At 42.8% G+C, this 218,978-nt stretch overlaps 5 protein-coding genes across 8 annotated transcripts; 4 read left to right on the top strand and 1 right to left on the bottom strand.

The window, feature by feature from the left end:
* Positions 1 to 41,303: 41,303 nt before the first annotated feature.
* LOC139375233 (delta-like protein 4) lies at positions 41,304 to 47,276 on the top strand. Of its 2 annotated transcripts, none has more exons than XM_071116830.1 (11): positions 41,304 to 41,778; positions 41,949 to 42,212; positions 42,520 to 42,577; positions 43,276 to 43,542; positions 44,178 to 44,238; positions 44,363 to 44,493; positions 44,703 to 44,872; positions 45,195 to 45,411; positions 45,623 to 46,373; positions 46,501 to 46,609; positions 46,752 to 47,276. In XM_071116830.1, the coding sequence occupies exons 1-11, from the start codon at positions 41,725 to 41,727 to the stop codon at positions 46,755 to 46,757; spliced, it is 2,088 nt and encodes a 695-aa protein (XP_070972931.1). In that variant the 5' UTR covers positions 41,304 to 41,724; the 3' UTR covers positions 46,758 to 47,276. The 2 variants fall into 2 exon arrangements, with proteins under 2 accessions (XP_070972931.1, XP_070972932.1); XM_071116831.1 differs by having other exon boundaries at positions 41,305 to 41,778; positions 43,279 to 43,542.
* A 4,767-nt stretch (positions 47,277 to 52,043) lies between these two features.
* LOC139374280 (glutathione-specific gamma-glutamylcyclotransferase 1-like) lies at positions 52,044 to 55,471 on the top strand. The gene is made up of 3 exons (XM_071115311.1): positions 52,044 to 52,283; positions 52,623 to 52,658; positions 55,106 to 55,471. Exons 1-3 carry the CDS (start codon positions 52,110 to 52,112, stop codon positions 55,469 to 55,471), a joined length of 576 nt encoding a protein of 191 aa, XP_070971412.1. The 5' UTR covers positions 52,044 to 52,109.
* Positions 55,472 to 93,389: 37,918 nt separating this feature from the next.
* On the top strand, positions 93,390 to 104,155 carry LOC139375234 (zinc finger FYVE domain-containing protein 1-like). The gene is made up of 11 exons (XM_071116832.1): positions 93,390 to 95,186; positions 95,317 to 95,821; positions 97,903 to 98,117; positions 98,338 to 98,444; positions 98,535 to 98,643; positions 98,762 to 98,859; positions 100,624 to 100,741; positions 100,894 to 101,064; positions 101,281 to 101,461; positions 101,635 to 101,748; positions 101,999 to 104,155. Exons 1-11 carry the CDS (start codon positions 94,566 to 94,568, stop codon positions 102,229 to 102,231), a joined length of 2,472 nt encoding a protein of 823 aa, XP_070972933.1. The 5' UTR covers positions 93,390 to 94,565; the 3' UTR covers positions 102,232 to 104,155.
* Positions 104,156 to 104,537: 382 nt separating this feature from the next.
* Positions 104,538 to 145,556, top strand: LOC139375235 (zinc finger protein DPF3-like). Its single transcript, XM_071116833.1, has 10 exons — positions 104,538 to 104,586; positions 116,112 to 116,272; positions 125,283 to 125,390; positions 133,672 to 133,796; positions 134,121 to 134,213; positions 135,763 to 135,826; positions 140,934 to 141,059; positions 141,516 to 141,638; positions 141,749 to 142,559; positions 142,804 to 145,556. Exons 1-9 carry the CDS (start codon positions 104,555 to 104,557, stop codon positions 141,910 to 141,912), a joined length of 996 nt encoding a protein of 331 aa, XP_070972934.1. The 5' UTR covers positions 104,538 to 104,554; the 3' UTR covers positions 141,913 to 142,559; positions 142,804 to 145,556.
* A 579-nt stretch (positions 145,557 to 146,135) lies between these two features.
* On the bottom strand, positions 146,136 to 213,980 carry LOC139375236 (regulator of G-protein signaling 6-like). 3 transcript variants are annotated; one of them, XM_071116836.1, is made up of 17 exons: positions 213,621 to 213,947; positions 211,530 to 211,645; positions 173,009 to 173,108; positions 171,478 to 171,528; positions 171,267 to 171,373; positions 157,325 to 157,376; positions 156,614 to 156,678; positions 156,127 to 156,203; positions 155,461 to 155,542; positions 155,041 to 155,115; positions 153,383 to 153,481; positions 153,048 to 153,220; positions 152,417 to 152,542; positions 151,969 to 152,155; positions 151,255 to 151,347; positions 150,915 to 150,956; positions 146,136 to 150,386 (listed from the first exon to the last, which is right to left on the bottom strand). In XM_071116836.1, exons 2-17 carry the CDS (start codon positions 211,617 to 211,619, stop codon positions 150,336 to 150,338), a joined length of 1,470 nt encoding a protein of 489 aa, XP_070972937.1. In that variant the 5' UTR covers positions 211,620 to 211,645; positions 213,621 to 213,947; the 3' UTR covers positions 146,136 to 150,335. The 3 variants fall into 3 exon arrangements, with proteins under 3 accessions (XP_070972937.1, XP_070972936.1, XP_070972935.1); XM_071116835.1 differs by having other exon boundaries at positions 150,915 to 151,003; positions 213,621 to 213,920; XM_071116834.1 differs by lacking the exon at positions 150,915 to 150,956 and adding an exon at positions 150,637 to 150,690 and having other exon boundaries at positions 146,798 to 150,386; positions 213,621 to 213,980.
* Between the last annotated feature and the right edge of the window lie 4,998 nt (positions 213,981 to 218,978).

The raw sequence follows: 218,978 nt of genomic DNA on the forward strand, positions 1-218,978 counted from the left end.
GCACAAAGACCCATCTCTCTTAGCAACCTCAGCTCCTGCTAGGGACTGGATGGATAGATCCTGGATCCTTCTCATATGCTTCACCTCCTAGGCCTCTAGATCTTATTTTAGATATCAGAATAATCTTTATTCACCAACTACAATTTTCCTTAGTGAGAAAGAGCTGTCAGCAAGCAATAAACAATATACAGAATACTTAGTCTTCTTAGACATCATACAGAATATACACTATCACAAGAGTCTTGTTTCAAGTGATGCAAATGAAAATACAAATCCAATCAATTTAGCATTGAAACACTGACAGGGGCTGTAAATGCAGGAGCGTGCTCTAAGGGTTTCTCGAGGCTCTCTTCCCTGTTGGGTTGTGTCAGTCAGTCAGTATATATGAAGTGTACTGTATTTGGTTGGCAGAAATCACATGGCCCAGTCCATTGTGTGCCATACTCGTCCTGTTCCTGAAATTGCCAGTCTGTCATTGCCTTTGGTCATAAAACACTCAACATTCCCATTGTTTATCCATCATTTTCTATAATACATGATGATGGGGATGTAGATTTGCAGGTTATGACTAAACACTCTGGTTCTAGTTGTTCTGTAGGCTATATTGTTACAGTAATGGACATGCTCACCCCAGTCTCTGCTTCTTGCTGATGTGAAGAAAGAAAGAGGTGCGGTAGGAGAGAGGTCTGCCACAGGGATATAGAGGGCAGGGACCTGTCATTGACAGGTAGAGAGGGACCTTATTTTAGAAGACACTGCATTTCCTGTCCGTCACAATAATGCATTATGAGCTCCGCTTCCTGTTTCTCAGGCCTGGGAGGAAGGAACAGGGCGCTTGTCACACGGTAGTCATGGCTTCCTACCTCCTCCCCCCTGGCCCCTAACTTCAGACAGTCTCTTTGCTTTTGAGGGGAGATGACTACACCTTGAACATCGCAGCAGGATGTGTATGGTTACTTTTAGTGTTAGGTCGAGAAGGTAGGACACAGACATAAACATAAACTTTAGAAATACCCGCTGTGTTTATTGGTTACAAGAAATTGTTGTTTCAATGTTGTGCCTCTTCTCCGGAGAAACGTGGAGTGGTCTACTGTTTGCTCATCGTGTCTAAATGTGGGTCAGAACAAACAATTCCTTCCACAGTTAAATAAACAACAACCACACAATGAACTCCTTCATACAGTTACTGTATGCTTTATCCAAACTATACACTCCATATACAACCTTCAAAACAACTAATCATAATATAATGTGAATTGATTACATACAGTTGAAGTCGGAAATTTACATACATCTTAGCCAAATACATTTAAACTCAGTTTTTCACAATTCCTGACATTTAATCCTAGTTAAAATTCCCTGTCTTAGGTCAGTTAGGATCACCAATTTATTTTAAGAATGTAAAATGTCAGAATAATAATAGAGAGAATGATTTATTTCAGAATTTATTTTTTTCATCACATTCCCAGTGGGTCAGAAGTTTACATACACTCAATATAGTATTTGGTAGCATTGCCTTTAAATTGTTTAACTTGGATCAAATGTTTCGGGTAGCCTTCCACAAGTTTCCCACAATAAGTTGGGTGAATTTTGGTCCATTCCTCCTGACAGAGCTGGTGTAACTGAGTCAGGTTTGTAGGCCTCCTTGCTCACACACGCTTTTTCAGTTCTGCCCACAAATTTTCTACAGGATTGAGGTCAGGGCTTTGTGATGGCCACTCCAATGCCATCTATTTTGTGAAATTCACCAGTCCATCTTGCAGCAAAGCACCCCCATAACATGATGCTGCCACCCCTGTGCTTCACGGTTGGGATGGTGTTCTTCGGCTTGCAAGCCTCCCCATTTTCCTCCAAACATAACGATGGTCATTATGGCCAAACTGTTCCATTTTTGTTTCATCAGACCAGAGGACATGTCCCCATGTGCAGTTTCAAACCGTAGTCTGGCTTTGTTATGGTGGTTTTGGAGCAGTGGCTTCTTCCTTGCTGAGCGGCCTTTCAGGTTATGTCGATATAGGACTTGTTTTACTGTGGATATAGATACATTTGTACCTGTTTCCTCCAGCATCTTCATAAGGTCCTTTGCTGTTGTTCTGGGATTGATTTGCACTTTTCGCACCAAAGCACGTTAATCTCTAGGAGACTGAACGTGTCTCCTTCCTGAGCGGTATGGCGGCTGGGTGGTCCCGTGGTGTTTAAACTTGCGTACTATTGTTCGTACAGATGGACGTGGTACCTTCAAAATTGTCATGTTCAAGTTGGTAGAAAAAAAGTGTACAATAGGGGTGGAACAATAGTCCTATAAATCTACCCTAATTCTCACTAATCATGGAACTGTATGATAATGGTCCAGTCATCTTGAACCATATAGCAGGATCCAGTTTTAACCTGTGTGTGTGGTCTGACTTCCATAATGACTCAAATAGACCACATGTCCCAAATTATTGCACAACCTTAGCCTAATATGATCCAGTAAAGCAAGCGACCCTCTGGAACAACTACAAGGACCTGACAGAGGAAAGAAAGGTAAATTGAATGGATTGATGTAAAATGGAGGCTACAAATTGAAGAAAACGAACACTAAAGAGACAATTATAAATGGCTGTGGGTATTACTGATGGTGGCTCCAGATAGTGACTAATACACTGCTCAAAATAATAAAGGGAACACTAAAATAACACATCCTAGTCCTGAATGAATGAAATATTCCTATTGAATACTTTGTTCTTTACATAGTTGAATGTGGTGACAACAAAATCACACAAATGATCAATGGAAATCAAATTTATCAACCCATGGAGGTCTGGATTTGGAGTCACACTCAAAATTAAAGTGGAAAACCACACTACAGGCTGATCCAATTTTGATGTAATGTCCTTAACACAAGTCAAAATGAGGCTCAGTAGTGTGTGTGGCCTCCACGTGCCTGTATGACCTCCCTACAACGCCTGGGCATGCTCCTGATGAGGTGGCGGATGGTCTCCTGAGGGATCTCCTCCCAGACCTGGACTAAAGCATCTGCCAACTCCTGGACAGTCTGTGGTGCAACATGGCGTTGGTGGATGGAGCGAGACATGATGTCCCAGATGTGCTCAATTGGATTCAGGTCTGGGGAACGGGCGGGCCAGTCCATAGCATCAATGCCTTCCTCTTGCAGGAACTGCTGACACACTCCAGCCACATGAGGTCTAGCATTGTCTTGCATTAGGAGGAACCCAGGGCCAACCACACCGACATATGGTCTCACAAGGGGTCTGAGGATCTCATCTCGGTACCTAATGGCAGTCAGGCTACCTCTGGCGAGCACATGGAGGGCTGTGCGGCCCCCCAAAGAAATACCACCCCACACCATGACTGACCCACCGCCAAACCGGTCATGCTGGAGGATGTTGCAGGCAGCAGAACGTTCTCCACAGCGTCTCCAGACTCTGTCACGTCTGTCACATGCTCAGTGTGAACCTGCTTTCATCTGTGAAGAGCACAGGGCACCAGTGGCGAATTTGCCAATCTTGGTGTTCTCTGGCAAATGCCAAATGTCCTGCACGGTGTTGGGCTGTAAGCACAACCCCCACCTGTGGATGTCGGGCCCTCATACCACCCTCATGGAGTCTGTTTCTGACCGTTTGAGCAGACACATGCACATTTGTGGCCTGCTGGAGGTAATTTTGCAGTGCTCTGGCAGTGCTCCTCCTGCTCCACCTTGCACAAAGGCGGAGGTAGCGGTCCTGCTGCTGGGTTGTTGCCCTCCTACGGCCTCCTCCACGTCTCCTGATGTACTGGCCTGTCTCCTGGTAACGCCTCCATGCTCTGGACACTACGCTGACAGACACAGCAAACCTTCTTGCCACAGCTTGCATTGATGTGCCATCCTGGATGAGCTGCACTACCTGAGCCACTTGTGTTGGTTGTAGACTCCGTCTCATCCTACCACTAGAGTGAAACCACCGGCAGCATTCAAAAGTGACCAAAACATCAGCCAGGAAGCATAGGAACTGAGAAGTGGTCTGTGGTCACCACCTGCAGAACCACTCCTTTATTGGGGGTGTCTTGCTAATTGCCTATAATTTCCACCTGTTGTCTATTCCATTTGCACAACAGCATGTGACATTTATTGTCAATCAGTGTTGCTTCCTAAGTGGACAGTTTGATTTCACAGAAGTCTGATTGACTTGGAGTTACATTGTGTTGTTTAAGTGTTCCCTTTATTTTTTTGAGCAGTGTATTTAACATGATACAAATTGTAAAATAAAACTGAGAAAAGTCCGGGCATAGGGTATAATTAAAACATTATAAAGTGCATAGATTAACTCTGCAGGTACAGCCCCACAGAAGCCTATAGTTTGGGTGTCCAAATTTCATCCACACAAAATATGAGGGAACACTATTCAATTTCAGAATAATGGCACCTGTGGAAAAGGGGCTGCAATACATGTGTCACGACTCCCACCGAAGTTGGCTCCCCCGCCTGTTCGGGTGGTGCTTGGCGGCCTACTAGCCACAACCAATCCCTTTTTCTTTTCGGTTACTTTTGTCTCATTTGTTACACCTTTTCCCATTTTGTGTGTGCCAGATTTGCTTCCCTATTTAGCGTGTGGAACCCGTCCCTTTGTTGTGCAGGATTATTTTGATGTTCACGTTGTGCCGTTGGTGTTGTTTGTGCTCTGGACCGTGTTACCCGTTGTTTTGGGTTGGTCAGTGTTTTGCGCCATGCGTGTTTGGGCATTTACTTTTGGTGCCGCATTAAAGTGCATCTTTCCCCTGGACCGCTCTGCTCTCTGCTCCTGATTCCTCTCTACACACCTAGCCAGCCATGACAGAATCCCGCACCTGTACAATGGAATCAGCAGGAGCAGCCACACCTTCTCTCCCATCGATGGAGGAGAGGGTCCTCCATCACACCACCATTCTTCACTGGATTGAGTCCACCATTGGTTTAGATGATGGAGAGGATGGACCGATGGGAGAGGAGTGACCTTCCCACCTCATCTCCAGCGCCCCTCCACTAGCACCACCTACCCCTGCTTCAGCATCTGGCTCTGGGGCTTTGCGTCCCAGGGAGTATGATGGGACAGCGGCTGGGTGTCAGGGGTTCCTCCTCCAACTTGAGTTGTACCTAGCTACCGTCCGTCCGACTCCCTCAGGGGAGGAGAGCGTGAGCATCCTCGTCTCCTGTCTGACGGGGGGAGCCCTGGAGTTGGCCAATTCAGTGTGGAATGGCCCAGACTCGGTGAGGGATCGCTACCCTGAGTTCCACAATGGCTGTTCCACCTGCGACAGGAGACGAGGAGCGCGCAGGACTTTGCCCTGGAGTTCCAGACCTTGGCCGCAGGAGCGGGGTGGAATGACAGGGCTTTGATGGACCACTTACGTTGTAGCCTCAGGGAGGATGTCCGCAGGGAGCTAGCTTGTCGGGACACTACTATCTCATTGTATGAACTGATAGACATGTCCATTCGTCTGGACAACCTCCTGGCTGCCCCCGGGCGTCCGGAACGGGCCCTGTTGATTCCACCCGCAGGCCCTCCTGCTCCCATCCCCATGGAGTTAGGGGGGGCTGCATCGAGGGGGACCGAAGGAGGAGTTTCCTCCTGCACCAGTTGTGGTCGGCGAGGACACACGGCCGACCGGTGCTGGGGGAGCTCGTCTGGGAGTCGGGACTCACCCAGAGCTTCCTGTCGGCCATATGTTTGTGCTAACCTCTTTCCCTGGGTTTTCTCCCTTTCTACAGCATAAGGCGTTAGTCGATTCAGGCGCAGCTGGGAACTTTATGGATCATGGGCTCACACTAAGGGTAGGGATTCCCCTGGTGTTGTTAGACCAACTTTTCCCCGTGCACTACTTAGATAGCCGACCATTAGGCTCAGGGCTGGTCAGGGAGGCCACGGTGCCACTGGACATGGTAACGCAGGGGGTCATAAGGAACGGATTAGTCTATTCCTTATTGTTTCACCTGCGTTTCCAGTGGTGCTGGGAATTCCATGGCTAGCTCATCACAACCCGGTGAATTCATGGGAACAGGGGGCTCTTCGAGGGTGGTCAGAGGAGTGTTCAGGCAGGTGTATAGGAGTTTTCGTAGGTGCGACTACGGTGGAGAGTCCAGACCAGGTTTCCACCGTGCGCATTCCCTCTGAATATGCCGATTTGGCTATCGCCTTCTGTAAGAAGAAGGCAACCTAATTACCACCCCATCGTGGAGGGGACTGCGCGATAAACCTCCTGGAGAACGCTGCACTTCCGAGGAGTCATGTGTACCCATTGTCCCAGGAGGAGTCAGTGGCTATGGAGACATATGTCACTGAATCTCTGGGGCAGGGGTACTTTCGGCCCTCCACGTCACCCGTTTCCTCGAGCTTCTTTTTTGTGAAGAAGAAGGAGGGAGGTCTGCGTCCGTGCATTGATTAGAGAGGTCTAAATTCAATCACAGTGGGGTTTAGTTACCCAATACATCTCATCGCTACAGCGGTGGAATCATTTCACAGGGCGCGTTTCTTCACAAAACTGGACCTGAGGAGTGCGTATAACCTGGTGCGTATTCGGGGAGGAGATGAGTGGACCGGACCCCTCTTTAGCGTTCATAGTGGAGGTGGATGTGTCCGAGGCTGGGGTAGGAGCCGTGCTGTACCAGTGCTCGGGCGCGACACCAAAGCTCTGCCCTTGTGCTTTTTTTCGAAGAAGCTCGGTCCGGCGGAGCAAAACTATGACGTGGGGGACAGGGAGTTGTTAGCTATAGTCAAGGCTCTGAAGGTGTGGAGACATTGGCTTGAGGGGGCTAAGCACCCTTTTCTCATCTGGACTGACCATTGTAATCTTGAGTATAACCGGGCAGCGAGGAGAATGAATCCGCGTCAGGCTAGATGGGCCATGTACTTTGCCCGGTTACGCTTCACCATCTCGTACCGGCCAGGCTCCCAGAACACTAAAGCCGACGCACTATCCCGCCTATATGATACCGAGGAGCGGTCCATCGAGCCGACCCCCATCATTCCACCGGAGATAGAGAGGGCATCACGGTTGGAGCCTTCCCCCCCTCAGTGTCCAGCGGGGGCTCAGTACCTGCCGCGGGGTGTCTGTGACAGGCTGATTCGTTGGGCTCATACTCTACCCTCCTCGGGTCATCCTGGCATCGGGAGGACAGTGCGGAGTCTTAGGGGGAGATACTGGTGGCCCACGTTTGAGAAGGACGTGAGGTTTTATGTCTCCTCCTGCTCGGTGTGCGCTCAGAGCAAGGCTACTCGACACCTGCCTAGAGCGAAGTTACTGCCCCTCCCCGTTCCACAACGGCCGTGGTCACACTTGTAAGTGGACTTCCTCACCGACTTTCCCCTGTCCCAGGGAAGTACTGCGATCCTGGTCGTTGTGGATCGGGTTTTCTAAGTCCTGCCGTCTCATCCCGTTGCTCAGTCTCCCTACGGCCCTGCAGACCGCGGAGGCTCTGTTTACCCATGTCTTCCAGCACTAAGGGGTGCCTGAGGACATCGTCTCTGATCGGGGTCCCCAGTTCACATCCAGAGTTTGGAGGGCGTTTATGGAGAGGCTGGGGGTCTCGGTCAGCTTGACCTTGGGTTTTCACCCCGAGAGTAATGGGCAGGTGGAGCGAGTAAACCAGGATGTGGGCAGGTTTCTGCGGTCGTATTGCCGGGACCGGCCAGGGGAGTGGGCGAGGTATGCTACTTGGACAGAGCTCGCTCAGAACTCCCTCCGCCACTCCTCGACTAACATGTCTCCCTTCCAGTGTGTGTTGGGCTACCAGCCGGTCCTGGCCCCATGGCATCAGAGCCAGACCCAAGCTCCTGCGGTGGAGGAATGGGTGTAGCGCTCAAAGGACACCTGGAAAGCCGTCCAGGAATCGTTGAGACTGGCTTTGGAATGACAGAAGAAGAGTGCTGACCAGCACCGCAGTGAGGCCCCCGTGTTCGCACTGGGGGACCGGGTCTGGCTCTCGACCCGAAACCTGTCCCTCCGCCTGCCCTGCCGGAAGCTGGGGCCGCAGTGTGTGGGGCCATTTAAAGTCCTGAGGAGGATAAACGAGGTGTGTTTTAGGTTATAACTTCCTACTTATTATCATATTAACCCCTCGTTTCATTTGTCTCTCCTCAGGCCGGAGGTGGCTGGTCCCCTACAAGAAGGTGAGGTGCCTGAGGTCCCTCCGCCCCCTCTGAACATCGGGGGTCCCCGGCGTACACAGTACGCACCATTCTGGACTCGAGACGCCGGGTGAGGGGCCTACAGTACCTCGTGGACTGAGAGGGGTACGGTCCGGAGGAGAGGTGCTGGGTACCGGTGGGGTATATTTTGGACCCTTCACTCCTGAAAGACTTCCACCGCCTCCACCCAGATCGCCCGGCGCCTCGCCCTCCGGGCCGCCCTCGAGGCCTGTGGCGGCGCGCTGCGGGTGCCACGCGTCAGGGGGGGGTACTGTCACGGCTCCCGCCGAAGTTGGCTCCCCCGCCTGTTCGGGTGGTGCTCAGCGGTCTTCATCACCGGCCTACTAGCCGCCACGATCCCTTTTTCTTTTCAGTTAGTTTTGTCTCATTTGTTGCACTTGTTCCCATTTTGTGTGTGCTTGATTTGCTTCCCTATTTAGCGTGTGGAACCCGCCCCTTTGTTGTGCAGGATTATTTTGATGTTCACGTTGTGTCGTTGGTGTTGTTTGTGCTCTGGACCGTTGTTTTGGGTTGGTTAGTGTTTTGCGCCCTGCGTGCTTGGGCATTTACTTTTGGTGCCGCATTAAAGTGCATCTTTCCCCTGGACCTCTCTGCTCTCTGCGCCTGATTCCTCTCTACACACCTAGCCAGCTGTGACAACATGTCATGTTTATATGAGTTTCAGTTTGTTTCCATATGCCTGTTTTCACATTCATCTCCAGGATCATAAGGAAATATAATCTAAAGCAATTGCTATGTGTATTTACAATCGCCTTCTCCAAACGACTTACTCATTTACCTAGTTCTTATCAGCTCTTATCGATTTAGAAATTACAGTGCATGGAGAATTCTGTTATTTCTATTGGAAAAAATAAAGTTGATACTTTTCCCACTTTGAGAGGTTTGCATGACCTTATTCATGGTTTCCTCGCGCGTAAAGGTGTTGGTATTATCAGGGTGTTTAGACAAGGTCAGAATACGACTTATCTGTAGACACACCTCTGCCACACCTTCATTTCTTAGATCTCCACCCACCCTGAACGAATAGTGGGTGAATAGCACACTATTCACATGCTTAAGTTCAAGGTCAGAATACGCATAGTGCACAAAAAGTGCACAAAAAGGGAATAATGTTCCGTTTACACGAACTAGGGTCTATCTCTATGCACATGCTCAGGCAGGTTCAGTGGAGGAATGCCTCAGATCCCAGAGGCATCCTGACACAACAGACACAACTGCATTATTGATCACCGAGGCTTGTATCCAGTTTGTGACAGGAGCCAATACAACTGTTATTGTCGTGGCCTGCTTTATTTACTTTCTGCTGTATTACCACTATCCTGGGGAGGGTCTCATTAACAGCAACAATAAGGTTTAGTATTTAAAATGGGTCAATGTTCCTAGGCAACTAGCATCCCTCATGACTAGTGTTTGGTTACAGATTGGTTCATATTTAATAGGTTTTCATGAATTATTAACCATAGAGGGGGGATAAATTATCCCACCCTCTCCTTTTCTTTTCCTCTCCTTAGAACTGTCATTCCATTTGTTGATTGGCTACAATCTGCACATCTTGGCCAAAACCATCATTAATATTCACACTTGACTTAAGCTCTCCTGGGCAAGCTCTTATCTTGTCCACAGCTCGCCTGTCATTATGTAGATTCAGCAGAAAGGAGAGAGGAGCTGAGAGCGGTGTTTGGGTCATTCCCTGGATCATCTCTCTCCCTGTGTGTGTCAGGTCTTGATCATCAGGCCTGAGTGATTGTGGCTCCCCAAGAAAGCACTTCTCTGCTGTCAGGTGTGATGACTGGCATAAGGTGTCAGCGAGAGCTTTGCTGTTGGTAGCCATCATCTCTCCCATGGGTGTCTGTGCTTTTGCCTGAGTGGCAGAGTCAGTCAGAGGTGGGTGATTTAATTGCCGTAGTGTTGGGGAGTTTTGATTTGTCAATCTTACCTGAGCACTGAGGCAAATAGGCGGAGATGAGCATTAGCTGGCACTTCTGGTCTGTGCTTCTCAAATGTGAAAACAAGAGTGAACTAATAGTCTGAAATGCATTATCCCTGTCCACAGGGACATACACATCATCAATCATCAGCTTCTACATTCTACAGTATTTGCCTTCCATCTGTTTGTACAAAACAAATACACTAATCTGTTATCATAAGACCCATGTCATTCATCCTACATATAGTCCCTCTCTTTCTCTCCCTCATTCTCTCTCTCTAGAGTAACACAATTAGCTCCCACTATGCAGCACTGGTCGTATTCAACAGGGGAATGAATAGTTAACGTGAGAACAGCCAAGCTGCCCAGATGGCCACTCAGGTTGGCAATTTCTTTTTACAAAACACTGCATTAATATTTCAGTATGTTCTCCTGAAGGAATGCTGTGTTTCCCTGGGATCACTAGTCAGGCTCCACAAGGACAAGATGAGAGCTGTGACCAAACCTAATGACCAGCTCTCAGACATAAGGGCCTTAGAGGCAAAAGCAGCTTAATCTTGTAAATTCGGCTTTGATTGCTTCAGCCCTAACCTAAATGCTGATTCTATATCATGCCTGGGACCTTGAATGTTAATATCTGCACATGTTTCTCTGTAGGGCTCTCTCCCTCTCCTCTCCTGTGTACACAGGGAGGCAGCAGGCTGGAGACTAGGCTACGCTGGCTGGGGCCTTTGGAGGGTTCACTCTCCACCAGAAGCCCACCGCCATATTGTGACCTTCAGCCAGAGCAGACTGAATCAGCAACAGTAGGAACAGATTGAGTGACAGGTGAGTAAACAGATGAGGCGTGTGTAACCGGGCAGAGGGCAGGCCCGCGGAATACCACACAAATGCCCCAGTGCCAATCTGTACAACTGGCATCAAATGGACTGTTTGAGGGCACATTCACACCCAGGCCTTTAGGCTCCAGCAGTATGTTGTCCTGGCTTCGGTTCTGTGCAACGCTCCAGCTCTCCCTGGCTGCATTTACAGAATGCATTACATCCATTTATTGAGTGATAAATATAACTTAAGAGACTTTGTGACTTGGCTTCATGTATGTATGTACATGGTGAGAGAATGAGGAGAGGTGGCTCTAGCCTTAGGAGATGTGAGAGGACAAGAGAGGAACCACCCATGTCTGTCACCCTGCCTGCTCTGAAGGGTTGGAGCGTGGGGTTTCACTGAGCCTTGATGATGAACCCCATGGCATAGCACAAAGACACTCCAGCACTGGAGGACTAGTGGAAGCCTTCCCAGCTCATCCTGTGCCCAGGGTAGAGGCCAGGGACACAGTGGGACGTCAACAGAGAAGATCTAGAACAATCAGAATGCCAGATTAACGCTTCAGAGCATTTTGAACATGAGTTTATCAACCGCTGACTAACTGGCCTCATTGCAGTCCCTTGGGTTCAGAGTCGTGTTCTTAACCACATGGGGGATAATGACAAAACGAGCAGGACATTCATTATTCACAAAGATGAACATGGACATGTGTCAAAGAGATCCATGAAAATGAATGGAAACTCCACTTGCTGTTCCACACATCTTCAGTACAGCAACCAGAGACAGCACACAAATTCATCTCAGCATCAATGAAGATGCAAAGGCACATTTCTTAGTGAGGTTTTGTCCCTTGCTGCCTCATAGGCTTTGCGATATCGAGAAGAGAGTAGTGCTGGTCAACAGAAGAAAATATGTTTATTCTCCAGATTCTCTGGTAATAAGACATCTGGATATTGGCACCATCATCTGTTACAACTGTATTTGATTAAAAAGATGGGAGATTAGGTTCTGGCAAGTTTGGCATAATTAAGGCTGATGTTGGGGGATGTGAGTCAGTTAGGTGTGTGTGTGTGTTTTTGTGTGGGAGGGTTGGTTATAGCCACAGGGAAGGGCTTAGGGGTGGGAGAAGGGCTCCCTGTGGCTGGCTGAATTAGTGCCTGCTGGTTTGGCCTGGCAGCTGGGCTCTGGTCCTGGCACACTGACAACCTGCCTGGCAGGATGATGCCATGTTGCCAGGGCCAACCAGCAGTCTGCCTGGTAGGCACCAACACTAGGCACACCAAACACAAACTCCTTCAGTCCCTCCGCCAAGCTTTTACTCCAAACCTACTCACCATTATATTTTACTTGTGGCAATATTATTGGATTAGTGGTGGATCATGTTTGGCAATTAAAAATAGCAAATTTGATTGATCTCATGTGGGACATTGTCAGTGCCACTTTAAGCCTATCTGCCATTCAGCAGTAATGAACAATTTCACCATACAGTATTCTTCACACCACATTAATTTGTTCCAAGACAGATTGGTGCCAAGATATACCAATTAGTTATGCTCTGCCCTTCACACCACGTACAGCTGAACGTGATCGTAATGAACATGTCCTTATGATTCAATAAAAATGTACGTTTAATTCAATGTTAGATGCTTTCCTTTGTCATGAATGCTTAACAAAAGCTCTAAATGGGAACTCAAATGTGATACAGAAAGGAATGCCATCTGTTTTAAAAGCTGTTTATAACACAGTTGTATTAATTACCACCCATCTGTACCTACTGTTTCATTGAAAAGAAATGAGAGAATGGAAAATTGTTCTTTCACTTTATGGCAGGATTCAAGTTTGCTACCAGCTAGTGAAACAAACACACAACGTTTCTGTGTACAGTAGTGTCACAAGTGACTTCCTGTGTCAGCTGACTGGCCCCTAGAGGTGTCTGATTGAGTCTTTGACCTGCTGCGTGTAAAAGTTGTCAGCTATGGGGTTTGGGGAGCCTGGGCCAGGCAGGCTGGCTGGCCGTACCATTGGCCCAGATGCAGGGGCTCCTGTCCAGGGATGGCACTGGGATATCAGCAAGGCCCAAACGCACCAGCTGCTATCTCCCCGTCACAGACAGCTGTGTCTGAATATTCATAAAAAGCACAGATTAATGTGTGTTTGTTTGGCCCCACCTGGTGTGCCTTCAAACAGGCCGGTGGACACTGTGTGCGGCTGCCCAGTTCCAGAATAGACGGGCATAGTACACCACACACTGCATGGGCAACGCAAGCATAGATGTCGTCAGATCAACCCATAACACTTCTGAGATGGAGGGACAGATACTGTGTTGCAGGAAGATCCAGAATGAAGCCTTGAACAAAGTGGCAGTGTCTAACTGTCTATACCAGGCACTGGCACAGTTAGAGTGGTAGTTCACCATCTGAAAGCTACGAACAGTTCCCCATATGAGCCCAGCTCATCAACTAAAAGTTTGTATTCCATTGAAGGCCAGTTCTAAAGCTGAACAATACATCCCAAGCCCAGCCTGCCCATTAGCTGTGTAAATGTTACTGCCCATTCCAGGCCTGGCGATGGGAAGAGAAGAGCAGCTGCCTGTCATGGCTGGTCCAGTGACACTGATGGCTGTGACCGTGCGCTGTCCAACTCTCTCTGCTGATGCCTTTCATTCTGCGCCAGTAGGAGATGAGGCATCAGAGACTCCCTGGCTCTCTCTCTCTCTCTCTCACACACACACACACACACACACACACACACACACACACACACACACACACACACACACACACACACACACACACACACACACACACACACACACACACACACACACACACACACACACAGAGAAATCCCCAATAACAGTCGCTTGACCAACCTTGGCTCCCATTAGGATAAATGGTTCCTGTGAGAGAGGGGGTATTTGGTCAAGCAATCTACTGGCCAATGGTAATGAAAGCGGTAAATGTGACTTGGGCAAAGGGAGGATTTTGAGGTGGGGTTGCTGTCTGAAAAGAGCAGATGGTCTTTACTTTCCTGCCTGAACAAGTTGAATGAACTAGTGAGCACACCAAGACAGATTTGTGGGTAAACTGTTTTACCTCCCCTCTATTTTCTTTGTATTTGTATTTATTACGGATCTCTATTAGCTGCTGCCAAGCTGCTTCATGGGGTCCAAACAAGATTATGGCACTTACATACAAAATAAAACAGTACATTGCACAACACATTATTACACACTACTTTACCACAACATATCTACAATACAAAATCCATAATACAGCAATGCAACAATATTACAATGTACGTATGTGTAGAGTGCGTGTGTTAGCATATGTGTGCGTATGCGTGTGTGTGCCTGTGTGTGTCTCTTATCAGTCCACACTATTCCATAAGGTGTAGTTTATCTGTTTTCTTTATTAGATTTTACTGCTTGTATGAGTTACTTGATGTGGAATAGAGTTCCATGTAGTCATGGCTCTATATAATGTAGTACTGTGCATTTCCCATAGTCTGTTCTGGACTTGAGGACTGTGAAGAGACCTCTGGTGGCATGTCTTGTGGGGTATGCGTGGGTGTCTGAGCTGTGTGCTAGTCGTTTATACAGATAACTTGGAGCTTTCAACTTGTCAATACCTCTCACAAAGACAAGTAGTGATGCAGTCAATCTCTCATCCACTTTAAGGAGAGATTGACATGCATGTTATTGATGTTAGCTCTCTGTGTTCATTTAAGGGCCAGCCGTGCTGCTCTGTTCTGGGCCAAATGAAATATAAATACAAATAATATGATTTGGGGGGGGGTAGATCAGCTTTAATATTGCATATAGATTGTAGCTTCCATCAATGTAATTGTCTGCATCACTTCCAATCCACCATACTGTATATGTTTTTGCAAAAATAAAAATAAATAATAAGAAATATATATATTTTTTATTTCACCTTTATTTAACCAGGTAGGCTAGTTGAGAACAAGTCGACCTGGCCAAGATAAAGCAAAGCAGTTCGACACATACAACAACACTGAGTTACACATGGAATAAACAAACATACAGTCAATAATACTGTAGAAAAAAAGTCTATATACAGTGTGTGCAAATGAGGTAAGATGAGGGAGGTAAGGCAATAAATAGGCCATAATGGCGAAGTAATTATAATTTAGCAATTAAACACTGGAATGGTAGATGTGTAGAAGATGAATGTGCAAGTAGAGATACTGGGGTGCAAAGGAGCAAGATAAATAAATAAATACAGTATGGGGATGAGGTAGTTGGATGGGCAATTTACAGATTGGCTATGTACAGGTGCAGTGATATATGAACTGCTCTGACAGCTGGTGCTTAAAGCTAGTGAGGGAAATATGGGTCTCCAGCTTCAGTGATTTTTGCAGTTCGTTCCAATCATTGGCAGCAGAGAACTGGAAGGAAAGGACGGCCAAAGGAGGAATTGGCTTTGGGGTGACCAGTGAGATATACCTGCTGGGAGCGCGTGCTACGGGTGGGTGCTGCTATGGTGACCAGTGAGCTGAGATAAGGAGCCAGTGGGTTTGGCGACGAGTATGAAGCGAGGGCCAGCCAACGAGAGCATACAGGTTGCAGTGGTGGGTAGAATATGGGGCTTTGGTGACAAAACGGATGGCATTGTCATAGACTGCATCCAATTTGTTGAGTCGAGTGTTGGAGGCTATTTTGTAAATGACATTGCCGAAGTCGCGGATCGGTAGGATGGTCAGTTTTACGAGGGTATGTTTGGCAGCATGAGTGAAGGATGCTTTGTTGCGAAATACGAAGCTGTGGATCAGAAAATCTCCAGCAGCAAGAGCGACATCATTGATGTTTAAAGCGAAGAGAGTCGGCCCGAGAATTGAACCCTGTGCCACCCCCAAAGAGACTGCCAGAGGTCCGGACAACAGGCCCTCCGATTTGACACACAGAACTCTATCAGAGAAGTAGTTGGTGAACCAAACAAGGCAATCATTTGAGAAACCAAGGCTGTTGAGTCTGCCGATTATAATGTGGTGATTGACAGAGTCGAAAGCCTTGGCCAGGTCGATGAATACGGCTGCACAGTATTGTCTCTTATCGATGGCGATTATGATATCGTTTAGGGCCTTGAGCGTGGCTGAGGTTCACCCATGACCAGCTCGGAAACTAGATTGCATAGTGGAGAAGGTACGGTGGGATTTGAAATGGTCTGTAATCTGTTTGTTAACTTGGCTTTCGAAGACCTTAGAAAGGCAGGGTAGGATAGATAGCCGTTTTTGTCTAGAGTGTCTCCCGCTTTGAAGAGGGGGATGACCGCGGCTGCTTTCCAATCTTTGGGAATCTCAGACGATACGAAAGAGAGGTTGACCAGGCTAGTAATATGGGATGCAACAATTTTGGCAGACAATTTTAGAAAGAGAGGGTCCAGATTGTCTAGCCCGATTTGTAGGGGTCCTGATTTGTAGGGGTCCTGATTTGTAGGCTGATTTGTAGGGGTCCAGATTTTGCAGCTCTTTCAGAACATCAGCTCTCTGGATTTGGGTGAAGGAGAAATGGGGGAGGCTTGGGCAAGTTGCTGTGGGGGGTGCAGGGCTGTTGACCGGGGTAGGGGTAGCCAGGTGGAAAGCATGGCCAGATGTAGAAAAATGCTTATTGAAATTCTCAATTATAAATCAAATCAAATCAAAGTTTATTTGTCACGTGTGCCATAAAAGTAGCGAGGCTACATACAGACACCAGTAAGTCAGGCTGATTGAGGTAGTATGTACATGTAGATATGTTTGAAGTGACCATTCATATATGATGAACAGAGAGTAGCAGTATCGTAAAAGAGGGGTTGGCTAGTGGTGGGTGGCGGGTGGCGGGACACAATGCAGATAGCCCGGTTAGCCAATGTGCTGGAGCACTGGTTGGTCGGCCCAATTGAGGTAGTATGTACATGAATGTATAGTTCCCAACTCTTTTGAAATCTAAATTGCAAGCTGTCCATTTTTTGGTTCCTTAAAGTAAATTGGTAAACTTTGTATACACTGGTATACTGGGCCAACTGTAATTTGCTTATGTCCCTCTTCGTGGCACTTGACCATATGACTGGGCAATAGTCCAAGTGCGACAAAACTAGGGCCTGTTGGACTTGTTTTGTTGATAGCAATGTAAAGAAAGCAGAGCAACACTTTATTATGGACAGACCTCTCCCCATTTTAGCTACCGTTGCATCAATATGTTTTGACCATGACAGTTTACAATCCAATGTTGCACCAAGCTGTTTATCTCCTCAACTTGCTCAATTTCCACATTGTTCATTACAAGATTTAGTTGAGGTTTAGGGTTTGGTGAATGAATTGTCCCAAATACAATGCTTTTAGTTTTTGAAATAATTAGGACTATCTTATTTCTTGTCACTCATTCTCAAGCTGACTGCAACTTTTTGTTAAGTGTTGCAGTGATTTCACTTGCTGTGGTAGCTGACGTGTATAGTGTTGAGTCATCAGCTTTTCTCAGTGCCAGTGGCAGGACATTAGTAAAGATTTTTTTTTAAGTAAGAGGCCTAGACAGCTGCCCTGGGGAATGCTGACTACCTGAATTATGTTGGATAGACTTCCATTAAAGGACATCCTCTGTGTTCTGTTATACAGGTAACTCTCCATCCATTATATAGCAGGAGATGTAAAGCCATAACACATGTGTTTTTCCAGCAGCAGATTCTGATCGATAATGTTAAATGCTGCACTGACAAAACAGCTCCCACAATCTTCCTATTATCATGTTTAGTGCCCTTCCCTATAAGCTTGCTGAAAGTATGTTGTTAATTGACTTTTGCTTCCCTCCAGGCCTGAGGGAACACACTTTCCTGTAGGCTTAGATTGAATGGATGGCAAATAGGAGTAGAAATGTATACCGTTATAATCCTCAGTCATTTTCCATCCAGATTGTCAGATCCAGGTTGCTTGTCATTGTTGATAGATAACAATAATTTGTTCACCTCTTCCACACTCACTTTACAGAATTCAAAATTACAATGCTTGTATTTCATGGGTGTGTAGGTTCAGAATGTGTTGTTGATATGTCATGCCTAAATGAGCTAATTTGGCCAATGAAAAAATAATTAATGTAGATAGCAATATCAATTGGTTTTGTGATGAATGAGCAATCTGATTCAATGAATGATGAATCACTTTTTTTTGTTGAAAATGTAATTTAAGGTGCTCAAAAGCTCCTTTATATAATGTATCTTTCTTTTATAGCACAGTTTCAGAGACAGTCAGTATATGAATGTCATCTGTTATAAGCAAGTTATTGATTTGATGAACCTTGTTTCTTAGGCTCGGGCGGCAGGTAGCCTAGTGGACTAGTAACCGAAAGGTTGCAAGATTGAATCCCTGAGCTGACGAGGTAAAAATCTGTTATTCTGCCCCTGAACAAGGCAGTTAACCCACTGTTCCTAGGCTGTCATTGAAAATAAGAATTTGTTCTTAACTGACTTGCCTAGTTAAATAAATAAAAAGGCTGATGTGGGCAATTTTTTACACTTTTCTGCGATGCTTGATTGTTTTTATTGTTTTCCTGGGAGGTTTATTAGAAGTAGACATGATAGTGATATTTATGTTTGAGCTGATAGTACAGGTTGATTACTGCTGACATTTGCTTTTGGATTGCCCGAGTCATTCAGGGGAGTTAGAGGAACATAAATGGGGTTACTTACATTATGACTGCCAACACCCATGGGACAATGTACATTTGCAGCAGCACTACGACAACTCAGCAACACGATGGTAGGGATTATCTGAGCAGGGCTTGGGTAACTGAACCAGTTTACACACAAAGGCAGATTTGTGGGTGAACTGTTTTACCTCCCATCTCTTTGATTTTCCATGGGGATGGCAAAATGGCTTCTAAATGCTGGGGAACACAATGACTGAGGATACTGAGATCACAGTGTTTTGGTGCTGCAGGTATAATGAGGATGAAGTGGTCAGGCTAATTATTGCAAGTCATCTGAAGTCGCTAGGGCCCAACTGCATCTGCAGTCACCAACATGAGTCCATGCTGCTTGTTAATATTTGATTACCAAATACGTCACATTGGCCAAGGAAGAAATATGTTTTTGAGAATAGCGAAGGTAGATACTCATAGAGTCATTGTCATTTACTTCCATGACTTAAATGAAAAAAAAATCTGCCTAGCCATTTCCCAGACAAAGTCAATAAATCAGCTCCAAAAGCAGAGCTGGACTACATTTAAGAATTTAAGGCTATTAAGCATGTCCTAATGTGTAATTTGAGTCTTAAGCTATCTGAGCAAACTCCTATCTTCTTAATCATCAAAGTAAGCAGTACACTGGGAACTCGGAGAGAAGAAGAGTATGACTGATAGTAAATTGAGTGCTAGTTTTCAAAGCCTAGACACCCTGAAAGTTATGGTTCTTCAGCCAACCCTTATCACACATCGACAATCATAACCTCACCTCCAGACATCTGACCACCCAACCTCATCAGCAGAAAAAAACATAGGCGGGATCAGAAGAAAGCCCCGCCAACCCTGCAGTCCTTGGTAACTTTCTCAGTTCTCCATCACAATCACAAGTCTCTAAATTAGCAGAAGTCTATGAGCAAAAAACAACTAGTCATTTTGACCATACAGTCACAAAGCACATGCACAGGACATTTCGAAAACTCCTGATGAGGATCTCCTCATCTAGTGTGGAAGTAGAGCAAGGTTCTTCTCTATAGCGTACAGACTACATTGCTGTCAGCAGAACAGATTGAGCACATTTAGGAGATGTTTTTGGAGTGTGCTCTGCTCATTAAGGAAACATGCTTTAACACAGACTGATGGGGTATCTTATCACTGCAATAAGTGGCCAAGGATAATCCATCTCCATTTGCAGAGGCGTGTAAGCCTGAGGTAATTGTTGCGCAAGCTGGTGCAAGCCTTTATCTGACGCTTTCAGTCTGTACCCTCACCTGAGACTATGTCTGGCCGAAAACAATACTTGATAAGAAACACCAGCTGTAAAATCACAGGTTGATGAAGCTAGAGCTTTGTTTTACACTATTTTATTTATTTAGCCTTTATTTAACTAGGCGAGTCAGTTAAGAACAAATTATTTTTACAATGACGGCCTACACCTGGACGACGCTGGGCCAATTGTGCGCCGCCCTATGGGACTCCCAACCACTGCCGGTTGTGATACAGCCTATTCACTCTGACGAGGGACAGTGTGACTGAAACGTTAGCCCTATCACTGAGGAGGAAGTGGTGGGTGGGAGTTCTTCTCTCATTACTCCCCGTGTCCTCCTCTTTCCTCTCCTCCACTGCTGGAGCCCTGTCTCTCAGGTGGGATAACGTCCTCAGTGTTGAGGCTCAGAGGGGCTGCCGAAGCCAACCACACTGTAGATGCATATCAGACTAACTGAGCTGAATGAGTTGTAACAAGCCCAAAATATATATATATTTTTTCAAATCTGTGATGGATTGCACCTGGCTCCACTGTAATGAGTATATTATTGTCCATTAATGAGCTGGATTTTAACAGGGTTCCATTCCCCTAACAACAGAACATGATCTCTGCTAGTTGATTATGAAGTAAATCCATGGAGCTGTAATCGGCAGATCCACATTGAACTATGGGTGCTTCTCTTACAGATAACCACAAGAAGACAGAATCAGAAACACTTTTATTCGCCCAGTACATTTACACACACCCAATTGATGCTGCCAGCAATAGACAAATGTACAGACAGTATACAGACAGAATAAAGACAGAGGAATTTACACAAAGTCAACATACAATGTAAATAGAGTAAACATGAAACATACAACTCTAGGGTATGGGCTGATTTACATTGAGGATATACACTTTACAATGGGGATATACGTCTCTACTGTATATGCAGGAGGGATGATGCAATGACATACTGTATACAATTGATGTGCCGGGGTGTACAGTACATAGTGAAAATACAGTTTAGTGCAGCTATTAGTTTAGCAGTCAATTACTTTTATAATACTGTCATATTACATCTTGGATCCCATCTTTAAACTGAAGTTGTAATTCCCTGTCAACCCCCGTAGAGTTTTGTATCGACTTCTCACCCCTAGTGCCCTCAGGCTACAGGGGCCAACCCCATCTCTGCACCTGATGCACCTGTCTGATTGAAGCCCCTATACCCAAATGTGCCAATGTGAGCATTAACGTGCCAGCCTTCCCAGTGTGAAAACAGGTTTGAATTAGCACTCTTACTCTCATGCACCTGTCACCAGTGTGTTTATATTCATTTTCTACACATGTAAAAAAAAAAAAAATAAGTCTAGAGGATGTAGAAGGACACTGACAATCTGTAAGAGTTGACTTGTATTCGCAAGCTCATTCTCATTCTCTCAAAGTACATAAATACAGATAACACCCACATCATATTCCCTCATTTTAACTTGTTGCAACTTGCATTTGAGAGTGTGGGTGTACTGTGTTCACGTACATAGAGCCCTAAAAGGAGACATTTCTGATCTGTGACACACAGTTTCCCATAAGCTCTCTGCCTCTATTCCCTGTTGCAGCAGGACCAGACCACTTTCCCATTATTATGAGGAGGAGAGAGGGAAATAGGAAGGCACACGGTTTCCAGGTATTACTTTAGTCAGGCTGGGGGAACAGTGAGAGGCAGGCCAATCTGAAGTGGAGACTGTGGGAACACAGGGGAACATGGGGGGAACACGGGAGGAACACGGGAGGAACACAGTGGGAACATAGGGGGAAACACTGGGGGAACACGAGGGGAACACAGTTGGAACATGGGGGGAACACGGTTGGAACATGGGGGGAACATGGTTGGAACATGGGGGGAGAGGGAACGGGGACCCAGAAGGGGTGGGCCGTGACATAATAAAATCACACAGAATGAGCTCTTCCTTGTCTTTTCCTGCTCGAACACACACAAAGAGACACACGCACGCACGCACACACACGCACACACACACACACACACACACACACAGACACACAAGCACAGGTTGAAGTAAGTCTATGCGTAACTATTGACAATGCCAAAACATTGTTGTAATTGCCATAAGATGGAGAATTTATTTTTGTTCCCATTAAAACTCTATAGTAATCTTCAATTGTAGTCTATTTTTCTCTGGTTGTCAGCCAGGGGCACCAATGAGAACAATGGACATTGTACTCCATGAGAATGACAAAGTCCTGTGATTCTATGAATGAGTCGGACCGGGAGATGATGGGGGAGTGGGTGTAGGTCAGGGGGGGGAAGTGACACGGCTTTCCAGATTAATTGATTGTGTCATGGGTGAATACAGGAGCACAGGCGCTCAGAGATTGGTCAGTGTGTTTTATGTCATGTGGTCCTGTTGGTCAAGGTACACTCTTAGAAAAAAGGGTTCCAAAAGGGTTCTTCAGCTGTCCCCATAGGAGAACCCTTTTTGATTCCAGGTAGAACACGTTTCGGTAAATGGTAGAACACTTTTGGATTCCATGTAGAACCATATGTGGAAAGGGTTTTACCTGGAACCAAAACAGGTTCTTCAAAGGGTTATCCTATGGGGACAGCCAAAGAATACTTTTAGGTTCTAGGTAGCACCTTCTTTTCTAAGAGTGTAGGGGATTTGTCCTCTGACAGAGTTGTTACACATCATAACCACCATAGGGGAAACAATGATGTGAAAACATTGGTCATTCAATTAATGCTGACATTTGAAATACCAAATAGCTTCAGACAGTAAACCAAGCTGACTGTGTGAACTGAACTTTTGCATTTACAGTAAGCTGCTTTACTCACCATCAGTCCATAGGCTATAGGCTCCCACACTGCACGTTCGTTCTAGTTGCAGACCCACATTGTTTGAGAAGGCACAATGCACTGTCAGACGACAGCCTTATTGTCTGATGAGGAGCCATGTTGTCTAGTGACGGTCCCATTCTACTGTAGTATACAGTGTGTACCTTAATAGGTTTAACAGCAGCACAGAGCCCCCTCTCCTTTCTCAAAGGACAAACAGGAACTGGCCAGAACATGGAGGTGATGCTTATCTCCCTTTCACAAGCAACCCCGCAGAGGGAGGGAGAGAGAGCTGTGGTGGGGAATGAAATGAGAGCAGGCATAATGCAGTTCCACAGCAAATCATTTAGATGTATAGGCAGAGATAGGAAAAAGAAGATAGAGCTGATGAGATTACAGTCAAGCTCCATTTTAGAGCAAATTAAAATCATTGCCTAAGAACGATAGATGGCTGCATTTAAGAAGCTAAATAACACCAGAGGAATTGCACACAAAATAATGATCTGGCAATATGTCTATTTTTGACGCTGGTCAAATGAAAGACTTTGTTAAAACTGCCAATATATTCACATGAAAATAATTAACAATGGGCTGATGCTCTCAATCTAAACAATAAAAACCTGGATTGTAAAGTGTGATTTTGAACAAGAACCAACAGAAAACCAATCAAAAGCTTTTGTTGATGTGATTCTTTTCTTGCCCTTAATTGCCTTGTCTTTTGTTGCATGTGCAGTGTTTCTGTTATTTGCCCAGATCTGAGGCATACAGACAACAATCCACATCGCACGCTCAGGCTGTCCGGCATGCACCAAGCCAAGCTCACGCTTCTGTTTCATTTGAATCTGTTTGTTTTCCCATAGACACACCTGCAGAACAAGGAGAGGAGCCAGCAAACATCTACAGCTTCCAACATCACACCCCTTTAATATTGTCTTCCTGCCATCATTCCCCTCTCCCAAAATACACGGTGCCATGGTAATGGTGCACTCATGGTTCCACTGGTCTAAATGGAATCTTTGGGACGTCCCAACTATGACATCACCCCATTGAAGTTGAATTTGAAATGGTTAAAGTTAGGGTTAGGGTTAGGCTAAGGTTTGCACACATCTCACCAAATGTGGATCTCCCGTTTGTCTACCAACTGTTCAGCGTGCTGTTGATGTTTAACTGCAGACATTTTCACTCGATTCTACATGTAAAATTGGATTGCACTCGGTTCGCAAGTACTCTCGGTAGGCAAATGCTATTGCTGTGTTCAAGCCCTTAGGATTAGGAACTTTATGTTCCTAGGGTTAGGGCACAGAGTTTCTAAACCCAGAAGCGCAACATCACGAGACTTCCGGGAAAACTTGCGAAGCAGACTACAGTAGGCTTGAGTTTTGGGTTTAAAAAGTCAATGAGACTTTTAGTTGCTAATTTTCTTGAAATCTAAAGGCACAACTTAGATTCGCTCCAATGTCTTAAATAGTTGTTATTATTACTCCAACCTCGTGAAAGTGACAAACTGACATGTTTTAATTTTCGGCAAAAACAACTTCATATCAAAGGTGCCTTTGATGGTCTGCACATGTGCAGTTCGGCGCGAGACGACCGTTAGACCCGATGACGTGTTTCTGCGTATGAGCTTAGCTAGCCAATGTCGCCATGACATCAACTACAAGTGTGATCTGGGATTTCTATTGGAGAAGAAGTTTTAGCCTATCTTCATACTGTACTGTCTTTGGTATAGGATAGGGATGTCCAAAGGATCCCGGATAGTACTAACCCTAGGCAGAAGGTTGGGAACAATACTTGCCTGCCCTGGTCAGTCCCCATCCATATATACAGTATCTCTCTCTCATACAGTAGAAGTCAGAAGTTTACATACACCTTAGCCAAACGGTTGGGATGGTGTTTTTCGGCTTGCAAGCCTCCCCCTTTTTCCTCTAAAGATAACAATGGTCATTATGGCCAAACAGTTCTATCTTTGTTTCATCAGACCAGAGGACATTTCTCCAAAAAGTACAATATTTGTCCCCATGTGCAGTTGCAAACCGTAGTCTGCCTTTTTTATGGCTGTTTTGGAGCAGTGGCTTCTTCCTTGCTGAGCGGCCTTTCAGATTATGTTGATATAGGACTCGTTTTACTGTGGATATAGATACTTTTGTACCTGTTTCCTCCAGCATCTTCACATGGTCCTTTGCTCTTGTTCTGGGATTGATTTGCACTTTTCGCACCAAAGTACGTTCATCTCTAGGAGACAGAAAGTGTCTCTTTCCCGAGCGGTATGATGAATGGGTGGTCCCATTGTGTTTATACTTGCATACTATTGTTTGTACAGATGAACGTGGTACCTTCAGGCATTTGGAAATGAATCCCAAGAATGAACCAGACTTGTGGAGGTCTACAATTTTTTTCTGAGGTCTGGGTAGATTTCTTTTGATTTTCCCATGATGTCAAGCAAAGAGGCACTGAGGGTAGGCCTTGAAATACATCCACATGTACACCTCCAGTTGACTCAAATGATGTCAATTAGCCTAACAGAAGCTTCTAAAGCCATGACATCATTTTCTGGAATTTTCCAAGCTGTTTAAAGGCACAGTCAACTTAGTGTATGTAAACTTCTGACCCACTGGAATTGTGATACAGTTAATTATAAGTGAAATAATCTGTGTGTAAACAATTGTTGGAAAAATGACTTGTGTCATGCACAAAGTACAACTTGCCAAAACTATAGTTTGTTAACAAGAAATGTGTGGAGTGGTTGAAAAAACTAGTTTTAATGACTCCAACCTAAGTGCATGTAAACTTCCGACTTCAACTGTAAATATGTAAAATCAGGGCTAATCTCAAGGTTTAGGCTCAACTTTGTCCCAGCTCTGTTTTACATGGCATGAGGTAGCTAGCAGCAGAGAGGGACCCAGCTGGCTCAGCTATAGTGGGGCTGGGCTGGGGCCCATGTGTGACCTGTCAGCTCTATCCAGGGGGTACAGGGCCAGTTGGGCGTAGAGGGAGGCGGGGTGGGGTTCCCATGTCAGAACCATGCTAATGTTGTGGGTTTGCTTTATAGCATGTTGTCCTTTTTGCTTCTCTGTCTGGTCTCGTGGATGTTTTTAGACCTTTATTTTCTCGTCATGCTCTGCTCTGTGTCACATCCTGACTCCCAGGGGTCAGCCCCATCCATGGGAACATTGGCTATGGTCACATTGGGAACACAGTGGACGTACGCAACACAGGGAAGATGAGGCTGACAGAAAAGCTGAGGAAGGCACAGGCTACTTTTAACATGAAGAATGTTCTGCAGCAGCCAAACTGGAGAGAGGGAGGGAGGCCAAAGAAGACGTGGGGCATGGACACTTAACCTGGGACCCTATATGGCAAGGCCATGTGTGGGTGTTTGTTTAGGAGGAATAGGGAGTAGTGACTCAGAAGGATGTGCGACCACTCTCCGAATGGTGTGACCCCTGCGTGACCTTCATAGCGGAGGTGAGACTCCCTGTGTGCACTGATTAAGGGCCAGGATATGCGTGGACATCCTCTGATGTTTCAGGAATTTTCTCATTAAAGAAGTTCATGCCGATGGTCACATAGGAATCAGTGACAGAATAAACAGAGGAGAACTCCACTGGAGCCAAATAAACATGGGACTCATTCATCATGCAACATATACGTGCCCAGAACATTCGTTAGGTTGCTCCCTCGTAACATAAAAACTGTTGAGGTGCACTGACCGATTATGCAATATTTGTATAAAACATTTGCCTGGTGTTGCAAGAACATTCCCAGAACACATTTTCTTATTACATTTCCAGGAAACCTAATAATAACCTTAGGGGAATGTTCTGTGGTGGTTGTTACAGATGTTGTGTCCCAGGAATGTTCTGTGGTGGTTGTTACAGATGTTGTGTCCCAGGAATGCTCTGTGGTGGTTGTTACAGATGTTGTGTCCCAGGAATGCTCTGTGGTGGTTGTTACAGATGTTGTGTCCCAGGAATGTTCTGTGGTGGTTGTTACAGATGTTGTGTCCCAGGAATGTTCTGTGGTGGTTGTTACAGATGTTGTGTCATAGGAATGTTCTGTGGTGGTTGTTACAGATGTTGTGTCCCAGGAATGTTTTGTGGTGGTTGTTACAGATGTTGTGTTCCAGGAATGTTCTGTGGTGGTTGTTACAGATGTTGTGTCATAGGAATGTTCTGTTGTGGTTGTTACAGATGTTGTGTCCCAGAAATGTTCTGTGGTGGTTGTTACAGATGTTGTGTCCCAGGAATGTTCTGTGGTGGTTGTTACAGATGTTGTGTCCCAGGAATGTTCTGTGGTGGTTGTTACAGATGTTGTGTCCCAGGAATGTTCTGTGGTGGTTGTTACAGATGTTGTGTCCCAGGAATGTTTTGTGGTGGTTGTTACAGATGTTGTGTCCCAGGAATGTTCTGTGGTGGTTGTTACAGATGTTGTGTCCCAGGAATGTTCTGTGGTGGTTGTTACAGATGTTGTGTCCCAGGAATGTTCTGTGGTGGTTGTTACAGATGTTGTGTCCCAGGAATGTTTTGTGGTGGTTGTTACAGATGTTGTGTCCCAGGAATGTTCTGTGGTGGTTGTTACAGATGTTGTGTCCCAGGAATGTTCTGTGGTGGTTGTTACAGATGTTGTGTCATAGGAATGTTCTGTGGTGGTTGTTACAGATGTTGTGTCCCAGGAATGTTTTGTGGTGGTTGTTACAGATGTTGTGTTCCAGGAATGTTCTGTGGTGGTTGTTACAGATGTTGTGTCATAGGAATGTTCTGTTGTGGTTGTTACAGATGTTGTGTCCCAGAAATGTTCTGTGGTGGTTGTTACAGATGTTGTGTCCCAGGAATGTTCTGTGGTGGTTGTTACAGATGTTGTGTCCCAGGAATGTTCTGTGGTGGTTGTTACAGATGTTGTGTCCCAGGAATGTTCTGTGGTGGTTGTTACAGATGTTGTGTCCCAGGAATGTTTTGTGGTGGTTGTTACAGATGTTGTGTCCCAGGAATGTTCTGTGGTGGTTGTTACAGATGTTGTGTCCCAGGAATGTTCTGTGGTGGTTGTTACAGATGTTGTGTCCCAGGAATGTTCTGTGGTGGTTGTTACAGATGTTGTGTCCCAGGAATGTTTTGTGGTGGTTGTTACAGATGTTGTGTCCCAGGAATGTTCTGTGGTGGTTGTTACAGATGTTGTGTCCCAGGAATGTTCTGTGGTGGTTGTTACAGATGTTGTGTCATAGGAATGTTCTGTGGTGGTTGTTACAGATGTTGTGTCCCAGAAATGTTCTGTGGTGGTTGTTACAGATGTTGTGTCCCAGGAATGTTCCCAGTTTTCTGGGCAGTCACCAATCAAAAGTGTAAATTCAAAATACATTAAAGGAATGTTCTTTGGTTCTGTGAGATGTATAAGGCAAATAATATTCAATCACATCATTCAGTAGTACTATGCATTAATTAATAGTGCCATTGTAAAAATGTGTTTACCATGCAGTATATCAGCTGCCTGGACTGGGCTAGGGGACTGAACAGCATTGATACATGACAGAATTTTTGCCAGTGTCTCAGGGGACGATAAATATAGAAAATACCAAACATATGCCATTCACTACAAGTAACGGTGTCAAACATTCTCATGAAGGTATAAAATTAGAAAATTCCATGAAATTAGCCTATATTTCAGGGCTCTGGATAATGTTTTCCTTAATGGCTTGAAATGGGGCAATCAGAGTGTCCATTACCATATCTGAGAGGTACGATTAAACGGCAGGGGTACATCAGGGTTCTGTTCGTATGTTATTTTCTCTCTCTTTCTCTCCTCTACCCCCTTCTCATGTCTGACAAATCGTTTCCAGCTCATTTACGATGCTCAGAGTGTGGGAGAACAATACCCCTCGGACGTAACATAGCGCAAGCGCCACACCATGTCCCACAGAGGAGAGAGGTGCTCTCAGGAAACACTTGCTGAGATAACAAGATAGTAAGGAAAGCAGGGCCGCTGAAAGGCCACGGAGCGCTCCACATAGAGGAAGAGGGCAAGAGGGGTGGGCCAAAGGGAGAGAAGGGTGGACCAGCAGGAGAGAGGGGTCAGCCAGGGGGAGAGAGGGGTGGGCGAGTGGGAGAGAGGGGTCGGCCAGGGGGAAGGGAAGTGTGCATGCTGAGTGGACCAGGAAGGTGGTGTCTGTTTGTGACAGTGTGCTCAGCTGTGTCCTGTACTGGCTACAGAGGGGCAAAATGAGTGACTGTAGACCAATCGGAAAGGTACTGTATACCTGTAATCTTTATGAGCGACAACAATCAACAATTTACCATCATCAATTACACCAAATTGTTTACAACACTGACTAACAGCTCTATAAATACTATGCAATTACCTTTCCCATAAATGGTACTACTTTTCATTGAGAGAAAAGAGACATCAGATTCTTATCAATGGTACTGTATTGCTATAGACTGCCACGAAACCATTCACATTTTGGGACACAAAGCCACATCGCTGTTAAAATCACTGCAACTGGGTAAGGGTTGAGCAATACAGCTGCCAAGTGGGGGCACACAGAGCTCAGGGCTATCATTCAGCCTGATTAATGAGTTTGCTTGTTTTCACTGAGCCCAAGTATAGGGAAGAAGCGGTAAAGGGAAGTCGTCTTCAAGGCCCTTGTGTTTACCTTCTGAGGACAGAGGCGAGAGGTCGCACGGGGCTTTAGGAGAAGAGCAGATATCCATTAGCAAGTGGAAAGAGAGCCAAGGGATGTGGAGAGGAGGTGTAGGGGCAGGGGGTTCAACTAATACCCCTCCTCTTTCTCCAAACCTCTCTCCCTACAGCCAGTACGGTGGGAAAGGAGAAGCAGGGAAGTGCAGAACTCTCTCAAGATCAATGAATGTGGTGGAAAAAGGAGTGGCCCGGGGCGGCCAATGAGGGCCAGGCCACTGGGAGCAGTGGGGTTAACGTAAACAAGGAAACCACCTGATGTGAGCGGGGTCAGATAAACGCACAGGCCGCCACACAGACAGATGCTTCCTGAGTCCTGCACTCTCAATCAGTTCAACCTCTCTCTCTCCCTCTTCGCCTTATCTATCATTGATGTAAACCTTTCTAAAAAGCAGGATGATGTTGAAAACACTATCAAAAGCAAAGTGCATTGGCCATATGGTTGGAAGTGAAGGGGTGAGATTTCTGGAAGGCAAATTGTGATAGCTATACATTGATATCATGTAGTGTGGTTTCCTACCACCACTAGAGATAAGAACAGCTTGCCGCTACCTGCTGGTCCTACTAGGGTTGCTTGCACCACTAAAATGGCAAACACAGTGTTTGTTGGTGTCTGTGCTGACTGATAAAGGGATAATACATTTGTGGTGACAGTGTCAGGTGGATGCAGGAGATTGCAGAGGCGCTTGGTGTGTTTTCAGCTACTGATAAACTGTCTGCCCAGACTGATAGCAAACCTCTCTATCGCCACCTCTGTGTCCCTCCACCCCTCTCTCTCTCTCTCTCTCTCTCTCTCTCTCTCTCTCTCTCTCTCTCTCTCTCTCTCTCTCTGCTCGGCTGGCCAGTCTGGGATTGTTTTGTGCTGTCCAATGAGGAAGGAAGTCGGTGTGAGAAAGTGCCTGTTTTTTTGGGACCAACAGGAATTGGCCTCATCACAAGCAGTTCCTTTTTTTGCTGCTGGAACAATGCAGTGGCGTCACACCCCTCGACTGGACCTCAGCATTTCACATGGAAAAATGTTCCCAGAATTCCGCTCCCAGGCTCAGGCTGAGGAGGGGCGGGGGGTAACGGTTGTGAGGGTAGAGAGTGACAGGAGCTGACCAATGGACACTTGTTACCGTAAGCACTGTGCTGTGTCTATGGAAACACATTTACTCCAAATGATATTTTTAGAGGGCATAAATGCCTAAATTCATAACTTTTAGTTTAATGCACTGGGCAGATTAAAGTTATGAAGCCCTAATAAAGCCTTTATAGTTCCTCATACGTTTTAAATGAGAGTTTAATGTTGAGTAGCTCAAACACTTCATCCATTGGGGCCTTCATGCTCTCACTACTGTATATATTGGGAAGTCATAGAAGCAACTCACCATGACATAGTGATGGTGACATAGTGACTACAGAACACTAGTTACATGGTATGTCAGTTATAGTTCTGCATCCAGCAGGGTGGACTAGCCGTGGTCTGGCCAGCCAGACTGACCAGATGAAAGTGTGTGTAAGACAGGCAGGCCAGCGGTCCTCTGGGACAACATAAGCGGCTCATTGCTCTATGTTTGTAATTACCGTGAGAGGGTAGGCACTGCTGTTCTCTCAGCCTTATCAGCATCAACATATCATACAAAGTTTGGAGCTGAACCAAATTACACGGCTCCATTTGGACCTAGCAAAACCACAAAGGTGGAAGACGGCATCATGCTGCCATGCATTATGTTGATGGGGAATTGGGTGGGTGTATGTTGAGGGCAAAGTGAAGTCCTGGTGTCAGTGACCTGCAGATGAAAAGATAAACAGTAAATAAAAGGCCCCTGGTTAGGACTCTATAAAGAGCCCTTTAATATAGACTTACCTATTGTAAGGGAAAAGCAATTTACTATTTGGACAGGCAATTCTATGACTTCCCAGGAGACTTCCAGAACACCCACTTTGTAGCCCCTGCAGTTGCAAAACCCAGGGTCTATCAGTGCAGAGATGGCTTCCTCTCTGAGTAAAACCCTCCCAGGCCAGCCATACCTAACAGAGAGAGGTCAGGAAAGGGTAGGTTAAACTAAATAGAGCCACTTCTCCTGGGTAAGAGAACTACATGGCTGACTGGTGAAGGGGATAGGGGTTCAATGTGCTAGCTCTACACTCTACACTATGTCATTCATCACTAGGGATAATAAATCACACAGGTTGTATGAGAAAGTTGGGCCTGCAGGAAAATGAATTAGCACTGTGTGGTTTACTTTGCAACTCCAGCCATTAGAAATAGTGCCATTTAGTGTGAAAACATCAACAATGCACACGTTTGGATTGAAGTGGAGCATAGTAGGAGTCTAGGCACTCTACCCTCACAGTTCATTTGGATGTGTGGTTCTCAGAGGTGTAGCTTGGTGGGTAGAGACATGATAAAGAGTCAGTTAGACCCCAGAGGGAAAGGGGGATAATCTAAGAACAACACACAGGCCTTCAAGCCTGCCAATGAGGGAACTCTGGGCAGGGATCTCCAAAGTGGGGCAAATACATAAGTCTTCCCATCACAGAGGCCCATGTGAAGAGTCATTTATCACCATGAATCCTAGCCCCCCACCACCCACCCCTCATCAGAGACCGCTCAGACCCATACAGACCTCGTTACACAAACACCCTGGGTTGCAGCTAACCCACCTCTGCCTGTCCTCTGACGTCCCACAGAGACGTCCCATAGAGAGCATTTATCAGGTGCGAGTCAGACAGCTCATGTTGTCTTATTGGTGCAGCTGAGTAAGCACCAATTTACTGCCTGAATGATAGCAAACTCAGCATGAAGCCTGCCTATTGGCCAGGGACTCAGCATGAAGACTGCCTATTGGCCATGGACTCTAATTGACTGTGAAAGTCTGCCGTGTTACATTTGCAGTATATAGTATTTGCTCGACTTAATGCATGAGATATGGATTTTGAGTTAAAGCATGTTGGATCAACCTATTGGATCCTGCACTGGATACATGTGTATGTACACCAACTAGCTCTTATGAGATCAATCCAGAGTGCAGAGAGCAATTGATTGAGAACAAACAACTAAATCAATATTAATGATGATGCATAGCAGGCATTAGTGCTCGATGACTGCAAACACAGATCTACCTAAACAGCTGCGGACCAAACACTTCCCCTTTCATATGCAGTCAGAGTGTGATTTCAGTCCGCTTTCCTATAGAGCTCTAACAAGCTTTTACAATATGTTCAGTAAGTGGGGAATGTAGGAATCAAATAGTATTATTTGGACCTTTAGGGACTGTCAGGACGTCAACCAAACAGACTATAAAAACACAAAAGAAACGTTCTTTAGCTAAAGTGCCCAGAGATCTGAATCTGAATCACTTCCTGGTGTTAATACATTAGAATTATAAACACAGTCATTTAAATACATTTTCTCTTCCAAATTATATTTCTTAAGTTCATACCTCAAATTAAATATATTCCATTATTAAGCACAAGTTACAGTACATCAGCGCGTAGCTTATTATAGGGTGAATTAAGTACAAACATATAATTTTTTTGTTGTTGTAAATTTACGGCAAAATTGACATTTATCTTTGACTACCTTACCTTATACACACAGTGTACAATAGCCTATATACTGTAAATTAATATGGAACCAGACAGCTTAACACAGTCCATCAAATTAAAACATTTACACCTTAAACACTAATTCAAATAGTCCCATCATACACTGAGTGTACAAAACCTTTGGAACACCTTCCTAATATTGAGTTGCACCCCTTTTCCCCTCAGAACAGCCTCAATTTGTCAGGGCATGGTCTCTACAAGGTGTCGAAAGCGTTCCACAGGGATGCTGGCCCATGTTGACTACAATGCTTCCCACAGTTGTGTCAAGTTGGCTGGCTATCCTTTGGGTGGGGGACCATTCTTGATATACACAGGAAACTTTTGAGCGTCAAAAACCCAGCAGCGTTGCAGTTCTTGAAGCATCCAAACCTGTGTGCCTGGCACCTACTACCATACCCCGTTCAAAGGCACTTTAAATCTTTTGTCTTGCCCATTCACCCTATGAATGGCACACATACACAATCCATGTCACAATTTTCTTAAGGCTTAAAAATCCTTATTGAACCTGTCTCCTCCCCTTCATTGACACTGAGTGAAGAAGATTTAACAGGTGACATCAATAAGGGATCATAGCTTTCACCTGGATTCACCTGTTCAGTTGATATCATGGAAAGAGCAGGTGTTTTAATTGTTTTGTAAACAGTGTATAGTGTCAATAGAACATTCCATACAGAGATACCACATACAACGGTGCACTAATGAAAACCTGAGATCTGCCTTGTAGACCTCACTTCTGACCCAAAAGGACATATACTCTCTCACAGACAAGAACCCATAAACACACCTAATTCCCAGGAGTCATACTATGTGAATCGGAAGCAGGGTAGGAAATGGCCTCGGCATCCACCAAATGGGGAAGGGACAAACCAGGAATTTCCAATCAAAAAGGAAAAAACAACAGCCATCCAAAAATACCCCCAGTCCTGTAAATAAACAATAATATGACTACCGAGTCTTAGAGGTCATGTGCCCTTGGCCAGGAAGTGCAGGAAGAACAGCTGATTAGGGATCATTAGGCCACTCCATAATTAAGCCAGAATCACAGGCCGTTATCGCATATAATCACGCCAGCTACGGGAACTCCATGACAAGGTGAAATTATTTGATCCCAATCAGTCTCATGATGTTCTTGGGGAGAACAGAACAGTGCAACTACATCTACTTTAACACTGACACATTACAGTTTAAATTGTAATATACAGTTGAATATGCATTACTACATATTATTAAAACCCCTGTTGGTACTCACTACAGTACTGTCTGTGGCTTTAACATAAGGAAATTACAATTAGGTGAGTATGGGACTGTATGACTGTATATCTGCCCTGTCTTACTGATAATGGAATATGGTGACTTAGTAAACATAGACCTCTACTGTACATCATATGAAGAAGGGAATGCCCCTGTTTCAGAGTCACATAGAGTGATCAGTTTGAGTGTAACATGCAGTCCATTAAACCTGAGGGGCCTGTCTTCTGTCAGGGTGTAAATCTGAGAAGCTGCCTGGACTAGTGTGATCTTAATGGCCCTCTTCACACCGTCAGACTTAATCCCACTCCTCCATTTTTCTCTTTCCTTTTCCTGTCGGAGGGTTTTGTCTTCTGTTAGGCAATGCCTTGACCTCTATGGGGAAGGATTTCCTCAAGGTCCACAACTTCCACACACACAATTAGCTCTGCAATCAGACATCACACACAAAATGATATTATTGTGACAAAAAAATAACCCATGCAACTTTAATGTACTTGTCCTTCAAGTGTCACTAATACAATACACACTCTATATTTGACTTTCTTTCTACTTGGCACAGACATACACTTCCTCTAAGTGAGTCAGAGGTGGGAGTTATGGTCCTACAGTGACAGATGCCCTGATGGCCGGCTTTATGTCCCTGCTGCCCCACCTTGTGTAAGACCTGGAGCGGAGCTGAACAGAGCAGAGCTACAGTGATCAATGGTGTTCATTGAAGGGCCCTGCCCTGCCCCTCCTGGCTGGGGTAATGGTCCCTGGGTGGGAGGTACAGAAACCTCTCTAGGTTTCTTCCTAGGTTTTGGCCTTTCTAGGGAGTTTTTCCTAGCCACCGTGCTTCTACTCCTGCATTGCTTGCTGTTTAGGGTTTTAGGCTCGTTTTCTATACAGCACTTTGAGATATCAGCTGATGTACGAAGGGCTATATAAATACATTTGATTTGTTGTCATTGTGGATGGATCCCTCTTCCCAGGCTGGCCCTGGCCCCGTGGGGCTCGGTAGGCTGTCACACATGCACTGGTCCCTGACACCACAAATTGATTTTGTATACTCTCCAACCTTAAAAACATTGCGGAAACATTGAGGAAACGTTCTTGTTTTAACCCCAGTACATATGCTACTGTAAGTAGCTACTTGTTTATGCATCAACCTATCATACATCACTGTACACATGTTGTGTTATTATTATTACTAACAGATCCAAATGGCTGAGTCCTCATGTACCACATTGTACACTTGACTCAACATGCTAACCAACTGACTTCTTAGTGTGTGTCCAGAGAGCAGTTAGTTACTTAATAGGCCATGTCCTCTTTGTCCTAGGCAGCACGAAACAGCCCCAGTTATAGAAGTGTTGTCATTGCTGTCCTAGGGGTAGCAGAGTGCTGAAAGGACACTGTTTAGTCAACACTACACCAAGAGGGTGGTTGAAAAGTTCCAAAACAGCCCGCGGCTCTCATTTCTAATACGTCTGACGCCAGAGCCAGCAGCCATCTGCAGTACAGGTGCTGTCAACTCACCTACAGCATTGTCTAAGTTACTGGTTACTATGAAGATGATGAAGATCAAGACTGCAACTCTCATGACGGGAGAGTGACAAACAAAACGGGAATCTATGACTGCAGCTATAGCGGATCTCCACGTGTTCCCTTGGAAGCAAATGGAGAAAAATCCATCATCTGGTTCCATTACACTGTAACACATCCATGTGTCAGACATTAGTTCCTCTCACCCACCACTCCCTAATATGCTGTAGGTATAAATCCTGCTGCCTGCCCAGAAAGGGTTGATCAGGAAACTGCTTGGTGCTGGAAGCCTGTCAAACAAGGGAGACTGCACTGCATTCATATTCACTGGCAAATATGCTGTTATTCAAAAATGACTGCCATTACTGCTTTGAAAATTCCAACTAATTGAGTTGAATTCAGATATTTTCTACAAACTCTACAAAGACTCTACTTTGCAAAGGATTTACATATGCAGCATTGAATAACTGCATGTGTAGCTCCAGTTTCAGATGAAACCAGGCAGCAGAGTGCAGTGGTGAGGACAAACAGCATTGGGTTCTCTAGTCATGACAGCAGGTGATTTTTCTTCGTATAGGGCGACATAGTTAGATCCAGCCTCAGATCCATTGGCAGAGCACATCAAAAGCTCCATTGATTCACTGGACAGATTGGAGCATAGAGATCAAATGTGCTGTTAAGAAGTGTTAAACCGCTGTGCCTTAAACAGGGGCAGGTTTTTGGCCTAAAAGGGGCCATCTGTTAACACTGTAGCTAATTTCCCATTGCACATGCCCAGTGTGTTGATACTGTTGGAACAGTGAACAAAATAGGCACATATCGGAGATGACACAGTACTTACACTGGCAATGAGACAATACAGATTTACAGTAAGAAATGTGGACACACAGCTGAAAGAAATTTAGTTACGAAAATGTTTTGATCACGCTTGACTTGACCGGCGATGAAGGGGTATCCTCATATTTCAATATGTTTTGGAAATATATTAGCATCAATAGAGGCTCATAGAGACGTGTAATGTCAGTGTTTTGTTGTAGAAACTATTAGTAGCAGCAGGGGTTAAAGCTAAATCCAAATGCACCTTCATACCTTCTTGTTTCCCAATGAACAATTTATTTCTAAGGGTTTCAGATCCAAGCTAAAAGGCAGGAGAACAATCAGAGAGAGGACAGCTTTACAAAACACTGACACAAAGAAAAATGACGAGCGAAATGGGCTGCTGCAGATGGAATTACGGACGGCCTATGTCTCGTTTCCAAATATGTGTTTACACAAGGCTAGCAATGATAGGAGAGAATAGAGACAGTTAGGTTATAGTTTGCATTGGCGGAGTGTAAATAACCCTAAAAGGGTAGAGGCTGAAATGTCATATTATTTCAGGCCACAATATTAAAATGCTCAAATGAATAAGGGCACAAACATAGTGATAAAATTGGGGTAGGTACAGGGTGGGATTGGAGTAGGTATGGAGTGATGGGTAAATAGTGATAAAATGGGATTGGGGTAGGTACGGGGTGATTTGCTGTAGGGATTAGTGATAAAATGGGATTGGGGTAGGTACGGGCTGATTTGCTGTAGGGATGGGGTTGGTACGGGTGATGGGTAAATAGTGATAAAATGGGATTGGGGTAGGTACGGGGTGATTTGCTGTAGGGATGGGGTTGGTACGGGAGATGGGTAAATAGTGATAAAATGGGATTAGGGTACTGTAGGTACAGGGTAATGAGTAAATAGTGATAACATGGGATTGGGGTAAGTACAGGGTAATGGGTAAATAGTGATAAAATGGGATTGGGGTAGGTATGGGGTGATGGGTAAATAGTGATAACATGGGATTGGGGTTGGTACGGGGTGATGGGTAAATAGTGATAAAATGGGATTAGGGTACTGTAGGTACAGGGTAATGGGTAAATAGTGATAACATGGGATTGGGGTAAGTACAGGGTAATGGGTAAATAGTGATAAAATCGGATTGGGGTAAGTACAGGGTGATGGGTAAATAGTGATAAAATGGGATTGGGGAGGTATGGGGTGATGGGTAAATAGTGATGAAATGGGATTGGGGAGGTACAGGGTGATGGGTAAATAGTGATGAAATGGGATTGGGGAGGTACAGGGTGATGGGTAAATAGTGATGAAATGGGATTGGGGAGGTATGGGGTGATGGGCAAATAGTGATGAAATGGGATTGGGGAGGTATGGGGTGATGGGTAAATAGTGATGAAATGGGATTGGGGTAGGTACGGGGTGATGGGTAAATAGTGATGAAATGGGATTGGGGTAGGTACGGGGTGATGGGTAAATAGTGATGAAATGGGATTGGGGAGGTATGGGGTGATGGGTAAATATTGATCAAACGGGATTGGGGTAGGTACGGGGTGATGGGTAAATAGTGATAAAATGGGATTAGGGTACTGTAGGTACAGGGTAATGGGTAAATAGTGATAACATGGGATTGGGGTAAGTACAGGGTAATGGGTAAATAGTGATAAAATCGGATTGGGGTAAGTACAGGGTGATGGGTAAATAGTGATAAAATGGGATTGGGGAGGTATGGGGTGATGGGTAAATAGTGATGAAATGGGATTGGGGAGGTACAGGGTGATGGGTAAATAGTGATAAAATGGGATTGGGGAGGTATGGGGTGATGGGTAAATAGTGATGAAATGGGATTGGGGAGGTACAGGGTGATGGGTAAATAGTGATGAAATGGGATTGGGGAGGTACAGGGTGATGGGTAAATAGTGATGAAATGGGATTGGGGAGGTATTGGGTGATGGGTAAATATTGATCAAACGGGATTGGGGTAGGTACGGGGTGATGGGTAAATAGTGATGAAATGGGATTGGGGTAGGTACGGGGTGATGGGTAAATAGTGATGAAATGGGATTGGGGAGGTATGGGGTGATGGGTAAATATTGAGAAAGTTTGATGACACCAAGTGTAGAATACTGGAGATACAGCTCCATATGCCTATCTGATGCTGTCTGTTTTTGTTTATCATATTTAAAGGATGTATGTATGTTACAGATCCAGGCAACTTAACTTGTACAGTTATTTTTATTTATCTGTTATTTTACCAGGTAGGTTGACTGAGAATACGTTCTCATTTGCAGCAATGACCTGGGGAATACTTACCTTACAGTGGAGAGGAGGGGGATGAATGAGCCAATTGTAAACTGGGGATTATTAGATGACCGCGATGGTTTGAGGGTCAGATTGGGAATTTAGCCAGGACACCGGAGTTAACACCCCTACTCTTACGATAAGTGCCATGGGATCTTTAATGACCTCAGAGAGTCAGGACACCCGTTTAACGTCCCATCCAAAAGACGGCACCCTACACAGGGCAGTGTCCCCAATCACTGCCCTGGGGCATTGGGATATCATTTTTAGACCAGAGGAAAGAGTGCCTCCTACTGGCACTCCAACACCACTTCCAGCAGCATCTGGTCTCCCATCCAGGAACTGACCAGGACCAACCCTGCTTAGCTTCAGAAGCAAGCCAGCAGTGGTATGCATTAATTTATTAATTTACCACCTCCTAAATTATTCATATGTGTAGAAGTTTTGAAGTGTGTATGAGGGGCCTTGGGTATGACTCATTAGCACGGTACTGAAGCTCACCAGTTTCCTTCATTCTGTCAGAATAAACTGGCTTTTTACAGATTGCATCCATGCTATCACTTAGGAAAACAGGAAAATAACCCTACAAAAGTCTGGCTGAGCTCAGGTGCTATGACTCTGATCTCCTGACATTCTGAGCATCACTGCTACTGTACGGGTTGAGTAAACCTCTCGTCTATACAGACCAGTCTGAAGACTCCAGCGATTCTCCACAGAACCAGCCCAGTGTGCCACGGTGAATGGTGGGAAAAAGGGCTCCAGTGCATTGGAGATTTGAGACTCAATAGTCCATTGTCCCTGTGCTCAACAGAATCGCCTTCAACCAATAAGTCAAACGTGGGGGGTGTAGATGAGGTCATCTCTGCAGGAGTGTTCTGCCATGAGACACCTTCATCTGGCCAGGGAACAGTTCGTAAATCCTGTTCCCTCACTCCTCCACTGTAAATCCTGCTGGACAAGGCGGTCTGCTCAATAAGTGATAAAGCCAACAATGCTGTTACCCAGCATGGGTCTATGTGTGATAAAACTGTATGGAGGGTTTAAATTATTTGTTTAAGTCCTACATGTACTTAATTGGATTCATTTTGGTTTCCTTCTCTCAACAATCATTTGATCTTAAAAAGGAAAGAGGGAAAGTTATTTAACAGCTTGGCTGGATATTACATGTTCAATAAACATAGTTGTTTAAATGTTAAACTAACATATAATGAGTAGGACTACAGTCTGCCCCCACTTCAATTTCCACAATTGGCTGTCTGCCAGTGAAGGTCATATAATGGAGGTTGGTTGAGCAGGTGGCATGGTATTATACTGGGCATTTATTTAATAGAAATCAACACAATGTGAACAGGATAATTAACACTTAGTTTACACGAAATATACAACAATAATCTAATATGTTTACCTGAAACACACAACAATAATCAAACTTGTAAACAAAAACATGTATAATGTTGAAAAACAATACTGATTTAATGCATTAACATAAGTACATATCTTGATAACCTCTGTTACAATAATTATGTCAGAGAATGAGACTGGAAGTTTGGATTTGAGCAGTTCTTCACATTTCTGATGATTGGGTGCATTCAAAGACTTGTGATTTTTGAGGCGCAGTGGATTGGATAGAGCTCAGCTCATTATCATACAGCTGTATGGTTATCTCCCGCTTCTTCTTCACTATTCTATATAATGTGTGGCATTAACAAAGATGTGTGGTCAGTGATAATGGTAGGCACGCGACCAAAGAGGCACGCGGCATCTTTGTGGATGAGGGCGCACCCAATGACGCACAGCCAATTGTAGAGTGCAAAATGGATGCACAGGTTAAAAAAAAGGAAAGGGTAATTCGTTTTACGATTATCAGGAATGTCTACTAGTGCAATATAAACCACACAAACCATATCAAATGTTAACTAATAGTTATCCAATGTTAAAGGTACAATCTGGGAGAGATAAGGAGTCACAATTAATTATAGACAGGGTAAAATAGACAGGATTTTCGTACAAATTCTATGATATTAATTTCGTAATTACTGATAATAACATCAAATAAAGAGGAAGACATTTAATTTCTAATAATAAATAAAATAATAATTATTCAAAATATATTTTGAAAAAAAAGTGCGTAACAACATATATAAATTATCCTTTGTTAAACAAATTCACAATTGCTGTAAGGCTACCAAATTCACAATTGCTGTAAGGCTACACGTGCTGAAAACCCCTTTCAGTGAACCAAAAACATATCAACAGATGCCGAATTGTTGATAGTCAGAAGTCTGTCTCCTACGAGAGACAACGGCAGGATTATTAAAATTGGACATGAGGGTTGGTTGCAACAGGCGTGGATGGAAAGGGGCGGTGTTTATTGATTGACAGTATTCATAATGACACACAAGTATATAACGTGAACCGAGACGTGAAACACCCTTCATTAAGAAACAGAGTGCTCTGTGACTGATGTCCTGCCATATTTTCATAACAATATTGGCGCCACCAAAAGCTTTCTGTATAAGCAAAGCGCAAGAGTTGCATCGACACAACGCCAAGAGAAAACACATTTTCAGCAGGATCAAGATGGAAGGTCAACGTAAAGACAGAAGGATGAATAAACTGTGGATATTGACGTTACTGTTATGCGTTTGACCTGCATCTCACTGTCTGGATAACAAGGTTTCTCAACTTCTGCGCGTTTTGGATTGCGGAGCTCGGTCTCGCCCAAAAAGGTTTTGAAGAAGGATTTATTTATTTCTCATTTCCAAACTTCATATTTCATCATCACTGCTTGGAATAAGAGCCCTCTGTGGAGAACAGGTTATTTTTCAAAGGATACGAACCGATCTGTGGAAAAGAATGGCAACTTGGTTTACCTTTATCATCGCAATTATTATAACGATTTTTAAGCAGGTAATTTTATAGTTAAACTATTATTGGAATCGTTCATGCCTAGATGTTGACACAGCAACAGTGTAATAATGCACAATGTAATAGCATATAATACGCCTATAATAATGCGCAATGTAAATTATTGCAATGGAATATTGTTCTATATTTATTAATTGATTCTCTTCCTTTAGGTTCTGGGTTCTGGTGTATTCGAGCTTGATCTTCATCAGTTTCAGAATAATAGAGGTTTGCTGGCGAACGGCGTAGCTTGTAATCCAGCGTGTAGGACTTTTTTCCGAGTTTGCTTGAAGAACTACCAGACCGTAGTGTCACCAGGTGACTGCTACTTCGGCAGTGTCGTTACACCTGTACTAGGCACCAACTCGTTCAGCGTCATGGAGGACGGCACGTTCACTAAACCTATTCGCCTGCCACTCACCCACTTCGCATGGCCGGTAAGACACTATACTATGCATTGCCTGAAATATCACATTGAAGTGGTTGAGAATATATATGCCTATTGATACATGGAATAACGGTGTTTGCAATAAGATGGGTGGTGAAGAGCTAAGCATAAATCAAACAACTGCACTAACCTATATAGTCGTGCATGAGGATTTATGATAACATGTTAGTATGTCATTAGCCTAGTCCACATATCATTCAATAGATGTTATCTAAAGAAGAAAAAAATAGTGAAAAAAGATGTGCAACTGAAAAAATGAAACTCATGGTAGGCTAATGTTTTTTCTCCACTCCTAGGGCTCGTTTTCTCTAATCATTGAAGCATGGTTTTCTCCTTCAGCGGATCTACCTGAAGGTGAGTGGCACGCTACATACTTGACCACCGCTAGAGGGATACATGGCACTGTTACAGATGCATGACAAATACTCCCTATGCTCTAGATTTAAATCATTACGCAGTATAATTAAATGCAATTTATGCAGCATAAATAAATGCAATTTATGCAGTATTAATAAATGCAATGTATACAGAAATGTTGCAGTTATAATGAAACTTGGAAATATGAATGTGTTGATGCCCATGTGTCATGATGAATTACGTGCAACAGAGCACTTCTTTCATGCTCTGTGTCCAACACAATCGCACTTCCTCTGGTTTATTTTAAGCGTGGGAAAGTGTTCAAGTCTTTAGTGAGAATATCTAAACCTTGCCAAAAGCCTCTGACTGCTTTTCCTGTATTTTACACCTTTTGCTGTTCCGCCCTTTGGAAGGGGAATAATGGGTTGAAAATGTTTTGCTGACATAAAGGAAGATGACATTTCAATCGCAGTCCAACGACCCAATTGAAAAATAGGGCACAGGCCTTGATACATGCCTATCATAAACTGAAAACTTGCATTACACATTTACTTTCTATATATCATATTGAGAGAAATAATTCAAGGCAATGTGCACTGTTTGTTTGGCCTTTTTAAAAAGCATGCAATCATACAGTAGTAGCCTACTTGATAGGCCACACTATCTTGACGCATGTTTTTTGTTCTCTATCCCAGCAGATACAAACAACCCTGCTTTATTGATTAGTTATTTTGCCATTCAAAGAAAGTTGGAAGTAGGAGATGACTGGTCCCAGGATGTGCAAAGTGTGAGGCAGACGGAGTTAAGGTACTCATACCGGTTCATCTGCCATGCAAATTACTACGGGGACAGTTGTTCAAAAATATGCGCTCCAAGAGACGACCGTTTTGGCCACTACACCTGCAACCCTGACGGGCAAATATCATGTCTACCGGGCTGGAAGGGACAATACTGCGAAGAACGTAAGCAATCAGAATAAAATGTTCTGGGTTTCTTAAGAAGACCTTTCAAAAAATGTAGTAGGATGTTATTTCTCAAAGTATTTGCATAATAGGGCCCATAGTGTCGAGATGCCGCTTCTCTAGAAAGGCTTAGATTTGCAGTTTGGAGTGACAAGGATGAGCGAAAATAGTGCGGCGCGCTCCCTCCCAACCCAGACCCTTCACCCCTAGATTTCTCACAACTTTGGGAACATGTGGGTAGAATAATCCCGGGTAGCGTTCTGGTAAAGCAGCACGCGCCGGGTTAATCGCGGCATTATTATCAGCCACGCGCCACTAAATTGCGGGCTCTATTGTTGAGCGGTAGGGCAGCAGCTGCAAACAGGGTTCAACAGCCTACCAACAACAATGGGGCAGCTGTCCGCTTTTGAGACCAAGCATCTGCTCAGGCCTAACCAGCCGTTAAACACTAGTCTTGTAACCATGCAAATTCAATGTCACAACACAGAAACAGCAAATTAAGGTTTCATTAGAAATAGACAGGTAACCGTTTTGATACTACAACAGTGGGAAGGGGATTCCTAATCTTTATGATGTATTGTTGAATGAGTTTACAAAAAAATAAAGTTCCTCTTTTGTCTCACGTTTATATGCAGCAATTTGCCTTGAAGGGTGCAGCAAATTAAATGGAAATTGCTCAAGGCCAGGACAGTGTGTGTAAGTATACAATAGTCTAGTGTGTGTGTGTGTGTGTATGTGTGTGTTTACATACATGCTTGCCTGCCTGCCTGCATGTGTGTAAGTACACAGTGCTAAAGGTGTGATGTTTTGTTTGTGACAGATGCAGAGAGGGCTGGCAGGGCACCTTCTGTAATGAGTGTAAAAGGCATCCATCCTGCAAACATGGCACTTGTCAGCAGCCCTGGCAGTGCACCTGCAAAGAGGGCTGGGGAGGCCTCCTCTGTGACCAAGGTCAGTGTCTCCGGCTCCTCTGGGTCCTGCTGTGAAACAACACAGAAGTACTGCTGTTCAATAGCCCATAGGGGGAAACCACAAGACGTGCTATATGACAGTATAAATATGACATGTTCCTACAATATTGCAAGAGTCATCAGGCATCCTGATTATGATAGGAGACTAGGGCCGGGGAGTAACTGTTTTTCAAACACATTTATCCACAGATCTGAACTATTGCACCCATCACAAGCCGTGTCGTAATGGGGCCACTTGTATGAACACAGGCCAGGGGAGCTACACCTGTACCTGCCAGCCGGGCTTCACAGGGGATAAGTGTGACAGCGAGGTCAGGGAGTGCGACAGCCAGCCCTGTCGGAACGGAGGCCAGTGCTTGGTAAGCCCGGAAAGCCTATCCGTTTCCCACAACACACAGCACACACAGGCTTTCCTGTTTTTGTTTTTCCTATATCTATCCACATCTCTAGGCCGGTATAGAAGAATGCAACAGACAGACCTTTAGCCAGTTCACATACTCTCTCCTGTAAATGAATGTAATTCAAACTGGGGCACAGGGGGCATGAGAATTATGAGATAATAATGTGGAGTCGCAAGGGCATCGAAATGAGAGGCACAGCAAGAAACCTACACCGAATTTTGCTGGGATTGTTTCCTGTGACAGTGGGCTGTGATAACCTCTGTCTATCTGTGGCCAACAGGACCTTGAGAACGGCTATAGGTGTGCATGTCCACAGGGGTTCGAGGGGACGCACTGCGAGCACAGAATGCTGACTTGTGCCGATTCACCCTGCTTCCACGGGAAGTGCAGAGAAAGGGACAACGGGCGGAGCTACATGTGCGAGTGCCCAGCGGGCTTCACTGGACTCAACTGTGAAAAGAAAGTGGACAAATGCACCTCCTTGCCCTGTACAAATGGTATGTGATAGTTTCCACTCTCTCCACATCTCAACAACAACAATTAGAAGGAATTTGTTAATTGACTTTCAGTTCTTTTCAACACTGTCAGTACAGAGCACTTACTCAAACAAATCAATTTGGAATGTTCTCTCTAGAGACATCTGCATTAGAGCTAACCTCAATTGAATATGATGTGCACTGTTTGATAATGCTGGGCTGTTCTGTTCAGGTGGACGTTGTGTTATCCACGGCACCACACGTTGGTGCAGCTGCCGCTCAGGCTTCACTGGCCCACGCTGCGAGATCAACATCAACGAGTGTTCCATGAACCCCTGCGCCAACGGAGCCAGCTGCATGGACCGCATCAACGACTACACCTGCATCTGCCCCCTGGGCTACACCGGCCGCAACTGTGACAAGCCCACTGACAGCTGTGCCTCCAAACCCTGCCTGAACGGTGGGACCTGCACCAACGGGGCCAAAGGCCAGCCTGCTGACTGCACCTGCTCAGCCCACTTCAGCGGCACCCAGTGCCAATACTACGATGTGCCTTTACTCATCCCCCCCAGCCCCAGCCCCAGCCCTGTCAGAGAGACCCAAGACAGGCTCAACTGGGCAGCCATCTGTCTGGGTGTGGGCCTGGTGGTGCTCCTGGTGCTGATCTGCATGGTGGCCATGGTCCTGCGCCACATCCAGCAGCAGAGGAAGAGGGAGCAGGACTCAGAGACCATGAACAACCTTTCACATTTCCAGAAGGAAAACCTAATTTCTGACCTGCAGCTGAAGAACACCAACAAAAAGGTGGTCCTGGACCTGGAGGTGGATTGTCTCAGGGAGAAGTCCCAAAACCACAAACACATCAACTACCACTTGGACAACAAAACCTTCAAGGAGTACAAGGATGAGCCGTCGCAAGAGGATAAAGACGAGAACTGTAAAAAGACGATAGAGGAGAAAATGCCGTTGAGTAGAAAGTACAGGTAAGTTCAAATGCTGCCTGCAGATGACAACCTGGATAGATTTGACCTACTTCCTATTCTCCAGGGTTTGACAAATGACAGTGGTTTGGTGTTTAAAAGTGTTGACATGTTTTCTTTTCATTTACAGCGAAAGGCCAGAGTGTAGGATAGCAACGATATGTTCTCCAAGAGATTCCATATACCAGTCTGTGTTTGTGATAGCAGAGGAGAAAAATGAATGCGTCATAGCAACTGAGGTAAAGATTATTTTTTCACATTTCCTCTGAACATGTTCCTGCAACTCTTGACAGCATGTCATTAACTGTTATCAATCAGCAATGCAAAAATATATTACGGTTTCCATTATATTGCTCTTAACTTTTTGTCTTCTACTACCAGGTATAATACATGGAGGGTATCAGACATTCTGAAGAATGGATATCTTCTGGACTGTTTACAGTGTAGAAACAGACAGGGATTTATTTAACTGTGAATTGCTGCTCTTGAAAACTTGATAACTGGACCGAGCCGGTGTGCTCTATGAATGCAATAGGACTCAAACTACAGAACTTTGTTAGAATGTAAGGACTGAACAGACTGTGAGAAATAATACACAACTTGGACTTTTGGATGTTTCACCGTCAGGGTGTACTGACAGATTCAGCCCCTTGACAGGACTTGTCTGACCATATCCATGGAAAACAGGCCTATGTGTTTATGCCACCTTGCCCATCAGCAGGACGAGAGGGCTCTGTCTGGAGATACTCCACCTTATTTTGATAATCAGCAATCAGCAACCAACCAATCAACTTACTGCCAACAAGACTGTGGAAGAAGCCAGCTACTTCCATTTACCCTGGTGATGTGCTACAGTATGCAAAAAAGGAGACTTTGTTTAATAAACTTTCAAGGAGAGAAAAAAAATACTAGAAACGGTTCATTTTTTGAGAATATTTGAGACCCAGGCCTATGCCAATTTTGTAAATTATTATTATTATTATTATTATTTACATAAAAAATGTTAATAAAGAATGTATGCATCCCGAATCACAGAGCCTTAAGTATGGGTTATAGAGCTTGATACCCTGCTTCTTCTTGGATCCATTGCACAACAAAAACTGAAGGGAAAATACTTTTAAGAGAAAACAACTGATGCAATAAATGACGTAGTGCCAGGGGGATTCAAGAAGAAGCATTTTTACTTCTTATTATGCAACATTGCCCAGAAATGAAAACAAAGAAAAACAAAAGTGACTATCATACCAAGGACGCCTATAATTAAAATTGACATTACTGAACCAATAATGTTTTTTTAAAGATTAGTATTTCACTAGTTATTTAAATATTATGAAGCACTGGTCTTTCTATTATGTTTTATACGATTATTTTGTATATAATGTATATTTATAAATTTAGAAGTCGGTGTACAACGGTTTTCAATTTGATGCCCAAAAAGTTGAATTTATTTTAATGTTTAATGTTGTTGTGATTGTTGTTTTTTAAACAATGAAAACATATCTGGTACACTGTTTGTTGGTTTCATGTTGAGTAGAAGTGGTCAACTATAGAACTGTCAATTTGCCTAGATATTGGAATGATTAAGAACCTTCCGTTGAAGTCCATCCCCTGTTGTGGAAATGGATTCATTGTCTAGATGATGTATGACCTTGTAGCAGTTCTAGTAATCACATGCATACGGTGGTGACTGGTGAGTCAATGTGATGTGAAATCAATGTGCACGCAATCATTTAGTGGACAGTATTGTATTTGACAGCCGTGTGAGAAATATGGACAAAAGGTATATATAAAAAAAATTGAATAAAAATGTTGAAGTACAGTACACAGAATGGTCAATATTTGTGTTTGTTTTTCAAAAAGAACATCAATCTCATCCTTATGCCCCTTGTTGTCAAGCATTCAAGTTGCTTTAAACTGGCTTAACTCCATTTGAGTCAATGAGCAGTCATTTTGACTCATTTGCTCTTAACAGTCTAATAAATACATTTAATATACGGTATCGAAGAAAAAAATATGTGGGTTGTGTTTATGAAGGTCTTTTTTTATTTTTTATTAACTCTATGGCATGTTCATTTGCTTATGTTACTGTAGGCTATCCGTTGCTGCATGTGACTCTGTAGGAGGATTTGAAAAAGTACATTTTCGGGGAAAAAAATGACAAAACTGTTTGTGATATCGAAATTCTTACAACATACATGTGTTAAATAGACTTATTTAGGAAAAGTCCAGGATGGAGGAGACATTACTTAAACAATTGTAGAGGTAATAGAATTTTAAATTCATATTGAGTCAAAATGACTCACTCTGCTTTTCTGGTGTTAAAATGTCAAGCTGTTTCCTTGGATGTCCACCCCATAAGTTAAAATATTGAGACGAGGAGGGAACACAATCTGGAAAAGAGGCTACTTAACAAAACCAGGCAGATGCTTTGGGGTGTGACCCTACACCACTGGGAAAATCAGTGCCTCCTCTCTAACTGAGCGTGAATGCAGCAAATAGGGCCCCAAGAGTCCAGTGCCAAGTTACCGGCAGCCTTGAAGGGGTGCTAAAGCCAACACAACACCCCAGCCAGTCCAGATCTCCCAACAAAGACAACGATCACATGCTTAACGCCTGATCATCCATCTCTGCTATTATATTGATTAGTTTGATTCATTATTTTCTCTTAACAACCCTAACACCCACACTTTTGTTTTTTTCACATATTATATTTTCTTTTCTATTTTATAACCCTTTCAGACATCTACCATAAAGCCACATATTTTCATTGTGTTATAATCAAAGCATCCTGTTTTTGGCCAATTGACAACATTTCCTGCATCCCGTCAGATTAAAATGCACAGGACACTGGCCAACAACTTCTCTCACATCTGTTACAAAAAGACTGCATGTTGATAAAAATGTATTCTCCCATTCCTATTTCCCACGGTTGCAAACATCATTATCAATTGCTCTATGTTCTTCACAAGGATAAGATGTTTGATTATAAAGGCATTTATTCATCACAAAAATCCTCAAAGTCCTATAAAAAACAAACATAGTAAATTACTGATAGAAAGAGAGTACCTAAACGTGCTTCAGGCCAGCTTGAACAAAAGAGAATCAAGTGCTCGACTGAGGAGACCCCAACTAGTGACTTTCCAGGAATATAAAGAAAATAGTAAATGACTGCTTTACAACACTCAAACAATGATAATTAAATCTAAATTAAACCTAAAACAGTTTTCAAAATAGAGTGTATTGACAATCATTTGCATGTTAACATTGAGGAAAGGGCATCTGATCTCAGGAAATACAGTGACTTCAGACAGTTTCCTTTCTTTTTGTAATGTTCTTAATTAACACATGGGGGCAGTAAACCATTCATGGAAGTTACTTGCAACATTTCCTTCAATACTTAAAATGAGAATTGGATAACTAGAGGCACATATTTTAAGATTTTGTGATGATATCAAATAAGCTATTGTATATGGAACACCATTATCAGACTGTGTTGTTCATGCCACGGTAGGACCAAAACATCATTGTCCTAGCCTGAGGTCAAAGAGGGCTGAAGGTAAATCGTCTACTTAAGCGTCATTCATTGATCAGGTATGATACAAGCTTATATAGGGTGCTAGAGAGACACCTAAGAAGAGAACAGATGTTAAAAGGGCTTTACAATACTTGGATCTTATTCTGCAAGCTAATGCTTCTATTTATAGCTAATCTCATTAGCTGCTTCTGTGGTATCACACTATGTGACACTCAAGGATATAATGGGAGCTCCGTTTTCACACATGGTTAAAAAGAGACTGCAGGCTTGCTGCTTGCCTTACTTTCCTGACAGTGGAGAGCAATGAAGCAAACAGTGATATACATACAGTACTTCAAAGTACTTCAAAGAGAGTAAACATGTATTTTTCAAACACTACTATCACACCAACATCCATGGTGGAATTGCAAGATCTCAAGCAAAGCATTTTTACAGGATATACTCAAATCAACTCACAAGTTTGGACATTGGACAGCCAGTGTCACTGTCAATCTATGTATAACCAGGAAACATAATGTAAGAGCTTTCAACATCCTGTGAATGGGGAAAAAATAGCTTGCCGTTTCTGTGTTATGTAAACTATCCTCTGAAATACAATGAAAGGATGGAATAATGAATGAATGAAGTAATTCATGAATTAATGAATTGTTGAATTACTTTATATGTCTGTGTCTTTTATGTGACTCATGATTATTAGATACTATTTTCAGTAAATCAAACGACTACAAGATTGCAAATACAGTAGGCTACATTGTACATTACTTCCAGTGACACCACAAGTAAAGATTAAACTACACACTTAATAAATCCCCTCTCTTATCAAAACAGTTGTGATGCTCAAAATCAATTCAGACAGTAGAGGAGAGTTGGGTAAGTTGAGCCATTTTCTTCCCATTCAGCATTACTCCGTCAATAGAAATAGTATTATTGTCTGACAAAGCTATCCACATATATTTCCCTGGTAATAATCAGAATTAATTTAAACATTTCAGTTTTGAAAACATAGCTTGCCCAAAAAAAGTGGTCTCTCGGCACAAAATACCTCAGTTTGCACAACTTACCCCATACCTGGGGTAAGTTGTGCCAAGAGACCACTTTTTTAGTCTTTTAATAATTTTAACCGAAAGGTTGCTGGATCGAATCCCCGAGCTGACAAGGTAAAAATATGCCGTTCTGCCCCTGAACAAGGCAGTTAACCCACTGTTCCCTGGTGGGCCGTCAATGTAAATAAGAATTTGATCTTAACTGCCTTGCCTAGTTAAATAAAGGTTAAATAAAATAAAAAATGTCTAAACATTTTAGAAACAAGCATCATGAAACCTCTAACACAATACAATAATTTGACTTCGTGCAAATATTTTTGGGGACCCAATTTGTTTACCTCTTTTTCCATGCCATGTGGTTTCTTCCTTCACAGACTCCATGAAATGATGACCTCTTCCTAAATATTTGGTCAAATTATTAATTTTGTTTATGGTTTCTTAGAAACAGTGGTGGCTCAATTTACGCATTTGGCTCAATTTTCCCCACTCTCCCCTACAGATCACTCATATAATCCCATGTTATTGTTTGTCAGTGTCTGTTCGTCAGATATGTTGTTATAGCAACATTGTAACATTCGAAAACAGGATTTCAGGTTTTTAATTGGTCGGCTTGTACTTTTAGTACGACCTCTTCTATGATATCATTGGTCAGCAACGTCTTGGTCTGACATCCCGCCACAACACATACACGTGTCTGTCTGTACACCAATATACTGTTGTAGTAGTACTGCACATTGGTTGATAGACACAAAAACTGATTGTACAGATAGAAGTTGCGGTGAGAGATACTAGGTCTATGCATCAGCTCTTTTACATTTATCAACATCTTTGGGTAGGCTATGATAGGGTTATTACGCATTAGCAAGACTATTCGAAACGCCTAGGAAAAACCATGGTCGGCGAAATGCATTTATAGCGAGTAGTTCAGCGGTCTCATGCTTCGGAATGCATCTACAAAGGAGAGTGAGCTCCACCGGTAACATCGTATAACAGCTCCCACTGGCCACAGACCTCAATTAAACGTCTATTCCACTTGGTTCAACGTGGAAACAACTTTGATTCAACCAGTGTGTGCCCAGCGGGCTATTTCTTGACAGAAGAAAATAGGCAATACTTTACATCTTCTCTTACATATTACCTGAACACGACCAACTAACCATAATGAAGCTACTGGACATTACTGTATCAGAAAAACCCAGCCTGTGGATATTCGGATATGGCTCATTAGTCTGGAAACCAGACTTCAAATACAAGATAAACTACGTCGGCTATATCAAAGGATTTAGTAGACGCTTCTGGCATGGGGACAATTTTCATCGAGGAGACAAAGACTTGGTAAGTCTTTACCTTCAGAAATGCAATCAGTGTATTTGCTGCTGCTGTAGACAGACATAATATTATCTCAGATCAAACTGTTGAGCTTCAGAAGGTGGGAAGTCAAATGAAAAGTCTAATAAAAAATGTCTGATTTGTGTTGCAAACATATTGGTTATGGAAATGTCAACGTACATAAAGGTCTGGCATGGCCAAAAATACCTAACCTGATAGGCTCACATGTAGTAGGCTAGTCTAGCCTAAGTAGAAATTAATTGGTAAAACAATGCTGACTGTGCATTGATCCTCATGTGCTCTATTAATCTCTGTCCTTATATCTATGGTCCTTATCCTCCACAGCCAGGTAGAGTGGTGACTTTAGTGGAAGATCATGATGTAAGTGGCTTTGTTTCAAAAATAACCCAGAACACACCTACAGCTCACATTTGTTTTGACCTGTCTACCATGAATAAGTACTGTACTTTGTGTTGTAAAATACATTGACACTGGCAGTGGCGGGGGGGAGGGTCATAACATATTGAACCTTAATCGATGCAAGGTGTAACGCTCGAAGAGTGATGGGTGTGGAGTCAGGCGCAGAGAGCAGAGAATTTGGGAAAAAACACTTTAATGTCCAACAGAAAAACGTACAACGGGTGACACCGAACACAGGCGTAATACACTCTACCGGCGGCAGGGTAGCCTAGTGGTTAGAGCGTTGGACTAGTAACCGGAAGGTTGCAAGTTCAAACCCTGACAAGGGACAAATCTGTCGTTCTGCCCCTGAACAGGCAGTTCAGTTAAATAAAGGTACATTTGAAGAAGAAAAAAAAACTGGTACCCCAGCGAAAAAGCCCAACAATAATCAGGAACACCTCTTGACATAACAGTGACAAGCCCCCACAAACACAGGCGGGCTAACCAAATTTAAATAACCCCAACCCAAAAACCCCAACAAGGAACAGGTGAAACCAATTAGACAAAACCAAACAAAAAGGGATCGGTGGCAGCTAGTAGACCGACGACCGCCACCCGAACGGGAAGGGGAGCCACCTTCGGTGATATTCGTGACACAAGGTGTATTTTTTGGTTCAACACTTTAAATGTTTGAGCTTAGGTTTTGTACATTTCTCTGATCAAATAAATCATACATCAATTTCAAAACACCTGTTACAGTTTTTGGATTCAAGGTCATGATTTGATATAAGGTATTTATCATACATCTGTAAATTCACTTGAAAGTGGCATCCAGAGTGCAAATTATAGTGTGACATTGGAGGGGTCTCTATTTTTTATGGGCTTTATAGTAAAGACATGTAATTGAACTTTGACCTTTTAATGTGTCATGAACATAACCAGCCATTATGTTTTTATCTGATTGTCAAACAAATCACTTCAAAAAGTAGATTAAAGGAGAAGCTCACTATTTTACAACTTGATGTTAGATGGTCCCTCACCCTGAAAGTAGTCTATGGGCCAAGGAGAAACTGTAGTCCATGGTTCAGTTTTCTTTTATTAACAGCCATTACAAACTTCAGCTAACTTTAGCCACCACACGCTAACAATCAATGGAAGTGATGGGGGCATGTGACCATGTTTTTTTTTAAATGGCCAACCACCTTAAGTACCGTCAAACCAAATAGGGAGTTGATTTGAATTGATTTCAGGTGATTTGGACATACGTTTTTTTAAACATGCCTCCAGCACTTCCATTGATTGTTAGCTTGTGTTGGCTAAAGTTAGTTGAAGTTTGTAGTGGATGTTTAAAGAAAACGGATCAATGGATTACAGTTTCTCTTGGCCCATAGACTATTTTCAGAGTGTCACGCCCTGGTCTTAGTATTCTGTTTTCTCTTTATTATTTTGGTTAGGCCAGGGTGTGACATGGGTGATTTATGTGGTTTGTTTTGTCTAGGGGTTTTGTAGTTTATGGGATTGTGTTTAGTTAAGTAGTCTAGGAAAGTCTATGGTTGCCTAGGGTGGTTCTCAATCAGAGGCAGGTGTTTATCGTTGTCTCTGATTGGGAACCATATTTAGGCAGCCATGTTCTTTGGGTATTCCGTGGGTGATTGTTTCCTGTCTCTGTGGTTTGCACCAGTTAGGATTGTTTTGGTTTTTCCACGTTTTTTTGGTATTGTATATTGTTCACGTTATCATCTTTATTAAAGATGTTCAACCATAACCACGCTGCATTTTGGTCCGCCTCTCCTTCACCAGAAGAAAACCGTAACAGAGTGAGGAACCATCTAACATCAAGTTGTAAAATAGTGAACTACTCCTTTAAGTAGGTTACTTGCGCATGTTCATCTACTCCAAAATAAGTCCAGCATCTGAACAGTGCACTGTGCACCTGCAATTTGAATAGACGGACATCTATTACAAACACCGTAAGTGGAATGACATTCAGCCTACAAAGTGGCGTGTATTCATTGATTCCAAGGGAAGCCAGGCTTCCCCAAAAATTTATGATTTCTCATTGTGTCTATCCATGTTTAATAATTGTCCTTCATTTCGCGAGAGGCTGAAACTATTTCACCAGAGAAAGCATCTGAGCGAGGCAAACAGCACCCCTCTTTCTTAGTATCTGTAGCCCATGTATCTGATGCTATTTGGCCAAAAATAATAACACTTCATACTCTTTTTGGCCATACAGCATCAGATACACGGGCTACACGTGCTAAGTCAGAGGGTTGTTGTTTCGCTGGCTCTTATACTTTCTCAGGTGATATTGATGTCTTGCTGTAGGTGCGCTTCTTAGTCAAAATTATCAATATATTCTATATATTCAATCTGATTACCTACTTCTCCTGCCCCAGTCTAACATCCATCTCTTCTTACGGCAGGCTTGCACCTGGGGGGTAGCCTACGAGGTCACCGACTCCCAAATGGAGGAGTCTCTGCAGTATTTGAATGTGAGAGAGGCTGTGCTGGGGGGCTACGCCACCAAGATGGTGGAGTTCACTCCCAGAGAGAAGTGCCAAGGATCTCTGCTTGCCCTGGTCTACATCGCCACCTCTGACAACCCCATATATCTTGGGCCTGCCACTCCCACAGAGATAGCTGCTCAGATTGCCATCTGCAGAGGCAACACGGGCCACAACATAGAGTACCTCCTTCGCCTGGCTGAATTCATGAGGCTGTACTGTCCTGAGGTAGAGGATGACCATCTCTTCTCCATAGAGGCAGCCACCCTGGCTCTGCTCATCTGAACTACCAGGGCCAGGGATACTCACATCAGACCAACGATACGACCACTCAATGCTACGACACGCGCAACCCTACTTGTTAATATCATCAATGTGAAGACAATATGAAGAGAGTGCGAGTCACTATAACTCATAAAAAGGGTCAACATGTCATGATCACTGTTTTTGTTGTCCATTGTCTGTGAACGCCCATGACATTGAAATGTGTTAAGTTAATGGGCAATGAGATTACAAGTACGGTGCTGTATGTTTCTCTACAAGGTGTGTAAAGGGAAATCTGACATTTTTATATTTCCTGCAATCTTGTGCAAAAATGGTGACATAATTCACCTTAACCTTTACCAGTAACTTGGTTAATAAGGACTGTTTGTACACAAATCTGCTTTCTAGTATAGCCATGAACAGCATTTATTGTATACTTTGATTACATATCAAAGAATAACTTTATCATACAGTAGTCTTGCATTGCGTACAATACTCCTAGGGTCTTTTACTATGAAGACATAGATGATGGCTGACTGAAGAATCTATTCATATAAAACAGAAAATGTAACCTTTACCTCAGTGGCATACCACAGTTTCACCTTAACATTACACCATGCAGTCTGAGATGATTAAAGCTATATAACAACATCCTACCTTTTCCCAGCAACAAGAGATATGTCTTATGTAGAGAAATTGGGAATTGGGAGCCTATCTAAATGAAGGAAGCTAGTGATTTGAACAACTATGAAGAGACTCTCTTTCAATTGTCTGATGCAGAATCAGACTCCATATCCATTAGGCCACGCAGTCTATGATTATTAAATCTACATAACAATGTCCTAACTTTTCCAGGCAACAAGAGACATGTCTTATTTAGGGAAATCGGGAACCTGTCTAAATAAGTAAAGCTAGTGAAATTGAACGACCGTGAAGGAACTCGAAACCTCAATCTTCTGATTCGAAGTCCGACATCTTACCCATTAGGCTACTCAGTCTAATTCTACACAGTGCCTTCGGAAAGTATTCAGACCCCTTGACTTTTTCCACATTTTGTTCCGGTACAGCGTTATTCTAGAGTTGATTAAATAGTTTTTTCCCCTTATCAACCTACACCCTATACCCCATAACGACAAAGCAAAAAATGGTTTCTAGAAATGGTTGCAAATTTATTAAACATAAAAAATTGAAATATTTAATTTACATAAGTATTCAGACCCTTTACTCAGTACTTTGTTGAAGCACCTTTGGCAGCGATAACAGCTTAGAATCTTCTTGGGTATGATGCTACAAGCTTGGCCCACTTGTATTTGGGGAGTTTCTCCCAATCTTCTCTGCAGATCCTCTCAAGCTCTGTCAGGTTGGATGGGGAGCGTTGCTCCACAGCTATTTTCGATTGGGTTCAAGTCTGGGCTCTGGCTGGGCCATTTAAGGACATTTAGAGACTTGTCACGAAGCCATTCCTGTGTTGTCCTGGCTGTGTGCTTAGGGTCGTTGTCCTGTTGAAGGTGAACCTTCGCCCCAGTCTGAAGTCCTGAGCGCTCTGGAGCAGGTTTTTTATCAAGGATCTCTCTGTACTTTGCGCCGTTCATCTTTGCCTCAATCCTGACTCGTCTCCTGCTGCTGAAAAACATCTCTACAGCATGATGCTGCCACCACCATGCTTCACCATAGGGACGGTGTCAGGTTTCCTCCAGACGTGAAGCTTGGCATTCAAGCCAAAGTTCAATCTTGGTTTCATCAGACCAGAGTATCTTGTTTTGGCAAACTCCAAGCGGGCTGTCTTGTGCCTTTAACTGAGGAGTGGCTTCCATCTGGCCAATCTAACATAAAGGCCTGATTGGTGGAGAGCTTCAGATATGGTTGTCCTTCTGGAAGGTTCCCCATCTTCACAGAGGAACACTAGAGCTCTGTCAGAGTGACCATCGGGTTCTTGGTCACCTCCCTGACCAAGGCCCTTCTCTACCGATTGCTCAACTTGGCCGGCGGCCAGCTCTAGGAAGAAGCTTGATGGTTCCAAACTTCTTCCATTTAAGAATGACGGAGGCCACTGTGTTCTTGGGGACCTTCAATGCTGCAGACATTTTTTGGTACTCTTCCCCAGATCAATTCAGACAATTCAGACAATTCCTTCAACCTCATGGCTTGGGTTTTGCTCTGACATGCACTGTCTTTCCAAATCATGCCAATCAATTAAATTTACCACAGGTTGACTCCAATCAAGTTGTAGATGATGAATGGAAACAGGATGCACCTGAGCTCAATTTTGAGTCTCATAGCAAAGGTTCTGAATACTTATGTAAATATGTTTATTTTTATTTTTTACTTTTAATACATTTGCAAAATGTCTTAAAACCGGTTGTCACTTTGTCATTATGGCGTATCGTGTGTAGATTGATAAGGGAAAAAATGTACTTAATCCATTTTAGAATAAGACTGTAACGTAACAAATTGTGGAAAAAGTCAAGGGGTTTGAATACTTTCCAAATGCACTGTAACTTCCTACAATAATACACATTTTTCCATGGGGTAAAGAGAAAAAGTAGCAGTATTATAGCTAATCTCATGATATTCTACACATTTTGCAATGAGGCTGAGAGAATTTAGCATTTTTAAAGCTAATTTCTAGCAATTCTGCACATATTGCCATGGGACAGAGTAAAAGTAGCAGGTTTACAGCTAATTTCCTGTCATTCTAAACATTTTTGCCATGCCTTATGACGTGTTCATATGCTATCTGGAGGGGGAGGGGACCTCTAGGGGCCCCCCCTCCAAAAATAAATATATACACTCAGTGGCCAGTTTATTAGGTACATCACCCCATTCTCCTACAGACAGTGAGTCACGTGGCCTTGGCTTGCTATATAAAACAGGCAGAGAGGCATTGAGGCATTCTGTTACTGTTCGATTGAACGTTAGAATGGGCAAAATGTGTGACCTAAGCAACTTTGAGCGTGATCATCGGTGCCAGGCGCGTTGGTTCTAGTATCTCAGAAACGGCCCACCTCCTGGGCTAGGGTTTATAGGGAATGGTGCAACAAACAAAAAATATCTAGTCAGTGGCAGTCCTGTGAGTGAAAAAATGTCATTGATGAGAGGTCGAAGGAGAATAGCAAGAATCGTGCAAACTAAGAGGCTGGCCACAAACAGGCAAATAACGGAGCAATACAAAAGTGGTGTGCAGAATGGCATCTCGGAATGCACAACTTGTCAGTCCTTGTCACGGATGGAATATTGCAGCAGAAGACAACCACACCAGGCTCCACTCCTATCAGCTAAAACAATAATAAGTGTCTCCAGTGGGCACGCGATCACCAGAACTGGACAATTGAGGAGTGGAAAAACATTGCCTGGTCCAACGAATCCCGGTTCCTGTTGCCTCATACTCATGGCAGAGTCAGGATTTGGCATAAGCAGCATGAGTCCATGGCCCTCTTGCCCTCTTGCATCTTGCCTGGTGTCAATGGTACATGATGGTGGCGGTAGTGTAATGGTCTGAGGAATGTTTTCCTGGGACATGTTAGGTCCCTTGATACGAATTGAGAAAGGTTTCCATGACCCGAAGACTTCAGGCTGTTTTGGAGGCAAAGGGGGATCTGACCCGGTGCTAGATGGGTGTACATAATAAACTGGCCGTATATACAGTGGCTTGTGAAAGTGTTCACCCCCTTGCATTTTTCTTATTTTGTTGCCTTACAACCTGGAATTAAAATAGATTTTTGGGGGTGTTTGTATCACTTGATTTACACAACATGCCTACCACTTTGAAGATGCTAAATATTTTTTATTGTGTAACAAACAAGAAATAAGACAAAAAACAGAAAACTTGGGCGTGCATAACTATTCACCCCCCCAAAGTCAATACTTTGTAGAGCCACCTTTGTAGCAATTACAGCTGCAAGTATCTTGGGGTATGTCTCTATAAGCTTGGCACATCTAGCCACTGGGATTCAGCAATCTTTAAGTCATACCGCAGATTCTCAATTGGATTGAGGTCTATGCTAAGACTAGGCCATTCCAAGACATTTAAATGTTTCCCCTTAAACCACTCGAGTGTTGCTTTACCAATATGCTTAGGGTCATTGTCCTGCTGGAAGGTGAACCTCCATCCCAGTCTCAAATCTCTTGAAGACTGAAACAGGTTTCCCTCAAGAATTTCCCTGTATTTAGCACAATCCATCATTCCTTCAGTTCTGACCAGTTTCCCAGTCCCTGCCGATGAAAAACATACCCACAGCATGATGCTACCACCACCATGCCTCACTGTGGGGATGTAGTTCTCTGGGTGATGAGAGGTGTTGGGTTTGTTCTTTGATGGCCAAAAAAGACAGGAATGTTAGTGATCTGCCATGGCCAGCGAAGAGCCGGGATCTCAATCCCATTGAGCACGTCTGGGACCTGTTGGATAGGAGGGCCATTCCCCCCAGAAATGTCCGGGAACTTGCAGGTGGAAGAGTGGGGTAACATCTCACCGCAAGAACTGGCAAATATGGTGCAGTCCATGAGAAGGAGATGAACTGCAGTACTTAATGCAGCTGGTGGCCACACCAGATACTGACTGTTACTTTTGATTTTGACCCCCCCCCCCCTTTGTTCAGGGACACATTATTCCATTTCTGTTAGTCACATGTCTGTAAAACGTGTTCAGTTTATATCTCAGTTGTTGAATCTTGTTATGTTCATACAATTATTTACACATGTTCAGTTGGCTGTAAAAAAAACGCAGTTGACAGTGAGAGGATGTTTATTTTTTGGCTGAGTTTATGAGTCATTAAAACTCATTTTTTAACCACTCCACAAATTTCTTGTTAACAAACTATAGTTTTGGCAAGTCGGTTAGGACATCTACTACGTGTATGACACAAGTAATTTTTCCAACAATTGTTTACAGACAGATTATTTCACTTATAATTCACTGTATCACAATTCCAGTGGGTAAGGAGTTTACATACACTAAGTTGACTGTGCCTTTAAACAGTTGGAAATGTCCAGAAAATGATGTTATGGCTTTAGAAGCTTCTGATAGGCTAATTGACATAATTTGAGTCAATTGGAGGTGTACCTGTAGATGTATTTCAAGGCCTACCTTCAAACTCAGTGCCTCTTTGCTTAACATCATGGGAAAATCAAAAGAAATCAGCCAAGACCTCATCCTTGGGAGCAATTTCCAAATGCCTGAAGGTACCACGTTCATCTGTACAAACAATAGTACGCAAGTATAAACACCATGGGACCCCGCAGCTGTAATACAGGAAGGAGACGCGTTCCGTCTCCTAGTGATGAACGTATTTTGGTGCGAAAAGTGCAAATCAATCCCAGAACAACAGCAAAGGACCTTGTGACGATGCTGGAGGAAACAGGTCCAAACGTATCTATATCCACAGTAAAACGAGTGCTATATCAACATAACCTGAAAGGCCACTCAGCAAGGAAGAAGCCACTGCTCCAAAACCGCCTTGAAAAAGCCAGGGGGGCGGGGGGGCTTTGCTGCAGGAGGGACTGATGCACTTCACAAAATAGATGGCATCATGAGGCAGAACAATTATGTGGATATATTTAAGCAACATTCAAGAAATCAGTCAGGAAGTTAAAGCTTGGTCACAAATGGGTCTTCCAAATGGACAATGACCCCAAACATACATTCAAAGTTGTGGCAATATGGCTTAAGGACAACAAAGTCAAGGTATTGGAGTGGCCATCACAAAGCCCTGACCTCAATCCTATAGACAATTTGTGGGCAGACTGAAAAAGGGTGTGCGAGCAAGGAGGCCTTACAATCCTGACTCAGTTACACCAGCTCTGTCAGGAGGAATGGGCCAAAATTCACCCAACTTATTGTGGGAAGCTTGTGGAAGGCTTCCTGAAACATTTGACCCAAGTTAAACAATTTAAAGGCAATGCTACCAAATACCCATTGAGTGTATGTACACTTCTGACCCACTGGGAATGTGATGAAAGAAATAAAAGCTGAAATAAATCATTCTCGCTGCTATTATTCTGACATTTCACATTCTTAAAATATAGTGGTGATCCTGGCTGACCTAAGAAAGGGATTTTTTACTAGGATTAAATATCAGGAATTGTGAAAAACTGAGTTTAAATGTATTTGGCTAAGGTTTATGTAAACTTCTGACTTCAACTGTATATATATATATATATATATATATTTATATACAGTACCAGTCTAGAGTTTGGACACACCTACTCATTCGTGGCTTTTTCTTTACATTTACTATTTTCTACATTGTAGAATAATAGTAAAGACATCAAAACTATTAAATAACACATATGGAATCATATAGTAACCCAGAAAGTGTTAAAAAAATCTAAATATATATACTTAAGATTATTTGGTAAAAGTCCATATTATGGCAAGAACATCTCAGATAAACGACACTCCATCATTACTTTAAGACATGAAGGTCAGTCAATTCGGAACATTTCAAGAACTTTGAAAGTTTCTTCAAGTGCATTCGCGAAAACCATCAAGCGCTTTGAAACTGGCTCTCATGAGGACCAACACAGGAAATGAAGACCCAGAGTTGTCTCTGCTGCAGAGGACAAGTTGATTAGAGTTACCAGCCTCAGAAATTGCAGCCCAAATAAATGCTTCACAGTGTTCAAGTGACAGACACATCTCAACATCAACTGTTCAGAGGAGACTGAGTGAATCAGGCCTTCATGGTCAAATGTCTATAAACTATTAATGGACACCAATAACAAACACGAGCAATGGACATTAGACCGGTGGAAATCTGTCCTTTGGTCCAAATGAATCCAAATGTTTTGATTTTTGGTTCCAACCATTGTGTCTTTGTGAGACGCAGAGTAGGTGAACGAAAGATCTCTGCATGTGTAGTTCCCATTGTGAAGCATGATGGAGGAGGTGTGATGATGTGGGGGTGCTTTGCTAGTGACACTGTCAGTGATTTATCTAGAATTCAAGGCACACATTACCAGCATGGCTACCACAGCATTCTGCCATGATATGCCATCCCATCTGGTTTGCGCTTAGTGGGACTAACATTTGTTTTTCAACAGGACAATGACCCAAAACACGCGGGTGCTGCGCAGGTGTATGTAACGACAGACTTTAAAAACTGGTCTTGTCGTAGAACCTGCATACCTCAGGTTGAGTCCTTGCTTGAGTCATGCAAATACTTATCCAGTGATTAAATAAGATTATTGCATTGCTCAATGTTTTGTATATATTGTAGCTATTTCTATTTTTATATGAAGTCTATTTGCCCTTTTTTGTAAAGGAACAGGGATTTGTATGCTTTGTTTTTCTAATTAACTGAAGTAAATAACATTGAACTTGAGATCTTGCCAAGACCCCTGGTTCTTTCCAAAACACAGTGGTGTAAAGTACTTAAGTATAAATACTATAAAGTACTACTTAAGTTTTTTTGGGGGTGGTATCTGTACTTTACTTTACTATTTATATTTTTGACAACTTTTACTTTTATTTCACTACATTCCGAAAGAAAATAATGTACTTTTTTCTCCATACATTTTGTCTGACACCCAAAAGTACTTATTATATTTTGAATGCTTAGCAGGACAGGAAAGTTGTCAAATTCACACACTTATCAAGAGAACATCCCTAGTCATCCCTATTGCCTCTGATCTGGCAGACTCACTAAACACAAATGCTTTGTTTGTCAATTATATCTGAATGTTGGTGTGCGCCCCTGGCTATCCATTACTTACTTTTTGAGCATCTTAAGCTCATTTCCTGCATGCCTTCTCTCCTCCTTTTTGGGGGATCCCAAGGGAAAGGTATGGAAACAAAAAACAAAACAAAAAACCCCACATACACCTCAAAAATACATTAACACACAGAAACAGCGAATCCTCCATATAATTAATCTCATAGGACTAATAGAACTGTAAAGCTCTTTTTACTTGCACACAATATAGCTGGGCAGTCTATGTTTGTTTTTCTATGATTTGGGGATTTGTATGTTTCGGCCTAGTATGGTTCTCAATCAGAGGCAGCACGGCAGCGCGACAGGTACGAGAGGCAGCCCCAAAAAATTATTTTGGGGGGGCACACGATGTGTGGGGCTAAGCCAGGTAGCAGACCTGAGCTCACTCCTCGTGCTTATTATAAGCACTCGTGCGGGCAAATGTGGGAGTGGAGCCTAAGGGAGAGGTGCGCGAAGTAGGCACTAGATCTCCCGTGCTTACCCACAGCCTGGTTCAACATGTGCCTGCACTCTGGAGGGCCCGGGCTAGAGTAGTGATCCAGCCTGGGGGAGTGGTGCCAAGGCTGCGCACCAGAGCTCCAGTGCTCCCCCACAGCCCGGTCCTTCAGGTGCCGCCTAACACCAAGCCTCCTGGAGGTCTCCCCAGCCTAGTGGGTCCGGTGGCAGCCCCACACACCAGGCTGTCTCTCTGTCTCCTCCCTACAGGTGTTCCCGCCTGTCCGGCGTTGCCAGAGCTTCCGCCCCTCAGTCCAGAGGCGCCAGAGCTCCTCCATCCAGCGCTGCCAGAGCTTTCCTCCTCTCCAGCGCTGCCGGAGTCTCCAGTCTGCCCAGTGCCGCCTGAGCTACCCGTCTGCCCAGCGCCATCAGAGCCGCCAGTCGGCAAGGAGAGGCCAGTGCCGCCAGTCGGCAAGGAGTCGCCAGTGCCGCCAGTCTGCAAGGAGTCGCCAGTGCCGCCAGTCTGCAAGGAGCCGCCAGTGCCACCAGTCTGCCAGGACCCGCCAGTGCCGCCAGTCTGCCAGGAGCCGCCAATGCCGCCAGTCTGCCAGGAGCCGCCAGTGCCGCCAGTCAGCCAGGATCTGCCAGAGTCGTCAGCCAGTACGGGGCTGCCCCTCTGTCCCGAGCTGCCCCTCTGTCCCGAGCTGCCACTCTGTCCAGTGGGGTCATTTAGAAGGGTCGCCGTGGTTAGGAAGCCACGGAGGCGGACAAAGACTATGGTGAAGTGGGGTCCATGTCCCGCGCCAGAACCGCCACCGCGGACAGACGCCCACCCAGACCCTCCCCTATAGATTAAGCTTTTGCGGCCGGAGTCCGCACCTTTGGGGGGGGGGGGGGGGGGGTACTGTCACGTTCTGACCTTTATTTCCTTTGTTTTGTATTTATTTAGTATGGTCAGGGCGTGAGTTGGGGTGGGCAGTCTGTTTGTTTTTCTATGATTTGGGGATTTGTATGTTTCGGCCTAGTATGGTTCTCAATCAGAGGCAGCTGTCATTAGTTGTCTCTGATTGAGAATCATACTTAGGTAGCCTGGGTTTCACTGTTTGTTTGTGGGTGATTGTCTATGTTAGTTGCTTGTGTCAGCACAGGTCTCATTTATAGCTTCACGGTCGTTATTTGTTTATTGTTTTTGCTTTCTTTTATTAAATATTCATCATGAACACATACCACGCCGCATTTTGGTCCTCCGATCCTTCTCGCCTCTCCTCTTCAGATGAAGAGGAGGGAGACCGTGACACTCACATTTTTGTTTTACATGTTTTGTGTCATCAACCCTTAATACAGTTTGTAAATCAACTTTGGAGGTTTGCCAGAGTGCCTTAAAATAGCATCTGGCTTGTCCAGTGTTCCAAAAAAATAACAGCTAACGTTAGCCAACTTTTGTCCAGCTCTCTCTCGAACGGTACATCAACTGGCGAAAGCTAGCCAAGTTAATTTACTTCTGAAACGGGACAAAACAAAGGCCACAAAACATTTCCAAACAAACAACAGCTGTTAGATAGTAATAATAGCTATCTGACAGATAACTAGAGGTTAGAGCTGACCTGCTTGTGGTAGCTACTGTTTCATCTGTCTTTGTGCTTGTCTCCACCCCCATCCAGGTGTCAACCACCTTCCTCATTATCCCCAGTGTATTTGTACCTGTGTTCTCTGTTTGTCTGTTGCCAGTTTGTCTTGTCTTACCAGATTGTTTTCCCGTCTCCCTCCTTTCTCAAATTCTGTTCCATCGTTTCCCCGGTTCTGACTATTCTGCCTACCTGCCGCTCTGTACCTGCCTGACTCTGACCCGTTTACGAACCTCTGCCTGTCCTGACCACGAGCCTGCCTGCTATTCGGTACCTTTGTCTCTGCCCTGGATTACGGACCTCTGCCTGCCTCTTTTGCCTGCCCCCTGTTTGGGTCAATAAATATCTGTGACTCTAGCTGTCTGCATGTGGGTCTTATCCTGAGTTCTGATATAGCTAGCGTAGCTTATTCATTCACCTCAGTCGAGAGGGGATGAAACATTAGCTAATGTTACATATCAGCAGTGGTGGAAAAAGTACTCAATTGTCACACTTGAGTAAAAGTAAAGATACATTAACAGAAAATGACTCAAGTAGGCAGCCTAGAGGTTAGAGCATTGGGCTAGTAACCGAAAGGTTGCTAGATGAAATCCCCGAGCTGACATGGTAAAAATCTGTCGTTCTACCCCTGAACAATGGCAGTTAACCCACTGTTCCTAGGCCGTCATTGTAAATAACAATTTGTTGTTAACTGACTTGCCTAGTTAAATAAAGGTTAAATTAAAAAAATAAACAGTAAAAGTGCAAGTTAACCAGTAAATACTACTTGAGTGAAAGTCTAAAAGTAACTGGTTTTAAATGTACTTAAGTACAGTGGTAGGAAAAATATGATATTTTCCTACTTGAGTAAAAGTACAAAGTAAAAGTAAATGCTATACAACAAAGCAAACTAGACGGCACTATTTTCATATTGTTTTTAATTACGGACAGAAAGGGGCACAATCCAACACTCAGACATAATTTCCAAACACAGTAGTTGTGTTTTGTGAGTCAGCCAGATCTGAGGCAGTAGGAATGACAAAGTGTTATATTGATAGGGGCAATAATTCTGTCCTGCTTGAGCATTCTAAATGTAACGAGTACTTTTGTGTGTCAGGGAAAATGTAAGGAGTACATTATTCTCTTTAGGAATCTAGTGGAGTAAAAGTAAAAGTTGTCAAAAAATATAAACAGTAAAGTAAAGTACAGATACCCCAAAAAACGACTTAAGTAGTACATAAAAGTATTTTTACTTTAGTACTTTACACTACTGCATATCAGTTACAATGCTAGCTCAGCACTGCGAGTAAACACTAGTTTAGTTTTTTTTCTGTTAAACAGCAGTTACCTTGCCAGCGACATCAATCAACTAAAGAGTAGACAGTCTCTGCTCTGCTTGCTTTTACAACTCGGTGAAAGAGTGCAACACATACGCACTGAACTATGCTCAAGTCTCCCAAGCTGATCCAGCCAGCCTTTCAGAAGCTTTGCCTTCACACAGCCTACCTGACCGCTCAGAAACATCCACATGGTCCAGGTACTCCAACAAAAATGCAATTTCAGAATGTGTGTGGGGGGTGGGGGGGAACATGACCGCCGTCCCCAGTGAAAGTTGTGCCTCTGTTTAAAACCAAATACTTGTAGACTTTTACTCAAGTGTTATATTCCTGGGTGACTTTCACTTTTACTTGAGTCATTTTCTATGAAGATATTTTTACTTCTCCTCAAGTATGACAATTGGGTACTTTTTCCACCACTGCCAATACAGTATAAGTATATGCTTGTGGCAGTCTAATACAGAAAGGTATCCCAATGCCTAAAAGTTTTTCCTCAACAGTATGTTTCCTGGTTACGTGCCAAATCTCAAACTCTTTTACTTCTGCACACCCTCATATCCCATGGCCAAATACAGCTACACTATACACTCAGTGGTCAACAGTCTAGACTATTCTGAAGCAAAGAAGAGAAACACAAGCTCACAGCACCACTAGAGTGCCTTTGTATTTTTTATTTATTTATTATGGATCCCCATTAGCTGCTGCCAAACCGGCAGCTACTCTTCCTGGGGTCCAGCAAAATTAAGGCAGTTTATACAATTTTAAAAACATTACAATACATTCACAGATTTCACAACACACTGTGCGCCCTCAGGCCCATACTTCCCCCCTACCACCTATCTACAGTACTAAATCTATGTGTATGTATATGTATAGTGTGTGTGTGTGTGTGTGTGTGTGTGTGTGTGTGTGTGTGTGTGTGTGTGTGTGTGTGTGTGTGTGTGTGTGTGTGTGTGTGTGTGTGTGTGTCTGTGTGTGTGTGTGTGTGTGTGTGTGTGTGTGTGTGTGTTACTTCACATTCCCCGCTGTTCCATAAGGTGTTTATTTATCTGTTTTTTAAATACATTTATATTGCTGGCATGAGTTACTTGATGTGGAATAGAGTTCCATGTAGTCATGGCTCTATGTAGTGCTGTGTGCCTCCCATAGTCTGTTCTGGACTTGGGGACTGTGAAGAGACCTCTTGTGGCATGTCTTGTGGGGTATGCATGGGTGTCCGAGCTGTGTGCCAGTAGTTTAGACAGACAGCTCGGTGCATTCAACATGTAAATAAAAGTAGTGATGAAGTCAATCTCTCCTCCACTTTCAGCCAGGAGAGATTTACATATTATTACATATTATTAATGTTAGCTCTCTGTGCATATCCAAGGGACAGCCGTGCTGCCCTGTTCTGAGCCAATTGCAATTTTCCTAAGTCCTTTTTTGTGGTACCTGACCACACGACTGAAGAGTAATCAAGATGCGACAAAACTAGGGCCTGTAGGACCTGCCTTGTTGATAGTGTTGTTAAGAAGGCAGAGCATCGCTTTATTATAGACAGGCTTCTCCCCATCTTAGCTACTACTCCATCAATATGTTTTGACCATGACAGTTTACAATCTAGGGTTACTCCAAGCAGTTTAGTCATCTCAACTTGCTCAATTTCCACATTCTTTATTTCAAGATTTAGTTGAGGTTTAGGGTTTAGTGAGTGTTTTGTTCCAAATACAATGCTTTTAGTTTTAGAAATATTTAGGTCTAACTTATTCCTTTCCACCCACTCTGAAACTAACTGCAGCTCTTTGTGGAGTGTTGCAGTCATTTCAGTCGCTATAGTAGCTGATGTGTATAGCTTTGGGTCATCCGCAAATATAGACACTCTCAAAGTTAGTGGCATGTCGTTAGTAAAAAAAAATAAAAAAGCAAGGGGCCTAAACAGCTACCTTGGGGAATTCCTGATTCTAACTGGATTTTATTTGCTAGGTTTCAATGAAAGAACACCCTCTGTATTCTGTTAAACAAGTAACTCTTTATCCACATTATAGCAGGGAGTGTAAAGCCATAACACATACTGTATGTTTTTCCAGCAGCAGACTATGATTGATAATGGATTTTATTAAATCAAACCCGCAATGCACAACAAAATCAAACTGCCCCTGCATGGAGGAAAGGCACATTTTCACTCAAATCAAAAGTAGTTTTCCCCACTGAACATGTTCTGTGAATCACATATTGTTTTAATATATGGTACAGAAACCATGTGTTTTTTATATGTACAGTATATCAAGATTTGAAAAGACCAATGAACAGATTCCCAGATCACAGACTGGCTTTAACATTTGGAGCACAGCATTACTGTCACCAAAACAGATCTGCCCTTTGTCGTATGCATTGGGAGGTGTCAGTGGCTATCAGGATCCTATACAGATACATACCATGTCTGCAGTGTCCTTAGTAAATATAATCAAAGTTTATTGGTTGCTTACACAGTGCTTGTGAAATGCTTGTGTTTCTAGTTTCAACAGTGCAGTGATACACACCCAATCTAAAAAGTACACATAAAGACATTAAGGGGTTTACAATAGTCCTCTTTAACATGAAATCTAGGGTGAAGAAAAGCTAAAGATATTTGTATTCACACTGCTCTTGCCTTGAATGAGGACAACTCTTTTGCCAGTTCACTTCACCTATCTCTTTGCATTCACATTGCTATGTTTAGGAAGGAACCAAGATCTTTTCCAACATTCAATCAACGGGTTTTTACAAAGTGCAGGACAAGCCATTCCATCAGAATGTGTTATCGGACAGCTAGATATACCTACTTACATTTTGGAAGCTAATAGATTACATTTAGTTAAAATATGAGACATAATAATTGTAATCAGAAGATACCTATAATATTTACATGTTAATAGTAACAGAATAAATAGCAAAATAATAACTGCAGATTAAATAATGCTTTAATTGAAAATAGTACACCCACCCACCCTTTAAGAGCTAGAATTGATTTTGTACCTTATGTTGTGATTCTCACCAAATATATTGTTGTCTTCTCACACTATTTTAACCCCACAAGTCAATAAACAGGTTAAGAAGCTCTCTTTATATTGCAAACAAATAATCTGAACTAAAAACCACACATATTTTAGAATTTCTGTGCATCCTTGACAATCGCTAATCAATATCCCAAAACAGCACACCTTTTTTTCTATGAACCTGAACATCATCATCTTCTCTTTCAAATGTGAGTTTCAAGGCACAAGGCGAGACCCAGATGCAGACACAGGAGGCAGATGGTTGGAGTCTTACAATGTTTAATAATCCAAAGGGGTTGGCAAGAGAATGGACGTGGACAGGCAAAAAGGTCAAAACCAGATCAGAGTCAAGGGAGTCAAAAGGGAGTATAGGAAAACACACTGGTTGACTTGACTAAACATACAAGACGAACTGGCACAGAGAGACAGGAAACACAAGGATAAATACACTGGGAAAAATAAGTGACACCTGGAGGGGGTGGAGACAATCACAGGAACAGGTGAAACCGATCAGGGGTTATGGCAGGGGAAACTGTGTTGCATAGTTTAGTGTGTGGTGCGGGAATAATGACAAGTGAACCTGGGGAGCTTTTTGTTCACATTGCCCTTAAAAAGGGGAACGGACTGAGGATTTCAAGCAAACTGAACTCAGACCACCTCGAGGGTCTGAGTTCCTTTTGTAGTTTTCACACTGGACAAAAAATGTCTGAAAGGGACCAAGTGTGAGAACACCCTAAGAAATATCAGAACGAGCAATGTCAGAGTCCAGAACTGTGTGTACAAAACATTATGAACATCTTCTCTTTACATGACATAGCCAGGTGAATCCAGGTGAAGGCTATGATCCCTTATTGATATCACTTGTTAAATCCACTTCAATCAGTGTAGACTCCTGAACATCTAATCAAATGGCTACCCAGACTATTTGCATTGTTATTATCTATGAATTGGTAACTTTAATAACTCTACCTACATGTACATATTACCTCAATACCGGTGCCCCCACACATTGACTCCGGTACCCCCTTTTATTACTGCTCTTTAATTATTTGTTATTTCTTATCTCTTACTTGTTTTTTAGGTATTTTCTTAAAACTGCATTGTTGGTTAACGGCTTGTAAGTTGTCTTTGGCGCATGTGACAAGTAAAATTTGATTAGATTTTTTTGAAGGGGAGGAGAAGGATTTTTAAGTCTTGAGACAATTGAGATATGCATTGTGTATGTGTGCCATTCAGAGGGTGAATGGCAAGACAAAATATTGAAGTGCCTTTGAACGGGGTGTGGTAGTAGTAGGTGCCAGGCGAGACGGTTTGTGTCAAGAACTGCATTGCTGCTGGATTTATATATATATCACAAACCCTTGAGGTGCCTTATTGCTGTTACCAACGTAATTAGAGCAGTAAAAATACATGTTTTGTCATACCCGTGGTATACGGTCTGATATACCACTGTTGTCAGCCAATCAGAATTCAGGGCTCGACCCACTCAGTTTATAATGGTGTGTATAAACCAGTGGAGGCTGCTGAGGGGAGGACGGCTCATAATTATGGCTGGAACTGATTCCGCTCCAGCCATTACAACGAGCCCGTTCACCCCAATTAAGGTGCTACCAACCTCTTATACAGACAGTATGGACAGTATATGAATAGGAAAGGTGTGTACAGCAGTAGTTATAAAGGGAGGCTGAGGTCCTTGATGATCTTCTTGGCCTTCCTGTGACACCGGGTGCTGTAGATGTCCTGGAGGGCATGCAGTGTGCTAGTACATTATGTTCCTGGGAGAGCCTCTTTACTGACTCACATGAGAAGTGCTTTGTGTGTGTTTAGAGTGAGACACAGGGGGCAGAGGGGGTTCCCATTCCCTGCATGTGGAGTTTGATTACATTGTGAGAACATGTGCACACCCAGCAAAAATAGTTCTCAGCAGTGCATGCTTTTTGGGCTGTGCTCCTTCAGAGGCACACTGGTCCAGATTCCAAGACAGCTGTCTCTAAATGGGTGAAAGGTTAAAGCCGTAAAAAAAAATGCTCTCTGCTAGGAAAGGCAAAGGCTGTTTAAACAGTATAAATGGAAGTATAGGCTTGTATGATGAATTGGTCAAATGTAAACTCAGTCAACAGAAGCGTCTGATGAGACCTATGTGACTGGACCCCTCTGTGTGCCAATAGGACTACACACTTCAATTGGAGGCCAACAGCATATTCGTAACAGAGTATGAAATCCTCTGCACTATTATCAATCATAATGCATCGCTATCTGATGACTCAGGAAACAACAAAGCATGACCTGAAAACCATTTGGGCTCTATTTCAACTAAGTGCAAAATGCAGTTGACTTGACTCATAAATCCACACCATTTTTATAGGCTGTTTTGAAAATATCCTCTGTAGTCAAAACACTTCAATAAATTAACATCATGATATGGTGGGGGTTAAAACCAGTTTGAAGACCTGGATGTACAGTATGTGATACTTCCAGGTTGTTATTGTAAAATATGTGTCCTCAATAAGTCATATGTGTGTACTCAATAACCTGCTAATGTACTGATACACATGTGTGTTCTACTAATGTGTACTCAATAACCTACTAATGTACTGACACAGATGTGTGTTCTACTAATGTGTACTCAATAACCTACTAATGTACTGCTACAGATGTGTGTTCTACTAATGTGTACTCAATAACCTACTAATGTACTGACACACATGTGTGTTCTACTAATGTGTACTCAATAACCTACTAATGTACTGACACAGATGTGTGTTCTACTAATGTGTACTCAATAACCTACTAATGTACTGCTACAGATGTGTGTTCTACTAATGTGTACTTAATAAGCTACTAAAAGGCAATGTAAACCCACTACACTAAAGTCTGAGTGGTTGCTTCTAGCATACAGTACCTTTAAAGTCAAAACAGGACAGCAATATGGCTAGTACAACAGGAATACAGTACACCATGAATGTGTACATGTACATTCTCATGGACAGTAAACAGAGAGCAACCGCTCTGTTAGATCAGTGATTAATCATTACGCGATGACCAGTTGGTTATCCTGAATATAATGAACTGTCAAGCTAACACCTCTTAGATGAGCTGATAATAAGGGCTTACCAATCAATAGAGCTCTCACAAAGCCTCCATGAGGGTTCCTTGGAGGCATATAGGAGTGAAAACATGACCAGGGGGTCACTCAATTAGAGCATAGGGACCAGGCACAGGCCATGTCATCATCCCTGACCATCTCCATTACATAACCACATGGCCCGAGCTCACTGTAAGTGGTCATTTAAGACAAAGTAAAAACCTAATCAAATAAAATGAAAAATGTAATTGGTTAATGAGGGGCAGACATTTCTTAACCTTGCAAAGCTGCCTGATCCTGCAAGCTTACATGAAGGTTGGTGCACTGATATCTGCAAGAATCAGTCTGGTATTTACGAAGGCTAAACATTTCTAGCTCTGAAACTTTTGTCTATTTTGTTTTTCAATTGTTTCCCCTCTCACCCTTCTCAGCCCCAATGACTCATGTTCTCCTTTTTGTGGTCATCTGACATAGAAAATATGTTATTATGCTCTGACCTGTATGTGCATTGATTGCAAGGAGCATGCGTAAACAATACTGAGGAGGAACAGAGCGACGTCACACATCCTCATGGTAATAGCAGTCTGTTGGGAACAGGAGGCACGCTCCAGAAACATTGTTCCTGGCTAATCATCCCCTTAGCCTCCACCTGCATGCTAATGTGTACTCTGGCTGAACCCAGACCCTTGACCTTGTGTGGTCAGAAGGAGGTTGAAGGTCATCCTGAGAGTGTGTTAAAAAAGCGATTAGGGCACTAATGGAGTCTGGGCACTTAAGAGTTACTGGTCCTCAATAATGGAAGTAATCCCAAACCCCAAGGTCAGGCCTAGTGTCCACTGAAAATCAACGGACCCCATCACAGACTGGTTCCACTGGACATGAAACCATTACAGACATAAAAGGCTCCACACAACAGAGAACAAATACTTCACACTAATCTAACACTAACAATGGGTAACGGGTTGGCAGTAAATCTGAAACCGCATATCAAAGCTACAGTTGAAGTCGGAAGTTTACATACACCTTAGCCAAATACATTTAAACTCAGTTTCTCACAATTCCTGACATTTAATCCTAGTAAAAATTCCATGTCTCAGGTAAGTTAGGATCAGTACTTCATTTTAAGAATGTGAAAAGTCAGAATAATAGTAGAGAGTGATTTATTTTAGCTTTTATTTATTTCATCACATTCCCAGTGGGTCAGAAGTTTACATACACGCACTTAGTATTTGGTAGCATTGCCTTTAAATTGTTTAACTTGTGTCAAATGTTTCGGGTAGCCTTCCACAAGCTTCTAACAATAAGTTGGGTGAATTTTGGCCCATTCCTCCTGACAGAGCTGAAGTAACTGAGTCAGGTTTGTAGGCCTCCTTGCTTGCATACCCTTTTTCAGTTCTGCCCACAAATTTTCTATAGGATTGAGGTCAGGGCTTTGTGATGGCCACTCCAATACCTTGAATTTTGTTGCCATTTTGCCACAACTTTGGAAGTATGCTTGGGGTCATTGTCCATTTAGAAGACCCATTTGTGACCAAACTTTAACTTCCTGACTGATGTCTTGAGACGTTGCTTCAATATATCCACATAACTGTCCTGCCTCATGATGCCATCTATTTTGTGAAGTGCACCAGTGGGGTGCAGCAAAGCACCCCCACAACATGATGCTGCCACCCCAGTGCCTCACGGTTGGAATGGTGTTCTTCGGCTTGCAAGCCTCCCCCTTTTTCCTCTAAACATATCGATGGTCATTATGGCTAAAGAGTTCTATTTTTGTTTCATCAGACCAGAGGATATTTCTCCAAAAAGTACGATCTTTGACCCCATGTGCAGTTTCAAACCGCAGTCTGGCTTTTTTATGGCTGTTTTGTAGCAGTGGCTTTTTCCTTGCTGAGCGGACTCAGGTTATGTCAATATAGGACTTGTTTTACTGTGGATATAGATACTTTTGTACCTGTTTCCTCCAGCATCTTCACAAGGTCCTTTGCTGTTGTTCTGGGATTGATTTGCACTTTTCGCACCAAAGTACATTCATCTCTAGGAGACAGAACGCTTCTACTTCCTGTATGACGGCTCCGGGGTCCCGTGGTGTTTATACTTGAGTACTATTGTTTGTACAGATGAACGTGGTACCTTCAGGCATTTGGAAATTGCTCTCAAGGGCGAACCAGACTTGTGGAGGTCTACAATTTATTTTCTGAGGTCTCGGCTGATTTCTTTTGATTTTCCCATGATGTCAAGCATAGAGGCACTGAGTTTGAAGGTAGGCCTAGAAATACATCCACAGGTACACCTCCAATTGACTCAAATGATGTCAATTAGCCAATCAGAAGCTTCTAAAGCCATGACATAATTTTCTGGAATTTTCCAAGCTATTTAAAGGCACAGTCAACTTAGTGTATGTAAACTTCTGACCCACTGGAATTGTGATACAGTGAATTATAAGTGAAGCAATCTGTCTGTAAACAATTACTTACTTGTGTCATGCACGAAGTAGATGTCCTAACCGACTTGCCAAAACTATAGTTTGTTAACAAGAAATTTGTGGAGTGTTTGAAAAACGAGTTTTAATGAATCCAACCTAAGTGTATGTAAACTTCCGACTTCAACTGTAAGTTGTTCATTCAAACTGAAATGCCATATCAACACATGCCTGAGCACACCAAAAGGTCTGTGAGCAGCTCTGCTTTGCAACAGGGTCTGTCTGAGTCAGAACTTACGTGTTCTGACTTATGTATCTACGTGTTGCTGTTAATGGTCAAGCTACCTGATTTTGCAAACAGGGACAACAAAATAATATCAATCATCCATCATCATATGATGGTAAGACACAAACTTCAATCCATCACATCTATCATTCCCTACAGACTGATGTGACTGATGTGTGTCCCACCTCCATACAGAGCACAACTAACAACCTCTGGATATTATAATCCAATCTGTGGGCACCAGGGCTCTGGGGGCTGGGGCCTGAACCAGGACTGACCTGATTAGCCTCTCAGCCAGAGAGCTGCCCTCTGCTTCATTAACCCAACCCTCCTCTGTGGAATGGCACTTTTACTACTCTTAATTTAATTTCCCTAATCTAATTTCCACTTGAGCACACCATGGCCAACCCTCTTCTGGTTGTGGGGTGTTTTTGGGGCCTTCTGGTAAATAGCATTGTGAGATCATCTCTTGGAAGACTTCTGGCTTTCACTGATAGACGGGTGGGGTGGGGAGGGGGATCAAATTGATGTGTAGTTATAAAACAGTCTGGAGAGAGGGCTGATTGTGTGTTGGTTAACACTGGCTGTCTGTTTGCATTTCAGCCTACAGTCACCTGCTTGGCAACACAACAAAGACACCGGGACCATATGGTACTCTCGCTGAGTGACGCTATCTCGCCCTATCATCAAGATTGCACAATGTTGGTTGTCAACACAAAGCAAACCATACTGACTAAGAAAACGTTTTTCCAGACCAGGTCTGGTTTGAGTTGTAACAGCAGACATAGGACAATGTAACTGATTGGGGAGGGATGAGCAAACAGCTCCCCCTGTTGGCTGTGTCTGTGTGAGATACAACAGCAAAGAGACATGAATAAGAGAAAAGAGGATGGGACAAGAAGAGAGGTTGACATAGTAAGTTGGTAGAAGACATTGCAGAGAGGACAGATTATGAGTGACCTTTCTGAAGGTCAAGAACATTCTATCTATGCAATATACAATCATTGTACAAAACATTAAGAACACCCGCTCTTTCCATGACAGACTGACCAAGTGAATCCAGGTGAAAGCTATGATCCCTTATTGATGTGACTTGTTAAATCCACTTCAATCAGTGTAGATGAAGTGGAGGAGAGGAAACAATTTAGACATGGACTGTGTTTGTGTGCCATTCAGAGGGTGAATGGGCAAGACAAAATATTTAAGTGTCTTTGAATGGGGTATAGTAGTAGGTGCCAGGTGGACCGGTTTGTGTCAAGAACTGCAACGCTGCTGGGTTTTTTCACGCTCAACAGTTTCCTGTGTGTATCAAGAATAGGCCACCACCCAAAGGACGTCCAGCCAACTTAAAACAACTGTGGGAAGCATTGGAGTCAACATGGGCCAGCATCCCTGTGGAACTCTTTTGACACCTTGTAGAGTCTATGCCCGAAGAATTGAGGCTGTTCATGCTCCTGTGTATTATTTACGAGCAATAAATAAAATGTAATAACTGATGTCGCTGTGTATTAGACTTTCCTTTAATTATTTCCACCAAAGGGCAAATATCCTTGGTATAGATAGAGATGGCCCTGACATATGCACTCTGTAAACACTTATGTACCAAATTCACTTAGCAAATATCAAAAGGCCCTGGATGTTTCCTGCCATTTTTCTGGAGAGTGTTTTCTCTCAAAGAACAGGAAGCAGAGCCTCATTTTCCCACAGACCCACAGAGGTTGGATCTCAATGCCGTTCCACAGTGGTTCTATGTTGTATTTACAGAGGACAATAAAGGAGAAGCTAACTTATTGTGAGAGGGCCTCTGTGTCGGGGCTACTTGGCCTCCTAATTACAGTAAGGAACACAAAAGCCCTTCTAACTGTAACTCTGTCTGCACATTGTTTCATTCATATCGTCGTTTCAGTTCATCAACAGCACATTGATTGGTTAGACAATGGAATTGATATTGGCCAGCATTCCTCTAATGCAAAAAAGGAAATGCTTGGGAGTTGGGGGGCTCCCTAGCTAGCTTATTGTCAGCTTCACATTTCTGACAGTTTGTTCCTCCATAGTTGGCAGTCTTTCCATAGGTAATTTACCTGAGGTGGGAAGTATCTGCTGCCTGCCAGGGGCATTGTTCTGGGTCATCAGTCAGGTGTCATTGACCAGTGATCCATCATGCTGTTTTCAAAGATAATGGGGTTCCCTTTTGACCCAACAGTTATAGGAACCAGGCCAGTCCTGGTGTGTTTTTCAAATAATATTTCAGCCAACCTGACAACTACAGCTTGTTGAAACATGTATAAAAAAAGTCAAATGTGGCTTTCACTTTGAGGGTAATGGTTTGGTTTAACACCATGGGTTGTGTGGTGAGCCATGAGTGAAACATCATTTGTCAATATTTGTCAGGACTGTTTTGGTCCAGCACCATCTTTTCATCACAGGTCAAACAGTGATCCTAGATAATGCTATGAGGACAAATCCAGCTTAGAAACATGCCAAAGGGGGCTATGTGGACTCAGGAAACCTCACTTCACTTACGCTTTGAAATAACTGCCCCCTTTGGGACAACTTGATACATTCTTGTATTAGCTAAAATCATCCGGGTTCTCTATATAGATTTCCCTTTGATGTTGTGCATTTGTGCTTGGGTTCCTTAATCTACTGTCCATTCTCAGTCACTGGAACCTTCTGATTCAGGTTCCTGATGATTGCCATGACTTTCATTCTTCACTTTTACCTATCTGAAAAAACAGAGAGACATGTCTGTGTCCAATGTTATCAGTGCTGTGAGCTAAAATGTGCTTGTTACAGATGGACAAGACTGGTCTAAAGTACACTATATATACAAAAGTATGTGGACACCTCTTCTAATTAGTATATTTGGCTATTTCAGCCTCACCAATTGCTGACAGGTGTACAAAATCGAGCACAAGCCATGAAATCTCCATAGACAAACATTGGCAGTAGAATGGCCCGTATTGAAAAGCTCAGTGACTTTTAACATGGCACCGTCATAGGTCAGTTTGTCAAATTTCTGCCCTGCTAGAGCTGTCCCGGTCTACTGTAAGTGTTGTTATTGTGAAGTGTAAGCGCCTAGGAGCAACGAAGGCTCAGCTGCGAAGTGGTAGGCCACACAAGCTCAAAGAATGGGACTGGCAGGTGCTGAAGCGCATAACGGGTAAAAATCGTGTGTCCTCGGTTGCAACACTCACTAGCACGTTCCAAACTGCCTCTGGAAGCAACGTCAGCACAATAACTGTTAGTCGGGAGCTCATGAAATAGGTTTACATGGCCGGGCAGCCGCACACAAGCCTAAGATCAGCATGCGGAATGCCAAGCATCGGCTGGAGTGGTGTAAAGCTCACCGCCATTGGACTCTAGAGCAGTGGAAACACGTTCTCTGGAGTGATGAATCACGCTTCAACATCTGGCAGTCCGACGGACGAATCTGGGTTTGGCAGATGCCAGGAGAACGCTACCTGCCTGAATCCATAGTGCCAACAGTAACATTTGGTGGAGGAGGAATAATGGTCTGGAGCTGTTTTTCATGGTTCGAGCTAGGCCCCTTGGTTCCAGTGAAGGGAAATCTTAACGCTACAGCATACAATGACGTTCTAGATGATTCTGTGCTTCCAATTTTGTGCCAACAGTTTGGGGAAGGCCCTTTCCTGTTTCAGCATGACAATGCCCTAATGCACAAAGCGAGGTCCATACAGAAATGGTTTTGTCAAGATTGGTGTGGAAGAACTTGAAAGGCTGAATGTAAGCAAATCCCCATGACAAAATTTTCCAACATCCCAGAAGAGTGGAGGCTTTTATATCAGCAAAGGATGGACCAATTCCATATTAACACCCATAATTTTGGAATTATACTGTATGTTTGACCAGCAGGTGTCCACATATTTTTGTTCATGTAGTGTATATAATATATCACCATCACAACCCCAGAGCCAAAGGTCTCACCATCATTTCTCTCTCTAGGGCCTAGGCCAAGACAAATATTCCTGGCTTGTACTTGTTGAATTATAGGGAGCTATTTCCTGAAGTAATTAAGGAAATCAGTCGTCACTGCATGGTAGGAATCAATTATCCATATTATGTGTTTGTTCGGAGTTCTTTACTCCTTTGAAAAGGGTATGTTTTACATTTTGAAGGTAATCAGCAAATCTTGCCAGATTTTTTCAGCTTTTTTATTGATCCTATCATGCTTCAAAAGACCAGATGTTTGAGCTTGGACTGATCTGATAGGGACAAACAGATGTTTCAAAGGCCAAAATGTTCAATCTGATGTTGAGGCACTAATTCCATGAAAGACTATAGTCCCATGTGGATATGTCAATATTTTGAGGCTAATGTCACAACATTACTTTATTAAACCCCTTTTCAGAAGTGGAAAAAGTACTCAATTGTCATAATTAAGTAAAAGTAATAGAAAATGACTCAAGTAAAAGTGAAAGTCACCCAGTAAAATGCTACTTGAGTAAAAGTCTAAAAGTATTTGGCTTTAAATATTTTTTTAAAGTATATAAATATAAGTATCAAAAGTAATTGTAAAAGTATAAACCATTTCAAATTCCTTATATAAGCAAACCAGATGGCTTTTTTTTTTTGACGGATAGCCAGGGGTACACTTCAACACTTAAAAAACAAAGCATTTGTTTTTAGTGAGTCCGCCAGATCAGAGGCAGTAGGGATGACCAGGGATGTTCTCTTGATAAGTGTGTGAATTGGACCAATTTCCTGTCAACATGTAACGAGTACTTTTGGGTGTCAGGGAAAATGTATGGAGCAAAAGTAAAAAAGTTTTCTTTAGGAATGTAGTGAAGTAAAAGTGAAAGTTGTCAAAAATATAAATAGTAAAGTACAGACATCCAAAAAAACTACTTAAGTAGTACTTCAAAGTATTTTTACTTAAGTACTTTACACCACGCCCCTTTTTGAAACCAAGGTCACTCTCCCTCCAAATTCTGATATATAAAAATGTCAATCTGATAGGATGGGGTATGGTGGAGGGAAATATTAACCGCATAAGGGAAATGGAAGACTGAAAAAAATCCTCTGGCACCAGGGGCCCTCTTTCCCCAGAGCTGACAGGCAGACAGACAGGGGTGGGATAGGGGTTCCTGGGGGATCCCAAAAAGAGCTGGACAGACTGACCCACAAGGAGACAGGGATAAAGCCACACAGTCCGTATTTCCATCATAGGAAAAGTCAACTGGAATTACATGGTCAGGTATGCATTATGGGGACAAATGCTGTGGTGGTTACAGGCAAGGACTGTAGGCGCTTTCATGTGTGAAACTTAGTGTGGTTCCAAGAAATACAACTGTGTTTCATAATGGGCTTACCACACAAGCTCAGCTGAGTAGCACAATACAACCTTTAATGTGACTAATACAGCAGACAGAGCTCACACCATCCTAGTTAGACTTGTGATAGGCGCTAACAGACAGAGGGAAGAGATTCAACTTGAAGGAGCGCTCCAGCTGACCCAGCTGACCCGTGGACACAGGGTCCGATTGGAGAGACGCTTTGAAGGTGTTGTGTTCCAAGACATGGTAGGCTTGAGCTGGGAGACGCACCAACAGAAGGGAGATCAAGCCCCAGGACCCACTGAAGAAAAGAGTAGAGTTACACCCCCTCAGCCCCCCAAAAAACTCATAGCTCCCCACTCCCAATGTGCTGACAGAGGACTGACAAGGTTGTGGTCCAGAGATACTATGCCTAATGTGGTTTTGTTTTATTTGTACAGATACAGTTTCTGCTGTATAACAGTAAAGTATGTCTGAAGGGCGATGAGTCGTTTTTCATGATCCCTCACTGGCAGCATATTAAGCAAGTGATACAACGTTTGAAACCTAACTCCACCACCTTAATTTATTACTGATGAGGCTAGCTTTGATATGGACCAAACATGTATGCAAATTAGTAGTTAATTCACTGGACTAAATATTATATGGCCATCCAAAAGGCAGTGAAGAACATGCATCTTACTATCAGTTTTTGACCGTTTGTTTTGGAGCATTGGTACTTGTCGTCAGGGACAGACCTCCTGTGGCTTTCTCTTGAGGACAAAGTGGGATTAGGGCTCCCCCTCCTCTTGGACCACTACCAAGGCTTAATGGAGCAGGAATTAATGAATTGGAGGATGGATGGATAGATACTGTAGATAAGTAAATGGATGATCTGAGGATACACGCAGGGTCAGGTGACCCCCAAATCAGCACTTGGGCTCTACTTACAGACAAAGCGCAGGGAGGAATAGGAGTTGTACTCTGGTGTGTGGGATTTACTGTGAGTAGTTTCTGCCACCTCTGCCATAACTGGCAACAAGTCAAAAATATGAGCAACAGGGTAGATTCACAGAGCTCTGAATTCCTATGAATCTACCCTGTTAATGAAGGAGCTATAGGCCAGGGAGGTGACCTGGGAAAGGGCTGTATCCTGTCTCCAGGGGAGGTGCAGAAATACAGACTAAACCAGTCTGGCCCTGTCAACATCTGGTTCCTCTCTGCCTAACCATACATGTAATGGGCCTAAGTAACTTACAGATATAGACCCTAACTGACTATTTATATAGTCTGGCTCTAAATATTCAGAACTAATATTTTACTATTAAATAGTACCTTGGGTTTGGGAATGAAAAGTCCAGCCAGGAACAAACACCCCTGGAGGAGCACTATAGACTACAATACCTCTCGGCTCACCCCCTTTTTTAAAGAGACACTCATAAAACACACAGAGAATCTCACTGTCAATAGACTGTCGATAGGTACTTATCACAGTGGGAGGTCATTCCTTCTCTTGCTAGAACAAGTGCTGGCCCGGTAGTGACGAACCTAACGATTGTACTTGTAGAATTGCAATGCTCATCAGTGGACAACAACATGACTTTGAGCCAATCAGAGAGCACAACTTGTGGGAGAGAAAAAAAAGGGGGATTTTTTTTTTTTTTTCCTTTTTTCCCCTACATACTCGATGAGCCAGTTCTTCATACTCAATGTAGGCTATGTAGCTAGCTAGGACGCAATGCACACAACACTAAATACCTCCTCCAAGCAAACCAACAATTGTAGCCATTATAATTAAATCACAATGGATTAGCTAGTTTCCATTAATTAGCTGACTGTGTTAGCTGCCAATTAATGCAGTGTCCTTAGCTAGCTACCTATGTTGTGCTAGCTTGCGAATATACTAACGTTTGCTAGCTAGCTAAGCATTTGGCTATGTGCTGGCACTGGTAGTATGGGATTATGGAGAGGGAATTCAATTGTTTCTTCGTCATCTTGCTAGGTAGTTATCTAGCTGTGGTTATCTGGCTAGTATCAACAAGGGCTTTCTACAAAATAGCAACATTAGTGCAGATAGCTTGGAATCTATTCTAGACCTTAAGCAATACTCACGGGTATGCATTGCTAAACAATGCTACTGTCACCTGGTTTGAAGCATTTTAACAAGGCTGATGACTTCCAAGGTCTTTGCTGTGTGAACAACACTGTTCAGAGGTGCTAAGTACAGTCGGCAGGCAAACGTTTGACAAATCTACCAGTGTGTCTGAGCTTTAAGACTGATGCCACTGGACCCAAGAGGAAAGAGGATCCGTAAAAGCATAATCACTGGGTCCCAGAGAAATCTGTAACCTATCTCATTTGATGAAGGCGTGCTCTGCAAATACTCAACTGATAGCGCAGGCTTGAAGGATGCTGTTGCTTTCACTGGTAGATTATTCAGGAAAACATACGCATATGCAAAGAGCTTATTTTCTACCCCATTTGACCCTATCTATGCCAGTGGCACGTTGATCTCCAGTTTACGATATATAATCCTTTAACACCTCTCTGACAGATTTTCTGTTGTGCTCCAATTCAGTCTAAGACGTGAACTTCAGTTACTGTGTTTACTCTTTAACATATTTTAAAGAACTGGTTCAGATGTATTTGGGTTGACGGACTGTTTTATATCTTCTGTAAAGCTGCTTCACAGACCAAAGGCCACAGCTTTGATAGCCTGTGAATGGAGTCCTGTACGCTAGTACATTGTAGGCTCTTGTTGTGGTGACCTGCAGATATCCATTCAGAGACCATTACTAAGCAGATTACTCCTCCAAATCTGTGTCAGGATATAGTTCTCATGTCTGGTGATGCTGATACAGAGATGTGGAATACGAATGGATTGCTCTTTTTATGAACCACACAGGAGGAGTACAGTAAAGGTCAGTACAGTGTATCAAAAACATGTTTACAGTAACTGAGGCGTGAGAACTATAAAGACTAGGCAAGGTAAACTAAGTAGCTGTGCAGTTCAATGAAGCCTAACAGTCAGATGATCCTGAAAACAGAGTGCTGCTGACACCTACAGCACAGGTCAGGACATGCAGCAAATAGCAATAAATAGGGAGACTCCATTAATTTAATAACTGTTCTTTCACAATAATTTCATGAAAGTTATGTAATCACACAAACTTGTGCCCGGGTCAAACATGTTAAGAGCAGCTATTGAAGAAAAGGGAAATTGGAAATCCAACTATAACGGTCTGTTTCCTGTGTATGGCAGTGTTACCTTGGATGTGGGAATGAATCCTGTGAATCACTGTGCCAAAATGCAGTATGGGGACTGGTGATACCATGAAGACAGGGTCCAGATGTTGCCCTTCTACTGAGGGGGAATACATTCCCTATCACTCACAGTGCAGGTGGGAGAAAGAGAGGGAGAGAGAATGAGAGAGAGAGTAACAACGGCAAACAGGAAGTAGGGAATTTACAACACAATGCTCCTAGAATTTCCTGCATGCTTCAACAGATAAGGAAGTCAATCTAATTTTATATTTTCCCCCTAAACATATTCCCACTGTCCCAAGTCACATCTTGTGTTTTCTGCGCAGTAGGCCTATACTAGGGCATTGTGGTGAAATAACTTCACAAATACATAATTGTGTCCCTCAGACTGAAAAATCTTCATATAAATTTGTAGACCATCATTGTAAATAAGAATTTGTTCTTAACTGACTTGCCTAGTTAATTAAAAGTTAAATAAAATAAAATAAAAATATTAATTTGAACAATGCACATTCCAACTCTTCCTTATTAATATATCATGTAGAATTTCTGTAAAACAGGTAAATCGAGAGAATGATTGCATGCACAACCTTGAAGGCTCTAAAACACTGGGCACACATAGGTGTAACCTAATACATCAGACAGTGATAGCTATGTATTACAGTCTGAAACAAAGCAATACAATTGTTTGGAAATGTTCCTCCCACAACCTCTGCAAGCCAGAATGTTCAATAAAATGACATTTGAACTACCGGTTGTCTGGGCGGTTGGTCCTTATGCAGCTGGAAGTTTGAGGCAAAATATCCAACTGAAAGTTTTATGAAACAGACTTTTTAAAATGCTAGTACTGAGATTTCCATCACCTTGCACATGTTCAAGACCACGTAAACACCTGCAAGAGCTTGGTTAGTAAGCATGCATCACGTTTTGCATTTAGACTCAAGAAAAATATGAATGCAACATGTAAAGTGCTGGTCCCATTTCATGAGCTGAAATTAAAGATGTTCCATATGCACAAAAAGCTTATTTCTCAGGTGATGAACAGACAAACCATGAAAGCCACACACAGACATCTGTGTTTTGAATTTGATTTTCTGTGGATATTTGGTCAAAAATTTATCCGGCATAAGGACAAACTCAGTGGACAACCGGCAGAGTAAATTAAAATTAAGTTTATTCAAAATTCTGACTTGTAAAGGGACTGTTCGGAATGATGTAATCTATGTTAGAGACGAGTGTAGAGGCATGTCCATTTCACACTCAGATTCGTAGAGGCTAACGCAGGTGATCCTCTGTGTATCTTCCTGACTAGTGGGAAATCACTCCAGAGAAAATCCCACCACTGAAATGGAACTTGGGACATGCTGCTGTAGCAGAGGATCCTGCTCCTGCATCTGACAGCTGAGCTGACCAAAGAGCAACTGTCAAGCTGTTGACAGAGCCACAATGCCCACTCAACTGAGCTATTTCAGAGGACAATCAGATCTGGGAGAGGAGAGGAAGCCACAAGCAGGTCTGGAATCACAGAGGGAGCTGGCCACACACACAGGGCTGGAGAGGCAGATATTGTAGCCGACAGTGGAACAACACTGCCTCCTATAGAGAGCGGTGACAGTCTCACATTATAGACCTACATGAAGTAAATAGTATTGTTTATTAGTTATTAGTAACAGGGTATTACACAGCAGCTAGAGTACAATTACTGTGGTAGGCCTATAAGTATCTGTACTTAAACTGTTACAATGTATATGGTAGTCCAGAAATAATGCCCAGTATCAATGGACATCAGTGTTGTTACAATAGGCCTATAGTCATAATATTCTGCTTTCCAATATAAAAGTATCCTGAATGGATCAATAATTTCAAACGTTGCTGATATTCTGATCACAATCTTGAATGGTGCAGTCGAGCGATGTGAGCGCATTTCCAGTAAACTTTTAAATTGCATTTACTGGTCATTTAAAAAGTTGAATATGCTTAGGCTTGCGTTGCAGTAAATCTGTAGGCCTATGTGGTGAATCTGATATTGTTGTTTTTATGGTTTTTTCATTACCTCTGTGGAATTTCATATGATAGTGAAGTGGGAATTCAGCAACTCTTCTTTATTCTTAAAAGTAAAATCAACACACTATTAGCATTCCTTAATGTATTAAATGTAATATACTTATTTGGTATCATGGCATTCGCACATTTTGTTTGTGCATTCCACCACCTACTGTGTGGTCAATCACCTTACATTTTGTCATATCACATTTTTGAAAGAAGTGGGAAAATAAAAAATTGCACCCTCAACTAACCCTTACCATCCACCTATGAAATAAATATTTTTGGGGAATTACCTTGATTTCTGTATAAATTGGTCATAAAATGTGATCTGATCTTCATCTAAGTCACAACAATAGACAAACACAATCTGCTTAAACTAATAACACACAAACAATTATATGTTTTCATGTCTTTATTGAACACAGCGTTAACATTCACAGTGTAGGGTGGGGAAAGTATGTGAACCATTGGATTTAATAACTGGTTGACCATCCTTTGGCAGCAATAAACTCAACCAAACATTTTCTGTAGTTGCGAATCAGACCTGCACAACGGTCAGGAGGAATTTTGGACCATTCATCTTTCCAAAACTGTTTCAGTTCAGCAATATTCTTAGGATGTCTGGTGTGAACCGCTCTCGAGGTCATACCACAGCATCTCAATTGGGTTGAGATCACGTCTCTGACTGGGCCACTTCAGAAGGTGCATTTTCTTCTGTTGAAGCAATTGTGTTGTTGATTTACTTCTGTGTTTTGGGACTCTGTCCTGTTTCATCATCAAACTTCTGTTGAGCTTCAACTAGCCTTAAAATGCCTGCAAAATGTCTTGGGAATTCATTTTTCTGTTGATGATAGCAAGCTGTCCAGGCCCTGAGGTAGCAAAGCAACCCCAAACCAATTAGCTCCCTCCACCATACTTTACTGCTGGGATGAGGTTTTGATGTTGGTGTGCAGTGCCTTTTTTTCTCCACACATAGTGTTGTGTGTTCCTTCCAAACACCACAACTTTAGTTTAATCTGTCCACAGAATATTTTGCCAGAAGCGCTGTGGAACATCCAGGTGCTCTTTTGTGAACTTCAAACGTGCAGCAATGGTTTTTTTGGACAGCGGTGGCTTCTTCCGTGGTGTCTTCCCATGAACACCATTCTTGTTTAGTGTTTCATGTATCGTAGACTCGTCAACAGATATGTTAGCATGTTCCAGAGATTTCTGTAAGTCTTTAGCTGACACTCTATGATTCTTCTTAACCCCAGAGCATTCTGCACTGTGATCTTGCAGTCATCTTTGCAAGACGGCCACTTCTAAGGAGAGTAGCAATAGTGCTGAACTTTCTCCATTTATAGACAATTTGTCTTATCGTGGACTGATAAACATCAAGGCTTTTAGAGATACTTTTGTAACTTTTTCCAACCTACACTTTGAATGTTTAAATGATGTATTCAATATAGACAATAAAAATACAATCATTTGTGTGTTATAAGTTTATTAGAAAAATATCATATCAAATTTTATGGCTTATTTATGCAGAAATCCAGGTAATTCCAAAGTGTTCACATACTTTTTCTTGCCACTGTATTTTCTGTGATTTACGTTTCATTTCTACAGTACTGTGACGCCCTGATCTTTTTCACCTGTCCTTGTGATTGTCTCCACCCCCTCCAGGTGTCACTTATTTTCCCCAGTGTATTTATCCCTGTGTTTCCTGTCTCTCTGTGCCAGTTTGTCTCGTCTTTTTTCAAGTCAAACAGCGTGTTTTTCCCGTGCCCCTGCTTTTGCTATTCTCTTTTGCTAGTCCTTCCGGGTTTGACCCTTGCCTGTTTTCTGGACTCCGTACCCACCTGCCTACCAGTCTGCCTGCCCTTACCTCGAGCCTGTCTGCCACTCAGTACCTCCTGGACTCTGATCTGGTTTTGACCTTTTGCCTGTCCACGACTATTCTATTGCCTACCCTTTTTGGAACTAATTTATATCAAATACTCAAATTATCTGCCTCCCGTGTCTGCATCTGGGTCTGGCCCTGAGCCCTTATAGGTACAGATGATAACCATGGCAATGACTGCTAAGAAGACAACTTCACTGAAGTACAAATTTGTAACATTATGTATTGGCCTAGGCTTACTACTCACCCCTGACCCATCATCCTCTACTCTCTTCATTGCCTCAGCATACAACACCTTCTGTTCTTCTCTGACCCTGGCAACCTCAACCTGTCTCTCTCGCACCGGTGCACTTCTGATCCCCAGCAACATGGGTACCCCCCCAATGACAGGTTTTTCCACTGATACTACACAGTCCTTTGTCCCATTCCCTCCTTCACACTTCTCACATCTCAGAATCCTACACACTGCTGCAACATGACCCAAGCTTAGCATCTGAAACACTTTGATTGGTTTGGCACAACAGCTCTCACTGGATAACTGATATCCTAACATGCCTTTATCAGGTAAAGACTGCTTCAAATCTTAAAAGGACAGCCAATGTCTTCTCAGATAGCAGAATGTGGTTTGTACTTGGCACCATTATTCCTCAACACACATCTTCCCACTGCACTCAGCTCGTCTCCTTCTTCCTCGCTGTCCATAACCACGTCTATCCATTCACAACACACTTGCCGTGCCTTCCTCTGTATTGCTTGCAGAGCACGCACTGATGGCGTTTCTCCAAAACCCAACTTATGTTCCTTAGCCCAATTTACAAGTCTGGCTATCTCTGACCTCTCCACACTTCTCTTCAATCATTACCAGATCAAAATCTTGATTCAGCTTACTGCTAAATTTACTATAGAGACTTAAAGGAGGCTTTTATGTACTTCAAATGCACCTTCATGTTCAGGGATCCAGTCACAATGGGAATACAAGAACACATTAGAACACCACCCATAGAACACCATTTTGAAATATAATAAAAACCTACATTTTTTGCTCTGTAAACCTTGATAAAGGTCCAAAATAATAGAGGCGCTTAGCAACGGCCATTATCCTCAAGGAGTTGCTGCATTTCCTTTTCACTTCAGTTTGCTGCTGAATTAATGCATCTTGGTTGGAGTGGTAGATAGGTAGCCCTTCCCTTTGCACTGAAATCAGTGGAGGCTGATGGGAGGAGCTGTAGGAGGATGGGCTCGTTGTAATGGCTGGAATGGATTAAATGGAACTTGACTGGGCATATGAAGCGTCCGGGTTAGAGTCCCGCTCCTTGAAAGCGGCAGCTCTACCCTTTAGCTGATGCAGATGTTGCCTGTAATCCAAGTCTTCTGGTTGGGGTATGTATGTACGGTCTGTGTGGCGATGACGTCATCAATGCACTTATTGATGAAGCTAGTTACTGATGTGGTGTACTCCTCAATGCCATCGGAAGAATCTCGGAACATATTCCAGTCTGTGCTAGCAAAACAGACCTGTAGCTTAGCATCTGCGTCGTCTGACCACTTCCTTATTGAGCGAGTCACTGTTACTTCCTGCTTTAGTTTTTGCTTGTAAGCAGGAATCAGGAGGATAGAGTTATGGTCAGATTTGCCAAATGGAGGGTGGGGGAGAGCTTTGTACACATCTCTGTGTGTGGAGTAAAGGAGGTCTAGAGGTTTTTTCCCTCTGGTTGCACATTTAACATGCTTGTAGAAATTAGTCAAATGGATTTAGGTTTTCCTGCATTAAAGCCCTCGGCCATTAAGAGCGCCGCCTCTGGATGAGCATTTTTTGTTTGCTTATGGCCTTATACAGCTCGTTGATTGCTACGAAAAATATAGATGAAAAATCTCTTGGTAAATAGTGTGGTCTATAGCTTATCATGAGATACTCTACCTCAGGCGAGCAAAACCTTGAGACTTCCTTGATACTAGATTTTATGCACCAGCTGTTACTTACAAATAGACACAGACAGCCACACCTTGACTTACCGGAGGCAGCTGTTCTATCTTGCCGATGGACCAAAAACCCTGCCAGCTGTATGTTATCCATGTTAAGCCACGACTCGGTGAAACATAAGATGTTACAGTTTTTAATGTCCCGTTGGTAGGATAGTTGTGATCGGAGCTCATCCATTTTGTTATCCAATGATTGCACGTTGGCTAATAGGACTGAAGGTAGAGGGGAATTACTCAGTCGCCATCGGATCCTTACAAGGCACCCCGAACTACGTCCCCGATATCTCTATCTCTTCTTCATGCGAATGACGGGGATTTAGGCCTTGTCGGCTGTCTGAAGTAAATCCTTCGTGTCCATCTCATTAAAGAAAAATCTTTGTCCAGTACGAGGTGAGTAATCGCTGTCCTGATATTCAGAAGCTCTTTTCAGTCATAAGAGACAGTGGCAGAGACATTATGAACAAAATAAGTTACAAATAACGCAAAAAAACACACACAATAGCATAACTGTTTAGGAGCCCGTAAAACAGCAGCCATCTCTTCTGGCACAATTATTTGAACAATGTACAGTATTTGATGTTTACAACGTTTTCTGAAGTTTGTAATTTCCACTTTGAAATTTCAGACTTGATTGTCCCTTCTGAAAAATGTATCAATCAACCCGTACAAAAATGTTAATGAATCATAATTCACATTTCCTGTTGCTGCAGAACAATTTCCCTGCTGTAGCATGCTGCCTCAAATTAAGATTCCACATAAGTACAGTGAATTCATCTGTCATTTCCTTGTTTTTTTGCAGGAGTTGGATCATTTTCACTCCATGTGTTAAAATATAATAGATGTCTTCATCCTTTGCTTCAGTGTTGTCAACCCTGTGTCTTTCCAGAATATCACTTCAAAATGGATCCCCTAGATCCGCACCTTCCATCCTGCTTCACCCAGAATTCTAGTGGGGACACAGTTGGACCTCTGGCATGATTTTAACATCCTTATCCATCTGGACCGGCTGAGGGACAAGCCGGTGGTAAGCTCCCAGGTCAGGGGGCTGGCAGAGAAGATCAGAGCCCACGACTATGTGGAGTTTTCCACAGTGACCCAGAAGAACCTCAAAGAAGCATTTGACTCTGCTATCGTTGTTGCCATCAAACACAAGGCCTGTCAGAAACAAAGAAGCTCAATCTCTTGGATCGTGCAGACTTTCTCTAGTGGCGGGTGGAAGAAGTTCTTCTGCTTCATCTGACCAAATGGAAACACTACCTCAAATATAAACTCAACATGCAACAATTTCAAAGAATTTACTGAGTTACAGTTCATATAAGGAAATCCCCCCCCCCCTGGTTGGACATACTGCCAAATTCTTTAAAACGACGTTGGAGGCAACTTATGGCAGAGAAATTAACATTATATTATCTGTCAAGAGCTCTGGTGGACATTCCTGCAGTCAGCATACAAATTGCATGCTCCCTCAAAACTTTAAATATCTGTGGCATTGTGTTGTGTGACAATACTACGCATTTTAAAGTTACCTTTAATTGTACCGAGCACAAGGTGCACCTATGTCATGATCTTGCTGGTGTCTTTACAGTCTTATGTCCAACAATTTAAACATTAAAATATACAGTACCAGTCAAAAGTTTGGACACAACCACACCTACTGTTTTTTACAACTATTTTCTACATTGTAGAATAATAGCAAAGACATCACAACTATGAAGTAACACATATAGAATCATATAGTAACCAATTTAAAAAAAACAATTTTAGATTTTAGATTCTTCAAAGTAGCCACCCTTTAACTTGATGACAGCTTTGCACAATCTTGGCATTCTCTCAACCAGCTTCACCTGGAATGCTTTTTTGAAGGAGTCCCACACAGTTTTGAAGGAGTCCCACATATGTTGAGCCCTTGTTGGCTGCTTTTCCTTCACTCTGTGGTCCAACTCATCCCAACCATCTCAAATGGGTTGAGATCGGGTGATTGTGGAGGCCAGGTCATCTGATGCAGCACTCCATCACTCTCCTTCTTGGTCAAATAGCGCTTACACATTGTCCTGTTGAAAACAAATGATAGTCCCATTAAGCCCAAATCAGATGGGATGGTGTATCGCTGCAGAATGCTGTGGTATCCATGCTGGTTAACTGTCCCTTGAATTCTAAATAAATCACAGACAGTGTCATCAGCAAAGCACCCCCACACCATCACACCTCTTCCTCCATGCTTCACGGTGGGAACCACACATGCGGAGATCCGCATCAGTTCACCTACGTTGCATCTCACAAAGACACGGCGGTTGTAACCAAAAATCGCAAATTTGGACTCAACAGCCCAAAGACAGATTTCCACCGGTCTAATGTCCATTGCTCGTGTTTCTTGGACCAAGCAAGTCTCTTCTTATTATTGATGTCTTTAGTAGTCGTTTCAAAGTTTTCCGGATTGACTGACCTTCATGTCTTAAAGTAATGATGGACTGTTGTTTATCTTTTTTTTATTTGAGCTTTTCTTGCCATAATATGGACTTGGTCTTTTACCAAATAGGGCTATCTTCTGTATACCACCCCTACCTTATCACAACACAACTGATTGGCTCAAATGCATTGAGAAGGAAATAAATTCCACAAATTAACTTCTAACAAGGCACACCTGTTAATTGAAATGCATTCCAGGTGACCTCCTCATGAAACTAGTTGAGAGAATGACAAGCGTGTGCAAAGCTGTTATTAATGCAAAGGGTGGCTGTTTTGAAAAATCTTGATTAACACTTTTTTGTTACTACATGATTCCATATGTGTTATTTCATAGTTTACAATGTATAACATAGTAAAAATAAAGAAAAACCCTTGAATGAGAAGGTGTGTCCAAACTTTTGACTCTTACTGTATATATACAGTATATTTGCTCTGAACTTGTGGGGCAAGCAAAGGATGGAGACATCAAATAAAATCAATCACCTGCAGGCCGCCAGTTGTGGAACCCTGGTGTAGGGTAAACACGGGTACTAAGGTTAAGTCCGTTGCGCTTGATAATAATTTGTCACATTCATACCGACACATTGTGTCCACTTAAGGACATTTTCATTCTGGGCAGGTCTCACATCAAACCCACTGACATGATCAAACCATAGAGAAATATGATTCTGTTATCAGGTAGTCGTTTACTCAAGGATTCAAACTATAAATTATCTACTGCCCTCTACTGTTGTACTGATGTACACACTATTACAGAAGCTACTGAGCTTTTACTTGTTTAAAGCATATTACAAATTGCATAGAAAATCTATATTTGTTAATTCTGTCAGGAAAATGTATTATTCATAATGATCAAATTCAAAGTCTTGCAATATTGGTGGTAGTGTCAGAAGGAGTTCCCTTTCACAGATTCAACACACAACTAAATCAGGTTGTACAATCCAATATCTTTCTGATAAAATGTCATATTTTACTAGACAATCCATCATCCATGTCTGTGTGTGTCTTTATGTAGAAGTACACATATTATCAAAGACAATTTGATAGATTTTTGACTACAACGCCTGCTTGTTTCATTCAAAACAACTTCATTTCCCAGCATACACCTCAATTTGCCTTTATAATCTGATCAGCTGATCTGACCTGGCTGGCAACAACAACAATCCTAGCGCACAGAAATTCGCTAGGGAAGGGGTTGATGAACAAAACAATGACAAAGCTAGGAAGGATTTCAATGCAATAATATATTTTAAAGTCTCCCGAAACGACTTGGGCTATTTTTCTTTGTATGCTTTTGTTGACCGACCAGTTGTTATCGTAGCATTCGTCTATAATATTATTGACAACCGAGTTTACCAAAACTGTCTAGCTTGGATAACACAGCTAGCTAGCCAGCCAGTTAATGTTAGCTGTTTCAGACAGGGGCGATTGTGATTTTGTTGTCGGTGTTTTGTTGATCAGAACTCGTAGTTTGCCACATTGACATTGGAATAACGTTATTTTAAACTAGCTAACTACGTTAGTTGGCTAACTATTGTTTAAATGTCAAGCTACAGGCAGCTAACTTACTAGCTAGCTTTTTTTAGGCAGCTGTCAGCTAGGTTATTTTATTTTCGAGCTAGGTAGCAATTAGGAAGCTAGCTAACAAGGGAAGTGCTTTATGTTTGATTCTAAACAGCTGGCTAGTTTTCCCAGCTGTGGTTTCAAGTTGGTGCCAGTTTGCACATATTCATGTTAGTGTGGTTAGCTATATGTTTCAGGGAAGTTGTCTTGCCAAACATTTGTTTTATTGCATACATTGAGTTTCCAGCTTTACTTTGCTGTAACGTATTTATTCTGGCAGTGTTATAATGTTCACGAAGCCAGTTATAACCGTAATGTATGTTATTGTCAAGAGCAGGTTGACTTAAAATAGCCGGAACAAACATTCAACCATATTGCCTCACAGTACTATATTTGCAATGTGTCACATATTGACATTTTTGTATTTAATGTATGGAATGCTGCAGTAATTGTTGGCTAATAAGCTGTAAGAAGTTGTAGTGGATATTGAACCTTTACAGGTCAATTGGAGCACTGTCACCATTCAACCCTGTTAATAAGTCTACTTACATCAAGTTACATCAAGTCTATGTTCTAGGTGTTGTGTAGGTGTAGCCTATAAAGCACACAATATTTAATACTACGGTCATGTGTTATCACTGAAACTACTTAATTGATATTTATTTACTCTTCTTTTGGGTCTATTTGGCGTTATAGTCAAATTACTCCAGCTAGCATAAAACTGTTCAGATTTGGCTTGTGAAGGAAAAATGAGTGGTCATGGTTCATCAGAAAAGGAAATTAACACCAGTCTAATTTGTCAAGAGAGCTATGCTTGTGGGGGCTCAGAAGAGGCTGCTTTTGAATGTGATGAATGTAGAAGCTTGCAGTGTGTTCACTGTGAGCAGGAACTCCATAGTCAAGAGGGCCTGCAGAACCATGAACGGGTAGCAATAGGCCCATGGCATGTACCCTACTGTGACAACTGCAGAGGAGGGAAGGAAAGGCCAGTGAATGGCTACCGCCACAGGTCTGTCGTCCGCTGCCAGAACTGCAAAGTCAACCTGTGCCAATCGTGTCGGAAAAGCACCCACAATGGAGGTAACAAGAAGAAGCACCCACTCACTGCCTATCCTCCTCCACCCAAACCTGCAGAGCTCAACTCAACCCCTTCACCCAAACCTGCAGAGCTCAACTCAACCCCTTCAGCAAAACCTGCAGAGATCAACTCAACCCCTTCAGCAAAACCTGTTGAAGTCAAATTAACCCCTCCACCCAAACCTGCAGAGATCAATTTAAGCTTATTGGTAGATGAGGCAGAAGTCCAGAAGGCAAAACTTCTGGAGAAAGTCTGCAGTTTTCTTCTGGTTGATGCGAATGAGGAGATGCAGGTAGGTAGTGAAGGGAATAAAAAAAGTCCTTTGAGTTTTTGCATTCTGTCAGTTTTATTTCTAAACTAAATTGTGTTTTGTGAAATGGAATTACCTCATCTGCTAACTCCACTCTTTTTTTTCTCTCCAGGTAAAGGACGATGGCGCGTTTGTGAAGAAATTGAACTGCAAACCTGACAAGCTGATCAAGGTGGTGTCCATCTTTGGCAACACAGGAGAGGGCAAATCCCACACTCTGAACCACACTTTCTTCATAGGCAGGGAGGTGTTCAAGACCTCCCCCACACAGGAGTCCTGCACAGTGGGGGTGTGGGCAGCATTCGACCCCATCCACAAGGTGGTGGTCATTGACACAGAGGGCCTGCTGGGTAACAGCTCCAACCAGGGCCAAAGAACACGACTCCTTCTCAAGGTGCTAGCTATCTCCGACCTCATAATCTACCGTACCCATGCCGACCGCCTCCATGACGACCTCTTCAAGTTTCTGTGTGACGCGTCGGACGCCTACCTGAAGCATTTTACCAAGGAGCTGAAGGCCACTACGGCCCGCTGTGGCCTTGACGTGCCTCTGTCCACCCTGGGTCCGGCCGTCATCATCTTCCATGAGACCGTCCACACCAAGCTGCTGGGCTCAGGTCAGTGCTGAGAAATACTGTAGTCAACACTTACCATATGCTGTATTTGCTGTACACAAATCGAAGATTGTTACTTGCTGCACTCATCAGTCTCATTGTTATTTCACCTTCCTTGACAGAGTGGAAGCAGGAATACAGTAGATTCATGCATATTGTCAAGAATGCTGCTATAGAAGATCATAAAACATGTGATTTGGTCATTACTGGTGCACAATCCTACTCATCCCTATCTCCCTTTGACACGCTAAGACTAGTATTTGTTATTCTAACAGAGCTGTTTTGGTACAGTGTGAACAGGTAACTGACCAGTCAAGGAGTTTGAATAATCTAGAGACATTTTCCTTTTAAAGTATGTGGCTGTTGAACTGTAAATTATTTTATATCCCTTAAAATATGCTGAACAAAAATATAAACGCAACATGCAAAATTTCAAATATTTTACTGAGATACAGTTCATATAAGGAAATCAGTCAATTGAAATAAATGAATTGGGCCCTAATCTATGGATTTCACATGACTGGGAATACAGATATGCATCTGTTGGTCACAGATACAGTACCTTTAAAAGAAAGGTAGGGGTGTGGATCAGAACCAATCAGTATCTGGTGTGACCACCATTTGCCTTGTGCTGCGCGACACATCACCTTTGCATAGAGTTGATCAGGGTGTTGATTTTGGCCTGTGGAATGTTGTCCAACTCCTCTTCAATGGGTGTGTGAATTTGCTACATATTGGCAGGAACAGGAACACGCTGTCATGCATGTCGATCCAGAGCATCCCAAACATTCTCAATGGGTGATATGTCTGGTGAGTATGCAGACCGTGGAAGAATTGGGACATTTTCAGCTTCCAGGAATTGTCTATAGATTCTTGCAGCATGGGGCTGTGCGTTATCATGCAACATGATGTGATGGCGGTGGAATGGCACGACAATGGGCCTCAGGATCTCATCATGGTATCTCTGTGCATTCAAATTGCCATCGTTAAAATGCAATTGTGTTCGTCGTCTGTAGCTTATGTCAGCCCATACCATAACTCCACTGCCACCATGGGGCACTCTGTTCACAACGGTAACATCAGCAAACCACTCGCCCACATGACGCCATACTTTTATTTGTATTTTATCTAACCTTTATTTAACTAGGCAAGTCAGATAAGAATGAATTATTATTTACAATGATGGCCTACCAAAAGGCCTCCTGCGGGGAGGGGGGCTGGGATTAAAAATAAATTAAATAAAAATATAGGACAAAACACACATCACGACAAGAGACAACACTACATAAAGAGGGACCTAAAGACAACAGCATGGCAGCAACACATGACAACACAACATGGTAGCAGCACAAAACAGGGTACAAACATTATTGGGCACAGACAACAGCACAAAGGGCAAGAAGGTAGAGACAACAATGCGTCACTCAAAGCAACCGCAACTGTTAGTAACCGTGTCCATGATTGAGAAAAACATGCACATTGTCTACAGTTGTAAGGCCGGTTAGACGTACTGCCAAATTCTCAAAAATGACGGAGGTGGCTTATGGTAGAGAAATTAACTTTAAATTCTCTGGCAATAGCTCTGTAGTCAGCATACCAATTTCACGCTCCCTCAACTTGAGACATCTTTGGCATTGGTTACAAAACTGCACATTTTAGAGTGGCCTTTTATTGTCCCCAGGACAAGGTGCACCTGTGTAATAATGCTGTTTAATCAGCTTATTTATATGCCACAACTGTCAGGTGGATGGACTACCTTGGAAAAGGAAAAATGCTCACTAACAGGGATGTAAAACATGTGTGCACAAAATTTAAAAGAAATAAGCTTTTTTGTGCATATGGAACATTTCTGGGAACTTTTATTTAAGCTCATGAAACATGGACCAGCACTTTACATGTTGTTTATATTTTTGTTCAGTGAATGTTTCTTGTCTTTAGAGTTTGACTTTTTTGTTGTGTGAGGCACCTTCCATCTCAGTTTTGATTGATCAACGTAATAAGTGAAATGTCCTTTTTATGAAGGGATATATAAAAGTTAAGTCTGTCTTCTCATCCTGTACTTCGTTCTCTCTCATTTATAACAGACAACTCATCAGAGTCTGTAGATCGGTTGCTACTTGAGCGGTTCAGGAAGCTAGGCCGTTTCCCAGAGGCATTTAGCTCCATCCAGTACCGAGGCACGCGTACCTGCAGCCCCCCAACCGACTTTGGTGGCCTGCAGCACACCCTAGAGCAGCTGCTGGACAACAACGCCACCCGCTCCCCTCGCTCCCCAGTCGTCATCTTCAAAGCCTTGCAGGTAGTAGACATGCTTATAACTCAGTAGTCAACTGGCTCCAAAACCATTTCAAACAGGCTCACATTTACATGAGGCAAACACTAAAACACGAACGGGATGTTTTAGCAAGTTAGAAAAATTGCTATTCATTAGTTACAGATCTGTTTACTTTCACACTGTTTGAATAATCTAGTCAGGCTATGTGTATGACATTTCTGATGTATTGTTTCTCTCTGTCTAGGCCCTGAGTGAGCGCTTCAATGGGGAGATCTCTGATGAGCTCATAGCCCACAATTGCTTCTTCCCCGATGAGTATTTCACCTGCTCCTGCCTCTGCCTCAGTTGCGGGTAAGTCCTATAATTTATTTAATTTTCTCCATCTCATGCCACTGACTAAAGCGAGGGTTTTAACCAGTCACAATGTTGTTGCTATTTTAGCTCTGGCTGCAAGAACAGCATGAACCACCTTGGGGAGGGGGTGTGTCATGAGGCCAAACACCGCTGCCGTTACTCACCCCAATACGACAATCGCATCTACACCTGTAAGGTTAGTTCTGTGGATATCCACCTAAATCTTGTACTACCTGAACCCAATGTTGCCATATGACATTCTGAAGATCTGACTCTGTATCAGGCTGACCACAATGCCTCTGTTGTCCCACTAGGCCTGTTACGAAGGGGGAAAGGAAGTGGTGGTGGTTCCCAAGACCTCTGCGTCCTCAGACTCTCCGTGGCTGGGCCTTGCTAGATTTGCTTGGTCAGGGTGAGTGACACTTGAGGTCATAGGTTGGGGTTGAATTTCTACCGGTGTCTCTAATTTTAAGTCATGGTGCTTTTTGATCTAGAATCACCAATCCATTCATTGCTAACCCTTAGCTGTTTACTAACTTATTTGGTGCACTCCAGATATGTAGTTGTTTGTCTTGAGGTACAGTGCATTCGGTAAGTATTCAGACCCTTTTTTCTACAATTTGTTAGTTACAGCCTTATTCTAAAATTGATTAAATTAAAAATGTTCCTCATCAATCTACACAATACCCCACAATGACAAAGCTAGAACAGTTTTTGAAAATGTTTACACATTAAAAAAAAAAATGAAATACCTTTTACAATGTACATAAGTATTCAGACCCTTTGCTATGAAACTTGAAATTAAGCTCATGTGCATCCTGTTTCCATTGATCTTCCTTGAGATGTTTCTACAACTTGTTTGGATTCCATCTGTGGTAAATTCAATTGATTGGACATGATTTTGAAAGGCACACACCTGTCTATATAAGGTCCCACAGTTGACAGTGCATGTCAGAGAAAAAAACAGGCCATGAGGTCGAAGGAATTGTCCGTAGAGCTCCAAGACAGGATTGTGTCTAGGCACAGATGTGGGGAAGGGTACTAAAAAATATCTGCAGCAATGAAGGTCCTCAAGAACAATGGGGCCTCGATCATTCTTGAATGGAAGAAGCTTGAAACCACGAAGTCTCTTTCTAGAGCTGGCCGCCCGGCCAAACTAAGCCATCAGGGGAGAAGGGCCTTGGTCAGGGAGGTGACCAAGATCCCACTGGTCACTCTGACAGAGCTCCTCTATGGAGATGGGAGAACCTTCCAGAAGGACAACCATCTCTGCAGCACTCCACCAATCAGGCCTTTATGGTAGAGTGGCCAGATGGATGCTACTCTTCAGTAAAAGGCACACGACAGCCCGCTTGGAGTCTGCCAGGTGGCAGACCATGAGAAACAAGATTCTCTGGTCTGATGAAGCCAAGATTGAACTCTTTGGCCTGAATGCAAAGCGTCACATCTGGAGGAAACCTGGCACTATCCCTACGTTGAAGAATGGTGGTGGCAGCATCATGCTGTGGGGACATTTTTCAGCGGCAGGGACTCGGAGATTAGTCAGGATCAATGGAAAGATGAATGGAGCGAAGTACAGAGAGATCCTTGTTGAAAACCTGCTCAGGACCTCAGACTGGGGTGAAGGTTCACCTTCCAACAGGACAACAACCCAAAGTACACAGCCAAGACAACGTAGGAGTGGCTTTGGGACAAGTCTCTGAATGCCCTTGAGGCCCGGACTTGAACCCGTTCGAACATCTCTGGAGAGACCTGAAAATAGCTGTGCAGTGACGCGCCCCATCCAACCTGACAGAGCTTAAGAGGATCTGCAGTGAAGAATTGAACAAACTCCCCAAATAAAGGTGTGCCAAGCTTGTAGCGTCATACCCAAGAAGACTCAAGGCTGTAATCGCTGCCAAAGGTGCTTCAACAAAGTACTGAGTAAAGGGTCTGAATACTTTTTTTAAAATGTATAAATTTGCAAACATTTCTAAAAATATGTTTTTAGCTTTGTCATGGGGTATTGTGTGTAGTTTGAAGGGAAAAAAAATAACAATTTAATCCATTTGAAAATAAGGCTTTAACAAAAAGTGGGGGATCAGTCAAGGGGTCTGAATACTTTCCGAAAGCACTGTATATGGTTATAACTGCTCTGTAAAATGTAACTTTTTTGTATTTTTGTGTGTCTCTGCAGGTACGTGATTGAATGTCCAAACTGTGGGGTGATCTATCGGAGCCGGCAGTACTGGTATGGGAACCAGGACCCAGTGGATACGGTGGTCCGCACTGAAATCCAGCATATATGGCCTGGGGTAAGAGAACTACCACACCACATACCTACTAAAATACTTCTAAATGCCTATTGGTATTATTTCCACATTCTCAACATAGTCTTATATGTACACAAAATAACTTGTAAACTTCTTGCAACTTCTTGCAAAGTGAAAATGTTCACTTTCCACAGGCAGATGGATTCCTGAAGGACAATAGCAATGCAGCACAGCGTCTGCTGGATGGTGTTAACTTCATGGCCCAGTCTGTGTCAGAGCTCAGTGTGAAGCCTGCCAAGGCCGTCACCTCCTGGCTAACGGATCAGATCGCCCCGACCTACTGGAAACCCAACTCCCTCATCCTGGTGAGTGACAGAGGACCAACCACACACATCATACGTGGAACATTTGAGTCAACACTTTCTTGTCCAGGAACCTGTTTATTTGCCCTTCGCTGCTTTTCAGCTGGGGGCCAATGTTACATAACCCATGTTTGCAGGTCACAAGATAAGGCTCAGATCGACCTAGATTCCCCAGTCAATAACTGCCTCTTGTTTTTGTTTTTCCCCTGTAATGTCCAGACATGCCTTAAGTGCCAAGAGGTCTTCCAAGACAACGATACCAAGCATCACTGCCGTGCCTGTGGGGAAGGGTTCTGTGACACATGCTCGTCCAAAGCCACGCCTGTCCCAGAGAAAGGCTGGGGTCTGGTCCCCGTGAGAGTCTGTGACACCTGTTTTGAGCAGAGGGCCACACATACAGGTACCAACACCTCAAAGCCAAAGTTAGCCTGTATGTATTTATTATTAGCCATGCTGTACAGTGGTAACTTAGTATACTTAGCCTTTAAATCTGTTTTTAGCCTTACTTAGTCTGCATACGTGTTTATTTTAGCCATACTGTACAGTTTTAACATAGTTGTATGCTTTGTACAGAGCTGTTGCATGCAGAGGTTGAAGATGAGGAAGGTGGAAACCTAGCCAGGAAGGTTGGAGAAGCAGTGTCAAACACACTGGGCGCCGTGGCTACTGCTATTGACATCCCACTGGGTGAGTGTTATGTAACACAAGAGCCAGATAGAATTGTGTAATGGGCAATGACTGCAGGAATTTAAACCCATGGACAGGCTGCCATCTGGTGGCATATGAAAAATGTCTGCTGCTCCTTGTCACAAATAAAAGTATTTTTAGATACTGCAGTATTAGGATACTTTTATCGTTCGACATGTTTTTGGAAGTGCAATACTAAACCATTCTATTGTAACAGTCGTTTTTTACTGTGTGTCCGCTCTCTCTTCAGGTCTGGTCAAGGATGCTGCGCGTCCCACCTACTGGGTGCCTGACCAGGATATCCTCTCATGCCACAACTGCCAGTGCAGCTTCACTGCCAAGTTGTCCAAGCACCACTGTCGCGCCTGCGGGCAAGGCGTGTGTGACGAGTGCTCGCTGGAGCGTCGGCCGGTCCCGTCGCGGGGCTGGGACCACCCCGTCCGTGTTTGTGCTAACTGCAACCAGAAACCTGGAGACCTTTAACGGGGCTGGCCCTCTTCCCTTACAACACTGGACTGAACCACCTCTAGACCCTCCACCCACCCCTTATAGACCTCCATTAAATGGTTCTGTCCCGTGTCTGTGGCAAGTGTGTTTTTAGTAAATCTAGTTTTAGGGTTTCTGATGCCTTGTGGAACAACAGGAACATCTATGTAATTTGTCCTTATCAAAAGAGTAAGCCAGGAAGATATTTTGAGCTCTTCATTTACCCAAATCACAGCTTTTTTTAAATGGTTTAAAAATATTTTTCTACCATGGAAAAAAAAGTACATTTGTAGCATGTTAGCAATGTTCTTTTCTTGAGAACCCTGGGGAGGGGGTTAGTTTTAATCAATACTTTCCATAAGGCCTTATTTTACTGATGTTCTACTAATGTTGAGGGGATAATGGTGTCAGTGAAGTCCCTGCTGCAGGTTAATTGCATGCTCTACTACACTATTTTAGGTTTGCTCTAAGTCTGTTGCAGCTTTACAAAGCTGCTGCTTATCATAGCCAGAAAAATACAAAAAAACAAAGATTTGACTTAGATTTGAGCATGCATGACCACCCATATCCCATCTTTCAACCAGTCTGTCAAGAGTTAGTCAACTTTAGATTTAGGATATTTGGTCTGCAAATAGCCTTTTGGGTTACTGCTTCTGTTGACACTAACTTCATATTTACTTCAGAGGTTATGGTTCTATGAAGACATGAAATTATGCTAGAAGGTGAATACAGGATTTTAGAAACTTTGTTTTGTAGAAAACAATTGTTCAGCTTGAGTCTGAAAGATGCATAGCCTTTGAGATGTTCAGAGGGTCTGGTGATCTCTGAATAAATCAATACCTAACCTCATAGTTATATTTTAACTTATACTGGGTGGTGTTTTTGTAATGTATCTGACAATTTCTGTTACTTAAGTGTATACACATGATGTGCATTATGCACCTAGAATTTGATTGGTGTGGCAGTTACTACCGTTTGTTTGAATCTTCTTTGATCACCATAAGCATAGGCTGGTGGGACAATGAACTCAGCATTTGTTTTCAGCCCTCTGCTTCTGTGGCATTATTTGTCATCCATGTTAAAGATTGCAGTGTGAAATAGATTGCATGCTCATTCTTTCATATTTTGTGCTTTTTAATAATTGAGAGATGATATGCTATATGTAGACAGTAAGTCATCTTAAGTTAGTTTAATGTGGTTTTATTTCTGAATAGTGTTATTGGTATATTTGAGTTCAATTGCTTTCTTGACTGGAATCTGTTGTCCTTCATTCATACAACACTTGGATATGCACAGTCAGCTAGCATTTATACCTTAACCATTTCACTTCTTTGATGGTTAGATGAATAAGAGGCTGAAATGTCAGAACCCAGGGAACAATATTACCTGGATACATGCCAACCAAGCACATATGTTTATTTCCTTTATGTGTTTGGAAAAAAAGAAAATTAAGAAAAAAAGTTTGTCCTGTAAGCATTTAAGAGATAATTGTCATTTTGTTAGATTTGTATTTTATTTTTTCCCTTTTGTCTAAGCTGTAACCCTAGATAGTGAGGTATAGAAATTACGATGGAATCTGCCTTGTCTGCTGTTAAAATGTTTATCTGATTGAATGATGTCATTGTATGAAACTAAGTAATGTCTGTGTTGCTAATATTGCACAGAATAATAGCCAGGAATGTCAGCCATGTCCCCATCTAGTCCTTTGTTTTCCAAACCTATTGCTTGAGAGAGACCTTTGTGACAGAAATGATAATGGATTGAATTCTCGAATCGACACTCCTAATGCACAGAGAAGAAAGAGGTATGAAACACTATGTTATGCTGTTATTGAACATAAGATCATGAAAAAGTGTGGATGTCTGCATATTGACAATGTCCATAAGTGGTGGAATAACTATATTATTAAAGTCTTATCAGCGCATGGCTGTTTATAATTATTTGGTTTGGGAGGGGCTATGGATATTTAGTCAGGTTCTATTTCAAATTTCTGATAAGATGTGCTCTTCTTCGAACCCTGGCAACCTTAGTTTTGTTGCATTGGTAGGAAGAAAGTTTCTGACAACTTTAGCTATCTCTTCAAGAAGTCAGTATCATAGACATATGGTTGGTATTCCGTTTTCTACAATATAAATACAGGCAGAACCCTTTAAAATCGTTTTGACAGTTTACTCATTGAGTTTACCACACAGGCCACGCCTTATTTACGTATACTGTGGATGCATTGGCCAACGATTTTACCCCGAGCCCTGATTGGTTGCTTTTGCGTAGGTTTCCCTCAGAACTGCAAGACGCTGATATTGCGTTACAGTGTAGCAAAATGGCGGCTGTCATTCAGAACCCACTAAAAGCGTAAGTAATTTTGACAAATTGATAAAATTCTATTTTGTTACTTTGTTGCCAATACTTAAATTAAAATGATCCGTCTTTTCAAGCAAGTACAAGACGCGTGCAAATTAGAAATAATGCTGTCTTAGCATTTTGTGTATGTCTACTTGCATAATGTGCCACTGCTTTCACCAAAGTAGTACCTACTTAGTTTTTTATTAGACATTTCTGCTTATGATTTACAGTATTCTAGCTATAATATTGGTTATGATATGCGAATGATATATGAATTACACATTAGGCCTATAGCCTAAACCTGCTAATTTATTGACTCCCCATCCAGAGACGCTTTGACCGATACTTTTAATCCTACTTCAAAATTAAGCACAAAAGTGTTTCAACATGCATTGCGCTGTGACGAGAACGAATAAAATACAATATTACATTAATGTTGGATATTTACCTAATAACATTGACATTCCGATTCAGAGAGTCGTTTATAGTTGGTGTGAATTGTCGACATATCAACTTTGGCGCTGAGCGCAGATGTGGTCAGGTCCAGGACCCGGTAGAGCAAGGGAGGAGGAATTTTACATTTGCATGCCTTTCCTTCCGAAAGCGAAGTGACAGCAACGTGAGCCCCGGAATTTCAGTTGGAGATAGTAGGCCTATGTATTTTGTAACGCCAGTGCCATAATTTCAGTTTTATGCTACGCTCTGTGTGCAGGCACCACTTTATGAGTCTCTACAGTGTTTGTCCATGACTCCATATATGTTTTGTAGTATATTTTTATTTAACTAGGCAAGTCAGTTTAGAACAAATTCTTATTTACAATGACGGTCTAACCCGGACGACGCTGGGCCATTTGTGCACCGCCCTTTTTGACTCCCAATCACGACTGGTTGTGATGCAGCCTGGAATCGAACCAGGGTCTGTAGTGACGCCTCTAACACTGAGATGCAGTACACTCGGGAGCCCTTTAACATTATATCTAACATTCTTTTGTCAGAAAATATCTATTCATCCCATTGAAGTTGAGAAAAAAATATTGTCAATTTAATAGTTTCAAAGCAAGTTTGTATGTATTGAGTGGTATTGGCAACACCTGTATGTCCATATCTTTGAGAAAATGTACAAGACATACCGGTAGGCCATTTCTTTGTTGCTATCCATGTTTGGACACTGACAGACTGTTGTAGTGCAGCAGGACAGTTTAGGTATAACCAGACCTTTTGAAATGTGCAGTACAGATGGTGAGACTGTCTGGAGGTGAAGAATGAGGGATATAACTTGACAGTGCCTTTTTTAAATGGAGGAGTGGTGCAGATTAACCTGGTCCAGGATCCTGTGCCAATTTATCAGGATGCTATGGCAGATGTCAGTAGTGTAGAGAAAAGATGTTGGTTGGATGGGCCTGCAAAAATTTGCTATGGGGCAAAGATACAATTTGGCTGTTTTTAAAGCTGATTTCCTGCAATTCTACACATTTTGCCATGAGGCTGAGCATTTTTTTAAAGCTAAACTGTAGGTGTGTTGACTGTCATAAAGGCACTGGATTATGAGCTGTCTTGTTTGCTAAATTAACAAATAATGTAGGCAGTGGCATGGTGCATATAGCCATAGTGACATATACCTCAATGCGGTCATATTTGTGGCTTATTGGGGGTGTGGCTTTCAGTTAATTTTGGCCAACCATCCTATGAGAGTGAATGCCATTCCAGTTAATCTGAATGTCATTCCAGTGCACTGCTCTGAATTCTGAGGTTGTTTCCATTTTTAGGTAAAAAGACTAATTTCCCATTTGGAACAAGTAGAGAGAGCATATCTGCTCAATCTGATTGGGTGGGCCCAGGCCCACCTGTGCCTACGCTGCTGGACAGAAGACCCATCTGCTCCTCAGTAGAAGTACCCTGGCACCCCCATGGGCCCTACAGGATCAAGGGAGTTTGCTCCTCGCCTATACCCTCCATTTACGTATGATTGCCATTGTTATTATACATTCATGACTGCATAAATGAGAGGGAATAGCTCTACCACTGACAAGCATAAAGGGATAGTCTTGTTTCATAATTTCATGGCTGTGGTTCCCAGTTGGCACAATGTAGCCTAGTTTGAGCATGTGCCATTTTTTGAAATACATTTTTCTGGACTAATTTCCTCTAAACCACTTTATCCTTGCATCCAACAAGATCAACCTACACATTCTATTGTGCCTGAAGCTGCTGCTTCTTCATCTCATAGAGAGGTTTTAACATTCAAATGTGGAATGTCTCCTCGCTATAAGCTATGCTTAATGAAGTGTTTCAATCTGCTATAATTAGCCACATGTCATTTTTCAGATTATAATTAGTCACACTTGACACTAATTGGATGTTGCTCATGTGGACCAGTTTGACAATTTTATATCAAGAGTATTCTCATTTGAGATTAGGCAAATTTAATTAGGGAGTCTTGTTGGCTTTGTTATAGAGAAGGATGTGGTGGGTGTACCTGAAGTGTTGCTCCTCCCACACTGTGTGTGTGTTAATTCCTGTATGCATGAGAGGGAGATATAGGGTGAGAAGAAGAGATGAGAAGAGGGAGAAGGGCCTCTACAAGCTACTGATAAAATGGAGCATAAATATTGAATATAAGTATTGAGCCTGTGTGTGCACAGTGTGTTATCTTTAAAGATGACTCGGTGAACTGGCTATCTTAGCTATAGGGTCAACGTGTTCGATAGGAAGTCTTGTATGACACTATGCCATTACTCTGCGGTTGGCTTTGAGTGAGTCATGCTGTATGTGTATTGGTACTGCAGTGAGGTGTAGGCCTATCGTCTGGTTTTCCTCTAGCCCTCACCCTGGCTCTGTTGTGCTGATGGTTGTAATCAACGGCCTGTTGTCAGGATGCAGTCTCTCTCTAGACCCTCCCCTCTTTCTATGCTGCAGCTCTGGTTTCCTGTAAAGCTGACATGTACCTACAAAACCTAAGACATTTGCCTCAACAGATCTCAAAAGGCAGAAGTTGGTGGAGGAAATGGTTATTCTGAAAAATGTGTATTGTATTGCCCTTTTTCAGCCTGTTGGAAAATGTATGGCTGTAAGAGTATCAAGGTCTAGACAACAACATTGTAACTCCAACACTGTAACTCCAGCCCCATAGGCCCTAAACTATACTGAACAAAAATATAAATGCAACAATTTCAACGATTTTACTGAGTTATAGTTCATAAAAGGAAATTAGTAAATTGGAATAAATTCATTAGAGAGCCTTAGGACCATGCCTCAGGACTACCTGCCTGATGACTCCTTGCTGTCCCCAGTCCACCTGGTTGTGCCGCTGCTCCAGTTTCAACTGTTCTGCCTGCTGCTATGGAACACTGACCTGTTCACTGGACGTGCTACCTTGTCCCAGACCTGCTGTTTTCAACTCTCAAGACAGCAGGAGCGGTAGAGATACTCTGAATGATTGGCTATGAAAAGCCAACTGACATTTACTCCTAAGGTGCTGACCAGTTGCACCCTCTACAACCGCTGTGATTATTATTATTTGACCCTGCTGGTCATCTATGAACATTTGAACATCTTGGCCATGTTTTGTTATAGTCTCCACCCGGCACAGCCAGAAGAGGACTGGCCACCCCTCATAGCCTGGTTCCTCTCTAAGTTTCTTCCTAGGTTCCGGCCTTTCTAGGGAGTTTTTCCTTGCCACAGTGGTTCTACACCTGCTTTGCTTTCTGTTTGGGGTTTTAGGCTGGGTTTCTGTACAGCACTTTGTGACAACAGCTGATGTAAGAAGGGCTTTATAACTACACTTGATTGATTGATTTATTGATTGATTAATCAATCCCTAATCTATGGATTTCACATGACTGGGCAGGGGCACAGCCATAGGTGGGCATAGGCCCTCCCACTGTGGAACCAGGCCCAGCCAATCAGAATGGGTTTTTCCCCACAAAAGGGCTTTATTACTGAGCTGTCCGGGTGGTTGGTCTCAGACGATCCCGCAGGTGAAGAAGACAGATGTGGAGGTCCTGGGCTGGCGTGGTTACATGTGGTCTGCGGTTGTAAGGCCGGTTGGACTTACTGCCAAATTCTCTAAAAGGACGGAGGCGGCTTATGGTAGAGAAATTAACATTACATTCTCTGGCAACAGCTCTGGTGGACATTACTGCAGTCAGCATGCCAATTCCACACAATTCCACACATCTGTGGCATTGTGTTGTGTGGCAAAACTGCATATTTTAGAATGGCCTTTTATTGTCCCCAGCACATGGTGCATCTGTGTAATTATCATGCTGTTTAATCAGCTTCTTGATATGCCACACTTGTCAGGTGGATGGATTATTTTGGCAAAGGAGAAATGCACACTAACAGGGATGTAAACAAATGTGTGCACAAAATTTGAGAGAAAAAGCTTTTTGTGCATATGGAAAATTTCTGCGAACTTTTATTTCAGCTCATGTTAATGTATATGTGTGTATATATATATATACATATATATATATATATATATATATATATATATATATATATATATATGTGTGTATATGTATGTGTGTATGTATTTTTTTCTAGGGGGAGGATCAGCTTTAATATTGTGGATAGATTGTTGCTGCCATCAATGTAATTGTCTGCATCATTTCCAATCACCCATATATTTTTGGGGTAAATAATATATCTATATACATACATATACATGTAAACGCAGCAAAAAAAGAAACGTCCCTTTTTCAAAGATAATTCGTAAAAAATCCAAATAACTTCACAGATCTTCATTCAAGGATTTAAACACTGTTTTCCATGCTTGTTCAATGAACCATAAACAATTAATGAACATGCGCCTGTGGAACGGTCGTTAAGACACTAACAGCTTACAGACGGTAGGCAATTAAGGTCACAGTTACGAAAACCTAGGACACTAAAGAGGCCTTTCTACTGACTCTGGAAAAACACAAAAAAAAAGATGCCCAGCGTCCCTGCTCATCTGCGTGAACGTGCCTTAGGCATGCTGCAACGAGGCATGAGGACTGCAGATGTGGCCAGGGCAATAAATTGGCAAGTCCGTACTGTGAGACGCATACGAAAGCTCTACAGGGAGACCGGACGGACAGCTGATCATCCTCAAAGTGGCAGACCAAGTGTAACAACACCTGCACAGGATTGGTACATCCGAACATCACACTTGTGGGACAGGTGCAGGATGGCAACAACAACTGCCCGACTTACACCAGGAACGCACAATCCCTCCATCAGTGCTCAGACTGTTCGGAATAGGCTGAGAGAGGCTGGACTGAGGGCTTGTAGGCCTGTTGTAAGGCAGGTCCTCGCCAGACATCACCGGCAACAACATCGCGTATGGGCACAAACCCACCGTCGCTGGACCAGACATGACTGGCAAAAAGTGCTCTTTACTGACGAGTCGCGGTTTTGTCTCATCGGGAATGATGGTCGGATTCGCGTTTATCATCGAAGGAATGAACGTTACACCGATGCCTGTACTCTGGAGCGGGATCGATTTGGAGGTGGAGGGTCCCACATGGTCTGGAGCGGTGTGTCTCAGCATCATCGGACTGAGCTTGTTGTCATTACAGACAATCTCAATGCTGTGTGTTACAGGGAAGACATCCTCCTCCCTCATGTGGTACCCTTCCTGCAGGCTCATCCTGACATGAACCTCCAGCTTGACAATGCCACCAGCCATACCACTCATTCTGTGTGTGATTCCCTGCAAGACAGCAATGTCAGTGTTCTGCCATGGCCAGCGAAGAGCCCGGATCTTAATCCTATTGAGCACGTCTGGGATCTGTTGGATCGGAGGGTGTGTGCTAGGGCCATTCCCCCCAAAATATGTCTGGGAACTTGCCGGTGCCTTTGTGAAAGAGTGGGGTAACATCTCACAGCAAGAACTGGCAAATATGTGCAGTTTATGAGGAGGAGATGCACTGCAGTACTTAATGCAGTACTTAATGACTGTTACTTTTGACCCCCCCTTTGTTCAGGGACACATTATTCAATTTCTGTTAGTCGCACGTCTGTTAGTCGCAAGTTACAGGTCTGTGAGAGCCAGAAATCTTGCTTGTTTGTAGGTGACCAAATACTTATTTTCCACCATAATTTGCAAATAAATTCATTAAAAATCCTACAATGTGATTTTCTGGATTTTTTTTCCTCATTTTGTCTGTCATAGTTGAAGTGATGAAAATTACAGGCCTCTCATCTTTTTAAGTGGGAGAACTTGCACAATTGGTGGCTGACTAAATACTTTTTTGCCCCACTGTACATACATACATACATATACACACTTTAAAAACATATATATATATACCCGATCAAATCAAATATACCTTTATTATTCCTCACAGACCCTACCACCCCTCCCCCAATTGGAGTAAACTAATAAACAATAACACTTAGGCTTCTACCTTCAGTTTATATATTTTGGATATATTTTTATTTATCACAATTTTCTTTAACAATTTTTAGTCTTTAATGCAGGGCCGACAGACAAGTTCTTTACTTTTTCCCCCTTTCACTTGCCTCTTCCATTTTTGTGGTAATGCTGCAATTAATTGGTGATCATTTTGGGTAGAGCAGACATTTCCATATGTCTGTGTTAGCTGCACGTGTGACATAACTCCACCAGTCCTGTTTATGATATCATTTACAAAAATTATACCTTTTTAAATGTTTTTTTTTAAATACTACTTTCTTTTAAATCAATTAGTATATTTGAGTTTAACCACAATATTTGCTGTATTATTTGTTCTGTCTTTTGAGGTGGATTAAACTGAAATTGCAACCAACTTTCTAAGGCTTGTTTAAAAAAATAACAATATTTTGGAAATGATTTAGTTTTTAGAAAACCGAAAGTGAGCAGTTGTAATCTGAATATAGGGACAACGGCCATTCTTGAACATGGGGTGATACATTCTTACTCATTTACAAGAGAACCATTTCTGATTTTAAGTATCACTGTTGTATGACTGATGCCTTTAGTGAGTCATTTAAGAATGTCTGCCCTCTGAATTCATACTCGTTATATAAGTAGGCCTTTTTACCTTTGTCTGGCTTGCCATTCCAAATAAAATTGAATATTTTTTTGTTCATATAATTTAAAACGTGTGTCACTAGGTGTAGGCAAAACCATAAGCAAATAGGTAAACTGTGATATGACTAAAGATCAGGGGGATTTTTCCACGAATAGACAGGTATTTTTCTTTCCATGGTAGCAAGATCTAATCTATTTTTTGCTAACTTTCTATAAAAATGTATTTGAGTGAGATCATTTCTTTCTCTCGGGATATGTATACCGAGTGTTCACATCCCCGTCAGACCAATTTATTGGTAAACTACACGGTAATGTAAAAGTAGCATTTTTCAGTGATCATAAATTGGTTTTAATCCAGAGAGGTTAGCAAAAGTATGTAGATCCTTTATGAGGTTGTGGAGGGATGCTAATTGTGGTTTTAAAAGAAAACAACATGAATCATCAGTGTACAATGACACCATTGTTGCATTTATATAGGAGTGTTTAAAACATGCTAATAATGGTCCTCTGAGTATATCAAAAAACAGTCTGGTATATTTCCACTTGTATGCCATCCAGCCCTGGAGTTTTCCCACACTTAAAGGCTTTAATTGCATCAAGACATTCCTCCTCTGTAATTTGGCCTTCACAGAGTCTTTCTGTACAGATGTTAATTTTACATTATTAATAGGAAAGAAATCCATACAATTAGCTTCGGTTAGTGGAGATGGAGGAGACTGAAACAAAAACATTTTCCTAAAGTACTTTACTTCCTCTTTCAAAATATAATTCTGTGAATCTTGTGTGACTCCATCATTTGTAACAAGTTTCAATACATTTTTTTGGTAGCATTTCTATGTTGAAGACTGAAAATAATTTGGTGCATTTTTTTCCCCAATATTCCATGGGACATGTTTACATGTTGTGTTTTATATTTTTGCTCAGTATAAAACTCTAGGGGTTCCTCAAATGTAGTGTAAAAATAAATGGAATTAATGTTCTGAATTAGGCTTCTGCAGATCACTTGGCTTGCCTGGCCTCATGGAAACTGAGTTATCATTCTCTATTATGCAAAATGTGTGTTCATCTAATGCTCAAACTAAGGGCTAGGCACAGACATGCGACGCCCAAACTGTTGACAGGAGCACACTGATAGAGGAGGCCCCAGCAGCCACAAGATTTTTTTGTTGTTGTTTCCCCCTCACTCACATCTGTAAGATTATGTGTGCTTTTGAGCTAGGCTTTCCCTTACTGTAGCTAAGTCACAACAGTGTCTGTGTCTGGTTAGCTCTGCTATGTATTTTTACCGTTGGAACAACCTTCCAACCACTTCAATGTCACACAAAGGTGCTAAATAACGGACAGTGGGGAAAAAAACGTATGTGAGTATGAGCGGCGCCTCTCTCACCTCTTGTGCTCTCAGACGCTGAGGCTCGTCACTCATGATGAGTGTTGGAGATGTCTCTCACCTAGGCTGCTGCATCTGCTGCTCAGGGCCAGTGCACTAGTAGGATGAAAGACATGCAGCAGCCTTTGAGACAGACAGTTGACACCTCATAACAGAGGGAGCTTTTAACATGACTTTCGCGGCTTGTTTGTTTTCTATCCATCTGGATGTTTTTGGTCATACGCTGAAGCTCAACTGAAGTGATCTAGGTACAGCATTTAAATTCACATGACATGATGGTAGTTTAAGGCCTAAATGTTCTTTAAGTAGGTTAGTAGCCTAATGACTGAATTGTTCAACAGTTACATGTGTTGTAGCTGTTTATGGCATACAATCCTGAAACATGATTGAGGTGCTATGACATATTAGTCATTTCTGGTCCCAGGAACGTGGTGCTTTAGTTTGGGCAGGCATAATAGTCATCATTATTATCAGTAGTCTAGTCTTGAGGTTTATTTAAAATTTAATAAACTCTGTCACTCACTGCTCAATCACCTTTTCAGATGGATTATTTTATATTAAACCCTCAAGCGAGCGCTTACCAGTTGGCCACTCTGCATGTGCATAAACCCCCGTTTGTGATTTGTTCCTGTAAAAATTCCTGTGCTGCTCAGAGGCTAGTTTTAGAACCTTTAGAAATGTCATTGCTCTATGACATTTCCACAAGGCAAAGAATAACATTGCCATTATTATCTAGCCTACTATTCACTGTCTTTGTTGGTTTATAACACGAGGAAGGAAAACAATGCAGCCTGCTAGTTACCGTGCTATCCTTTCTGATGGTTTATCTTTAACCTCTCTCTCTGAGCTTCATGCTCTCCGTCTCTCTCGTGCTCTCCCCTTCTTTCTCTCCCGTCTTCCTCTCTCTTTTCCCTCTTATTGCCTTGTGTACCTGGAACTGTTTACTCTTCACAACCACACTGACATGCAGCCTCTTTCCAAGAATCCTCAAACACTGTGGCTTTGTCTTACCGCAGTGCCTTCCTCTATGTGAGGGAAAACATTCCAAGCATGTCTGTTTATCTGTTGGAAGTTGTCTAATCAGAGAGTTAGGGAGAAAGAGAGGATAGATTTGTAGGACAAGGAGGAGCGAGAGAAAGCGGATTTGGCCTTCTTTGCCCGGCCCAAGCGTGCCAATGCCTCCTCTTCTCACAGACCTCCGTATCTCTAATTGAGGCTGGGAGAGCTACGATTATAGCGCCTCATTAAGTGTGTCTTTTCAAAATGGCTGCTTGTGCGTATTGTAATCGAGAACATGTGGTGAAAATGTATTATGGGTAGGCTATACCAGTGGCGGGCCCAACTAGGTAGAACTTTACACAGGCATATGTTGCTGCCTTTTGTGTAAGATTCAGCATTTATCCTCATCTTTGATGTAGTCAAATTAAAACCTCTCTGTGTGCTAGCGGCTCTGCTGAGATTAATTAAGCAGACTAATTACCATATGAGCTGTGTGGCAGGGACTGAAGGTTTGAATGTGAAATATCCTCCTTTCACAGCAAATATTAACATTGATACCCTAAGGGGCTGCCAAACTATCACCTGCATTGGAACAAATCTCCACAAACTATAAGATCATTGAGATAATGTTAGCAGTAGTAGTGTCTGTAAATCTTTATATGTTAGACATGAGAATCTTTGAAAACATTCTATATTGTGATACCCTCGCCAAGCACATCATCTTCCTCATTAATTTATCACCCTAAATAGAAACCAAGGCTCACTACTGTGTAGAATCAGTCATGTGATTCAGTCATGTCCCAGAGACCCAGAGGTTATGATCAAATCAACTGTATTTATAAAGCCCATTTTACATCCCACATGTCAAAGTGCTTATACAGAAACTCAGCCTAAACCCCCAAACAGCAAGCAATACAGATGTTGAAGCACAGTGGCTAGGGAAAAACTCCCTACAAAGGCAGGAGCCTAGGAAGAAACCTAGAGAGGAAGCAGGCTTTGAGGGGTGGCCAGTCCGCTTCTGGCTGTGCCCGGTGGAGATTATAAGAGTATATGGCTGTTAAGGCCAGATTTTTCTTCCAGATGATGAAAGGAAAGGCCAGGGATCATCAACTAGATTCAGCGGCAGGCCAATTATTATTATTTTTTCTATTGAGCGGATGGTCAGGGGGTCGGAACGTAATTACAAATCATTTGTAGACTGCGAATTGACCGCAAGAAGCCCAAACCGATATAATATTTATCTAAAACATAATAATTTCAAACCTCACTTGGAGCTGATTTTCTGGTGTTTTACAGTCTTGAAATGAATGAATGAAAGTGCAAAAAAAAATATATATATCAGAACTTGATGGGCCAATTTGGGCTACGGGCCACCAGTTTGGGAACCCTGGGCTAGGCTATATGAAAGTCACGCCAGTCTCCGCAAAGAGCAATGTAAGCATCACACAGACAACATTCATCTTAGTCACTTTGTTTGTCCATGGTAGAGCCACTCCAATCAGCGGTTAAAGATCCTGGGAATAGTGTTTGTTTGATTATTTGATTGACCCTGGTGATTAACATGATTTAAAAGCTGACTGTAATCATCATTGCATTTCTGCTGGTCGCTAGGGAACGGCCCATGACCCGCCATCCCTGATTGTATGCCGACAGAGCAGTACAGAGGATGAAGAGGTGAAAATATGCTTCCAGAATGTAGCTAATACCAACCCTATAATGTTTTACATGGTGTATAATCTGTCAGATCAGGAAAACCTTTATTCATTTATTTTATTGAACCTTTTATTTAACTAGGCAAGTCAGTTAAGAACAAATTCTTATTTACAATGACGACCTATACAAACTCATCTTATAGTTTTGTTTGGGGCTGGGTTTAGGTCTACATGGCTTAATGTACAGTATATGACAGTCAAATGGAAACTTCTCTTCCCCTGAAGAACATACGGTCTGTAGGGATATTTCTAGTGGTCCATGGTGGTCAGTGAGTCATGGCTGAAATGAATTGTCTGGTTAGCCACTAATCTGGTATTTTGGCCTATTTCAGTGTCTATAACAGCCACATAACCAAATGCATGTCTGTGCCAACCACATGTGGTGTTGACCTCTGTCTGAATTGTCTCCCTGCTGCAGGTTGGGTGACCAGTTCTACAAAGAGGCCATTGAGCAGTGCCGCAGCTACAATGCCCGCCTGTGTGCCGAGCGCAGCGTACGCCTGCCCTTCCTGGACTCGCAGACCGGTGTGGCACAGAACAACTGCTACATCTGGATGGAGCGCCACCATCGCAGCCCTGGTGGGTAGAGAAGCACTACTCTGTTGGTTGGGAGTTATGATGGCTGGCTCTGTGGTTTACTAAAGGGCAATTCCACGCGCCAACAGTGTTGCTGAGACTCAGATTTTTCACTTTGAAATGTATGTCAAATAAAAACAATGATTGCGGTTTATGCTGTCATTCTCTTACCAAACTTTGCATCTGCACTGTTATTCAAGTAAATGCGTTTTTGTTAAATGTTCAGTTGAAATTGTTCAAAGTAGTCATTTTGCATACTACAGTTGTATGGTTTGTTTAACTTTGCAATCATTGGTTTTTGTTTGACATACATTTTTTAAAGGGGAAAATCGGAGTCTCGGCATCACTCTTTTAGCATGGAATTGCCTTAAAACTATCATTCAGTTGACGTTTAGTGGGTAATGTCATCTGTCTAAATATGTCCCTCTGGCCACTACAGCTACACACATGTCTAATATAATGATATCCAATAGTGTTCATGTTCCCTCCAGGGAGAACTATTCATATACAGTGCATTCGGAAAGTATTCAGACCCCTTTACTTTTTCCACATTGTTATGTTACAGCCTTATTCTGAAATTGATTAAAATGTTTTTTTCGTTCATCAATCTACACACAATAACCCATAATGACAAAGCAAAAACAGGTTTGTAGAAATGTTTTCAAATGTATAAAAATTTCAAAACTGAAATATCACTTTTACATAAGTATTCAGACCCTTTACTTGGTTGAAGCACCTTTGGTAGCGATTACAGCCTCAAGTCTTCTTGGGTATGACGCTACAAGCTTGGCACACCTGTATTTAGGGAGTTTCTCCCATTCTTCTCTGCATATTCTCTCAAGCTCTGTCAGATTTGATGGTGAGCGTTGCTGCTCAACTGTTTTCAGGTCTCTCCAGATATGTTGGATTGGGTTCAAATCCGGGCTCTGGCTGGGCCACTCAAGGACATTCAGAGACTTGTCCCGAAGCCAATCCTGCATTGTCTAGGCTGTGTGCTTATGGTCGTTGCCCTGTTGGAAGGTGAACCTCCGCCCCAGTCTGAGGTCCTGAGCACTCTGGAGAAGCTTTTCATCAAGGATCTCTCTGTACTATGCTCTGTTCATCTTTCCATTGATCCTGACTAGTCTCCCAGTCCCTGCCGCTCAAAAACATCCCCATGGCATAATGCTGCCACCACCATGCTTCACTGTAGGGATTGTGCCAGGTTTCCTCCAGACGTGACTCTTGGCATTCAGGCCAATGATCATGATCTGAGAGTCCTTTAGGTGCCTTTTGGCAAACTCCAAGATGGCTGTCATGTGCCTTTTACTGAGGAGTGTCTTCCGTCTAGCCTCTCTACCATAAACGCCTGATTGGTGGAGTGCTGCAGAGATGGTTGTCCTTTTGGAAGGTTCTCCCATCTACCCCAGAGGAAGTCTGGGGCTCTGTCAGTGTGACCATCAGGTTATTGGTCACCTCTCTGACCAAGGCCCTTCTCCCCTGATTGCTCAGTTTGGCTGGGCGGCCGGCCAGCTCTTGGAAGAGTATTGGTGGTTCCAAACTTCTTTCATTGAAGAATGATGGAGGCCACTGTGTTCTTGGGGACCTTCAATGCTGCAGATATTTTTTGTTAGCCTTCCCCAGATCTGTGCCTCGACACAATCATGTCTCGGAGTTCTAAAGACAATTCCTTAGACCTCATGTCTTGGTTTTTGCTCTGACATGCACTGTCAACTGTTAGACCTTATATAGACAGGTGCCTTTACAAATCATATCCAATCAATTTAATTTACGACAGGTGGACTCCAATCAAGTTGTAGAAACATCTCAAGGACAATCAATTTTGTGTCTCATAGCAAAGGGTCTGAATACCTACAGTACCAGTCAAAAGTTTGGACACACCTACCCTTTCTTCAAGGGTTTTTCTTCATTTTTTATTTTAATTTTATTTTCTACATCGTAGAATAATAGTGAAGACAACAAAACTATGAAATAACACATATTGAATCATGTTGTAACCCAAAAAGTGTAAAACAAATCAAAATATATTTTAGAATTTAGATTCTTCCAAGTAGCCACCTTTGCCTTGATGACAGCTTTGCACACTTTTGGCATCTCTCAACCTGCTTCACCTGGAATGCTTTTCCAACAGTCTTGAAAGAGTTCCCACATATGCTGAGCATTTGTTGGCTGCTTTTCCTTCACTCTGCGGTCCAACTCATCCCAAACCATCTCAAATGGGTTGAGGTCGGGTGATTGTGGAGGCCAGGTCATCTGATGCAGCACAACATCAGTCTTCTTGGTCAAATATCCTTTACACAGCCTGGAGGTGTGTTGGGTCATTTTCTTGTTGAAAAACAGATAGTCCCACTAAGCTCAAACCAGATGGGAGGGTGTATCGCTGCAGAATGCTGTGGTAGCCATGTTGGTTAAGTGTGCCTTGAAATCTAAATAAATCAGACAGTGTCACCAACAAAGCACCATCACACCACCTCCTCCATGCTTCACGGTAGGAACCACACATGCAGAGATCATCCGTTCACCTACTCTGCATCTCAAAAACACACGGCGGTTGTAACCAAAACTCTCGAGTTGGACTCATCACACCAAAGGACAGATTTCCACTGGTCTAATGTCCATTGCTCTTGTTTCTCGGCCCAAGCAAGTCTCTTCTTATTATTGGTGTCCATTTAGTAGTAGTTTGCTTGTAGCAATTTGACCATGAAGGTCTGATTTCACGCAGTCTCCTCTGAACAGTTGATGTTGAGATGTCTGTTACTTGAACTCTGTGAAGCATTTATTTGGGCTGCAATTTCTGGGGCTGGTGACTCTCTAGTGAACTTATCCTCTCCAGCAGAGGTAACTCTGGGTATTCCTTTCCTGTGGCGGTCCTCATGAGAGTCAGTTTCATCATAGTGCTTAATAGTTTTTGCGACTGCATTTGAAGAGACTTTGAAAGTTCTTGTAATGTTCCGGATTGACTTACCATGTCTTAAAGTAATGGTGGACTGTCGTTTCTCTTTGCTTATTTGAGCTGTTCTTGCCATAATATGGACTTGTCTTTTACCAGATAGCCCTATCTTCTGTATACCACCCCTACCTTGTCACAACACAACTGATGAAACGCATTAAGAAGGAAATCAATTCTACTAATTGTTAAAAATCAAGACACAACTCTTAATTGAAATGCATTCCAGGTGACTACCTCATGAAGCTGGTTGAGAGAATGCCAAGAGTGTGCAAAGCTGTCAAGGCAAAGGGTGGCTACTTTGCAGAATCTCAAATATAAAATATATATTTGATTTGTTTAATGCGTTTTTTTTTGGTTGCTACATGATTCCATGTGTTATTTCATAGTGGTTATGTCTAAACTATTATTCTTCAATGTAGAAAATAATAGAATAAAGGAAAACCCTTGAATGAGTAGGTGTATTAGTAGGTGTGTCCAACTTTTCACTAGTACTGTTTATACAAAAGTATGTGGACAACCCTTTAAAATTAGTGGATTCGGCTATTTCTGCCACAACCGTTGCTGACAGGTATATAAAATCGAGCACACAGCCATGCAATCTCTATAGACAAACACTGGCAATAGAGTGACCTTACTGAAGAGCTCAGTTACTTTCAACGTGACACCGTCATAGGATGCCACCTTTCCAAGAAGTCAGTTTGTCAAATTTCTGCCCTGCTAGAGCTGCCCCGGTCAACTGTAAGTGCTGTTATTGTAAAGTGGAAAATGTCTAGCAGCAACAACCGCTCAGCTACGAAGTGGTAGGCCTCATAAGCTCACAGAACGGGTCCGCCGACTGTTAAAGCGCGTACAAATCGTCTGTCCTTGTTTGCAACACTCACTACCGAGTTCCAAACTGCTTCTAGAAGCAACGTCAGCAAAATAACAGTTCGTCGGGAGCTTCATGAAATGGGTTTCCATGGCCGAGCAGCCGCACACATGCCTAACATCACCATGCGCAATGCTGGAGTGGTGTAAACCTCAGCACCATTGGACTCTGGAGCAGTGGAAACGCGTTCTCTGGAGTGATGAATCACACTTCACCATCTGGCAGTCCGATGGACAAATCTGAGTTTGGTGGTTGCCAGGAGAACCTTACCTGCACCAATGCATAGTGCCAACTGTAAAGTTTGGTGGAGGAGGAATAATGGTATGGGGCTGTTTTTCATGGTTAGGGCCAGGTCCCAGTGAAGGGAAATGTTAACACTACAGCATACAATGACATTCTAGACGACTCTGTGCTTCCAACTTTGTGTCAACAGTTTGGGGAAGGCCATTTCCTGTTTCAGCAGGACAATGCCCCATGCACAAAGCGAGGTCCATACTGACATGGTTTGTCGAGATTGGTGTGGAAGAACTTGACTGCCCTGCACAGAGCCATGACCTCAACCCCATCGAACACCTTTGGGATGATTTGGAACAGTGACTGCGAGCCAGGCCTAATCGCCCAACATCAGTGCCCGACCTCACTAATGCGTGTGGCTGAATGGAAGCAAGTCCCCGCAGCAATGTTCCAACATCTAGTGGAAAGCCTTCCCACATGAGCAGAGGCTGTTATAGCAGCAAAGGGAGGAACCAACTCCATATTAATACCCATGATTTTGGAATGAGATGTTATACGAGAAGTTCTATGTCCATATACTTTTGATCATGTAGTGTATATCAGTTGCATAGCCTCATCTCCTCTAATCTGCATTGGATGCGCTCAAATGTTTGGGAGGCTACTGTGTGCATTTCATCAAAACACTTGCAGTCAAACAACAAATAATACTGCACACCTCTGGTTCTTTTCCTGTGTTTGGTCTGGACTGCGTTCTCACCTGCAGCAAACCATGGTACGAATGGAATCAGACAGACACCATAGCCGATATCCGATATTTTCCTTGCCAAATAAAACAACACCGTTAACCGATTAAAAAATAAATTGCGGCCTTTTAAGCATTCTAATACAGTTAAATAGTTAACACACACAAATGGACGCAGCGGTCCAAGGCACTGCATCTCAGTGCAAGAAGCGTAACAACAGTCCCTGGTTCGAATCCAGGCTCTATCACATCCGGCCGTGACTGGGAGTCCCATCTGGCGGAGCACAATTGGCCCAGCATTGTCTGGACCGTCATTGTAAATAAGAATTTGTTCTTAACTGACTTACCTAGTTAAATAAAGTGAAAATTATGACAATGAAGTGAAAATGATGGTCAGTAAAGAAAACTTTAAGCTCCTCTCTAAATTAAAAAAAACGTGTCAGTACTTTGCCCCTTGATAACCAGTGCACTTCTGTGTGTTGTAAAAGCGTTACATGGTCGAGAGTTCAGGGGCCTTGCTTTAACAAAGTTAACCATTTTCATGGCCATTTCATTGTAATGTCCAAAATGTCTTTCAAGATGTCAGGCATTCCCTTGGCAACAAGAGGCTCTCGTGGATGCTGCAGTGACCCAAGTGGCGTCGGGAACAACTGCTTGCACGTGCGTTACCACTCCACTATGTCTCCCTGTCATGGCTTTTGTACCATCAGTACAGATACCAACACATCTTGACCACCAAAGTCCATTTAAAAATATCCTCTCCTGTTGTCCTGGTTTCCAGTGGTTTGCAGAAGAGGATGTCTTCCTTAATTGACCCCCCATAAACGTAACGGACATATACCAGGAGCTGTGCCAGGCCCACCACTTCTGTTGACTCATCCAGCTGTAATGCATAGAATTCACTGGCATGTATGCGAAGCAGTAATTGTTTAAAAACATCTTCTGCCATGTCACTGATGCGTCGTGAAACAGTGTTGTTTGATGAAGGCATTGTCTGTATAGTTTTTTGGGCCTTTCCCCCAGCATTGTCCCAGCCATATCCGCAGCAGAAGGGAGAATTAAGTCCTCCACAATAGTATGGGACTTGCCTGTCCTAACCACTCGGTAGCTCACCATATAAGGCACTTCTAGCCCCTTCGTATTAATGGTATCTGTTGCTTTTATACATGTCTTACTACTCGAAAGTCATCTTAATTCTAAAAAAAGCTCCTTTGGCTTATTTTTCAAATTGGCATGTTTTGTTTCTAAATGTCTGTGCAAGAGTGAAGGTTTTATCGAGTTGTGAGATAGTTATTTTGCACATATAACACACTGGCCAAGGAAAGGCACTACTCCCAATATAAGTGAACCCCTTCGATGGTCCAACGTCCCTGTCTGTTGTTCGGTGCTTTCCCAGGTAAGGGGGCAGTAGCTCTTCGGCTGCATCAGATTCACAACTGTCAGTGTCCATGCTAGCTGGGTTAACAACAACATGTAGAATTACTGATGCTGGCATTGGATGTGCTCGTGGAAGCAGAACAACTTGTGTCGTCGACAGGTGTGGTACTGCTGGTAGTAGCAGTACTACTAGTAGAGCTGGTATGTGTGTCTATTGACCCAGGCCTTTACTCTTTTTTTTAACCATTTATCAATTTTCAAGCAAACGGTATGAGCAACAGCTATGTTTGGTTACATACGGACCTTTAGTGGAATTCCCGCAAGAGAGTAACGGTTAATGTGAGTGGATGTTCATTATTTGACTAGGCTAACTTTATTTGACATTGTGTTGTTATTTCGCTGAACATTAAATGGTTTAATTTTATTTTTGGCAGTGAAACAAGGCTACTCAGGCGAGAGAGAAACTCACCCAAATGTATAGCCCTATTGGAAAATATAAATGGACTGTTTGAAAATGTGAAGATTATTATTTATTTTTTAATGTGAATCACATTTTTATTTGGCGTACCCCTGACGGCATTGCGCGTACCCCAGTTTGGGAATACCTCATCTAAGTGATTGATAGTTCAGCAGTCATAAAAGTATGCCTTATTCACAATTGGAATATTTTATTAAAGGAAGGCAATGTGAAGCAGTAATGGGGACTTTGTTTTATTCTGTGTTACAGCATTCATCCCACATAATGCACAAAGCATTTCATGTTTAAAAATATTACATTGAAACCGAAATCTGTGATTTCTTTTTTTTATAATCGAACCGAAACGACCCCAAAAAGCATAAATTGGCTAGCTCCGAGTCTCAGACATGGTTTTGGAAAATGTAAAGTATTATGGTAGTATTATAGTATTATATGGTATTTGAATATAGAATGTGTTGTTTTATTTGTTCTTGTTATCAAGATATTTTTCACGTTTAAAAAAATAATTATTAATAGTTATTTTATGACTAGCTTTTTTTGGGTGTATATTGTTTTGCTGTGGTATCGTTTCGGTATCGGGTATTGTTTTGGTATTGAGTATCAACTCATGATATTAAACCTGGTATCATATCGAAGTAAAAAAATGTGGTATCGTGACAACCCTAGTTAGAAGAGAGAGAGCCAGGGGTATTCACTAACTACCATATGCTAGCTACTCTGAGGGCTCATTCACACCGAAGCCCATCACCAATGTGTCTGCACATGTTGACTTTCAACTCTCCACAACTAGACAGCCTCTCCCCCTTGGAGCTGCAGGCTAAAAATAGAGCAGGCAGCCTGCAGCAAGGAGCTGATTCTGCATGCAGCCCGAGTCTCCCTCTACCACCGCCAGTCAGACAGCCAGCAACTTACTCTGGCTTGCTGCAATGCTAGCTACCTCTGCCCAGCTACAGGAGAAGGTCCTCTCTCAGTGGAGAGTCTGTAGACACCAGGCAGAACCAGCTAGTGCTCCTCTACTGGGCACGATCACATTCACTGGTATGTTGCACAGTGTTAGTGACAGGCAGAGCAGAGTGAGCATCAGTGAAAACAATACAATAGGAAGTGTGAGTGAAACAATGGCTGGGTTTCATTCCCTCTCTCTCGCTCTCTCCCAAACCATACATAACACATCACTCTTCCAACAAGTCCCTTGCAAATAACTTGGAAGACAGTTTGAGCAAATCCACGAGAAGAACAATACAAAATTAAGTATTATTATTCATCACAACAGGATTATGATAGCTATTCCAGAACTCTTTTTGAGAACCATAATTTTTTTGAAAATGCAAAAGAGAATTGAGCCGCTCTAACTTTGGCGTGAATAAGCTATTCAGTAGTCTACACTATACAGTCCCAGCCAAAAGTTTGGACACACCTACTCATTCAAGGGTTTTTCTTTTTAAAATGTTCTACATTGTAGAATAAGAGTGAAGACATCAAAATAATGACCAAGCACATATGAAATCATGTAGTAACCAAAAAAGTAGTAACCAAAGTGTAGCCACACTTTGCCTTGATGACAGCTTTGCACACTCTTGGCATTCTCTCAACCAGCTTCATGAGGAATGCTTTTCCAACGGTCTTGAAGGAGTTCCAACATATGCTGAGCACTTGTTGGCTGCTTTTCCTTCACTCTGCAGTCCAACTCATTGAGGTTGGGTGTTTGAGGATGCCAGGTCATCTGATGCAGCACTCCATCACTCTCATTCTCGGTCAAATAGCACTTACACAGCCTGGAGGTGTGTTTTGGGTCATCAAATGATAGTCCCAATAAGTGCAAACCAGATGGGATATCTCTGCAGAATGCTGTGGTAACGTACTGGTTAAGTGTGCCTTGAATTCTAAATAAAATCACTGACAGTGTCACCAGCAAAGCACCACCACACCACCTCCTCCATGCTTTACGGTGGGAACCACACACGCGGAGATCATCCGTTCACCAATGGTGAAAATTATGGTTAGTAAAATGAGGTATTTCCGATGTACATTTTATTATACATTTGCAAAAATGTCTAAAACCTGTTTTCACTTATGTCATTATGTATGTATGTAGATTGATGTGGAAATTATTTTCTTTAATCCATTTTAGAATAAGGCTGTAATGTAACAAAATGTCAAATGGAAGGGGTCTGAATACTTCACGAGTACACTGTATACACCTGTGTAAGGATATTTTTAGGGTCAGTAAGCAACACATTATGTATCTGGGTGGGGGGCATTGAGATGTGAGAGGTGTTTTCTTTAGTTCCTGTCTCTGTCTGTCTTTAGCACTTTGAGGTTGTAATGAAAAGTTCTTAATAGTTGAATGTATTATTATTATAGGGGTGGCTGCAGGTCAGATGTATACATACCCTGCCCGCTGCTGGAGGAAGAAGAGACGGCTGCACGCCTCCATGGACCCTCGTCTACGCCTCTGTGGCCTACAGCTAGGTAATAGAAATACCAGTTTACTCCCACCCCACCCCCCAAAAGTCCAGTGTCTCTCTCTGCCACGTCTCATCACACACTCTTTTGTCTTATTACTTATGATCTGGGATCATCTAACTGAAAGCACATAATTTAATTTCAGTGTGGAAATCAAACAGACTGCTAGTCACTTTTTATCAAATGAAAAGTGCTCTGTTCAGTAACCGAGTAAACTTATTTTGTGAGAACAAGAACATGTAACAAATGGTTGCCTGCTGGGAGGAGATGGACAGGAATCACAACACGACATTTAATAAATGTTATGAAATGGAGTTTGTCACTGCTCCTCACTTACAATCCTGACCATTTACTCACTCACTCTATCACCCGCTTCCATTTATTTTTAGTAGGGATGCACAATATATCAGTGAACATATCGGAATCGGACGATATTAGCTAAAATTGCAAACATTGGTGTTGGCCATTGTCTAGTTTAACACCAATATTAAAATCCAATGTCAAAGCTACCGTGCATACCTATATTTTTATTGATTTTTTTTTATTTAACCAGGTAGGCTAGTTGAGAACAAGTTCTCATTTGCAACTGCAACCTGGCCAAGATAAAGCATAGCAGTGTGAACAGACAACACAGAGTTACACATGGAGTAAACAATTAACAAGTCAATAACACAGTAGAAAAAAAGAGTCTATATACATTATGTGCAAAAGGCATAACGTAGGTACAGGACGTAATGACTCCATTTTGCGCTACACGTGCAACACAGCATTCCTAACCTAGCCCACAATGTGCTGTGTGGATCGAGCAGTCAACAAGTCGAGCAGTCATTTGAAAGAGTAAGTAAATTTCAGCGAGACAACTCAAAGGCCAAATCCATTGAAGCCAAGATAATGGAATTCATTGCCCTTGATAATCAACCGTTCTCAGTCGTGGATGATGTTGGCTTTCGCCAACTGGTCAAGCACCGGTACACACTACCAAGTGTGCAATTTTTCAGATGTTGCCCTACCGGAGTTATACAGTAATAGTGTCACTGCTATTAGCTTCACAACATACATACTATGGAACGCTGTTTGGGTCTTTGCGTGTCAAAAAAGATACAGTAGCACTGTCAAAGCTGTACAAAAAAGTCTGCAAACAAGTGAACACCGGCCACGAACGATGTGTTTACAATAACGCGTTGGTAATAAAGCATCATTTGTTTGACCTCAACTTCTGGGGTCGTGAGCTTAAGCTTGGTACCTAGCTAGCAACAATACAACCAGCCTGAAAACAATGACCAGTAGAAACTGCAGTCATTTTCATTATTCTTATCAATGATTTAGGAATCCTTGTAAGTATTAGCAAGGTTGCCACTTGTTGTTCGCCTATTGAAAATGACCTCCAGTTCATGAAAATAAATAGGTAGCCAGCTACTTAACCCTGTTGTCCAAAGCTAACGTTATAAGCAGCCAGCTAGCTAGTGAGGCTCGACCGGACCGGGTTATGTGTTATGAAGCTCAGTTCTTATTTGATTAATGCTGGTCGTACCCATCTATGTGAAGGTAGCCACAATTAGGATTAGCCACAATAGTGGACTTTGCGGTCCTCTGCTTCACAGTTGGGATGGTGTTCTTCGGCTTGCAAGCCTCCCCCTTTTTCCTCCAAACATAACAATGGTCATTATGGCCAAACAGTTGTATTTTTGTTTCATCAGACCAGAGGACATTTCTCCAAAAGTACGATCTTTGTCCCCATGTGCAGTTGCAAACCGTAGTCTGGCTTTTTGATGGCGGTTTTGGAGCAGTGGCTTCTTCCTTGCTGAGCGGCCTTTCAGGTTATGTCGATATAGGACTCGTTTAACTGTGGATATAGATACTTTTGTGAAGACGCTGGAGGAAACAGGTACAAGGTCCTTTGCTGTTGTTCTGGGATTGATTTTCACTTTTCGCACCAAAATACATTCATCTCTAGGAGACAGAACGCTTCTCCTTCCTGAGCGGTATGACGGCTGCGTGGTCCCATGGTGTTTATACTTGCATACTATTGTTTGTACAGATGAACATGGTACCTTCAGGCGTTTGGTAATTGCTCCCAAGGATGAGCCAGACTTGTGGAGGTCTACAATTTATTTTCTGAGGTCTTGGCTGATTTTTTTAGATTTTCCCGTGATGTCAAGCAAAGAGGCACTGAGTTTGAAGGTAGGCCTTGAAATACATCCATAGGTACACCTCCAATTGACTCAAATGATGTCAATTAGCATATCAGAAGCTTATAAAGCCATGACATCATTTTCTAGAATTTCCCAAGCTCTTTAAACATAGTGTATGTAAACTTCTGACTCACTGGAATTATGATACAGTGAATTATAAGTGAAATAATCTGTCTGTAAACAATTGTTGGAAAAATTACTTTTGTCATGCACAAAGTGTCCTAACCGACTTGCCAAAACTGTAGTTTGTTAACAAGAAATGTGTGGAGTGGTTGAAAAACAAGTTTTAATTACTAAGAAAAATTGAACAATTAAATGTTAGTTGTTTAATAAAGGAAAAATATCTGATGTTTCGATTTATCGCTCAGCACTACTTAGAGCAAACAAAATAATTGTACAATGACAGTCTAAACTGTTTTAAATGTAATTTGATACATATCAGGGTTAATTTGCTAATCTGTGGCCATAATATTGGGTCAAATAACTTTCCATAGACATTATTCATTATAGCTAAATATTGTAATTTATTAAATGTTTAGTTCCAAAACTACATAAACACTTTGAAGCTCATTTCTGAAGCTTCTATATTGCAATCGTCTACACACCATAGAAATACAATGGATTTTACACAGTATACGATTCCCAAGGAGTATTCACTTCCCAGGGTGCGATTATCTGCCCAGGGCTGCTGGCTGGCTACTGCTAGCAAGCCCAGACATACAGTGCCTTGCGAAAGTATTCGGCCCCCTTGAACTTTGCGACCTTTTGCCACATTTCAGGCTTCAAACATAAAGATATAAAACTGTATTTTTTTGTGAAGAATCAACAACAAGTGGGACACAATCATGAAGTGGAACGACATTTATTGGATATTTCAAACTTTTTTTAACAAATCAAAAACAAAATTATTCAGCCCCTTTACTTTCAGTGCAGCAAACTCTCTCCAGAAGTTCAGTGAGGATCTCTGAATGATCCAATGTTGACCTAAATGACTAATGATGATAAATACAATCCACCTGTGTCTAATCAAGTCTTCGTATAAATGCACCTGCACTGTGATAGTCTCAGAGGTCCGTTAAAAGCGCAGAGAGCATCATGAAGAACAAGGAACACACCAGGCAGGTCCGAGATACTGTTGTGAAGAAGTTTAAAGCCGGATTTGGATACAAAAAGATTTCCCAAGCTTTAAACATCCCAAGGAGAACTGTGCAAGCAATAATATTGAAATGGAAGGAGTATCAGACCACTGCAAATCTACCAAGACCTGGCCGTCCCTCTAAACTTTCAGCTCATACAAGGAGAAGACTGATCAGAGATGCAGCCAAGAGGCCCATGATCACTCTGGATGAACTGCAGAGATCTACAGCTGTGGTGGGAGACTCTGTCCATAGGACAACAATCAGTCGTATATTGCACAAATCTGTCCTTTATGGAAGAGTGGCAAGAAAGCCATTTCTTAAAGATATCCATAAAAAGTGTTGTTTAAAGTTTGCCACAAGCCACTTGGGAGACACACCAAACATGTGGAAGAAGGTGCTCTGGTCAGATTAAACCAAAATTGAACTTTTTGGCAACAATGCAAAACGTTATGTTTGGCGTAAAAGCAACACAGCTGAACACACCATCCCCACTGTCAAACATGGTGGTGGCAGCATCATGGTTTGGGCCTGCTTTTCTTCAGCAGGGACAGGGAAGATGGTTAAAATTGATGGGAAGATGGATGGAGCCAAATACAGGACCATTCTGGAAGAAAACCTGATGGAGTCTGCAAAAGACCTGAGACTGGGACGGAGATTTGTCTTCCAACAAGACAATGATCCAAAACATAAAGCAAAATCTACAATGGAATGGTTCAAAAATAAACATATCCAGGTGTTAGAATGGCCAAGTCAAAGTCCAGACCTGAATCCAATCGAGAATCTGTGGAAAGAACGGAAAACTGCTGTTCACAAATGCTCTCCATCCAACCTCACTGAGCTCAAGCTGTTTTGCAAGGAGGAATGGGGAAAAAATGTCAGTCTCTCGATGTGCAAAACTGATAGAGACATACCCCAAGCGATTTACAGCTGTAATCGCAGCAAAAGGTGGCGCTACAAAGTATTAACTTAAGGGGGCTGAATAATTTTGCACGCCCAATTTTTCAGTTTTTGATTTGTTAAAAAAGTTTGAAATATCCAATAAATGTCGTTCCACTTCATGATTGTGTCCCACTTGTTGTTGATTCTTCACAAAAAAATACAGTTTTATATCTTTATGTTTGAAGTCTGAAATGTGGCAAAAGGTCGCAAAGTTCAAGGGGGCCGAATACTTTCGCAAGGCACTGTATGTAAAGTAGTCAAATATTTTACTGTCACGTTATGAGTGCATTTCACATTACTTTTGGGTTGTAATCATATTATAACGCTCCCATGAATGAGATGCTGAATACATGTTTGTCATTTTCACTCAAAAATAATTCTAATTGAGTTGCTAGTAGAATAACGACAATGTTACAATGCAAATGGCATGGTTAAAATAGTTTTTATGTTGTTTTTGAACTAAACCTCCCTTGCACTGCACTGCACTGCACTGCACTGCACTGCACTGCTTTGTAACTCCTTTTGCTCAAAGATATTTATAACTAACCCAAGGTAGTTAATCTGTATCGTTTACAGTTGGAGCAAATGAAGCAAAGTGGGCAGAATAAGCAAGGAGGTGGGCAAAGCCAAGCACGAGCTAGTGAGATCCTATGTATTTGCATATTTCCGTTAGGAAACACCGCCTCTGTGAAGTGCACTTGTGGACAAACTCAATTCAACCTTGCACTCCTTCTACACAACAAAATGTTTTAAAACTTTTGCAGAGCATAAAGTCTCTAAAGTTTAGTGCACTGTGTTCCTAACATATTCTAGTTTTGGGAACAGAAGCATTTATTAAGATCAGATGTTTCATGAATGAGAAAATTTGCGGAATGTCGGCCCAGTTTAACCTAGTTCCACCCTCTCCTACTACACCCGCAACTGGACCTCATCAGAAAACATTCTAAACCAATGTTTCAGCTTGATAGCCCTTGTGACGTGTCTGGGTTCAAATCAAATTGTATTTGTCACATGCGCCGAATACAACAGGTGTAGTAGACCTTACAGTGAAATGTTTACTTACAATCCCTTAACCAACAATGCAGTTTTAAGAAAATACCTTTAAAAAGGTAAGAGAAGAATAACAAATCATTAAAGAGCAGCATTAAATAACAATAGCAGGGGGTACCGGGTCAATGTGTGGGGGCACCGGTGTCGAGGTAATATGTATATGTAGGTAGAGTTATTAAAGTGACTATGCATAGATAATAACAGAGAGTAGCATCAGCATTCCAGAGTGGGGGGGAGTCAATGCAAATAGTCTGGGTGATTAGCTGTTCAGGAGTCTTATGCCTTGAGGGTAGAAGCTATTTAAGAGCCTCTTGGAACTAGACTTGGCGCTCCGGTACCGCTTGCTTTCGGTAGCAGATAGAACAGTTTATGGCTAGCGTGGCTGGAGTCTTCAACAATTTTTAGGGCCTTCCTCTGACACCGCCTGGTATAGAGGTCCAGGATGGCAGGAAGTTTGGCCCCGGTGATGTACTGGGCTGTACGCACTACCCTCTGTGTGCCTTGCGGTCGGAGGCCGAGCAGTTGCCATATCAGGCAGTGATGCAACCCGTCAGGATTAGATTAGATTCAACTTTATTGTCATTGAACAAGTACAGTACAACGAAATACAGTTAGCATCAGACCAGAAGTGCAAATAAGTAAAACAATTAAGGACAATGTATGTTATTAAGTGGGATGTATAAATATGCAATGAAGGCAAATTGAAAGTGCAAGGAGGCATGCAACTGAAATGCAGGGATAGTAACAATGAGGTTACCGAGGTAGACATGTACATGTACAACTGAATAATAAGGATGCTCTCGATGGTGCAGCTGTAAAACCTTTTGAGGATCTGAGAACCCATACCAAGTCTCCTAAAGGGGAAAAGGTTTTGTCGTGCCCTCTTCACGACTGCCTTGGTGTGCTTGGACTATGTTAGTTTTTTGGTGATGTGGACGCCAAGGAACTTGAAGCTCTCAACCTGCTCCACTACTGCCCCATCGATGAGAATGGGGGTGTGGTCGGTCCTCCTTTTCCTGTAGTCCACAGTAATCTCCTTTGTCTTGATCACGTTGAGGGAGAGGTTGTTGTCCTTGCACCACACGGTCAGGTCTCTGACCTCCTCCCTATAGGCTGTCTCATCTTGTCGGTGATCAGGCCTACCACTGTTGTGTCATCAGCAAACTTAATGATGGTGTTGGAGTCGTGCCTGGCCGTGCAGTCATGAATGAACAGGGAGTACAGGAGGGGACTGAGCACGCACCCCTGAGGGGCCCCCGCGTTGATCAGTGTGGCGGATGTTGTTACCTACCCTTACCACCTGGGGACGGCCTGTCAGGAAGTCCACGATCCAATTGCAGAGGGAGGTGTTTAGTCCCAGGGTCCTTAGCTTAGTGATGTGCTTTGGGGGCACTATAGTGTTGAATGCTGAGCTGTAGTCAATGAATAGCATTCTCACATAGGTGTTCCTTTTGTCCTGGTGTGAAAGGCACAGTGTGCTGTGCAATAGAGATTGCATCATCTGTGGATCTGTTTGTGTGGTATGCAAACTGGAGTGTGTCTATGGTTTCTGGGATAACAGTGTTGATGTGAGCCATGACCAGCCTTTCAAAGCATTTCATGGCTACAGACGTGAGTGCTATGCGCCAGTAGTCATTTAGGCAGGTTACCTTAGTGTTCTTGGGCACAGGGACTATGGTGGTCTGCTTGAAACATGCTGGTATTACAGACTCAGACAGGGAGAGGTGAAATATGTCAGTGAAGACACTCGCCAGTTGGTCAGCCCCTTCTGCCTGTGTTTTGCTTAGTTGTTTTGGTGGGATGGACCTCATCTGCTCTGTAATCAAAATAATCCCATAGTTCACTCCTGCAGACAGTTTTGTCAACAAGCTGTTTGTCAACAAGTTGTGAGCGTGGAGGTAGTATGTTTTTGCAACAAGAAGCCATGCTGTCTCTCTCCTCTCGCTTGCTTCTCAAAGTGGCTCAAGCTGTGTCGACTGCATACACAAGCGCAAGTATCCTGGCTAGCTACTGCCCCCTTGAGAAGAATCAGACAAATTACTAGACACTCAATCCTCTTATCCTCCGTATATGATGTGAGACACATTTGACAGAAGTACGGAAGTAACAAAAATTATAGTACCGAACCATTTTTCATGTTCTAGTATCAAAGTATTTCCAAAGTTTCGATATACTGTGCAACATTATCTCCACCTCTATATACTCAGATCCTCACCTCTTATCAACTGCTGCATGTTAGCATTCAGCTTAGGGATTGAGACTGCTAGGTGATTTTACTTGGGGAGATGAGTGTCTGTGAAGGTATGATAGCTTGAGGCTTTGAAGCCTGTCCTTTTTTCTAAAAGCATAAGGCTGAATGAAATGCCCATCAGTGAAGAGAAAGTCTTGAATATGATGTCCATGATAGACTGACTACCAACCAATGTTAGTCTTTTATCTCATCCACACTCTTTGTTTTGACCTCTATCACAACAGAAAAGCTTTGGAATATTTCACATTAAAGGGACAGTTCACCCAAATCACAAATGTACCTACGTTTATGGACATTTCCTAGTTTGACTAGGAGAATCAGCGACCCAGGGTTAAGGTTTGTTTAGTTATAGCTTTGCATTATTTATTTTTAAACAATGGCAGGTCGTCCCTGGTAGCATGCTTTAAATAGCAATCCCAGATTATACTATCTTTGTAACAAGGCATTACACATTGGATTAATGTATCCTTCATTTGCTGAATAGAAACATAAGTTATACAGAAAGTATCACACCTCCCTAATGAAGGGATTTGGCATTTATAGTGATGCTTTGTTAAAGCAAGCCATTTGTATCTTCCTGGCAAAGACTGACTAGATGGGGTGATGCCTGTCAGTGTCTTTAGAGTTACTGGTATACATGTCTACTTTAACTGATGTGAGGGGCGGCTCCCGGGTTTGTTTGATTTATTTGTGTGTGTTTGTTGCTCTGTATCCAGATGGAGGACTCCCAGGCAAGGATACGCTTCCCACACAGGACACCACACTGGAGGCTCTTCTTAGAGGGGAGGGCCTAGACCAGAGGACCAACTCTAAGGATGAGGAGAGTCTCCTAGAAATCCAGGTAGGTCCTAATGAAGTTTTATCCCAATGGCTTAAAGGGAAAGGGATTACTCTGATCTAGGATCAGCTTATCTAACCTCTGCCATGACTATAACCAGTCTGAGCCTAATACCAAAACTGCCTGGAAAGGTATAAAAGGGCACACTGTCATAATGCACTTTAAATATGCAAATAGCTAGTATCAGAGGTTTATGGCCTTATAATTTATTACAACCATCTTTTTTGAACGTGTTTTATTTTGTTGTTCCTCAGACTGAGAGTCAGGCAGTGTCTTTGACCTCCAGACAAGAGATTGATCCCTCTATTCCCTTTTTTCCCACCACAGAGGGTGTTGGAGGCTGACGCAGCTGAAGGTGCATACAATGACGATGACTATGAAGTGGACCCCCCCAAAAAAAGACACAGAGGAAAAGGCAGAGTAAGTGATCCACAGAAGACATACTGTACTGTAGTAAACTGCTGCTAATGTACATGACTGCTCTAGTTCATAACTCATTCAGTAGAAATCAAATTTGCTACATTAGCTAGCTAAGATCATGCATATAACCATCTAACGGTGGTTTTGCCCCAAATGTGCGTGTGCATGCCATCAAATCAAAGGCACTCTTTCGATATAACGTTTTTGAGTAATAACATGTTCAGCTACTTAAGACATTGGCTTGAAACTAAGTTTTGTGCCTTTTAGAAGTAGAGAAAAATATGAACTAAGGATGAATTTTCACTCATTGTCTTCTCAAACCCCGGTCTGGTCTGCCAAGTCTGCTTCGCAAGCGTTCTCGGAAGTCTCGTGATGTTGGGCCTCTGGGTTTAGAAACTCTGTGGTACTATATTTGCATCATTATATGTGCTGCAAGCACTTCCTGTTATCTGAATAACACTAGGTGCTAGAGACTGATCTGAATCAATTCATTATAAACTACAGTACCAATATTAATAAATATTATGTGCTCTAATATACTTATACTGACAGAATTACATTATACACTGAGTATCCTAAACATTAGGAACACCTTCCTAATATTGAGTTACAACCCCCTCCCCTTTTGCCCTCAGAACAGTCTCAATTTGTTGGGGCATGGACTACAAGGTGTCAAGTGTTCTACAGGGATGCTGTCACATGTTGACTCCGATGCTTGCCAAAGTTATGTCAAGTTGGGTGGTGGACCATTCTTGATACACACAGGAAACTGTTAAGCATGAAAAACCCAGCAGCGTTGCAGTTCTTGACACATACCGGTGCGCCTGGCACCTACTACCATACCCCGTTCATATGCATTTAAATCTTTTGGGATCATAGCTTTCACCTGGATGTACCTGGTCAGTCTGTCATGGAAAGAGAGGGTGTTCTTAATGTTTTGTATACTCATTGTAGATTAGTATGTTTTTCAACACAACCCAGTCATAAGCTTCAGAAACGACTTGTCCTGAGAAACATTTCCTCCATACAGACTGTTACTATGACATTGATGACAAAGGAAACAGACGACCTATAGCTACTAACTACCACCCACCTAAGATATTTTCCTGCCAGCCAGTTGAATGCACCTGTAGAAATTAGCTTATCTTTTGTTGGCTGCTTTCTTTGCCAGTGAATTCAATTTTTTATCGGATTTACTTGTAAAAATGTAAATTCTTATACAAAACACCTTCCCTTTCTACTCTGTATCTTTCCAACAAAATGCTATTTTAATGAATCACCGTTTCATCTAATGCATTAGAAATATATTCTACCACATAGTTGTTGGCTGGCAGGAAAGATTTTTGCTACATTAATGCACTCTATTGAGTGTGCTATATTTACCTTTTATAAGCTGGTCTTTTTCAGTTGGACTTTTAGTTTAGTATGATATGGGCTTGTACTGTAGGTTTCTGTTTCATTGCAACTTCCTTTGGATCACTGGGGCCTCTGTAGGACTAGCGTTGTCGTGTGATTGGTCACCATGGTGATGGTTGTTTTGTCTCCACAGGGTCGGGGTTCAGGCCGCAGGAGGACAGAGATGGAAGACCAGGACAAGCCATACGGCTGTGACAGTAAGTAGAAAAGTCAAGAAATTATCGACCTTTCTCACATATCGGATCAATTATTATATCATCCAGTTATGAGACATTTGATCTCCACTTCAAGTGGTTTGTTTTTCTTAAGGACAATCTCCTAAAGAGAGATTATGTACTACCATGCCTCAATAAGCTAGTTATTCAAAAGTTGTATTGATTTCTCTGGTCTGTTCTGGAAGTCGTTCTACAAAGGGATTAGGTGCTGTCAATTGAATTCCCATGTTCAATAACATTGGGAAATGGCAGCACTCCAAAATGTAAAAAAAACCTCAAACACCTCCTTTCAACGCTTTTCGGCAGTTATGCCTACATCACAGCATCAAGAGATGTGCATCGTTGCGAGGGTGGTGAGTAGTGGTATTAAAAACATTAGTCAACAAACACAAGGATGCTGGTGCATGTTGACTCCAATGCTTCCCAGAGTTGTCAACGTTGGCTGGATGTCCTTTGGGGGGGTGGACCATTCTTGATACACACGGGAAACTGTTGAGCGTGAAAACACAGCAACATTGCAGTTCTTGATACAAACCAGTGCACCTGGCACCTACTACCATACCCCATTCAAAGGCACTTAAATATTTTTGTCTCGCCCATTCAACCTCTGAATGGCACACAAATACAATCCATGTCTCAAGGCTTAAAAATTCTTATTGAACCTGTCTCCTCCCCTTCATTGACACAGATTTTTTAACAGGTGACATCAATAAGGGATCCTAGCTTTCACCTGGATTCACCTGGTCAGTCTGTCATGGAAAGAGCTGGTGTCCTTAATGTTTTGTACACTCAATGTATATACATATACAGTGGGGCAAAAAAGTATTTAGTCAGCCACCAATTGTGCAAGATCTCCCACTTAAAAAGATGAGAGAGGCCTGTAATTTTCATCATAGGTACACTTCAACTATGACAGACAAAATGAGAAGAAAAAAAATCCAGAAAATCACATTGTAGGATTTTTTATTAATTTATTTGCCATTTATGGTGGAAAATAACTATTTGGTCAATAACAGAAGTTTATCTCCATACTTTGTTATATACCCTTTGTTGGCAATGACAAGAGGTCAAACGTTTTCTTTAAGTCTCCAAGGTTTTCACACACTGTTGCTGGTATTTTGGCCCATTCCTCCATGCAGATCTCCTCTAGAGCAGTGATGTTTTGGGGCTGTTGCTGGGCAACACGGACTTTCAACTCCCTCCAAAGATTTTCTATGGGGTTGACCACTCCAGGACCTTGAAATGCTTCTTACGAAGCCACTCCTTCGTTGCCCGGGCGGTGTGTTTGGGATAATTGTCATGCTGAAAGACCCAGCCACGTTTCATCTTCAATGCCCTTGCTGATGGAAGGAGGTTTTCACTCAAAATCTCACGATACATGGCCCCATTCATTCTTTCCTTTACACGGATCAGTCGTCCTGGTCCCTTTGCAGAAAAACAGCCCCAGAGCATGATGTTTCCACCCTCATGCTTCACAGTAGGTATGGTGTTCTTTGGATGCAACTCAGTATTCTTTGTCCTCCAAACACGACGAGTTGAGTTTTTACCAAAAAGTTATATTTTGGTTTCATCTGACCATATGACATTCTCCCAATCTTCTTCTGGATCATCCAAATGCTCTCTAGCAAACTTCAGACAGGCCTGGACATGTACTGGCTTAAGCAGGGGGACACGTCTGGCACTGCAGGATTTGAGTCCCTGGTGGCGTAGTGTGTTACTGATGGTAGGCTTTGTTACTTTGGTCCCAGCTCTCTGCAGGTCATTCACTAGGTCCCCCCGGGTGGTTCTGGGATTTTTGTTCACCGTTCTTGTGATCATTTTGACCCCACGGGGTGAGATCTTGCGTGGAGCCCCAGATCGAGGGAGATTATCAGTGGTCTTGTATGTCTTCCATTTCCTAATAATTGCTCCCACAGTTGATTTCTTCAAACCAAGCTGCTTACCTATTGCAAATTCAGTCTTCCCAACCTGGTGCAGGTCTACAATTTTGTTTCTGGTGTCCTTTGACAGCTCTTTGGTCTTGGCCATAGTGGAGTTTGGAGTGTGACTGTTTGAGGTTGTGGACAGGTGTCTTCTATACTGATAACAAGTTCAAACAGGTGATTTAATACAGGTAACGAGTGGAGGACAGAGGAGCCTCTTAAAGAAGAAGTTACATGTCTGTGAGAGCCAGAAATCTTGCTTGTTTGTAGGTGACCAAAAACGTATTTCCCACCATAATTTGCAAATAAATTCATTAAATATCCTACAATGTGATTTTCTGGATTTTTTTTCTTATTTTGTCTGCCATAGTTGAAGTGTACCTATGATGAAAATTACAGGCCTCTCATCTTTTTAAGTGGGAGAACTTGCACAATTGGTGGCTGATTAAATACTTTTTTGCCCCCCACTGTACACAGATCAGCAGAATAAACTCAACAAATAGCATTTGGGGATTAAGTGCTGTGGTTCCCTATGGACAGCATGTCAACAAGCTAGCCCACAGGCGTTAACTCAAACTAAATTAAACCCTAACATCAACATGATGTACATAATGGTCATTCAAATCCCCCTTGGAGAACTCAGAGGCATGTGTTTCCACATGAATGAGAAGCACACAGAGGAGACCAGTGTTGTCAAGTTGTCCAGTAGGCACACAATTTGCATGTGGAAAACCTAGGCAGTGGTATTGTGTTTTCTTTAGTTGTGGTGACATACCATACCACATACCATTTTCTTTCCTTTTTTTCTGCTTTGCTTTGTGTTTTCTCTGTTTCAGACAGATGCAAACAAAAGCAGAAGTCAAAAACTGCCGCATCCAGTATCTGGACTTGTTGCCTTTTTACTTGTATCTAGGACATTTTGAAGTGGTTTGATGTAGTTAAAGACCATAGTTGATTAGTATTCCTAGTGATCTTATTGGTGTAACTTGTGTACTGTACATCCGTTCTCTTAACAATGAGTCCATGTTGTATGTGTGACTCTTGCCACACATTTCTCCCTCACTGTCCTTATGTTCCCGCATCAGGGTTATGCTTTGTCCTGAGAGTGTTCCGTATTACTGAGTAGTGAACCATTTCCCTGTATTTTCATTCCTTTCTCCAACAGATAAGCTAAGCGCCAACATTTGGATCCTATCAGTCTATTTACAGAACTCAACTTGATGAATTTCTCATGGCATGTTTTCTTAGTCTACAGATGTGACCTTATTTGGCAACCTTATTGGGCACACTTGAAGATGAAATAAAGCCATGTTGCAACAATAATGACATGAATGCTTAAAGGTTGAAAACTACCTGACACTGTGTCAGTGGGCATTTGACCTACTGTTGAAATGGATCCTAATGTTTTCAGTGCATTGACAAAAACATTGTGACTTAAGGGTCTTTTAGAATTTTCACAAAATCCCCAATGTGTCTAGAAATGAAGATGGGTGCCACATACAGTTGTAGTCGGAAGTTTACATACACTTAGGTTGGAGTCATTTAAAAGTTGTTTTTCAACCACTCCACAAATTTCTTGTTAACACACTATAGTTTGGCAAGTCGGTTAGGACATCTACTTTGGGCATGACACAATTAATTTTTACAGACAGATTTTTACAGACAGATTATTTCACTTATAATTCACTGTGTCACAATTCCAATGGGTCAGAAGTTTACATACACTAAATTGTCTGTGCCTTTAAATAGCTTGGAAAATTACAGAAAATGATGTCATAACTTGAGAAACTTCTGATAGGCTAATTGACATCAATTGGAAGTGTACCTGTGGATATATTTCAAGGCCTACATTCAAACTCAGTGCCTCTTTGCTTGACATCATGGGAAAATCAAAAGAAATCAGCCAATGGTAGACCTCCAAGACTGGTTCATCCTTCACGTCTGAAGGTACCACATTCATCTGTACAAACAATAGTATGCAAGTATAAACACCATGGGACCACGCAGCCGTCATACCGCTCAGGAAGGAGACGCATTCTGTCTCCTAGAGATGAACGTACTTTGGTACAAAAAGTGCAAATCAATCCCAGAAAAACAGCAAAGGACCTTTTGAAGATGCTGGAGGAAACAGGTACAAAAGTATCCAAATCCACAGCCCTATATTGACATAACCTGAAAGGCCGCTCAGCAAGGAAGAAGCCACTGCTCCAAAACCGCCATAAAAAAGCCAGACTGCGGTTTGCAACTGCACATAGGGACAAAGATCGTACTTTTGGAGAAATGTCCTCTGGTCTGATGAAACAAAAATACAACTGTTTGGCCATAATGACCATCGTTATGTTTGGAGGAAAAAGGGGGAGGCTTGCAAGTCGAAGAACACCATCCCAACCGTGAAGCACGGGGATGGCAGCATCATGTTGTGGGGGGTGCTTTGTAGCAGGAGGGACTGGTGCACTTCACAAAATAGATGGCATCATGAGGAAGGAAAATTATGTGGATATATTGAAGAAACATCTCAAGACATCACTCAGGAAGTTAACGCTTGGTCGCAAATGGGTCTTCCAAATGGACAATGACCCCAAGCATACTTCCAAAGTTGTGGCAAAATGGCTTAAGGACAACAAAGTCAAGGTATTGGAGTGGCCATCACAAAGCCCTGACCTCAATCCTATAGAAAATGTGTGAGCAGAACTGAAAAGGGGTGTGTGACCAAGGAGGCCTACAAAACCTGACTCAGTTACACCAGCTCTGTCAGGAGGAATGGGCCAAAATTCACTAAACTTATTGTGGGAAGCTTGTGGAAGGCTACCTGAAACATTTGACCCAAGTTAAACAATTTAAAGGCAATGCTACCAAATACTCATTGAGTGTATGTAAACTTCTGACCCACTGGGAATGTGATGAAAGAAATACAAGCTGAAATAAATAATTATCTCTGCTATTATTATTATTCTGACATATCACATACTTAAAATAAAGTTGTGATCCTAACTGACCTAAGACAGGGAATTTTTTACTCTGATTAAATGTCAGGAATTGTGAAAACTGAGTTTAGATGTTTTTGGCTAAGGGGTATGTAAACTTCCGACTTCAACTGTAAATGCAATTTGTCTCAGACACATTCTCAGGAAAGAAGTGAATGTTTTGTCTCTGTTTTGTGCTCTCAGTCTGTGGGAAGCGCTACAAAAACCGTACGGGGCTGAGTTACCACTACACCCATTCCCACCTGGCAGAGGAGAGGGGGTCCGAGTCCTCCCGGTCACCCTCCACACAACGCTCCGACAGACACAAACGTAAGACACTCGTATTCAAGGCCTCTAAAATGTCTCTCTTCTGGTGTCACCTTCAGCAACAGAAATGCACAGAGAGCATCTGTGGGGGTGTTTTTAACCATCATTGCTTTTCCTAGTACATGGTTTGCATGTTTTTTCAAGCTTTGTTGCAGTCAATTAGCTAAAGTAGGGATAGCGGTACTTCTGTAGGTGTAACACAGCACCAGGTATAGGAAAACTGAGCTTACAGTTCCACCTGCACCTCATGGCTGACTACCTCCACTGGGCTCTCAACATGTCATTTCTGTCTTCAGTGCAAATTCACTAGCTCCGTTTTAACTAACGATGTACACTAATCATTTTCAGGTCAGCCCTGTCTGATGAGGTCGCTTGAAAACAATTTTTTTCTTCATAAATTGTTAAAATGTCTGAATGCTTGCTTCAGGGCTCAGTGTTTGATCTAGCCTTCTTCTGCAGGTCAGAAGGGCCCAGGTGGGTCTGCCAGTACCAATAACTACTGTAACTTGTGCCGGTGCACACCAGGCTCCAACAGGGGTAAATCTGGGGAGAGGGTACCCTGCTCAGTCTGCCGATGCTCCAGTGAGTACCCTGCTCTGCTACACAGCATCCACACCATGATTATGACTAAGCTGTACTGATTGCTGTATTGTAGCTGTTATGCCGTCCTCATCCTGTCATCTTGTTGCCAGCTGGATGCCCAGAAGAGAAGGAGGACAGAAGGCCGTTTGCCAGGGCAGAAGAACTGTTTGGCACCACCTCAGAGAGCGACACGTCCACGTTTCACGGCTTTGAGGACGATGAGCTTGAAGAGCCCTCGTCAAACGGCAAGGGGACATCCAACCGATACAGATAGAGAAGAACTTACTAGGTTTAAAGACTATTTTTAATATGGATAACCTCTAGCAAAAGTCTGCTGCTTCTTTTTAAATGTTTTTGTTGTTGTTGTGGAAAGCACAAGTGATTATTTCAGGAGAGAAATGCAAGAAGTGTTATTTTATTATCTACTGAACCTTGTTTAATAATTTATGAACATGTTTTTTATATTAACTTTGAAAGCAACAAGAAACAGTGTTTCTTGACAAGTGACTTGCTCTTCATGTGAAACTGAAGGAAGAATCACTTCTTGGATTTTTTTCCCCCTGGAACAGAAAAGGCAATTATGTTATAAACAAACACTGGAACGTGGATATCATTGTATTGCTCCTTTTGGGATGATTTGCCAGTGAAAATGAAATTCAACAATTTATCTGAAATTAAACAACTTAAATGATAAACTTGAGTTTGGATGGGGAATGAATGTCAACACCAACCCATCCCTCGGCTTGTTGATGTCACTGGAATCACCAGGCAGTTTGGAAAAAGGAGCTTTTAGATGACGCCTCCACTGCTTCCTTCTCTGGATTATAATAATGTGGCAATGAAGGAGTGGAGGATTGACGTGTGTGGATGAAGCAGAGGGCTAGGAAGGCATAACAGAAGCAGGGCATGGCTAGCTGAAAGGTAAGCACCTAGGTCCTATTCACACATTATAGTAGTACAGCGCTTTCTCATTTAAATGCAAGGTATATCCTTATTCCATCAGATCATGCTAGAGGGCTTTGCACTTTGAAGAACATTGAATGTAAAAGTGCTCATGTTAATCTCGATCACCATCAACAAAGAAAGATTAAAAAAACAACTGCTGCTGGTTGTATGCCAGTTATCTTGGAGAGGGGTGAGTCTGACCTATTTCTCTCTGTTGTAGGCGTACCATGGAATGAAGATCCAGAGGGCTGTGAAGCCAGTGAGGGGTGAGGTTCAGGACCCTCAACACTGGGCCTCTACATACCCCTCCACTGGACTCAAAAAATCTATCTGGCTGACAGTCAGACAACATACAGCCATCCAGCCAGCCTGCCAGCGACCACACAACCCCATACTCTCTGACTCAGACATTTTCTCTTTGAATTTCCCCCCTGAGAATATGTATTGATTATCCCAGACGGAACGTAGAAAACGAGTGGCTCCACATACAGTGAGTCTCTCCTGCACTGCAATGCACTGTGCTGTACGGTACCTATACTGTATAAGGAAAGGTCAGGGCTGTGGGTTCTCTGCCCACAAAGTGTGTTTGAACCCTGTGTGTTGCTACTCTACGGCTGTGTCCACCATGCCCATGGGATCCAATATGACACTGAGACGTCATTAACTTCATCACTGTGCCAGCCTGCGACCCAGTTGGGAACCAGCTCTGACGGCCATAGTGACCCAGTGACCTGATTGAACCACTCTGACCTCTAACTTCTGACCCCTGCCATAGCGACGGTGCTGAACTCCCTCCGTCACTAATACAACAAAACCTCTGGACTACTTAGACATGCTCTTTTCTCCTCTCTCTTCTCTTGCTCTCTTTAATGTCAAACTAATGTAGAGTTTGCTTTAATCCCATCCATCCTCATGTTTCAGAATTGTGCTATATTCCTTCGTTTTGAACAGAATATTGACAGATTGGGTTCTTAGTGTCATTTAAGTGTATCTGCTGATTATTCTGATGTCTTCTGTTTGTTCTGGCTTTGTTGATATGTCTTTCTACAATACCTACTATTACTACTACTACAGTACTACTACTCAGGCATATGATTTGTACTGCTGTTGATTGTTCTTGTGTCTGCATAATGATGCAGTCAGTATCAGGCCATTCTCCCCTGCCTGCCTCATGATGTATTCTATTGGTCAAAAGGATAGAAATAACTGATGAGGGTATTGACGAGGAATCAGAAAGGGCAATAAAAATCAAATTAATGCCACAGAGTTTAGTCATCACACTAACACATGTCTATTTAGCCCAGCTTTAACAAACCATTGCAATAACAAAATATTCTGAACTGTGCCCAACTGAGTTCTTGGGCACATTACTCCAATTTCTCTGATTCCTCAAACACTTTTGTCCAGAATCACTTATTGGTAACTGCCAAAATAAAGAAAATGCTTCACATAAATGAGGGATACAAAGTATATTGAAAGCAGGTGCTTCCACACAGGTGTGGTTCCTGAGTTAATTAAGCAATTAAAACATCCCATCATGCATAGAGTGATGTATAAAAATGCCCAGTTGCCCAGAATTTTTTTGCTACCATGGCTAGAAGAAGTGATTTTGAAAGAGGGGTCTCAAAAGAGCATAGCTAGGGGTTTAAAAGTGTTTGGGTGTGTGTCCATGTGTGCATGCTTGCACTTTTTAATGGATGGGGATAAGCAATTGAACACTTATTGGAGATTCTGGAGTGGCGCCTGAGACAGCGTTTTCCACCACCATCAACAAAACACCAAATGATGGAATTTCTCATGGAAGAATGGTCTTCCCAATATAGTTCCAGACACTTGTAGAATCTCTAATCTATTTGATCTGTTCTGGCTGTTAGTGGTGTCCAACGCCCTATTAAGACACTTTATGTTGGTGTTTACTTTATTTTTCCAGTTACCTATACATGCCATGTGTACATAATGCGAGGAGAGTTATGTACAATTGCAGAAGAGCTGTAAAACAATGTTATGTGACATTTTGATTTGAGTGCTATATTAGGCATAGACACTTTATGAAGTGTAAAGGGTGCTTGGGATATTGAGCCAAAAACATGTTGATGTATTGTATATCTGTCACACAAAGTCATGTGTCCTTCCATGTGGTCATATGAGCAAGTTGTTAGTTGTTCCATTAGCTAAAATAACCTGAAAATGCAAGATAGCATTTAAATAGAAAGGAATGTCTTAAATGTTGGCACATTAGACACTCACTTACAATACACATTCTTAACACTGAATTCCCTCAGGGACACCTTCATCCACAGTTTCTAGGTCTTTTTTATGGATAATTATTTTGGTAATCAGCAACAACCTCCCTATCAATTACATGGTCACCAGTCGTTTTGGAATGACAACCCGGTACTGATGTAGGATCTTCATTTGACCTTTATTGTCGCAGCAAATAATTCTACAGCAAGAATTAGGCTACATGAAAAGTGTTATATTGTTAATATAACTGTGTTAGTGCAGGTTTTCAATTAATTAATCTTCAAATTCTCAGCAGCAAAAGAGTGATCAAATTAAAGTCTTACATCTGTATTAACCCGCCTGGAGTCAGCGGAGAGTGTGTGGTTTATGGTTAACGTTTTCTTTCACTGGTGACTTCCTCTAACAAACGGGTCTAGCATGGTGCACTTCCAAACAACACTCATTAAAGTCAGTGATGTCTGTATAGAAACAAGTGTCATCAACACCAATCATATAATCTTGCATAGCCTGTATACCTCGTCAAAGACGGCAATAACCCAAGAGCTCTCAGCAAGCCTTCCTGAGTTAGTGGGGAGTGCAGGGGTTGGAATGGAGCCAAGAACAGATGAAATGGACTTGACCGGTCATTTTATCTTCAACTGTAAATAACTAAAATCGAGAGAATGAAGTCTTTGTTTGTTAAACTATTTTTATTGTAATGAAAGAAAATAAAGAATGAGACTCCGCCCACTCCGGATGTTTGGGGATGTTTTGCTGTGGACCTATTAATCACCATTGTTGCTATTGTAGTATTTACATTACTACCCAGTTATAAGAGTAACTGGTTACCAATATGCTACTAACTGGTTACCAATATTCTACTAACTTGTTACCAATATGTTACGAACTGGTTACCAATATGCTACAAACTGGTTACCAAAATGCTACGAACTGGTTACCAATATGCTACCAACTGGGTACCAATATGCTACTAACTGGGTACCAATATGCTACAGACTGGTTACCAATATGTTACTAACTGGTTACCAATATGCTACCAACTGGTTACCAATATGCTACTAACTGGTTACCAATATGCTACTAACTGGTTACCAATATGCTACTAACTGGGTACCAATATGCTACTAACTGGGTACCAATATGCTACTAACGGGTTACCAATATGCTACAAACTGGTTACCAATATGCTACTAACTGGGTACCAATATGCTACTAACGGGTTACCAATATGCTACAAACTGGTTACCAAAATGCTACTAACTGGGTGCCACATGTGCTACTGTAAATGAGAGGCGGACACCATGTAGATGGAGGTCCCACGGTTTTATTTTTTAGTCCCCACAAGATATTAGGTGCATGGGTCTTTTAGAGTGCTAATAGTCATTTTGCTGATTTGAGAAACTAGAAGCACAAAAGTCCTGGATATGTTACATGCATAGTAATGTGCCCATACCATAACATGTGCTTTTAGATAATGGAAATCTATATAGCCAATTTATATACAATGCACTCTGTACACACACACACAGTGCTGTTGTGTTTGTGCAGACAATATTCTTTAAAGGGATATTTCACACAAATTACAAAATTAGACTTTGGCTTCCTTGCCCTGTAAGCAGTCCATGGACAAGGTGTGACAGAAATCCATGCTTTGGTTTAGTTTCCCTGGCAGTGTTAGCACTGTTTTCAAATGCTGGCCTAGCAAGCAGAAAGTGTTCCATTCTGCTTCCAGGGCAAGACTCGTGACAATAAATGTCAACATGTGGGATTTGTACTACAAAGCCTAAAATGTTAGCATTTGGAAACTGCCAGGGAAACTCAACTATAGACTGCTTATAGGGTAAAGAAGCCAATATGTCATTTTGTAATTTGGGTGAACTATCCCTCAATAAATTAAGCATTTCTATCTTATATATAGTCAAGAGGTTTTAGTTTATGATAATCATATAAATATCAACCTGTACAGTGCATGGCAGCAACTCTAATTTAATTTGAAGTACTGTAATTCTCTCAGTATTTGACTTTAGTAATATTGACTCTGGCAGTTGATCATATGCCCCCCCTTACCACACGAGGGAGCTGTTGTGCTGTGAATGATAACCTCCTCTATCTCAGGACTTTGGGAATGTAGAAGAGCGATGCAGCAGAGGCCTTCAGATGAATCATGTATCTTCCAGTTCCAGGGATGGATGTGATATCAGTCAGGTGCATCCTGTTGGTTTATGTCCTTTCAGCAGAGATGTTCGTTGTTCTGTTCAGTGGTGGAGATTGAGGTAATTTCCCTTTTGGTTGTGTTTGAAGATAGAAGAAGGTGAAGAAGAAGAAGAACCAAGCAGCTTGCTGGTTGGCTGTGCACGTAACCTTTTCTCCCCAGCTCAGACTCCCTAAACTTCATTTCACAGAGCATTTCCCCTAACAAGCATACACACTGTTTGTCAAATAAAACAATGGCTTGCAACAACATGACATGAGGAATAATACATACACATATCTCTGTAATGACTGAGCATGTAAGTCATGGTTTACATTGACATGAATGCAACAAAAAGGCTAGCACTAAATGAAACATGCTTCTCTTGGTCTGTTAAGCGATATAGGATCCTTCTGATTGTGAGGTGATGACATATTTCAACATCCAAATAAATATTCCTGCCACAGTCCTCCTGGTCGGCATGCCTGGCCACCATGGCCCATAGAGGTGCATGGTGTTTAGTCTCCATTAGATGACACTGGTGACATTCCAAAGTGGTAGTGATGCAGGGCTATTTTATTAGGGGCCTGTAAGGCATGTGAATGTCACTTAAATATCTCTGTGACTGGTCTAATGTGGCATTTATTTGGCATGTATCTGCTTGAATAGGTGCAGGATAATACAGAAACACCATGTATCACATTGTTATTGATCATTACATAGTTGGGTTTTGAGTTTGCAAGAAAGGCATTTCACTGTACTTGTGCATGTGACATTAAAACTCGAAACTTGGTGCTGTGTAAAATACTAAATAAGGCTGAAATCACTGATTCTGAGACAACATTATTGAGATTTTCCATAAGGGACAGGGTTTTCGAGCTTTAAAGCTGTCTATATTGATTTAATCAAATGGTAGGTGTTCTCTTGAGTGTATGATTGTCTGTGTTGGCCAGGTCTCCTTTGAAAAATAGGCCTATGACCTCAATTGGACTTCATGCTTTCAAAAAATAAGAATCCAACCATGGCATGAATTCTAAACAAACACAATTTGATGAAACATGCAATGATTAATTGTAGATTCTCTATCAAGCCCTTATGCCTACTCCTGGAATGTAATAAAATCATGGAGAATTTCCCTCAAAGTCGCTTCTATAATAACAATTACAATACCTTAGATTTATGGGCAAACAAAAATATATTCCCAATCACTGCAAAAATAATAGGTTTTAAGTTTCCATCAGTAAATTGGATTATATGGTGTACTGTATAAGAAAAAAATATGATACAGATTTAGACAAAGTTAAAGATATAAAAAAAGAGATTTGTTAAATACAGAACAGAAAAGTGTCCTCCTGCTGGCCTTATTGCTGACTGCCTAGTGTGGGCAGAATGTACTGTATATGTATATACAGTTGAAGTCGGAAGTTTACATACACCTAGGTTGGAGTCATTAAAACTTGTTTTTCAACCACTCCACAAATGTCTTGTTAACAAAACTGTAGATTTGTCAAGTCGGTTACGACATCTACTTTGTGCATGACACAAGTAATATTTCCAGCAATTGTTATTTCGCTTATAATTCACTGTATCACAATTCCAGTGGGTCAGAAGTTTACATACACTAAGTTGACTGTGCCTTTAAACAGCTTGGAAAATTCCAGAAAATTATGTCATGGCTTTAGAAGCTTTTGATAGGCTAATTGACATAATTTGAGTCAATTGGAGGTGTACCTGTGGATGTATTTCAAGATCTACCTTCAAACGCAGTGCCTCTTTGCTTGACATCATGGGAAAATCAAAATAAATCAGCCAAGACCTCAGAAAAAAAATTGTAGACCTTCACAAGTCTGGTTCATCCTTGGGAGCAATTTCCAAACACCTGAAGTTACTACGTTCATCTGTACAAACAATAGTGTGTAAGTATAAACACCATGGGACCACGCAGCCGTCATACTGCTCAGGAAGGAGACGCATTCTGTCTCCTATAAATGAACATACTTTGGTGCGAAAAGTGCAAATCAATCCCAGAACAACAGCAAAGGACCCTGTGAAGATGCTGGAGGAAACATATACAGAAGTATCTATATCCACAGTAAAATGAGTCCTATATCGACATAACCTGAAAGGCCGCTCAGCAACGAAGAAGCCACTGCTCCAAAACCGCCATAAAAAAGCCAGACTGTGGTTTGCAACTGCACATGGGGACAAATATCGTACTTTTGGAGAAATGTCCTCTGGTCTAATGAAACAAAAATTGTTTCAACTGTTGGGCCATAAAGACCATCGCTATGTTTGGAGAAAAAAGGGGGAGGCTTGCAAGTCGAAGAACACCATCCCAACCGTGAAGCACGGGGGTGGCAACATCATGTTGTGGGGGTGCTTTGCTGCAGGAGGGACTGGTGCACTTCACAAAATAGATGGCGTCATGAGGCAGGAAAATTATGTGGATATATTGAAGAAACATCTCAAGACATCAGTCAGGAAGTTAAAGCTTGGTCGCAAATGGGTCTTCCAAATGGACAATGACCCCAAGCATACTTCCAAAGTTGTGGCAAAATGGCTTAAGGACAACAAAGTCAAGGTATTGGAGTGGCCATCACAAAGCCCTGACCTCAAGCCTATCGAACATTTGTGGGCAGAACTGAAAAAGCGTGTGCGAGCAAGGAGGCCTACAAACCTGACTCAGTTACACCAGCTCTGTCAGGAGGAATGGGCCAAAATTCAACCAACTTATTGTGGGAAGCTTGTGGAAGGCTACCCGAAACGTTTGACCCAAATTAAACAATTTAAAGGCAATGCTACCAAATACTCATTGAGTGTATGTAAACTTCTGACCCACTGAGAATGTGATGAAAGAAATAAAAGCTGAAATAAATCACTCTCTCTACTATTATTCTGACATTTCACATACTTAAAATAAAGTGGTGATCCTAACTGACCTAAGACAGGGATTTTTTACTGTATTTTTACTGTGTTAATGTATATGGCTAAGGTGTATGTAAACTTCGACTTCAACCCAGTGTCTGCATTCACTTCCTATCTGTACATGTCCCACTATGACTCATTGAGCTTGTATGTAGCCCTACTGTATGTGCTTGTACTGTGTTCATACCATGTGGTGAGTGGGTCAAGCCCCCCCCCCCCCCCCCCCCCAGCTGGCATGATCTGTGGTTCTGTGAGTAGTCCTAATTCCAGCGCTGCATGGCACTGTCTGTGACCCACCAGAGCAGAGCTCCCCACCCCAGCAGCGCCCCTATCCCTGCATGGTCATGGCCCCTCCAGGGGTGTCTGTCTGTGCCCCTCCAGCCCAGGCAGTGTCAGGATGACTGCATCAGCCCTGTCAGCCGCTTGCCCGTCAATGACTTGCCCTGGAAAATGGAAACAAACATTACTGGCTCAGTTTTTGGAAAAGAATGCAGTCTGTGTACAGTGCTGTGCCAAGAAAGTACTAAGACTAGTTACCCCTGCATAAATGTTGAGCACTTACCTGTCCTTAAAATGGTAATAAATACCATCAAAAGACCTCTGCACTACTAGCCTGCACAATTATATTGAACTTGAAAAAGATCTTCATTAGGTTGCGTGCCCGTGATACAGCCCCAGTTCCTGGTGACTTACCACACTGCGGGTGAACTTTTCCAGGGAGGTACGGCGGCCCTGCTCACCCTCTGTCTGCGAATAGGGGAAGCATGGTGTGGGGGTGGGAAACGGTGAGAGGCACAGGGAGGGGAGGGGATGAGGGAAGATTAGAAAAGTGTCAAGGAAAAACACAGGTTACATTTTAGGCCATGAAGCCAGAAGCGGTGGCTATGGTAGAAGAGCTAGGGACCAGGCCAGCAGGGGGGAGTGTCTTTGAAGGGGACAACATAACACAGGGATGCACTGCTGCTGCTCACCAAGAGAAGATGATGCTTTGATCTGCTGTAGTGCTGATCATCCTAGTACACAGTATAACAGGACTTGCTTTATTTTCCATTTTAGAGAGCTGTGAATGTATAAATCCGAAGGAGTCAAATAATATAATAAACTGAACGACATGAATACTCGAGCAAAGGTAGGCCGTCTCAGTTCAGATGTAAATGGTCATGTAGTATCTGCAGAAAGTGTGGATTTGAGAATAAAGGTGCATCTTCCAAAAAAAAGTATGGAGTGCTTTCAAACATATTTAGTAAATGCATATTATCACAGGTTTAAGATGGCGGAGTTGTGACTGAGTAGGTGTTAGTTACAGCTCACCAGCTTCTTTCTGGCTAGCAGGAGGTCCTGATAAATGTTGGATCTCAGGAAGCGTGCATAGCTGTCACTTTTCATCAACTTGAAGATGTGTTCCTGGAGAAGAAGGAGAGGTGGTTGATGGTGTGTGTGTGTGTGTGTGTGTGTGTGTGTGTGTGTGTGTGTGTGTGTGTGTGTGTGTGTGTGTGTGTGTGTGTGTGTGTGTGTGTGTGTGTGTGTGTGTGTGTGTGCGTGCAATTGTGTGTGTGTGCGTGCAATTGTGTGTGTGTGTGTTGAGTTGAGTTGAGTTGATGATTATGTAAGAGTGGGAACGAAGGAGCTGAGTGTAAACCATGCTTGATAACATGGAGGGAAGAAGGAGTCTCCTGAGATGGCTGAATGAACACAAAGCCATCGTATAGCCATTGAAGCTAATGCACCGTGAGGTGCAAAGCAAATACAGTTCGAATCTAGGATGAATGCATATGCCATTCACAGGTATTACTCGGCCCATTAGACCCTGAAAAACATAGTTTCGTCACCACCATTCACTTAATTTCCTTTCACTCCATCTGTCCCTCCACCCCCCCTCTCAGCCAGCAGTGTGTGGGTGGGGATTATGATGTTATGTGTTTGTGTGAGTGGTTGAATGTGTGTGCAGTAGTAGCAGTAATATTGACAGTCTGTGTGGGCGTGCATGCATATGTGTTTGAGTGAATATGGGAGACTGATATGTACCTGTGCGTCCTCATAGCTGTATCGTCCAGGATCTTTTAGGTTATGGCTGGTGAGCTCATAGCTGTGGGAGTCCAGGTTGATGGAGCTGGGTGCACCCTCTGCCAGGAACTCCTGCCAGATCTCCTGGGCCCTGGCTGCCACGTTCTCAAGGGGCCTCCGCTTCAGGTCCTGCACTGCCAACCAGAACCTAGTCAAGGGGCACAGGTAGGGCACAGCCAATAGAGATCAGTGTCTGCATTCACTTCCTAGTGTTAAACTGCCAGGAGAGGAGAGCGCCCCTTGTGGACATGCATAGCAGTCATTCCATTTAATCTCATTGCTGCCACTCAAAAGCCTCTATTGGCCTGGGGAATATAAATGGATGTGAAACAGTAGAAGGGAAGAAGATAGTGACAGTGTTATCATTGGGAACTGCGCCTGCCTGAGCCTATAAGGCTCCACCTCTCACCGGAGGTTCTCTGAGCTGAACTCCGACTCCAGGAACTTGAGGAAAGCGTCCCGTCCCGCTGGGTCCTTGAGGGCCTCCTCCAGAGAGAAGCCCCACTTCTTCACACGGTGCTGGCTGGGGTCCCGGCTGCTCACAGGGAAGAACGGAGAGAGAGACGACTGTGAGGCATCTCAGAATGCCAATCAAGCCTAGCATAGAGCTGGTTTACTGTACATGCTATTCTCACACTATTCTCCCACAGTACATATGTTGTGGGTGTGCATGCTGTTTAATATGTGGATGAATAGGGAAAGAAAGAGGAGCTAGCCATGGGGGTATCATGACATTTCGGCCAGCACCTGAGAGCACTGACCCTCTGCCTGACCCCACTAGTCATTTGAGGAGTGATTATGTTTGACTAGTGAGGTCGGTCCATGGGGCCTATGGCCTCACACCCCCGGAGGCTGCTGAATGGAGGACGGCTCATAATAATGGCTGGAACGGAGTAAATGGAACAAGGTATCAAACACATGGAGGCCATGTTCGATTACCATTCCATTTATTCCATTCCAGCCATTCCTATGAGCCCGTCCTCCCCTATTAAGGTTCCACCAACCTCCTGTGCCCCACACTGCCTCCCCAGTGAACCCACCTAGCCTCCAGGTCCCAGAAGGTCATGTCATCGCTGATCCAGGGGTTGGACGGTTCAACAGTTGACGCTAAAGGATCGTAGACCATGAACTGTTCTGTGTAGCTCATGAGGCTGTCTGCTACTTTGGACATTTTCATACAGTGTCTGTCCAGCTGCATGTTCAAGAAGGAAATCTGAGAGAGAAAAGACGGCAAAATGAGAGAGTAGCATTAATCAAGAGGAGAGTTGGCGTTATGATTGATGAGTGAGACAGATAGGCAGACAGACAGACAGCATGAAATAATGGATAATGGCAGTGTTAGTAATGACCTGTCAGGAGCATCACAGTGTGTTACCTCCTTCTGCACGTCCTCTCTGGTGGGCTTCCTGGACGGCTGGGACGGGAGGGACTGGTGGACTGAACTCTGGGTGTCGTCTGTTACCCCATACACCGACTGGACAGGGACAGAATGGTTATACAGGTCTGTTATTTGTATTTGTATTTATTATGGATCCCCATCTTCCTGGGGTCCAGCAACATTAAGGCAGTTTATACCATTTTAAAACCTTACAAAACATTCCCAGATTTTACAACATACTGTGTGCCCTCAGGCCCCTACTCCACCACTACCACATATCTACAGTACTGCCAGGAGACAGTACAAAATCTGTGTGTGTGTGTGTGGTGTGTGTGTGTGTGTGTGTGTGTGCGCATGCGTGCGTGTGTGTGTGTATATATGCATGTGTCTGCGCCAATGTTTGTGTTGCTTCACAGTCCCCGCTGTTCCATAAGGTGTTTTTTATCTGTTTTTTAAATCAAATTTTACTGAATAGAGATCCATGTAGTCATGGCTCTATGTAGTACTGTGTGCCTCCTATAGTCTGTTCTGGACTTGGAGACTGTGAAGAGACCTCTTGTGGCATGTCTTGTGGGTTATGCATGGGTGTCCGAGCTGTGTGCCAGTAGTTTAGACAGACAGCTCGGTACATTCAACATGTCAATACCTCTCATAAATAAAAGTAGTGATGAAGTCAATCTCTCCACTTGAGCCAGGAGAGATTGACAGGCATATTATTCATACCAGCTCTCTATGCACATCCAAGGGCCAGCCGTGCTGTCCTGTTCTGAGCCAATTGCAATTGGCACCTGACCACACGACTGTACAGTAGTCAAGGTGCAACAAAATTAGGGCCTGTAGGACCTGCCTTGTTGATAGTGTTGTTAAGAAGGCAGAGCATCACTTTATTATAGCCAGATTTACCCATTTAACTAATACTGCATCAATATGTTTTGACCATGACAGTTTACAATCTAGTGTTACTCCAAGCAGTTTAGTCATCTCAACTTGCTCAATTTCTACATCCCTTATTTCAAGATTTAGTTGAGGTGTAGGGTTTAGTGAGTGTTTTGTTACAAATACAATGCTTTTCATTTTAGAAATATTTAGGGCTAACTTATTCCTTGCCATCCAAGCTGAAACTAACTGCAGCTCTTTGTTGAGTGTTGCAGTCATTTCAGTCGCTGTAGTAGCTGACGTATATAGTGTTGAGTCATCCGCATACATAGAAACTCTGGCTTTACTCAAAGTCAGTGCCATGTTGTTAGTAGCAATTGAAAAAAGCAAGGGCCCTAAACAGCTACCCTGGGGAATTCCTGATTCTAACTGGATTATATTTGATAGGCTTCCATTAAAGAACACCCTCTGTGTTCTGTTAGACAAGTAACTCATGACACATACGTTTTTCCAGCAGCAGACTATGATCAAGAATGTCAAAAGCTGCACTGAAGTCTAACAAGACAGCCCCCACAATCATTTTATCATCAATTCCTCTCAACCAATCATCAGTAATTTGTGTAAGTGCTGTGCTTGTTGAGTGTCCTTCCCTATAAGCATGCTAAAATTCAGTTGTCAATTTGTTTCCATATTGCTTATACACTCACCCTCAACACACGCACACAGATACATACATACATAAACAGAGACCACTCATCACTAAAAGCCTTCTTCCTTACCTTTTTCACCCTCTGTGGATTCTTCTCTCTCTGGCACTTGCGAATGTCCATCTCTGTGGTGTTCACACAGCCTGGCTGTGAGAGAGTTAGTTTTCAGGTCAGATTATAGTGGGTCACCAGACATCCTTCCGTAGCCTGCAGGCTAAACTTAATTCAAAACTGGAGTTGGCTAATACAGAGCGCGACTATGATCCAGATGAATTCAGGCTAACCCAGGCCCCACCAGACATTAAAACACGGTATTGTTCTAACAGTAGAGCCCTACAGGACTTTCACTGTAACATTCCTTGTCCTTTCATCATGCCCTCTCTCTATCACTCCTTCAGACCTTAGCACCACCTCCTCCTCTCAGCTTAGCACCACCACCTCCTCCTCTCAGCTTAGCACCAGCACCCTCCTTCCTTCCTCCTTTCAGCTTACCACAGGGCGATGGACGTCCCAGAATGCCCTCTCCTGGCTGTCTAGGATCTTCCTCTCAGCCTTGTCCTTCTTCCTGTCGATCCTGAGGGTAGGGGAGAGAGGACAGAGCCAAATCAATACTGAGAACACAGACAGACATGTCACTCTTAATGAGAGACCAGAAGAGGGTAAAAGCTCAAAGTGGAAGTCACAACCTGTTTCGTCACCAAACAATCTGTGGTCTGGCCGCTGGCTGGTAGGGTACAACTCTTACATAACTGACATTTACTGATCAGTGCTTGGTTGGACTGTTTCTCTCTCTCACTCGGAATGTAACAAAGCTAAAATGTATTATCTCTTAACTACAGTAAATACTTAGTGCTCAGACTATAATCATTTGAAAGGGTAATCATGACCAATTAGGTTTTTCTCATGCCCTGATATCATGTTTACAAATGTCAACCAGCAGATGGAGATGTAGTGGAAGGAACAGTGATAATAGTCAATGAGTAATATATCACCTAGAAAGTAACCTAGGGGTATGCATCTGGCACACTGGGGACTCTATAGTCACCTGCATCAATGCATGAAATATAAGGAATACACTGACATAGGGCACAATAGACAAAGTATCAAAACCACAATATGTTGTGTGCGTGCTCGTTTGCCTAGTTACTGTCCACTCACTTGACCTGCGCCTCAGCTTGCATGAAGATGAACTCCCACTTCCTGGCGAAGGCCCTCTGCAGTCGAGCCAGGTTCTCCTGTAAGACCCCCAATCATTGAGAAATGAGGGGTAAGAGTAGACCAGTGAGTAGACCAGTTCTTGGGTAATTGCATCGCTATAATGCTTTTTGCTGCATAAAGCTAGCCAGCTCAGCTTAACCGGGAAGTAATATCATGGCTGTTGTAATTTGCATATAATAAGGGCATCTGCTTGGCAAGTGAGCAATACAAACATCTGTCATACATATTCAATGAAGTCACCTATTTGAATTGTGGGGAAAACAACACTCTGACTAAACCTATATGGCATGGAATAGACAAGAGCTTATGAGCATGGCATGTGATCTGAGAGAATCTGTAGTTGTGTAGTTGATACCTCTTTTAAAGAGTCAGTAGTGTATTGATAGTGTACTGACGACAGTTCCAGTAGGGTGAATATGGGACTCACAGCCTCGTAGTCAGCTAGCTCCAGCCTGGCCTTGTTCTGCATGGTGCGCTTGCACAGGTAGATAGCTGCAGAGGAGAGAGAAGACAGCAGAGTGTAGTCAGTTACTTACTGTTGCTTGGCAGACTGCCTGCCTTTAGTGATATTGCCAAACAAATGTCACATATGCTGTATCGCCAGTTGTAAGTGTAGTTTATTTCTTGCAAACAAATGCCACCTACTCGGTTTCCGCCTGAGTAAATCTGTTCCGATCAGAGTGAGGTGAGCAATATTTAATGAGACAGTTGGCAACTTCCATTTACATAATCAGGCTGGAGAAATGCCATGCAAACATGAAACCCTGGAGATGTACAATAATGTCACATAAGACGTCTGTACCCTGATTGGCTAATATAGCCTGGGGGTAAAATGAGATCCTACTGGGGAGATAGTGGGATGCATTACAAAGTGGGCCACTCAATCAATACTGGTTGTGAGACAACAACAGATCCATAGTCTGTGTTTAGACTCTAGGCAGGAGGATATGACACAGTCTGGGCCAGACACTGCTCTCACTCTGCACTGAGCAGGGCTATAGGTTAGGCTGGCAGGGAGAGGCATCAGGGGGAATAGCTGGGGGTTACACTTAATGAAAATATGAGGGGTAACATTTAGACACATTTGAGTTCAGTGATATTTTCTCAATCCACCCTTAGGGACCACAACATAACTTACCATAGTCTGTGTTTTCAGGTTCCCAACAATTAGAGGGCCAGAAGTATGGAGCCTGAGGAGGAAAGTGGAGAGATCATTAACTTACTCATCATCTTAAGATCATGTATACATCAGAGCATCTGTCCAAGACTGGAGAGGGTCTCCTTTTTACTGTTTTTCCTAATGTTGATGCAGACATTTTTTTCCACGCTGTCCCTAGGAGTGAAGTAAACAGCTCCTTTTCATTTTGTTTCACTCGGTAAACATTTTTGTGTTGAGTATGTGGATTAAAATGTTCAAATAATGAGGTTTTAAACACATTTCTGAGACACAGTTTAGTTTGAAGATGGGCAGCCCCGGTTTTAATATGCATGTTGTGTCCAGTCCACCCTGACTCATAGCCCTAAGTCATGTTGAGATGAAGATGCTGGAGAACACACAAACCGTCCATACTCTTTGTTCATGCCTTTCCCTCTCTACGAACATGCTGAAGATAAAATAAGATGAGTGGCGTGATAATCAATGCCCTTCTTATGCTCTGCATAACTATATAGGTAAGAACAATAGCTATATTCTCCATCCGGATTTCTTTGATTATCGCAATTGATATTTCAGATTCACAGTTCATTCCATGATGCATAAATAATGGATTTCTCAGATCTATCATTTTTAATGATAGGCAGAATTAGAATGCAGAGATGTGCCGAGACATCTCCAATATCACTCATATAATTAGCTTAAAGCCCCCATGCAGTCTTTGCAATTTTATTTTTAAATCAGCACTGTATGTCTAAAAGATCACTGAGTGTTTAGTGAAAATGTGTAATTTAAATGCTCAGTCTGATCATGTGGGTGTTAGGAAACAAATTTGAAGATATTTACATAAGCAGCCCTGATTGGCTGATAGGATGGTCTAGAGCCGACCCCCTTACCCAGATGAACAATCAGATTACACTGTGACATCATGATGTGGGCCAAAAGTTCCATCCCACCTGAACAGGCTGAAATTTCAGGATTTCCTTTCAAACAGCTCTTATACAAAAAGGGCAATCTGATCATTTTCACAGTTTCTTAGTGTTATTTCGGCCTCATAGTGTGGAAATATCATAACTGCACTGCCCCTCTAACAACAAAAGGCTAACAAGATGATTGAGATATGAATATGTGTCAGAATCAACACATCAAACAGACAGGTTAACATGTATTTTCTCAAGTCTAAACCAAACTGCAGCAGTGACATATCATGGTGTGACTAGCCACAGGAAGTAGAGGTGCTGAAGGTGCTGCAAATTGAAATACTTTTGCCAAAATTATTTAAAATAAATGTACAAATTCAAAATACTACACCAGGGAGCATAATTTAGCCACAGAGGATCAGTAGCTTTTAAAAAATAGCTGTGGATTAAGTTTTATCACAAGCACTTACAGTTGTGAAAGCTGCAATTTGGGAAACATGCATGTCAAATATAGAACAGCTTGTTGCACTGTGGCCAAAGACAAATATTCTATAGAAGAATTTTGGAACCTTTAAACCTGGTACTTTGACTGTTAAAATCAAGGGTACACAAGCATTGGTTGCCAGGCCTTACTTGGGGTGCGATTGTAAATTCCATCTGGAGTGCCAGAGCATTGTCAGATTATGCGTTCGTAAACTCAGAGCGTTCAGAGCGCACACTGGACACTCTGGCCGAGGAGTAGTGTTGATCCACGTGTTCTGACCTCACAACGGTAGTCATGCACCCAAGCTAACTGACTAACGGTGGCTAGCTTGCTAGCTACTTCAAGACACATGTGAGAACATCTCACTCTGACCATTTTTCTCGCCCTAGCAGAGCTGGTTAGGCTGTTTTCATTTTATCCAGAGCGTTGGTTAACGTTAACTCTGGTGCTGGCAACAATTTAATTAAGTTTCTTTGCTGACGATTACTGACTCCGGTCCTATTCAATGAGTGTTGAGCATTCGTAAATGCATCAGTTACTCACACTCAGACGAGAGTGCTCTGAAATCGGAGTAGATAGCCAGAGTGAATTTACGAACGCACCCTTGAATGGGAACTGTCATCTATGGTTGGTTGTGGCTGTCAAATAGCTTTTTGCACATTTCTAAATGCACAAGAAAAAACAATGGGATACCATTTGGAAAGCAAATCCCTACTGCTGAAAAGAGAAGACTAATCTAAGAAGACTAGTCTGTTGAAGCTAAGAATTTTTAACAAGTGATTGCATTTAGAATTGTTATGCAATAATTGATTAACGAGATACATACATTGCATTCGGAAAGTATTCAGACACCTTGACTTTTTCCACTTTGTTAGGCTACAGCCTTATTCTAAAATGTAATAAATAAATAAATAAATATATATATCATCAATCTACACACAATACCCCATACAAAGCAAAGCAAAAACAGGTTTTATGAATACTGAAATATCCAATTTACATACAATTGAAGTCGGAAATGTACATACACTTAGGTTGGAGTCATTAAAATATGTTTTTCAACCACTCCACAAATTTCTTGTTAACAAACTATAGTTTTGGCAGGTTCATCTGTACAAACAATAGTACGCAAGTATAACACCATGGGACCACACAGCCATCATACCGCTCAGGAAGGAGATGCGTTCTGTCTCCTAGAGATGAAAGGTACGTTGGTGCGAAAAGTGCAAATCAATCCCAGAACAACAGCAAAGGACCTTGTGAAGATGCTGGAGGAAACAGGTACAAAAGTATCTATATCCACAGTAAAAAATAATCCTATATCGACATAACCTGAAAGGCCGCTCAGCAAGGAAGAAGCCACTGCTCAAAAACAGCCATAAAAAAAGCCAGACTACGGTTTGCAACTGCACATGGGGCCAAAGATCGTACTTTTTGGAGAAATGTCCTCTGGTCTGATGAAACAAAAATAGAACTGTTGACCATCGTATGTTTGGAGGAAAATAGGGGGAGGCTTGCAAGCCGAAGAACACCATCTCAACCGTGAAGCACGGAGGTGGCAGCATCATGTTGTAGGGGTGCTTTGCTGCAGGAGGGACTGGTGCACATGGAGTGGCCATCACAAAGCCCTGAATGTGTGGGCAGAACTGAAAAAGCGTGTGCGAGCAAGGAGGCCTTCAAACCTGACTCAGTTACACCAGCTCTGTCAGGATGAATGGGCCAAAATTCACCCAACTTATTGTGGTAAGCTTGTGGAAGGCTTCCCGAAACGTTTGACCCAAGTTAAACAATTTAAAGGCAATGCTACCAAATACTAATTGAGTGTTTGTAAACTTCTGACATACTGGGAATGTGATGAAAGAAATAAAAGCTGAAATAAATCATTCTCTCTACTATTATTCTGACATTTCACATTCTTAAAATAAAGTGGTGATCCTAACTGACCAAAGACAGGGAATTTTTACTAAGATTAAATGTCAGAAATTGTGAAAAACTGAGTTTAAATGTATTTGGCTAAGGTTTTTGTAAACTTCCGACTGCAACTGTAAGTATTCAGACCCTTTACTCAGTACTTTGTTGAAGCACCTTTGGCAGTGATTACAGACTTGAGACTTCTTTAGTATCATGCTACAAGCTTGGCACACCTGTGTTTGGGGAGTTTCTCCCATTCTTCTCTGTAGATCCTCTCAAGCTCTGTCAGGTTGGATGGGGCGTGTCACTGCACAGCTATTTTCTGGTCTATCTAGAGATGTTAGATCGGGTTCAAGTCTGGACTCTGGCTGTGCCTCTCAAGGACATTCTTGTCCCGAAGCCACTCCTGTGTTGTCTTGACTGTGTGCTTTGGGTCGTTGTTCTGCTGGAAAGTGAACCTTCGCCCTAGTCTGTGGTTCTGAGCTGAGTTTTCATCAAGGATCTGTCTGTACTTTGCTCTGTTCATCTTTCCCTCCATCCTGACTAGTCTCCCAGTCCCTTCCACTGAAAAACATCCTCACAGCATGATGCTGCCACCACCATGCTTCACCGTAGGAATGGTGCGAAGTTTCCTCCAGACGTGACGTTTGAGAGTTCAATCTTGGTTTTCATCAGACCAGAGAATCTGGTTTGCCTTTTGGCAAACTCCGACAACTTTTTTCTTCTTCTCCCAGAGAATTGGCCGAGGCCAATACTTTTTTTTGTCTTTTCAATATTTTTATCTGCCAAAATCCAGCTATTACTGGCTAACGGAAACCCTGAGCCGGACAAGTGACCGGGACCCGGGAAGATTTATAATTATTGGACATTTTAAGAATTTACCAGTCATCCATATGCATTGGGTGTGTAACCCATTAGGGTGTCCACCCACACAGTCAGCGCCATCAATAATCAAGGGATATTGGCCAAATGAGCCACATTTACATGCACTTAAAAACAGTCTATAAGAAATTACAAAAACACTATTCCTTGTGTTTCGAATTTCGATGTGTAGCATATGCAAAACTTTATAGCCCATTGTTTTATTGGTATTTACTTTCCTAAAACAATAATTGTCCATCTCATGTTCAGCTGTGGGAAATTTGAGCACTAAATGCAACAATGAATTGCATGCATAGGCCTATAGACTTAGGTGTCCACTGTATGATATTACTATTTAAAAAGTAAATATAAAGGAAGAGAAGCTTAGTCCTAGCCCCATAGAGAGAGAGAGATGCCTGAGGCATGCTATGACACCAACATTCATTCATTTATCCTTGTCAGATTGGCTACTGCGTCTGCTATACAGATATAGGCATACAGAAGGAGTCTAATTCATACATTTTCTATCTGAATATTTTTTTATAAAGATAAGTATTATATTGTTATATTATAGGGGTAACTCTGGTAGGCCTAAAACATTATTCCTCACCTCAATTTCAAGTCAGTTGGAGCGCCTGTGCGCACTGCCTTCATGTCATAGGCCTTCAGTATAATAGAGGCTAATAGCCACACCACACAAAACCTTCACAAACGTTTCTAAACTTTATTAAGGTAATATCAAAAGTAAGTCAAGCCATTGTTTATCTGGAAAATATGAGCAGGATAATATATCATGGTAAACACAACACTACAGTTGGAACTTCATTTGGCCCAAAAAAATGCCTCAACAGAATGAAACAAAACACTTGCGAACTGGTTTAAACATTCACAAAGGTTTTGAACAGGCTGTAATTTTTTGCTGCAATTTACGAAGAAAGGCTAGTGCCTACCATACCCAACAAATGACAGCAAATAGGCTAATGATGTTTATTTTACAACAGGCATTATAACTTATCTTAAACTAAATCAGTGGTTCTTAACCTGGGTTCGATCGAACCCCAGGGGTTCGGTGAGTCAGTCTCAGGGGTTCGGCGGAGGTCAAGACACACTTCCGATTCATATGATTTGTGATGACACGCTCCGCTTTGCCATCATTGGCTGCATGTGATCACGCTACATCGCTTGGCCTATCTGTGCTGCAGGGAATTTGGTGCGCTCAGTAGTCGACTTGTGACTGTCGTGATGGTGCGTCTTGTGATTTCTTTCTTAATATTTTAATCCCTTCATACTTACTATGTCGAGCAAAAAATGAAAGTGGTCGGACGAATATGTACAATATGGATTCACATGTATAACGGAACGTGATGGGAGTCAGCGTCCTAACTGCATGATTTGCAATGCAAGTTGAGCAATTCTAGTCTAGCACCGGCAAAACTAAGAGAACACTTCCTTAAGCTGCATGGAGATGGAAAATACAAGAACACAACGCTCGCTGAATTCAAGGTGAAGAGAGCCAGATTCGATGAAAAGGCTACTCTGCCTGTTCTCGGCTTTGTACCCATCAACAAACCGATCCTCACAGCATCGTACGAAGTTGCTTACCTGATCGCAAAGCAGGGCAAACCACACACCATTGGTGAAACACTCATAAAACCACCTGTGTTGAAGATGGCGAATATCATGCTGGGAAAAGAGGCTGAAGTTAAGTTATCCCAAATTCCTCTTTCAAATGACACCATCAGCGACAGAATAGAGGACATGAGCAACGACATCTTGGCTCAAGTAGTTGCAGATCTGATTTCAAGCCCGGCAAAATTCAGCCTTCAACTGGACGAGACCACAGACGTTTCCAATCTAAGCCAGCTTGCTGTATTCGTGCGCTATGTGAAAGACGACGTGATAAAGGACGATTTTTTTATTTTGTAAGCCTCTTACAACAACAACTAAGGCAGCCGATGTGAAGAAACTTGTGGATGAATTCTTCAAAGACAACAATCTTTCGTGGGATATGGTTTCTGCAGTTTGTTCGGACGGAGCTCCAGTCATGCTGGGAAGACAGTTTTGGTGCGCTAGTGAAAGCCGATGCACCACACATCATTGTTACGCATTGTATTCTGCACAGGCATGCGTTGGCAACAAAAACCTTGCCTCCAAAGCTGGCAGAAGTATTAAAAATTGTAGTGGAATGCGTGAACTATGTGCGAACTAGTGCTCTGCGGCATTGCATCTTCAGTGAGCTGTGTAAAGAAATGGACTCTGAATTCGAGGTACTTCTGTACCATTCTAACGTTCGGTGGTTATCCCGGGGACAGGTGCTGAATCGTGTTTTTGCCGTGCGTGTGGAATTAGCCCTGTTTTTGCAAGAGCACCAACATTGCCATGCAGATTGCTTCAAAAATTCTGAGTTAATTCTCATTTTAGCGTACATGGCCGATATCTTCGCAGCTCTCAATCATCTCAATCAAAAGATGCAGGGCGGTGGAGTCAACATCATCGAAGCAAAGGAAAACCTGAAGGCTTTTCAAAAAAGGCTACCGTTATGGAAACGACGAACAGAGAACAATAACTTCGCAAACTTTCCCCTGCTGGACGAATGTGTAAGTAAGATCGAAGATGTATCTGGAATCGGAGACATTTCTGTACCCGCGGAACTGAAGCAAGCAATTGCCACGCACTTAGATTTTGATGATTTTGTTCTTTGAACACAGTGATGTTGATGCACGGTTCATTTTGTGCACCAGTCAAATATATACCTGTTTTGAATTTGAAAAAATCATTTTATTTTTCCAATTAAGAAGGGTTCGGTGAATGCGCATATGAAACTGATGGGGTTCAGTACCTCCAACAAGGTTAAGAACCACTGAACTAAATACAGAATTTAGCCAACGAAAATGTCTCCTCAGAATTAAACAAAATACATTTTGCATAGGCTTTTTAAAGAACTGATTTAGACTAATACATATGCCTACAATAATAAAAATGATATACATAACAAAAATAATAAAGCAAATGCTAAAAAATATGTTTGTTTTTTTGCATCCTACCTGAGTAGCAAGTTGCACATAAAGTACCAGTCAAAAGTTTGGACACATTTGTTTTTCAACGGGACAATGACCCAACACACCTCCAGGCTGTGTAAGGGCTATTTGACCAAGAAGGAAAGTGATGTTGTGCTGCATCAGATGACCTGGCCTCCACAATCACCTGACCTCAACCAAATTGAGATGGTTTGGGATGAGTTGGACCGCAGAGTGAAGGAAAAGCAAGTGCTCAGCATATGTAGGAACTCTTTCAAGACTGTTGGAAAAGCATTCCAGGTGAAGCTGGTTGAGAGAATGCCAAGATTGTGCAAAGCTGTCATCAAGGCAAAGGTGGCTACTTTGAAGAATCTCAAATATAAAATATATTTTGATTTGTTTAACACTTTTTTGGTTACTACATGATTCCATATGTGTTATTTCATAGTTTTGATGTCTTCACTATTATTATAGAATGTAGAAAATAGTACAAATAAAGAAAAACCCTTGAATGAGTAGGTGTGTCCAAACTTTTGACTGGTACTGTATGTGTGGTATTAATAAAAAAAGATTCTGCGAATGTCTTATATTATGTAAATTACGTAGCATGCATGAAATGTGTTTATTAAAGGCTTGCCCCGAAACATCACAGATTTATCTCAAAGCACAGCAAGAAGTTGTCATTAAAAGCGGGGCTTCCAAAGATGCAGCACCTATTTATAGCACAGCGTGCCCACACAGCTTCTGTCAAAGCTCCTCAGTGCTGGCACAGAGACACACTCAAAAGGGCATCAACATACTCAAAAAAGCATGCAGGTCCTCTTTTATTGGCAATGATGACGCTCACTTGTTGCACCACACGTAACATCTGAGGAAGGGTATTTTTAGTCCGATTGATTATGGGTGACACACACGCATCCATTTCCAGAAAAAGGCTCGTCATGCATTTTAATCTGAGGGAAAAGAAGTGTGCATAAATGGATTCTCCGGTAGATTGGGGGAGGAGTGGGATGGGTGAGTGACAGAGAAAAGTGTAGAGGAAGAGAGTGCCAGTTTAGCGCTTCCCAAAGGGAGCTGCTCCTAGCTGGGATTAGCCAGCCATAGTGACTCATTATTCTGGAGCCTTTCAGCAGGACCAGGGACCATTCAGCCTCCACTACACTGTAACACACTGTGCTGAATGTCACAATGCATGCAGGTCCGGCTTAATGCAGGGGCGTACTAGGGCTGAAGCCCCTGGGCCCAGGCCCGATGGGGGACCAAGAGGCAGCAAAAAATAAAAAAATAAAAAATAAAAGTTAAAATATAAATATAAATATAAACTCAGCAAAAAAAGAAACGTCCTCTCACTGTCAACTGCATTAATTTCAGAAAACTTATTTTAACGTGTAAATATTTGTATGAACATAACAAGATTCAACAACTGAGACATAAACTGAACAAGTTCCACAGACATGTGACTAACAGAAATGGAATAATGTGTCCCTGAACAAAGGGGGGGTCAAAATCAAAAGTAACCGTAAGTATCTGGTGTGGCCACCAGCTGCATTAAGTACTGCAGTCATCTCCTCCTCATGGACTGCACCAGATTTGCCAGTTCTTGCTGTGAGATGTTACCCAACTCTTCCACTAAGGCACATGCAAGTTCCCGGACATTTCTGCTGGGAATGGACCTCACCCTCCGATCCAACAGGTCCCAGGCCTGCTCAATGGGATTCAGATCCGGGCTCTTCGCCAGCCATCGCAGAAAACTGACATTCCTATCTTGCAAGAAATCACGCACAGAACGAGCAGTATGGCTGGTGGCATTGTCACTGGAGGGTCATGTCCGGATGAGAATGCAGGAAGGGTACCACATGAGGGAGGAGGATGTCTTCCCTGTAATGCATAGCGTTGAGATTGCCTGCAATGACAACAAGCTCAGTCCGATGATGTTGTAACACATCGGACGCGAGTGAACATGCCTACAAGCCCTCAGTCCAGCCTCTCTCAGCCTATTGCGGACAGTCTGAGCACTGATGGAGGGATTGTGCATTCCTGGTTTAACTCGGGCAGTTGTTGTTGCCATCCTGTACCTGTCCCGCAGGTGTGATGTCCGGATGTACCGATCCTATGCAGGTGTTGTTACACGTGGTCTGCCAGTGTGAGGGCGATCAGCTGTCCGTCCTGTATCCCGTAGCGGTCTCTTAGGCGTCTCACAGTACGGACATTGCAATTTATTGCCTGGCCACATCTGCAGTCCTCATGCCTCCTTGCAGCATGCCTAAGGCACGTTCATTGACTACAGCTCGGCATTCAACACCATAGTACCCTCCAAGCTCGTCATCAAGCTCGAGACCCTGGGTCTCGACCCCGCCCTGTGCAACTGGGTACTGGACTTCCTGACGGGCCGCCCCCAGGTGGTGAGGGTAGGCAACAACATCTCCTCCCCGCTGATCCTCAACACTGGGGCCCCACAAGGGTGCGTTCTGAGCCCTCTCCTGTACTCCCTGTTCACCCACGACTGCGTGGCCACGCACGCCTCCAACTCAATCATCAAGTTTGCGGACGACACAACAGTGGTAGGCTTGATTACCAACAACGACGAGACGGCCTACAGGGAGGAGGTGAGGGCCCTCGGAGTGTGGTGTCAGGAAAATAACCTCACACTCAACGTCAACAAAACTAAGGAGATGATTGTGGACTTCAGGAAACAGCAGAGGGAACACCCCCCTATCCACATCGATGGAACAGTAGTGGAGAGGGTAGCAAGTTTTAAGTTCCTCGGCATACACATCACAGACAAACTGAATTGGTCCACTCACACAGACAGCATTGTGAAGAAGGCGCAGCAGCGCCTCTTCAACCTCAGGAGGCTGAAGAAATTCGGCTTGTCACCAAAAGCACTCACAAACTTCTACAGATGCACAATCGAGAGCATCCTGGCGGGCTGTATCACCGCCTGGTACGGCAACTGCTCCGCCCTCAACCGTAAGGCTCTCCAGAGGGTAGTGAGGTCTGCACAACGCATCACCGGGGGCAAACTACCTGCCCTCCAGGACACCTACACCACCCGATGTCACAGGAAGGCCATAAAGATCATCAAGGACATCAACCACCCGAGCCACTGCCTGTTCACCCCGCTATCATCCAGAAGGCGAGGTCAGTACAGGTGCATCAAAGCTGGGACCGAGAGACTGAAAAACAGCTTCTATCTCAAGGCTATCAGACTGTTAAACAGCCACCACTAACATTGAGTGGCTGCTGCCAACACACTGACACTGACTCAACTCCAGCCACTTTAATAATGGGAATTGATGGGAAATGATGTAAATATATCACTAGCCACTTTAAACAATGCTACCTTATATAATGTTACTTACCCTACATTATTCATCTCATATGCATACGTATATACTGTACTCTATATCATCGACTGTATCCTTATGTAATACATGTATCACTAGCCACTTTAACTATGCCACTTTGTTTACATACTCATCTCATATGTATATACTGTACTCGATACCATCTACTGTATCTGCCTATGCTGCTCTGTACCATCACTCATTCATATATCCTTATGTACATATTCTTTATCCCCTCACACTGTGTACAAGACAGTAGTTTTGGAATTGTTAGTTAGATTACTTGTTGGTTATTACTGCATTGTCGGAACTAGAAGCACAAGCATTTCGCTACACTCGCATTAACATCTGCTAACCATGTGTATGTGACAAATAAAATTTGATTTGATTTGATTTTTTCACGCAGATGAGCAGGGACCCTGGGCATCTTTCTTTTGGTGTTTTTCAGAGTCAGTAGAAAGGCCTCTTTAGTATCCTAAGTTTTCATAACTGTAACCTTAATTGCCTTCTGTCTGTAAGCTGTTAGTGTCTTAAAGACCGTTCCACAGGTGCATGTTCATTAATTGTTTATGGTTCATTGAACAAGCATGGGAAACAAGACTTTACAATGAAGATCTGTGGATTTGGATTTTTACAAATTATCTTTGAAGGACAGGGTCCTGAAAAAGAGACGTTTATTTTTTTGCTGAGTTCATTAAGGAAAAAATATACTGCATATATTATATTACAGTGTATTTGGAAAGACCCCTTGACCCCTTGACTTTTTCCACATTTGTTACGTTACAGCCTTATTCCAAAATGGATGAAATTCATCTTTTCCTCATCAATCTATACACAATACCCTGTAATGACAAAACAAAAACAGGGTTTTAGACATACTAATTTATATAACAAAACAAAAACAGGGTTTTAGACATACTAATTTATATAACAAAACAAAAACAGGGGCAGCAGGTAAAGCGTTGGATAGTAACTGAAAGGTTGCTGGATCGAATCCCCGAGCTGACTAGGTAAAAATCTGTCGTTCTGCCCCTGAGCAAGGCAGTTAACCCATTGTTCCCCGGGCGCCGAAGACGTGTATTTAGATTATGGCAGCCCCCCACACCTCTCTGATTCATAGGGGTTGGGTTAAATGCAACACATTTCAGTTGAATGCATTGAGTTGTACAACTGACTAGGTATCCCTCTTTTCTTTCCCTTTATTTACATAAGTATTCAGACCCTTTGCTATGAGACTTGAAATTGAGCTCAGGTACATCCTGTTTCCATTGATCATCCTTGAGATGTTTCTACAACTTGATTGGAGTCCACCTGTGGTAAATTCAATTGATTGGACATGATTTGGAAAGGCACACACCTGACTTTATAAGGTCCCACAGTTGACAGTTCATGTCAGAACAAAAACCAAGCCATGAGGTTGAAGGAATTGTCTGTAGAGCTCCGAGACAGGATTTTGTCAAGGCACAGATCTGGGGAAGGGTAGCAAAACATCTCTGCAGCAATGAAGGTCACCAAGAACACAGTGGCCTCCATCATTCTTAAATGGAAGAAGTTTGGAACCACCAAGACTCTTCTTAGAGCTGGACGCCTGGCCAAACTGAGCAATCGGGGGGGAAGGTCCTTGGTCAGGGAGGTGATCAGGAACCCGCTGGTCACTCTGACAGAGCCCCAGATCTCAATCTCCTCTGTGAAGATTGAGGTACCTTCCAGAAGGACAACCGTCTCAGCAGCACTCCACTAATCAGCCGCTTATGGTAGAATGGCCAGACGGAGCCACTCCTCAGTAAAAGGCACATGACAGCCCGCTTGGAGTTTGCCAAAAGGCACCTAAAGGACTCTCAGATCATGAGAAACAACATTCTCTGGTCTGATGAAACCAAGATTGAACTCTTTGGCCTGAATGCCAATCGTCGAGTCTGGAGAAAACCTGGCACCATCCCTACGGTGAAGCGTGGTGATCACAGCATCATGCTGTGGGGATGTTTTTCAGTGGCAGCAACTAGGAGACTAGTCAGAGTCGGGAGAAAGATGAATAGAGCCGAAAGTACCGAGAGATCCTTGATGAAAACCTGCTCCAGAGTGCTCAGGACCTCAGACTGGGGCGAAGGTTCACCTTCCAACAGGACAACGACCCTAAACTCACAGCCAAGACAACGCAGAGTGGAGTGGCTTTGGGACTAGTCTCTGAATGTCCTTGAGTGGCCCAGCCATAGCCCGGACTTGAACCTGATCAAACATCTCTGGAGAGACCTAAAAATAGCTGTGCAGCAACGCTTCCCATCCAACCTGACAGAGCCGGAGAGGATCTGCAGAGAGGAATGGGAGAAGGATAGGAATGGGAGAAACTCCCCAAATAGTTAAATAAAATAAAAATAAATACATATGTGCCAAGCTTGTAGCGTCATACCCAAGAAGACTCAAGGCTGTAATCACTGCTAAAGGTGCTTCGACAAAGTACAGAGTAAAGAGTCTGAATACTGTTTTTGCTTTGTCATTATGGGGTATTGTGTGTAGATTGATGAGGATAAAAAATATTTAATCCATTCTAGAATAAGGCTGTAACGTAACAAAATGTGGAAAAAGTCAAGGGGTACCTCAATTACCTCATACCCCTGCACATCAACTCGGTACTATGACCCCATGTACAGAATAGAGTGAAGTTATTGTTACTCATTGTGTATTTACTATTACTTTTATTATAATGTGATATACATTTTCTATTATTTCTCTATTTTCTTTATCTTTGCATTGTTGGGAAGGGCCCGTAAGTAAGCATTTCACTGTTAGTCTATGCCTGTTATTTTCGAAGCATGTGACAAATAACATTTGATTTGAACAGCAATGCCAGATTGTGGGATGCTGTGAGTAGATATGCAACACTGTACATTGTGCCTCTCCAATTGATATCATCTATAAAATCAACATTGTTATTGATATTTATTTATAATACCAATTACAACACTTGACCTGTTACTAAGGATCAGACTATAGGAATCTCTCAATTCAGTTGCTCTGTTAGAACACTCTCCCCTGGTTTTCTCTGCTTTAGAGCGTAAAGTGACCAGCCACAAGGTATTGAGGCTACTGTTCTAGACAGTGCACAGGATAATTTATGGTCATAACTCAAGTTATGGATGGTGGTGTGGACAGTAAATCCAGTTTGGGACCACTACACTCTTAGAACAAAAGGTGCTATCTAGAACCTAAAGGGGTTAGTCAGCTGTCCCCACATAAAACCCCTTGAAGAATCCTTTAGGTTCCATGTAGAAAATAAGAAAGAAAACGTTTCTCTATGGGGGACAGCCGAAGAACCCTTTTTTAACCCTTTTTTTCTAAGAGTGTAAGGAGGTACGTCTACTGGTGCCTGAAGTTACCATGGTAGCTTACCTGGAAGCGGTACAGGGTCCCATCATCTTTGAGAGTGAGGACGTGGTCGGAGATGGGGAAGAGGTAGCCAAGGGCAGCGATCAGGCTCCCTAAATGAATGGCTTCAGCTACAGGAAAGAAGACTAACGCTGAGTAGAGAAAAATGGCTTGAGTAGAGACTGACATCAGGGGTCAATCCCAGTCACGCTGGCTATGTACATAGCAGACATACCTGAGTCCTCAATGGAGAGGTTTTTCATCAGCCACTGCACAATGTCTGCTCCTGGTATTCAAAGCAGAAGAATGGTTGATAGGGACAATGAAATGGCATTGTACACACACAGAAAGCCTCTACACAACAGCTGCAATAGTTAACAGGTCTCCCCTCAACAATCTATTACTTTTAGCTTACAGCACAGCTACAATGCCCTTGGCTGAGGCTGAATGTGGCACAGCTGAGTATGTGTTTGCATGAACAATCCAAATGGAACAATGTGATCTTGGTCTAACAATAGGCAGGAAACCACACTACCCTTTCCCACCTGGACAAAAGGAACACCTATGTGAGAATGCTATTCATTGACTACAGCTCAGCGTTCAACACCATACTGCACCACAAAGCTCATCACTAAGCTAAGGACTCTGTGACTAAACACCTCCCTCTGCAACTGGATCCTGTACTTCCTGATGGGTCTCCCCCAGGTGGTAAGGGTAGGCAACAACACATCTGCCACGCTGATCCTCAACACCGGGGCCCCTCAGGGGTGCATGCTTAGTCCCCTCCTGTACTCCCTGTTCACCCACGACTGCATGGCCAAGCACAACCCCCCCTCCGTCGGCCCCCCTGCTACTGCACGGCAAGTGGTACCCGAGCGCCAAGTCTACGTCCAAAAGGCTCTTTAACAGCTTCACCCCCAAGCAAAAAGACTGCTGAACAATTAATCAAAAGGCCCCCCCCCCCCCCCCCCCCTTTGTCTTTCACTGCTGCTACTCGCTGTTTATTATCTATGCATAGTCACTTTACCCATACCAACATGTACAAATTACCTCTGTTTTTAATTTTGTTTACTAAATATTTTATTAACTCTATTTCTTGAAATGCATTATTGGTTAAGGGCTTGTAAGTAAGCATTCGGCATGTGACAAATACAATTTGATTTGATTTGAAACCAGGTAACCATCTTTTCTCTCCTGGACAGCAACATATTTGGCATAATGTGAGAAGGAGTGAGACTGGGAGAGTGAAGCGTGAGCCCAGCAGGCCTAAAGAGACGTGAGAGGGTAAGTCACACTCAGAGCAACGTTACTGGGACCCCCCCCCCCCCCCCTCCTCTCCTATTCCCCAGCCCCATGGCTACTGTTGACTCTGTTGACTCACACACACACATACACACACCAGCCAGAACAGTCTTACTCACTCACACTGCCCCCTAAAACCATGTCATAAAACACACAACCAGCCACTCTCTACAATGTCAGTGCCAGACGGCCTCATCTGTCCCCCTCTGCAGAGGCAGCAAGTCAAATGAGCCTGAAAGGTCATATTTGCTTTAATGATTCTGACTCTCTGTCTGCTCTCTCTGCTTTCTCTTATTGTATGAGACAACAGACACACACGCACGCACGCACACACACATACACACACACACACACACACACACACACACACACACACACACACACACACACACACACACACACACACACACACACACACACACACACACACACACACACACACACACACACACACAGCTGGTCACCTGATACCACACTGGGGATCTTGGACAGGAAGCTCTTGACAGTTCGGATAGCCACTCCTCCTGCCTTCTCATCCTGTAGCCGCATAATGACATCTTCAATCTAACGGGGAGAGGAGACACAACAAAAGTGATCAGGGTTGGAACACAAACCAAACCATCCACAGTCTCTCCATTAAAATGGTTCATTTTCATATAACAATCCAATTTTAATGTGGAAATCTAGGGTCTGTTTATCCAGCCCCACAATTCCCACGGTAACAAGGCCCACTAATGGGGAGACTAGGCCCATTGAAGATGGCTGTCAGAGCGATTCCCCAGAGGTTAAGATAAACATCACACCTCAAACGCCTTGCAGGCAGCAAGCACCCCGCCACATCACACAACAGCAGCCTAAAATTAGGCACGGCCGCACCGTGCTCGCAGCTCAAGACTCAGACACACACACACACCCACATACTGACTGACTGTAACAAAGACGATTATGCTTGGATGAATTCAAAGGCCTGATTGTGTGCAAAGCTGATTTGATTTGGCTGCTCCTTTAGCTTCACCATCTCAGAAAGGTCATCTGTATTTATCTGTACTGTTAAATGGGAGATGGCATGGATCGACTCGTTCTATTACCATCAATATTCAGCAACAATCAGAAAACGCTCTTTATCAGCCATTTGTATAGAGCCCTATAGGGGACAGTGATAAAGTCACGCAATTCTCTGTTGTGTGCCACTGCCATTCCAGCATGTTCCTGACCCCCTTCTCTCTCTCTCCTCTCATCCATCATTCAAACAGACACATTTGCATGTTCCAGCAGCCTCCTTAGCCTCAGAAATTCAGCTCTTAGCGAGCGCACCAAGGGCCAACTGCCTCCTCTCCTAAGTGGTTGCAGCAGGTTGCAGTTGCACGGCATGCCTTAGTACTGTGTATCTCTGCCCTCACAACGACAACCATAGAGATGTGCAGTATTCTGGCCAATCCCAACTAACAGGCCAAGGACAGTATAAATAAGAATGTTTGGTGTCGCAACAAGTACAAACATTGGTCACTATTTCAACAACCAGCCCCTACAACCATTGTGTCTCTGGTCTGATGGCCTGATGAGAGCAACAAGCATAATTCAGTAGACCCATTAGCAGGTCCGTCTCTGGCTAGAAGTAGTGTTGAGAAGACACTAGGTCCGTCTCTGGCTAGAAGTAGTGTTGAGAAGACACTAGGTCCGTCTCTGGCTAGAAGTAGTGTTGAGAAGACACTAGGTCCGTCTCTGGCTAGAAGGAGTGTTGAGAAGACACTAGGTCCGTCTCTGGCTAGAAGTAGTGTTGAGAAGACACTAGGTCCGTCTCTGGCTAGAAGGAGTGTTGAGAAGACACTAGGTCCGTCTCTGGCTAGAAGTAGTGTTGAGAAGACACTGGGTCCGTCTCTGGCTAGAAGTAGTGTTGAGAAGACACTAGGTCCGTCTCTGGCTAGAAGTAGTGTTGAGAAGACACTAGGTCCGTCTCTGGCTAGAAGTAGTGTTGAGAAGACACTAGGTCCGTCTCTGGCTAGAAGTAGTGTTGAGAAGACACTAGGTCCGTCTCTGGCTAGAAGTAGTGTTGAGAAGACACTAGGTCCGTCTCTGGCTAGAAGTAGTGTTGAGAAGACACTAGGTCCGTCTCTGGCTAGAAGTAGTGTTGAGAAGACACTAGGTCCGTCTCTGGCTAGAAGTAGTGTTGAGAAGACACTAGGTCCGTGTCTGGCTAGAAGTAGTGTTGAGAAGACACTAGGTCCGTCTCTGGCTAGAAGTAGTGTTGAGAAGACACTAGGTCCGTCTCTGGCTAGAAGGAGTGTTGAGAAGACACTAGGTCCGTCTCTGGCTAGAAGTAGTGTTGAGAAGACACTGGGTCCGTCTCTGGCTAGAAGTAGTGTTGAGAGGACACAGGGTCCGTCTCTGGCTAGAAGTAGTGTTGAGAAGACACTAGGTCCGTCTCTGGCTGGAAGTAGTGTTGAGAAGACACTAGGTCCGTCTCTGGCTAGAAGTAGTGTTGAGAAGACACTAGGTCCGTCTCTGGCTAGAAGTAGTGTTGAGAAGACACTAGGTCCGTCTCTGGCTAGAAGTAGTGTTGAGAAGACACTAGGTCCGTCTCTGGCTAGAAGTAGTGTTGAGAAGACACTAGGTCCGTCTCTGGCTAGAAGTAGTGTTGAGAAGACACTAGGTCCGTCTCTGCCTAGAAGTAGTGTTGAGAAGACACTAGGTCCGTCTCTGGCTAGAAGTAGTGTTGAGAAGACACTAGGTCCGTCTCTGGCTAGAAGTAGTGTTGAGAAGAAACTAGGTCCGTCTCTGGCTAGAAGTAGTGTTGAGAAGACACTAGGTCCGTCTCTGGCTAGAAGTAGTGTTGAGAAGACACTAGGTCCGTCTCTGGCTAGAAGTAGTGTTGAGAAGACACTAGGTCCGTCTCTGGCTAGAAGTAGTGTTGAGAAGACACTAGGTCCGTGTCTGGCTAGAAGTAGTGTTGAGAAGACACTAGGTCCGTCTCTGGCTAGAAGTAGGGTTCAGAATACACTAGGTCCGTCTCTGGCTAGAAGTAGTGTTGAGAAGACACTAGGTCCGTCTCTGGCTAGAAGTAGTGTTGAGAAGACACTGGGTCCGTCTCTGGCTAGAAGTAGTGTTGAGAAGACACTGGGTCCGTCTCTGGCTAGAAGTAGTGTTGAGAAGACACTAGGTCCGTCTCTGGCTAGGAGTAGTGTTGAGAAGACACTAGGTCCGTCTCTGGCTAGAAGTAGTGTTGAGAAGACACTAGGTCCGTCTCTGGCTAGAAGTAGTGTTGAGAAGACACTGGGTCCGTCTCTGGCTAGAAGTAGTGTTGAGAGGACACTGGGTCCGTCTCTGGCTAGAAGTAGTGTTGAGAAGACACTAGGTCCGTCTCTGGCTGGAAGTAGTGTTGAGAAGACACTAGGTCCGTCTCTGGCTAGAAGTAGTGTTGAGAAGACACTAGGTCCGTCTCTGGCTAGAAGTAGTGTTGAGAAGACACTAGGTCCGTCTCTGGCTAGAAGTAGTGTTGAGAAGACACTGGGTCCGTCTCTGGCTAGAAGTAGTGTTGAGAGGACACTGGGTCCGTCTCTGGCTAGAAGTAGTGTTGAGAAGACACTAGGTCCGTCTCTGGCTGGAAGTAGTGTTGAGAAGACACTAGGTCCGTCTCTGGCTAGAAGTAGTGTTGAGAAGACACTAGGTCCGTCTCTGGCTAGAAGTAGTGTTGAGAAGACACTAGGTCCGTCTCTGGCTAGAAGTAGTGTTGAGAAGACACTAGGTCCGTCTCTGGCTAGAAGTAGTGTTGAGAAGACACTAGGTCCGTCTCTGGCTAGAAGTAGTGTTGAGAAGACACTAGGTCCGTCTCTGGCTAGAAGCAGTGTTGAGAAGACACTAGGTCCGTGTCTGGCTAGAAGTAGTGTTGAGAAGACACTAGGTCCGTCTCTGGCTAGAAGTAGTGTTGAGAAGACACTAGGTCCGTGTCTGGCTAGAAGTAGTGTTGAGAAGACACTAGGTCCGTCTCTGGCTAGAAGTAGGGTTCAGAATACACTAGGTCCGTCTCTGGCTAGAAGTAGTGTTGAGAAGACACTAGGTCCGTCTCTGGCTAGAAGTAGTGTTGAGAAGACACTGGGTCCGTCTCTGGCTAGGAGTAGTGTTGAGAAGACACTGGGTCCGTCTCTGGCTAGAAGTAGTGTTGAGAAGACACTAGGTCCGTCTCTGGCTAGAAGTAGTGTTGAGAAGACACTAGGTCCGTCTCTGGCTAGAAGTAGTGTTGAGAAGACACTAGGTCCGTCTCTGGCTAGAAGTAGTGTTGAGAAGACACTAGGTCCGTCTCTGGCTAGAAGTAGTGTTGAGAAGACACTAGGTCCGTCTCTGGCTAGAAGTAGTGTTGAGAAGACACTAGGTCCGTCTCGGGTTAGAAGGAGTGTTACGAAAACAGTATAAGTTGCTATATTTACTCTTCTGCAAGCCTCACAATCGAAGGCAATTATCTCCTTGCAAACTGGCTAAATATTAAATAGATGACTCAGACACTCAAGTCATGAATCTAATATACCTGAGCAACACATTTTAGATGCGTATGGATTTAATAGTAGTCCGATAATGTGGAAAAGAGAAGGAATAGTGAGGCAAGACAATTATAATTCTCTCACCGAATGACTGCCTCTTTACACAGACTGTGCAGTTGGAGAAAGAGAGAGAGAAAGAGAGAGAGAAAGAGAGAGAGAAAGAGAGAAAGATAGAGAGAGAGAGAGAGAGAGAGAGAGAGAGAGAGAGCACTAAGATACTACACCACATCAACTCTATTTTCAGAGAGAAGAAACAAGGATTTTACAGTACAGTTACATTCTTATCTTTTAGAACGGCACTATCAGTCCAACCAGATTTACTGTCTTCCTGTGTCTGAGTACAAACCTTGAGACAAAACAATGGGAATAAGTTATGAAATTATCTCCATTCGCTGCAATACAATGCCACTCTACACACCCCGAGAGCGACAACAGTAAAAGGATTTGGTTATTTTGTTTTTGTTTAATAATGGACCTTGGACTCCATAACAGGTTTGAAAACAACAAATTATCTCCCTATATAATGACAGTGGGCACGAAGTACTTAGCAGGGGTACAGAAACCAGCAGTATCTTTTCACTGTGGAAGCTAATGGTATTTGCATCTTGGTGTGAAGGGCTTTTGAGAGCGGAACATTCCTGCTAGCTGCCGATAACAGTACTTTGCCCCGCCACACTGAGCTCTATTAACGGCAATCGGGGAAGAGGTATGTGTGTGTGTGCCTGTGTGTGTGTGTCTGCTGGGGCCCATTGTCATCCGTTCCTCTTATCTGTGAGGTTACTGAGGGCCCATGCTGCTGTCAGGGCAGTGGCTACTCAGCCAGCCACCCTGTGACACTCCCTAGCAGGCCATTACAGTGGACTGCTCAACTTATTATCAACACAGAAACACTATCAGGACTTATGGTACTGTATATGCTGTGTGGCTTAGATTCCCAACTGTAGTTTCTACCTCAAACAGTGGTTTCAGTTAAAACAATGACTGGGGGCTACAATTGAAGTCGGACGTTTACATACAGCTTAGCCAAATACCTGATATTTAATCCTCGTAAAAATGTCCTGTCTTAGGTTAGTTAAGATCACCACTATATGTTAAGAATGTGAAATGTCAGAATAATACTTGAGAGAATGATCTATTTCAGCTTTTATTTATTTTATCACATTCCCAGTATGCTTGGGGTCATTGTTCATTTGGAAGACCCATTTGCGACCAAGCTTTAACTTCCTGACTGATATCTTGAGATGTTTCTTCAATATTTCCACATCCTTTTCCTGCCTCATGATGCCATCTATTTTGTGAAGTGCACCAGTTCCTCCTGCAGCAAAGCACCCCCACAACATGATGTTGCCTCCCCCGTGCTTCACGATTGGGATGGTGTTCTTCGGCTTGCAAGCCTCCCCCTTTTTCCTCCAAACATAACGATGGTCAATATGGCCCAACAGTTCTATTTTTGACCAGACCAGAGGACATTTCTCCAAAAGTACGATCTTTGTCCCCATGTACAGTTGCAAACCGTAGTCTGGCTTTTTTATGGAGATTTTGGAGCAGTGGCTTCTTCCTTGCTGAGTGGCCTTTCAGGTTATGTCAATATAGAACTAATTTTACTGTGGATATAGATACTTCTGTAACTGTTTCCTCCAGCATCTTCACAAAGTCCTTTGCTGTTGTTCTGGAATTGATTTGCACTTTTCGCACCAAAGTACGTTCATCTCTAGGAGACAGAACGCATGTCCTTCCTGCGTGGTATGACTGCTGCGTGGTCCCATGGTGTTTATACTTGCGTACTATCCCAAGGATGAACCAGACTTGTGGAGGTCTGCCATCTTTTTTTCTGAGGTCTTGGCTGATTTCTTTGAATTTTCTCATGATGTCAAGCAAAGAGGCACTGAGTTTGAAGGTAGGTCTTGAAATACATCTACAGGTACACCTCCAATTGACTCGAATGATGTCAATTAGCCTAACAGAAGCTTCTAAAGCTGTTTAACGGCACAGTCAACTTAGTTTATGTAAACTTCTGACCCACTGGAATTGTGATACAGTGAATTATAAGTGAAATAAGCTGTCCGTTAACAATTGTTGGAAAAATTACTTGTGTCATGCGCAAACTAGATGTCCTAACCGACTTGCCAAAATTGTAGTTTGTTAACAAGAAATTACTGAAGTGGTTTAAAAACATGTTTTAATGACTCCAACCTAAGTGTATGTAAACTTCCGACTTCAACTGTGTCTATCAATGCAGATGAGATTAAATACATGTCCATTTACCAGGATGTTTTGAAATACCGGACCGGTACTCCAACTGTGACTAATACTAACTACCTTATATCCATAAATGGTGCCAGACAAGCTAATAATAAGCTAATAAAAGCAGAAAGTCTCCCAAAATGAGACCTTGATAAAAAATGTAGAAGGGTGTAATAGAGCATTAATGATTCAACAGCCGTCATCACCACAGACACATTGGTCATTGTTCAAAGACCTTTATGGCTGTGAAAGTCATAATGGCCAATCTGATAACTTTTCAAGACTGTTTTCTAACTTACTTTCTGCTGAATGAGATTCTCTTTACTGCCCAATTAACATATGAACAGAGCCCAACAATATGAAACATAAAGTGAGTATCGGATAAGTGTAAACTCAGTGCAGTGAGAGTTCACCGGTCCCAATACATTCTTCTGATTTGCTCTGGATGTCTTCATATGCTGGATTTGTTTGTGCTTTCCAACAGTCTAAGCCATCACAATGAACTGTATATAGAGCATATGACTTTTAGGCAAGAAATCCAACTGACTTTTGGCTGTGAGTATTCTTAAATAAACCAACCCTCCACCACCCCCCTTATTCCTAGGACCAGCCAGGCATCACACTGTGTGAATAGCAAGCTGATGTCTAGCTTGGCTCTAGCTGCTCTTCTCTGGGGATGCAGGTGTGAATGACAGCTGCTTTGGTGGAGAGGGTCTCCTTGTACCCTCTATGGACCAGAGGGGGGCTGCTGCAGGCCTGGTCATGATGAGGGGGTGCCGGGTGTTAGGGAGCCTCTTCTGGATTCGTTCCACCAAGGACAGACACTGTGACAGCTACAGCAGTACCAGCAATGACTGGAAAGGCCAAATACCTACATACAGCTGACATATCAAGAATGTATAATGGGTTGAAAACAGAAATGCTTTCATTAGCCGATGTGAACAAAACCTTTAAACAGGTCAACATTCACAAAGCCTCTGGGCCAGATGGATTACCAGGATGTGTACTCAAAGCATGTCTTCACTGACATTTTCTCTCTTTGACTGAGTCTGTAATGCCTACATGTATCAAGCAGACCACCATAGTCCCTGTGCCCAAGGAAGGTAACCTGCCTAAATGATTACCGCCCCGTGGCACTCACGTTGGTTACCATGAAGTGCTTTGAAAGGCTGGTCATGGCTCACATCAACAGCATCCTCCCGGACAGCCTAGACCCACTACACTTCGCATACCGCCCCAACATATCCACAGATGACGCAATATCAATCGCACTCCACACTGCCCTCTCTCACCTGGACAAAAGGAACACCTACGTGAGAATGCTGTTCATTGACTACAGCTCAGTTTCCAACACCAGAGTGCCTACAAAGCTCATCACTAAGCTAAGGACTCTGGGGCTAAACATCTCCCTCTGCAACTGGATCCTGACGGACGGCCCCCAGGTGGTAAGAGTAGGCAACAACATGTCTGCCATGCTGAACCTTAACACTGGGGCCCCTCAGGGGTGTGTACTTAGTCCCCTCCTGTATTCCCTGTTCACCCACGACTGTGTGGGCAAACACGACTCCAACACCATCATTAAATTTGCTGACAACACAACAGTGGTAGGCCTGATCACCGACAACGATGAGACGGCCTATAGGAAAGAGGTTAGAGAACTGGCAGTTTAGTGCCAGGACAACAACCTCTCCCTCAATGTGAGCAAGACAAAAGGGCTGATCGTGGACTACAGGAAAAGGCGGGCCAATCAGGCCCCCTATTAACATCGATGGGGATTTGTAGTGGAGCGGGTTGAGAGTTTCAAGTTCCTTGGTGTCCACATCACCAATGAACTATCATCAAATCAAATCAAATTTATTTGTCACATACACATGGTTAGCAGATGTTAATGCGAGTGTAGCGAAATGCTTGTGCTTCTAGTTCCGATAATGCAGTAATAACCAACGAGTAATCTAACTAACAATTCCAAAACTACTACCTTATACACACAAGTGTAAAGGGATAAAGAATATGTACAAAAAGATATATGAATGAGTGATGGTACAGAACGGCATAGGCAAGATGCAGTAGATGGTATCGAGTACAGTATATACATATGAGATGAGTATGTAGACAAAGTGGCATAGTTTAAAGTGGCTAGTGATACATGTATTACATAAAGATGCAGTAGATGATATAGAGTACAGTATATTCGTATACATATGAGATTAATAATCTCATGGTCCAAACATACCAAGACAGACGTGAAGAGGGCACAACAAAACCTTTTTCCCTCAGGAGACTGAAAAGATTTGGCATGGGTCCCCAGATCCTCAAAAGGTTCTACAGCTGCACCATCGGGAGCATCCTGACTGGTTGCATCACTGCCTGGTATGGCAACTGCTTGGCATCTGACCGTAAGGCGCTACAGAGGGTAGGTCGAACGGCCAAGTACATCACTGGGGCCAAGCTCCCTGCCATCCAGGACCTATACAATAGGCAGTGTCAGAGGAAAGCCCATAAAAATGTCAGAGACTCCAGGGGTGCAAGCGGTACTGGAGCGTCAAGTCTAGGACCAAAAGGCTCCTCAACAGCTTTTGCCCCCAAGCCATAAGATTGCTGAACAATTAATAAAATCGCCACCGGATAATTTACATTGACCCCCCCCCATCCCTTACTCTCTGTTTATTATCTATGCATAGTCACTTCATCCCTACCTACATGTACAAATTACATCAACTAACCGATACCCCCGCACACTGACTCGGTACTGGTGCCCCCTGTATATAGCCTCGTTATTCTTATTTTTATTGTGTTATTTTTTATTATTACTTTGTATTTTACTCTACTTGGTAAATATTTTCTTAACTCTTCTTGAACTGCACTGTTGGTTAAGGGCTTGTAAGCATTTCACGGTTTCACCTGTTGTAAACAAATAAAGTTTGATTTGATTTGATTAATGAATGTGTATTTGAAATAGTCCTATGAATATCTCAACAGGATACATTTCTCTTATGTGTATGTTTCAGTGTTTAATGACAGTATGTTCCTGTTACCAAGGAGATCATTTTACACCTCACTGAAGCCCTTTTCCTCCACCAACATAGCTCATTAAATCCTCTTGATCACTGGAGAGCCTGGATTGTACTGCAAACACACTAACAATTTATATTTCAGCGTGGAGAAAACAAAGCATAATCACTCAAATCCTGGTTGGGATTTATGCTTCCTGAAGGTGAAAATCCATATTCTACCATGTCCTTGTTAAATTGTTCTGATGAGAGTCTGGGTTGTGGTTGTTTAACTGTAGGTTGGCACACAAAGCAGGAGGAAATGATCCTTCACTGTAACATTGGATAACTCCTTTGAGGGGGAGTAGCACAGGGCTTCTGTAAAATAACCCTCAGCTGTGTTTCCACAGCTAGGACTGTGACCCCTTGAACCTTTCTTCTAAAAACCTCAGCGGACATTCAACATTCTGAGCCCGCCCTGGTAAACAACATTCTGAGCCCACCCTGGTAAACAACATTCTGAGCCCACCCTGGTAAACAACATTCTGAGCCCACCCTGGTAAACTGCCCAGAGGTGCAGCATTCTGAATAAGACCTAATTAGCTGCAGCTTGATTGGCTGTTCAGCCTGCTGTCCCACTGTCCCTAAAATCCATAGGAAAAGTGTGAATGTGTGTGTGATTCAGAACCAGGACCAACATGGTCAAAGTGTTAATGGGAATGGGAGTTGCCTGCTTAGGCCAGTTGGAGCTCCCTGCTTGTCCAGTTGGATCTCCCTGCTTAGGCCAGTTGGAGCTCCCTGCTTGACCAGTTGGAGCTCCCTGCTTGTCAAGTTGGAGCTCCCTGCTTGTCAAGTTGGAGCTCCATGCTTGTACAGTTGGAGCTCCCTGCTTGTCAAGTTGGAGCTCCATGCTTGTCCAGTTGGAGCTCCCTGCTTGTCAAGTTGGAGCTCCCTGCTTAGGCCAGTTGGAGCTCCCTGCATGGGCCAGTTGGAGCTCCCTGCGTGGGCCAGTTGGAGCTCTCTGCATGGGCCAGTTGGAGCTCCCTGTATGGGCCACTTAGAGCTCCCTGCATGGGCCAGTTGGAGCTCCCTCCTTAGGCCAGTTAGAGCTCCCTGCATGGGCCAGTTGGAGCTCCCTGCTTGGGCCAGTTAGAGCTCCCTGCATGGGCCAGTTAGAGCTCCCTGCTTGGGCCAGTTGGAGCTCCCTGTTTGGGAAAGACGGAGCTACTTGCTTGGGTTAGTTGGATCTCCCTGCTTGTCAAGTTGGAGCTCCATGCTGGTCCAGTTGGAGCTCCCTGCTAGGGCCAGTTGGAGCTCATTGATTGTCCAGTTGGAGCTCCCTGCATGGGCCAGTTGGAGCTCCCTGTGTGGGCCAGTTGGAGCTCATTGATTGTCCAGTTGGAGCTCCCTGCTAGGGCCAGTTGGAGCTCATTGATTGTCCAGTTGGAGCTCCCTGCATGGGCCAGTTGAAGCTCCCTGTGTGGACCAGTTGGAGCTCCATGTATGGGCCAGTTAGAGCTCCCTGCATGGGCCAGTTAGAGCTCCCTGCATGGGCCAGTTGGAGCTCCCTGCTTGGGCCAGTTAGAGCTTCCTGCATGGGCCAGTTGGAGCTCCCTGCTTGGGCCTGTTAGAGCTCCCTGCATGGGCCAGTTAGAGCTCCCTGCATGGGCCAGTTGGAGCTCCCTGCTTGGGCCAGTTAGAGCTCCCTATTTGGGAAAGATGGAGCTCCTTGCTTGGGACAATTGGAGCTCTCTTGTTAAAGAGACTAATATAGGAGTGTAGTGGAAGAATGGGAAATAAGGGGAGGGTCTACAATGGGCTCTAGTTTCCATGGCAACATGCATAGAGAGAAGGGGAACAGAACAATTAAGAGTTTGATGAACTCAAATAAAATAAAATGTTATTAGTCACGTGCGCCGAATACAACAAGTGTGAAATGCTTAATTATGAGCTGTTTCCCAATAATGCAGAGTTAAAAAATAAGAAAATAAAAACACAAGAAATATACAACAATACACAATACACTTCCCTGCATGGGAAGAGAGCCAGATATACACAGTTTACAAATTCCCATCAGGCCTGTAGAGAGGGATAATCTAGTCAGTAGTCCCTTTGAAAAACAGAGAAACAATATAAATGCCAGTAGAAAGCAGAGGATGAAGCAGGAAATAGGAAATATTGGAGCTTGAATGTACTCTGTCAACAACATATGGACCAGATATAGAGAAGCCCTTGACCGTCCTCTTCCCTGAGTGACTCGCCAGGTTATTCCTCTCTCAATGTGAGACAAGGGGGACAGAAAAAGATCCTCCCATGCAATTATCTGTTGTTACAGACTCAATGGGTTGCTAAGGACATGAGTGCAGACAACACAGAAACACATTTGAATCCCTCAGTCAGAATGAATGGTGCACTTTTAAATCTAAGTGGCCCATAGATAGTGACTAATTTCAATTATCTGCAATGACGAATGTCCTTGAAAAGCATTAGCAATTTCAGGATAGAAACAAGTAGCCCATAACACCCTATATCAAGACCAACACAGCCATTTCTTTGGATCTCATTCACCAAAACTGGGGTTCAACATCTATTGAAAACAACAGCTAGTCTTCGAGGCACTTAGGTCAAACAAACAAATCTCACACCATCTACATCCTGAGCACCAGTAGGACTCCAGAGGGTCTGTGGTCTAATAAGGTCCCCTGACTTTAGCCCTGCTTGGTAATTGGGTAAGAAACGCTATAGTGAACCCTTTTTGCATGTTGCGCAATCAAATACAAAAGATGAGTTAGAAGTGAGATTGGTGGCAGCCCTACAACTGTCTGAAAGATCAACAGCAATATATTGCACTTGGAGGAAGAGTTGCCCTGCTGGCACTGTACAGGGTGTTTCAGATTTGCCTGGTAGGCACTTTAAAAAGTTATTCCACTTGCAACATGGTGACAGTCAGAGAGATTTGTAAATGACTGCAAGGAAGTCATTTTTTATTCACATTTCACCACTTCAACATGTGGATGTGTCCTTCATCTGAGCTAAAATCACAGTCAGTCTCACTTCTAAGTTGCATCCATCTGCACTCTTTCCCTCTGTTTCTGAGGTATTCATTTTTTATTTTTTTTTATTTCACCTTTATTTAACCAGGTAGGCCAGTTGGGAACAAGTTCTCATTTACAACTGCGACCTGGCCAAGATGAAGCAAAGCAGTGCGACACAAACAACAACACAGAGTTAGTTAGGTAAAGCCAAGCTACTGAAATGTGAGAAAGTGCTATAAGACAACAGAGTGTTTGACAACAGGGTGCCTGTCTTGAGTGAGAACCCCGGATAGAACTGTTCTATTTTGAGAAGGAAAGGGAAGATGCACACAGATAGATTCTCTGTGTGGGCATCAGATGATCACAGCCCCGCCGTACTGATAACCATTTAGCTGCTGCAGTCGCTGAAGCCCACTCTCTGTCATCATTAGCACTGTCTGGGAGAGGAGGGGTGATGGAAGGCCGTGGTTGTTCGGATGAGTACGCTTTGACGTGATGTGTTCAACATAAATAGCAACAACCATCTGGGGTGGCTGAGAGGTTAAAGATGAATGCTGCTACTAGACAAAGTACTCACAGCAGCTGAGTCAGATTTGGTTATTGGTTATAGGCCGTTGTTATTTTCATTGTGTGGTAGCTCAACATCTTTATATCCAATCCAAGTCTGATTTCTAATTTCTAGCAGAAATAAAAATACAACATGCATGTACGTAAAGCAAAAAAAAACAGGATGTTCAATTCATTCTTGACTTTGCAACGCTGACATGAAAGTGCATCAGGGTCTCCTACAATCTGCATTTGTGTTGTTATGGTGACATAAAAAATTGGTAGGTTAGTGGGATGTTTGTTTAGGCCTTGATCTGACTCACCTACACATCTACATGAGCCCACAGGCTTGTTCCTTATGCGAGAGAAGGAGGAATTCTGTTCCTTCATTACAGAATCCACTCCACCTTATGTGCAGGAGGGAGGACAGGACAAGCGAGTCCCGTGGGCTACAGTGGTGAGGCAGTCTTGACAGGGAGGACAGGCAGGGTGCCATGCCAAACAAAGGACAGAGAATAATATTTTTTGAGTTATTAGACAGACTCCTTGAAGGATTTGGTTTGCTGGAACAGATGGAACTCCACAAATTTGATCTCGCTCTCCTTATTACTGAAACGACTACTGATCAGTTACATCTGTACAGAAGGTATCTTCACAGCAGAGACAAACCTGGCTATGCCTTTCCTCTAGCTAGCATGTCATTACTACTAACACACAAAACAGGGGCAGCCTGACTTCCTCCTAACAATCCTTTCTTATGTTTGTTGTAATCAGTGTTATAATGATCATTTTGCATCAAGATGTATTGTCAATGTATTCCTGACGCTCATTGGATGCTAACAGGTGATTGGTATCAAAAGGGTTAAAATAACAGCAACGGGTATTTAAATGGAACTAAGTTTGTTTCCTGCTCAGGGACGATGAGATTACTTCTCTGGACATCTGATCCATAAAAATTCAAATAAAATAAAACACACACACACGAGTTGGTTTTACTATCCAAGTGGGGACCACATTGTTTTATTCACATTCAAATTCCTATTTTTCCTAACTCTAAGCCTAACCCTAACCCTTAACCTAACCCTAACCCTAGCCCTAAAACTAACCCCTAACCCTAATTCTAAATTAACCCTAATTGTAACCCTAGCCCTAAACCTAACCCCTAAGCCTAAAATAGCCTTTTTCCTTTTGGGGACCGGCAAAATGTCCCCACTCCCCACTTGCTTTACTATCCTTGTGATGTTTCTGGAACCCAAAAAGACAGGAAAGTTAGATCACACGCACACGCACACACGCACACGCACACACACACACACACACACACACACACACACACACACACACACACACACACACACACACACACACATCCAGCAACATATGCTTATTTAGCCTGTGTGTGTGTGTGTGTGTGTGTGTGTGTGTGTGTGTGTGTGTGTGTGTGTGTGCGTGCGTGTGTGTGTGTTTGCCAAATGCTCCATAGAATCCTAATCATTTTACCAACGTCTTGATTTAAAAGGGTTTTCTCTTTTTTTCTCCTTGTGTCACCTATGAAGGCATCTGTTCTTAATTCATACTAAACAACTCTCATGAGAAAGAACCATGCACAATCTGACAACACTGCATCATTGCAGTCGCTGTCATAGAAAAATACACACTTGCCACATCCCAAAATGATGCCATCTTCCATCTTCAGGAACAGGCAATATGTGAGGTAAGGGCCTTGACCTTTGAAACACACATGCATTATCTGTCGTGGCTGCTGCCTTGTTAGATTTTATGGGGTCCCGTTCCGTTCTCCCAGAGTGTGACAGTCCTCCTCTATGCAGCACTGTGCCTGTTACCTGTATCCTATGTTTGGCCCTCCAGAGTGTTGCTAGAACATTCACAAGCTCTTAAGAGGAGAGGATGCTGCGCTGACAACAGGGAAACAAATTGAAAATGCCTGTTCTGTGAGAGCCAAAGAGACGTACCAGTGCATCACTTGGGGAAGTTTCCACTGGCTTCCTCAGTGACATATAGATACTATTACTAACCCACTCTGCTGTCTGAGAGCAACATGAGAACATCAGGACCAATGTACCAATGTGCAGAATGTGCTTCACAGTATATGGGAGAGAAAGGAGCAACCTACTATTTTCAGAAAACCCACTAACACTGGATTCAATAATGAGTTCAGAACAATGTTTTACATCCTCATATTTCCTTGCGAGGTGACATTCTACCCACTTTCACAAACTTGTTCCTGTTCCTGCACACTCGTATGGTTGATAACCAAACCGCATCGAACAGGCTGAGCAGCAACACATGTGACAAGGAAAGGGGAGCCTCATCATGTCGAGCCACAGGGCACTAGAGTCACTAGCATTGCTCACCTCAGATGAGGTTGTGTCTGTCCCCACCCCGGGGCCCAGGGCATGGCAGGCTCCTCGTTCTCCTGACAGACAGAGGGGAAGGTGTCAGTGGCACTGGCCTTTGTCACCGTGTCCTCATCTCCCTGCAGGGCCACTTGTCCCCATTATTATTCTCTAATGGCCTTTTAATAACCACAAATAAGCCTGGAGGTATTTGATGCCATGGAGGCTCTTTGATTGAATCAGAGAGTGAAAACAAGTGTTTTATAATAGGATCTGTTACATGCAGCATGTAACACAGCCCTGTAGCCTGTCTGTGTGATCGGGGGATGGTCTAATGATGGAATAAATCAGCAATGTTGTTTGGAAGATTTATTATAGTTATAATACAGTTGAAGTCAGAAGTTTACATACAGCTTAGCCAAATACATTTAAACTCCGTTTTTTTTTTTACAATTCCTGACATTTAATCCTCATAAAATTCCCTGTTTTAGGTCAGTTAGGATCACCACTTTATTTTAAGAATGTGAAATGTCAGAATAACAGTATAGAGAATGATTTATCTCAGCTTATATTTCTTTCATCACATTCCCAGTGGGTCAGAAGTTTACATACACTCAATTACTATTTCGATGCAGTGTCTTTTAAATTGTTTAACTTGGATAAAACGTTTGGGTAGCCTTCTGCAAGCTTTCCACAATAAGTTGGGTGAATTTTGGCCCATTCCTCCTGACAGAGCTGGTGTAACAGAGTCAATTTTGTAGGCCTCCTTGCTCACACACGCTTTTTCAGTTCTGCCCACAAATGTTCTATGAGATTGAGGTCAGGACTTTGTGATGGCCACTCCAATACCTTGACTTTGTTGTCCTTAAGCCATTTTGACACAACTTTGTAAGTATGATTGGGGTCATTGTTCATTTGGAAGACCCATTTGCAACCAAGCTTTAACTTCCCGACTGATGTCTTGAGATGTTTCTTCAATATATCCACACCATTTTCCTGCCTCATGATGCCATCTATTTTGCAAAGTGCACCAGTCCCTCCTGCAGCAAAGCACCCCCACAACATGATGCTGCCACCCCCGTGCTTCACGGTTGGGATGGTGTTCTTCGGCTTGCAAGCCTCCCCCTTTTTCCTCCAAACATAACGATGGTCAATATGGCCAAACTTCTATTTTTGTTTCATCAGACGAGAGGATATTTCTCCAAAAAGTACGATCTTTGTCCCCATGTGCAGTTGGAGGTTTTTGAGCAGTGGCCTCTTCCTTGTTGAGCGGCCTTTCAGGTTATGTCGATATAGGACTCGTTTTTCTGTCGATATAAATACTTTTGTATATGTTTCCTCCAGCATCTTCACAAGGTCCTTTGCTGTTGTTCTGGGATTGATTTGCGTTTTTCGCACCAAAGTACGTTCAGCCCTAGGAGACAGAATGCGTCTCCTTCCTGAGCGGTATGACGGCTGCCTGATCCCATGGTGTTTATACTTGCGTACTATTGTTTGTACAGATGAACGTTGTACCTTCAGGCATTTGGAAATTGCTCCCAAGGATGAACCAGACTTGTGGTGGTCTAAAAAAAAATTCTGAGGACTTGGCTGATTTCTTTAGATTTTCCCATGATGTCAAGCAAAGAGGCACTGAGTTTGAAGGTAGGCCTTGAAATACATCCACAGGTACACCTCCAATTGACTCGAATGATGTCAATTAGCCTAACAGAAGCTTCTAAAGCCATGGCACCATTTTCTGGCATTTTCCAAGCTGTTTAACGGCACAGTCAACTTAGTGTATGTAAATTTCTGACCCACTGGAATTGTGATACAGTGAATTATAAGTTAAATAATTTGTCTGTAAACAATTGCTGGAAAAATTACTTCTGTTATGCACAAAGTAGATGTCCTAACCGACTTACAAAAACTATAGTTTGTTAACAAGACATTTGTGGAGTGGTTGACTGCAGCACAGCAGTAACCAAATGCTCAAATGTATAGTTGCTTATGCATCTTTTATTATTTTACTTCAGTGGAGAACAAAAATAACAAACTATAATGTCAGTGGAGGTGGAATTTGCTACTGGACCAGTACACCCAATGCATTATTGAAGACTCTACCCACTGAGACATGAGCCATGCTTTGTAATCTAATATCCTGCCACTATATTTCAAAATGATGTGAAATGTCATTTCTGTGTTTCTCTCTCTGCTGGTACTATCTGAGCGTGACAGCTGCTTGTAATTCAGTGAGTTAGTTTGCAGGCGAACGGCTTGGCAATACCTGCCTCGGGACTTTGAACATCCCAATTATCTTGTAATTTCCCTCTACAAAGGCCCCTGCTGAAGGACATATTTCAGGAAAGGAATTGGAATATTTCTCTCCAAAACACGGGTAAGCTGTTAATGCACCAGGAATTAAGGACATAAAAGAGAGAAAAAGGCAAATATGTGACTCGGAAATGTGAAATGTCAAAGTCTCCCCAGAGCAGTAGTGTTTGCTGATGCTCCTGTCAGACCGTGGAAATGAGGCCCGTCATTTCTGGGGGTCAAGTTTCATAGTAGAGATAACCCATCCCTTAAATGTGATATTGAGTAATGTTGGCCAGTTTTTACCTAAACCAGAGTGAGCTGAAATGTAGATATTAAAAATCACCTAATGTTATGCATTCTTATTTTATGCAAAGCACGTTTAGATGCATCCTGCTGTGCACAAGTTCATGAGTGTTGCAGTCATTTAATTGGAAAAACAGTTGTACTGTCGTCTTGGCACAGAATACAGTGCCTTTTATAGAAGCTGCATGTTAAGTTGCATTAGCTCCAGATCAAACTGTAGTCTGGCCAGTGGTATTCAGCAAACAGAACACATTGGGCTTATCACAAAAATGTACAGTATATTCATACTGATACTATACATTTGTACATCCACTGTATATCAACCGTATACCCACTGTACATTTGTATATCTGCACATTCGCTTATTCGCTATGCTCACTCTATCTAATTGAATATAATGTATTGAAACTCTGTTGTCTGTATTCTGTCTCTAACATTACATCTTTTCTATCACTAGCAGCACCATATTACCAAGTACAATTCTGAGTATGTGTAAATGTACTTGGTGAATAAAGGTGATTCTGATTCTAAATCTGATTCTGATGTGTCCCAGATAAGATTTTGCACCTTAGTACCTTGGCTAAATCATATTATTCTCTAACCACCATCTGTAACCATAGTCCCAGGCAGTCAGAGCATGGTCAGTGTGTCTGTAATGGGATTCCATGGCCTAGTTTCCACAGTTCTTCTAACCCAGTGCTACCCTGCTTGGGCTGTGAAGTCAACATCTATCAGGCTTTCAAGTAAAGCCTACAGCGCTGCTCTGTTCTGGAGAGGCTCTCTCCTCCATTCTCCCAGTGAATATGCACTGTATGTGACAGCATCGCAGAGACAATTAGTCCTTCAGGGGATTAGCAGCATACAAAAAGAGGTTCAAATCCAAAACGTTGCTCAATGAAAAATGCACATATATTTACAAATGTGCATTTGTCGGTAACTCAATTTCTGGTACCGCATCAGACCGTGGGAATAACCATATTAGCTTATTCTCATGTTTCAATCTGGCTGCAGCATAGCCTTAACTTTTCTCTGGGCCGTATCGATTACCATGATTATTGTGAGCTTAAAAGCTTCAGGGCTCTCTTTCCGTCTTCCCTCTGCCCTTATGAAGACTAATCTCCACTTTAAGTTAACTCAGGCTCAAATTTAGGGCCTTCAAAAATGAGCATCTTCAAATTCAGCATCTTCAAAAATGAGCATCTTCAAATTCAGCATCTTCAAAAATGAGCACTGTACCAGGTAAAGGTAAGCCGTTTTTGAACCATTGTAGGTTTACTGAATGTTATTTCACCTCTGATAGATTCTGCACTTAGTTGAGAGAGAGAAAGTGAGAGAGAGAAAGTGAGAGAGAGTGAAAGATAGAGAAATTATTGTGGTATCTGACACAAAATGTTAGGTAGTATAACTTTCTTTACTTGAAAATCTGTCTGCCAACATGAATCCCAGACTTGATATTAAAACATTCAAACTGGTTATGTACAGGTAACTGCTAAAATAAAGGAAACACCAACATAAAGTCTCTTAATAATAGGGCGTTGGGCCACCACCAGCTGCCAGCTTCAATGCATCTTGGCATAGATTCTACAAATGGGTGTATGATACCATTCTTCCACGAGAAATTACCGAATTTGGTGTTTTGTTGATGTTGGTTGAAAATGCTGTCTCAGGTGCCACTACCGAATCTCCCATAAGGGTTCAATTGTGTTGACATCTGGTGACACACACACACACACACACACACACACACACACACACACACACACACACACACACACACACACACACACACACACACACACACACACACACACACACACACACACACACACACACACACACTTTAAACCCCCTATGCTCCTTTGAGACCCCTCTTTCAAAGTCACTGAGATCTCTTCTAGCCATGGCAGACAAAATAATGGTCAACTGGGCATTTTTATACATGACCCTAAGCATGATGGGATGTTTTAATAAGAACCACACCTGTGTGGAAGCACCTGCTTTTAATATACTTTGTATCCCTCATTTACTCAAGTGTTTCCTTTATTTTGGCAGTTACCTGTGTATTCTGGTTGTGTTATGTACTGTATTTTCTATATTCTACTGGTTGTTACAAAACTGTAGTCAATCCTCTCTGAACTTATAACTTGGCTTAGCCATATGGATTAGGTATGGTGATATTGTGTTCTGGGACAATAGCTTTAAAATGATACATGATTGAGAACATTCAAGCCAGGTTGTATTTTTTCCTGTTTCTTTAGTTTATTGCCTATTTCGCCATTGAGCTGTGGCTTTCTGACAACAAGAAACACAAGAAGAAAAACCAGAATGGTTCCAATTGGGTGAGCTGTCAGTGAATCCTGAAAAGCTATTTTGATGCAGGTCCATGTTCTGAATCCAGGCCAATAGTCTGGCCCTCTGAGGGCTCTCCAGGAAGATCAGTTGGCTGTGATGATTAACATTAAGGGCGGGTGACTCATCCCTGCTTCACCCTCATCAGACAGGCAATTAACAAGCCCCTCCAACACTCCAGGAACACCACAGTCCATCATTACCTTACAGACCTGATGACTTGTGCTACATGGAGATGAATCAAATGCTATTTTGAGGAAAACTCATCTGTATGCCTCAGATTGTCATCAAAACAGACAGAAAAGGAGAGCAGATGGTGATATGTTAAATTGCTGAAAGAGTTTTACATGAGCAACACTGTCTCTCCCCGACTTTATTTGGTGACAATAGTGAAACACATCAATATTCATTTTTTTTTTATTTCAGGCTAACACTACACTGTCTATCTGTCAGCTGTAAAAAGCCACCATCCACTGTCATGATTGACCCAACATTGAATGTGTCACTATATTCTCCTGTGTTGTTTATCTGTGAACTCATATTCCTCCTCAAGCCCCTCTTCCCTGTGGCTTTTCTCTGAGGAGACAGAATGTGTAGTCCACAGAACCACACATCAGTGGCTGCGAGCCCAACACAGAAACAGTATACAGTGTGAAAATCTACTGGAGCATTTAACAAAAACACTCCCCTCACAAAGCAGACGAGTGAGAGCAAAATGTGGGACGGTGGAAGTAGAGGAGCATTTCTTTAGAAACACCTCCAGAGGTTTGAATGTGTCTCTATTGAAGTTGGTGCTTCATTTGAAGCTGGAACTGAATGCAGAGAGATTGCATGATGAGGATGAGACTAACAGAGAGGCTCTGTTAGAAGAACCAAACACCGACTGGTAGAATACAATAGAAAAAGTGTTTCGTTTGACTGTGGCAGGTCCACTGAGCCTCACGTTGCTCTACTTCTCTGATAGAACGAATAAATGGCCACAGACTGATGATCTAATGGATGGTCCAACTCTGTAGTCCAGCTCTTAATTCACTGTGTCAGCAGCACCGCAGCGCCACAGTGAGAGGCCTGCCAGTCACACGCCTGCCTGTCAGACATGTCACAATGTCAGACCAGGGAGGATTCGGTCCTTTCACCTAGGCAGGCAGAGAGATGACGAGAGCAGCTATTCTGTTTACACGTCACACACACAAAAGGACAGGGGAATCATTGTCGATCAGCGTCATAAAAGATTTCAGAGCCCACCTGATTGCATTTCAACTGATTGATATATGGCTAAAAATCCTCTTCAACTCTAACCCTATGAGGTGGGTTGTCATCAGTGATCTGCACACCCAGTTTCTGGAGTAATCTACTGTGTGATGATATTTAAGACATGTTCCGTTTACGCTACTATGGAGTTCTAAGCTGTATTTTCAGCCTGCAATGGGCGAGGTGCGACGCAGGGGGGTTGTGGAGCATGCAGAAGTGGGGCAGCGTGGCGCCTGATCCCTCCCTACACCCTCCTGCCAACCTTCCCCCTGCCAAGCTCACAGCGGTGCCCTGCCTGCGGGGAGCCCTGCATCACCGTATGTACACATATGGAACCCCATGCATCTGCCCTAATGAGCACGACAAACATCTCTTGTGTGCCTGTGTCTCTATTTAATGTTCTCCTTTTGACTGCAGTTGAGTGGGAGTACCAGTACAGACAGCGAGAGAAGAGACAGAATCCACACTGAGAGGATTTCCCCTAGCTAGCTGGAGCAAAGCCCTTCATTTCCATCACAGCATTTTCACTATTGAGTGGTGAATAATCCTTTTAAAACAGTATACCCACATAGTGTGACTGATCGAATACAAGACCTCCAGGATTTGTTTTTGGCTATCTACATTATTATAATTTGGATGGGTAAAATAACTTTCAGAAAGTCCATTACTTACTAAAGAAAGGGAGCGTTAATGTTATGTAACAGTTTGAGTTAACTACAGTTTGTGTAGTTCGGCCTTTACAATTTAACAGTTTCAAAAGTGAAATATGCAGAGAGTTTAGAGACCCAGCCTGACCTCGATACACAAGCTTTAGTACAACCGTATGAGTGACACCATACCAGCACTTCTGATAGGCCTGCCTTGGCACCAGTGGACACGCTTGTAAAACCATTCATGCTTGATAAAGTAGCAGGAGGCCTCATACCCAGCAGTAGAGTTGATAACCAATGTGTCCATTTGGACCGTGTTACCTAAACTGCATACAGGAACCGTGAAGAGGAGCCAGTGGACACCTATGATGGGGAGAGTCTTTTGGAGTATTCAGATATCCTCCACTATCCTCCAGTCTCCCAGAGGCACTTGACGGTGATTGGCGAGTGAGTCATGGTCGATGGCAGGCAGGCAGACAGGCAGGCACACTTCTATCCTCAGACCTGCTCCAGTGGAGAGCATGCCTGCCTGTGTCTCTCACAGCTAAAGGTACAAAATCAACAATCCCAAACGGTGCCAAGTCCTTCCTGTGGTGAGATAATGGACTTGTGATGAGGGGTAAGGTAAGGTGAGGTGAGGGCCGCTCTCTATACAGTCTCCTGTTCATCAGTGGGTAGGAGCTGTTGCTGAGTGAGGGGTAATACAGTATGTTTGGCACTAGCTGCTGTATGAGAGACATATACTTTCCGGTCTGTCATTCCCTGATTGATTGCATAGCTCAGTTCAATTTAATTTAAAAATTCTACTTTTGAGGACACAACAAACTAAAATATATTCCAAAAATGTAAATATATCCAGTCATTATTTTCCTCCCAAACTCTCCACATTTATGTGTCACATCAAGGGATAAAAATACCAACTGATGAGAATAAATGTGATGCACATGAATAAAAGAAAGGGGAGGAATGACGTCCCAATCGACACGATATTTCTCTAAAAATGGAACGCTTGAAATGAGCTTCAATTATTCATGTGCAATAAGCAGAGGAATAGAGTGTAAGAGAATGAGAGTGAAGGAATAGACAATGAGAGAGAGAGAGTTGGACAGAGGGGTAGAGATGAGGGAAGGCAGAGACAAAGAGAGAGAGAGAGAGAGAGGGGGGGAGAGAGAGAGAGAGAGAGAGAGAGAGAGAGAACCAGTATATATCTGACATGTGCTGTGCGACTTTTGTTGCACCCAAGAGACAATAGACAGCATGATTACAGCTATTTAGTCCAAATTGAATCTGATGTGTAATATGTTGTAAACATGTCTCATCATGTGTACTGAACAGTAATGAGTTTTACGTCTCAGAGGGCTGGTAAAACATAACAGATGGTTAACATATCAGCAGCATTACTTGACTGAGACTAATATATCAGTTGAAGTACACATTATGTTTATATCTTCTCACTCTAAGGACACAGGCTAAAAGTGGCACTCCAGTCTCCTTTTCACCTAATTTACTTAACAAAAGGCACATCTCAAAAGATGGTCTAGGTAAATCAGGACATAGCACGGCTTCCCACCAATGTACTCCCTACTCCTTGAAGTTTGCAGGTATATCTAAAAAAAAACACTATTTTGATGAAAACATATTTTTGTACCCTTTAGCATGTGTACTTTACTGTATTTCTACTTGGGATATTGCTTTTCAACAGTAAAAGTGTTTTTTAAATGTCTGGAGTGCTTCTTTAAATCAACCTAAAGAGTACATCCACCAAGCAAAATAACATTCCCATTGAAAATAGCTGTATTTTAGAAAGTACATAGAGTGGGCTACAGTATGTGTTGTGTTGGAACACTAACTTTAGGCAGGGTGTGCTTTCTGCACAGTGGAGCCACAGAGAATGGAGCTGTAATGAAACATTACTCTCAGAATGCCCAACAGGCCTTGGCACAACAAATTGCCTCATCAACTCGGTCTCAGCAGGACTCATTTCTGTGTTAGTCACTCACAATCAACACACTGTTCAAAAAGCATCTGGGTTGGAGGTTGATACCACCATGCAAAGCACATCTATACACTCACAATTCAGGTACAAATGGGATGCATAACAACATTCATATCCCACACTTAAACACTTGATTACAAACAGAGATGAAATACAGGACCAACACATGATTCTCCTAGGCAGAGAGAGAAAGCATGCCATGAGTCCCCGAGTAAACATTTGCGGTGTATTCAGCAAGCCACCACCACAGAGAAGAACCCAGACTTGGGGCAGTGTCACAGAAGAACAAGGAACAATTTGTCCTGGGGACTGGATATCTGACTTGTCTATTAATAGGTAATGAGCTTTACCCCGTTGGAGCTGAGCTGTGGCCCGACTCCTTTGCCAGTCTCCACAAGGAAAACGGCTATTTTAAGCTTAGGGGTTAGGTTTAGGGTTGGGGTTACAATTAGGGTTAGGATTTAGGGTTAGATTGAGGGTTACGGATAAGTTTGGGGTTAGGAAATGGGATTTTGAATGGGAATCAATTGTTTGGTCCCCACAAGGATAGCAAAATAGTATGTGTGTGTGTGTGCATCCACTACATATCGAGCTCTCTCTAAAGTGTGCCACAGTTATTGCCTTGTTTTGCTTCAACAATTCCTCTCTGAGATTCAATACAATGCTGTTAAGACCAGACCGGGACAGGCATTCTCCACTTTCTGTGTAGTCATCACAGTCAGTTTCATCTAACTGCACATCCAGGTTAATATTATTACAACTCACTCTCAACAAAAGACAGGCTTAGACATGGCACTAATGTCCATGCAGTGAACGGCCCCATGTACTACAGCTTCATCTTCCCAGCTACAGTGACTGGGGTGAAAACCCCTCATGATGTTTTCATACCTAGTGGGCTGTACTGTAACTGTCTGTTGCTCTTTGCGTTAGGATAATACATGTCTTCCGGCTGATGTGCGACCAGGATTAGGGGACGATGGTCCTTGCCTATTCCCAGGTGGCAGAGCGTATTGATGACCATCTGGTCTTACCCCAGCAGCTCCAGCATCATCTCACACTGACTATGCCAGGCTGCCTGCCCAGAGGGCCATTAGCATGCCGGGGAGCTGGGATAGAGTCCTTCACCACCTCAACTGCAACACTGCATCCCTGTTGTAGGATAAGCTACCTGTCAAAACATAGTGCTTCAAGATGATAGAGGAGTATTATTTAAAACGCTTACAATGTCCACTTTAAAATATAATCAATGGCACAGCCCCGGGCGCTTTTCTGCAACATGACAGCTCCTTTAGAACATGTAAGGTCCTGGAAAAACAACATTGAATAAGCATTTCCATGTAAACACACACACAGTCCATTTCTATAGCACCAGAAGGCAGTATGTTTTTATTTTTTTATTTAACTAGGCAAGTCAGTTAAGAACACATTTTTATTTACAATGATGGCCTACCCCGGCCTAACCCGGATGATGCTGGACCAATTGTGAGCCGCACTACGGGACTCCCAATCACGGCCGGTTGTGATACAGGCTGGAATCAAACCAGGGTTTGTAGTGACACCTCTAGCAGTGAGATGCAGTGTGGTAGACCGCTGCGGCACAGTTGTCATCAGAGAACAACTCAAAGCATGTGCTGACTAGCTGGCAAGTGTCTTCAGTGACATCTTCTCCCTGACCCGGTCTGTAATACCAACTTGTTTCAAGCAGACCACCATAGTCCTTGTGCCCAAGAACGCCAAGTTAACCTGCCTAAATGACTATCACCCCATAGCCCTCACATCTATAGCCATGAAATGCTTTGAAGGCTGGTCATGGCTCACATCAACCCCATCATCCCAGACACACTGGACCCACTCCAATAAGCATACCGCTCCAACAGCCCCACAGATGATGCAATCTCTATTGCACTCCACACTGCCCTTTCCCACCTGGACAAAAGGAATACCTATGTGAGAATGCTGTTCATTGACTACAGCTCAGCATTCAACACTACAGTGCCTTGCGAAAGTATTCGGCCCCCTTGGACTTTGCGACCTTTTGCCACATTTCAGGCTTCAAACATAAAGATATAAAACTGTATTTTTTTGTGAAGAATCAACAACAAGTGGGACACAATCATGAAGTGGAACGACATTTATTAGATATTTCAAACGTTTTTAACAAATCAATAACTGAAAAATTGGGCGTGCAAAATTATTCAGCCCCCTTAAGTTAATACTTTGTAGCGCCACCTTTTGCTGCGATTACAGCTGTAAGTCGCTTGGGGTATGTCTCTATCAGTTTTGCACATCGAGAGACTAAAATGTTTTCCCATTCCTCCTTGCAAAACAGCTCGAGCTCAGTGAGGTTGGATGGAGAGCATTTGTGAACAGCAGTTTTCAGTTCTTTCCACAGATTCTCGATTGGATTCAGGTCTGGACTTTGACTTGGCCATTCTAACACCTGGATATGTTTATTTTTGAACCATTCCATTGTAGATTTTGCTTTATGTTTTGGATCATTGTCTTGTTGGAAGACAAATCGCCGTCCCAGTCTCAGGTCTTTTGCAGACTCCATCAGGTTTTCTTCCAGAATGGTCCTGTATTTGGCTCCATCCATCTTCCCATCAATTTTAACCATCTTCGCTGTCCCTGCTGAAGAAAAGCAGGCCCAAACCATGATGCTGCCACCACCATGTTTGATAGTGGGGATGGTGTGTTCAGCTGTGTTGCTTTTACGCCAAACATAACGTTTTGCATTGTTGCCAAAAAGTTCAATTTTGGTTTCATCTGACCAGAGCACCTTCTTCCACATGTTTGGTGTGTCTCCCAGGTGGCTTGTGGCAAACTTTAAACGACACTTTTTATGGATATCTTTAAGAAATGGCTTTCTTCTTGCCACTCTTCCATAAAGGCCAGATTTGTGCAATATACGACTGATTGTTGTCCTATGGACAGAGTCTCCCACCTCAGCTGTAGATCTCTGCAGTTCGTCCAGAGTGATCATGGGCCTCTTGGCTGCATCTCTGATCAGTCTTCTCCTTGTATGAGCTGAAAGTTTAGAGGGACGGCCAGGTCTTGGTAGATTTGCAGTGGTCTGATACTTCTTCCATTTCAATATTATCACTTGCACAGTGCTCCTTGGGATGTTTAAAGCTTGGGAAATAATTTTGTATCCAAATCCGGCTTTAAACTTCTTCACAACAGTATCTCGGACCTGCCTGGTGTGTTCCTTGTTCTTCATGATGCTCTCTGCGCTTTTAACGGACCTCTGAGACTATCACAGTGCAGGTGCATTTATACGGAGACTTGATTACACACAGGTGGATTGTATTTATCACCATTAGTCATTTAGGTCAACATTGGATCATTCAGAGATCCTCACTGAACTTCTGGAGAGAGTTTGCTGCACTGAAAGTAAAGGGGCTGAATAATTTTGCACGCCCAATTTTTCCGTTTTTGATTTGTTAAAAAAGTTTGAAATATCCAATAAATGTTGTTCCACTTCATGATTGTGTCCCACTTGTTGTTGATTCTTCACAAAAAAATACAGTTTTATATCTTTATGTTTGAAGCCTGAAATGTGGCAAAAGGTCGCAAAGTTCAAGGGGGCCGAATACTTTCGCAAGGCACTGTATACTCCCCTCCAAGCTCAAACTTGGGACCTTGAGACTGAACACCTCCCTCCGCAACTGGATCCTGGACAGGCCACCCCCAGGTGGTAAGGGTAGACAACAACACATCCGTCACACTGACCATCAACACGGGGGCCCCTAATGGGTGTTTGCTTAATCTCCCTGTTCACCCACGAATGCGTGGCAGCGCAAGACTGCAACACCATCATCAAGTTTGCTGACAACACGACGATGGTAGGACTGATCACAGACGACGATGAGGCAGCCTATAGGGAAGAGGTCAGAGACCTGGCAGTGTGGTGCCAGGACAACAACCTCTCCCTCAACGTCAGCAAGACAAAGGAGCTGATCGTGGATTACAGGAAACAGAGGGCCGAGCACATCGTTGAGGCTGTAGTGGAGCGGGTCGAAAACTTCAAGTTCCTCAATGTCCACATCACAAGAAATGAACATGGCTGATACACACACACACACACAGTTGTGAAGAAGTGCGTCTTCACCCTTAGGAGGCTTAAAAGATTTGTTATAGGCCCTCAGATCCTCAAAAAGTTATACAGTTGCACAATTGAGAGCATCTCGACTGGCTGTGTCAACGCTTGGTACGGCAACTACAAGGCGCTTTAGAGGGTAGTGAGTATGGCCCAGTACATCACTGGAGCCGAGCACCCTGCTATCAAGGACCTCTATACTAGGTGGTGTCAGAGGAAAGCCCAACAAATTTACTCCAGCCACCCAAGCCATAGACTGTTCTCTCTGCTACCGCACTACAAGCGGTACTGATGCACCAAGTCTGGAACCAACAGGACTCTGAACAGCTTCTACACCAAAACCATAAGACTGCTAAACAAGACTGCTAAACAAGACTGCTAAATAGCTAGCAGCTACCCGCTGCTGCTACTCTCCATTATCTCTCCTGTTGCCTAGTCACTTTTACCATACCTACAGTATATGTACATCGTTACCTCAATTACCTCGTACCCCTGCTTCAACTTGGTACTGGTACTTCCTGTATATAGCCATGTTATTTTTACTCGTCATTGTTATTCGTAATTCACTGTGTATGTATTCCTCGTGTCACTATTTCTACTTTTTTTTCTTTAATTCTGCATTGTTGGAAAAGGACCGTAAGCATTTCACTGTTAGTCTACACCTGCTGTTCACAAAGCATGTGACAAATACAATTTGATTTGATTGACTGATTTGATTTGAATGCCTGCAGCTCAAAAGGAAGCTGAATAAGGAGCATGAAAAATACATTTCTAATGTGATTACTGAGGCCATCATCGGGAAGCATTGGCAGCCCTCAGGCCAGGCAACGATTTACTGTCAGAGTACATCTGCCAGGAACAATCAGAGGCTGAAAAAGCTGCCTGCAATCTACGGAGGGTGAATATTTATGACATTGAAGTGTGTAGATGTCGTAATGTAGGACAGGGATTCCTAAACTATTTGACTTTGTGACCCACAATTGAGATGTCTTCTGAGTCGCAACCCACCATGAGGGTTGAGCGGTGAAAAAACAAACCCAGACCAAAGAAAAGTAAAAAATATATTAACAATACCCTCTTGTTAAAAACATTTAACTGAATGTAGATTTGAGTATGGGCTCTTGTGACCAATTTTAAGACATTTACTATAAAATAATGATATTATTTGTAACAATGCAGGGTTTTTTTCTGTATCAAAAAGGGTCTTAGGAACATGACAGGGAGCTGAATTGTGTCTGTGCCCTGGGCAAGAACTTTTGAAGCCCTCAATTTAATGTAGTTTTAAATCCAATTTCCTGCAATTCTACACACTTTGAGATGGTGAATGCTATGTTCTTATGCTCAAACATTATAACAAAATCAATCGGGGCCTAGTTGTCAAGCTCAGGAGTGAAAGTCGATTTAATTTCTTACCGGTACAGGACTCTCTTTTTTTACAGGTGTAATCATAGAATTACATGTAAAATCCCTATTAATTGAATATGATCTCTGTGGGTCTAGAAGGCCTAGTAAAGATTTGTCTTAGAACTGTTAACACGTTTTACCGTGTACTGTGGCATAAAAACAAACACTAAATCAATTATTAGGTCTGTGGTAGTCATGAAGTTTTGTCAGCCAATTACTGTCATGCAAAAGTCTGCCGGTCTCACAGTAATTGACGGTTAATTAACATAAACACATTTAGCATCTCTAGGCATCTCTAGGCCTCCGTGCATACAAGCCGCTGATGTGCACCTTTGGAACATCTGCATTTATAAGTCAAAAATCTATTCAATATACACCATCACAATAAAAATAGTATGATATGAAGAACATGTATTTCAGAAGAACAGAATATGGGTTGGAGTACAGTATGTTATCTGGCTATGTGCCATGCCATAGGCTGTAGGCTTGTTCATTTAGCAAAGATATGCTTATAAGTCCCACAACATTATTTTATATTAAATTATTTTATATTAAAAAAATATATAATTGAACTTAACTGAATAAAAAAGAAAGGATATTTCGGAGTGGCTACAGTTGAAGTTGGAAGATTACATACACTTAGGATGGAGTCATTCAAACTCATTTTTCAACCACCACAAATTTCTTGTTATTAACAAACTATAGTTTTGGCAAGTCGGTTAGGACATCTACTTTGTGAATGACACAAGTCATTTTTCCAACAATTGTTTACAGACAGATTATTTCACTTATAATTCACTGTATCACAATTCCAGTGGGTCAGAAGTTAACATAGACTAAGGTGACTGTGCCTTTAAACAGCTTGGAAAATTCCAGAAAATGATGTCATGGCTTTAGAAGCTTCTGATAGGCTAATTGACATAATTTGAGTCATTAGAGGTGTACCTGTGAATGTATTTCAAGGCCTACCTTCAAACTCAGTGCCTCTTTGCTTGACATCATGGGAAGAAAAAAAGATTGTAGACCTCCACAAGTCTGGTTCATCCTTGGGAGTAATTTCCATATGCCTGAAGTTACCACGTTCATCTGTACAAACAATAGTACACAAGTATAAATACCATGGGACCACGCAGCCGTCATACCGCTCAGGAAGGAGACGCGTTCTGTCTCCTAGAGATGAAAGTACTTTTGTGCGAAAAGTGCAAATCAATCCCAGAACAACAGCAAAGGACCTTGTGAAGATGTTGGAGGAAACGGGTACAAAAGTATCTATATCCACAGTAAAACGAGTCCTATATCGACATAACCTGAAAGGCCGCTCAGCAAGGAAGAAGCCACTGCTCCAAAACAGTCATAAAAAAGCCAGACTGCTTTTTGCAACTGCACATGGGGACAAAGATCGCACTTTTTGGAAAAACTATTTGGCCATAATGACCATCGTTATGTTTGGAGGGACTGGTGCACTTCACAGAATAGATGGCATCATAAGGCAGGGAAATGATGTGGATATATTGAAGCAACATCTCAAGACATCACTCAGGGAGTTAAAGCTTGGTCGCAAATGGGTATTCCAAATCGACAATGACTCCAAGCATACTTCCAAAGTTGTAGAAAAGTGTCTTAAGGACAACAAAGTCAAGATATTGGAGTGGCCATCACAAAGCCCTGACCTCAATCCTAGAGAGAATTTGTGGGCAGAACTGAAAAAGCATGTGTGAGCAAGGAGGCCTACAAACCTAACTCAGTTACACCAGCTCTGTCAGGAGGAATGGGCCAAAATTCACCCAACTTATTGTGGGAAACTTGTGGAAGGCTACCTGAAACGTTTGACCCAAGTTAAACAATTTAAAGGCAATACTACCAAATACTAATTGAGTGTATGTAATGTTCTGACCCACTGGGAATGTGATGAAAGAAATAAAAGCTGAAATAATATTTCTCTCTACTATTATTCTGACATTTCACATTCTTAAAATAAAGTGGTGATCCTAACTGACCTAAGACCGGGAATTTTTACTAGGATTTAATGTCAGGAATTGTTAAAAACTGAGTTTAAATGTATTTGGCTAAGGTGTATGTTAACTTCTGAATTCAACTGTATGTTAAGCGTAAAAGTGACCATTTGAAACAGGTCTTATACACTATATTTAGAGTTTTTTGGCAACTTTAGTTATGAATGATCCAAACCATAGAAGGGCTTAGAAATCAAAACATGTATGGGCTGCATGATGTGACTAGGCTGTTGATTTGAGAAAGTATCATCAAATATTGCGCTCTGTTGCTTGCCTCAGGCTGCACAGCTGTTCTCTCATCAAGTGATCATATTTTCACTATTCTAAATGTAATCTTGTCTTTACTAACATGTAAAATTAGTTTCGATATAGAATGAACCATTATCAAATGGGCAAGAACAGGGGCAGGGGAAAAAAGGCATGTCCTCCATACGCACTCCAATAGTGAATGGAGGCCGCTTTGCCGGCTGGTTCCTTTTTTAGGCTACTCAGTTTCTATCACTCAATGCATCCACCACTGGTTGAGGAGCATGCAGCCTCTCGCTGCTCGACAGGTGATATTTCACCAACATTTTGTATGCCATGGGCTCTCCAACCCCGTTCCTGCAGCTACTGTAACGATCATCGTCCTTGTCTGGGGAGGAGTAGGGGGGATCGGACCAATATGCAGCGTGGTAGGTGTCCATGTTAATTTATTTCTTCAGAACAATAAACAAAATAACAACGGAGAATGAAACGAAACAGTTCTGAAAGGTGACATACACTAAGCAGAAAACATTCACCCACAAAACACAGGTGGGAAAAGGCTACCTAAGTATGATTCTCAATCAGAGACAACAAACGACACCTGCCTCTGATTGAGAACCATACCAGGCCAAACACAAACACAACCTAGAAAACGAACAGACTGCCCACCCCAACTCATGCCCTGACCATACTAACACAAAGACAAAATAAAGGAACTAAGGTCAGAACGTGACAGCTACCCAGTGATTTATTTGGGAAACCTTGTGAAATCTGTTCGGGAACATCGATAGTAACATGTTTTCACAACAAAACATATTTAATTAAACTGTTGACAGCCCCTCTCTCTGTACGTTGGAGAAAGGAATGAAGAAGAGAGAGGAAGAGATGGAAACACATGGGGGTGAGATATTCTGTAGCTAAAGATGTGTCAGCCTATTAATTATGAATATATAAAAAATGCCCTATTACGAGACTATTCAAAATCAAATACAAATTCAATAAAATTGTAGGCTTAGCCGCCTTGCAAAATCAATGAACCTACAGCATCGCTTAGGCCTATACCTTCTCTCCCAGTATCATGAATAGAAAGTTTGAAGTATAGCACAAGATAACCAGTCCATCCATAATAATAATACAGTCCACACTCAAAGGCGATTACTATAATTTGTTTAATTTTGGAGAATAGGCTAGACCAAATATGTAACATAGACATCTGAAATCAGTTTTTGTTATTTTTTTTACTGCTGTGCATAATATGCAGTAGGCTATGTATTGTATAAGGGCACAATTATTATTTTAATTCATTTTTTTACGGACTATGTGTATACATAAACCCTAATATGTGATGAGTGTTTTGAATGAATCATCACCTTTCACGTCCATTTCCTTGTGTTAGGCTTTGAAACAACATCCACAATGACCATGTTTTCCACTCAGTTTCAACCTGTTGTTGAACTTCTTTCTTCAACTTGATTATCACAGGGAGGTGAATTTAAAAAGTACTATAGGCCTACTGTTTTGATAAGTGTTTGATGTGATTTTCAATTGCATTTGCATTGATGTCAGAGTGGTTAGAGGGACAGTAGAGCCCTAAGTACCAGGCCATTAGCAACCTGAAGGTCATTACCGAGTTGGGTACTACCAACGCATGTCCAGAGTGCATAAGAGGAGTTTTCTGACACGTGGTCAGTGTGCTACTCGTCCTGGGGTCCAGAAACATTAAGGCAGCAGCTACTCGTCCTGGGATCCAGAAACATTAAGGCAGCAGCTACTCGTCCTGGGGTCCAGAGACATTAAGGCAGCAGCTACTCGTCCTGGGGTCCAGAAACATTAATGCAGCAGCTACTCGTCCTGGGGTCTGAATACATTCCGAAGGCACTGAATATATAAAGTATATATACAGTATATATATATATATATATATATATATATATATATATATATATATATATATATATATATTTTTTTTGCAATGAACAAAAATGTTAATCCCGCAAGCCTTCTGGACACCTGCCTCAACCCACAAGTTGGTCCCAACCCACAATTTGGGAACCACTGCTCTAGGAGATAACGTTGTCTACTTTTGCTTCAATCTTCATGGCGTGTGACCACATTCAACCACATTAAGCCTGCTTATGTTCTGACTGCTCTAGCCAGGTGGCCCGGGGAAGTGGAAGCTCATTCTAGGAACCTTATTTCAGCACTGAACATGGCACAAGCTCATTATACTCATTATCCTCCTATAATCATACTCATTTTCAGACAGACATTAGAGAAAGAAGTTCAATCAGTGAATTTTTTTTTCCTGAACAATATCATCATCAATATTCCATTGGCTCCATTTCTTTTCTCAAATCATTTGTTTTTCGCTACCCACTATTGCAAAGTCATTAGCAAAAAGGACAAAAATAACAGAATGGAATCGGGACTGGATCTGTCAACTCTTTGCTTTAGTTTTGCAATCATCAGCACATAGGAACTAGTTCGGAGATTAGTTTAAGATGATCAGGTTTTTGAGTGGGCCTGCCTGTGCCGAGCAAGCTGTAGAGCTGAGAGTGAAGATAACAACCTCTTTATGAGCGGCTCCAGAGAAAGCAGACGAGCCCACCCTTGGAGGAGCAGCCACCACTGAGTCCTACTACATTATTACCAAAGATGCCACTCACCCTCTCCTCTCTCTTCTCCAATCGAAGCACAGGCATTGAGACTCAAGTGCCATAGGGATTATATAATTACCCCTGACACATAAAAGGACCTTTTCTTCCACAAACCCACGCTGATGGAGAGCTTATTAAAACTTTTGAAGGTTGCAGAGTACAGACAGTCTGCCGGGCTGCCAGAGAAAGTGTGTGGTGGCCAGTGTGGGTCACATCAGCGGCTGTCTCTGACTTCCGTCTCTGACTTCCGGCGCCGACAGAGATGGCCGCCTCGCTTCGCGTTCCTAGGAAACTATGCAGTTTTTTGTTTTTTTACGTGTTATTTCTTACATTAGTACCCCAGGTCATCTTAGGTTTCATTACATACAGTCGAGAAGAACTACTGAATATAAGATCAGCATCAACTCACCATCAGTACGACCAAGAATATGTTTTTCGCGACGCGGATCCTGTGTTCTGCCTTACAAACAGGACAACGGAGCGGATCCTATGCAGCGACACAAAAAAACGACTCCGAAAGAGAGGGAAACGAGGCGGTCTTCTGGTCAGACTCCGGAGACGGGCACAGCGCACACCACTCCCTAGCATTCTTCTTGCCAATGTCCAGTCTCTTGACAACAAGGTTGATGAAATCCGAGCAAGGGTAGCATTCCAGAGGGACATCAGAGACTGTAACGTTCTTTGCTTCACGGAAACGTGGCTTACTGGAGAGACGCAATCCGAAGCGGTGCAGCCAACAGGTTTCTCCACGCATCGCGCAGACAGGAAAAAACATCTTTCTGGTAAAAAGAGGGGCGGGGGCGTATGCCTTATGACTAACGTGACATGGTGCGATGAAAGAAACATACAGGAACTCAAATCCTTCTGTTCACCTGATTTAGAATTCCTCACAATCAAATGTAGACCGCATTATCTACCAAGAGAATTCTCTTCGATTATAATCACAGCCGTATATATCCCCCCCCAAGCAGACACATCGATGGCTCTGAACGAACTTTATTTAACTCTCTGCAAACTGGAAACAATTTATCCGGAGGCTGCATTCATTGTAGCTGGGGATTTTAACAAGGCTAATCTGAAAACAAGACTCCCCAAATTTTATCAGCATATCGATTGCGCAACCAGGGGAGGAAAGACCTTGGACCATTGTTACTCTAACTTCCGCGACGCATATAAGGCCCTGCCCCGCCCCCCTTTCGGAAAAGCTGACCACGACTCCATTTTGTTGATCCCTGCCTACAGACAGAAACTAAAACAAGAGGCTCCCACGCTGAGGTCTGTCCAACGCTGGTCCGACCAAGCTGACTCCACACTCCAAGACTGCTTCCATCACGTGGACTGGGAGATGTTTCGTATTGCGTCAGATAACAACATTGACGAATACGCTGATTCGGTGTGCGAGTTCATTAGAACTTGCGTTGAAGATGTCGTTCCCATAGCAACGATTAAAACATTCCCTAACCAGAAACCGTGGATTGATGGCAGCATTCGTGTGAAACTGAAAGCGCGAACCACTGCTTTTAATCAGGGCAAGGTGTCTGGTAACATGACCGAATACAAACAGTGCAGCTATTCCCTCCGCAAGGCTATCAAACAAGCTAAGCGCCAGTACAGAGACAAAGTAGAATCTCAATTCAACGGCTCAGACACAAGAGGCATGTGGCAGGGTCTACAGTCAATCACGGACTACAGGAAGAAACCCAGCCCAGTCACGGACCAGGATGTCTTGCTCCCAGGCAGACTAAATAACTTTTTTGCCCGCTTTGAGGACAATACAGTGCCACTGACACGGCCTGCAACGAAAACATGCGGTCTCTCCTTCACTGCAGCCGAGGTGAGTAAGACATTTAAACGTGTTAACCCTCGCAAGGCTGCAGGCCCAGATGGCATCCCCAGCCGCGCCCTCAGAGCATGCGCAGACCAGCTGGCCGGTGTGTTTACGGACATATTCAATCAATCCCTATACCAGTCTGCTGTTCCCACATGCTTCAAGAGGGCCACCATTGTTCCTGTTCCCAAGAAAGCTAAGGTAACTGAGCTAAATGACTACCGCCCCGTAGCACTCACATCCGTCATCATGAAGTGCTTTGAGAGACTAGTCAAGGACCATATCACCTCCACCCTACCTGACACCCTAGACCCACTCCAATTTGCTTACCGCCCAAATAGGTCCACAGACGATGCAATCTCAACCACACTGCACACTGCCCTAACCCATCTGGACAAGAGGAATACCTATGTGAGAATGCTGTTCATCGACTACAGCTCGGCATTCAACACCATAGTACCCTCCAAGCTCGTCATCAAGCTCGAGACCCTGGGTCTCGACCCCGCCCTGTGCAACTGGGTACTGGACTTCCTGACGGGCCGCCCCCAGGTGGTGAGGGTAGGCAACAACATCTCCTCCCCGCTGATCCTCAACACTGGGGCCCCACAAGGTTGCGTTCTGAGCCCTCTCCTGTACTCCCTGTTCACCCACGACTGCGTGGCCACGCACGCCTCCAACTCAATCATCAAGTTTGCGGACGACACAACAGTGGTAGGCTTGATTACCAACAACGATGAGATGGCCTACAGGGAGGAGGTGAGGGCCCTCGGAGTGTGGTGTCAGGAAAACAACCTCACACTCAACGTCAACAAAACTAAGGAGATGATTGTGGACTTCAGGAAACAGCAGAGGGAACACCCCCCTATCCACATCGATGGAACAGTAGTGGAGAGGGTAGCAAGTTTTAAGTTCCTCGGCATACACATCACAGACAAACTGAATTGGTCCACTCACACAGACAGCATCGTGAAGAAGGCGCAGCAGCGCCTCTTCAACCTCAGGAGGCTGAAGAAATTCGGCTTGTCACCAAAAGCACTCACAAACTTCTACAGATCCACAATCGAGAGCATCCTGGCGGGCTGTATCACCGCCTGGTATGGCAACTGCACCGCCCTCAACCGTAAGGCTCTCCAGAGGGTAGTGAGGTCTGCACAACGCATCACCGGGGGCAAACTACCTGCCCTCCAGGACACCTACACCACCCGATGTCACAGGAAGGCCATAAAGATCATCAAGGACATCAACCACCCGAGCCACTGCCTGTTCACCCCGCTATCATCCAGAAGGCGAGGTCAGTACAGGTGCATCAAAGCTGGGACCGAGAGACTGAAAAACAGCTTCTATCTCAAGGCCATCAGACTGTTAAACAGCCACCACTAACACTGAGTGGCTGCTGCCAACACACTGACACTGACTCAACTCCAGCCACTTTAATAATGGGAATTGATGGGAAATGATGTAAATATATCACTAGCCACTTTAAACAATGCTACCTTATATAAATGTTACTTACCCTACATTATTCATCTCATACGCATACGTATATACTGTACTCTATATCATCGACGGTATCCTTATGTAATACATGTATCACTAGCCACTTTATACTATACTATGCCACTTTGTTTACATACTCATCTCATTTGTACATACTGTACCCGATACCATCTACTGTATCTTGCCTATGCTGCTCTGTACCATCACTCATTCATATATCCTTATGTACATATTCTTTATCCCCTTACACTGTGTACAAGACAGTAGTTTTGGAATTGTTAGTTAGATTACTTGTTATTACTGCATTGTCGGAACTAGAAGCACAAGCATTTCGCTACACTCGCATTAACATCTGCTAACCATGTGTATGTGACAAATAAAATTTGATTTGATTTGACAGACACACACAGAGAGGGTTTAGAACATGTTTCATTACCTGCCTGTGCGTAGGCCTCTTCCTGTCATACTCAGACATTGAGATGTAATGTGTTATAGACATTGAGAGATAAACCGCTGAGGTGTCAGAAACCACTGTGAGATTCTGTACCAATCTGCTTCAGAAACACTCAAATGAATTCGCTTCCAATGGATAACTACATTGGGTGCTTACCTATAGAAACTGTACCATCTTGTAAATTATCAAATTGTCCTATATCTTGCTATATGGGCTGTCAGAGAGCATACAGACACATACCTTTCTGTAGATGATCGTGTTGGGAGAGTCCTCCTCAGGATCTGTTGTCCCCACACACTGTTGTCCCTGGTCTCTGGATCCCTCCTCCATGACTGCTGTGTCCTAGGCTCAGGAGGCTGCACCGACACAGGGAGCAGAGGGGAGTTAGATGAAAGGACCATCATCAATGTCAAAGACTATTCATAATATACACTCATTTACCCAGGTTGGCCAAATATCCCATATTTGATTAACAGTTCCCCAAAGAAATGTATTCACTTGGTTCAGGGTGAAAAACACGGTCAGTTTATTATTATCATTATGACATTCCCCAAAATGTTTGCTCTTCTCTCAGGTGACAACACCTGTCACAATACAGGCAGATAACAAAGCCCTGGCAGTAATGCAGCACAGTGAGGTGAATATAAACTAGCTGACTAAGCCAAGAAAAATGTCAGGCCTGTGAGTGAAAGTGGCAAAATGTCCTGGCGACAGTCATGTATAATCAGGCATCGTACAGCCTTCTGCTGATAAGGTATAGATACTCAGTGGTGTTCAGGACATTGGTGAGTCAGAGACTGTAAACAATAATTATAATAGGTACATAGTGTGTTGGGCATAGGTAATGTGCAATAAGCCTGTTATTGAATTCATTAGGCTACTATGGTTAAAACCTTGACCATTTGCACAGCTAAGACAACATTAGCCACATAGTGTGCTTTCATCAGACTTGCCAGTCCTGTGTACTCACGTACGGCTTAAAAAGCTACCGTAAGGGATTATACATGACCTCCATTCAATATCTATCCCACTACATCTCTCTCTGTTTCTCTCTCTCTCTCTCTCTCACTCCCTCGCTCTCTCCCTCTTTACAGGATAATTAATTCTGCTTAACTAAGGATTTTCATAATCTAAGTTCACAAGGCTACAATCATATTCCTCTCCAGTTGAGTAATAATGTGTATCAGATTGGAGTAAGCATTTGTAATCATGTGTCAGGCAGAGAAAGAGAGAGGATTACATAATTTGACACATTCATATTTTTGGAGTATGTAGAACAGAGAGGGACGATAAAGCTTCCAAGAATAGTTTTATAAAAAAGCCTTATCATATTTATTTTAATAACTGTTTGTGTTCCACTACCAGAAAGTCTCATAGGTTATTATGGTTGTCCTGAAAGGAGGAGCTGTGAAACTCTGCATTCTGAAACAGCAGTGAGAGAGCATCATGGCACATTCTGTACAAAATTGCATGAAATGAAAGTTTCATACATAGTATAAATCAGTAAAACAACATTTTTCCTTAAGTGAGTTTCAGTACAATTATTGTTTCTTGAAGTGTGGCCACCTGATGCATTGTAATCCATAACAAACATAGACTATAATGGTTAGAGGATCGGATTGAGATTGAATACATCCAATAAGCCACTAGCTGCTCAGCACTAGACATTCAAGGTTGCTTTGAGTCTTTCATAGTCATGATTTATTTCAACTGTTGAACACACGAAGAGCATTATCCTATAGAGCAGGAAGCAGTAATCATGCACATTATCCCCTTTTTATCCAATGTTGTTATTGCCACCATGATGATGGATTGAGGAGCTGTTTGCAGCCTGAATTGATTAGCAGAATGTCTAAGTAACCAGGAGTTCCTGAACTAAGTTAACATCCTCTCCCTTTATCAATTTCTCCAACCATTCAGACATTCCGTATGAAGTATATGACACCTACAAGACAATATATTCCTATGTGAATAGATGAAGACCTGCAATGGCTCCTTGCTATGAACTGCTGCAACCTATTATTCATGGGAACAACTTCATTTCCAAAGCACACAAATCTAACGTCACAGAACATCAGTCCTGTAGATAGTGTCTGTGTTAGCGTTAACATAGATGGAACACAGGCATGGAACACAGGCACTGACATACATGCACTGACAGTCACCATCTAATTCCACAGCCTCAACAGGATACTCTGAGCTGTGAAAAGTTTATGTACAACAGGCACAAAACAGACATGCAGTTGATCATCCACAGCCAATCCTCTTCACTCACACCAGCCAGCCAATACAATGCTCCTGATATCTCCCAACTAATGAAGCATTCATTACCTTAGCAACAAAAGAATACCTTGTCCACTGCTCCCTGTTTTGCTGTCCTTAGGAACAAGCAGCAGGCAGGTTCATGGTATAATTGGCACGGGGGGGAGAAATAATTTTTAAAAGAAAGGATGAAAGCAGTGGAGCAGCGAGAGAGAGAGCAGCTGGTTGGTCATTGCAGTATTCCTCTATTCCTCCTCTTCTCCAGTTTTCTGTCTGCCATGGGAGGGAATACGGAGTGGAGCTGAGCGGTTAGGGAGGTCCTCGACTCACATGTGCGCTCCCCTCTCCTCTCTGTCTGTCTGTCTGTGTGTGTTTCTGTCTGTCTGTGTGAGGGAGAGAGAGCGAGAGGCAGATTGAGTTGGGAAAGGGGGAGGTAAACGGGAATTAGAGAGAAGATAAAGAGAAAAAAAGAGGGAGGAGCGAAAGACAGATAGCGCAGAGAAAGGGTGAGTGAGAGATGGGTTGGAAGAGAGGAGATGAGATGGAGAGCTTTGGATGCTGGGTAGCAGAGCAGGAAAGCAGGGCAGAGAGAGCTGTACACAGAACCTGGACTCAGGGGTAGACGTAACATAGTAAATGTAAATCTGTTTTATAATATGTTACGTTTTGTATGGTATGTATTCATTTGTGGATGTCCATCATCCATTTCGTATGATATGTTACGAATTACAATTTATATAATAGGTGGCTAGGTGGCTTATGTTAGCTAGGCTAGGGCTTAGGGTTAAGGGTTAAGGTTCGGGCTAAGGGTTAAGGCTAGGGTTAGGGGTTTATGTTAGGGTTAAAGTTAGGGTTAGGAGTTAGGGGTTAAGGTTAGAGTTAGGGGAAAGGTTAGCTAACATGCTAAGTAGTTGCAAAGTAGCTCAAAAGTAGTTGTAAAGTTGCTAATTAGCTAAAATGCTAAAGTTGTCCGTGATGTGATTAAAACACGCAACGTTTGGGTTGCTAGACGTTCTCGTTAAACGCCTACTCATCAACCCTGAGCAACCTCACACCTTTAAATTTTTTTAAAGCAATCTTCTGTCTTATGTAACCATACCATATCATACTAATTTGAGTGTCACAGATTTAAATGTACTATATTACATCTAGTCTTTGAGGCCACTGATGCTGAAAATAAGAATCATTCCATTAAGAGGAAGGCCAAGTTACACTTTGATGGTATAGGATGAATTTGAAATAATGGAGAGATGATTAAATGTGTAGCTTGTTAATCCACGGTTTCATTAACATTTCATTGAAAGCCCATATTCTACAGGCTGCACATAAATAAATGAATGTGCAAGTCGAAGGCTACTGGGTTTTAAATGGTCATATCTAAGACTGCACCCACTTAATGAACTGACAAATTGTACTGTAGTTATTCTGTAATTCTCATCAACATGCTATAGAAACATATTCCAACTAAAAATGTGCTTGTTCCAGGATGGCAAGAGACGATAATCTCTTTCCCTTGCCCTCCCGCTAACTCTCTCTCACTGTCTTCTCCTCTCTCTTTAACACTCTAGGAACATCCAAGCTTAAATGGTAAACCAAAATGGCGGAAGCTTTTTTTTCTCTCATGTGCACACACGTGCACATGCACACACACACACGTGCACATGCACACACACACACACAAAGACTTTTCACAGAACCAGTTAACCGTCTACATATATAAACTCAAACAGAGCACAAGGGCCTGTATTGCGGCATATATCCTTGTTGTCTACTCTAATTCCTTCCCTGTCATTCCTCTGTAACACCTTCTCTTGTAGCCGAGCAGCCCACATGCTGCGACTGAAACCAAGGACACCTCAGAAACATGCAGCTTACCTTCTGCTTCTATCAGATGAACTGCGTCAAAGGGAGCATTTCTACTTTGGATGCAAATCATCATTCAACATCGAATTGTGTAAAAAACAAGCTCACAGAAACACAAGCAAACCAGTCAGAGCTGAATAGGAAAGTCAGACGTCAGACTACGTATGTCACGTCTATTATTAAATGTACAAAGAAAAGTAACCCCAGAGTGCTTCCATTGAACCTTCTCATATAGTACTGTTAACCATATACTATTACTACCCTCCCCCATTATGGCTGAGATGTATTAACAATACCCTTTGTTGGTGCTTACAGTAAAACATAAACCACAGTAATATGACGATATGATAATCCCCCACGCCCCACACCGTACAGTATTGCATTATGTCCGTGACCTGCAAAGCTGTTACTGTAACATCTCCCACTTACATCAGCCAAATGTACCATTAAGACAATCTAGGCTCTGCATCATTAACCAGCAGAGAAGGAGGTCTCATTCTAATCCGCTTTAAAGGAGCCAGGCTTCATCTGCATTCATGCTGAATTATTGAGGAGACATTCGCCACAGTTCTTCCCTGGTGATATATTAACCACGAGATCACCACATCTGACATCCCCCATCACCTCTGCTCCTCTCTGGGCCTCACTGCATTATTCAACTGGATCAGTAAACTGGGACAGGTTCTTATCTATGTACACCACAGCATGCATATGTTCTAAATCATGTTCTAGGACCTAGAGAGAACATCTGGAGAAGTCAGCAACTCTGAACTCAGCAGGGAAAACATACTTGGAAAAACATGGTCCTTTAAGCTTTTGATTTTTCTATTTAATCTTCATTTTTCCAAGTTTTTGCAAGAAAGACCTGGTTCAAGGCAGCTGCAGGGTCAGCAATGTTACAACTATATCAACAAATAACCTCCCTGTATAAAACTCCTTCAATGCCAAGGCATCACCTAAAACCCCCTCCTCTCTCTCCCTCTCTCATGGTGAATCTGGCTGGGTGTGACATGCTGTAGCCTCAGTTAGGCTGTTGTGTAATGGTCTGTCAGTGGAAAAACAGCAGCTCACTATTAATCACAAAATAACACAGGCTACCGCCCACCTTCTGAGGCTGCCACTGGACTGGCAAGCAGGGTACGAATTACGGGGGAATGAGAGCTCAGCTCCCCTGAATGCAACAAAAGTACAATATTGGGGGGTCCCGAGTGGCACAGCGGTCTAAGGCACTGCATTTCAGTGCAAGAGGCGTCACTGCAGTCCCTGGTTTGAATCCAGGCTGCATCACATCCGGCCGTGATTGGGAGTCCCATAGAGCGGTGGGTTTGGCCGGGGTAAGCCGTCATTGTAAATAACAATTTGTTCTTAACTGACTTGCCTCGTTAAATAAAGGTTCAATTTAACCCCCCCCCCCCCAAAAAAAATATATATATAATGCTAATTTAACCATTCTTCTATTTGTTTAAAATACAGTGGTAGCTGTTTTACAGTGGTAAATATGAAAATAAAAGCTTCCAAATGAAATGAACACCCCCACCTCCCTGTCATGGTTTACACCATTTATTTGGTAATGTCTAAGACTACACCACTCAGTAGGGCTGAATGTCTGCCTCAGCTGTGCTTATTTGAGAATTCATTTTATCTTGTACTTCCTCCATTTGTTTGCCATGCGTCCTTGATTAAAATAGCCTTTATCCCAAAGCGTTAGATTTATCCGTTGATTTACCATTGTTTACTTTTTGTCGGTCAGCTGTTTAGAGCGATCATTGCTTTGTTTTTCAGGTGCACACGGGTGCTGGTGTTCTCCGTGCCGTCAGTGGCCAGAAGTACTAGACCATTTATTTACCTTTATTATTTTCTATCAATATTTGTTTTATTTCCTGGATCAGCTGATGACAGTCAACAATATCACTAGACAACTAGACACCAACGTGCATCCAATCCATCCAACAAGTACATTAATGACAGTAGGCCTATAGTTGACTATTTCTGTTAGAAGCATTCGGCATAGGACTACATTATTTTGGATTTGAGGACTGTTGTCACGGCAGAACATAATGAAATGTTACGTAGGCATAGTTAGTTACAGTTACAGTGCATTTTCAGAGATCTCCAAGATACACACAGGGTTTAGGTTCAATGTTCCAATTCCATTGTTTAAATGCTTAGTAATGACAAATAACACTGTCATAAATGCTATTAAAGTAAGGAAAGAAAAGTAGTGTTTTATATCACATGGTCTGTATTGACTTCAAGCATTAACTCATGAATTATGGACAACAAACATGTTTTGATTCAACTAAGTATGAGGTCTATAGTGAATGTAGGCTACCTGTTCTGCATATGTTCCTGTGTGTAGAATTGCTTCAGCTGAGAGGATAGGCTACTGCCAGTGGGGTAGGCCTAGTGGAGGGTAAACGCAAGTAAACGCCATTTACCCACCTTTTTCAGAAAAATGCATTGAAAGTATAGGGAGCGTTAGGCAATCAGAGATAACCCACCAATTGGTTTTACTACTACATCACTACCGGTAGGCCTATTAGAAGTTCATGGTAATACACATTGTAACCTAGTCTAGTATGTTGACATGTGTGTGTTAGCGTGGCCATCACGTTTTTCCCGGGACAGGTTCAGCCTAATTAAAGGTGTCCAACCTTTTCAGGCTACAAAAAATGTACATTTGTCAGCAAGATGTATCAATTAATAGACCTAATCAATATAGACCTAATCAATATATACCTAATCAATATAGGCCTAATTAATATAGACCTAATTAATATAAACCTAATCAATATAGACCTAATCAAATAGACCTAAGACCTAATTAATATAGACCTAATTAATATAGACCTAATCAATATAGACCTCATTAATATAGACCTAATCAATATAGACCTCATTAATATAGACCTAAATCAATAGAGACCTAATCAATATAAACCTAAAATCGAATTAATATAGACATAATCAATATAGACCTCATTAATATAGACCTAATCAATATAGACCTAATTAATATAGACCTAATCAATATAGACCTCATTAATATCGACCTAATCAATATAGACCTCATTAATATAGACCTAATCAATATAGACCTCATTAATATAGACCTCATTAACATAGACCTCATTAATATAGACCTCATTAATATAGACCTAATCAATATAGACCTCATTAATATAGACCTAATCAATATAGACCTCATTAATATAGACCTAATCAATATAGAGCTAATTAATATAGACCTAATCAATATAGACCTCATTAATATAGACCTAATCAATATAGACCTAATCAATATAAACCTAAAATCGAATTAATATAGACCTAATTAATATAGACCTAATCAATATAGACCTAATCAATGACCATAGCTAAATATCATTAGGCACACTGTTTTGTAACAGATGTCTATTTCCATTTATCAAATGGCGCCAGAATACATGCAGAATTCAACCAGATGAAAATATCATGATCACGTGTTCATGCCACATTAAAAGGTAATTCATTTTGAACGTTAAATTACGTCTTTATTATTAGGCCCATAAAACAAAATGTAAT

This window comes from Oncorhynchus clarkii, chromosome 19 (genome assembly GCF_045791955.1).
Source record: "Oncorhynchus clarkii lewisi isolate Uvic-CL-2024 chromosome 19, UVic_Ocla_1.0, whole genome shotgun sequence".
Lineage (NCBI taxonomy): Eukaryota > Metazoa > Chordata > Actinopteri > Salmoniformes > Salmonidae > Oncorhynchus > Oncorhynchus clarkii.

Bases quoted from the DNA above. Each gene is read 5' to 3' on its own strand.
- LOC139375233 (XM_071116830.1), top strand. From the start codon at position 41,725: ATGGCAACTTGGTTTACCTTTATCATCGCAATTATTATAACGATTTTT. The intron at 42,578-43,275 runs GTGAGTGGCACG...TCTCTATCCCAG, and splicing joins TTCAGCGGATCTACCTGAAG to CAGATACAAACAACCCTGCT. The intron at 44,873-45,194 runs GTAAGCCCGGAA...TGTGGCCAACAG, and splicing joins GGAACGGAGGCCAGTGCTTG to GACCTTGAGAACGGCTATAG.
- LOC139374280 (XM_071115311.1), top strand. From the start codon at position 52,110: ATGAAGCTACTGGACATTACTGTATCAGAAAAACCCAGCCTGTGGATA. The intron at 52,284-52,622 runs GTAAGTCTTTAC...TATCCTCCACAG, and splicing joins ATCGAGGAGACAAAGACTTG to CCAGGTAGAGTGGTGACTTT. The intron at 52,659-55,105 runs GTAAGTGGCTTT...TTCTTACGGCAG, and splicing joins CTTTAGTGGAAGATCATGAT to GCTTGCACCTGGGGGGTAGC.
- LOC139375234 (XM_071116832.1), top strand. From the start codon at position 94,566: ATGAGTGGTCATGGTTCATCAGAAAAGGAAATTAACACCAGTCTAATT. The intron at 100,742-100,893 runs GTAAGAGAACTA...CACTTTCCACAG, and splicing joins TCCAGCATATATGGCCTGGG to GCAGATGGATTCCTGAAGGA. The intron at 101,749-101,998 runs GTGAGTGTTATG...CTCTCTCTTCAG, and splicing joins TGCTATTGACATCCCACTGG to GTCTGGTCAAGGATGCTGCG.
- LOC139375235 (XM_071116833.1), top strand. From the start codon at position 104,555: ATGGCGGCTGTCATTCAGAACCCACTAAAAGC. The intron at 133,797-134,120 runs GTAGGTCCTAAT...TTCCCACCACAG, and splicing joins AGAGTCTCCTAGAAATCCAG to AGGGTGTTGGAGGCTGACGC. The intron at 141,639-141,748 runs GTGAGTACCCTG...TCTTGTTGCCAG, and splicing joins CTCAGTCTGCCGATGCTCCA to CTGGATGCCCAGAAGAGAAG.
- LOC139375236 (XM_071116834.1), bottom strand. From the start codon at position 211,619: ATGGAGGAGGGATCCAGAGACCAGGGACAACAGTGTGTGGGGACAACA. The intron at 171,529-173,008 runs GTGACCAGCTGT...TTTGAATACCAG, and splicing joins GATCCCCAGTGTGGTATCAG to GAGCAGACATTGTGCAGTGG. The intron at 152,156-152,416 runs GTGAGAGGTGGA...CCCCTTGACTAG, and splicing joins TTCAGCTCAGAGAACCTCCG to GTTCTGGTTGGCAGTGCAGG.